Source organism: Capricornis sumatraensis, chromosome 13, assembly GCF_032405125.1.
Source record: "Capricornis sumatraensis isolate serow.1 chromosome 13, serow.2, whole genome shotgun sequence".
Taxonomy (NCBI): domain Eukaryota; kingdom Metazoa; phylum Chordata; class Mammalia; order Artiodactyla; family Bovidae; genus Capricornis; species Capricornis sumatraensis.
The window spans coordinates 63,440,506-63,687,328 of NC_091081.1; the positions used below are offsets into that span (position 1 = coordinate 63,440,506).

At 41.6% G+C, this 246,823-nt stretch overlaps 3 protein-coding genes across 4 annotated transcripts; all 3 read left to right on the forward strand.

Moving 5' to 3' along the window:
- Positions 1-9,346: 9,346 nt before the first annotated feature.
- Positions 9,347-179,088, forward strand: ARFGEF3 (ARFGEF family member 3). The gene is made up of 34 exons (XM_068985407.1): positions 9,347-9,431; positions 16,265-16,316; positions 54,664-54,745; positions 58,759-58,890; positions 79,869-79,937; positions 94,190-94,312; positions 97,545-97,587; positions 99,886-99,964; positions 107,437-107,541; positions 108,428-108,761; positions 116,313-116,425; positions 117,183-118,093; positions 127,948-128,114; positions 129,343-129,508; positions 132,775-132,882; positions 133,226-133,441; positions 133,602-133,712; positions 135,412-135,562; positions 137,560-137,877; positions 139,882-140,015; positions 142,604-142,749; positions 144,199-144,378; positions 148,320-148,464; positions 150,067-150,189; positions 156,432-156,535; positions 158,219-158,363; positions 161,202-161,330; positions 163,307-163,483; positions 165,011-165,125; positions 166,009-166,111; positions 166,286-166,417; positions 168,697-168,818; positions 175,791-177,009; positions 178,897-179,088. The coding sequence occupies exons 1-34, from the start codon at positions 9,347-9,349 to the stop codon at positions 179,086-179,088; spliced, it is 6,531 nt and encodes a 2,176-aa protein (XP_068841508.1).
- A 38,583-nt stretch (positions 179,089-217,671) lies between these two features.
- Positions 217,672-221,228, forward strand: SMIM28 (small integral membrane protein 28). Its single transcript, XM_068984960.1, has 2 exons — positions 217,672-217,782; positions 220,842-221,228. The coding sequence occupies exons 1-2, from the start codon at positions 217,672-217,674 to the stop codon at positions 221,226-221,228; spliced, it is 498 nt and encodes a 165-aa protein (XP_068841061.1).
- A 14,360-nt stretch (positions 221,229-235,588) lies between these two features.
- Positions 235,589-241,988, forward strand: HEBP2 (heme binding protein 2). 2 transcript variants are annotated; one of them, XM_068985359.1, is made up of 4 exons: positions 235,589-235,730; positions 236,293-236,428; positions 237,154-237,334; positions 241,474-241,988. In XM_068985359.1, exons 1-4 carry the CDS (start codon positions 235,629-235,631, stop codon positions 241,670-241,672), a joined length of 618 nt encoding a protein of 205 aa, XP_068841460.1. In that variant the 5' UTR covers positions 235,589-235,628; the 3' UTR covers positions 241,673-241,988. The 2 variants fall into 2 exon arrangements, with proteins under 2 accessions (XP_068841460.1, XP_068841461.1); XM_068985360.1 differs by having other exon boundaries at positions 237,154-237,216; positions 241,474-241,654.
- The last annotated feature ends 4,835 nt before the right edge of the window (positions 241,989-246,823 follow it).

A 246,823-nucleotide genomic window follows, 5' to 3' on the forward strand; every position in this document is an offset into this window, starting at 1 on the left:
GTTGGCAGGCCCTTTAACTGTGTATGCTTTTTGACTCAGCACTTCCACATTTCAGATTTTACTTTAGGAAAGTATGTGGGGAAGTAGGGAGGTAATGTAATAACTAAGTGTTCATTGAAGTCTTCTTTATAATAGTAAAAACTGGAACCAACAATATAGATGGGTCATACAACAGAAATAATAAAAGTAAAAGTGAAGTTGCTCAGTCGTGTCCCACCCTTTCCAACCCCATGGAATTTTCCAGGCAAGAATACTGGAGTGGGTTGCCATTTCCGTCTCCAGCATCTTCCCAACCCAGGGATCAAACCTGGGTCTCCCGCATTGCGGGCAGATGCTTTACCATCTGAGCCACCAAATGATGAGCGGTCATTAAAAAAGGAAGACGTGTCTGTGACAAAACATTGAGTAAAAGAAACAGAATGTTTAAGAACATGCATAATGTTACCTCATTTGTATAAAACTACATCAATATTTGGAATTCCCAGGTGGCTCAATGGTAAAGAATCTGCCTGCCAACTCAGAAGACGCAGGTTCAATCCCTGAGTTGGGACGATCCCCTGGAGGAGGGCATGGCAACCCACTCCAGTATTCTTGCCTGGAGAATCCCATGGACAGAGGAACCTGGCAGGCTACAGTCATAAGGTCCCAAAGAGTTAGACACAACTGAAGTGACTTATAACACGTGCACACACATCAATATTTGCACCTACATATACACATCTAAGGAGAAGGCAAGGGCACCCCACTCCAGTACTCTTGCCTAGAAAATCCCATGGGCAGAGGAGCCTGGTAGGCTGCAGTCCATGGGGTCACTAAGAGTCGGACACGACTGAGCAACTTCACTTTCACTTTTCACTTTCATGCATTGGAGAAGGAAATGGCAACCCCACTCCAGTGTTCTTGCCTGGAGAATCCCAGGGACGGGGGAGCCTGGTGGGCTGCTGTCTGTGGGGTCACACAACGACTGAAGAGACTTAGCTGTACACATCTAAACACACAGATTTATCACAACTATGAAAAGAATGTTCATTAAAATTTTATTAATGAGCTGGTATTGCAATCATGAAATTAAAAGACGCTACTCCTTGGAAGAAAAGTTATGACCAACCTAGATAGCATATTCAAAAGCAGAGACATTACTTTGCTGACTAAGTTCCGTCTAGTCAAGCCTATGGTTTTTCCTGTGGTCATGTATGGATGTGATAGTTGGACTGTGAAGAAGGCTGAGTGCCGAAGAACTGATGCTTTTGAACTGTGGTGTTGGAGAAGACTCTGAGAGTCCCTTGGACTGCAAGGAGATCCAACCAGTCCATTCTGAAGGAGATCAACCCTGGGATTTCTTTGGAAGGAATGATGCTAAAGCCAAAACTCCAGTCCTTTGGCCACCTCACGCGAAGAGTTGACTCATTGGAAAAGACTCTGATACTGGGAGGGACTGGGGGCAGGAGGAGAAGGGGATGACAGAGGATGAGATGGCTGGATGGCATCACTGACTCAATGGATGTGAGTCTGAGTGAACTCCAGGAGTTGGTGATGAACAGGGAGGCCTGGCGTGCTGTGATTCATGGGGTCACAAAGAGTCGGACACGACTGAGTGAATGAACTGAACTGAACTGATCAAGCTTTGGGGGCTTATTTACTTTATTGTTTATAATGTTATGTGTAATTTTGCACTCTCAGTCACTCAGTTGTGTCCAGCTCTTTGCGACCCCATGGGCTATAGACTGCCAGGGTCCCCCTCCATGGAATTTTTCAGGCGAGAGTATTAGAATGGGTTGCCATTTCCTCCTCCAAAGGATCTTCCCAACCCAGGAATTGAACCTGCATATCCTGCATTAGCAGGCAGATTCTTTATCACAGTGCCACCTGGGAAGCCCTCTACTCATTAGTGGATTGTGAAATCAATTACAGTTTCATCAGATTATATTCTTTTCAGAAATGAAGTAATGTGTAAACTTCAATATCAGAATGCCATGTGTACATATATTTTAAGTGTTGTTGTCCACATTGCAGCAAATACTGAGCTGAGTGACAGCTGGTACAGGAGATGTAATGACTATATGTGCTGGCTGGGAGCCAACTGGCCATTCACTGTTCTGTTCATTGGTATCTGGTTTGATTTTCTGGATTTGACCATAATTGTATCTGGAAGTCAATGTTTTTTAGTTTAATGTGTGTCAGTGGAACTTCTAGTTACAGTTGATCATGAAGTGAAGTTTAGAAGAATTTATCCGCTATTGGTCAGGACAATGAGACATTCCATCAAGTTTAGGTTATGTGTTTTTTGAATTAGGTGTAATTGTTAGGCATTTTTTGGCTTTGCAATAACTATACATTTTAATCAAATTTGTATATGTATGTGTGTGCTTAGTGATATCTGACTCTGAACCCAAGGACTGTAGCCCATCAGGCTCCTCTATGCATGGAATTTTCTAGGCAAGAATACTAGAGTGGGTTGCCATTTCCTTCTCCACAAATTCGTATAAATTATCTTCAAATAGTTTTTTATTAGAAGAAATGAGAACAACAATGTAAAAAGCACAGAAGCATGTTCTGACTGAACTGCCAGATCTAGCCCTATAAATAGTGACAACATTGGGAAAAATATTTCTTTTAATCAATAAATTTTAAAATTTGAGCTAGTCTAAAAAAACTCAAGCCTTTTTAATAAAGATTAAGTATAGTTTGTCAAATACTCAAAACCATTAAAAATTTATTATTTGCAATATTTTTGCAAATGAAAGCTAAAAATTGTACACACACACAAACTTATAAATATAAACTTGTTTGTAAGATCCTCAAATATTTTCAAAGCAAGAATAAAAGACATAAACTTACCAGCTCTAGTTCAGGTCAGTTAATGAAAAATGTTAGTATCATATTTAGTTACATATGTGTGGCAAGAGAGAAAATTACTCACGAAGTTTCTGAAAAATCTATTCCTGGCATAAATAGGTTATGCCTTTCTGGAGAAATGGATAAATAATTTATAATGTATTTATTTATAAAGCAGCATAGTATATAGCCTTTAAAAATAATGTGAAGAAAAAAAAGAATAATTCAGGAGAGGAATATTGAATGACATGAAAAGTAGTTTCTACTCTATAGAAATAGAAGGTTGTAAAAGGCTATGTACCTCTTTGCAATAAATGAGCCCAGCTGTATTACTTAAATATTTAATATAGATGCATGTATAAGTGTTAGTGTTAGTTGCTCAGTCATGCCCGACTCTTTGCAACCCCATGGACTGCAGCCCACCAGGCTTCTCTGTCCATGAGATTTTCCAGGCAAGGATACTGGAGTAGATTGCCATTTCCTTCTCAAGGGGATCTTCCCAACCCAGAGATCGAATCCGGGTTTCCTGCACTGCAGGCAGATTCTTTACCAACTGAGCTACAAGGGAAGACCATAGATGCATGTATAAGTTTTAAAATACAAACATACATATATAAATGGAAAATAAACATAAACTAGAATAGAATAGAATTAGAATACAATTCTATTAGAATAGAAGAGGTGGGCTGCTGTCCTTGGGGTCACAAAGAGTTGGACACGACTCCTAGAACTACAAGTGTTTTTAAGAGAATGTGTTATCACAGAGAGGTATATTTTTAATTTCTCAGCTGATTTATCAAGAATCTATTCTACTTTTATGTTCTATTCTATTCTAATTCTATTTAATCTATTCTACTTTTATTTCATTTTCTCAGCACTTAAATAATTTGTAATCATAAAAATAAAAATGTTCAAGGAAAAAATAAACTCACCTATAACTCCATCAGAGATAAACACTGTTAATAGTTTATGTTTATTTTTCATTTATATATGTATGTATGTATTTTAAAACTTATACATGCATCAAATATTTAAATAATACAACCGGGCTCACTTAGTGCAAAGAAGTAAATAGCATTTTACAACCTTCCATTTCTATACAGTAAAAACTGCTTTTCAAGTCATTCAATATTCCTCTCCTGAATTATCCTTTTTTTTCCTTCCATATTATTCTTAGAGGCTATATACTTTTTGCTGCTTTATGAATGTATACATCATAAATTATTTATCCATTTCTCTGCTGTTTAGATAGTTTTCAGTTTTTAAAAGTAACTGAATGATACACTAAAATCCTTTAAAACAAACAAACAAACAAAAAACCTTTATTCACTTCCATAATCACTTGCTTAGGATGAATTCCTAAAAGTGGGATTTCTGGGCTGGAGCCATATCTCTACTATATCCAGAACCCCTCCAGGACTGGGTACCCCTCCACCAGCACCCATAACACAAGAGGACCTAATTGGCCAGCTCCTTACTAACACTAGGCAATCGTATGTAAAATCTCTCAGCTAATTTTATTAAAACAAAAATTACCTTTTATTTAAAAGTTGGTGCTTGCTTGAATTGTAAGTCATTTGTATTTATTCCTCTGTGAACTGACTTCATATTATCACCTATTGTTTTAAAGTGTGCATCTGTTTTTTTTTTAATACTTTGTAAAAGTTTTTATTATTGTTGTATCGTGTCTGACTCTTTTGCAACTCCATGGATTGTAGCCTGCCAGGTTCCTCTGTCCGTGGGATTTCCCAGGCAAGAACACTAGAGTGGGTTGCCATTTCCTTTTGCAGGGGATTTTCCCCACCCAGGCATTGAACCCACATCTCAAGTGTCTCCTGCATTGGCAGGCAGATTCTTTACCATTGAGGTCACCTGGGAAGCCCCAAAAGCTTTTATACAAAGGTATTTTAAAATCATTTTATCTCTGAAATATTATTTTCCTAGAGTATAATTGAGTTTGTTTTTAATTATAAAAATAATGAATAATCTTTAAAAAAGTAAAAAACTTAACCACATAAAATTAAAAGATGTTACTCTCTCTCCTCTTCAGTCTGCTCCTCAGAGTGTCATTTGCTTTTTATCCTTTGTGTGGAACTTTTAACATAAAGCTTCTACATATTGAAATAGTCAAGTCTGTTTGCCTTTCCCTTTTGCCAGTTTCTTCCTTAGCTGCTCTATTAAAAATAATTTGAATGCATTAAGATAAGTATATTCACTTACATTTTCTTCTAAACCTTTTACGGATCAGTTCTTAAATTTAACTCCTTAACACATTTGTAATCTACTTTTCTGTATGGTATAAAGCTGTGATGTATGCACATATGTCTGTGTATAGTATAGATATACTATTTCCAAATGGTTAAAAATGTAGTCTTACATAATTATACTGACTACAATGCTTTTTAATTTTTTCTTAGCACTGGAAACCTTTCTTCAAATGATGGCATTATGAGGTGTGTGGATGAGTGGAGGGTCCCTAGGGGTCTAGGACTTTACAAGTTTTGCCTCCTCACTACCAAATGGACTTAAGGAGCAGTCTGAACACCTCCCTCCCATCTGTTGGACACCCTCCCACGACACTCCCTTTCCTCACTGCCCTCCTGAACGACAGGTTTCTAACTACTCCTTTTCAGTCTCCTCTGTGGGCACCTGCTCCTCTGTCCATCATCTGAGGGTAAGAGGCCCCCCAGCTTCCTTCTGGCATTGTGCTCTTTCCATTTTATCTACTCCCTCCCAGTAACCTTTGTCAAGTCCTGCTGCTGCTGCTAAGTCGCTTCAGTCGTGTCCAACTCTGTGCAACCCCATAGACGGCAGTCCACCAGGCTCCCCCGTCCCTGGGATTCTCCAGGCAAGAACACTGGAGTGGGTTGCCACTTCCTTCTCCAATGCATGAAAGTGAAAAGTGAAAGTGAAGTCGCTCAGTCGGGTCCAACTCTAGGCATCAGCAATTAGCTCTACTTAGTGGCTTCAAATCCTCCTTTCTATCACAGAGTCCTATCCTTAGTTCCTACCCATAAATAAAACACCCTATGAGTGAATGAAAGTCACTCAGTCATGTCTGACTCATTGTGATTCCATGGACCATACAGTCCATGGAATTCTCCAGGCTAGAATACTGGAGTGGGTAGACTTTCCCTTCTCCAGGGGAACTTCCCAACCCAGGGATGGAACCCAGGTCTCCTGCATTGCAGGTGGATACTTTTCTCAGCTGAGACACAAATCCAGTTCAGTTCAGTCGCTCAATCGTGTCCAACTCTTTGCGACCCCATGAATTGCAGCACACCAGGCCTCCCTGTTCATCACCAACTCCTGGAGTTCACTCAGACTCATGTCCATTGAGTCGGTGATGCCATCCAGCCATCTCATCCTCTGTCATCCCCTTTTCCTCCTGCCCCCAATCCCTCCCAGCATCAGGGTCTTTTCCAACGAGTCAACTCTTCGCATGAGGTGGCCAAAGTACCGAAGTTTCAGCTTTAGCATCATTCCTTCCAAAGAAATCCCAGGGCTGATCTCCTTCAGAATGGACTGGTTGGATCTCCTTGCAGTCCAAGGGACTCTCAAGAGTATTCTCCAACACCACGGTTCAAAAGCATCAATTCTTTGGCACTCAGCTTTCTTCACAGTCCGACTCTCACATCCATACCAAGGGAACATTTCATGCAAAGATGGGCTCGATAAAGGACAGAAATGGTATGGACCTAACAGAAGCAAAAGCTATTAAGAAGAGGTGGCAACAATACACAGAAGAACTGTACAAAAAAGATAATCATGATGATTTGATCACTCATCTAGAGCCAGACATCCTGGAATGCATAGTCAAGTGGGCCTTAGAAAGCATCACTATGAACAAAGCTAGTGGAGGTGATGGAATTCCAGTTGAGCTATTTCAAACCCTGAAAGATGACGCTGTGAAAGTGCTGCACTCAATATGCCAGCAAATTTGGAAAACTCAGCCATGGCCACAGGACTGGAAAAGGTCAGTTTTCATTCCAATCCCCAAGAAAGGCAATGCCAAAGAATGCTCAAACTACCGCACAATCGCACTCATCTCACATGCTAGTAAAGTAATGCTCAAAATTCTCCAAGCCAGGCTTCAGCAATATGTGAACCATGAATTTCCAGATGTTCAAGTTGGTTTTCTAAAAGGCAGAGGAACCAGAGATCAAATTGCCAACATCCACTGGATCATCAAAAAGTCAAGAGAGTTCCAGAAAAACATCTATTTCTGCTTTATTGACTATGCCAAAGCCTTTGATTGTGTGGATCACAATAAACTGTGGAAAATTCTGAAAGAGATGGGAATACCAGACCACCTGACCTGCCTCTTGAGAAACCTATATGCAGGTCAGGAGGTAACAGTTAGAACTGGACATGGAACAACAGATTGGTTCCAAATAGGAAAAGGAGTACGTCAAGGCTGTATACTGTCACCCTGCTTATTTAACTTATATGCAGAGTACATCATGAGAAACGCTGGGCTGGAAGAAGCACAAGCTGGCATCAAGATTGCCGGGAGAAATATCAATAACCTCAGATATGCAGATGACACCAACCTTATGGCAGAAAGTGAAGAGGAACTAAAGAGCTTCTTGATGAAACTGAAAGAGGAGAGTGAAAAAGTTGGCTTAAAGCTCAACATTCAGAAAACGAAGATCATGGCATCTGGCCCCATCACTTCATGGGGAATAGATGGGGAAACAGTGGAAACAGCGTCAGACTTTATCTTTTTGGGCTCCAAAATCACTGCAGATGGTGATTGCAGCCATGAAATTAGAAGACGCTTACTCCTTGGAAGGAAAGTTATGACCAACCTAGATAGCATATTGAAAAGCAGAGACATTACTTTGCCAACAAAGGTCTGTCTAGTCAAGGCTATTGTTTTTCCAGTGGTCATGTATGGATGTAAGACACAAGGGAGGCCCCAAACACCCTATAGATATCCTAATTGCCATTTCAAACTGAACTTGTTCATAACTGAACTCATATACTCCCTGGATTCCAAACCCTTCTGTTCCTTTCTTCTTTAACTCACAAGACAGGACCATTACCCTCCCATTTTCCCAAATAATAAACCTCGAAGTCATCCCATGTATTACCATGCCAATCAGTCAGTAAATCCTACTGCTTCAGTTCAAAGATCTCTCGCTATATCTTCCTCTATCCCTTTCCACCTGCCCTTGGCTTCATTTATTTGTAGATCACTGAGGAATCTTCTGACTCTTTTCTAGCTGCCAGTCTCAGTTCAGTTCAGTTTAGTTGCTCAGTCATGTCCGACTCTCTGCGGTCGGCTCCTCTGCAATTTCACTTTCTCAGTACCACTACAGCTAAATTTCTAAAGAAAAACAAAAGCGCCCAGAATCCTTTCTGAGTTCCCAATCACAGCTTTCACAAGGGGGTGGGGGGAGAGACTCCAAATAAGACTCCTGCTTTCCCCTCCCCTTTTCCTCCAACATCCCTCCTAGGGCCTCCATCAGTGAAGGACTTGAAGTGACTGAAGCACTCTCCTAAGATCTGAGACTCTGCCTCAGGCTGCCTTCCCCCATCCGGCCACCCTTGTCCGCTCCCTAGTCCTGCCTGAAGCTTCTTCATCGCCAAAGCTTTCTCCGTGCACCCTCTCCCAACCCCACACCTAAGTTGGATAGCTCTCTGCTGCGTGGTCCCCTGTGCATCGCCACCCCACCCCCTTTTTTTTTTCTTTTTCCTTCAGAGGATAACAACTCAGGTCAATAGAGGATTGGAAAGGGAAGGAGGAGAAAAATTTTTAAAGGGTTTTGGATTCGAGAGTCCAAATTTTGTTGATTTGGGAAGTACCTTAACCTCTCTGGGCCTGATTTCCTCTTGTATAACGGGTGTATAACGGGGATATTAATCCTACCATGACCCACACACGCACACGTGAGATGATGTGGAGTACATGGTTGGGCAGAATCAGTCTGTTCACAGGTAGCGCCAGAGCCTGGCACCGAGGGCGACCTAGAACTAACGAGCCTGGACCGCGGGATGCCGCGGGCGGCGCAACACCACCAGGCGCCGGAGGTGGGGGGGCTCCTCTAGCCGAAGCCGAGCAGCCCCAACCCCGCCCGCCCGGGATGGAGGGGGAGGCGGGGGCAACGACGAGGCTCCTCCCCGCCCGCTGCCCGCCGCCACCAGACGCTCCCTCGGGCCGAGCCCGGCCAACGCCCGGCCGGCGAGCCAGCCCAGGACATCCGTCACCAGCGCTCCGCGAGCCTCTGTGCCCCGGGGGCCGCCCCGGGTCTCGGCCTCCGCTCCCCGGCGCGCCGTCTCCATCGCGGCGCGCGGGGCGCACCTGACCCTGCGGGCGGGGCTCCGGGCCTGACGCGGCGGCGGCATGGAGCGGGCGTGATTCATCAGCCGCCGCGCCGGGCCGGAGCGGGGCGAGCGCAGCGGCCGCCCAGGCGCCCAGGGCCGGGCTGCGGTGGCGGCGGCGTCACCGCCGGGCGTCGCGCGCGCTCCCCTAGCTGTCGGCTGCTGGCCCGCGGCAGAGGTCAAGATGGAAGAGATCCTAAGGAAGCTGCAGAAGGAGGCGTCCGGGAGCAAGTACAAAGCCATCAAAGAGAGCTGCACCTGGGCCCTGGGTAAGCGCGCCGAGCGGGGCGCCGGGCACCTGCCGGCGGGTCCTGTTCGCCGCCGCCGGAGGGCCGCGCCGGGGAGGGCTGTGATGGCCCCTCTGCGGGGTGCTGGCAGGGGGCTTTCGCTGAGCAGCTGTGACAGATGCTTTTTCGCGCGATTGCGAGAGTTGCCTCGGCGAATTGATGGGTGATGTGCGAATTTGGATTCGGGCGTGTACATCCATCCGCCTACCTTCTGGTCTCTTGATCTTCTCCCAAACCTTAATGGGGAACCACCGAGCTCCCCTCTTGGCGGCTCCTTTCTTCACGTTCCCTGCACAGCGGACGACGGTCACCCATCTCTGAGTTCGGATCACAAGCCGGTGGGAAAACACCGGCCTGATTCCAAAGCGCCTGTGGGCTAGAGGGAAGTTGAACCGTCAACCGCGGTCTCAAGTACCTTGGCGAGTGTAACCAGGAAGGAACAGCTTATTTGCTTTTTCCTGATAGAGGCCAGCTTGTTAAGTATTAGCTTTCGTGGTTATTGTAAATGGAAAATAACATACAGGTGGGGTGGCGTTACCTCTGCAATTCCATTGTTGTCTGCCCTTCAGACAGATTTGATTTTAGATTTGTGAACTCTGCAAGCACTGAAATAAGTTCCAGGTAGCAAATTTGTGTTTATTGTCAGACTTGGATTGTAGAACTCAACCTCGGAGAAAACGCAAGACATTCAATTAGGCAAGAATGTAGGCCATCAAAATTGTCTGGATGGAAATTCAGGGGGGTCAGGAGTGTACTTGGGGGTAATAGTGATGCTTGAGGAGGGAGGAAAGGAAGGGCCAAGAAGAAACCAGGGCAGCTCTGTGGGCCCCTGGCCTTCCCCAAGCCTGGATATGATTCCTCAGTTGCCACCCAGTCAAAACAGAAAATTGAATACCTTTCTCTCCCAACCAAAAAGCCATCAGTGTTTGTCGTGACACTGCTGTGGTACAGCCTGGGAAGGGCCGTTAGCAGGTTTTCTACTAAATGGAGAATTCTGTTGGTGTTCTACGCATCTTGGTTAGTATTTAGAAGATCTGAATTCACATATGTTTGAGTGTGTGCGCACAGACCATCACTTTTTTTTTTTTTTAACCTCTGTCATCACAAAATTTTCTAGAATGTTGTCTAGTAAGTTTATCTTGTAGGCAAAATCAGAACTTGACCATTTGTTTACTGTTAGAAGGGGGAAAAAAATGGACCAGATACACAAGTGAGCAGCAAGGCTCTTAAAGCCACAGTACTGTTTTTGCATTGCCATTGTCATTCAGTTGAGTGATGGGGTAGATTCTCAAAGGCTTCAAATGAAAGGTCACAGATGTTCGGGTAACATAATCTAGCAGGTCCTGACTGCACTCTAGACAGGCTCTTACGTGTACTTGTTATTATTTTGCTGTAAGTTAAGCAGATTTAGATAGCATGGGGGAGGAGAGGAATCTAGCATTTCTAATGTTTGAATTTTGATACTCTACATCTTGTTAAGTTAAAGTGCAATGTTACCTAGTTTAGGTCCTTGAAGAAAAAGCCCGGAGCTGAGGCAGCTAGATAATGTGAGCAGAGCCTGGAGTTCAGCCTGATGGGAAGAGTAAATGGGATTCTTTTCCCAGGGGCCGTTCTCAGCAAGAGATGGGAGTGCATGAAACAGTTAAATAACAGTGGTGCGGAGCATTCATTGTGCAGGTTGGAAGGAGTAAACCAGGAAGACAGATCAAAGAAGAGGGAGTGAATGTGTGGTCAGGGGTCGGGGGTGGGGGTACTGGTATGAGTTGGTGGGCTTTTGAAGTCAATTGGACTTAAAGAATGGGTAAGCTGTGGGTTTCTGCTTTTCTTTGCTTGTGTAGCAAAGATTTATTAAGACCTCCTCTGTACTGAGCGGTGGGGGGAGAAAAATGAATAAAATGCTTCCTCCCTGTAATTAGCTTGTTAGGAGGGTATGTTGGAGGGAGAATGCTGCAGAAACAAAGACATGAAGGTATGGCTTCCTGTTCTCTTTCCCACTCCAGTCCATTTTCCACTGTTCCAGCTTTTTATTTTTTTGCTATAAAATGCTTTTCACTCCTCAATCCCCATACTGTTATTTTAGAGTAAAGTGTGAATTCCTTAGAATGCTCTTTGGAATATAGCCCCAGCCTTCTTTCCTGGCGCCCTCACAGCAGGGGTTCATCGGTCCCCATTAAACCATATACTCTCTTGTACATGCTGTGAGCTGCATTTTCCTCGGCCTGGGCTCATGCTAGTGCTTCAGCCAAGGCTTACCTTTCCAGACTCCCAAGCCTCAGCTCACATACAAAGGCTCCCCTGAGCTCTGCAAGCGAATCGGTTGCTCCTCTGGGCTCTTCGCTGTGCCCTCAGGATCCTCTTAGAGCGCCTGCTTTTGGGGATTATAGTTGGTTATGCCACAGCTACTCTTTTAGGGGCAGGATGATTGAGAAATATTTTGGATTCAGGAGAGAAAAAGAAAAAATTCAAGCATACTTAAAGCAAAATAGAATGTTTCAGTCTATGAACTAAACAGCCCTTGGAAGGCTATCTGTGGGTTGAGTTTGGTTCAGGAATTAGATACTGTTACAGAGATCTTACTCTGCTCTTTTGGGATGACAAACACACTCAACATGAGTCTCCAAAGCTTTGAGTTCATCAGTCAGCACACTTAGACCATCTCAGGAAAGAGGGTTCATCCCCCACTTAGACCATCATGGGAAAAGGGGGTCTTTTCCGTACTTAGAGTATCTCAAGAGAAAGTAGCCATCTTACACTTCGGCCGTTATAAGCGAGAGGGATCACCATGACATTTAGACCACCCCAGGAGAGAGTCATTCTTATGAAAGCTACCATGGGAGAGAGGGGTCATCTTCACGCTTCATCCATATCACGAGAAAGAGCTCATCTCTCACTTGGACTATTATAGGAGAAAGACATTTAGATCATAACAGGGGAGGAGGAGTCCTCTCCCACTAAAACTCTCATAGGAGAGAGAGAGTGCGCATCTCCACATTTAGGCCATTACAGGAGAACAGGGTCACTTCCCACTTGGCCAATCATGGCATCATCCTAAGGGAGTGGAGCTCTTGCAGTCTCTCCTGCCCAGTCCTTGGTGTTGATGAGTTGAGTGTGTATGCCTGAACCAGTCCTCTAGCTAAGGAATGAAACAGGCTAGCTGTCTACAAGGCCCACTGAAATCCCAGAGTCAGCCAAAGATGGCTTCCTCAAAACAAAATTAGGGTTTGCAACTTAAGAGGCAGGTGAGTGGATGGTGGTCAGCCAAAGCAACACACATCCACAGGGTAGACAAGAGCTTCCTTAGCATAGGGACTGTCACTTAGGCTTGTTTGTGGCTTCTGCGCCTACAATATAAGAGATACATGTTCAATACATAAATAAACCAACATGTTAATGACTTATTTGGGTTTTAAGTGACATTAATCTGTTTTTTCTAGTTACAAAAGTTATATATGCTCATTTTAGAATATTGAAAAATAGTCAAACACTATAAAGAAAATAATCTCATCACCCATAGAAAACTCTAATCATATTTTGGAATATTTCCCTTCTGCAAAGGGTTTTTACCACATATTGTGGATTGTTATTTTTTATTTTAACTTCAGCAGTTTCTGAAAATTGATTTTCTTAATGGCTGCATAATAACTGGCAAGGAATATGTATGTATTTTTTCTCTATTTTGAGCTATCTAGTTTATATACTTTTCTTGTCAGTGAGGAAGTGGTCTGACTAAAGAATGAAAAAAGAAAAAGGGACTGGGCCACTGTGTGGAGGGCCTGAGAGAAGATTCTCCTTCAAGGACTGGCAGTCCTGGAGGTGTGGGAGCTGGAAATGGCCAGGATGGAATAGAAGGGCAGATTGTTAGAACTGGATCATGCGTCTTTTAGAAACTTTGAGTGTTTTGCATACACCAGGGGCTCCTGTTGAATTGATTTAGAAAATGGAGACGAGAAAGAAAATCAGAAGTTGGAACAGCAAGTTAGGGAAGAAGGCTGGTCTGTGTAACCTCATCCTTTGGTCTTTCCACTCACTCTTCCTTACAGCCTCAGTGTGTGCTACCTTCACAGCCAAACTGCTTCAAAAGGGGATGTAGTGCTCGTGTCCATGTCCTCCCTTCCTGCTCACTCTTCAGCTCACTCCAGTCTTTCTCCTCTGTCCTTCCACCTATTGAAGAATAAGGTACTCAGACCTCAGAGAGTAGCAGACCGCTCTCACATCCCTCTTTTAGGTCCTCTTGGCCACTCTGGGCATCGACTTGACTTTGGCCTCGTGCCCACACCCTGCCGGTTTTGAGCCTGCCTCTTGAGTTTTTCTGTCTCCTTTGCAGTTTCAGCTCCCATAGTGGGTGTGTGCTTAGTCGTGTCCAACTCTTTGTGACCCCATGGAGGGTAGCCTGCCAGGCTCCTCTATCCGTGGAACTCCTCAGGCAAGAAGACTGGAGTGGGTTGCCATTTCCTTCTCCAGAGGATCTTCCCAACCCAGGGACTGAACCCACTTCTCCTGTGGCTTCTGCATTGGCAGGCAGATTCTTTATCACTGAACCACCATCATTTCCTCCCCAGCCTAAAAGTGTGTGTTTCACCAGAATTGGCCATGAACCCTCTTCTCTGACTCCCAGCCCACCTGGAGTTGAACACTTTCAGAGCCGCAACTTCAGTTCGGTTTCTGAGAATGCGATACCCACGTTTAGATCCCTGGGCTTCCCCTTCCTCTGACACCAGCCCACTTCTTCCTCCAATGCAACTTCCTACCCACTTCTCTTCTGGAATGGGGAGGGCTCATTATGGCTGCTCTGTGACTTTCTCTTTGCCCTTTCCTCTCACTCTTTGTTAGCACTTGCAGGGTTGGGCACTGTTGCACAGCTTGAGTTAAATATAAACTCCCCTGTCTGATGAGGAAAACTATAGTGGTTTGGTTGTTCGCTGTAAGACCCTCTTCCTGGGAAGCAGCATCAAGTTATCCTGGATATTGGCCGTGCCCACCTGCCTGGCCTGTGAGCTGCTCCCTGTACCTGCATCTCAGGGTTTTGTTTTATGATCCTGTCTCATCTCAAGAACTGACCTCAGTCCTTCTACTTCCTCCCTTGCCTTGTGGCCCCTGCACCACTGACTCGTCCAACCATCATTCTGTTTTGCTCTCTTGCTCAAACCTGCTGCTGTGCCCCATGGACCACAGCAGTCCCAGATCCTATCATCATGGTTTCTATTCTTACTCTGGAGTTGCAGGGATACATTTGGTGCCCACTGTTCCCTCTGATCTCTTAGCCATGTGGCAAGAGACGTTTCTCCTTCCCCAGTAAAAGTAATTTAGACTGACAGGGCTTGTTGACTCTAAAACAGTGAAGAGAGGAGGCAAGAGTTTAAACAGAAAAAGTGGAGACAAGTTGGAGCGTGTGATGTTGTGATTTATGATAAGAAATATATATTTGGTCTTGGTCCCTGTTTCTGGCTCAGGGCTTCTAAAATCCTTGGCATTTCCCAAAAGGAAGAGAGCTAAAAATGTCATTCTTTATGTTAGTGAAGTAATTTTGGACCACATCTAAGGATGGGGGCTGGTTGCCAAAACCATCCTCTCCAGTCCCACTCCCCCTGACCTCCACGGAGAGGAGAGGAGCTGAAGATCAAACATCAGTGGCTGATCAGTTGTACCTGTGTAATGAAGCCTCCATAACACCTAAAGGGATGGAGTTTGGAGAGCTTCCTGGTTGACACCCAGAAAGCATGGAATCTCTCTGCCCTTTCCCCATACCTTGCCATGTGTATCTCTTCCACTGGGCTTTTGCTGGATTATATCCTTCTGTAACATACCAGTAATCTAGTAAGTAAAAGTTCCTGTGAGTTCTGTGAGTCATTCTAGCAAGTTAATTAAACCCAAGGAGGGGGTTTTTGGAAACTTTAATTTATAGCCAGTCGGTCAGAAGCACAGGTGACAACCAGGACTTGAGATTGGCATCTGAAGGTGGGGAGGTGGCAGGGGGAGTGGGTGTTACAGGCTTGCAGGACTGAGCCCAGGCTGTGGGGTCTTGCGTTCTTTCCAGGTAGATAGTGTCAGAGTTAAGTTAAATTGTATGACACTCAGCTGGTGTCAGAGAATTGCTTGTTGAGGGAACCATCTCCCCTACCACCCCCCAATCTCACAAATACACATTGGAATTGGGTGCAGGATTGTTAAATCTATTGAAATAGAACAGTTTTTATTTTGAAAGAGAATAGTGAATGTTTCATTATCACTATAATTGGAGGCTTCAAGAGTGTGAATATCCATAGTAATAGTAAAGTGTTGAGCATCCAGGTGAGGTTAATGAGATTTGGGTGTGAGCCTTCCAATCAGATTTCTTCAATACTGTGTGATTTTTGAAAAGTTTCACCTGCTGTGTCATAAATGTGAGACGAGGTGTTACATAAAGTGCTTTGTGAACATGAAAGTCTCTCAAGTATAAGTTATTATTTAAAGGTATTAAAACAGTATTTTCAAGGAAATAGCTCTCCTTTCTCTATTGTTATTGAAAGAATATAGCATTTTTAGTCAGTTGTAAATAGATTACATTGGCATTCTGTTTCAGGTTAGGAATTGGTTCTGTCTCTAAGGGAAATGTGTCCTAATTTTTAAGCTCTGAGAGGAAGTCTTTTGAGCTAGAAAAGGCAAAGGATTTTTAAGTGTGGAGATTTGCGTGCAGATAGTTGAGAATTGACGAATTTATAATTATGGGAATTTCCGGCGGGAGGGGTTGGGGAAGAAACTAACAGTGAGATTTATGTACAGTTTACATTCCTAGTCCTCACATATTTATTTTTAACTTTGTAATTTTCCTTTTGCAGAAACCCTTGATGGTGTGGATACCATTGTCAAGATCCCTCCACACTTGCTGAGGTAAGGAGACTGGTGTTGTAGAATATAGTAGAAGTAAAAATGGCCCACCATGTTTTCTTGAAGACCCCAGATAACCTCTTTGGCTTATAGCATTTTAGTTGCTGACTGTTGACCTTTCTGCATCTGTGAACTGGGGTGTTTCATGATTGTCTTAGTGTCAGTGAAATCTGTATTCCAAAGGAACCAGCTGTGGGAGTCTTGGATGAAAGGATGAAATTGGTCAAGGAGAGAAATGACCAAAACCTAAGTGAGACTGTGGATGTGGAGACTGTGGATTAGTCTCCTGCCATGAGTTAGGAAATGGCGCCCACTGTGGGCTTCTCCAGTGGCTCAGCTGGTAAAGAATCCACCTGCCTTATAGGAGGCCTGGGTTTGATCCCTGGGTTGGGAAGATCCACTGGAGAAGGGAACGGCTACTAACTCCAGGATTCTGGCCTGGAGAATTTTGTGGACTGTATAGTCCATGGGGTCACAAAGAATCAGACACAATGGAGTGACTTTCACTTTGGGGGGAAGCAGTCCTGCACTGCATGGGGTGGATTTAAAGCTCTCACTGGCCCCTTGGGTGGACATCATCTCACAAACTCTGTGGCCACCTGCAGCAGCCCTGAGACAGTGAATCTATTTCTCCAGTACCTCAACTCTCCCCACTCCCCCTACCGCCATCACTGTGAGAGAAATACATGCCTTTTGTGGAAATTTGGAAAGAGCATACGAAAGTTGCCCATAATTACACCAACCTAGAATAACCACTGAAAACAATTTTAACAGATTCTCTTAACAGACTTTCCCCCAACACACATATATATTTTTACAAATTAATATGAGGCTGTATTTACAGGTTTGTTTCCTGCTTGGTTTTTTTGGTCGGCACTATAGAAGAACATTTTCTAATGCCAATATCTGTTCTTCAAATATTGCATATTCTTTTATTATATGGCTGTTGCAACATAAATTATTTAGTAATTTTCTTATTAAACATTTGGATTGTTTCTAGATTTTTCTTTGCAATTATTAAAAACTAAGTTTTTTTAGTATACTTTCTGTATTGTCAGGACACTTATGATTTATTACATATTTTCTCTCTTTTCAAGTAGATTGAAAAAAGAATTATGCTTCTATTTAGAAAATGTATTACTTCTACTGTAGTGCCTGCTACAGGCTGATACATTCGTGTGTTAGTCAATTCATGTATAAGGGAATTCATGCGTTGATCAAACCAAGTGTACTTTTTTTCTAAACAGATAGAATGTCTGGCACCAACATTCTTACCCAGAGGAGGGGTATTCCAGCTGGGGTATGCATGCGCACAAAGGAATGTAAAAAATCTCCAGGAGATAGAAAGGCATAGATGGTTGAAGGGAGATGATTTCCTGGTTCCCAGTTTCTATAGTTAACCTGTCTTAAACTTATTTGCTTCAGAATTGATTTTGCTGTGTCTCTTTTGCCATTTCACCTCTTACAGTCACCCTTCTCCCTCTTGACAAAGCACAGCAGAGCTGTCTCCCACCCTATCCTGACTCTGACCCTTGTGTGTTGTCCTGGGATGCAAAACCCTCTTCCCACCTACAGAGAACTATGAAAACATTAATGTCTGTGTTGGTAAAGGGGATGAATATAAAGACCAAGGCACACATCTTTTTGCAGGTTAGTTTTCATTTCTTGGCTTTCAGTGAAATTAGAAGAGGACCTAATCTCATTATAACAAAGAAAAAAGATTTCTTTGATGATGAATCTCCTTCACTCCTTTTTTACTTATATAAGCAAGGTTTCTTAGTGCTTGCATCTTTAAAAGTGGGAAAAAAGGTATGGAATTTATATTATTATTATAATAATTCAGTTTCATCATATAACAGTAGAGAGTGTTTATTGATCAGTATATGAACTAGTTGAGAAGAAAGAGACAAATCCTGTACATTTCTTTAGAGATACATTTCCAATAAATTTTTAACTTCCATGTTAACTATATTAACATTCTTATCAGTAATTATTAATGTGGTTTGGATCAGTTGTGTGCATTAGTAATGATAGCTCAAAGAAGAAAATGGAACACTTTTAAGCCTTACAGCCAGAGGAATTTTTTAAGAATCACTTTATATACATTTTTGTTGCAGGGAAATATAATAGGAAAATTCACAAAATCAAGTGTTAAACATATTAGATTGAGAGATAATTTTGTGTGGGGAGTAAAATGGAAATACAAGTTCAAGGAGATAACAGTGCAGCCTTTTTGCAAAGAGGAGTTTGTTCATGTATTTTTTGATGGGTGAAGATTTGCAAATTGGTGTGGTATTTGGATTTTATTGGATACCTTTAAGTGAGTGATATGTTTTAATTAAAATTGTACTAATTCCAATATGCCAGAATTACAGCCTTTGCAATGAATTAAAATGATGGTTGAGAAATTTAAATGTCAACTTAAAATGTGTGAAAAATAGTATTTAAAATTTGCAAAAATGTTTGATGACACTGCTGTAAAGGTTGTTGAAGCTACAGTGCAACTTTCTATGGTTGTGGATCTGTGATAAAAGGTTTGCCTTGGGTGTTAGAAGGAAGAAAGTGACAATGATACCAGAAGAGGCTCCTGGTACAGTGGGCATCAAAAGACTACTGGCATTTTCTACCTCTTGGTGGGTGTGGAACCAAACGAGCTGGAGAAAATACATTATTAATGGGCTGTGTTTGGTCCCCTGCTTAGCCACTGAGTATTACACTTGTCTGTGATATTGAGCCCAGGGCCAGCTGGCCATCTTGTACGACCACAGGTTGTTGCTCAGTTGCGAAGTCATTTCTGACTTTGCAACCCCATGGATGGCAGCACACCAGGCTTCCCTGTCCTTCACTATCGCCCAGGCTTTGCTCAGATTCATATCCATTGAGTCGGTGATGCCATCCAACCATCTCATCTTCTGCCATCCCCTTCTCCTCCTGCCCTCAATCTTTCCCAGCATCAGGGTCTTTTCCAGTGAGTCGTGTCTTCCATCAAGTAGCCAAAGTATTGGAGCTTCAGTTTCAGCGTCAGTCCTTCCAATGAATATTCAGGATTGACTTCCAAAAAGAAAAAAAAAAAAATCATCAACAGGCATATCCACAACTGAGTGTTGTTTCCAGCTTTGGCCCAGCTTCTTTATTCTTTCTGGAACTGTTTCTCCACTGTTCCCAAGTAGCATATTGAACACTTACTGACCTGGGGGACTTATCCTCCAATGTTATATTTTTTGCCTTTTCATACTGTTCGTGGGGTTCTCAAAGCAAGAATACTGGAGTGGTTAGCCATTCACTTCTCCAGTGGACCATGTTTTGTCAGAACCCTCCACTGTGACCTGCCTGCCTTGTGTGGCCCTGCACAGCATGACTTATAACTTTACAAGGTTGTGACCCATATAATCATTTTGGTTAGCTTTCTGTGATTGTTCTTTTCTTTCTGGAGTCTGTGGGATTGTAGTTCATGCTTCTTCTGTCTGCCCTCTGATGAGTGAGGATACGACCATAAGAGGCAGTCACAAAATTGATGGGAAGGATGCCAGATGAGGAACCACAGATGAATACATATATATGTGTGTGTGTGTTTACCTGTCTTCACCAATATTAGAATATAACTCAGACTGTTTGTCTGAATGATAAGAGAGCTGTTGATATCATCCTGTATACAGAGGAATGTGTGTTTTTGCATTCCAGATGTGCAGCAAAGTCAAGCATCCTTGTACAGAGAACTGAGCTGTATGAATGAGACACAGTGGATGTAAGCGTTACTCTCCGAGGTTTTATATTCTCCAAGAGGAGACTGAAAACAAATGTAGCTGGGGAGAAAACACTTATGAGGCAGCAAGTATAAATTGACTATGGAATTTTATGCCTATCAGAAGGTTTCAGTTTGACTATGACTTGCAATAGTTGGGAGCCTTTCAAAGCCTGTTTTAGCCTATGTGAATAAGCCATAATCAAACAAAAATGAGCTATTGAATTAAAGAATCTGCTTGACTATTTGATATCAGGGAAACAAACACCATAATGGACTTTCCCCCTCTATGGTAAATCAGTTTTCCTTTAATCCTTTGATTCTTCTTCCAGGCATTTTTAAACCCACAGTGCGCTTACTCTGTCCAGTACTGTGTTTAACTTGTTTGAGCACAATAAACTAAAAAAATTTTTATAATTTAGGTGCTGTAATTGTCTGCTTATAAGCAAGAATTTGGATGTTATTTTTCTTCAGTTTTACTTCTATTTTAATGATTTTTTTCTTCAGTTATATTTAGTATATGAGAAAGAAACCAGATTCATACTCTATTTCTTGGCATTCTTCTGATTTTGTATTCAGATTCAGTTTCCATTTCTGTTATAAAATCACCTAGAAATGATTCTTTGCAAAAATGTCTCATTGTTTCAGGTTTTGAAGCGAGCCATCAGGACCAAATTAAATATCAAATGCTTTTGCCGTGCTGTTTTTCTTATTTTTCCTTTTGCCATTGACTGTCTTTCAAGTTAAACATGTTAGCATTCTGGTAGATAATTACTAATACTGTTCTGTACATTAGTAATGGTAGTTCAAACCAGAAGAAAATTGATGCCTTGAAAGAACTAAGGTTGTATTATCTTAAAAAAAATTTTTTTTTCTCTTACCGTTGATTGCTCTGAGGACTTCTTGTGCAAATGGAAGTCCACAAGTCACGTGAATGATTTTAGTGACTCTGGTGACTGGATTTGGTCATGCCCAGGGCACTGTATAGGAGAAACCTATGAAAAAAGGTTTTAGATGGAATGGAGTGGTCAGAAGCATTGCTTATTTCTGCCCCAGGCTTGTTCACTGAACAAATGCCCAGTCTTATTGTTGATACAGTGAGCAGCCTTAGCAACCAGGGTGGGGAATCCCGTAGAGTACTCAGTGAGGTTCAGTGTCAGGGATGGGGGAAGGGCCAGGGAATTCGCCCTGTAGAGTATTTCCTGAATTTGTCAGTAGACAGTCACGTGAACATCTTTCCGCCTTCCTACCCATAGTCTTGCTTTTTGATCTTGGGGGTGAGATTTAAGCATCCTTATCTTCCTCCTTGAGGAGCCTGAACCCTCACTCCTTTTTAAGATTTTTTTTTTGGCTGCCCATGTTTTTTGTTGTGGCTTGAGGTTGAATAGTTGTGGTGAGTGGGCTGTAGAGAAAGTGGGCTCAGTAGTCATGTGTGGGCTTAGTTGCCCAACCAGGGGTTCAACCCACATCCCCTGCATTGGAAATTGGATTCTTAACCACCATCAAGTCCCTCTTTTCTCTCTGCTTAAACTCAGGTCTTACATGTCTTTGCAGGGTTGAATAAAACCTGTGAATCAGTGGGCAATGGTGGTGTGCCCATGCTCAAGGAAGAGGCCTTCCTCAGACTGGGGTTATCTTTTCCTCGGCCTTGTTTGCCTGGCAAAAGGCAGCTTAGGATGTTCCCTCCAAGCTGACAGACTTGATAAAATATCTCTGCCCAAGTCAAGTTATATCCAACAGTTACTGACTCCATCATTGTTAGCTGCTGGTTTTTCAGCCAAGTAAGAAATGAGACTTGGAAGCTACTGATCAAGAACTATTGATAGTTAACAATATTAAATGTTTTCTCTTTCCTTTTTTCTACTTTCTCTCACCCTACACCTCTTGCTTTTCCCACCATGGTTTAGGAATCAAGTAATGTAACCAAAGTAACCTGATCAGTTATGGAACTTTCAGGGCTGCTCTGGGTTTTGTTATGAATATTCAGGGCTGGCGTCTGTGTTTTGTGAGGCTATCACCAGCCACCTGGAGGGGTCACAACTTCTGTAATGTTTAACTTGTTGCAAGGTGATACATTGGTCTTTCCCTTTCATGCCTACTGTCTTTGTAATGGCTTGGTTACGATGATACCTAGATCTGTCTGATGTTTTTCTCTCTGAAATATTGAAGAACTTATATTTTTTCTAACCCTATGTGTTAAAAGGAAAAGGGCTTATGTCATTTCTGTGGACCATTCAGTACCCTTGTTATTTGCAGTCACTGGCTCTTCTGTATCCTTCTTGACCTGCTGGCAAGTTCCTGAGGAACGTCCCTCCCTTTCCAATGGACTCCTGTAGTGTCCTTCTGCTTCTGAGTGCTGACTGGAAATGCTCAGTCCCTCTGCTGGCATCTGACCATCAGAGAAACAAGCTCCTCCATGACCAAGACCATGTTTAGTAAGAACCCTAAACATGGTCTTAGTCATGCACACATGCAAGAGGGTATAAAACTAGAGTTTTACTGAGGGCATTTCCCAGTCTCTGCCCCTCCTCCTCTGGGAGTTATCTCCTACACTGAAATAGAGCATACTTGCTACGAGTCCTCTTCCTTTTGCATGCCAGGACCAAGAGAGCAGGTCTCGAGGTCTGTGGTCAGCAATCCAATGCTCCCCTTTATATGGGACACTGAAACACGAGGGACATGTTTTCTGAGCTGCTTTTCTCATCAAAATTGTTCACTGTGTGTCTTATGCGGTATTCCTCACTTCCTCTTACTACTTATCCTTGAAGACTGACCTATGGTTAGTGAAAGTGATCCTTCTTTCCTTTGCACCTTCACTGTTTCTGTCATGAATTTGTCATGGCGTTTATCAGTCAGGCTGGTAATTGTTTAGGGGATCTGTTTGAGACCCTTTTTTCAAGGAGTTCATATACATAAATTTTCATCTTTTTACCTCCTAGTTCAGTGCCCTCTGAATGTTCAGAGGATGAAAATGCCTCTCTAGACCCTGCATTGTGCATCTCAGTGAATCTGTCCTCATCACCTAGGTTCTTGGAAAACATAGCATTTGGAAGAATCTGTGTCGTAGTATTTGGAAGAATCTGTACTTTAGCAGTAGAATATCAAATATCTCATTGACTAAAAGGATGGGTCCGAAAGAGTTGACCAGAAATCCAACACCCTATCCGTTGACCTCAGCTAGTATAGTCTTAAACCCCTTACTCTCTTCTCAATCAAAGCCCTGGCTAGTCTAATGTCTTGTTTGATTGAGATTGAGAGTTTGTGGTAGTTATTAATATCATGACCTGATTAATGGTCTGAATATACAAGGGGTTCAGCTCTCATTAGGTTCCCATGAAGAGTCCTTGGCCCACCTGGATGAGGCGCTCTGCCTGCCCTACAACCGCCCCCAGTGTGAAATTGACTTGGAGTCAAATTTCTGTTCTAAAGAAATAAAGAGTCTCCACCTCCATCCCTCTCCAGTCCAGGATTTCCCCTTTCTTTGAGCCCAAGTAACTTACGACAGGACTGGTCCAGATGAGATAAAACCATCAAGGGAATCCTCGTGCAATCTCATTCAAAGGCAGCCATTGGCAGCAAACCTCCTATTGGCATTTCTCAGTGCCTTTGGGGGACAATCCCAGACATCACTGCGCCCATGACCCAGCTGCCATTTTGCTTACCTTCTCCATGATTCTTCAGAGCCAACCTCAGCCTAATTGCTTTTCTCCTGCCAGTTGCAGTTCCCAGAAAGAATATTTAACAGTCCTACTTCCCATTTGTCCTATATGTGTCCCCCACTCCCTCCCATCCCCACCCTGGCTAAGCCTCTGCCCAGCCCTGTAGAGCAGTGGCCCCCAGCCTTTTCGCCACCACGGGCCAGTTTCATGAAAGACATTTTTTCCATGGATGGGGGAGGGGGGATGGTTTCAGGATGATTCAAGTGCATTACATTTATTGTGCACTTTATTCTGTTATTATTGCATCAGCTGTACCTCGAATCATCAGGCATTAGATCCCAGAGGTTGGGGGCCCCTGCTCTAGAGACTTCATTTTGCCTACCTGGTCCAGACACTTCTTTCAGCGCACATGCTGACAGGTTCCTCCTTGTTTTGATTTAGGGACCTACTGATTTTTCATGGAGGGTGGGAACATGCTCATTAGCATTCATGTTTGGAAAGAACCATCTGTAATAGCTTCCTATTGTTTGTAAGGGTTTAATTGTTTTTCTCTTGCTTTTATCTATTTTAGGGCTTTAGTTCTGTGCTTTGAACCCAGCAGCAACTTCTACAGGTTGTGCAAGTTTTTTGTTTATTTTTTAATTGAAGAAATAAGTGTCTCCATATCAACTGGGAAGGACTGTGTGTGATTTCAAATGGATCAGTGGGTTTTGGCAGGCAGTTTCAATCTCATCAGTGTTGTTTCTGCCTTTTTGAGGACATGGGGAAGTGTTGGGCTCCCCTTGCTACCTCCCACTGTCAAGAGGCAGAATCAGAGGCTGCCAGTGTAGGATTTCCAGGTCCTGTCTTCAGCTCGTGCTAACTGAACGGAGGACCTTAGCTTAAATGCAGGACAGGTGCTTCTGATGAGGCCTCTGCGTTAGTCCAGGTAAATTGCAAGTATCTGTGCTTCTTCCGGATTTGAACTCATCTTGAGGTCTTCTCTTGGTGATTTCTGGTTTTCCTCCATTCTGTGGCTGACTTCTCTTTGCAGAGGCACACACGTTAAGTTTTGATTCCTAATCTTTTGCTGGTTCGGCACCAGAGAAAAAAAGAATAGGATGCTTAAGATACTTTAGTTAGTCTAAGCATTTTCAGTCTTAGCGAAGTCTTTATCCCTCCCAGTCATGAAAGGAAATATGGAGGGAGCCATCAATCTTGCCTTGGGTCAGTGGGAATCATTTAAGTGAAAAAGGACTTGCCATGGAGTCGACCTGAACTGTTCCAGCTCCCTGGGATCCAGCTTCCTCTAAACAGGTGAGCAGAATGACATTTCTGGCCACAAAAACCAGTTGGCAGGAAAAAGTGGCATGTGTAATAGCTAATAAGTAGCCTGTAAGTCAGTGCTTGTGAGTGGTGGGGTTGCTGAAATCCATATTAGAAATCAAGGTGCCCCAAAGATCTAGTCTTTTTTTTTTCTCCTTTTATTCCTTTTCCCTATTGCTATGGAAACAAAGAGTATTCCCATCATCTTTTAGCATAGTATAAATGACAACACTATTCCTAACTTACAGGCACCTCCTTCTGTGTATATGCCAGCCTATAAAGCCAATTCTAACGATTTTCATGTTCTAACCTCTTTGATAAGGAAGACCTACAATTGACTTTCAATTACAAAGCTTCTTCTTGTTAACAGCCCTGGACCTCAAAGCACTTTAAATGATGTGGTCAGTTAGAGAAGTGCATAACCTACCCAAGCTGGGATGGTAGGGGTTGTTGGGCTTGAGTGATATTTTGAGATGTGAGCAAAACCAGCCATGGCCACTCATCCTTCCATTATAACAGGTGGTTGATGCCTTTATTTTATGGCACTTGGCTCTAAAGGGAAGTGTTAGAAGGAAACATAAAAAACATGTTAACAGTCCAACCGTAAATTTTCTTTCTTCAGTTGAATGAAGGTAGGATTTTTGCTGTATGGGTGGTTCTGTGCTTGCTTTTTGTAATTGTGTCTTACAGGCAATTTAGGTCCAAATTTCCTGCTTTAACTTCAGAGTATGCCTTTGAGAAATTGTTTGTATTGATGAGTTAAAAAAACAGATTCTGAGAGATTTGTAGGGACTGGAGCTTGTTGATTCAGTGACTTAAATGACTCGGCGAGGTGTTTGTATCTCTCACTCTCCAAAACCTTTCTCCTGGCAGTGGTGCAAAGACTAGAATCCTGTTTAGTTTCTTTGGATATCTTTATTAAATATTTCCTATTTGTATTGTAGTGCCTATTTATGTGTAGTTGGACTTAACTCAGTAGGGTTATGTGATTACACAGTGCCCTGATGTATGTTTTTCCAGTCTAATAAATTTCACACAGGAGATCTCCTATTACCGGTTTTATAATTCACTACTCTGTTAATATGATGCCTCTTGGCATGCTTAATTGCTTGTGATTCACACTTTCACACCTAAATTTGGGATGCTAGAACCTACGTTGACATTTTTCAACCTTTATTATGTGCCAAGGACTCTTAGGTATTAAGCATGCTGGTCTCCATCCTGCCCTTTCCCTTGTGAGACAGGGGAAGTCCTGAGACTTGGAAAGAGTCCTTGAACCAGGCTGGGGCAGGGTCAGAGTTGTTAGAGTCAAAGTGCACATTCTTAACACATTACAGAGTATTACCTCTCCCATTATGGACAACACAGAAGTTGACATTTTCTGCTTTGTGATTGATGTGAAATGCTGAGATATATAAAACTAAATTTCATGCCATAAGTTATTTGATGAAGCACCATGATTGAAAAGTACTCTTGGAGAATGGGCTATAGTTAGCTACTGCTCATCCCATGAATGGGACTTCCCAGGTGGTGCTAGTGGTAAAGAACCTGCCTGTCAATGCAGGAGACAGGAGAGAAGTGGGTTCGATCCCTGGGTCGGGACAGTCCCGTGGAGGCAGGCATGGCAATCCACTTCAGTATTCCTGCCTGGAGAATCCCGTGGACAGAGGAGCCTGGTGGGCTACAGTCCTTGGGGGTCACAAAGAGTAGGACACACCTGAAGCATGCACACACATCCATGAATACGACTTACTTAATGTTGGAATATCAGTGAGGCCACTTTGTATTGGAAACAATTTTAAGTGCAATTTCCAAGGAGCTGGAGCTGTTAAAGAGGGAGTATCTTGTATGGAGACTGAGGGGTGAGCCATAAATTATTAGAGCTTTTGAGATAAATGTGTAGATGTGACTTTGCCAGGAAATGATCAAAATTGACTTTTCCTCTCTGTAAGGCAAAAAGAGAGTTAAGATGAAAGAGACACTAGTCTGGGATTGATGTGAATACCCACTGGGAAGCCTGGGTAATTATGTGATTAGAAAATGAACCCTCGTGTTTCCAAGTTCTGGCTCACGTGACAGAGGGAAGAGCCTAGCAACTCAGATGCTTTCTTCAGGGATGGCTAAGATGAGCAAGGGTTTCTCTGGTGGCTCAGCAGTTAAGAATCCACCTTTCAATGCAGGAGATGAGGGTTCAGTCCCTGGGTTGGGAAGATCCCCTGGAGGAGGGCATGGCATCCCACTCCAGTGTTCTTGCCTGGAGAATCCCATAGACAGAGGAGACTGATGGGCTACAGTTTATAGGGTCACAGAGATTCAGACATGACTGAAGCAACTTAGCACGTGCACACAAGCTGAGCAAGCCTGCAGAATTGCCAAGGGAAGGCTTATGGTAGGGCTCATTGTATGGCCTAAACTAAAGGAATATTTCTAGAACAGGTTGCATTCAGAGTGGCTCTAAATACAGGCTCATTTTTAAGTTAATGATATCCAGAGAACTATTGCATTTCAAAGATTTTTAAAATTCTGCCCATTGCTTCCTTTGCTTTGTAAGCCCCATTTTCTTTTTCTGTATTTACCAGCTGGGAGGAAAGTCCTTCGAAAACAAAAGGGGTTTTGTGTGCTCATTTCAGAAAGGTTGATAGAGAAGCTGAGAGACTGGGCCCAAGGGTCATGGGGGAGCAGGCAGAGGGAGGGGCCTGAGCACAGAGACCGCCCAAGTTGGGCCGTGGAGGGCAGCTGACCCTACTGGACTTTCACTCCATCTCGTCTCTTGAAATAAAGCTGGATGTGGACGATAAGGCCAGTAACATGACATTTGCTTAAAAGGAGGAGGAGAGCATTCATGTGTTTCAGAGGTAGTAAAAATACAGCTATAATTAAAGTCAATAGGATATTTGATTAAGAAAGAAAGCGATTGTTAGTTTAAGGTGTGTGTGCTGGAGCTGTCAGTACAATGGACACATTTATAAATATTTGTTCCTGCTGATTGCCTTGCATCTCCGGGTCTTGAATGTCCACATCTCTATTGGCGGCACCAGGAACTCTGATTGGTAGTAGGAAGAGAGTTCAAGGGAGGTCTTGGCTCTGGGGAGGAAGCTGTGGGTTAGGGGGGATGGGTACCCTGGGTTTGGAGCCAGGGCCAAGCAAGCAACATTCTATGCGCTGGGAACACAGTGGGAAACAAAACAGAAACTCTCCTGTTAGAGCCCACCGCTTGCCGAAGGGGAAGGAAGCATCATGATACCTTAGGTCCTGGTTCTCCCATGTAGGACCTCTGGGCCCCTGAGCTAGTCATTGTGCCTGTCCGCTTGTGTGAATGGAGGAGGACTTGGAAGGATGGGCACTGACGAAAGCGGGTGTCTCTGTTTCCCTCCCTGTGATGGTGGACTGAGCTGTAGATACAGAGGAGAGCGATCTGGAGAAACCCTATCACAGGCCACAGGTGCGGACTGGGTTTCCCCAGCAAGAGCTCAGCGTGCCTGCCTCCCGCCCTCCCAGGGAAAAGCCTCTGTTGCACCTCCTCCATCTTTCATATCTCCTCAGCATCCTAGCAGGAGAGCAGCTGCGCCTATGGGGCTTGTCTCAGGACCCTCTGTGTCACTCTCACACACACACATATATTATATATGTATCAACTTTACTGAGATAAAATGTGTGAATTTAAGGTCTGCAATGTGACGATTTAACCACATATTGTGAAATGATTACCACGATAAGGTTAGTTAACGTATTCACCAGCTCACATCGTTTGTGTGTGCGTGGTGAGAACTCTCCTAGCAATTTTCAGATATATAATACATTATTATTAAGCAGAGTCACCATTTTGTACATTAGATGACCAGAGCTTATTCATCTTCTAACTGGAATTTTGTACCCTTTGACCTCTTTCACCCATCCCCACACCCCATGTCTGTGGTAACCACCACCCACCACTTTGTTTCTATGTGTTCAGTTGTTTTACGTTCCATACATAAGTAAGATCATGCATCTTTTCCTGACTTCTTTCACTTAGGATACTGTCCTCAAGGCTCATTCATACTGTTGTAAATGGCAGGATTTCCTTTTATTTTGTAGCTGACTAATTTTTCATTGTGTTTGTATATGTAAATCACTGTGATATTGTGATTTATAGAATATATATATACACACACACATAGCTGGCCCTTGAACAACACAAGTTTGAACTGTGAGGCTCCTCTATTTTTTAAAGATTTATTTATTTTTGGATGCACTGGGTCTTCATTGCTGCGCATGGGCTTTCTCTAGTTGCAGCAATCAGGGGCTCCTCTTTGTTCTGTTGCGGAGACTTCTCATTGTGGTGGCCTCTTGTAGCGGAGCACAGGCTCAAGGTGTGCTGGCTCAGTAATTGTGCATGGACTTGGTTGCTTCTCAGCGTGTGGGATCTTCCCGGACCAGGGATAGGATTCTTGTCCCCTGCATTGGCAGGCAGACTCTTAACCACTAGACCACCGGGGAAGCTCTGAGGCTCCTCTTATACACAGACTTGTTTCACTTCATGCACGCTATAGTAGCACGTGAGGCTGGTTAAATCCACGGATACAGAACCAAGACTGCAGAAACCGCCTGTAAAGTTATACTTGGATTTTCTGCTGTACAGGTGGTTGCCATCCCTAACCCCTGAAGTGTTCAAGGGCCAATGATATTTGGTCTTTATCCCATTCTGACACCAGAACGCCTAAAACTCTTGGAATTTCATGACAAAAGCCATACAGGTGATTTTGTTCTGTTAATGAGGTTAATGAGTGCCTTTTGGAAAGCACTTTAGGGAGGGCTGGGTGCCCGTGTGTGTTGGAGGACTCAGCCCCCACTTCCAACCTCTGTGGAGGGGAGAGAGGTTGGAGATTCCATTCAGTAGCCTAGGACCAGTGATTTAATCACTCATGCCTGCATCAGGAAGCTTCCAGAATTCAGAGAGCCTCCTCATGGAGGTTTTGCAGAGAACAGAGCACGTTGGAGAGAGCAGGGAAGCTCCTTCCCACACACCTTGCCCTCTGCGTCTCCTCCATCTGGCTGTTCCTGACTTATCTGCTTATATAATAAACTGGTAATCTAATGAGTAAGATGTTTCTCTGAGTTCTCAGCGTTGCCCTAGCAAATTAATCCAACCTAAAGAGGGTGTGCTTAGAATTGTGCCAGGTCCAATAGAGGCACAAGTGACAACCTAGACTGGTGATTGGCATCTGAAGCTGGTGTAGAGGAGTCAGTCTTGCGGGGCTTGACTGTGGAATTTGATGCTGTCTCTGGGTAGACAGTGTTTGGAGTTGAACTGCAGGACACCTCACTGATGTCAGAGAGTTGCTCGGTGCTGGTGGGGACTCTCCCATAGGAATTGGGTGCAGAGCCCCGCTAATCACATTTTCTTTATTCTGCTGAAAACTCTGCCTCTGTGCACCGATGCTGAGTCAAATCTGGGAGACAGAGTTTGGGGTGAAGTGTTGATAGAGAAGAATAGTTTTATGGCTTTGCCAGGCAAAGGGAGAGACAATGGGCTCGTGCCCCTCAAAAACTGTACATCCCAACCTGGGAGGATTTGGTGAGGAGCTGTATAGCGATGGTTTGAGGGTGGGGTTGCTGCTAATGCCAGTGTATCTGCAAGGTCTGCACTCCTTTAATCAGGACTCAAATGGTCTCCTCCTAAGCAGCTTCTCTGGTTCCTCTGATCTGGCCTTTGGTGGTCTCTCAGTAAGCTTCTCTGGTTCCTTTACACTGGCTTCAGGTGGTCTTCTCTGGCAAGAACGCTACCCCCTTTCATTTGTTGACTCTTTGTTCTGTGGAGAGCGCAAACACAGTGTTAGCTGTATCCCTTGAGGGGAACCAGGACCCTGGCCCAAGGCTGCGTTATTGTATCTTGACTATAGCTCCCCTGTCTCTGCCTTCCTTCCCTTCCCAGATTAGCAACTGTTTGAGTCTGCCCTTTGGAACTCCTGGAAGGTGGCAGAGGTTGGAGTCTGTTCCCTACAAACAAGAAATGAGGGACAGGGAGGCGTCCGTGCTTAGGAGCCCCACAGGGTCCTGCTTGGTTTCAGTTGGTTCGTTACTTCAATGCAGCAGTTCTCAGACATTTTGGTCTCAAGACCTTTGACACTTTTAAAAACTGAGGATCCCAGAGAACTTAAGATCTTTTGGATTGTATTTACCACATTAAATGTGAAGTGTTAGTTACTCAGTCATGTATTTACCATACTAGGCATTAAAATATAAATTTTAAAATATTTAATTCATTAAAAATAAGCCCATTGCATGTCCCCTGTAAAGACTTTTTTTTCCCTTAATGAAAAGTAGTTGTTTAGTCGCTAAATCATGTCCGACACTTTTGTGACCCCATGGACTGTAGCCCACCAGTTTCCTTTGTTCATGGGATTTTCCAGGCAAGAATGCTGGAGTGGGTTGCCATTTCCTACTCCGGAGCATCTTCCCAACCCAGGTATCCAACCCGAGTCCTGTGTCTCCTGCATTTACCCCTGAGCCACCAGGGAAGGCCTTCATGAAAAATAACTGCTTTCAAAACAAATGTAGGAAAGCTTTGCATTTTTGGCCGACTCTTTACTGTCTGGTTTAATAGAAAACAGCTGGATTCTCAGCTCTGCTTCTCCATTCAATCTGTTACAGTCTGTTGCTTTGGTTGAAGTAGATAAAGCAAATCCAGCCTATACAGATAAGTGGTTTAAAACAGGGGAATTTTAATCACTTTTTTGAATAATTGTGCGTTATTCTTTTTTGATAAACTCTGCTCTATACTCCTAAGAGATTGAGAGTGAAAGTTTTGACCTTATGGACCTTTGACAAGGTCTCAGGAGTCTAGGCTATATTTTGAGAACCATTTCTCCGCACGTCAGAAGCCAGAATCTTAAATCATTGATTCTGTGGAATCAACCAATTCTTCCTCTTTTCTGAGAACAGGAGTTGCCCTCAACCCTGCCTTCTCAGGGCCTTGTCTTGGCCCGCAAAGCTTTAGGCCTGCGCAGCAACATGCAGCTAAGCTTTGGCGGGAGGTGGCTGTTTGTTCTTCTGCTTCACAGGCCTGTGAAATTGTGACTGGGAATTTTTAGAACCACTCAGTTCAGTTCAGTTGCTCAGTCATGTCTGACTCTTTGCGATCCCATGAATTGCAGCACGCCAGGCCTCCCTGTCCATCACCATCTCCCAGAGTTCACTGAAACTCACATCCATCGAGTCGGTGGTACCATCCAGCCATCTCATCCTCTGTTGTCCCCTTTTCCTCCTGCCCTCAATCCCTCCCAGCATCAGAGTCTTTTCCAATGAGTCAACTCTTTGCATGAGGTGGCCAAAGTACTGGAGTTTCAGCTTTAGCATCATTCCTTCCAAAGAACACCCAGGGCTGATCTCCTTTATAATGGACTGGTTGGATCTCCTTGCAGTCCAAGGGACTCTCAAGAGTCTTCTCCAACACCACAATTCAAAAGCATCAATTCTTCGGCTCTCAGCTTTCTTCACAGTCCAACTCTCACATCCATACATGACCACTGCAAAAACAATAGCCTTGACTAAATGGACCTTTGTTGGCAAAGTAATGTCTCTGCTTTTGAATATGCTATCTAGGTTGGTCATAACTTCTCTTCCAAGGAGCAAGTATCTTTTAATTTCATGGCTGCAGTCACCATCTGCAGTGATTTTGGAGCCCAAAAAGATAAAGTCTGACACTATTTCCACTGTTTCCCCATCTATTCCCCATGAAGTGATGGGGCCAGATGCCATGATCTTCGTTTTCTGAATGCTGAGCTTTAAGCCAACTTTTTCACTCTCCTCTTTCACTTTCATCAAGAGGCTTTTTAGTTCCTCTTCACTTTCTGCCATAAGGGTGATGTCATCTGCATATCTGAGGTTCTTGATATTTCTCCCAGCAATCTTGATTCCAGCTTGTGCTTCTTCCAGCCCAGCATTTCTCATGATGTACTCTGAATATAAGTTAAATAAGCAGGATGACGATATACAGCCTTGGCGTACTCCTTTTCCTATTTGAAACCAGTCTGTTGTTCCATGTCCAGTTCTAACTGTTGCTTCCTGACCTGCATACAGGTTTCTCAAGAGGCAGGTCAGGTGGTCTGGTATTCCGATCTCCTGAAGAATTTTCCACAGTTTATTGTGATCCACCCAATCAAAGGCTTGGCATAGTCAATAAAGCAGAAATAGATGTTTTTTGGAACTCTCTTGCTTTTTCCACGATCCAGCAGATGTTGGCAATTTGATCTCTGGTTCCTCTGCCTTTTCAAAAACCAGCTTGAACATCTGGAATTTCATGGTTCATGTATTGCTGAAGCCTGGCTTGGAGAATTTTGAGCATTACTTTACTAGCATGTGAGATGAGTACAATTGTGCAGTAGTTTGAGCATTCTTTGGTATTGCCTTTCTTTGGGACTGGAATGAAAACTGACCTTTTCCAGTCCTGTGGCCGCTGCTGAGTTTTCCAAATTTGCTGGCATATTGAGTGTAGCACTTTCACAGCATCATCTTCCAGGATTTGAAATAGCTCAACTGGAATTCCATCACCTCCACTAGTTTTGTTCATAGTGATGCTTTCTAAGGCCCATTTGACTTCACATTCCACTAGCCATGGAAATTGCCCCATCATAATCCTGTGAACAGTGTCCTCCTTACTGGCATCTTCTAAAGTTTCCATAAGGTATCAAATAAGACAGTATTTTGCAGAATGGACAACAAATCATGAGTGAACCTTCCCTTTGATAAAATAGGCTGACGGTGTTTTGGTAGCATGATTGAGGGTTGTTTTATTTCCGGTGCTAAGTTTCAAAGTGTGATTGTTAGATTGGAGAACAAAGCTCTGGGAACAAAGAAGCAGATAAGAAGTAAGTGTTAAGTAAGTGTTATTTCCAATTTCTAAGAATACAAAGAGGCCTAATTGATCTATGGGAATTATAAACAAAGCCTGAATTGGCAAGATCTGGAAAATTTCACTGTGGCCCTTACAAATATTCTTTAAAAGAAATTCTGGCATTTGGAATAGGGAACCAGAGCTATTATTTTTCTGTGGAACAGGAATCTTTGTTTGCCTAATCATCCCCTACCCCCAACAGGTCTGATTGGGTATCAGGAACTGGCGTTTTTAACTTTTTTAAGAAAGCTTTCTTTCTGGCTGTGCTGGGTCTTCGTTTCTGTGCTTGGGCTTTCTCTCGTTGCGGGGAGCCAGGGCTACTCTTTCCTTATGGTGCTCGGGCTTCTCATTGCCAGGCTTCTCTAGGCAAGCGGGCTCAGTGGTTTTGGTGCACAGGGTCAGCCACCTCACTGCTTGTGGGATCTTCCAGACCAGGGATTGAACCCGTGTCCCCTGCATCGGGAGGCGGACTCTCATCCACTGTGTTGTGCTGTGCTGTGCTCAGTCACTTCTGTCGTATCTGACTCTTTGAGATGCATGGACTGTAGCCCTCCAGGCTCCTCTGTCCATGGAATTGTCCAGGCAAGAATACAGGAGTGGGTTGCCATGCCCTCCTCCAAGGAATCTTCCCCACTCAAGGATGGAACCCGTGTCTCCTGCATTGCAGGCAAATTCTTTACCACTGAAACACTGAGGAAGTCCCCTCATCCACTATACCACCAGAGAAATCCCAGGAACTTGCCCTTATCATCAAGAGCAGATTGATAATAAGTAGCCCCAAGCCCTGTGCTTCAGAGGAGGCTGTCCCCTTGCAGCCTGGACCAGCTTCTCTGGCTATGGGCCCTGTACCCCATGTATCCAAATGGAGTATGAGAGACGCTCTCTCAGTCCTGTGAAGGTTGAAGGTGTCTTCCTCTGAAACTTGTCACATTTGTGTGTTGCTTGTAGCAACGACAGCTGCTTTGCCTCTACGAGGGGAGCCAGCCAGGGGATAAGGCTGACACATCGAGGGTGGATTAGCAGGAAGATGGAAAGAACCTGGGTTCGTGGTTGTGCCATAAGAGCGTGGACTTACCTCATCCTGGAGCCAGCCTGCCTCCTTGTTTAAGCCTCTTAGGGAAGTTGGAGCTCCTGTCACTTGCACCTGAAAGCACCCTCCCCAGTATACTCTCCTAGAGGAATGCCCCTGACCCTTAGGGACCCGAGGGTAGGAGGATTGCCCAGCGAACACGGCAGTCGTTAACGAACCTGAAGATCTATTAGTGGGATCTTTTCCCTCTTTTCTGGCTGTCGTTTGGCCATTTTGTTGTCCTTTTTATTTCTTCTGCAGGTCAAGTTGAAATCTAAATTGAGTGTTTGGTAACTGGTGGAATAGGAGAGCTGAAACAACTGTGGCATTTAAAGATGTGGGCGCTGGGAGATGGGGCCAAGCTTCTCTGCTACAGTGTGGGTACACAGGTAGATATCATAGCCTTGTCCCACCAGCAGAAATAACTGATTTACTGGTGTGTTCCACAAGCTAGGCCCTAAGTGCCATTGTCTTTATACTCAGGGGCCCTGGTATATGTATAATGTGCCTGTCCCCACAATACTGAAGGCTACCAATTTTGGAGCCTTAATCTATGCTGAGAATTGTACTAGGGATGTTATGCATTGTCTTTATTAAATTTTATAATATAAGTTCTAATATAACCTATATTTTAATGATAAAGCAGATTGGAGTGATAAAAATCATTTACTTGAAGTTACATAGCTAATATGGGCTTCCCCAGTGGCTCAGTTGGTAGAGAACATACCTGCAATGCAGGAGACCTGGGTTTGATCCCTGGGTTGGGAAGATCCCCTGGGGAAGGGAATGGCAACCCGCTTCAGTATTCTTCCCTGGAGAATCCCATGGACAGAGGAACCTGATGGGCTACAGTCCATGGGGTCACAAAGAGTTGGATACAACTGTGCAACTTTCACACACACATAGCTAATATACAGTAGTGGTTCAAATACAGATCTGACTTGAAAATTGTTCTTATACTAGTTAAGTATATTCTATGTCTTTGCATATTTGCCGAATACCTGTCATTTAGATGTGTTAGGACAGGAATGAATGCCCCTATCTATTCCTTCATTTCCCCTTTCACCTTTGGTCAATGTGTCGAGGCAGAGGCATGTATGAGATTACTTAAATATTGGCTGTTCTCTAGGAATAAGTTTTATCAGAGTGTATGGGTTATAAATGCATTCAGTGGTAAATAACAGAAAACCTAACAGTGATTTAAATGAAATAGGGCTTATTTTCCTTTTATAATACCCAGTCTGGAGGTAGGCCTTTGGCACTGGTATATCCAGGATTCTGTTAGCCTTTCATTATAAGTTGGCTCTTCGCACTACAAAAAGGCTGTTGCAGTTCCAGTCATCACATGTTCATTGAAAACAGAAGGCAAAAAGACTGAAAGCAGAAGGGCAATGCCAGCTAAACAGGTCTAGTCCTTTATATCAGGAAAGGAAAAGGTTTTTCAGAGCCACAGGAGAAGCTGAAAAAGTAGGAAACAGGATTCTTGGGAAAGGCTTAGACTAATCTTAATCTACCATTTGGGGCTGATCACACTATCAGCCATTATCAGGGGTAGAATCGATGCTTTTGAACTGTGTTGGAGAAGACTCTTGAGAGTCCTGTGGACTACATGGAAATCAAACCAGTCAATCCTAAAGAAAATCAGTCCTGAGTATTCATTGGAAGGACTGATGCTGAAGCTGAAGCTCCAATACTTTGGCCACCTGATGCGAAGAACTGACTGATTGGAAAAGACCCTGATGCTGGGAAAGATTGAAGGCCGGAGGAGAAGGGGACGACAGAGGATGAGATGATTGGATCATATCACCAACTCGATGGACATGAGTTTGAGCAAGCTCTGGGAGTTGATGACGGACAGGGAAGCCTGACATACTGCAGTCCATGGGATTGCACAGAGTCGGACACAACTGAGTGATTGAACTGTCTGACACTATCAGCCGAAACAAAGTTGGACTCTAGTTACTAAGGAAAAGGCTGCTAACACTGCTAAACCACACATTTCAAAGTAGAGGCTGTTAGAATTTGAAGAGGTGATAGAGATATCCCTATCGTGTAGATAAAACAGTTGAGACTTAAAAGGAACACAGGTGCCTGAGACAGGACTAAAGAAGTTTTCTTCAAGTGTACTGCTCTTAACACTATGCCTCCCTGATACTTCTGTAAAGTGTTTGATTTAAAACCCTTTCAGGGACTTCCCTGGTGGTCCAGTGGTTAGGACTCTGTGCTTGTTTCCACTGCAGGGGGCACAGGTTTAAACCCTGGTCGGGGAATTAAGATCCCTCATGGTGCAGGGAGGCTGGGGCAAAGAAAAGCCTTTTCATATCTCCTCCTCAGTTCATCTGTCTCATCAAGAAGGCTGGGAAGGGCAGAACCTCCCTGGTGTCTTGGGAGTAGAAGCGATGTTCCCCAGAGAGCTCAGCAACATGGTCAGGATTATACCTTGTTTGTTGGCCAAAATGAAATCCTAAACCTCCAGGTTGCACCAGAATTCTTTTACCAGACTCCACCATCTCCCACAGTTCTGTGATCTCCCCTATGGCCTTCCCTCTTCCACCAGAGCAAGGGGGCTCTCTGCCCAGAATCCTGAACTTTCAGCTGGGCAGATCTGGCTCCCTGGACACTCCAACAAGAGATGGTTCTGGGGATGACAGAGTGGAGCTCAGCCTACATAGGGACATTCAGTCCTTCTTTGTCTCCAGGGAGAGAGAACAGCTACCCACTGTGAGTGTGGCAGTGAGTAAGGGCCCATAAACTTGAGCCTGAAAATTTATTTCCTGAGTTGACTTGACCCTGTCTTTCAGCACCAGGGTTGCTGGTCATTTTGATCCTGTTCAGCATGTTCCTGCCTCCTCAGGCAGGGACTGAGAGTGCCATGATGTTTTCCAGTACGCTGGGAAAAACACCATGATGTGGACAGTAGGCCAAAGTCACCTTTTAATAACAGGGCATCTTGTACAGCCGGCAGAGTGTTTATGTGGTCGAGTCAGTTACTCTCAGTTTTCTGAGTGGGGTTCCTTTCGTTACCTTGGAAAAGGAGAGATTCTTTTCTTTGGCTAGAAGAGTCTATAGAGTGTGATTTTATGGGTAAAAATAGTAATTATTGCAGAATCGTAATTACAGTATTTAAAATATGTGAATACTTGATAAATTCATTGACAAATTTCCTTTTCTACTGTGTGAACATCTTTATCAGCCTTGAGGACCTCAGCTTGTCTTCAAGCTGGTTTTGTGGCATGAGTATTTTTGCAAACTCACTAAGTCTGTAGTTGAATTTAGGGCATTTACAGCCAAGCCTGTTGGGAATGGCTGTGTTGCGTTTGTTCTTTGTGACCTTTGTTAGATATGCCTGCCAAGAATAATAACACCCGGAAAACTTGTGTTAACGCCCATGAGAAGGATCTGAACAGCCCTCTTGGTTCTCTGCAGTCCCATCTCTAGGCCCAGGACTGGGGTTGTTGTCAGGCAGCCCTTACTGACTTGGTTTACTATCTTTTGGTTCTTAAAATACTATGAAGACAGTCTGCTACTGTTCTTCCCTTCAGTGTGTAAACAAATACTGGGCATTTCTTTTTCTTCCAGTGTATGTTGCATTTAGGAAGGTCATGCAGTTACAGAAAAGATTTGATATTACTTTGAGTAGAATAAAGCAGCCCGTGGCTGATGTATATACAGCTGCCTACAGGGTAATCATAATTAAGGCAGTTTTGAAACAGGCTGAAAGGTAACTTTCCAAAGTTTGAAAACCGAAACTTTCAAATTGGCACTGTAATGCCCATCATAAGCCCAGCCTTTAAAAATAAATTTAATCGCGAGGCACAATCTGGTCTTCGCATCAGGTGGGGCAGATTAATGTAGGTCTTATTCAGCCGACTGTACAGGCTTGGAAAGGGGAAGGATAGAGTGCATAATGTGTTTAAAGCAGGCAGCTAGTAAGGAACCAAACTAACCTTTTTGGCTTTCACCCAAGAGCTATTTTTAGAAAGTGCTTGCAGTGCAGAGTCTATTGGGATATTCAGTCTTCAAAATACCACAAATATATTACTGCTGGAAGAAGTTGCTGTTTATGGGAAAATAAAATTTAACATCACTGTTCTGACTGAATTGTTTAAAGGGAGTTATCCCTGTACGTGGATAGCTGAAAGTGACTTTCAATGCCTTTGGAGAAATCTGCAGAGTTTTTAACAGGGCACAGAGACTGTAAGGTCAAACTATAAAAAGATGTCACTTCCCTCTCAGCTTTGTTGTGGTGTAATTGACAAGTAAGATTGTGTATATTTAAGGTGTATTGATTTGATATATGTATACATTGTGAAATGATCACCATCATCAAGTTAATTAACACATCTAGCACCTCACATTGTGTGTGTGTGTGTGGTGAGAATTACTCTTGAAAATAAGATCTTCTTTCTAAGCAAAATTCACATATACAGATTTCAGGTTCACAGTACAGTATTACTGATCGTAGTCACCAAGCTGTCCACTGCTCCCCAGAACTAATCCATCTCATAATTGAAAGTTTGTACTCTTTAACCAACATTTCCTTATTTCCCTACTCTCCAGCCTCTGGCAACTACCTTTTTAACTCTCTCTTTAAGTTTGACTTTTTAAAATTACACACATAAGTGAGGTAATGCAGTATTTATCCTTTCACCTTTGGCTTATTTCATTTAGCACAATGTTCTGTAGGTTCGTCCATGTTGTGCCAAATGGCAGGATTTCTTCCTTTTTACAGCTGAATAATATTTCATCGTGTGGTTCTATCTGTAGGTAGCTAGATATCACCTTTTTTTAATCTGTTCATTTGTTGATGAATAGTTAGGTTGTTTCCATAACTTTGTTATTGTGAGTAATGCAGCAGTGCATATGGGAATGTGGATATTTCTTTTAGATACTGATTTCATTTAGATACTGATTTCATTTGAATATGTACCCAGACATAGAATTTCTGGGCCATATGGTAATTCTATATTTAGTTTTTTGAGGAAACTCCCTACTGTTTTCCATCATGGACACACCAATTATTTATTACCACCAACAGTGCAGAGGGTTCCCTTTTCTCCACATCCTTGCCAAAACTCTTCTCTGTTCAGAACAAACAATTCTTAATTGTACTTGTCCTGAGAGAAGTGGTTTTTATTGCCCTGGCTTTCATGTGCCAGGTTGTTTTAGGGGAGAATACAAGAAAGCTAGGTGATTAATATTTTTCATTACTTTGGCTAATTTCCAGGGATGTCTGTGTTTGTTTCCATGTTGTAGATGCCTTTCCCTTGTTAGTCCCTGTTCCTTAATGATGGAGAAGCAATGTGTTGCTATGGAAGGAGTGTAGGTTTTTGTGTCGTGTAATCCTTACATTTGAGTCTGGACTCATTCATTTACCAGCTCTGTTCATGGATACTTTGACTCTGGGAGCCTCCAAGTCTTGAACTACAAAATGGACTTGATAATGTCCATTGTCCTATTTCTCATGAGGGTGAAACAAGGTAACATAATGAGAAAGTTCTAGTTCACAGCCTCTTCCAATGGAAGAGCATCTCTGGGCTCATCACTTCTCTTCCACACCTTCTTCTCTACAGCAGTGAACAAAGTGTTCTAGCTTTTTCCTAAGTTTTAACAGTAGAGTTAAGCTTCTAACAGCACCTAATACTTTATAATAGTTACGTGACATGGGACAGTTTACTTCCTATCTCTGAGCCTGTTAGCTCATTGATAATATGGAAATAATGATCTATCACAGTACTTACACATTCAGTTGTAAGTACTGAATTAAATGAGATCATGCATATATGCCAAGTCTTAATACCTGGCACAGAGTGGACACTCGGTGGCTGGTGGATATCAGTATAGGATGGGCATTTCTTGAAGGACAGTCTTCTTCCTGTCACCATCTTGACTTTGATGGCTTCCTTTGACTTTCTCTTTGCTAGCATCATTTTTTTCTCTCCACAAACTGACTGGAAGGATTTTTCTAAGCTCTGTCCTTCTGTTTTACATCTTTAACTTTTCCTTGGACGTTTCACCCATTTCCAAGGTTTCAACCATTTTTAGATGGCTAATGTCTAAATTTTTCCTGAGCTCCAGACGAGTACATCCAGTTTTCTATGTGTTAGTACCTGGATGCACAAAGGAATCTTGAACTCAGAACATATATACAAAACTGTAGTTATTATCCTTCCCACTTCCTTCCTCAAAGCCATTCTTCTAGTAGGTCCTCTCAACTCTACTCCCCTGCCACCTCTAAGCTCTGTTTCCTCTGTCCGTTTTTGAACACAGGCCGAACTGCATTGTGTTTTCAGCTCTAGGGCCACAGTAGAGTATAATTCCTTCTCCCAGGCCTTCCTGCTGCCAGTAAATAATGACAACAAAACTATGATGACAGTAATAAAAATACCATGACAACAAGACAGTAATAAAAGCACCATGACAACAACCATTTGTTGAGTGTACAGCAGGCTAGGCAGTATCATACCACCCTAAGCCCTGGGTGAGGTGGGACCCTGCTCTGAGCTCATGTTTTAGAGGCCCTGTTCTCTTCCTCCTCAGGGCTAAGGGAGCATTCCCATCCAGAGCCCACCCTGCAACCTCAGCTCATGCTCTTGGTACTTGAGACTTCAGAGTCCCCTACTTAGATTATGCTGAGCTTCCTTCCAAAAACGGCATGTGGGCCCTTTCGCCAGCTCTGTCTTTGGCAAGGCACCCACAAGAATGTGCATCTCTGGGCTTGAGACCTGGCCACAGGGCAGCTGTTTGTGTGGTTTGTGGTCTGAGATTTGTCTGCAGCCTGGGATGTCCATACCTGTGCCCATGAGACCTCTCCTGGGGCAGGACAGAGCCAGGGGTAGAACAGAAGGGGCTTGGACCAGGGCCTTGAAAAGTGCTGAGAAGGTTAGGCTGGCCCTGGGCAATCAGGAATATTTCTGATGTATTAATAGCTTCTTCTCTAATCATCATAATTTTCAATGTACATTATATTACTTCTGTATTTCTAGATGAATAAAATGAAAACTGAAGAGGTTAAATACTTAGTGTTAGTGCACAGGTTGTAGTTAACAGAGCCTGAATCTTACCCAGATTAGTTTGCCTCCAAAATTCTTATTCTATGATATTTGTATGTTTTACCCATTTTCTACATTATAGCCAGTTCCATTTGTATGGAAAATGTCTAATGTCACATTATTCCCTTGATTAAAAATCTTTTATTAGCTCTCATTTTCAGTTGGCCAAGACCAGTCTCTCTGGTGTTACATGCAAGATCCTTTAAAACCTGGCTCAAATCTACTTTGTCAAACTTTCTCACCAGTCTTCCCGCCATGACTCCTTGGGTCATGATTGTACTTGGGCTGTTCCATAAATCCACTCTGCCTTTGTACTCACAATCTCAGCTGGGTACTCCTTTTCCTCACTCGACTGACCAAGTCTCATACTGTACCCTCCATTTCAGGACCAGGTGAGTACCACCTTGTCCATGAAGACACTTGAATTTTTCTAGGTAGGATCTCTCCTGCCCTATTGTACTTCTATAATTGTGTATACCTTAACACAAGTGCATGTTGCCTTGTTCCTGTGTTAGCTCTCAGAGTTCTTGGTTCAGTGAGAGTTCCAAGAGTTCCTTGGTAGGAACTCTCATTCGTCATTACATGCCTAACACTTCATACAGAACCTGGATGCCTATAGGCGACATAAAGATTAAGATCTTTTTGTTACTAAAAATCTTACTTCTCAAAAATTATTAGCCAGTGATGAATACACGTTTTAGTTCTGTCAGTTGTGTTGATTTGCTGATAGACTGCCTTTACAGGCATTTTGATGTCAAAACTGGAAATTTCCATCTCACAGAAAAATGTAACTTTACATTTAATCCCACCATTTTGCTGTCACGACATTTACATGTTGAGAGGTTATTATAATAAATGTATAATGTATTATTTGTGAGCTTTAATAGGCTAGTAAGTTCTGAATAGAATCTAGAGAGATCACAGCTCTGTCTCAAAGCAATTAGTTTTGTTGTTTAAGTTACCTTTTAAAAAATATATGTTTCAGAATGATGTTTATACCACAAACTTACTGTTTTTCAAGAGGTAATTACACATTTGCATAAATTATCAGCTCATAATGATGATATGGTATATACTGTCTAGCTCATTTTCTCTTCTTCCCTAAGATTTGAGTATTCAGGTTAGAAATCTTGCTTGTTATGGTGACTTCTCCCTACTTACCCCTCCATGACGGAGATTCTGGGCAGAGTCTTGCCTCTGGATTGCCTGTCGGAGCATTTTCGTCTTGAAAAAAGTGTGGTATTTAACAAAATATATGTGGTTCCATGTAACAGGGCAGTGCAGAGCAATTCCCCCAGGGTATGTTTCATTCTGTTAGCATATTTACACTTGATTATAAGCTTGATTATAAGAAAACATGCCATAGAAAGAAGCAAGATTAATTTAGGCAGAATGAATTTAGATACATGTGACTACAGTAACTATACTTTAGAGTCATAAGCAAGCCTATTTTCAGTCCAAAAGATTTGGGGGGAAAGAAGGAATTCAGTAAGTGTTTGAAAGATGCTAAGGTCTTTGGGGAAAGGGAAACTATTCTGGGAATATTGTCTGCTTTTGATAAGGTGGGAAGAGTGGTGACGTAATAGAAGAGATGAAGTTAGCCCAGAGGAAGGTCAGGAAGGATTAGATTGAAGCTGTTTCTGGAAGCATGGCCTTCCAGGATTCTAGGCCAAAGCTTTGAAGAGAAGGGAGTGGGCGTTTATGCACAGGTAGGAGAGGGCTAGCTTCACTTCCTCTCTATTTCTAAAGGTAGTCTATTTTATTATTAAAAGATTTTTAAATGTTGAAACATACAAATAATAAAGCCAAAACCATCCGTGTTCCCAAAAGACAGAGGCAAATTCTAGAGGAGTTTTGAGCAATTTCTTTCCAGCCTCTCTCCTCCACTCACTTGTATGTGTATATGCTTTAATTCAAGTGTAGGACCATGGTATGATATATTTGCTCCATTGCATTCTCATTTTAACTTCTTTGACATTTTCAAAGCATTTTCGTGTGTTAATAAAAACTTTTCAAAATATTTTAAGTTATTCCATTTCAGAGATATGCTAGAATTTATTTAGGCTTATTTACTTTATAAATAAAACTACAGATAAATCTTTGTACCTGAGATTTTGCTAGATCTCTGATTTCTTTACAAAAGGTTAATAGAAAAAGAAAATCCTAGATCAAAGCATGCTAATATTTTTTAATGTGTTTTTTTAATTGGAGTTTAATTGCTTTAATAGTATTAAATACTATAGTATTAAATACTAAACTACAAATAGTTTAATAGTATTAGTTTCTGCTGTACAACAAGGTGAATGAGCCATAGGTATACATATCTCTCCCCTCTCGAGCCTCCCTGCCATCACCCCCTTATCCTAGCTCTAGAGGTCATCACAGAGCTCTGAGCTGAGCTCCCTGCGCCATTCAGCAGCTTCCCATTAGCTATCTATTTTACACGTGGTTGGAGAAGGAAATGGCAACCCACTCCAGTATTCTTGCCTGGAGAATTCCATGGACAGAGGAGCCTGGCAGGCTGCAGTCCATGGGATCGCAAAGAGTTGAACACAACTGAGCGATTTTCACTCACTTCACTTACACATGGTAGTGTATATATGTCAATGCTCCTGTCTCAATTCGTCCCACCCTCTCATTCCCCCAAAGCATTCTAGTATTTTTAAGTTCTTGAGATACTTTTACAGATTGTTTTAGATGTCAGAATTAAGGAGTAAAATCTTTCCATGGTGCCACAGACAGTGATTCCACTGAGAAGTGTATTGATGGAGGTGAGGAAGGATTTATAAGTGGAGAGATGTAAAATTTCACGTGTGAATGATCGATGTGGGAGAGAATGTGAGGAAGTCTAAGGATGGATTGACCATGGACAGAAGGAAGGGAGTTTCCTTATGAAGGGTGCTTCACAGTCTTGCCGTGTGTGAAATGCACAAGGTTTGAGAGTTAAATGGTAACCATTCACCTCACATGCTGCCACAGAGCTTGAGTTCAGGGGTCCGTTGCTGCTGTAGTCCTCGTTCAAGAGTGAGAGTTCCTCTCTCCCCTCCACCTCCCTCATCAGTAAATGTCGATAGTGTTTATTTCCCGTCATTGGGTTGAGTGGCTCAAATGAGATTGCGTGCCTAAGCCCTTAGCCTGGTGTGTGGCACAATTTTGACATCCACTGCCACCCTCCCTTATATTAGTTAGGAATCCTATAGTTGAAAGTGACAGAATGTGAAATTCAAAGAAAAAAAAAGCCAGTATGCTATGTCCAGCACAAAGTTTTGTATCCAATAGAATGGGAATACCACTTGATTTTTTTTTTTTTTTTTTACTGGGTGAATGAGTAAACAAATAAATGGGAAATGCCTAAGAAGTGTTAACAATAAGTCCATTTAAAGATTGGTTGAGCTTATAAAGATAAACAAGTCCAGTTAAAAAACAAAGACCAAATCAAGTGGCATTCCCGTTCCACTGGGTACAAGACTTTGTGCTGAACATAGCATGCACTTCAGTGTTTCTCCTCCTGATTACACAGAACTTGTATCTTTTGGTAGAAGTAGTAGTATTGATAATCCTAGATTGCAGGTGAAAATAGCTAGCCACATTTAATTTTTTTCAAAAATAAATAAGCTATGGGAATATAATGTACAGCATGGTGACTATAACAATACTGTATAATGTATTTGAACGTTACTATGAGACTAGAGCTTCAAGGAAGGAAAAATTTTAACTATGTGAGGTGATTCTTGTTAACTAAACTTATTGTGGTAGTTATTTTATAACACATACATGTATCAAATCATTTTGTTGCAGGCATTAAACTGACACAGTGTTATATATAACATGTCTTTAAGTAATATGGAATTATTTTTCACAATGAAAAATTTACATCTTCTTGACCTATTGTGTTTTATATTTTTTTAATATTGCAAGAATATTAGATGGAAACTTTAAAATGAAAAAAGTAAACCCATTTCCCTATCACAATAGTATTACAAAATGTTTTTGTCTTTATGTTGCTTTCTGTTCCTTTACAGCTTATTTTTAAAATTAGACATATTAAATAGCAAGGATAAAAATCTAGATGGTATTTAAAACTTTTCAGGTGATTGATAACCTACTTTACCACCTGCGGTTGTCCTCTCATTACAAAAGCAAACCTGTTAGCATAGTGATGCCCACCAGGTGAATGGAGGTTTGCTTCAGTAGCAAGAACAGTAGGTGTAATTGCTAAAAAGAACATTTGGGCTTTAGATATAAGTGCCAGGAAGGAAATGAGTTCTGTATTTAATATCTTCTCTGTGTATGTACAAGTTCACTCACCTTTTTGAGCTGAACAGGAGAAGGAAATACTGTGATGTCCATTTGTGTGAGGAGCTTAGTGACTTTGTGGGCTTTGTAAATATGTTCTTCAGATTTATTGATGACTGTTCTGACTAGTGTGAGGTAACACGTCATTGTAGTTTTGATTTGAATTTCTCCAATAGTTATTGATGTTGAGTATCTTTTCATGTGCCTCTTAACCATCTGTATGTCTTCTTTAGAGAAATGTCTATTTAGGTCTTCCATCCAATTTTTGATTGGATTGTTTTTTTTAATGTTGAGCTGCATGAGACTATTTGTATATTTTGGAGATTAAGCCCCTGTCAGCTGCTGCTTTTGCAAATATTTTCTCCAGTTCTGAGAGTTGTCTTTTCATTTTGTTTATGATTTCCTTTGCTGTGCAAAAGCTTTTAAGTAAGGGTAGAGTGAGCTGGGGGCTTCCCTGGAGGCTCAGATGATACAGAATCTGCCTGCATTGCAGTAGGCCGGGGTTTGATCCCAGGGTTGGGAAGATCCCCTGGAGGAGGGCATGGCAACCCGCTGTAGTATTCATGTCTGGAGAATTTTATGGACAGAGGAGCCTGGTGGGCTACAGTCTGTGGGCCACACAGAGTCAGACACGACTGACACTGCTAAGCAGCAGCAGGATGAACTGGGAGATTGGGACTGACATATACACACTACTGTGTATAGAGCGGATAAATAATGAGAACCTATTGCATAGCGCGGGGAACGCTATGCTCTGAAGCGACCTAAAAGGGAAGGAAATCCAAAAAAGGGGGATATGTATATGCATATATCTGATTCACTTTGCTGTACAGCAGAAATAACACAACATTGTAAAGCAACTATACTTCAATAAAATTTTAAAAAATATTTTCTTCAGATTATATCCATCTAGAGTTATTAAAATTAATACAAATATAAAATATTAATACAAAGAAAATGAAAACTCCTCCATGCCACTGTCTGGACATACCCATCATCAGCATTCAGTCCAGCTCTTTCTTAGGTAGCACCCTAATTGATTTTCAGAGCTGTGTCTCTCTGGATTGTTTGGATTTTGTAATATACATGTAAGCCGTTTATAATGAAATATAAAAAAGGTATATTTTGGGAGAAAGTAGGAGCACAGCTGTGGGCTTCCCGGGTGGCACAGTGGTAAAGAATCTGCCTGCCAGTGCAGGAGACACCACGAGACAGGGGTTCGATACCTGGATGGGGAAGATCCCCTGGAGGAGAGAATGGCAACCCACTCCAGCATCCATGCCTGGAAAACTCTGTGGACGCAGGAGCCTGGTGGGCTACAGTCCACAGGGTCACGAAGAGTCAGAGACGAATGAGCAACTGAGCACAGCAGACGTGAACATAACTGTGTGATTTAGGATGTTCTAAAAAGTTGTATTGGAATATAGTTGGTTTACAATGTTGTGTTAGTTTCAAGTGAACAGCAGAATGATTCAGGTATACATCTATATATTGTTTTTCAGATGCTTTTCCCTTATAGATTATTACAAGATAGTATAGTTCCCTGTGCTATCCGATAGAACCTTGTTGATTATTTAAGATTTTTTTTAACAATGTATCATGTAAAATTATGCACATTCAACCCTTCCCAATTTACAGAAAATAGCAGTTACATATGTTCTACTTAATAATTGCAATAGGCTTGCCAAGGCATCTCAGAATCCTGCAGAAGTGGGATTTTATGTTGTTCACGGTTGTGTCCCTCAGACCTAGAACAGTTCCTGAAGGAGGAATCTAATCTTTGTTGTTCAGTATAGAGGTTACTGATGAAGATAATTTCATTAAACTAGGAGTGAAAATAGAAATAAAAGAGAATCAATTTAACTGCACTGCAGAAAAAAAAATCAAGGAACCAGTTCAGTTCCAATTGGCTCCATGAATTGGCTCTGGCAAAAGCTTAGTCAATGAAAATTCATCAATGTTGATGCAAACTGTTGAAAGCATCAGTATTCATAAACACAAATAATAACATCTCAAATGTCACAACAGGGGGCTGAAAACCTTCTGTACTCAAACTAGGAAAAGTGATGGCTGTCATTGAACCCAGCAGCTAGATCCCAAACCGAATGTATCCCATTCATCCAAAGTGTGTATACCTTTTCATAACTGCATTCCAGCCATCAAATGTGACTCATTGTTCCATGAACAACCTGCACAGTAAGATAATTTATTTATTCAATGCCCATCCCATTCTGGTGGGCACCTGGATTGTTCTTTGTAGAGTAGTGTGGCATCCACCTCAGGCGATGGGGAGTTGTCTGCTGGCAGAGAACAGGGGTTTTGAAGACAGATAGTCTAAATTTAAATCACAGCTCTAATAAGTCAGACAGAGAAGAAGAAATAGCATATGACATCCCTTATATGTGGAATCTAATAAGGAAGGATTCAAATGAACTTATAAAACAGACTCAGGCTTAGAAAACAAACTTATGGTTGCTGGTGAGAAGGGATGAGAGGAAGGGATGAGGAGTTGGGGAGTTGGATGGACTTGTACACTCTGTTGTATTTAAAATGGATAACCAAAAAGAAGCTACTGTGTAGCACAGGGAATTATGTTCAATGTTATGTGGCAGCCTGGATAGGAGGGGAGTTTGGGGGAGAATGGATACATGTGTATGTGCAGCTGAGTCCTTTGGCTGTTCACCTGAAACTACCACAACACTCTTAATTAGTTATACCCTGATACAAAATAAAAAGTTGAAGATGACACCTGTTTAAAAAATATTTAAATCTTACAGCCCTGTCATTTACAAACATGTGACCTTGGATAGGTAATCCAACCTTAGTTTGTTTTGTTAACAATTAAATCTCTTCATAACAAGATAGTAAGTATGATGATATGAACAGGTACTTGGGACTTTACAGGTCACTGATGTTCCATCAGAGCTGTGGTTATATGTGAAGGAATCCAGACAGTTATTCAATAAATGGCTTTGATCATAGAATCCTAGAATTATAGAGCCTCAGCAGACCTCAGAAATCTAAGGTATCTTTTTGCTCCATCCCAGGTAGTGCATCAAAAAAAGAGTCAGCCTAAAATTCGCAAATGTACTTGGTAATACAGGAAGCTCATTTTTGTGTTCATATTAAAAGGTAATATTTGATAAATCTAACTTCCCCCATTCACCTATTTGAATTTCCCTTTGTCCATAGTTCTCTTGGCCCAATAAAGCTGGTCTGTGAACTGTGAAAACACAGTTAAAGAAATAGGCTTAGTTTCCTTGCCATGACCAGACACTGTCACGGGATGATGTCTTCCTTGTGCGTGTGCAGAGCTGCTAATTCTTCTTTAAGAAATAATGACATGCCAGGGCATGAAACCTGGGGCCTCCGTCTTTATTCAGTTAGGCAAGCATGAGCTTGCACGTGCCCACGCATAATGAATAATCACTTCATGTAACTGAATGTTGGTTTTGGTGTGCCTGTTCCCCAATGAGGCAGCATCTAGAAGGATCAAAAGGCGATTTATTCCAAAACAGTCTGTGCAAAGGGGTCCGAGTGTGTGCCACGTTGCATCTTCATTATACATTTCATCCTGAGACTCAGTTAACAAGCCTGTTATTTTTTTTCATTAAAATCGCTTAAAAAAATTAAGGCAGAAGGATTTTTATACCAGAGGGCAAGCCGTGTAATCAGCTGGGCCCCACATGTGTTCGTTTCCTGTTATAGTCCTGATCTGAGGCTCATGATACTAATCTAGGGGATTGCTGGGGCTGAGAGGCCATGAATCCTGAGAAGATTTGTCAACCCCCTCAGCACACACCCACCCACACCCCCCACACCCCCCCCCCCCCCATATCCCTCTCGCTCACTCTCTCACTTCAGGGCTCAGTGTAACATTACTTCAAAGCTTTTCGTCCTACTGGGACTGAGCCCAGCCAGGGAACCCGGCCTCTTCTCTGACACACAGAAGTTTCTGCCTTGTTGGGCAGGTCCTTTCTCCTAAAAGCAGAAACTCTTAACTTGGGATCGATGTGGAGTTAGAGTCTGGGGGGACCTATGTATGTGCTCAGTCACTTCAGTCATGTCCGACTCTTTGTGACCCTATGTATGGACTGTAGCCCACCAGGATCCTCTGTCCGTGGCATTCCCTGGGCAAGAATACTAGAGTGGGTTGCCGTGTCCTCTTCCAGGGGATCTTCCCAACCAGGGATCTAACTCTTATCTCCTGCATTGCAGGTGGATTCTCTACCACTGAGCCACCAGGAAAGCCCAGGGGAAGGGGGAGAACTATAAATCCCTGAAATGATTCGTATACTTATCTAGGAAGAGGATCTTTTTGTGTTCATGATTGAGAAAAGATTAAGAAACGGAACTATTCTAGCTTTGCTTTCATCTTTTGACACCAAAGGGTGTTGGAAGAAACTTGATCTTGGGAGTGAGATGGATTTCTGTTCGGATTGTTTCCAGTAGATTTTAGCTGTGTAACCTTGGGCAGGCTATCAAATCTCTCTGAAACTCTATTTTCTCAAATATAAAACAAGGGTAAGAATGCCCATTTTAAGGTTGAAGTGACTGGTAGATTTAATAGCAAAACAATAAGTAATTTTTATTCTTTTCCCTTCTATGCATAAAATGAAAGAAAGTATCTGTTCTATCTTGTTCCTTGTTGGATCTTCTCATGACAGTGCCTTGCACATAGCAGACTCTCAAGTGTTGGTTGGATGGATAACTGGATGGATGGAGTGCCTTGGTTTGGTACCCGGATGAATTCACTCTGTTTGCTTCCTAAAAGCACTGATTTTCTAAGAGAAATCTTGGTGCTAGAATTGGCCTTGCTTAGACCCCTCCAAGACCCATGCTCCATGTCCTATGCAAAAATCTTTCTGGATACTACAACAAGATTGGATCTTGTTATCCTGTGCTTTAAATCATGGTCTCTGCTGGGCCTTTGTCTATATCAGGGCTGGGCAAACTAGCCAGCAGACCAGATCTGGCCTGTTGCCTGTTTTTGAAATGTAGCCATGCTCATTTATCAACATGTTTAGGACAGGTTTGGGCTATAGCAGAGTTGAGTACTGAGCACAGAGATCATATGGGCTTCGATGCTTGATGTAATTTTTATCAGCCTCTTTTTCCATAAAAAGTTCTCCAACCCTTGATAGACATTTTCTGTACTGCAGGATTGGTCTTAAGATACTTCTTCTGTGGACTGTGAAGCTAAGATTTAATAGTTAAGTGTCTTGACTAAGATTGCACAACTTTAGAATTGTTAAGGTTTCAGTCCAGATCTGTGTGATTCCACAGCCCATAGTTTTTCCACTAAATGATGATACCTTGCAATAAGACCAAATCCTAGCTGAACCAGTTACATCTTCCAGTTCTTCCTGGTGACCATGACTGGCGTGGGGAGCAGTTCAGTGGTGTTCCCTGGAATCGGTGGGACCTGGTAGTGCTGGCATTTATCAGTAGTCTAGTTCCAATCTGAGTACCAATGGGTGTGAGTTTAGAAGTAGGTAAGGGAGGGTGATGAGGATTTCAAGGACTAATACTGGCAGTGGCAGAGCAGTATAGGCATGCTGCAGTTTATCTGCAAACATAATACTACTCCCCAGAGCTCAGGGGTTTCAGCATTCTAGGACGATCCTTGTTCCTGCTGAATGTGGCATCCACTCTTGTTTGATGCCTTGGTGAGCAATATGTAATATTTGTGCATTTCCAGCACACAGTCACTCAACAGAGACTGTCCCTGCTCTAGGCTATGAGACTATAGGAGTTTTGGACCTCCTTGTCTGCCCACAGCTTCCATGCCCTCATTGGCAGATCTGACTGCAAAAATTTGAGATGAAGTTCTTTCACAGTCAATTAATCCTGGTGGAAATTTGATTGTTTCAAGGATTTACAGATGAACTTCTATAGTTCTTCTGTTAGTACTCAATCAGCCCATTATTAGGGGCTTCCCAGGTAGCACAGTGGTGAAGAATTTGCCTGCCAGTGCAGGAAACACAACAGACATGGGTTCAATCCCTGCAGCGTGAAGATCCCCTGCAGTAGGAAATGGCAACCCTCTCCAGTATTCTTGCCTGGAAAATTCCACGGACAGAGAAGCCTGGGATGGTACAACGCATGGGGTTGCAAAGAGTCGGACATGATTGAGCACAAGCGCAACAAGCCCCTTATTACTGATTCTCACTTGACTTTCACACTTCCAGTTAATTTTTCCAAGCTTAGAAACTGGTTATGATTAAACAACAGAAATAAAATTGGGAAAATTAGCTATTCCTGCTTTCGCTTGACTGCATAGCAATGCTTGCCTTATAACCGAGACAAGCTGAAGATCATGATAATAGCGAGAAAATTATAGCCACCCGACTGGAAGTGACACTGTTGGGTAGTGACACTGTTGGGTAATCAACTGCTAAGTTGCTTCAGTCGTGTCCAGCCCTGTGCGACCCCATAGACAGCAGCCCACCAGGCTCCCCCATCCCTGGGATTCTCCAGGCAAGAACACTGGAGTGGGTTGCCATTTCCTTCTCCAATGCATGAAAATGAAGAGTGAAAGTGAAGTTGCTCAGTCGTGTCCGACTCTCAGCGACCCCATGGACTGCGGCCTACCAGGCTCCTGCATCCATACGATGTTCCAGGCAAGAGTACTGGAGTGGGGTGCCATTGCCTTCTCCGGTTGGGTAATCAAAGGTTGTACTAATGAAAAATGGTTATACTGTGAAACAATTGTCATATGAAAAGGGGTACTGTAACTTTGGGTTAGTAAGGGGACAGTGAGAAGGATCAGGAAGGCAAAATGTTCTTTCTGAGTCTGCTTTTGTTCTTTGTGGCTGGCATTAGGGGAAGTGTCTGAGTCTGTCTCCATCTGTCATGGAGCTGCTGATGGAGGATTCCATGAAAAAACTGCAGGGTGGACAGGAAGGAATCGGAGCTATAATTAACGTTCTGTTTCATTGTGTTCTATATCAGTGACGCTTTTTCCCCTAAAGACGAAACCGTGTAATCTTACCCTGTGGCTTTCACAGTCTCTAAAGTCAATGAGTCTTTCAGTTTATGCTGAAAATATAAAAGAGATAAAATGAGGCTGCTCTGACTTAAGTGAGGGTGGAGGAGCCTGGTAAAATTAAGTAACATTTCATTTGTTGTGCCAGTGTAACTCTGTGGGGAAATAATGGGTTGATTAAAATTCTTGGTCTGTTGTTTAATTATTTAGAGTGAATGCTTCTTACAGAAAAATACGTTTCTCTTTGTAGTCCTCTTGCTTTATTCCTGATATATTTTAGTGCCCAGTTATTTTCTTATTAAGCTTCAAAATACGCCAGTAGCTCTCAAGCTTTTTTTGTTTTTGTCTTTCACTTGAGGTCAGGTACTTCTCATGGGTCCAAGCTGTTGGTGGTTTGATTGTATTTCTGCCTTGGAAACACGTTTACTAAGCCCCATCACAAAATTTAGGTCACCCTCATGGAGACTAAAGAGCTCATTCAAACATTGTAGGTGGAGCTTCCCTAATGGCTCAGTGGTAAAGAATGCACCTGCCCATGCAGATGTGGGTTTGATCCTCGGTCCAGGAGGATCCCACATGCCGTGGGGCAACAAAGCCTGTGCTCCGCAATTGGTGAGCCATGCTCTAGAGCCTGGGAGCTGCAACTACGGAGCCCACGTGCCGCAACTACCGAAGCCCACTCACCCAGTGCCTATTGTTTGCAACAGGAGAAGCCACAGCGATGAGAAGCTTGCACACCACGACTAGAGAGCAGCCTCCACTTGCTTCAACAAGAGAAAAGCCTGTGCGGCAATGAAGAGCCAGCACAGACAAAAATAAATACGTAAAATTTTTTAAGTTACAGCTGATTAAGAAACACTTTGAACTGGGGAGAAATTGACAAGTGTATCAGATTTCAATTTATATCAATGAGGCAGAGTAGTCCAGGTGATGATGCCCTCCTCACTTGCTAGGTGGGGGAGAGGCCTGAGCAAAGGCATTGAAACCTATATAAACAGTGCTTTCTAGGGTTGCACACCCTAGGTGTATGGAATACAGTTAATTATATTACTTTGGGAAACAGCAAGGCATGTTCATGGACTGGTAAGGGACTTACCATGTGATGACTAGTTCACCGAAATGATTGTTTGAGAGTCCTTGTGTGTGTTTTCTCTAGAGCTATCTCAAGAAGGCGAGCTGCTGGTACTCTATGATTTCTGCACAGCATTTTTGCTGTTTTTTTCTTTTTTTTCACTCCAGGTGCAGTTTCATTACTGGTCATAGTTCAGTGTATGTGTGTGGTGGCATTTGAGGGTGGGTGTATGTACCCATCCGTTGGCTGCCAGCCTTGCTGAGCTCACATATGGTCCTTATTTATGTGTTGCCAGGGAGAAATGCCTGCTGCCCCTCCAGTTGGCTTTGGAATCCAAGAATGTGAAGCTGGCTCAACATGCCTTGGCAGGGATACAGGTACAGTATACAATACATCTTGTTCTTACCCCAACAGGATGAGAGAAATTGACAGACCACCTTGGCACTGAAAGAGCAAATAGTTACCATTCTAAATTATAGCTGTTTAAAGACCCCAGCAGAAATTGATTGAACTGTGTAATAACCAGAGAGGATAATGATTCTCTTTTCTAGACCAGCATTTCTCTGTGCACAGTGTTATCTTGCTGAGCATATATGGTCAGACACTGACTCTTGGAGACTCCAATATTTTTTATGACAGCTAACTTTTAGGAGAGTAAGGGACTCCAAGAGAGACACCTCAAGTTCTATACCAGCTCAGATCTTACATGCATCCAACATCTGTGGTTCTGTGTCATGAGCAATGATGGTAAGCCAGAATGATTTTGGTTTGTTTTCTAGTCTATAGTTAAGTTGGTGAATGTTTTGTTTCCAGAATGAGATTGGGAAGAAAAAGGAAATTTGGTCTAATCAGAAAAGTCAAATTGCACAAACACACTTCCTTCTCTGAGCGTTTGTTCCATTCTGTTTTGCACCATATGTAGTGAGTCTAATTCCAAAGGTGCAGAGTTGTTGGCTATATAAATACATTGACTTTTTAAAAAGGATTTTTGAAATTGCAATAAATTGCTTTATATGTTGTGTTAGTTTCTGCATACAATAAAGTAAATCAGTCATATGTATACATATATCCCCTCCCTCTTGGACCACTCTCCACCCCAACCCCTCATTCCATGGCCCTCTGGGTCATCACAGAGCACTGAGCTGAGCTTCCTGTGCTTCATAGCAGCTTTCCACTAGCTATTTTACACATGGATAAAGATGTGGTAAACACACACAATAGAATATTATTCAGCTACTAAAAGGAACAAAATGGGGTCATTCATAGAGATGTGGATGAACCTAGAGTCTGTCATACAGAGTGAAGTCAGTCGGAAAGAGAAAAGCAAACATCATATATCAGTGCATATATGTAGAATCTAGAAAAATGGTACAGATAAACACTGACTTCTTAAGTGGTTTGGTGGCTGAGTGACAAGCGCTGTGGAGTTCAAGCCTGCAGGGGATTCTTCCAGCATGGCCATGGATTGATAGCATTGTTGGGTGTCTTTTCACATTACTGTTTCATAGATTGCTCTTTAAGTTTAGAGAGGTCTCTAATACCTTTTCAGTGTCAGTAAGTAAGAAAGAGTAAGAAAATTATGACTGTTTTCCCCTTAGCAGATCAGAATTAGAGAATGTATATTTCAATATGCATTGACATTAGCAATTTTTAAACATTAAAAAGGTTAAACAGTTATTAAAAACTCTGCTTTTCTCCAAAGTAACTGTAAAAAGGAATAGAAGTTTGTTTCAACCTGCCACTTATGTTCTCTTTTCTCTAGTATTACAGGGATTTTCCATTTAGTGTTGTTTTTTGGGTTTTTTTTAACCCTCAAACTCTGTAAGTTACAATCTCGTGTTTTCATGGGAACTTCACTGACATGGGGGGCTGGGCATCTTCTTCTCAGCATCCCTTGTAACCTCCCATTCATATCTGACTCTTTACCACTCCATGGACCATACAGTCTATTGAATTCTCCAGGCCAGAATACTGGAGTGGGTAGCCTTTCCCTTCTCCAGGGGATCTTTCCAACCCAGGGATCGAACCCAGGTCTCCCGCATTGCAGGCAGATTTTTTTACCAGCTGAGCCACAAGGGAAGCCCAAGAATACTGGAGTGGGTACCCTATCCCTTCTCCAGTGGATCTTTCCAACCCAGGAATCGAACTGGGATCTCCTGAATTGCAGGCAGATTTTTTACCAACTGAACTATCAGGGAAGCCCCTCCCCCATTAACTTTTAAGGCACTTTTTTTTTTTAGAGTTTTTTAGTCTGTATTACTTTAAGTAAAAACAGGGGTTTGTATGTGAACTAACTCTGGGCTGCCCTGCATAGTCAAAAATTTCTTTTGAGTGGACACTTCAGAGATATTGTGGGATCAGTCCCCAATCAGTGTAATAAAGCAGATATTACAATAGAGTGAGCCACATGGATTTTACATTTTCCCAGGGCATATAAAAGTTATGTTTATACCATGCTGTAGACTCTGAAGTGTGCAATAGCATTATGTCTAAAAAAAATGTACATACCTTAACTAAAAACTACTTTCTTGATAAAATGCTAACATCATCTGAGCCTTCAGCCAGCTATCGTAGTAACATCAAAGGGCACTGATTGCAGATCATTATAACAAATAGAGTAAAAATAAAAAAGTTTTCAAATATTGCAAGAATTATCAAAATGTGACACAGAGACACTATGTGAATAAATACTATTGGAAAAATGGTGCCAGTAGACTTAACTGACACACAGTTGCCACAACCTTTCAGTTTATAAAGAAACATGATACTTGTGAAGGGCAGTAAAGCTAAGTGACATAAAATGATGTACAGCTGTATAGATGAATTCAGGGAGTCCTAAGAAGAAGGTTTGAAATACATGTTTTCTGGATCTGCAGTGACATTCAGCTAAAAGAGGGAGTCGTTACCCTGGATGAATCAGAATTCCAAAAATTCTTCATGGTTGCAACCCCATGCTGCGTCGGACAAGGACAGATTTAATAGGGATAAATATAAAATCCGTCCTACTCTGGGGTCTCAAAGATCAATTGCCTCAGGACAGATTGGGGAAGAACAGCTTAATTGTAGCCCTTGAGAATGAGGTTTCTGCGTGAGTCAGCATAAAATGTGCTGTGACTTACAACTAAGCTAATTTGATCTGAGAGTGTGATTAAACTTCTGTATTACTGCTTTTTGGTTTTATTTTAAGCAGTAAACACACTTAATTGTCTCACACAACTAGAATTCTAGAGGTAAACAATTCCAGGTTGAAATAGGACGGCAATGGCCACCAAAGACTACATTTCTTTCACTCTTGCCATCTTTTTATTGTTATTATTTTTAAAAGACTATTTTAGAGCAGTGTTAGACTGACAGTAAAATTGAAAGGAGGGTGCAGAGATTTCCCACATACTCCCTCCCCCTACACATGCGTAGCCTCACCCATCATCACTCCCGGAACGATACTTTTTATAGAAAAAAACCCAAAGATGAGGCTACATTGACACGTCCTAATCACCCAGAGTCCATATGTTCACCTTAGCATGCACCTTTGGGTGCTCCTGCTCATTGCTGTCAGACCACCCTTGAAGTGTTATATTCACTGGAGGCCAGTTGAGGAGGAAAGTGTCTATGAAACTTATGTTATGTGGAGAACGTTTGATGACACCCAAGGAGGTTTAGTGTGGAAAAGAAGAGATTTAGGTGGAGTTCATCACTGATCAGGTATTCTAGAAACGTAATCTGTGTGGCTCCAGGTATAACTAGGGTGTACAAGTTGTAGGCAAGGAGGGTTTGGTTCAATTCATAAAGAATTTTATGAAAAATGAGTTGTTTTCAAGTAGAGGAGAGCTGTCCTGTGAGATGTAATGCCTTCTGGGAAACCTCATGAAAATGACTGTCTTCTTGTTTAGGTTTTTGTGGGATTGATTTTCTGATGAAAATATATTAAGATTTGTAGATTCATGAATAATTCCTAGGTAAATGATAGCTCACATTAGGAAGTACAAATATGAACAATCAAGCTGTGTATAAACCTCCTTCCCTGTGACAAAGCTTCATTCAGAAAGGGCGTGTGCGAATGTGCCTGTCGTGAGGAGCTGGATTCCCCTTGGCACATTCATCCTCCATCCTCACCCACCAAACGACTTATTTGGCCACCACATTAGAATTTCACTTCATAAAATTTACGGTAAATTATCTAATAGCAGGAAAAACCCTTTGCCAAAAACCATTTACCAAAGGCATGATGCATTTTTCTTTTTAATGGCACAGAGCGGAAACTCCTTCCTAATGGCCTCCAGCTACATGCTTCCTGAGTAAGAAACATTATCTGTAGTACATACTAGGCTATAGCAGAATAAGACAGCAGGGGAAAGCCTGTCTGTGATCACTGTCTTGTGCCTCTTTGCAGAAGCTCCTGGCAGAAGAGAGGTTTGTATCCATGGAAACGGACTCTGATGAGAAGCAGCTGCTCAATCAGATCCTGAATGCTGTGAAAGTGACGCCTTCCCTCCACGAGGACCTGCAGGTGGAAGTGATGAAGGTGGGTTTGACGCACTCCCAGTTTGCGTCACTGTGATGAAAACAAATTGCTGACCCTCATTGTTACCTTAAAGATGCCTCTATGTGGTGGTCATTTGGACTATATGATTATTATCCTTGCTTGCGGTCCCCAGAATAACCTTGATTGTTGAACAGAAATGACAACTAAGTAAAAAAGGTTTACTTGGTTTACAGATTTCAATAAATCTGTAAGATTTTTGGCCTGAGCCTACGTATCAAATGTTGTTAAATATATTTATGCCCTTTTGAGAGAATGTATAGGAAATAGATTTATGACCTTTTGAGAAAATGTACAGGAGTAGTTCCAGCTTGGGGTAGACCTGATCATTCTGGGCATTCTGCCTGCCTGTATATGTTAAAACAAAGCAAAGACCTAATGACGTATATTAATGCTCTGTAGAATAGTCAATTTAAGGAAAGGATGATCATCCTTTGAAGCCATATCAGAATCATATCTTTATTTCCGTCCTCACATTCTGTGAACCTTATCTCCCTCACTCTAATTACCATCTCCCTTTGGGCGGTGGCATCTCTCTCTTCCCTTTTCCCTTTTTCCCCTCCTTTGAGAGCCACCATAATTGGGAGCCTCTTATACAGACTCAGAGGCGTGTTGGATCCCGTAAGTGAACAGTGAGTTGGGCAGAAAAGGATGGAAATCTCTAGCCTAGAATAACACCTTGGTCAGAGTAGCACAGCTAGAACCCACGAGCTGGACACAACATCTGTCCATTTCTTCCCTAGAGGAGTATGTACAGAGAAACGTGTAAGCATAGTTGGTGTCATATAATGGTTGCTTTCTTCCTAGAAATGCAATGGTGGATTTTTGTCTTTGATAAGAGATATCAGTCTTTTACCTCTCAGTTTCTCCCTTGAGAAAGATCAGCTTCAATCATGGCATTGTCTTAATGTCCTGGGTCTCACCTTAGCCCTATTGGTGGGTAATTTAGTATAGTGATTCAGACTTTGAACCCAGCCTGTCTGGATTTGAATACTTAATTTCTAGTTGGACTTCCTTGAACAGATTCCTGAACCACTCTGTGCTTTGGTCTCCTCATCCGGAGAATGGGGGAAATAGTTCAATTCAGTCGTTCAGTCGTGTCCGACTCTGCGACCCCAAGGACTGCAGCACGTCAGGCTTCCCTGTCCATCACCAACTCCTGGAGCTTGCTCACACTCATGTCCATCGAGTCGGTGATGCCCTCTAACCATCTCATCCTCTGTCATCTCCTTCTCCTCCTGCCTTCAGTTTTTCTCAGCATCAGGGTCTTTTCCAATCAGTGAGTTCTTCACATCACATGGCCAAAGTTTTGGAGTTTAAGCTTCAGCATCAGTCCTTCCAATGAATGTTCAGGAATGATTTCCTTGAGGATGGACTGGTTGTATATCCTTGCAGTCCAAGGGACTATCAAGAGTCTTCTCCAATACTACAGTTCAGAAGCATCAATTCTTTGGCACTGAGCTTTCTTTATAGTCCAGTTCTTACATCCATACCTGGCTACTGGAAAAACCATAGCTTTGACTAGACAGACCTTTGTCGGCAAAGTAATGTCTCTGCTTTTTAACATGCTGTCTAACTTGGTCATAGCTTTTCTTCTAAAGAACAAGCGTCTTTTAATTTCATGGCTGCAGTCACCATCTGCAGTGATTTTGGAGCCCAAGAAAATAAAGTATCTCTCTGTTTCCATTGTTTCCCCATCTATTTTCCATGAAGTGATGGGACTGGATGCCATGATCTTCATTTTTTGAATGTTGAGTTTTAAGCCAACTTTGTCAGTCTCCTCTTTCACTTTCATCAAGAGGCTCTTTAGTTCCTCTTCACTTTCTTCCATAAGGGTGGTGTCATCTCTGTATCTGAGGTTATTGATATTTCACCCAGCAATCTTGATTCCAGCTTGTGCTTCATCCAACCCAAAATAAGCAGGGTGGATATATACAGCCTTGATATACTCCTTTCCCAATTTGGAACCAGTCTGTTTTTCCATGTCCGGTTCTAACCATTGCTTCTTCACCTGCATACAGATTTCTCAGGAGGCAGGTTAGGTGGTCAGGTATTCCCATCTGTTTAAAAATTTTCCACAGTTTGTTGTGATCCACATAGTCAAAGGCTTTGGCGTAATCAATAAAGCAGAAATAGATGTTTTTATGGAACCCTCTTGCTTTTTGATGGTCCAGTGAATGTTGGCAATTTAATCTCTGGTTCCTCTGCCTTTTCTAAAGCCAGCTTGAACATCTGGAAGTTCATGGTTCACATACTGTTCAAGCATGGCTTGGAGAATTTTGAGCATTACTTTGCTAGCATGTGAGATGAGTGTAATTGTGTAGTACTTGGAACATTCTTTAGCATTGCCCTTCTTTGGGATTGGAATGAAAACTGACCTTTTCCAGTCCTGTGGTCACTGCTGAGTTTTCCAAGTTTGCTGGCATATTGAGTGCAGCTCTTTCACGGCATGATCTTTTAGGATTTGAAATAGCTCAGCTGGAATTCCATCACCTCCACCTCCACAGCATCTTCATCGGGGGGAAATAGTAGTCCCTACCTAATAGGAGCGTTGTGAGGACTAAGTAAGTGATAGCTGTAAGGAATTTGGCACAGTATCTGGCCCAAAGCAAGTTCTTTAGAAGGGCTATTTGTTACTTCTTCTATTCCTATTACTTCTGCCACAACTAACTACTGCTGCTGAGTCATCATCTCAGTGGGTGGGTCTAGGAATATTCTTATGCTCAGTAAACAATGAGAATGTCTGAGCTACCTAATCTTTAAGATCTCATTGTCTTTAACTCTCTCTAATTCTGGAATGTGTGGTTTTGCCTTATCCTTTGACACATGTTGGGCTGCTGTGCCTTCCTAGGAATCCAAGAGTAACCATCTCTAGATTTGTTTGACTTCTCTGCTACCTCTGTGCAACCACTGAGAGAAGCAAGGTCAGCCAGCCATGTCCGTCACTTTTACAACTTTCAAGTTGTCTGTTTATCCTTCTTCCACTAAAAGATCTCCAAATACTGAAGGTTGAGCATTGATGTCACGCTAAGACACACCTCACAGATTTCATATTATTCTGAAAACTTTCCCAGGAGTATAGCTTTTCATGGAATATAGGAATTTGCATTAAAAATTAAAATGTGAAAGTACCTATTCTTCTAGGAACTGTGGAGGAGCAGGATGTTTAATGGTTATGTCAACAGAAACACCTGTTTTGAAAACATACTTGCTTTCTAATTCCAGCCCAGTGGTACCTTCTGCCAGCCTTGCTGAAGACAGGAGTTGACACATGTTAGCTCTGCTGGAAACCCTGGAAAGCCAGTCTTTATGGACTTTCTAATGACATCATACTAGACAGTGGTACTTGTAGTTAATGTCTAGAAATAGATCAGACATTGTCAGAAAAGAGGAAAACAATCATCTGGGTTGCGATTCTTCACAATTAGGTTTCCGAAACTTTTGAAAAGAAGAGCGCCTTTGGTACATGCTTTTGTTTTTAGAAACTTTGTGAAATTTGCTCAGTTGTGTTCAACTCTTTGCGACCCCATGGACTGCAGCCTGCCAGGCTCCTCTGTTCATAGAATTCTCCAGGCCAGAATACTGGAGTAGTTAGCCATTGCTTTTTTCAGGGGATCTTCCCAACCCAGGAATTGAACTCCGGATTTCCACATTGCAGGTGGATTCTTTACCAGCTGAGCCCCCAGAGAAGCCCCAAAATACTGGAGTGGGTAGCCTATCCCTTCTTCAGGGGATCTTCCTGACCCAGGGATTGAACTGGTGTCCCCTACATTGCAGTTGGATTCTTTACCAGCTGAGCTAATGTCTTAAAAACTTAAACATTAGAATTGGGAAAAATATATCAAGCTAGTTTTTTAGCATCAAATGAAACTTTGGAGAAGGTGGTCTCACTTTGAGAGCCCACAGGTGAGGGTTCCATGATCATTTCTGATTTCTGAGATTTAAATTACTTATTTGGGTATAAAGACATATACAAATGATAGCATTTGGGGCTTAGAAATAAGTTTTATACCCTCTCTCCATGCATGAGGAATTTCTGTACCAACTTCAGTCATCCTTAGATGTGAGCACCCTTCTGTCTTGTAATTCCGTAATACTTGTCATGACCAAAGTAAAAACTTTAACACAAGGACTTGTTTTGCTAATATCATTACCACATGAAAATGCTTTTACCACCTTTTGTCCCCAAAGTAGAGACAGAGAGAAATAGAGAGAAATATGAATTGGATGAGTCCTCAGAGGGAATGACTGAATTCCATTTCATATGGAGGATATATTAACTTATTCTTGGTGTTTCTGCATAACTCATCCTGACAGTCAATGATCTAAACTAGATATTTCTTATAAAAATTGTCTAGTCATATTATAGAAATACATTTTAGGAAATCTTTTAAAATGTGATATGGTAGACCTTTACAAATAATGGTCTGAGTATGCTATTCAGGACAGGTAAAGCCACACCATGCAGTTTTTATTTCTTTCCAAACATGGCACAGTACATTTTTATGACAAGTCATAAGTCCTGTTTTTCAGGAAACTGTATCATACATTTTACTCACATATTGCGATCTGCTAGTGTTTATAAACATAAGAATTTGAATCATGTCACATTCTTAGAAGTGTGCAGCAACTGTATTAAATTCCTGGGGAGAAAATAATATGGTTCCCTCCTTTAGAAACTTCCCTGAGATAAAACAGGAAGCAGCTAATAATGAAACCCAAGATTATGATGGTAATGTTCTCATTTAGAAAGAAGGCTCTAGACTTTCAGTTGGAGGGTTTAGAAATATCAATGATGCTTGCTTCTGACAAATTTAATAGGGATGACATTAGATCACTTTGTCTAGGAACTGTTCTGTTGAATACATGGTTATACTATCTAACAGAAGGGGGAGAAAAGACAACTTTTATTTATTGAAATGGCCGTGGAATCCAAATAAAAATTTTATCACTGAGCACATAGAGTGTCAGACCTGCAGATAATCAGGAAGAGGGTTTCTCTGAAGATGCATTACCTTTGAAAAGGATTAGTAGATGGCAGGGAGCCAGTTAACATTTAGGTTTAATACTTGTTTGCTTTGGTAACATTTTTCCTGTGGTGTGTGCCAGTTCCATAAATGCCATGCAGACTTCATAGGAGCCAGGTACAAAACTAATGACTTCTCTGACTAGAGCAATTAGGACTCCCCCCCCCCAACTTTCTGATGGATAATCATTAGTGAGGTTATTAACTGCACAGCTGGCTGAGTCTTCAGTGACTGGAGGAACTGTGGCTGGCCTTCTGTGTCTCTCCGCGTGTTAGAGATGCGAGCTGCCTATGTGGGGAGGGCAAGCCGGCTGTGTCAGTAAGAAAGGATGTGATGCTGGATACTGAGCAAGCATTGGATGAACGTTCTGTCATTAGATGTCTTCTCTGCGTCTTTAGATAATATAATTGAGTATTGCTGAACTGCTTTACATTTTCAAAGGAGAAATGACAGGGGCCAGTTTCTTAACATTTATTATGCATTAGACACTCTGATGAATACATTCACACTAGTATCGCACAGCTAGTGAAATGGCAGGAACGATATTCAAATTGTAATTCAGCCTGGGGCCAAACATGAGCTCTTGAACAGTGGGTTACCTTGTCTTCTGAGTTCATCCTGAAAGACAGGTGATTCCCAGTACTGTTCCCATTTTATAGATGATTGAACAGAAAAGGTAAATTACAGGCTAATAAGGGGCAAAGCTCAGAGTGGCTCAAAGTCCTGTGTTTTCTGTATCCTTCCATGACCATGTACTCCCTCACTAGTTTTGTGAGTTAGATTCAAATACAAAGGAAGAATCAAAGTCTCTTTCCCATCAAATTAGCTTATGACTCATTATGTGCGGTCATAGAGTTGGGGGAATGGAGAGAGAGTATCATTTACCATTGAGGTGTTATATTTTATAAGAAAATCCGACCAGACCTCTACAGAAAATGTAAAGATGAGAGACTTGTGGAGGAGGCCCTCACTTTCTGTAGGGCTAGTGGACACGCTTCAGGATTTCCGTTTAGAACTCTGGTCTTACTGGGTACCACCATGGCAGTCGGCACCTTGGTTTTAGAGTAAGAAAGAGGCCAAATGGAAGGACCATTTCTAAATCTCCTCTCAATAATATTTTAATAGCAGAGTCTTATATTTGGGCTGTTTACCCAAATGGTTAGTTTTGATAGCCCTGATTCTGGGCATTTGGTCTTCTAGAGTGCTTTAAGGAAGGAATGATCATTAGTAAAGTTTGAGAGTGAAATGGTTGAATTGTCCTGACTTCTCATAAGCGAGGAGAAATCCCTTCTTAATCTAAAATTAACAAGACACTTTAGAAGATCTGCATCAGTCTCTAGGATGAATAAAAAAAATCCAGTGTTTGGTATGTTTAAAATGTACGGTTATTGGAGATTAGCTATAGACTCACATAGTATTTCTGCACTTAACGCAAGAAAGTGTTTAAAACATGTGATTCTGTGAACTAAATGCTCTCAAGTAGCCTTCTCTCTTCCTGCTGCTAAAATCAAACGTTGATACTCTTTTGCCTTTGTGCATGTTTACAGAAAACTCTTGTTTTCCTCCCATGTTTCTTTACCCTTTGGCATGACTGCATTAAACAAGCAATAAAAATACGTGAAAAAGTCAGAAGCAAATGTTGACAATCTGTGTGATGTGATTTTCCATTAAATACTTTATGCATTATTTGTTTAGATGAAGATATTTTCACTCTATCTATGAATTTCTTTTTTTTTTTTTAAAGCAGGAACCACCGTTCTCTTTTTTTTCTAAAGCAAGTACCATGCCCTTTCAATTTGAGAGCAGTTCTGCTAAGTATTTATAAAGTTTTCCCTGTGATTTTTGTTAAGGCAGGTATAAATGCAGAGACTTGCAGTATTTACTGTGGATATTCAAGAATAGACAGTGGGGACCTCAGCCACTATTTTCAGCCATTTTTTCCGCAGATATTTGATTGCCTCCTGTCAGGCACTTGGCTTCCCTGATAGCTCAGTTGGTAAAGAATCCGCCTGCTATGCAGGAGACCCTGGTTGCTTCCTGGGTCAGGAAGATCCCCTGGAGAAGGGATAGGCTACCCACTCCAGTATTTTGGGGCCTCCCTTGTGACTCAGCTGGTAAAGAATCTACCTGCAATGTGGGAGACCTGAGTTCAATCCCTGGGTTGGGAAGATCACCTGGAGAAGGGAACTGCTACCCACTCCAGTATTCTGGCCTGGAGAATTCCTTGGACTGTATGGTCCATGGGGTGACAAAGAGTCGGACACGACTGAGCGACTTTCACTTTCACTGTCAAGTGTTTGCCAGGCATGGAAGATCCCACGGTAAAGAAACAAAAAAAGAATCTTTGTGTGAATGCTAGTGATAGAGATAGAAACCAAAGAAATAGATAAATACACATAAATTGTGATAAATGTAAGGAAAGACAAATTTAGAAAAGTGTACTTATCGTAAGGCATGCTGGAATGCAAGTGAAGAGGACAGAGAAGGTGATCATTAAGAAATGACATTTAAGGGACTTCCCTGGCAGTCCACTGGCTAAGAATCTGCCTGGCAATTCAGGGGATGCAGATTCGATCCCTTGTCAGAGAACTTCAGATTCTACATGCCTTGGAGCATCTAAGCTCTGGAAGCAAAAGATGACGCAGTGAAGATCTCACATGCCACAGCTAAGACCTGACGCAACCAAATAAGTAAATACTTTTTTTTTTCTTAATCACATTTAACACAAGTAAGATCTAAAGCATAAGATCAGGCAGGTGAGAAGGATAGGGTTGGAAAAAGGGAAGGAAGAGAGGAAGACTGTATTTGCTAGGATTCATTTCAGCTGAACCAAGGCAGGGATTTATTTTTCTTTGCATTAGCTTAGGTCAGTATTGGCTGAACCCCATTATCAGAGATTCCTGTATCTTGGATTATGTTTCTCCAGCCTGTGGTCCACAAAGGCTCCCGGTTTCCGGCCAGAATGTCCATACTCCAGACAGCTGGCAGGAGGAAGGTGATGCAGGTTGCTTCTGCTTCTGTCCCATTGGCCAGGATTTGGTCATATGGCAGCAGTTGTAAGAAGCCTGGAAAGTGTAGTCTTTATTTTGGGCAGCCATGTGCCCAGAATGCTATTCTTGAAAAACATGGGGATAGTGTTGAGAGAGAACTGGCAGTCGGCCACCATCACTTATCACGTGAGACTCATAGTCTGGCTTCTCTCCCCCAGTTAGAAGCAGCTGGTGCATCCTCCCGTCCACCACCTCCTGCTTTCTTCATCACACTTTCCTCAGAGGGAGGGGGTGATGATGCATTCAGAGAGGTGTGAGGTTAGCTAAGGCTGAGGACTACCTGTCGTGGCATATTCAGGGAAACTGTTGTAATTTCTCCAACTAGTCAGTCCTAAACTCTTGACTCAGGCATAGTGGAAACTTTCACTAGTTAGTAAGTGAAAACTAATTACATACTGTTAGTGTTGTTTTTATCACTTTGGTGCCTAACAGAGCATCTGGCACACAGCTGACTAATTGCTTGCTAATTTAGTTATTGACTAATGGAGAGAGGGAAACACATGTGGTAGTTTTCAGTGGCCCACCGGGATAAATGACAAACAAAAGAAGCTAAAGCTGTGATTATGAATAATAATCTGAGTTCAAAGATAAGAAAGATCAACATGGATTCACACTTTAGAATCAAACTTTTCTTGTGGCTCCGCTGGTAAAGATTGCACCTGCAGTGTGGGAGACCTGGGTTCGATCCCTGGGTTGGGAAGATCCCCTGGAGAAGGGAAAGGCTACCCACTCCAGTATTCTGGCCTGAAGAATTCCATGGACTGTATAGTCCATGGAGTCGCAAAGAGTCAGACACGACTGAGCGACTTTCACTTTCAACCTCATACATCATCAGATCCTTCTTTTTATAGGTAAATTGAAGCTGTAGTATTCAGTTACTTGTCTGGGCTTAAGCAGTTGTTGGTAGCAGGATTGTTTTTTCAACCATTTGTGTTTTTCTGGAAAGGCTTTTTAACAAGGCTGGGGAGTTGATCTGGCTTTTGGATGTCTAGTTTTGAATAGGTGGAGAAGACAACTTTGCAACCTTGTGTTTAACTGCAAGGCCAGTGTGAGTAACATGACTTCTGAAAAAGAGTGAAATATAATGAGATTAGAAATATCTTATTAGAGTAGATAGGAATTCATTGAGGCATCTGTAAGTGGCCAAGTGGATCTGAGAGAGTGACAGAATGGCTTGGTGTAACTGTCCTATGACACAATCACTGGAAGCTATTTTTTTAAACTTCTTGTTACCCTTTTTCAAAATACCTGGTAGCAGAATGGTAAGAGCATATCTTCTTGAGCTTGAATGCCTGGTGACCTTGGGCAAGTAATTTATCTGTGCCTCTATTTTCTTATCTATAAAATGCACATAAAGCAATGTATTGAATATGATGATGATGTTATAGTGAGTCTTAAATGAGTTATTATAAAAGAAGTTCCTGGAACACCCAGTGTATGGCATAGGGTCAGTATTAGCTTTCATTGTTGTTACAGTTACTGGAAAAGAATATATGTAGCATGATAAGATGAACACCTCTGAACTCACTCCAATTCTGAACCAGAACTTTAGAAATAGCATTGCTTTATACATTTATTCTTATCTCTTTTCTTCCTCTTAGCCCCCTCCTATATAGTGTGTAATAATTTTCTTCTATAGTAAAGGAAAAGAAAAGAATAAAGGAAAGAAGCCATATATATTTTTGATTCTTAAAAGAGGACTTCATTATATTTACTACTGTTTAACTGGAACTTCTTGCTTAAAATAATTTTGTAAATTACTATACATCAGTTATCTACCTAGATATATTTAGGGTCCTAACCAGTAACCCTGACCTCACAGTCTACAGAAAACACCCCACCATTTATCTGTGCCAATGAGTTCTTGCTTTGTGCCACCAGGCAGAGTTCATATGCTTGTTTCATCTTAGTAGGCAGAGTTCATGTGATTTGGATATTCTAGAAGAATTTTATAAATTATTAAACTTTTAACATATAGAGAATCAAGTTGTCTTTAGCCCTTTATAAACTCTGTCTCAGGGCTTCATTGGTTTTGTCTGTAAGCCTTGAGTATAAAATTATCAAAAGCCTCATATGTATATGGGCAGACAATCTGAGATGAGGCACCCTTTCTGCAGAGACTCTTAGAGGAAAAGAGAAAAGGAGGTTTAAATGTGTTATCTGAAACACACTCATGAAATTCACTTCTTAAAAGTCTAGCTTTGGAATTAGGCCAAAATGAATTTGTTACAGTTAAACTAGAAAAAATAGTTCATTGGATTTTTAAATTTATTTCACTGTGAATATATTTTCATTACCAACAGTATATAAAACCTTATAGAACTGAAAGCAAAACCAAGACAAGGATTTATAAATCTGATAGAAGAAAGATAAAGATGTACACAGTTGACATAATTCAAGATAGTTGTGTGTGTTAACATGGGCTTCCCTTTTGGCTCAGACAGTAAAGAATCTGCCCACAGTGTGGGAGACCCAGGTTTGATCCCTGAGTCGGGAAGAGCCCCTAGAGTAGGAAATGGCAACCCACTCCAGTATTCTTGCCTGGAGAATTCCATATGTGTATTATAGCAGAAGAAGAGTTCAATGGGAAAATTCAGAATGAGAACCCATATTCAGCTGAACAGATCAGCATTTCAAGGAAGGGATACTATTTGATTTGGACTTTGAAAGGTGCTTGGAGTTCCTATCAGTTATATTGCGAGAGTAGGCATTTTTGAAAAGAAAAGTCTTGGAGATGGAAAAACACAGGGTGGAAACTGGGATTAGTGAGGAATGAGTGGTGGATGAGTTTGAAAAGGAGGTTGAAGCAGATTCTAGAAGGCCTGGTTAGAGTAAGCAGCTGGTAGTCCACAGAGATTGGAGAGTATTCAGAGTAAGCAGGAGATTGACATGTTCAGAGGTGTTAGATATTGAAAGTGGGGGCAAGGGGAAGGGGTTTTGCAGGATGCTCAGAGAATAGGCAGAGCCAAGTCAGAGGTGCTAGTGAGGTGGTACAGTTACCTAATGACTATCAGTAGTGTAGCTGGTGAGTTGGTGAAAAGGGGAGAATCCAAGATGATTAAAAGACTAGGAGCCTGAGTTTCTGGCTGAATGATAGGTTTTAAGGAGCTAACTTAGGAAGGAGATGGTGAGTTCATATTGTCAGATATCAAAGAATTGTAATATTTTAAAAGAATAAATACAAGGAGTTTCACTTTACAGGCTTTCCAAAATAGAAAACATTCAGTGTAGATCTCATCACTGTGACTGACTTTTTGTATATTCACTTCTAATCATATCTATTTGTATGTTTACAGTTATATTCATTGTGTATGTAGGATTTTATTTCTTGCTTTTCACTTTAGATTATAAGCATTTCCCACATGGCTATATTTATCCCCTCACAGATAATTTTAATGGTTGCATAATTAAGAATTTCAGAGCAGGAAGAAGTGTTAGCTATTTACCATATTAGAGGCTTAGTGTGCTTGATGTGATTTTTGTGAAACTGCATATATTCATTGCTGATGTTTACAAGCTGAAGTTAAGGTTTGAAACTTGGGAGAAATCTTGGCTCTAAAAATATATTTGTGAGACTTCTGTTGTTCAGTTGCTAAGTCGTGTCTGACTCTTTGCAACCCAGGGCACTTCAGGCTTCCCTGTCCTTAACTATCTCCCAGAGTTTGCTCATATTCATGTCCTTTGAGTCAGTGATACTGTCTACCTATCTCATCCTCTGCTGCCCTCTACTTCTTTTGTCTTCAATCTTTCCCAGCCTCAGGGTCTTTTCCAATGAGTCAGCTCTTCGCATCAGATGGCCAAAGTATTGAAGATTCAGCAGCAGTCCTTCCAGTGAATATTCAGGGTTGATTTCCTTTAGGATTGACTGCTTTGATCTCTCCTTGCTGACCAAAGGACTCTCAAGACTCTTCTCCAGCAACACAGTTTGAAAGCATCAGTTCTTTCGTGCTCAGCTTTCTTTATGGTCCAACTCTCACATCCATACATGACTATTGGAAAAACCATAACTTTGACTCGATGGACCTTTGGCATCAAAGTGATGTCTCTGCTTTTTAATACACTCTCTAGGTTTGTCATAGCTTTCCTTCCAAGAAGCAAGCTAAGAGTTATGTGTTTGCCAAGGAAGAGAGTTTAGAACAGAAGATAAGAATAAGAATGGTTTGATTATTTGTTCAAGCAAATTAGCTAAGTTCATCATAATTTAATATTTACATGTGGATATCACTGGTATAGTATGTTCTAGAAAGAGGTGCAAAGGGCCCATCTGATGTATATAATGAATATTAAACTTGTGGCAACAAATAAAGACCAAAAAGAACCCAAGACTGATCATAAACCAATTAGTAGTTTGCAGTGTTTTCCAAACTGGGAAGTCATGAGCTCTAGAAAAATCCGTTGACTAAAGAAAGACAAAAACTCTCAGAATAGCTATTTGCCAGAATTGGGATAAATTGAGCCAGAAAGTGATTGACCAAAATGTTCATTCAGAATTTTCCATAAGATGGTGCAGAAAAACCCAAATGAACTTTTTTGGCCAACCCAAAAAATCAATTTAAGTTGTAAGTGGTAGAATTTCCACACACTAAAATAATTTGATTCATTGTCTTTGGATCAAAATAAAGATTGGGGTTGCTATGCACCTAAAACACTGTGTAAGTCAACTACACTTAAATTAAAAATATATCTATATATAGATATATAGATAAAACCTTTAGAAAAGTGAGAAAAAAAAAAGATTGGGGTTGTGACTCAACTCTTCCATTGTTCTCTTCAATCCAGGATCTCTGAAGCCCAGTGAAGGCTTAGTGGCTCACCCTAGGTCCTCTCTGAAAGTTCTGCATTCTAGATCTGAGGCTTTTGGAGCAGAGTGATGTAGAAATTCTCAGTTGTATCCACAAGGCATGGGTATCAGTGACCTAAGAGTGGTTCCTAACAGGGGAGCGTTTTGTCTCCTAGGGAATGTTTGACCATGTCTGGAGACATTTTTGGTTGTCACAATTAGGGAAGAGAGAGTCACTGCCATCTAGAGAGTGGGGGCCAGTGATGCTGCTAAACAGCCACCAATACACAGGACAGTCCCAAAATGTCAATAGTGCTGAGGTTGAGCAAATTTGATCAAGATAAGAAAAAAAATGCGTGTCTTTGACATCCACATTTTAAATTTAGATGATAAGATGTCCTCTAAAATTCTCTGTTGACTGTTGTGGCACCTGACCCCGTGCTCTCTAAAGACGTGTATTCTGCATTCTGCTGTCTGCAGAAGACTGAGCCTGCTGTGTTGTTTGTACTTGGACTGTAAGGGAAAAAAATGTGTTTCTATTCACGTCTGGGGTACACTTCCAGCAGTTCATACTCATCAGGCTACATTCCCAGGAGGTGGACAAGCCCTACACCCAAGAGACAATCGTTTGATGTCAGTTTTCTGTCCTTATCACTGAATTTTCCACCTTTGTTTTTGCTGAATTTGACAGAGGAGAAAAAAGAACTGGGCTGTTTCTCAAGAAAAGGAATTATGCAAATATGTTTAAGTGTATGAATTTTTAAGCCAATATACATGAGAGTCCAGAAGGCAATGTACATTAAGTAACACAGCTAAATTTTCAGCCAGAACCAGAGCTGGGGTTTGAAATGTGCCTGGCATCAAGGGTTTCCAGAGTTCTCTCCAAGCAAGGGAAGGATAAGGCCTCTGTGGGCTGGACTCAAATTCTGAGTTACTTTTTTGAGCTACAGTAGGTTACTTGGTTTGACTTATAAATAACATCTGATATTTGGAAAAGTGAAACTACCACCACCTCAAAGTATATATGTATAAATTAAGTACTTTATGTATATTTAATGGCTTGAGAAAGAGGGAAAGAAGGTTCCTTGTTCATTCAGCATGCCTCCCTGTTCCAGCTGTGCCTTAGTAGGTTGACTCTCCCAAATAAACTCACTTCTTGATGGTCTCCTTGTCTTCCTCCCTGTGTTTTTCATTCCTTAATTATATGCGTTGTTGTTCAGTTGCTAAGTCATGTCCGATTCTTGGCAACCTCATGGACTGCAGGATGGCCAGGGTTCCCTGTCCTTTACTATCTCCTGGAGTTTGCTCAAATTCATGTCCATTGAGTCAATGATGCTATCCAACCAACCATCTCATCCTCTGTTGCTTTCTTCTCCTCTCGCCCTCAATCTTTCCCAGCAATCAGAGTCCTTTGTAATGAGTCAGCTCTTCACATCAGGTAGCCAAAGTACTGGAGCTTCAGCATCAGTCTTTCCAATGAATATTCAGGACTGATTTCCTTTAGGATTGATTGGTTGGATTTCCTTGCTGTCCAAGGGGCTCTCAAGAGTCTTCTCCAGCACAACAGTTCAAAAGCGTCAGTTCTTCAGTGCTCAGCCTTCTTTATGGTCCAGCTCTCACAATCATACATGACTACTGGAAAAACTATAGCTTTGACTATTCTGACCTCAGCAAAGTGATGTCTCTGCTTTTTAATACATTGTCTAGATTTGTCATAGCTTTTCTTCCAAGGAGCAAGTGTCTTTTAATTTCATGGTTGCAGTCACTGTCAGCAGTGATTTTGGAGCCCAAGAAAATAAAATCTGCCACTATTTCCATTTGCTTCCCATCTGTTTGCCATGAAGTGATGGGACTGGAGGCCATGATCTTAGTTTTTGAGTGTTGAGTTTTAAGCCAGCTTTTTCACTATCCTCTTTCTTCTTCATCAAGAGGCTCTTTAGTTTCTCTTCGCTTTCTGCCATAAGGGTGTACCTTCTGCATATCTGAGGTTGTTGATTACAACATATTAAACTTAGAGTTCTGTTAAGGATGAGTATAGCATTACAAATGTACTATATTGTTAGACCCTGATAACACTCTTCACAATACAGTGTATTTTCTCAGTCATAACAACTCCTCACAATTTATTGTAATCCCTTATTTTGTTACTGTCTTCAAAACCCAATGTTAGCTTTATGGAGCTCAGGGATCATCAAGACATCTTTTTAAAATTTCCTCCTGTGCACCCAATACCTAATACTGTATCTGACCATTAATGCATCACACCTCAGTGAGTATTTATGTAATAAAAGAATGGCAGCCCAAGTAATGCAGCCCAAGGTAGAGGTGAAGTGGCATGCAGTTGCTATCCAGTAACTTTAAGAATCATTTCTTTACTCCTGCGTCCCCTGGAAATGGTCCTGTAGAGGACTTATATACAACTTTAACAGAAGTGAGCTCTTGGACCCAGAAATGGTACATGTTACCAGTTACTGTGTTGAATGCAAAAAAAAAAAAAAAAAAAAATTTCTCAGAGCAGGGAGTGACAGATGTTCTATAAGTCTCATCAGAGATGCCCTTTAGTTTGTAGAGGTGATTTTCTCCCTGCCCTGCCTGAAGGTCCTGCCAAATAGCTGGACATCCTGAATGGGGGCTTCCTAAATTCTCGTTGCTCTAACCAGATCATCTGAAACTCTAGTATCATTACCTATGTGGTTGCACAAGCTGTCACAGTCACACCACCTGGATTTTGCCAGTCATACCACCTGGATCTGACGTTTGGATTCTCAGAACAATTTCCTTTTGCGCTGCCAAGCTGTCTTATCACACTCTCAACACATTTTACAGTAATGTGTACGCATTTGCAAGTCCCACTGAAATTCTGTGAGGTTGATTACTCCTGTGGACAATGCACAGGAGGGATTGAGCTTAGACTGGAACTCGCCACACCTCCCAGAGCCCTACATGGTGCTGTAAACATGGTGGGCATCAGAAAGTTAGACCTCACTACTAAGGAGCTTGTATTAGTCGGAGATGCCGAGGGCATGCAGATTTTAAGTGGTGTATCCAAACTTCTCCAGATCTACCCATTCTGGGATGACCACATCTGTAATGTTTTATGTGATGGATTTTTGAACAAGGTTTATCTTCTCTAAAGCATGTTACTTTATTGGTATCTAATATAAAGCTTTATGAAATATAGGGGAATACGAGAGATTTCAACCAGATTGACTAGAATTAGAAGAGAATCAGTGGGCAGAACAGTGATTGGATGGCACCCAGATTTCATGTATGAGTGACCATTGCTTTCTATTTGCGAATTCCCTGCATTCCTTCAACAAATGCACTCCAGTTAATTCATTGCCATTGGAATGACTAGGATCTGTCTTTAATTCATCTACGTCATATTGTCTGCTTTATCACCCTGATTTCCAGTTTCCCTCAGTACATCTAGTTTTAGTTGTGATTTGTTGCCCTGACCAGCCCTAAAATAATATGTGCAAAACACTTAAAAGGGGCATTTAAGTTGATGTGTAATAAGGTTCCTGCTATCCTTTTTAGCATCATCTCCAGCCTCTGCCTTCACACCTCATTCCTTTATTCTCACCATTTCCTTTGCTTGGTACATCTGTCCCTCCCTTTTTTCTCCTGCATCAGTGCTTTGCTCACATTATCTCATCTGTGATTCTGTTCTCCAAAACTGATATGTCTTGTAACCTTCAAAACTATTATATGCCTCATGGTTGCAGTAGCACTTACTAAGTCAGCCATGAAGGATAGTTGTACAAGCATTCATTTGCCCAGTAGGTTGTGAGGTTTTTTTTATGGTAGAAATGGTGTTTGCTTTGTATTTGTGACCCCACAGCAATTAGAACCTTGGCGAATATTCCTTGAATTGATTTGGGACCTGAAAGAGAAAACACTAAGGAGAGAGAAAGTGGAGCTGGATTAGATGATGAGGGCTTTGGACCATAGGAATGGGGGCAGTGATATATAATAGGAAAGATTTATGATTTTGAATGTGGATAATCTAATTTTTTTTCACTTAAAATGTATGTAATTTACATTGAAATGGCTGCCATGAGTTCCATCAAATGAAGACTTGTTTATTAATCTCTATGAGAAAACATCCTGGAGATACATATATTGAATGTACTCTTTTTTTTAAAAAAAGTCATTTAACTAATTTTTCCTCTAAATATCCTTAGGAGGTAGGATGGGAATTTTAAAGATAAAGAGCTAGAGGACGTAGGCAAAGTCGCAGCAATTGAATATTAAATTACATGCCACAATCATGTTACTAAAACACTTATGTTTTGACCCTGACCTCACAGCCCCTGCTCTGTCATGATCACAATCACAAGGCAGTATGAGCCTGATGGGAGAACTTTAATCTTGATGATTAGGTGCCCTTGGGAGGGAATTAATCCAGGGTTTTCCTGATCAGAGGCGCATACCTGTGATCTTGTACTTGTCATCATTATCAATCCACTTCTCTCTCTGTTCCTCATGTGGCTACATCTCCAGATTCTTATCACTCGTGCCCAGGGCTTGCAATAAATCAGCTTCTCATTCTCCTTTCCAGTCTCGTCTTTTTTCTCCAGGGTTTGTTTCTATGCACGTTTTTATTTGAAGAATTGTTTCTTGTACATAGTAGCCATTCAGTTATTGTTTTTTAATTATTGGGATTTTCATTACCCTCTGTAAGGATCTTTCCCTTTTTGTGGAAGGTTTCCCCCGCCTGCTTTCTGCATCCTCTTGGCTTCTTTATGGAGGCAGTACCAGCAAGCTCGATTGCAAGACACCGCCTATCACTCAAGTTCCTGCTGTTCGTGATAATGTAGTCAATATGCTTTAATGACCCTGTGAGGAATGTATTTTTAACGGAACTGCCCTCAATATTTAGGTGCTCCTGTTTGCCTTGAGGCCAACGTGCTCAGAATATGAATCTAAGCTACTTACCCTTTCATTATGCAATGGAAGGCAGACAGTTTAAATTAATTTGCTGTTGCCCTAAATTTCCTACACCCGGTCTGTGTTTGAATCCAGTGAATTAGTGCTTGCAGGCATTGGGTTTCTCCACGGATCATTTTCAACAAGTCACTTCTGTCTGCTGCGCCATCCTTGCTAGACACTGGAGCTCTTTACGTCTCTTGTCTTTATATGTCACGGGGGGCCAGGGGCACCATCAGCCCTGGAGTTAAAACCTCCTCTGCTTCCAGCAAAGCAGGCTGCCTGAGCTTAAGGAGCCAGCTTCATTAATGTGCTTCGCTTTCATCATTTTTCTTGTTTTTAGTTTTTGCATAGAATTCAGTGAGTCTTTGGTTTTTAGTGGCCAGACATTAGGTGTGAAGAGCCTTTTTCCAAAGATCTTTTGAACAGGATCAGCCTTGGCTGGGTGCAGAGGTCCTCAGCTTCCTTCAGACTGTTGCAAAGAGCCTCCCTCTACACTTGCTGGCTTCCCTGTAGTAGAGAGAGTCCAGTCTCCTTGTTCACCTGCTAAGCTTGATTAGCAAATAGGCCAACTCAGTGAACTTCTTGAAGATCTTACCATAGACTCTGCTCCCACTTCCTCCAGCCACTGTTGTAAAAAGCAGCGCCTGCTCACAGAAAACTGGGTTGATTTTTGAAAACTTCTTTCCAGATCTACCCTTGTGCACCTTGTCTGAATGCACAGAACAATGGAAGGCAGGAAGTTGATTGTTGGTCCTATAAATAATATTATTTTTTGTTTCTTAATTAATTTTTTTATTGGAGTATAGTGATTTACAGTGTTGTTAATGTCTGTTGTACAGCGCAGCAAGTCAGTTACACATTCATATCTACTATTTTTTAGATTCTGTTCCCATATAAGTCATTACAGAATATTGAATAGAGTTCCTGTGCTATTCGGTTGGTCCTTATTAATTATCTATTCTGTATATATGTGTATATGTCAGTCCCAGTCTCCCAATAGATCCCTTCCCCGTCTCTCCCCTCAGTAACCACAAGTTTATTTTCAACATCTGTGACTCAGCTTCTGTTTTGTAAATAGATTCATTTGTACCATTTCTTTAGATGCTACATATAAGTGATATCATATAATTTTATTTTTCTCTGACTCACTTCACTCAATATGATGGGCTGTAGGTCCTTCCATGTTGCAAATGTCATTATTTCATTCTTTTTATGTCTAGGTAATATTCCATTGTAAATAGTTAAAAAGCCAAGAGCCCAGATGGGCCAATTTACCTCTCCAGACCACCACTTTCACCAGGCACTCTCTCATACCCCCTACTTACCCGCCATGAAACATGGCATAGAAAAAAGAAATATCTCAAGAAAGAGAAGCCATTCATGGCAATAAGAAATCATAGTAAGAAAGCCTCATATGAGAAAGCCTTGAGGACCTTTCAGATGCCCAGTGGATGTTATAGTCTGATGGAAAGATTATAACCAGTAATTTATGAAACTGGTGCTTGTTCTGAAGCAGGTGAAACAAGAAGCTGTGCGAGAGGCCATTTCAGAGTGTCTGTTCAGGGAGGGCCACATGCCTGAGGGGGTGACATTTGAGCTGAGACTGCAAAGAAGCCAACAGATGACCCATGTGAGGAACAAGCATGGGAAGAATGGAGGACAGGAGGGTGTCAGGCAGAGGTACCATCAAGTACAGAGCCACTAGAAGACATGGCCTGTCCCCAGGCCAAATTAGGACCTGGTGGCATTGGCGTCCTCAGCTTTCATCCCTTCTTGCATGCCAGACCCTGACCCCATCATCACACAAAAGAAAGCCATTTCCCATGAGGCCATGGGGTAGTATTTCCCACAATGCCTCTTTCTCAGCCAGCGTGGCTTTCAGATGCTTTTTATCTGGAGTTGACTCTTGGCTATCAGGTGCCCTAAGGAGCAAAAGATGGAGGAGCAGACCCACAGTGAAGTTACCTAACCTTGTGACTAAAATTGGCAAGAATTCCCTTTTTCCTTCTTTAATTATATACCTATTTGCTTTCTCTGAAGGTGTGACTGTTCCTAGGGCCAGCCTGGCTAGTAACTAAGAGGTTCTTTGTTCCATGGGACAGTTTGCTTTTTGATGTGCTGACGAGCAGTATGTCCTGATTTAGGCAAATATGCCAGGCTTTGTTGCTCTTTCATGAGTTAGGGAGAACCAGATGAGAAACGTCCTCTGAGGCTGCCACTGATGAACGGAGCTGCAGACCAGACATGGCTGTAGGGTTTGGGGATAGAGGAGCAGACACCAGCAATTTCTCGTCTGAGACCACCAGCAAGATAATGTGCACCATCAGAAGCCAAATGGACAGGGGAGAGGCTAGCCTCTTATCTAAAATTAGCAGCAATTCTTAAAATGCCCTGAGCTTCTATTGATCTATTCCCTAATAGCTCTACAAGTAGAAAGTGGGATTTTTAATAGCCCTTAAAGATCTTGTAAATGTCATCAACTCATTGTCTATGTAACTTGGAGAATAGGGGGAACTTGGGACTAATAAATAAGCCCCGGGCAGTGTTCTGAGGGAAGTAAAGGAAGAAAGAAGAAAGTGCCTATAAAAGACTGTCTAATCCCATGTGGATCTGAGAAGTGACAGGAACAGAAAAATATAGTGATACTTGAGTCTAGAAAGATATAGAGACAGTATTACATAGTCGGCAGGGCATAGGGTCAGATTACTTGGGTTCAGATTGAGCTCTGTAGCTGGTACCTCTGTGACTTTGGGCTTATTTAATGGTTTTGAGCTTCAGTTTCCTTACTGGTAAAATGAGGCCAGTAGTAATGACACTAAAAAATCAATTTAGGTAATTCATGTTCAGGACCTAGCACTGAGCCTGATTTTCTTTATTACTAGACAGACCTCCTGGAGTTGTTGAGGAAAGCCATCTCTGGCCAGTCTTAGAATGGTTCTTTCCTTGGGGAGAAGTTTTCAGCCTTTACTTTATTAGTCTCTATTTTATTGGGCAATGTGTGACCACTAATTAGAGAGCAGTGAGTGGAATAGAAACAAACATGAAATAAAGCAAAGAGCAAAAAAGTCATAAAACAAGACTGCATAAGTGGCATGCGAAATGGAAATTTATTTCTAGAATTCTAACCCCTTATCTTTTTCTTCCTTCCCTACTTCGTGGCTGTTAAAGGTTTTACTCTGCATAACCTACACTCCAACCTTTGACCTGAATGGGAGTGCAGTGCTGAAGATCGCAGAGGTAAGTACTCGCTCCCCTCGACCCTCAAGCGTTGCTTGTTTGTGCTGTCTGCTCACAGCTGCTTTACCCCCACCTGGGAAAAATGCCGGGGTGGAGCTGAGCTGCAGCAGTGGGGTGAGCCCTTCTCTGATCATTACTGTGGGGAATTTTCACTAAGGAGTTGATCTGTGGGAAGCAGGCTCTGTGGGCCACTCTGTCAGTGCTCTGCATGCTCTGGTTTGCTTGACCTGAGGCTTTAACCATGGAAATAACAGTACTGGTTCTCCTGGCACTGCTATACCTACGTATTACACTCACTATTTTTCCTAAGATTAATTGAAGAGGATTTGATCTTTTAAAAAAATAGGTTTTAAAAAACCAAGTATGAGATTTAGGGACGATGTTTATTGATTCAGTTGCATCCCTGTCTCCTAAACTCTGATGAACGCATTTTATAACAATCGTTGGAAAACCTTCTCTTTTCCATCTGTATTGCAGCCTAGAGTAATGTGTACCTTCAGCACTCCCAAGAGTATGTCCAACAGAAAGCTTGGCTTCCTGAATGTCTGGCGTATGACTTTGGCTTTTGGACACGGCATCATTCCAAAGCCATACTTTAATATACTTAAAATAAATTTCCTTCCACCTCTTGGAAAGGATATCTTCAGGATTTGTGTGTTCTGACAAGAGTACACATGCAGACCTCAATGAGCCAATGATATTCTGAACTCTGAAATTATGCAAAAAAGAAAACCTAGCTGTCAGCAGTCATGGTATTTTTTTAAACAGTAATGATTACCATTTACTGAGTATTCCAGGTAGATGCTTAGCACTTTGTACATGTTTTCTCTTTTTCCTCTTTTTCTCATCATTGAGGTATAATCTGCAAAATGTTCAATGTTTCGATATGCATATACATTGTGAAATAATTGCCACAGTCAAGCTAATTAATATATTCCTCCTCATACACAGTGAAATCATGAGTAGGATTTATGACTGATGCCTGATCTTTTGTGGTATTGTGTGGCATTGACTGAAAATTGAGAAAATTATTTTTGAGCAGGTAGGTCATTTTATATGTCAGTCAAAAGAAAAATAGACAGCTGACCCCTCACTACAATATGAATCAGTTCTCAAATGTGTATTTAGGTAGGTAGAAAGAATATTTTTCATTACCATATTTGTATGTTTCACTCTATATAACTAAATAAATAGAATAGCTGTCAGTATTTTTAGTTGAATTTTAAGAGATACCAGTGAGTGATCTTATCATTTGTAGGTTTGGGTTTTTTAAAAAAAAACTAGCTGTGATAAGAACCTTTAACATGAGATCTTAACACACTTTGAAGTGTACAACTCAGGAACATTGACCATAGTGCAGTGTTGTATAGCAGAACTCTAGAACGTGCTCATCTTGCATAACTGAAACTTTATACACGTTGAACAGTAACTCTCCATCTCCCTTTCCCCTTGGCCCCCCAGCAGTCACCATTCTATTCTCTGTTTCTAGGGGTGTAACTATTTTAGATACCCCACACTGGTTTGCTTTTAAAATGACAAATGTAGTGTTTGATCAGAGCAAGAAACAGAATTGGCATGTAGGATGCTTGTTGGTTCTTTGCTGTATGAAGGACAAGACAGGAGATGCAGCATATCACTCACTGCCCAGCCCATCACCTGCCGAGGAGGGAGGTAGGGAAGAAAGACAGGCTGTTGTAGGACCCTCAGGACTGCGCAGGCCACCAGGGGTTCCCAAGCTCCCTTTGAGAGGGCGGGTGCCTTTATCATACTCACAGGGTTTTTGAATGAGAATCTGAAAAGATGTGTTATGTATCTAGTCGTGGTCAAAAAGTTCATTGGGGTTTATGTAAAAATAAAGGACACAGTTTTCATTTGCAGCAAGAACTTTATTAAACAACAGATTCACTGACCAAATTAATGTTTTGGCCAGCCCAACAATTCCTGAACAGCAGACTCACACTGCTATGGGCCACCCAAGTCAAGGGTGTTCTCAGTGGGGATCTGGAAGCCAAAGTAGAGACTCAGCAGGCCTTTCTAGATAGAATGACACATCAAAACACAGTGGTCTCTCTCACACACACACACACACACTGGTCTCTATAAGAACCTGTAAAGAAAAAATAATTTAAAAAAAAATCTCAACCCAAGAGCAATATACAAATAAAGGCATTGAGCGTGGTGGTGAGAGCGTGGGCTCCGGAGACTCACTATGTTTGGATATAAATCCTGGCTCTCCTACCTCCCAGCAGGGTTGCCTTGGATACCTCCCTGGGTTTGTGTTTGTTCTGTGTGTAAAAGCAATGCTAACAGCACCTGTCTCGCTATCTCACATTGTGTGGTTGTGCCAGTTAGACAAGAAAAATAGAACCCATGTAAAAAGCTTTCAGTGCAGGCGGCCATGTAGTAAATGCCAGGTCAAGGTTAGCTCCTGCTTTTCTGGAACAGCAAATTGACGACATCCAGGCTTCCGCTAAATAATGGTGATCAGGCCAGGACCCTAAAGGGATGGGTTATCGATGGGGCTAGCTTCCTGAGACCACAGTAGCAAGCTGACTTCCCCCACCTTCTTGTCCTACCTGCAGCCCACTGAGATCCCCCAGTTTGAAGAGTTCCCAGCAGAACATCAGCTTGATGGTCCCAAAGCAGGGGTCAGACCTTTGCAGAAAAATGCCTCACTTCCAGTGCTAGCTCTGACTTCTAGTTCAGGATGGGGGCTTGGGACTGTATTCCTCTGAAGGAAGGACTTGGTAAGGATCATAAAAGGAAACTTTTCATCCAGTATTTGATAGTGGGGGTCCTCCCTTGACAGTGTGCAGGGTTCCAGAGGATGTTTTTAGGCTGTGCCTCTCGTACAGACCCACCAGAAGGTCCTACCACCTCCCTGCCTATGCTGGACCTTAACAGCCGAGACTGCAGGTTCCCCCAAGCCTAACTTCGATGCTCAACTCCTCTCTGGTGACTGGACACAGGGGCAGATTGTCCAGCATCAGCAGGGGGATGGAGACTGCTTTGTAAGGACCATAATCATCACCACTTCAAAGTGCTTTTGATAAATGGCAGTGTGCGGAATAGCTCCTCTGTGCTAGCCTGGACCTGGCATGGACACCAAGTTCAGGGGAGTAAGAATCCAGCTCTTGCAGCTGGCCAGTCCCTGGGGGAGGATGTCTACACGCCAGTCTGCCAAGAGAGGCAGTCATCCAGGAGCACCACGAGCAGGCAGGTGCCAGTGCTGGGGCCTCACTTAATCCAGGAGCCCCGATCAAAAGCCAGTAATGGAAACACCCTGGAAACTTCTCCTGCTGAGAACAGTGGATCTTTTATCCACCAGGCTTGTACACTGCAACTCAGTGTACTTCCATCAGGTATTAGCTGAGAGTTCCGGGTTCACTGCTTGCTGTGTCCATTCCCTCTCAGAACTGATCATTCTGAGGAGGCTTGAAAGCATAACATCACTTGTAGTGACAAGAGATAACTACAGGGGGCTTCCCTGGTGGCTCAGTGATAAAGAATCCACCTGCTAACGCAGGAGACATGGGTTCGATCCCAGGTCCAGGAAGATCTCATGTGCTACAGAGCAGTTAAGCCCACAACTATCGAGCCTCTGCTCTAGAGCCTGGGAGCTGCAACTACTGAGCCCACATGCCACAACTACTGAACCTGAATGTCCTAGCGCCCATGCTCTGCAACAAGAGAAGAAGCCACTGCAACGAGAAATGCCATGCACTGCCACTGTGGAGTAAGCCCCGCTTGTCATAGCTAGAGAAAGCCCGCACAGCAGTGAAGACCCAGCACAGCCAAAAATAAATAAATAATATAAAAAAGAGACAAGTGCCTATACTCAAAGTGTTACATGGCTGCTTTTAATACGTATTTAGTGCTCACTCTCAGGGAAGGCGATGGCACCCCACTCCAGTACTTTCGCCTGGAAAATCCCATGGACGGAGGAGCCTGGTAGGCTGCAGCCCATGGGGTCGCTAGGAGTCGGACACGACTGAGCAACTTCACTTTCACTTTTCACTTTCATGCATTGGAGAAGGAAATGGCAACCCACTCCAGTATTCTTGCCTGGAGAATCCCAGGGACGGGGGAGCCTGGTGGGCTGCCATCTGTGGGGTCGCACAGAGTCGGACACGACTGAAGCGACTCAGCAGCAGCAGTGCTTACTCTCTGCGAGGCACCATTCTAAGAATTTTCCCTGTATTAAATCATATAAACTGTACAACAGTACTGTGAAGCAGGAGCTATTGATTATCCATGTTTTACGGATAAGGCAGCTGGTACAGAGAGAGATCCACTAACTTTCCAAGCCACACACCTAGGAAGTGAAAGAACCGGGAAGCAAGACTGGTTGGCGTGCCTGAGCTTTCAGTCTCTACATCCTATAGAACGTGTTTCATAGTCTGGTCATGGAAGAGCTACTTACAGGGACCCTTAACATTTACCTCATGGAAGTTGGTGGTAATCCTCCCAGGGGCTGCCCCTCCCTTCATCCAGACCACTCCCTGGGTGAGCACTCTGCAGACACAGCATTGATCTTGCCTTTTATCTTTAAAATAGATCTTTTTATGAAGGGAATACTGTGCCTCAGTTCACTACAAACAACGACTGAAGATCAGAACAAAAGACAGGCTTCCACAAGGTTGCATAGGTTCCTAAACAAGGCTGGCTATTTTCAGTAGTTACTTGACTAAATTTTGACTTCTCTTTACCCTCCCAAAATGATTCTCTTATGTATGGGCTACTTACAGTTACATAACATTGAAGGCCCTACTTTTATGTTGGTGGTTTTTCTCAAAGCCTACATATTTGAATCACCTGGGAAGTATTAGTGAAAACAAGATGCCTAGGGTCATCTTAGGAATTCTGAGTGTTTTGATCTTGAAGGGACCTGGGTGTACAAATTTTGTGAATCCCCTGGTTGATCCCTGGGAAGGAAATGGCAACCCACTCCACTGTTCTTGCATGGAGAATCCCATGGACAGAGGAGCCTGGCAGGCTACAGTCCATGGGGTTGCAAAGAGTGGGAAACGACTGAGTGACTAACACCTGCACTTTTTTCCCTTTTACTGGCTGATTTTACTGTAAAAGTCAAGTTGAGAATCATTGCTCTGATAGTTACTGTTCTCTCCAACAAGCTGTGGTGTAAAACCATATTGAAAGGAGTTGTGAGGCTCTACAACCTCAAGTGTGATCCACTTGGCAGATGCCTGGGAGCTTATTAGAAATGCAGATCCTTGAACCCCAACCCAGACCTCTGAATAAGAATCTGCCTTGTAATAAGATATCCCATGTGATTCATAAGGGTATTAAACTTTGAGAAGCATTGCCATAAGTGAATAATGGTATAATCTCATTAAAATGAGATCTAAAGATAGCGTTCTGCTGAGACTTTGGTGAGAGCTGTCATGCCTCTCTGCCATGGCGAATCGAGCCACCCCCACGAAGTAGGGACTGCCACCAGCTATAACATCCTCTTAATGGTGGCCACCTTGTAAGTGCAGGATTTTGATTCTTCTAATTTCCCTTGTCTTTCTTCATGTTCTGCTAAACCCTGCCCACATTTTCTCCTTCCCGTTTGTCATTGCTTGATCTATATCAACCATATTTGTTAAATGCTTTTAATGATTTAATCTGCCACTGTTCCTTCTGAGGGTATGTTTTTGCCAATAAGGCCCACTGTTAACTTGTAAAAATATGCCTCCTACCCCAATCCATATTTATATAATCTGGCATAAGACAAGTATGGAGTAGATCTATTTATATGAAAAGCCTAAGAACAACTTATAAATATAAGTTTGTTGAAAAAAATTGCACAATGTGAGAGTTGGGAGTTAAGTATTATTTGGGGCAAAATGAGGACTGTAGCCTGGGACACAGAGACTCAGATATCTCTGGGAAATTGTTCCGAGGAGGTGAGGGGAGGGGCTAAGATATATAGGAGTTTTGTAACAAAGGGCAGATAGTTGGGGACAGCAAAAGATTACTGTTAATTTAAAGAAACCAGATATGTCAAGTTAAGGAATTTAGCGCTTTTCTAGGTATGGGAAGATGCTAGAGTCTGGGCTCACTGAATTCATTCGATTGATAGGTGCCTCACCTATCTGGGGCCAGTATCCTGTGTTTCCACATCCTGAGTTTCTTTAGGGCTCACCATGAGGAGTGACTGCAGTTTGATGGCTGCTGAATGGCAGGTATTCAAGAGAATACCCCAGGGTTCACCAGGTCATCACCCGTGGTGGCTGCAGTTGCCAGTCACTGTGACATCCTTGGTTAGTGATATGGCAGGAAGTATTCCATTTCTCAAGTTTATGGATCAGTAGTTACAGAGAGTAGATTATTAAATGAATGATGCTTGTGTAATTTAAGGAAGGATAGTAGTAGAATTATTTGAAATCATTGTTTACTTCAGATACGCCTGATAGGAATAAGCATTTTTCTTAATTTGCCTTCATTGTATATTTCCTGAAATTGGCAAAATAGCTTACAGCCCTTTGGTTTTTCACCATGGAAATTGCTTAAGAAATAATTTTTCATCAACAAGAAGAATGAACTACAAAGGAGACTGCCACAAAAATAATGGTATTCTGTAGACATAGTGAGACCCAGTGATTTTGCAGATTCTCACATGCTTTCCCCCTGCTAATTTAGCCTTTGAAAAATCTGCAACTCTATTTTTAAAGCAGGACATTTCAACCTAAAACTACCACTTAGCTCTTGGAAGCTTTCTTGATTGTAGTTTAATTTCTCATAAAAAAAAAGTCTTTCACTTAAAAAATCTTTTCTCCTATTGTCACTTTAGATATAGCTAGGGAAACAATTTATAAAAACACCTTAAAATAAATCATTTAAATCACCTGTGGAAATGTTGGGGAAAGAATTCACACCTTCTTCTTTCTTACTCTGGTCTGCATTGACTATTTACTGAAGAACAGTGCTTACCCTGGAACCTGTTGATCAGGAAATGAAATGTGTACTTAAGTATGAAAAATGATGTTGTTTTCCTAAGGTACTGCTGAAACTATAAAAGGATCATTAAGCGCTGAAAATGTAAATAAGAAGGCAGCCTTCATTTGTGTGTCTAACTTTAACTTGCTTAATTAAATGGCAGTGATGACAGTTTTTCAGAATAGGGTCTTCTGTGATGCAGGAGAATAAGAAATATGAAATGAATTTAGAATCGGACAGCTATGAATCAGCCAACATGTTTTCTGTTTAATTTCATGAATGATCATTACTGAAACTCCATATGGATACAAAATTCTTTTATTGGTTGAAAGCGAGACCCTTAGTATTTCTCTTACTATTACGTTCAAGTTAGCAGACATGTTGAGTGTTCTGAGGGTCTGGTTCAGTTCAGTCGCTCAGTCGTGTCCGACTCTTTGCGACCCTATGAGTCGCAGCACGCCAGGCCTCCCTGTCTATCACCAACTCCCAGAGTTCACTCAAACTCACGTCCATCGAGTTGGTGATACCATCCAGCCATCTCATCCTCGGTCGTCCCCTTTTCCTCCTGCCCCCAACCCCTTCCAGCATCAGAGTCCTTTCCAGTGAGTCAACTCTTCACATGAGCTGGCCAAAGTACTGGAGTTTCAGCTTTAGCATCAGTCCTTCCAAAGAACACCCAAGACTGATCTCCTTTATAATGGACTGGTTGGATCTCCTTGCAGTCCAAGGGACTCTCAAGAGTCTTCTCTAACACCATGGTTCAAAAGCATCAATTCTTCAGCACTCAGCTTTCTTCACAGTCCAACTCTCACATCCATACGTGACCACTGGAAAAACCATAGCCTTGACTAGAGGGTAGTTACCTTAATATAGGAAAAACTGTCAGAGTAAAAATCACCAAGGCCTTAGGGTTAAAGGAAGAGGTGGTGCCATAGCCTGAAGCTCTGTGAAGCTGAATTGAAGATGGTTAATGATATTATTGTTTCATTGGTAAGATTTGGAGCATATTTTCATGCCTGGTAGAGGCAGCTCTGTGGGATTTTTCTACATGAGAAAGCCTCATTTGTAAATATTTATTTGCTGGTTTGATCTTAGTCATGGAAAACTTCTAGTTTTCGATCCTATAGCATGTTATCAAGCTCAAGCAGAGTCTTTCTCAAAGACTTCTTTTTTTCTCTTTAAGATTTTACTTTCAGGAATTTCCTGTTTTCATTCCATCCAACCTCCATCCCTTAGTTCCAAAACAGTGGTTAATAATGGTAACTACTGATGGTTGCGTTCCTAGGGCATGTCAATAAGTAGTATTTCCCACACATCCATCCTCTTTTGATCTTTACCATAACCCAACTATATAAAGAATCCCAAAGAAAGGGAAGTTAATTTGCTTGCCCAGTAACTTTAGGTCAGAAAGACCCTAAGGTGGATGAAAGGAAGGGATCTCCAGGCTGAAGTCTGATTGCACCCATTTCACTGTCCACATGCTTCCTTTGTAAGCAGGTCAGCAGCACAGCTCCTCCCACTGCCATCTGGACTTATTTTATGTTGATTTGTTCATAAATAAAAACCAATGTTGAAAAAATTTTAGATATTCAAATCCAGGCTTTGAATATGTGCCATTAATCACTATGCTATATTGCCTCCTAGATACCCTCAGTCTTAGAAAATGTTAGTGAAATATTGCCATATTAATGTAGCAACCAACTGAAATTCTTGGGATTCTTATCCACTTTAGCCATTTAGAGAATGGCTGTATGGTGGTTTTACATGTGAAGCAGAAGTACTGATGCATTTTACTTTTTTTGTGATGGTAGATTAAAATGATCATTAGGCACATGCCACTTGTTTGGGTATCTTTACACATTAATACTCAGTTTATCTTTTCTGAACATTTGATTACCATCAGAGGATAGAAGCTTAACACAGTTCCACTTGTTACCCCCAGGGAACTTTAAAAATACAGAAAATCAAGACCTGCTGCCACAGCTTCTGATGTAATGGTTCTAGGTATCACTAAAGAATTGTTTTAACTGGGCTGACTTCTCATTAAATATTCCATGATTCTAGTGATTCTTTTTTTTTTTTTAACTCTACACAGTGATAGCATTATTTCTGAGCCATACCTCAAATAAGATATTTTACAGTGAAGGAGCTGAAGGTCTCCAGATACAATCTAGGAAAATGGACCAGGTCATCTGTGTACTTTTTATCTTGCTGCTGCTGCTGCTGCTAAGTCGCTTCAGTCATGTCCAACTCTGTGCGACCCCATAGACGGCAGCCCACCAGGCTCCCCTGTCCCTGGGATTCTCCACAGCATCTTATTTGTCATGTTCCCTTTAGGACTGGGAGGGGTAGCCCCACCTCCTGGCAAAAAAAATCAGCCAAGGGAGCTGGCCCATTGCTTTAAACCAGCTGAGGCTACTGGAGTGAGGATACCCCATTCTAAGGAGCTTCTCCACTTTTCCTTCCAGAAACTCCTTGCTTCCTCACGGGCCAGTCTCTTTGCTGACTCTGGTTTAACTCCTGTGGGGTGTCTATTCTTTGGTTACTTCCTGCCAGAGATGGGCTTTGAGCAAACTAGTCCTTTGCAAGAAATTCAGCACTTTCCTTTAACCTCTGACTTGCGTGGCTCTTGAACACCTTATCTGGAGTTGGAAGACGCATGGAGCAATGCAGGGGTCCCCTCTGCTTCATTTTGGGTTGGTTCATTGGACAGAGGCTAGAGCTTAGTAGACCTTCTGTAGATGAAGCAGAAGGCTCTGCGTGAAAAGGTACAGGAATTGATGGGTTAAGGTGTCCTAAGCTATTTTAATATGCCAGCTGAAGCCAAGAAGAACGTGAAGGAGGAAGAACAAAGTCATAGTCAGGTTTTTGTATATCCCTGGGCACTTTAAGAATTTCCTTGTAAGTTGAGATCCGAAAGGAAAACCAGCAAATTTCCCTACCCAAGCATGAGACTAGATTCACTTACATAGCTATTTCTTAATAATAATAATAAAGCAACTTCAGTTTGCTCTGTCTGTGTGTATGTACGTGTGTATGCCTGTGTGTTTGCATTTGATGAGGTGCCTCCTGTCACATACCCACCTGTTGCTGCTGTTTACCTGGAAACAGCAGAGCTACTGAGCTGTTACCATGATGCAATGTAGAGTTTAGACTTATAGTAATAATCAAAATTTCTATTGATCCTGCTGTGATCAACAAACATTCACATTAAGAGACACTGTGCTTTTTTGTAGCTTACTTAATCTCTGATCCTATTTCTTAATTACCATAAACTGTCATCTCCATAAGAATTTTCCAATCAGAAACATACTAGCCTGCTCTTGACTAACAGTCAGTACCATGCACTATTTTAACAAAGCTGTGCCGCTAACCCCATTCAGATAGGAAAGAGAAGGTAAAAGCACAATAAAGTGAAGGTCATATGCACTTTGTAAAGCTAAGCAAACCTCCTGTGGCAGCTTCTTTAACATGTATTATCCCTTTGCTTAATGTGTATTGACTATCTGCTACATTCCACTATGCTGCTTCATATTTAATAATAGTGATTCCACCGTGGTTGTAACAGTACTGTTATTTATCAGTCTACTGACTTGATAATCTAAAATTTGCATTGCTTATGTATGGCTTGCAGACTTGTGTTTTCTTGTTCTTTTTCCTTCTGCTTTGGGGTCTGTTTTGCATCATTAATGATGTATGTTTTTGCCCTTAGTTGTGTTTCACATGCCATAAAGCTGGATGTCCACAAATGCATGAAATGATCAAAATGTCCCTTACGACACTCCTCACTGCCCTGTGTCTTTGTGCCTTCCCTGGCGATCCAGGGCCTGTGGCTTTTCACAAGGTATTTGACTTGCCCTTTGAGCCTCTGGTCAAGGTGCAGAACTGAGGCTTCTGAAGTGTCAGTTCTGCACCACAAAAGCAAAGGGCATGGGGAAATAAAACTGATATTGGAGATACGAAAAGAAATTGATGAGTTTCTTCCCAGAAACTCGGCCTGATTTTGGACATGGTATTCTCTGAGCTTCTCTGATTCAGTGTTCTCATCTTAGCACTGTCCTAAGGTAGAGGAAGAAAGACATTCACAAAGTGAAAAATCACTCGCCTTGAATTACAATGGTCAGGTTTATTATGGAAACCCTAGTTCTGCAGACCTTACTGATTTACCAATGTATTATTAATACAACAAGTTTAAGAAACTTCTTTGGAGGATGTCAGGATAGCTGATAAAGCATCTCTTTCTGAGTACCTGAAGAAAGTGATATTATCAGTTACACGATCATTTTTATGTTTAAAAGGACACCCTTTGTCATAGACAGTATTTATATTCACAGCTTTAGTAGAATGAGCTCCTTAGATTAATCTTTTTTCAAAGCAAACTAAACATGCCTACCTTTCCCTTTATAAAATGCCTCTTGCAATAAGTCATGTCCCATTTTGTATGTGTAATAATAACAGCTAAGCATTAAAAATGATGGTAACATTAAAAACTCTTAGAAATATATTGATTATTTATGAAGTTCAGCTGTTGACAGCACTGTTTGTATTTCTTCAGATCCAATTCTTCATGCATGCGTTCTTTCTTGGGTCTAAAGGGACTGACTGATAGAGTTTTTTAAAGAAGGCTATAAATGGCTTTCCATATTCAGGAAAATCATGTTTATATTAAGTGTGTAGTTCAGCTCTCCAGATAGTTAATCTCATCTTTAATGCTTCTAAGCTTAAAATTCCCCCTGAAATTTATAATGTCAGAGTTTAGAGAGCTTAAAGATCAACAGTTGATTTCTTGGGAGAGTATAAGATTTAAGAAAACTGTTAGATCTTAAGGTATAAATAATATGAGTGTGCCTAATTACACTGTGGAGAATTTGGTTTCATCATAGTGAAATAGCACACTCAGATGTATTTTCACAATTTTTAAACTATTTCATCACATGCAAAAGTAAAAGTCTTTCAAGATTAAAACACTTTTTTTCTAAGTACGTATAAATTTTACTTTCAGGTATATTATAATCCACGATTGTTTGAGAAAATGAGTTTAAAACTGATATACCCTAAAATGGTAATTTGACAAATATATTTTGGAATTTGCTCTTATTTTTTAACTTACATTAATCTAAGCCAACTTCCAAAATCATTTTTGAGTTTTCATGGCTCATTTGGAATATTAAGCATTCAATAGGAGGTAAATTAAACTGCTAGGAAATACTTACTTTTACCTAGTTAATTTAACAAAAAGATTTTTAATAATGAGGCCTAACAGAAAGGTCTAGCTTAGGCAATAGGAGCAGCAAAGGTTCGCATTGAGTTTCTCTCCCATCTCAGTTATCAGTCATCAAATTAAACTTGCCATCCCTGGAGAAGGAAATGGCAACCCACTCCAGTATTCTTGCCTGGAGAATCCCATGGACAGAGGAGCCTGGTAGGCTACAGTCCATGGGGTTGCCAAGAGTCGGACACAACCGAGCAACTTCAGTCTGAGTTTGGGTGAGAACCCTATTATTTTCATTGTAGTCTTGAAGTTACTCCTAGAAAAATAATCAAGGTATATTAAATCCTCCCCTTTTTTTTTCCTTTTTTAACTTGGTTTTTGGCTGTGCTGGGTCTTTGTTGCTGCTCAGGCTTTTCTCTAGTTGTGGTGCACAGGCTTCTCATTGCAGTGGTTTCTCTTGTTGTGGAGCCTGGGCTCTCGGGTGCTCCAGCTTCGCTAGTTGCAGTTCCCAGGCTCTAGAGCACAGGCTTAATAGTTTGGGTGTTCAGGCTTAGCTGCTCTGCAGCATGTGGGATCTTCTCAGATCAGGAATTAAACCCGTGTCTCCTGCATTGCCAGGCAGATTCTTTAGCACTGAGCTACCAGGGAAGTCCCCCTATTTTCCTTTTTGTGGGACTAAATATGCTTGGGAAATGAAAGGGATGACATACGTTATGGAGAGGAAAAAGTGGGAAAAATTTTAAAGCATGCATTTATTGTCCATTCCTATAGCTTCTAAAAGAATTAGAGCCAATAAAATCTGAAAAGCCATGCCATTTAACATTGTTACCATCAAATGAGGAATTTTTCCCCCTCAAATTGGGACTTCTGCATGCTGCAGCCTTCAGGGAGTTGTCTAATGTTCAACTAGACATTCAGACTTGCAAGACCCTAGTAGATCACACGGAGAAGGCAATGGCACCCCACTCCAGTACTCTTGCCTGGAAAATCCCATGGACGGAGGAGCCTGGTAGGCTGCAGTCCATGAGGTCGCTAGGAGTCGGACACGACTGAGCAACTTCACTTTCACTTTTCACTTTCATGCATTGGAGAAGGAAATGGCAACCCACTCCAGTGTTCTTGCCTGGAGAATCCCAGGGACGGGGGAGCCTGTTGGGCTGCCGTCTATGGGGTCACACAGAGTCAGACACGACTGAAGCGACTTAGCAGCAGCAGCAGTAGATCACAACCGGCAGAATCTAGGACAGGGAATAGAAACAGGGCACCGCAGGCCTTTATCTGTCACGGGAGTCCTTGCTGCAATCCAGAGGCCAGTCTCTGGCTCTCAAATGTCAGCTCAGGAGCAAAAAGATAAGAGCCATCTCTGTGGGTGCAGAGTCACCTTGGGGTTTGGAGCCCCAGGTTTCAACTGTGTAGGAACCAATATTCTGTAGCAACTCCAAGAGTTGAGCTGGCAGAGTTCCCTCAGTGGGTATACATAATCAGTGACAAGAGCTACCCAAGGAAACTTCTCACCAGGTTTTTATAGTTTGTTCACAGTTTTCTAAATTCAGATGCAGCTTAGTAATCGGGGGGGGACATTTTTACCCTAAGTCATACTGCCTAGTGACACAGCTGACGTGTCCCACCTTTATCAGGTTTCCAAAAGAACACAGAGAGTTAATCCAAGGTCAAACTTGTTTATAGAGGAGAAAGGGATTCATTAACCCTTTTCCCCAACTCAGGAGTTAATAAATTCTGTTCCTATTTTGCCATGGAGAGAACTTTTCCTGATTAATTTCCAGCCACCTGAGTTTGTTTCGGATAGAACTGTTTTTTTAATCTAAAAATCACTCGTTTGCATTCTTCTGTGATGCTCAGAATAGTAAGCTTCGAAGAGTGATTGTCTTTAGGGAAAGATTACTTTTCCTCTATGATTAAAAACAAATTCCCAGGGACTTAAAATATTTAATAGTACTCATTGATAACTAGTCCTAAATCAGGCTGACTTTCTATTTAAGAGGGATTTAACATCTCCTCCAATTACTTCCAAAGCATGTTGGTAATGAACTGATATCTACAGAGTGTGTATGTTGCTGTCTTATTTCTTTACCAGGTGTGCATTGAAACATACATATGTAGCTGTCACCAGCGTAGTATAAACACTGCTGTGCGGGCAACTCTCAGTCAAATGCTGAGTGACTTGACTTTACAGTTACGACAAAGGCAGGAGAACACGGTGAGCCTCTCGGTACCCACACGTTCATCCCGGTCTTGCCAGTGACTCTGTGTAATCGCATGATGAGTGTCCCACATCTTCTGTGCTTTTCCCTCCCCCGCCAGGGCTGCTTCCTACTGAAACATTAGGAAGGGCTGGCTTGGTTCACTGGAACTTTTATTTATATAAATTAAACTCTTTAAATATGTTTTTGCCTGTTTCCCTCCAAAGTTTAAAGAGAGATTTTTTCCTTGTGGTTTCGGTCTTTGTTTTAGTCATTATTTTAAAACTCACTTTTCTTTTAAAATCGTGTTCTAAACATCGCAGGTTGAACAATTTTATATAAAAATATTGTGATGTATTAACAAACACTGAAGTAAATTCAAAATTAAGAAAAACTACTGGCAGTTAATTACGTACCTAGAGACTTGGGGTATGTGTTTCTCTTTGTGAAATAAAAGACTGTGGCAGTGAAGAAGCTGAATTTATCTTCTCTCTGTCATCAGAGCCCACTTGAGCTTTTTGCTCTTAACTTGAGCAGATTGTTTAAAATGAGCATTCCTGGGAAAAAATGTAAATGTAATCAGCTTCTTGTATATATTATCTTCTGGGAATGTTAATGAGGAGTTGATTCCTCTTCAAAACTGGTGTTTTTTTTTTTAAGTCTGTCTCTAATAATTGAGATTAAAATTTTTTAAAATCTGCCAAAAGTATTCTGAATGAACACTTGTTATTATTTTAGAATAGGATATCTCCAGCGGCAATCCAGAATATCTCAGAAATTAATTTTATAGAAATGAAGAGTTCATGTGTAACTTTATTTCTGATTTTTAACTTCAATTTTTTTCTAATCTTTAGAAAATTATGGAGTTGAGTGAACATTACAGATTATCTGGTCAAATTCTTTTATTCCTTAGAAAAACAAGTGGGGAAGATGAAGCCAGAGAGGTGAAATTGAAATCTAAAGTTAATGACCTTATCGATGAAAGAGCCAGAACAAATGCCCTGGTCCTCCTTACTGAGTCCAGTCCAAATTATTAACATGTGATCTGGCAGCCAGTGTTTAAAAAAATAAAGCACTAATCTGGGGGAAAAAAACTGATTTTTTTGTTTGCTCTATCTAAAGCCTAAAGTTTCTATTAAAAAATTGTTTAAACTTGAGATAATTTTATTACATTAGCTTTCTCTTTGTTAAAAACTATTTTGTTTATACTAGGGTTTTGAATATGATGCTGTAGAAATATTAGTTTAAAAGAAATTCAAGTCTGTAAGTAGAAAGCATTAAGAGAAACAAGTATTTTTAATGGAAACAAACCTAAAATGTTGAGAGTCCTTATATTAGTACACAGTCACGTTCCATCCTTGCTAGGTGGCAATGTGATGGGAAATACTATAACAGTAATGTTTTAAGATGAAGCATTAAAAATGAAACTTTGTATTCTCAAAGTGATTTCAATTCTATTAGTTTATTTAACTACACTTTGAAATTTTTAAGTAGGAGAATTTTAGGTTTTAAGTAAAAAGACTCATCTTGCTCTCCTGTTAGAGCGACAGGTAAGGTGACAGGTATAGTTGCAGAGGTCTGGATAAAACTGGAAGGTTTGTGCCTGTATCCTGCGTATGATGTGGTTAATCAGCCTTCTGGTCCTGCTTGTCACTGACCATCTGGACTCACCCCATCCGGGGGCAAGATCCCAAATTAGATAGAAAATTAGTGTTTCCTGTTAATTTCCTTTCTATTACTCAGTAGGTCCCTGGAGATGTTCTTGTGCCCCAGAAAAACATGATTCTCAGGATGCTAATATTTGAAGTATGTTTGAAGTCTAGTAGAGGGAAACATAAGTTTTACTACGTAAGAATGGTTAATTTAAAAAAGCTATTACAGGGGAGTGGTCCCTAGGAATGGTGAGTCTGCATGTCCTCCCAGGGGACACTAGCATTACTTGGAGAAGATGTGTATAGTGCTTAGCATGACCCATCACTGGAAACACATCACAGGCCATCTCAGAATTAGAAAGACTTAAAGACAGTGGAAAGAAAATAAATTTAGAATGCCAAAAGCTTAGCATGAAATGTATCATCAACTTAATGTCTAGCCCCTCCCCATCCCTATGCCCAGGGCAGATTACTCAGTTTGATTTTGTTTTGTATCCTCAGAAACCCTGAGTTTACTATCAAGCATTATTATTGAATCATTTCATTGACAAAAGCCATTGTTAAATTATTGTTAAGCATTTTAAAAAGAGAAATGCCATATGTAAATATCTGGGGGGTAGGAGATAGTAGTTCTCCCCTCCATAAAAATGATTCAGATTGATTTCTTCCAAAAACTGTTGTTCTGACCTTAATATTTACCCATGTGCTGAGCTGTCGGCATTAACATCGCACTTCCCCAAAATTCTGTGGAAGCTGCTGAGCTTGCAAATTTATGAACAGAGAATAGTAGAACTATGTGCCTGTAACAAGCTTTAAAAAGATCAGCGCTGTGGCAGTAATTTATATCTGGTAGTTAATTGGCATGAAAATGCCTTCTTATTATCTCCCAAGTGCTAAGAGGTAGGGACACTGAAGGGCTGCCTTGCTGCTCTCAACGCAGTAGTCACTGAATTATCCCTACAATGGGAAGTAAGTCTTACTACTAGTAAATATCTCTTCCTTCCTCTTCTCCCTTCCCTCAAGGTTCTGCCTCTACCCTGATAGTCCCAGATCTACCTAGTGATGACCTGGAGTGGTCTGTCTGGTCAGACAATTGAAAGTTAACACCCTCCCCACTCAAATAGGAACCTGGTGTGTCTGACCAGCAGCTATCATGGACCTGTATGTCAAAGTCCAGGAAACTGATCCTGCTTATGACTAAGAATCTCTATTCATTAGGTGCCACTCAGAGTGCTATTTGTGACTTTGGGACAAATTGTTCTTTGTGCAAAGAGAACTCACATGTTTAGGCAGGTATTCCCCCCAGTCATAGCTCTGCAACACCCTAGAACACCATAGGGTTTAAACTTCCAGGGAGTTGTGGACTCGGCTGAGTTATTTTTGAAACTGATAATAACTCAGTTCCAGACATAATAGCCTTTTCATAAGTGCCATGAGTAGTGAAATGCTATCAAGAGCTGGAAGGTGCACCTAGGTAAGTTAGCAGAGCCCAGAACACTCAGATGACATTTTGTTTCCTAGACCTTTCCGTTGTTGAACAGTCAGGGTTTTTCTTGCCTGAATCTCCTAACTGTCCTGTGTGTGTCTCCCTTACTAGATAATTGAAAACCCGGATGTCCCCCAGGAATTCAGGAGTCAAGGTATTGGATTTGATTTTTGCATATTCAGTTGAAAAAGTGGGTATAAGAACACCTACTGTGTGCTCAGTATGCAGATATAACGCTGAGTAAAAGCTCTTAGGTTAGCTTCCCATTCTCCTGGGCTCTGCTTATAGCCTTAATCAGCCATTGTTTCCTTCTGTTCCTACATCCTCTGCCAGCCATACCTGTTCCTGCTCCAACTGTGCCAGGGAAATTAACTCTTCACACACCTTCCTGTTGGAGGCTGGTTTTTGCAGTTACTTTACTCTTCATGAAGTCAGGTTCATTAACTGTTAAAATGAGAACTGGAATACAAAATGGTAGAAACCTGACTGGCACCAAATGCTATTACACCTGGAGGATGTTTATGAAGTTTTGTTATGAAAAATAAGTCATCTCACAGGGAAGGACAGCCAGCCAGGTTTAAGTAGCAAATGAAATCAAGGTAAGGAACTTTCATTCTGACTCATAGGAAAGGAAAAAATATACTCTATAATAGACAAGCACTTTGCTTTCTGAAAAATGTTTGATGGTATTGTTTTCTGTAAAAGAGATGAAAAAATCAGATCATCTGATTGAAAAACTAAAGCATCAGTTTTATCTAGGGTTTTATTCAGTAATTTTTAATGTTGAGGGTACTTCCATAGTGGTCCAGTGGCTAAGACCCTACACTCCCAATACAGGGGGCCTGGGTTCAATCCCTGACTGAAGATCCCAAGGGCCACATCTAAGACCTGGTGCAGTCAAAAATATTTTTTAAGTGTTAAAAAAAACACATTTTACTTTGATATTTTTGTCAGTTAATGGAAGAAAGAGGTGGGGTAGAGGGGAAAAGAAAAAGAGAGGGAATGTAAGGAAGAGAAAGAAGTAGCTAAACAGCCACAATTAGGAGAAAAAGAATAAATGAAAGAAAATTACTGCTTTAAATCATTTTCTAAAGCATTGCTTGAGTGTGTTTTTGTCACATTTCCCTGTATTCTTGGGCTACAGGTACTGCAGCGTCTTTTCGCCTTTTGAAGCTCTTAGTGGTATGAGCTAAGATTTTTCATCTCTTTTGATTATTGCAGTTCCCACAATGTTTTCACTTTAATATCGGATGATTTTATAAACTAAAAAAGAGATCCAAGTTCTCTTGGTTAAGGATGCATATTTATATATTGTATCAGTAAAAACTTAATGGACTCATTTGAAATTTACCTAAAATTAAATTTCAGGATTCCTTATGGGTTTCATTTATTTTAAACTGTGTTTTATCATGGCACTTTATCATTTCTCAATTTTTTTTTTTTGCATTTAAGATCTTAAATTCTGAGGATCAGCCGTTTCTCATTTCCCTGCCATCTTTCAATTTTATTTTTATTTTCCTCTTATACTCCTGGCATCTTTTTTTCTCCCTCTTCTTTGACCTCATGGTCATTCATTCATGCATTTATACATTCCTCAAATACTTGGCCACATTTGTATAGATCTCTACAGATTTTTATTTTTAAAAGGCAGATGCTTCCACTTGTTACTTTCCTTGGTCTAGCAGTTCTGAGACTGTTATTATTTAACCCCACTTGCCAAAGGCAAAATAAGCTTAACTGAAGCAAGCTTACCCAAGCTCATGCGGTCAACAAGCTGTGGACCTGTACTTGAACAGATTCTGAATTTCAGTCTTCCTCCAGTACAATTCTGTGGGAGCTTTGTTGCTAGATTCTGGACATGAACGTGTTTGGAGGGAAAATTATTTTTTCTGACATTGACTGTTGCTCCTTTAACAACAAAGGCCGTGTACCCTGAGGATGCTGGGACAAATAGCTGGAATAGGTGGAGATGGTGACTAGCTTATTTTGCCCCTTTCCCTAGCTTCTTAGTTTGAAAAGCCCATCTTTCTATCTTGCCACCGTAGTTTATCTCTCTGGGATACAACTCAAGTCTGCTCAGAAGACCCAGAAATTCAAGATATCAGAATAAGGGATACATGTAGTCTGCTGGCCTAAATATTGAGAAAATTGTTATCAATTGTGTTGTTTCTTAAATTAACCAAATCTTTTTTCGTTAAGTGTGAATGAACTCTACATATAATTAATAGTTTCAGATTTCCTTCCTGGATTATCTTTTGAGTGTCTTACCTTGGAAAGGAATGATGATATTTCATTCTCTCTGATGCTTTTGGTGGCCTGAGAAAGGCTCAGCATCTGAAAATCATCTTTTCAGCCTTGAAAGTATCTAAAGCAGAGGAGGGGAAGGAGTGTTGAGGAAGCCTGTCGTGCTCCGCTGCTGATGTCTAATGCCTGTCGCCTCCTCTGTTTGAAGGGTCAACAGTAGAGTCCCTCTGTGATGACCTTGTCTCCGTGCTCACTGTTCTGTGTGAGAAGCTCCAAGCCGCCATCAAGTAAGTGCCCTCAACACAAGTAAGTGCTCTGGTCTGCTCAGGGCATATTTCTGAACGAACTTTTGCCCACAGCATCACTTAGAGTTGCGGAGTATAGGGACAGTGGTTCCCCTCCCCCGCCCCCCGCCATTGGTAAATTCACTGTCATTCCTGAGAAGTGTATTCAGTGATCTTGGGCATGCCCACCTGGTCAAACATGATTACTGAAGGATGCAATTTTCTAATGGAGGTTAGTGGAAAGAATGTTGGCTAAGAGCTAGTTGATGTGAGGGCTAGTCCCAACCTGGCTCATCTCAGGTGTTATGACTCTAAATGAGCCTTTTTATCAAACTATTGGACCTTTCTCCTCTGCTAAATGGCAGGATTGGCCTGGGTGGTCATTTTTTATTTTTTTCTGACATCTCCTGAGCCTGTGAGCTCACGCACTTATCTTCTAAAAGACTGTGTTATTCTGACTTTTATATACTTGTCATTTATCTGCATGACAGTTTAATCGGTGGTATTAGGTTATCTGTGATGTTCATTGCCCCAGCTCTCCAGGCAGTAAGTTGATAACTTATGCATTTGTTGTGGCTCAGCTGGTAAAGAATCCGCCTGCAATGTCGGAGACCTGGGTTCGATCCCTGGGTTGGGAAGATCCCCTGGAGAAGGGAAAGGCTATCCACTCCAGTATTTTGGCCTGGAGAACTCCATGGACTATATAGTCCAGGGGGTCGCAAAGAGTCAGACATGACTGAGTGACTTTCATCATTTCAAGTCATTAAAAAGGCCAGATTTGCCAAGGTGAGATGAAAACCTCTACCAGATACACATATAATTAACTGCAACACAGTAGGATTCTGAAGTGCCCTTTGAAATAGATAAGACACATTATTGTTTAATGAAAACTAGACATTGGATAATTCAGAAGGTTTTGCTGTAGAATTTTATGTATTGTCATGAGCTGGGAGAAACAGTCCCATTATAGAGACTCTTGAGAGTCCCCTGGACTACAAGGAGATCCAACCAGTCAGTTCTAAAGGAAATCAACCCGAATATTCATTGGAAGGACTGATGCTAAAGCTGAAGCTCCAACACTTTGGCCACCTGTTGTGAGGAACTGACTCATTGGAAAAGACCCTGATGCTGGGAAAGATTGAAGGCAGGAGAAGAGGGTAACAGAGGATGAGATGGTTGGATAGCATCACCTACTCAATGAACAGAAGTTTGAGCAAACTCCAGGAGATAGTGAAGGACAGGGAAATCAGTGATGCTGCAGTCCATGGGGTTGCAAAGAGTCTGACACAACTGAGTCACTAATGCTATGATAAATCACAGTTTATTTACTATTGGTTCAACTGCATTATTTTTGTTGGATTATGTGTTAGTCGCTCAGTCGTGTCCGACTCTCTGTGACCCCATGGACTGCAGCCTGCCAGGCTCCTCTGTCCATGGAATTTTCCAGGCAATAATACTGGAGTGGGTTGCCATTTCCTTCTCCAGTTTTGTTGGATTACTGGAGTTAAAAACCCGTGTTTTGCCCCTCACTAGCTCTTGACTTTGATCAAAGATCTCAACCACCCTAATTTATATATCCTATAATTAGTTGTTATTATCATGTTATTTTTATTAATAATATGCCTAATAATAATATTGAAGTATACCATAATATTGTAATATTATATTAGTAATATTTTAACATTAACATACTTAATGATTATAACACAGTTCAATATATTATTAATTTGCATTATAATCATAATAGTAATATGTAATGTTAGTAATATAAAATATTCTAGGGCTTTTGTATGAATCAAGCTAGAAAATTAACCTAAAAGATTGTCAGTGCCCACCAAGATCAGAATAAACCGAATTAGGTTTATTAACTTACTATAGCAAGGGAAACTTTACAGTATGAGGAATGATGGGGCATCTAGTAAAAGGGGGGGTGTTAGGAATTGTTATAGGATTTGTACCTGAGTTGGGTAATATCAGGTGGATTAAAGGACTTGGACGTTCTATTCAAAAATTGGGTACTGTTGGAAAGAGAGGGGCAATTCTAGCATTGAACATGCTATTGAGTTGTCTAAAAAGCTCCCTTGGGTTTTTCCATAAAATCTTGCAGGAAAACCCATATGAACTTCTTGGTCAACCCAGCTGTCGTCATCTAGACAAGAGGGCTAGATGAGAGCCAGAGCTGTCACTGGAGAATCAGCAAGGTCACTTACAGGGGAGGGTGATATTTGGTCATTTTTGTAATTATACAGATTTTTTTAAAATTTCTGTTCAGATGTGATTATAGATTGCTTTCATCTTGCTTTCATCTTGTTCCATCACCGTCTTAAAGAGTCCTCATCTGATATTAACATTCTGTGTAACTGTTGATGTTTCCCAGGGGAACACACAGCTGGCTATTGGCAGCTGTCAAGGATTCTTCTTCTCAGGCCCCCACCCCCCCACCCCCAGGTCTTAGCACTGTCAGAAAATAAACCAAAGACCTCCAAAACTTTGAAAATATAAAAGCTATGTTCATTACTGAGCTGCCAAGGGAAAACAAAGAAGTTAAGCTTCTTTTCTTGAGTAGTTTGCCAAGGGAAAAATCTAAGAATTTTAAGTGCTACAAAAGTGCTAGTAATAGCTCAAGGTAATTATACCATTAATAAATTTAAAAATAGTCATCAAGATAAGTGAGAATGAATCTATGGGTCTATAAATGATACCATTGTTTGTTGGTCCAGAATGAGCTTTTAGCAAAGTCCAGTAAGGACCTGCCTGGTATCTGGGGTTCAGTTCATGTTCTTTAAAACCTGAGTGGCTCTAATGTCCCCTACAGGGACCCCTACCTGTGGGGCAACCATATGACCTAGTTTACCTTAAACAGTCCTAAGTAATGCTTATTGTGTAGTTATTATTAAAGACATTCAGATCGATATCTTCTAGGAAGTACTAGTATAAGTAGAATCTTTTTTGCTGCACAGTACATAATAAATATTTGATAAATATTAGCTCTAAAAAGTTTGTTTGCTTTCAGAATTATCAGTGCTAATGCTAGTTTACAATGGATTTAGGAATTTCTTACATTAGAAATTTGGACTGTAGATTGTTAGAAAAATACATTGCACAAACATCACAAATGTTCATATATGTGTATTAGCAACTAAAGGTCATACATTTCTATCAGTCACTGAAAAATGGAAACATGTCTGAATGATGTAAGTAAATGATAGGCTTTGAATGGAAAAAAATAACTCATGTGACACGCATGTATTTTCTAGGATTTCTCATTGAATATTGAATCAAAGGTGGCTTTAGGCATATTGTTATAGAGCTTACTGATTTTTTTTTATAGGATTCTCATAGTCTTGCTTCATTTTTCAAAGCAATTTCCTTGTCATAATTCTGGCTCTAGAGACTCATTTGGTTGTGGTCTTCCCCATCGTGATTGCAGTGCTCTACGACGGGGGTTCTGGTGCTATAGAAGCTGAGCTGTAGCAGGTTTAGTGCAGCTTCACTGGGAGACGTTTGGACCACCTGCTCAGATGATACCATGCCCTTGGCTGCCCTGACTCTGGTGGTTCTATTAATTTTCTTTGTTAGGTTTTCATATCTGTATAGTTTCTTCTGATTTTATTGCTTTAAGTCCTTTTATTTTCTATTGGCTAATCTTGACACCTCTTCTAACTTCTAAACAGGTTCTTTGTCTGAAATCATGCTATGGTCATTCAGTTCAGTTCAGTCACTCAGTTGTGTCCGACTCTTTGTGACCCCATGGACTGCAGGCTTCCGTCCATCACCAACTCCAAAGTATTGGAATTTCAGCTTCACCTTCTACGGTCATTCAGTTCAGTTGCTCAGTCGTGTCTGACTCTTTGCGACCCCATGAACCACAGCAACCAGGCCTCCCTGTCCATCACCAACTGCCAGAGTCTACTCAGACTCATGTCCATCGAGTCAGTGATGCCATCCAACCAACTCATCTTCTGTCGTCCCCTTCTCCTCCTGCCTTCAGTCCTCCCCAGGATCAGGGTCTTTTCCAACGAGTCAGTTCTTCACATCGGGGGCCAAAGTATTCGAGTTTCAGCTTCAACATCAGTCCTTCCAGTGAACACCCAGGACTGATCTTCTTTAGGATGGACTGGTTGGATCTCCTTGCAGTCCAAGGGACTCTCAAGAGTCTTCTCCAACACCACAGTTCAAAAGCATCAATTCTTCAGCGCTCAGCCTTCTTTATAGTCCAACTCTCACATCCATACATGACTACTGGAAAAACCATAGCCTTGACTAGATGGACCTTTGTTGACAAAGTAATGTCTCTGCTTTTTAATATGCTGTCTAGCTTGGTCATAACTTTCCTTCCAAGGAGTAAGCATCTTTTAATTTCATGGCTGCAGTCACCATCTGCAGTGATTCTGGAGCCCAGAAAAATAGTCAGCTACTGTTTCCACTGTTTTCCCATCTATTTGCCATGAAGTGATGGGACCAGATGCCATGATTTTTGTTTTCTGAATGTTGAGCTTTAAGCCAACTTTTTCACTCTCTTCTTTCACTTTCATCAAGAGGCTCCTTAGTCTTTCATCATTTTCTGCCATAAGGGTGGTGTCATCTGCATATCTGAGGTTATTGATATTTCTCCCGGAAATCTTGATTCCAGCTTGTGCTTCCTCCAGCCCAGCATTTCTCATGATGTACTCTGCATATAAGTTAAATAAGCAGGGTGACAATATACAGCCTTGACGTACTCCTTTTCCTATTTGGAACCAGTCTGTTGTTCTATGTCCAGGTCTATCTGTTGCTTCCTGACCTGCATACAGGTTTCTCAAGAGGCAGGTCATTACTTGCTCTCTCAATATCCATTTCCAAAATCAGTGCTTGTATACTTCCTGGGGCTTTAGCTTTATAGGGGTGTATGCTCATGATATGTTCGGTCTCCTGGGAGTATTCAGAAAATGCTTTCAGGCACACAGGTTAACTCACATGCCTTGAAGATGTGGTATTAATAGAGCACGGTAATAGGCAGGTTGAGTTAGACAGTTCTGTTTGAATCCAAGAACTTGGGGGAGAATCATTGGGCTTAGAAATATATTTCTTCATTCTCTGCTTGTTGGTCTCCCACACCCTCTCCCACTTCCCTCTCTTCCCAGAAGAGAATGTCAGAGAGGAATCAGTGAGGCAAGGGTGACCTTCATATTGCACATTCTAATTCCATTCCACTCCTGTGCAATTAACTCTCTCTCCTTTTTCTAACTAAACTTGAATGTGTTTCTAAGGGAGGTAAAGTCAAAACAGCTCAAAACACAACCAATTTTAAGAACTCCAGAGACTGAGGGTGTGGTGCCAGGCCTGCCCTGCTTCTTCTTCACAGACCCCTGTCACCTACAAGAGCTGTTCTCCGTGCATCTTGAGCCTGGAGGAAACCCAGAGAGGAGCAAAGAGTGAGACCAATAGACACTCAACCTGCTCCGACAAAAGGCCAGGCAGAGTGACTCACAGACCTCCTAAGTGGGCACATATTCCCTAGTGTGTGTTGAAAGTCTTGGCTGGTTTCTAGGCTCCTTTCTGCCCTGTGCATTCCACAGATTCACCTATTGTCAGACAAATATGAGATGTACACCCTGTGCACGCACATCTGTATATCTAGTGAAGGGCCTGCGTGGAAGCTGTGCCTCTAATGACGTGACTCGTGCCAGGCCACGAGTACTTATTTTGCCAGACTGCAGCAGCCCACAGAAAAGCAGCCGCATTGAGTCTCCAAGGAGATTCTGGGCCAGTTTCCTTGGCAATGAGCTCTCTCTGTCGTTGAGTCCGATGCCTTGGGGTTACTGTATTGCTGCAGCACGCTTTGCTGATAGGTACTCATGGGAAACTTGACAGTGGATTAGGCAGAAAATTTAGTTCAGGTATAAAAGTGTGCATCTCATAAAGTTATATGCTTTTAAAAAATATCTGGTTCTATTGAAGAACTGTATAGTAATAACCATGAGAAAAATAATTTGTCCATTGAAAAATATTGGTGCTTTAAAAAAAAAAAAGCCAAATGTAAGTTAGTAAAGTATTAACCATCTAAAAGATATCATGGTACATAGTGTCTTGGAAAATTTAGACAATTAAACATATTAAAATTTAGTATTTCTGGAGTAAACTGTAGACTTAAATCAATGTATCAATATTTGTTCCTTAATGGTAACTATTAATTTGTTCTTTAATGGTAAGATGTTGCTAATAGGATAAACCACATACAGGGGTGGGTAAAATATGGTCACATTCTGTACCATGCTACATTTTTCTATAAATCAAAACTTCTAAAAAATCAAGTTTATTACAGAAAAATCATCCTAATTGGTTTGCTGGGGCTGCCAAAACAAAGTATCATGAACGGTGTATCACAAAAAAGTGGCTTTAATAACAGAAATGCATTGTCTCATGGTTCTGGAGGCTGGAGATCAAAATGTCAGTGAGGTTGGTTTCTTCTCAGCTCTGGAAGGCTTCACTCCTTGCCTGCTCCCCTTGTCTCTTCACCTTGTCTTCCCTCCATATGTATTTCTGTGTCCAGATTTCCCCATTTTGTGAAGATGATTGTTTAGTTCCTCAGTCATGTCCAACTCTTCAGGACCCCATGAACTGCAGCACGCCAGGCTTCCCTGTCCCTCACCATCTCCCACGGTTTGTTCAAACTTGTTTCCATTGAGTAAGTGACGCCATCCAACCATCTCATTCCCTGTCATCCCCTTCTCCTCCTGCCTTCAATCTTTCCCAGCATCAGGGTCTTTTCCAATGAATTGGCTCTTTGCATCAGGCGGCCAAGGAATTAGAGCTTCAGCATCAGTCCTTCCAATGAATATCCAGGATTGATTTCCTTCAGGATTGACCAGTCTGATCTTGCTGTCCAAGGGATTCTGAAGAGTCTTCTCGAGCACCACAGATTGAAAGCATCAGTTCTTTGGCACTCAGCCTTCTTTGCACTTCCCTGGTGGCTCAGTTGGTAAAGAGTCTGCCTGCAATGAAGGATTCCCAGGTTCGGTACCTGGATGGGGAGGATCCCCTGGAGAAGGAAGTGGCCACCCACTCCAATATTCCTGCCTGGAGAATTCCATGGACAGAAGAACCTGGTGGGTTTCAGAGAGTCAAACATGACTGAGTGACTAACACTTTCAGCCTTCTTTATGGTCCAACTCGCACATCCATACATGACTACTGGAAAAACCATAGGATACCAATCCTGCTGAATTACGATCTACCCTAATGGCTTTGCTTTAACTTGGTTGCCTGTGTAAAGACCCCACCTCCAAATAAGGCCATGTTTGAGGTACCAGGGATTAGGCACTCAAAGTGTGAAATGGAGGTGGGGGGAGCAGAAGGCAACCCATGACATTACCAACCTCCCCCTAAATTAACACTGTGATGCCTAATATTTTCTCAAGTGTTTCCCACACACCACCTCTTTAATCTTCCCTTTACTTTGGATGTGTTTGTGTGTTGGTTCTGCTCCACCGCAGTGACAGCCAGCAGCTGCAGCTCCTGTACCTGGAGTGCATCCTGTCCATGCTCAGCAGCTCCTCCTCCTCCATGCAGCTGCACCGAGGCTTCACAGACCTCATCTGGTGAGTACTCGTCCTGATGCCCACCCTGGCTCTGCGCTAGGCCCAGGAGCTCGCTCTTCCAGCTGGGTCTGTGGGTCCCTTCTCATGGTATCTGTGCCTCTCTTGTTGTTCCATTTCTGTGTAAATGTATTGGAGGAAAAGTATGGAAGCTGCTTTGCTTATATGCACCAGACCAAGCTACGGAGAGTAAAGGACAATTATTTTAACCAACTATGGCTCCCAAGGCCCACCTGCATTTTATTTACATCATAGGATCATGAAAGCCTATGTTCTAAATCATATGAAGTCACCAGTGAATTGCACAGGGGAGATAGTTCGCCTTCACCATAACTGAACCTTCTTCTCAACCTCACCCTGGTACTCTCTCCATCTCAACTTGCAAACTAGTCTCTCAATCACAGTCAGAGATTCACACAAATGACAGGGCCCTCAGGCAGCCCGCAAGTTACTCTGGGTTCCTGGGCTAATCTGACAGGGAGAAAGTCGAGTGCTGTGTATCAGTGTGACATGTGTCCGAATTTTAAATTAACTTCTCAAATGAGAAATGTAAGTAATTTCATTATTTATAATAAAATGAAACTTTATCACTAAGCCATTTAGCACTTTGAGTCCATTTGCTTCATAGAAGATGCTTTCTGATACTTCTCTTGATAATTTATATAGTTAACCCCAGCTTGAATTATGAAGAAAAGAATTCTGTTGCTATCCCCAGGAGTGATGGAGAGACAGGACACGCTGGACCAGGAGGTAGCCAGAAAAGGGGACAGTAAAGAGCCCAGCTCTTACATGTCATTTTTGGGGCACCTGGTATTTACCCTCAGGATAGTATTCATGTTTCATCATCTGGCTTGAAGGGAAACTGATCTTTCCTCTCGTCCCCTCTTAGGAAAAACCTTTGCCCCGCTCTCATCGTGATCCTGGGGAATCCGATCCATGATAAAACCATCACCTCTGCACACAGCAGCAGCACGAGCACCAGCATCGAGTCAGACTCTGCATCTCCTGGGGTTTCCGACCACGGCCGGGGTTCGGGCTGCTCCTCCACGGCGCCAGCCCTGAGCGGGCCGGTGGCCCGGACCATCTACTACATCGCAGCTGAGCTGGTGCGGCTGGTGGGGTCGGTGGACTCCATGAAGCCCGTGTTGCAGTCCCTCTACCACCGTGTGCTGCTCTACCCCCCACCCCAGCACCGTGTGGAAGCCATCAAGATCATGAAAGAGGTAGGGAGGCCGTGAAGGATGCCCCCAGCTTTGTTGTGGGGGCTGAGCACCTTGTCTTGTGCACAGGAAGTACTTAGAAAGCGTTTGCCAGTCATCTGCTGGAGCTTAATTACTTCTATGCAGTATCCAATAATAGTATCTTTAGCACTGGGGGCTGTGTGGGCATGTGTTGGGAGTTGGGCTAAGGGGGCGTTGATAAATGCTCACTGCAGCAGAGCCATTTGAAAATTTGAGCCACATGCATCTGACTGGAACCCAGGCTGAACTTTCAGTTTGCTCCCTAAGGTACTGTCTGCAGATGTGTGTGTTTATTCACTTTTGCCAAAATTGGATTTCAAAATGATTTTATACTCAGGTTGTACATTATCCAAAAATGAGCTTTACTGATCTCTGATTTCTAAAAGGGACCCTGTTCTCCACTCCTTCTTATGCCCTATTTCTCCCACATGTCACGAGACAAAGGATGTCCAGCTTAGGATATATGTCCCAGTGAGCCACTTCATGATTTTGAGGAGGAATTGGAGCTATTTTGAGGATACTTCAAGAATTCCTTTGCTTCTCAACTGAAAAGAAAAGTGATCAGCTTTTTTGTACCTGTAAACTTGTCCATGAAGGTTTAATCACACTGGGTTTTGGTACCTGACACCGGAAAAATCAGTGTAACAAAATTACCTTGAGCAGTATTGGCTACTCACCAGTTTTTAAAAAGCTTAATTTGAACAGCTTGCTGATGTTGTTTTCATGAGATCTGACTGTAATTAAAAGTGGAAATTCTGACCCAGTGTTTCCAGAAATGAAGGAACAATCCAAGTTTAATTGCTGATTAAGAAAATTTATGGACCCACAGTAGTAATGACCATTTTTTCTTTATGCCAGTATTTAACATATATTATCTTTAATATTCATAATAACTTTGTGAGGTTATATACCAGTGAAGAATGTTTTCCCTAACAGAGCTTCAGGCAAGGGAGATCAAAGGGTCAGCTTTGATATCTGATCACCACTCGGTTGATGAACACAATACAGCTTTGGAGGCCAGTGAGCCCAGAAGTATTTGGTGGTTTAGTCACTAAGACGTGTCCAACTCTTGTGACCCCTTGAGCTGTAGCTGTCCATGGCAGGAATACTGGAGTGGGTAGCCATTTCCTTCTCCAAGGGATCTTCCCAACCCAGGGACTGAACCCAGGTCTCCTGCATTTACGGACTGAGCTACCAGGGGCCACCACCCAAACGACCATCCCCTAGGAACCTGCCCCGCCCCTGTGAAGCTTGTTGTCTGGAGGAACAGGGCGGACTTTCTTTGAATTAGCCAATCTCTAGGAAGAGGAAAGTGGAAGGGGCCACCATGCATGCTCATGTCTTTCTCCTGAATTCACCAGTCAGACCAGCCACACCCCTCCACTGGGAAGAAGTGAGAAAAGGAGAAGGACCCAGAATGTTATTGCACTGGGTGTTTCTGCCCATAGAAACATGAAGCCAGGAAAAAGGAATTTTCCCTCCCACAAAGAAACTACTTCAAGGAGTCAAATGACTTGTCCAGGGTCATAAGAAAGAGAAAAGGTGGACACTTCCCTGGTGGTCCAGTGGTTAAGACTCTGCCTTCCAATAAGGGGATGTGGGTTCCATCCCTGGTTGGAGAACTAAGATCCCAAGGGGCAATGATGAGCCCACATGCTGCAACTAAGACCCTGTGCAACCAAATAAATAAATAAAAATAAAATTAACTTTCTTAAAAAAGAGAAAGGATACAAATCTCCATCTGAACCCACGCCCCTGGTCTTTCCCTACACACACTTATCATTGGACTGGACTTTCATATTACAATGTGGATGATTCCAGCAGCTCTTTTCCTGGCGCTGGTTCAGCTACCCTTTCCATGAACTTGGGTCTGAGTCAAGGTTTGAATCCCCTCTCTGCCACTCATCAGCTAGATACCAGAGCTAAATCATTTAACTCTGAACCTAGCAGTTTAATATCTCTACATAGTGACCGTATGCCAAAGGTTGCCGGTTCAAAATGCCATAAAGTTTGTATAAGTACTATGTGAGTATGTAAAGTGATAAATATGTGGTACATTTATGAGCTTCCCTCGTGGCTCAGATGGTAAGGAACCCACTGGCACTGCAGGAGACCCGGGTTCAATCCCTAGGTCAGGAAGATCCCCTGGAGAAGGGAATGACTATCCGTTCCAGTATTCTTGCCTAGAGAATTCCATGGACAAAGGAGCCAGGCAGACTACTGTCCGTGGGGTCGCAAAGAGTTAGACATGACTGAGCAACTAGCACTTTTCACTATATGGCCACTGTTAATTTTTCCACTCTCCAGTGGTGCATGTTGCCTCTCCCGTCAAGTCTAAAATACTCTGCCCAGTTTCTAGACCCTTCCATCATCATTCTCATTTCCCATCATTTCCCAGGATGCACCCTCATTCTATCCTGCTTTGTTCAGTTTCTGCTTTCCTGCTTCTATTCCAGCTTCCCCTGACCTGTGCCCATTGGCCACTTCCACCTAACCTAGTAAAACGGTGGATCACAATAAGCTAGACAGACACTGCTGGCACTTCACATTAGCTTATTTACAGACTTCTATAGGGAGATAATATTGCTCCCATTTTCCAGATTGGGATACTGAGGCTTCGTGAAGAGAGGTTTACTCACCCAAAGTGCTTGTGAGGAATATGACTAAAATATAAACCCAGATGTTCTAATTACAACTGCCTTTCTGTCAAAATCCTTCTCTTTTATGACTCTGCTTCCTCAGACCAGTGATTTCGCTCTTCTCTAAATCCTGTTCCACCGTTTAGCAATTGATCATGATGCCTCATCACTCTGACTGCTCCACAATACCATGTGGAACAAGCCTCTTGTCTCCCTAAACATGGTTGTGTGTACATTGTTTTTCTGTATTTCCTTTGGTATCTAACACTACAGTCCTTGAATAAGTGTTCAATACATTTTGATATTCAAGTGCTCAATATTCTGACCTGAAGACAGAATTTCTGCAGAGGGTGTTTGGAAGCAGCAGCATCCTTTCTTCCCCCCCTCAGAACTTCCCAGGTGATGTGAGCAGTAAGCAACCTGCCTGCCCATGCAGGAGATGCAAGAGACCAGGGTTAGATCCCTTGGGTTGGGAAGAGCCCCTGGAGAAGAAAACGGCAACCCACACCAGTATTCTCGCCTATAAAATCCCATGGACAGAGGAGCCTGGTGGGCTACAGTCCATGGGGTGGCAAAGAGGCAGACATGACTAAGAGACTGAGCATACAGAAAGCAAGTATACAGAGATGACAGGCACTGGAGTTATTGTTGCCCACGGCAGAGCCACTCGACAGCTGAATTCTAAGTAAATACTTTGCCTACGAGGTGTATAGGTCTCAATGCACTTTCTGTAATAGCTTCCTTAGTACTGCAAAGGAAATTAGTCCTGTGTTCCCTTCTTCATGAATTTGCTAGCTCCCCACGGTCAATTTGCTAAGCGAAGCTGTAATTGACACCAGGGCAGTGTGTCTAGGCCGTGCTGCCCTGCAGATCACGACATACTCACGTGGGCCAGGTTGTTCTCACGAGCATCGCCTCCACTTACTGTGGCAACACCAGTAATTTGGGAAGGCTGGTAACCTAGATACCAAGATGTGCAGGGCTCACGCATACAAAGGAAACCCCTGGGCACCCAGGATGTTTGCTTGCTCTTTTGGAGTTTGAACGCCTGGTATGTTATTTGCCGTTCTCTCTCTAATTTGTCTCTCTGCCATGTGTGCTGTGTGCTTATTAATCAAAGGCATATAGGACATTTTGTTTTTCAAAACGTATTTTCTTTTTTTGCTTCTACTCCCCCCACCCAAAACATTTTATAACCAAAAAGAACACCTTGCTTCCTTCTCTCTCCCACGTTTCGGCTTTAGAAGGAGGCCCTAGTCTTTATCAGACCTGTGACACCCTAGCCACTGACACCAATTCCTCATTCCCACCAGAAGAAGCTGAAATGAAACAAGTCTTGCTTTTCTTTAAGTACTTGTTCAGAGTTCTCCAAAACTCTATTTCCTTTCCCTCCAGACTCTGAAGCACCTGAGAAATAAACACAAGATTAATATGAGAATTCAAATATGTCATCTGATTTATTCTTGATAAAGTTGGATTAGGGAATGTAATGGGATCCCAAAAGAGAGTCAGATTGCCCACTCTTGTGCCCCTGAAAGGCACTTATCCTTCTAACAAGAGATGGGACAGCTAGAGGCTCAGAGGCATAGCCACTTTACTTGGCTGCAGGTCTGGCAGGCAGACAGATGGAGAGAGAGAAAGAGAAACTGCCTTGATCTCTGGTAATATTGCTCCTTTCTTGATGACAAAAAATAAAGTGGAAGCTTCATGTTTGTGCCTCCAAGAGAGATGTTCCCAATTTCTGGCAGAAGAAAGGAATTTCGAAGAAGAAAAACATGTAACTTTTTCTACTTAATATACTTTACCTTGCAAATATAAGTCATTTTGAATATAATGTACTGATTTAGGATGTCTGCTTCAATGTACTTGATTAATAAATCTTTCTTTAACTTAGCCTCAGATTGAAATTTTCTGCACAGATGTCTACCATATAGAAACAAAAATTAGTTTGAACCAAAAAATTATGAAAATCCTATATGAGAACTTGTAAGATATAGCCAAAACAGTGTGTGAAAGGATATTTGTGGTTTCAATGACTTACCTCAAAAAATAGAAAGTCTAAAATTAATGTTCTAATTCTCCAACTTAGGTAGTTTGGAAAAGAAGAGCTTAAATTTTTTAAAAAGTCAAAAGGAAGACAAGGATTGTTGTTCAGTTGCTAAGTCCTGTTCAACTCTGCCACCCCAAGAACTGCAATACATACATCCTTCACTATCTTACAGAGTTTGCTCAAACCCATGTCCATTGAGTTGATGATCCCATCCAATCATCTCACCTTTCTGTTGTCCCCTTCTCTTGCCCTAAATCTTTCCCAGCATCAGAGTCTTTTCCAATGAGTTGGCTCTTTGCATCAGGTGGACAGAGTATTGGAGCTTCAGCATCAGTCCTTCCAATGAATATTCAGGACTGATTTCCTTTAGGATTGACTAGTTTGACCTCCTTGCTGTCCACAGGACTCCCAAGAGTCTTCTCCAGCACCACAGTTCAAAAGCATCAATTCTTCAGCACTCAGCCTTCTTTATGGTTCAATTCTCACATCCGTATATGACCACTGGGAGAACTATAGCTTTGACTATATGGACCTTTGCCAGCAAAGTGATGTCTCTTCTTTTTAATATGCTGTCTAGGTTTGACATGGCTTTTCTTCCAAGGAGCAAATATTCTTTAATTTCATAGCTACAGTCACCATCCGCAGTGATTTTGGAGCCCAAGAAAATAAAATCTGTCACTGTTTCCACTTTTTCCCTATTTGCCATGAAGTGATGGGACTAGATGCCATGATCTTAGTTTTTAGAGTGTTGAGTTTTAAGCCAGGTTTTTCAGTCTCTTTCACCTTGATCAAGAGGTTCTTTAATTCCTCTTCACTTTCTGCCATTAGAGTGGTTTTATCTGCATATCTGAGGTTGTTGATACTTCTCCTGGCAGTCTTGATTCTAGCTTGTGATTCATCCAGCCCAGCATTTTGCATTATGTACTCTGCATATAAATTAAATAAGCAGGATGATAATATACAGTGTTGACATATTCCTTTCCCAATTTTGAACCAGTCTGTTGTTCCATGTCTGGTTCTAACTATTGCTTCTTGACCTGCATACAGGTTTCTCAGGAGACAGGTAAGCTGGTTTGTTATTCCCATCTCTTTAAGAATTTTCCACCGTTTGTTGTGATCCACACAGTCAAAGGCTTTAGCATAGTCAATGAAACAAAAGTAGATGTTTTTCTGGAATTCCCTTGTTTTTTCTGTGATCCAACAGATGTTGGCTATTTGATCTCTGGTTCCTCTGCCTTTTTAAAATCCAGCTTGTACATCTGGAATTTCTCAATTCACATACTGTTAAAGCCTAGCTTGAAGGATTTTGAGCATAACATTGCAAGCATGTGAAATGAGCGCAGTTGTGTGGTAGTTTGAACATTCTTTCACATTGCCTTTCTTTGGGATTTTAATGAAAACTGACCTTTTCCAGTCCTGTGGCCGCTGCTGAGTTTTCCAAATTTTGGCATATTAAGTGCAGCACTTTCATAGCATTATCTTTTAGGATTTAAAATAGCTCAGATGGAATTCCATCACCTCCACTAGCTTTGTTCATAGTAATGCTTCCTAAGGCCCACTTGACTTCACATTCCAGGATGTCTGGCTCTAGGTGAGTGACCACACCATTGTGGTTATTCAGGTCATTAAGATATTTTTGTATAGTTCTTCTCTGTATTCTTGCCACCTCTTCCTAAGCTTTTCTGCTTCTGTTAGGTCTTTGCCATTTCTGTCCTTTATTGTGCCCATCTTGCATGAAATGTTCCCTTGGTATCTCCAGTTTTCTTGAAGAGATCGCTAGTCTTCCTCATTCTATTGTTTTCCTCTATTTCTTTGCATTGTTCACTTAAGAAACCTTTCTTGTATCTTCTTGCTATTCTCTGGAATTCTGCATTCGGTTGGGTATATCTTTCCCTTTCTCCTTTACTTTTCACTTTTCTTCTTTTCTCAGCTATTTACTTTTCTTCTTTTCTCAGCTAATGCCTCCTCAGATAGCCACTTTGCCCTTTTGCATTAAGTAATGTGATTAAAAGCAAACACAATATAGTGAATCAATAAAGTAAAACATGCCAGGATTCTGAAAAGACTAACAAAATCAAATAACTTGCAAAAAGAATTCAAAATTCTAAAATAGGTAAAAATAGAAATAAAAATTTTTTAAAAGGGCATATGACCATAGATGTTACAAATGTTAAAGAAACTAACAAAGGTATTACAGCAAATTTAGGCCATTAAATTTGAAAACTTAGATAAAATAGATAAGTCCCTAGGAAATAATACAACTTAAAAAAAATTGACTCAAAGAGAAATTGAGGACCTAAGTAGTGTTATCATCTTCAAAAAAATTGAGTCAGTAGTTAAAATCTTTCCATTCAGAAGAAATTAGTGGCCCCATACAGCTTGAGAAACAAGTTATACCAACATTCAAAGAACAGGTAGTTCTAATAATACATGAACTTCCCCAGGTAATAGAAAGGCATATTTCTTAATTCAGTTTTTGAAGCTAGTCAGTTTCATAGCAAAATAAGGCAGGGAGAGGATAGAAAAGTTAAATTACAGGCCATTCTTACTAAAGAACATAGGCATAGGTGCTTTCTAGTTCTGTGATATAAAAAACTTTTAAGCACTCCCTCAAGGGATATTCTTTGTCTAAACTGGTCCCAAACTAGGGAGCTGGGGACCCAATGGGTATTCCAAGTCAAGGAGAACACTAAAGTCAGATTTATTAAGATTTGAATTCCAAATTGTGTTTTCTCCTTAGACCGTATCACTCAAGAGAGAATGTATATGTTTATTTGATCTCACAGTTCTTGTGCTTTTTATGATATTCACTTTTCTGTTATTTTTTTCCCCTTGTGCTTAAAGCTACTCGGGAGCCCAAAGCGTCTCTGTGATTTGGCAGGACCCAGCTCCACTGAACCCGAATTGAGAAAAAGATCAATTTCAAAAAGAAAGTCTCATCTGGATCTTCTCAAACTGTATGATACTTCTCCTTTTGGATCTTTATTGCTTGGTGAAGACTGTTTCTCTGAATATTCTTAATGTTGTTTCTAAGTTCCTGGAATTATATGAATCGATTATATGAGATATGACTATGTAGTAATGTACCTGCAAGCCAGAGGAGAAGTCTTATCTCAGTTTATTGTAATCATATAACTTTCCATATTTTCATATTGACTTAGAGAAAAGCCAGTGTACAAATTGTACAGAAATTCTTCATTGGGCTTATTTTGGGGAAAACCTTTTTGACTTAATATGTTCCATCTATATGATTCCTTTCCATAGAGTCCCTCTCGGAAATGGAATATTATCTGATTTGTAATAGTTGTAGTCACATGCATCTCTTCAGAAATACATTTCTTGAATAAAGAAAGGTCCATACTATCCTAAGGGCATTATAAATGTTTCCTGTTTGGAAAACTGAACATGTTACAAAAGTGAAATTATTCTATGCCTGTCCTTGTGAAGATTATAAATTTGCATCAAAAACTTTATTTGTACCTAAATAAACCAGGCAACCTAAAGACTGTGAATCAAAGTGGCCACTTTCCAGCCTGAGTACATTTGTTTCCTTTATTGTTCATTTTATTCTTTTTGCCCAGATCATTTGATTTCATGTGAATCAAGAGTATCTCTTTTGAATACCTATCTGTTCACCAGTCTAATTCTTGTTCATTTGGTAACATTTTCCATGTTTCCAGTACTGATGCCTTCTGCTCCTTTGAACACTTTCAGCATCATGGACGGCATGACCGAGGCGTGCATCAAGGGCGGCATCGAGGCCTGCTACGCCGCCGTGTCCTGCGTCTGCACCTTGCTGGGGGCCTTGGAAGAGCTCAGCCAGGGCAGGGGCTTGAGCGAAAGTCAGGTCCAGCTGCTGCTGCTGCGCCTGGAGGAGCTGAAGGACGGGGCCGAGTCCAGCCGCGACTCCATGGAGATCAATGAGGCCGACTTCCGCTGGCAGCGGCGAGTCCTGTCCTCGGAACACACACCCTGGGAGTTGGGGAATGAGCGGAGCCCTGACATCAGCATCAGCGTTACCACGGACACGGGCCAGACCACCTTGGAGGGAGAGTTGGGTCAGACCACACCCGAGGACCACTCGGAAAACCCCAAGAATGGCCTCAAGTCGCCAGCCGTCCAGGAGGGCAAGGAGACTCTGAGTAAAGTGTCAGAACCGGAAGCCGTGGACCAGCCAGACGTGGTTCAAAGGAGCCACACAGTTGCCTACCCCGATATAACCAACTTCCTGTCCGTCGACTGCAGGATGAGGTCCTACGGATCCAGATACAGTGAGAGCAACTTCAGCGTGGACGACCAAGACCTCTCTCGGACAGAATTCGACTCCTGTGACCAGTACTCCATGGCAGCTGAAAAGGACTCCGGAAGATCGGACGTGTCGGACATTGGGTCCGACAACTGTTCTCTAGCTGATGAGGAGCAGACCCCCCGGGACTGCCTGGGCCACAGGTCCCTGCGGACCGCAGCTCTGTCTCTCAAGCTGCTGAAGAACCAGGAGGCTGACCAGCACAGCGCCCGGCTGTTCGTGCAGTCGCTGGAGGGTCTCCTGCCACGCCTCCTGGCCCTGCCCAGTGTGGAAGAGGTGGACTCAGCCCTCCAGAACTTTGTCTCTACCTTCTGCTCAGGTTTGTAATTCATTCTTTGCTACGCAGTCCACTAGAATATTCAGAGCATTTTGTTCAACGGGCAGTTACCAGCGTGCATGGAGTTTGAAGTGCTCAGAGCATCCTGATGAATCTTTGGGTTTCTTAAAGAGAGCCAAGGACTGTAACTGACTGGTGGTGGTTTGTTCAAATTGTGCAGCAGTCGATGGCTGGAATACACCAAGAGGTGCATAAATGTGTATCTATAAAGGGTAAGAGGTAGGTGCCTTCTAGAAAGCTGATGTTGGCTGAAACAAAAGGGCTATCTGTGATTCTCAGAACACTGAATTCGTCCTATGCTTCTACACTTTGCTATCTTAAAATCAGTGTGTTGCACTTCTGGTTTGTTGACATGTAAGTTATTTCAAATGAGGTCTTGAGCAGATGCAGGCTGTCCCACCACTATATTCTGAATTCCCCTGAACGTCCCACAGTGTGCGATGCTCCAGTGTGCTGTATCAGCATCACATTCTCCAATCTCAGACCCTTCTGTCTGCCGAATGTCAACATTGTGACCCAAACGGCATTTAAACAGGTGTGCTATGGGCTGTCTTGGCCAGGGTATACCAGATAGTTATGCTAGTTTTGCTGAAGGGCTGAAAATGATCCCCCAGGATTTTGGTGAAGAAAGGAGGTAAAGAAAATAGGGAAGCAGCATTTAACACAGGAAATAATGAATTTATTAATAGTGAATTTAGATCATTTTCTTGTAAGGTATTTCTAGAGGGAGCATGCAGCTTTTTCCTTCCTATGTAGAGAAAAACCCAGTTCTTCCTTACGGTGCCTCTTCCTTCTTTTATGAGTCACACAGAGCACTGTACTTCTGACACTTGGTCACCAAATGTGTGAAAGTTTTCCCCTCAAACAACAAGCAAACCTCAGACAGCAGCTGACTGTCTTACAGTGTAACTCAGTTCTGAATCTACCTACCCCCCACTACAGATGCCAGCTGCAAGCCCAGGCTGTCACCTGTGCTAACCGACTGGCTGTAAATCAGAGCTTCTCATGACCACCTCCTTGCCACTGCTGCTGCTGCTGCTAAGTCGCTTCAGTCATGTCCGACTCTGTGCGACGCCATAGACGGCAGCCCATCAGACTCCACCATCCCTGGGATTCTCCAGGCAAGAACACTGGAGTGGGTTGCCATTTCCTTCTCCAGTGCATGAAAGTGAAAAGTGAAAGTGAAGTTGCTCAGTCGTGTCCGACTCTTAGTGACCCCACGGACTGCAGCCTACCAGGCTCCTCCATCCATGGGATTTTCCAGGCAAGAGTACTGGAGTGAGGTGCCATTGCCTTCTCCGGACCACCTCCTTAGGTTCACTTAATTTGTTAGAATAGCTCACAGAACTCAGGGAAACACTCACTTTTGCTTACCAATTTACTAAAGGATCTGATAAAGGATATAGATGAATGGCCAGATGAAGAGATACACAGAGTGAGGTCTGGGAGGTCCTGAGTACAGGAGCTTCTGTCCCCAAGGAGCTGGAGTGGGTCACCCTCCTGCTGTGGATGTGTCCGCCAACCTGAAATCTCCCCAAACCCCTACTGCTGGGATTTATGGAGGCTTCCTCATGTAGCTGTGATCAGTTATTAACTCCATTTCCAGCTCCTCTCCTCTCTCTTGAGGATGGCATGGTGGGGGTGGAGCCAAAAATTCTTTGCTCCTGTCGTGGAGTTATCCAGGAGCCCACCCAGAGTCACCTCTTTAGAAAAAGATATCCTCTTAGTGTTCTTATTACTTGGGAATTTATGAGAGTTTTAGGAGCCCTGGGTCATGGATGAGATCAAAGACACATGTTAGAATAAGAGGTACTCCTAGTGTTTTTTTTCTTTTTTTTTTTTTTAGTATTTTACTTTACAATACTGTATTGGTTTTGCCATACATCATCATGAATCTACCACGGGTGTACGTGAGTTCCCAATCCTGAACCCCCCTCCCACCTCCCTCCCCATACCATCTCTCTGGGTCATCCCAGTGCACCAGCCCCAAGCATCCTATATCCTGCATCGAACCTAGACTGGCGATTCATTTCTTACATGATAGTATACATGTTTCAATGCCATTCTCCCAAATCATCTCACCCTCTCCCTCCCCCACAGAGTCCAAAAGTCTATTCTATACATCTGTGTCTCTTTTGCTGTCTTGCATACAGGGTTATTGTTACCATCTTTCTAAATTCCATATATATGTGTTAGTATACCATATTGGTGTTTTTCTTTCTGGCTTACTTCACTCTGTATAATTGGCTCCAGTTTCATCCACCTCATTAGAACTGATTCAAATGTATTATTTTTAATGGCTGAGTAATACTCCATTGTGTATATGTACCACAGCTTTCTTATCCATTCATCTGCTGATGGACATCTAGGTTGCTTCCATGTCCTGGCTATTATAAACAGTGCTGCAATGAACATTGGGGGTACATGTGTCTCTTTCAATTCTGGTTTCCTCAGTGTGTATGCCCAGCAGTGGGATTGCTGGGTCATAAGTCTATTTCCAGTTTTTTAAGGAATCTCCACACTGTTCTCCATAGTGGCTGTACTAGTTTGCATTCTCACCAACAGTGTAAGAGGGTTCCCTTTTCTCCACACCCTCTCCAGCATTTATTGCTTATAGACTTTTGGATTGCAGCCATTCTGACTGATGTGAAATGGTACCTCATTGTGGTTTTGATTTGCATTTCTCTGATAATGAGTGATGTTGAGCATCTTTTCATGTGTTTGTTAGCCATCTGTATGTCTTCTTTGGAGAAATGTCTATTTAGTTCTTTGGCCCAGTTTTTGACTGGGTCATTTATTTTTCTGGAATTAGGCTGCATGAGTTGCTTGTATCACTTAGGAAGTCATTAGGGTTGTAGGAGCTCTGTGCCAGGAACTGGGAGCAGAGACCAATATATATATTTTCTATTCTCTCATAGTGCTACAGAAAGAAAGCAATTAATGAGTACAAAAAAAATTATAGCAGGAATAAATGATTGCCTGACCTCAGGGTGCTCAACTGTGCCTTCCCCTAAAATTCAAGGGTCTCTTGACCACACAGAACTGTCAGAAGCCAAGACCATCGCTTGCTCTTCCACCACTGAGCCTTGAACATGTGTCTGTCACGACACTTCCTCTATTTGTCATAGTTATATGAGTTCATGCATCCACCTTTCCCTTTCTAGACTTTCAGCTCCTTGGAAGCTACAACCCCGTCTACCCCTTCTTTGGTCTTCTAACAAATAACACATCACACACAAATATAAAAAAAATTGTAGCCCAGTTCTTGGAACTTGGTAGAAGTGACTGCTGTATTGTTAAGAAGGAGCTTAAGTATCTTAAGAAGCTGATCAGATTGCCCTTTGTCAAATCGATCCAGGTATATTTAAGGAAGAACATTTTTTAATATGAGAGTGATCCAAAGTTATAGCATAAAGCATCAGCAGAGATGCAGCACTTCTAATCCTGGACCACTCAGTAACTCTAATGTACCTAGTGATTAGAAAGAGATGCATATAATTGCTCAACTTTCCTAACTGCATTGCCATTCTTGTTAAGGCAGTAAAATATCAATTTCTAAGACTGCCCAACATTTTTCTCAATATTTTTAAGAATTAGATATAAAAATAGTTGGGATATTTAATTTGTGTGAAGGAACACACACACACACACACACAAAATCATGTTTCATTTCATTTCAAAAATTATGTTTCATTTCTACTCATTGAAATACAAGAGAAATGTATAAACACGGTTCTTAAAAATTGTATATCTCCCTAGTACCTTATGTGCACCATCATTAAATTTTACATTCTTTAATTGAATATTCCTAGTGTATGTGTGTTGTGTGTGTGTGTCTCTCTTCTCTTTATCTCTGTTTCTCTCACACACACACATGTGCACCCACACACACAAATGCTTCTTCAGTCAACATTTATAGAGAAACTTCACTGTGCTATGTCCGAAGGGTGCAAGATATGTGTGATTTATCCTCAACAAATATTTATTGACTGTAAATTGATGAACTTGCTCTTTGATCCCTAAAGATGTGAATAGTTATGTGCTGAAGGAGTACAGCCTGAGTTGGAAGGGGTTTGGTAGGGTCTCTGAACCAGTGCATCTTCCCAACTGGAAGCATTCTTGAGAAGAGGAGCTTGGCAACTTCTCCAACCAGCTTGGTATCCCTAGTGACAAGGCAGAGTCTGGCACCCATCAGTGATCCCCCAAAACAGCTGTGTATCAGATCACAGCACTGCCCCTTGTTGCAGTGATGATGGCCTTGAGTGATCAAGAAATGGTAAAAATTATGTTTAGGCCCTTCTATGTAAAATTAAAATTATCCATACAAAATAACAGCTGCAGAAGTTTCAGCATTAAAGAATGTAAGATTTAGGTCTCAGATAAATTCATGTTTACAAACAACATCCTTTAGTAATTAAAAGACGCTTGCTCCTTAGAAGAAAATCTATGATAAACCTAGACAGCATAATAAAAAGCAGAGACTTACTTTGCCAACAAAGGTCTATACAGTCAAAGCTGCAGTTTTTCCAGTAGTCTTGTACCATTGCAAGAGTTGGGCCATAAAGAAGGCTGAGCACCGAAGAATTGATGCTTTCGAACTGTGGTGCTGGAGAAGACTCTGGAGAGCCCCTTGGAGAGCAGGGAGATCAAACCAGTCAATTCTAAAGGAAATCAACCCTGAATATTCATTGGAAGGACTGATGCTGAAGCTCCAATATTTTGTCTACCTAATGCAAAGAGCTGACTCATTGAAAAAGACCCTGATGCTGGGAAAGATTGAGGACAGGAAGAGAAGGAGATGACAAAGGATAAGATAGTTGGATGGCATCACCAATTCATGGACATGAGTTTGAGCAAACTCTGGGAGATGGTGAAGCACAGGGAAGCCTTGTGTGCTATAGTCCATGGGGTCGCAAAGAGTTGGACACAACTGAGCAACTGAAAAACAACAACAAAGTAATTCCTGATTAAATAAGTTGTCACAGTGGTAAAGAATGACTTCCAAAGGCCCTACCTCCTTTCCTAGGAGAATTGGGAAATATAGTCCTAGCAAAGTCTTACAAAATTTGAAGTAAACCTTCACATTTGTGTTTTTGTGTTTTTCAAATAAATACTTATTTGTAGCATGTGCAGAACAGCACTTGCATGAATTTTATTTGACCAGAATGCAGCTCCATGAACGTGGCAAACTGCTCAGCTTTTAGGTCTATAAAATGTCCCATCAGATCCAATATGTTGTGACATTAATTTTTACATGTAGAAATCAGTACATTGAAATCAGACTTCAAAATCTTTTGGTTGTTTCTAAATGTAGCGGGTTTTTTAAATTTATTTTTAATTGGAGGATAATTGCTTTATAATCTTATGTTGGCTTCTGCCATACAACCAACGTGAAACTGCCCTAAGTATACACATGTCCCCTCCCTCTGGAGCCTCCCCCTCGCCACCCATCCTATCCCTCTGGGTTATCACAGGGTACTGTGCAAGCTCCCTGTGTTATACAGCAACTTCCCACTGGATATCTATTTTACATAAGGTAATATATATGCTTCAGTGCTACTCTCTCAGTTCGTCCCATCTTCTTTCCCCACTGTGTCTAAAGTCTTTTCCGATGGATGAACCTAGGGCCTGTTATACAGAGTGAGGTAAGTCAGAAAGAGAAAAACAAATATTGTATATTAAGGCATATATATGAAATCTAGAAAAATGGCAGTGATGAAGCAAATGTAGTTTGTAGTGACTGTCTATAACCAAGTTGTTGGTTTGTTTTTTTTTTTTTAATTCTGGTGACCTCCATAGCACTTTTACCAATTAAGAATTGGTCTCTATACCTGATTTACAGACTCGTCACTCTGTGGTCCTGCTGCCAGTAAGCTGGTTCTCTTCAGTTACTGCGTTTAGTGCTTCGGTGGACCCCACTGAGCGTTGCTGTGGGTCAGCTGAAGCTACTGGGTACTCGGCTGGGTCCACGTCTGGCCTGAGGCAGAGCTCTCCCTCCAAGATAAAAGACGATTGAAAGAGAAACATCTGTACCTGTGAGACACAGGAATGGCAGATTTCCTTTGTTCACTGAAAGAAAGTTAGGAAAGCAAAAAGAGGAGAAGGGGAGAAGGAGTCTCCTGAAGTCATAACCCAGATATTTTACTCATTATTTCCTTCCATGTCAAAACTTATTTTCCCCAAAACTCCCATCAAACATTTGTCCCTGACTGGTTATCAGGGTCCACCCTCCTGGCTGAGGTCAGCCTCACTTGGCATTTCTCAGGGGCCCCTGTTCTCTAATACTTAAACATACAATTGAAATGTCTCCTTAATTCCACATAATTCAAGAGGATTTTTCTTTGAAAGAAAGTTTTTTCAGGTAGGCTGCGGGGTAGTTTGCAAACATCCAGACAAACCTGGGTTTCACTGAGATATTAATATCTTTAATAGACTACTGGAGTGGGTAGCCTATCCCTTCTTCATTGGGTCTTCCCAACCCAGGAATCGAACTGGGGTCTCGTGCATTGCAAGTGGATTCTTTACCAGCTGAGCCACCAGGGAAGCCCATCGTTAATAGAAAGCTGGTATTGAATGTGAGCCGTGACAGCTGCCAAAATGCCTCCCATCCTCCATAGAAGAAAATGGCGTCTGTATACGGCCTCCTCGGGGGTGAAAAAGCAACAGCCGGCCTCCCACAGCCACTGACAGAGGGGCATGCTCAGAGGCTCTGGGATTGCTGTTCCTCAGAGCAGTAGTGTTTGGTTGGAATCTGGAAGCTCACTATGACCAAGTGTGAGCTTACTGCAAGCAACCTAATATCTATCAAGTGCCAAACTTCAGAAAAGGTAATAAAGATAATGAAAGTAAAAGTGTTAGTCACTCAGTCATATCCAGCTCTTTGTGACACCATGGACTGTACAGCCCACCAGGCCGCTCTGTCCACGGAATTCTCCAGGCAAGAATTCCTGGTAGCCATCCCTTTCTTCAGGGGATCTTCCTGACCCAGGAATCAAACGCAAGTCTCCTGCATTGCAGGCAGATTTTTTAGTGTCTGAGCCACCAGGGAAGCCCAATATAACTAGTATGAATTTCAACTGTGCAAGAAACATGTATGTCTTTAAATTAAAACAAATATGACTCCTGACCCACAACCTGCCTAGCTGGCTAGACATTTGATCTCTGCTAGCCTTCAGGGTTGGAGAAGGCAATGGCAACCCACTCCAGTACTCTTGCCTGGGAAGTCCCATGGATGGAGGAGCTTGATGGGCTGCAGTCTATGGGGTCGCAGAGTTGGACACAACTGAGCAACTTCACTTTCACTTTTCATTTTCATGCATTAGAGAAGGAAATGGCAACCCACTCCAGTGTTCTTGCCTGGAGAATCCCAGGGACAGGGGAGCCTCATGGGCTGCCGTCTATGGGGTCACAGAGTCGAACACTTAAGTCGAAGTGACTTAGCAGCAGCAGCAGCCCTCAGGGTCCCATGCCATGGTAAGTCTAGAAGCAGGAGCTTTTGTGGGGTCTGGAGAGGGAGGCCCCTCACCTCTCATGTCACCAGTAAACCCTCATTGTACACTTCACAGGCTTTCTGGGGGGCCCTGTGATTTTGCGACCTCCCTGCCAGGGTGGGGCCTGGAATGCTCAGGCAAGGCCAGGAGGCCCTGTGCATATCCTTTGTCCCCCTCCAGGGTCCTGCCAACCTCCAGATGCTGCCGGGCAGCAAGAAGCCCCAGACCTCCAACCCCTGCCCAGCCAGGGAGTGGCCCTTCTCTTCCCTGCTGCTTTCTCTTTTCATCACCTCTGGGTGCATGTCATTTGCACGCACATATTTAGGATGGGCTGTTTCAACCTACAGCCCTAAATCCGTCCTCAGGGTGTTTACAGGAGCAAATGTAGCATTGGGGCGAACACAGTTATCAGATGAAGAGAAGTGGACTTGGGTAAATTTTGTCACCCCAAGCTCTCTGTGACACCAGCTTTCTCTGGCTGAATGAGACCATCTTTAGAGCATGAGGTTTCATTGGTTTTTGTTTTTCCAGTTAATTTGAAAAAATATATATATATATAGGCACCTTTCAAAATGAAAAGCATACTATGAAATGTAAAAGAATGTTTTGAAAAAATAGTTGGAGGAAACCAATACCTATTTCTTTATACATATATTTGAAAATGTTTCCTCGTTTGTTAATACCTTTTATATTTTAATTACTTTATTTTAATTGGAGGATAATTACTTTACAATATTGTTATGGTTTTTGCCATACATCAACTCAGGCATAGGCTCACACGTGCCCTCCCATCTCAACCCCCCCTCCCACAACCCTCCCCACCCCATCCCTCTAAGTTGTCCCAGAGCACCGGCCTTGGGTGCCCTCCTTCATGCATCAAACTTGCACTGGTTATCTATTTTACATATGGTGATGTATGTTTCAATGCTATTCTCTCAAATCATCCCACTCTCTCTACCCACTGAGTCCAGAAGCCTGTTCTTTACGTCTTTACGTCTCCCTTGTGTTAACAGCTCTTATCGAGATATAATTCACATACTATGCAATGCACCCTTTTCAAGTCCCTAATTCAAAGGGGTTTTTCTAATATATTACATTATTATTTGTGTTAGTTGCTGCAGTGAATATTGACATACAGGTATGTGTTCAAATTCCTGTTTTCAGTTCTCCTGGTAAATTCCTACTAGTACTGAATTGCTGGGTCATATGGTAATTCTGTGTTTAGCTTTTGAGGAACATTATTACCTTTAGAAAGAAGTGAAGTGAAAGTCGCTCAGTCATGTCTGACTCTTTGAGACCCACGGACTGTAGCCTGCCAGACTCTCCTGTCCATGGAATTCTCCAGGCAAGAATACTGGAGGGGGTAGCCATTCTCTTCTCCAGGGGATCTTTCCAACCCAGGGATTGAATCCAAGTCTCCCACACTGCAGGCGGATTTTTTACCATCTGAGCCACCAGGGAAGCCCACTTTTAGAAAAGTTTGTGCTTATGAGTTACTGCACTAAGCATCATAAATGTTTTGCATCTAGTTGTCATAGTGAACTTGTTTGCTCATTTTCATTCATTCAGCAAATAATTTTAAAGAATCTCCTATGTATTAGACTCTGTTCTAGGCACTGGTGTTACCTAGTGAAAAGAACTGACAAAATCCCTCCCTCTCATAGGTCTTATGTAATAGTAGTAATGGCAGTCAGTAAGCAAAACTCTATTAATAAATGCCATTAAGACAGTGAATAAAAATGCCTGGTGAGGAGGAATATTGCAGAGGATGAGGGTAGTGGGCCAGAAGCTATTTTAGATTGAATTAAAGGGGAATGTCTGTGACAAGCTAGCACTTGAGCAGAGCCCTGAAACAATCTAGGAGGCAGCAAGTCATGCAGAGATCTTGGGAGACCTCTGTGGGGTAGGTGTGGAGGGGACAGAAACGTGAATGCCCTGAGGCGTGTCCAGGCTTGGTGAGGTCAAGAGACAGCAGACAGTTTGGGATGACTGAGGGAAGTAAGAGGAAGCAGGGGGGAGTGTCGGGGTTTTTTTATATTGTGATTTGGAGAGTTTGAGCAGTAGATAGAGGTAATCAGTTGTTTTGCCTATCTCTAGGTAAAGAAGGATTTAAGTGACTTTGCCAAATCTCCTGGAGAGTAACCAACAAGGTTTTCCCAAGTAGGTTCACTCTAGAGTGCTTGCTCTTTCCCACCAGGCTAGGGCGCACACCTGCCGTGACACTGTTCCTTGCTGGCTGTTGTTCTACGAGATGTCTCTGTCCCTGGGACTGGTTGGAGGCTCCACTAAGTGGTCAGCAGTGTCTGTCCAGCGTGCTGTTTGAGGTCTCTGGGTTTTCTCCCGTAGGTATGATGCACTCACCAGGATTTGACGGGAACAGCAGCCTGGGCCTGCAGATGCTGATGAATGCAGACAGCCTGTACTCGGCGGCGCACTGCGCGCTGCTGCTCAACCTGAAGCTCTCCCACGGTGACTACTACCGCAAGCGGCCCACCCTGGCACCCAGCACCATGGTGAGTGTGCGTCTTCCCCGACCATGCCTGCCGAGGACCAATGGTGACCTCTGGGCTGGCACCCGAGCATTGTTGGCCAGAGAGGGATGACTTGGCCGTGCCCACAGGGCTGTGGAGAGTGGGCACTCACCATCCACAGGAACCTTTGAGCAGGTTGCACAGAGTGGTGAACCACAGAGCTACCCACTTGGTTCCAGGAGCAAAGAACACCAATGTACCCGCATTGGCTGCCTGCCAGTGGCCCAGTAACTCCATTGGGTGGCATTAAACACACGTGTATAAGACCCATTCAAAAATGTGATCAGCTTATTAAGTAAGTGCAGGTGATGTGCAGAGAATGGTCCCCTTTGCAGAAAATGAAGGTGTGCTGTTTACAAAAACCCTTCATTGGACTCTGAAATGTCCCGAGACGTACTCATACCCAGAACCAGGCTGGCTAACGCTGATAACAAAGCCCCTCTGTAAGGCGATGAGAGTGATGGGAGGGCCTCTTTCATGGTTGGCTCCCTGGCATGAGCGGGCCCCCTCCATAGTGGACCCTAGCATCAGTTCAGGAGCCTATGGCCTTGAAGCTGCCTGAAGGGATCATTTGTCTGATAAACGATTAACAGATTGTACACTTCTGAGGCCATATGAGTGTCAATCAGGTATCTCTGGAGATACATATGTCCTTCAGGGAGCACAGGCCACCTCTGGTGCTGACGGGGCGGTGAGAAGGAGGTGCTCTGAAACGTTTCTAATCCTCCCACACGTCAGAGAGTAAAAATATCAAGAGCGGTATCTCTACTGCTTCTATTGTTGTTTAGTCGGTCAGCAGTGTCCTACTCTTTGCAATCCCATGGACTGTAGCCCCCCAGGCTCCTCTGTCCATGGGATCTCCCCAGGCAAGAATACTGGAAGCAGGTTGCCATTTCCTTCTCCAGGGGATCTTCCCCACTCAGAGATCAAACCCACCTCTCCTGCGTTGGCAGGAGGATTCTTCACCACTGAGCCACCAGGGAATACCACTCCTTCTGTAGGTTTCTTAAAAGGATCACACAAGTGAAAGGACCTTCATGAAGTCTGTGACCTTTCCACCGCAGTTTCCCCTTCCCTCGCCACCTCCTGAGCCCAATGAGCAGAGTCGTGTTTTTCCTGGAAGCAGTGACTCAGTGACTCCAGGGACGTGGGAGCCTGTTGTTTGCAGGGGGTTGTATCTGGTTGTTTTCTCCCGTGATCTTCTCTGCAGAAAGAGTTCATGAAGCAGGTCCAGACCAGCGGGGTGCTGATGGTCTTCTCCCAGGCCTGGATTGAGGAACTCTACCACCAGGTTCTTGACAGAAACATGCTCGGAGAAGCCGGCTACTGGGGCAGCCCCGAGGACAACAGCCTCCCCCTCATCACCATGCTGACGGGTCAGTGGCTCCTTGCAGAGCTCCGTGGCACTCAGGGATGGGAGGGCTCGGGCTTTGAAACAGCACCCACAAAGCCTCCCTGGCCGTTGGTGACAGTTCCCGGGAAATGTCATGAATTCACCTCAAAACAGCTTTCTGTCCTTCTTCCATGTGGGACTCGGAAGGCTCACTGTGCCCCATTAGATTAGAAATTAAAAGTGAAAGTCCCTTCAGTTGTGTCCAACTCTTTGCGACCCCATGGTCTGTAGCCCGCCGGACTTCTCTGTCCCTGGAATTCTCCAGGCCAGAATACTGAAGTGGATCACCATTCCCTTCTCTAGGGGATCTTCCCAACCCAGGGATCAAACCCAGGTCTCCCGCATTGCAGGCGGATCCTTTACTATCTGATCCACCAGGAAAGCCTAGATGATGAATTACTTAGCATCCATGTCCATTGGGATAAAACCGTAGACTTTTTCTGGAGATATGAAGTACTGTCTGGGCGCAAAGCCCAGAGTTATTCCTAGAATGTCTCACAATAGATACCCTGTATCATTCAGTGCTCCTGGGAGTTTGCTAGCAATGTAAAATGATTGATTTTAAACTTGGCTCCATCCTCATTTCTTGTCCATATCAGAGGTCCTCCCTTACCTTCCCAGCTGTACCAGAGCTTAAAATAATGCAGGAAGAGATAAATTGGAAGGTTGGATTGATGTGTACACACTACTATATATAAAATAGGTAACTAATAAGGACCTGTGTCTAGCACAGGGAGCTCTACTCAGTTCTCTGTAATGGCCTATATGGGAAATGCATCTAAGAAAGAGTGGCTCTGTGTATAACTGATTGACTTTGCTGTACAGCGGAAACTAACACCGCATTATGAATCATCTATACTCCAATACATTTTTCTTAAAAACCATGAAGGGGCAGTTGACTAAAGTTGAATATGGATTTGAACTACATAATAAAATTTTATTAGTGTTAGTTTTTCTTAACTTAAATGATACTGTATTTACGGGTAAAAGGACTGGATGTTTCCACTTATTCTAAATTGGTTAAGAAGCAATACAGATACATACCCAGAGAATTGTAGAATAAATGGGACAAGGTGAATGTAACTGGTGGATCTGTGAAATGTATGTGTGTGTGACGTCACATCAGTAATACACACATATATCAGTAATGTGTCTCATACTTAATACATACACTCAAGGAGAGTTCCTTGTACTATTCTTGTAACTTCTGAAATTTGAAATTAAAAGTTATAAAATATTATATAAAAAAAGAATGCAAGATAGTTGCCCAGAATCTGTCTTTAGCATCCAGTTTTCATTTCTATTAGAAATTTTTGGAAGCACTGTGGGATGTGGTCATAAGGTAATATTTTGGCAAAAGCAGCCATTCATGGCTTTACGTGGTATAACCACAATGTCAGGTCAAGATCAGGGGCTGCTCAAAAGTTTGGACTGGTTATCAGGAACCTTAATAAATTAGATCTCCAGGCTCGTCCTATATTTGATCTGAGTGATCGCCTCATGGCTTCCGCTAAGTAGAGCATGGCCCTACACAGACACCATTTATTTTATTAGTTATAATATTTACCTCAATTTGAAAAATAGGAATTCATATTTATGAAGACATTTATGAGACATTTAGTCAGTCTGCCTGTAAGGAATGCTTGTTTTCCATCAGACTGCACAAACTACCTTCAGCCTGAGATTACAGTCCTGCCCAGAGCTTCTAAGTGCCTTGGAATTTAGATGAGGATCCTAAACCTGCCAGTCTTAATTTTCAAATACCATCCTTTCTGCCAAAATTAATCTCTGCATTTCTTCCCTGAACCTTAGTACAAGGAGTCATTTAGTAGATGTAAAAACGAACAAATACCAGGCTGTTCACGGGAGCCATTTTCACTGGTCATCACTGTTAATCAGCTGTCTCTTTTATAATGGAACAATAAGTTCAATTGCTTCATCCATAGAAAAGTTATCGAGCTTTAGATTAGTGATAGAAAATCAGAAGCTTTTCATAAGAATTCTACAGATTTAGGTTCTCTGATTCTTTGTAACAAATTTCAAGTATGAAGTGACAAGTGAATTTGAGCAGCAATTAACCTAGAGCTTAGGAACGTCCTTCTGGTCTTTTCATTCTGTGCAAGGAAAAGCAATAGCAGCAGTCTGGTGATCAACACTGTACTACCTGTGGCCATCCCTTATGTCATGTCATGTCAGAGTGTTCTGTACAACTGAGGATTTTAGCACTTGGATAAGCTTTGTGTTACCTGAATTCATCAGTTCATTACCTAGCACGTAGGAAACAAAACTGTGTTACATGGCAGTTTCTAGGATGTCATTTGACCATCAGTCAAATTAATTCAGTGAAACTAGTCTGTTCCTACTGTAGTGGTCAGATATTTCTCACTGCCTTCCCCTGACCCAGTTTTACTGAGATATAACTGACTCATAACACTGTATGAAGACTATGAATACTAAGTCCGATTTCTTCCTTTGCCAGCCTCATGACCTTGGGCAATTTTCTTATTTTGAAAACTTATTTCCTCCTTTGTGAGATATCAATAGGAAAAATAATACCTACCCTGCCTGCCTACTCGGAGTTGTTGGGAAGGTCTAATTAAAAAATGTTAAGTGAAAACACTTTGAAAATGATACAGTGTTACTAGTAAGGTACTGTGCTGTCCAAGGGCTTCCCTAATAGCTCAGTTGGTAAAGAATCCACCTGCAATGCAGGAGGCCCCGGTTCGATTCCTGGATTGGGAAGATCCTCTGGAGAAGGGATAGGCTATCCCCTCCAGTATTCTTGGGCTTCCCTTGTGGTGGCTGCTTTCCAATCAGGTTATATGATAATCTTACCAAAAAGACTTACCCTCCTCTTAATTCTTATGAGGAAGTACTGAAAGATCCATGTTGGAGTAACCTGGTACGTATAAAGTGTGGGAATAATGCCTTGGTTTGGAATAAAAGGGAGTATTCAAACGTCAAAATATTCTAAATCAATAGATTTTCTAATAACAGAATTTATCTTTATTTTTTCTAAGAAAAAATATGCATCAGTCTAACAGAAGAAAGCTCTAGCAATGAAAGAAAACTGTACTGAATGGATAAAACAAAAATTTTTAACATTCTGATAACAGGTTGTTATATACTTGGTACATAATGGATCCCATGGCTATTCATTGGGGGGGAAAATGAATACTATGGTAGCTGTTTCTGACTAGAGTGTTCTTTAAAAATGGGGGGAAACACCTTGCCCTTTTTCCTTAACAGATATCGATGGCTTAGAGAGCAGTGCAATTGGAGGGCAGTTGATGGCCTCAGCTTCAATGGAGTCTCCTTTCACCCAGGGCAGGAGAATTGATGACTCCACAGTGGCAGGTAGTGACTTGGGTCTTGGGTTTATGAATGTGCATCCATCGTGTGTGTTATCATCTATTAAGTTATTATGCGGCAGCTTTTTGTGCTGACATAAATGAATTAAGATTTTTGTCTTGGCAGGAAAATACCTGATAGAAGTTACTGGCATCACCCATCTGCTGATGCCACATTCATTATTTATAAGCATAAACTGAAACACAGTCTGATATCCATTCCATTGTATTTCCTGTAGTAAAATTGCATATATCTCAGTAATTTAACAGGATGGCCAGAGAACCCCATGCCATTCATCACCAGGTCATTTTTGTCTCTGGAAGGTAACCCACGCCCCTTCACATTCTAGGTGTGGCGTTTGCTCGCTATATTCTGATTGGCTGCTGGAAGAATTTGATCGACACTTTATCAACCCCCCTGACGGGCCGAATGGCCGGCAGCTCCAAAGGGCTGGCCTTCATTTTAGGAGCTGAAGGCATCAAAGAACAGAACCAAAAAGAACGCGATGCTATCTGCATGAGCCTCGATGGGCTGCGGAAAGCCGCGCGTCTGAGCTGCGCTCTAGGTACGGCAGGTGGAGTATTCCTGACCCGTGGTCCAAGGGGTGTCCCTGAGGAATGCGTTATGAGTGGCCCTGGTGGACAAGTCTTTTAGAAGTAGTTTTGCCAGATGAACGGCTAGAGAATAAACTCAGTTAAATGGTGATGTGTTTGTTTTCTCTAAAGGAGTTGCAGCCAACTGTGCTTCAGCCCTCGCCCAGATGGCAGCTGCCTCCTGTGTCCAGGAGGAGAAAGAGGAAAAGGAAACCCAGGAACCCAGTGATGCCATAGCACAAGGTAGTGACAGAAGGGCCAGAATCTACCTGGAACCTCATGTGAGGTCTGCACACACAAGCAGACACATTCCTCCCTGTTGCATGTGTGATACATGGCACACTGTATACACCACTGATGATGAGACCCTGCCCGACCACAGACTTAAGTCTGTTTTATGGGCTGATCCTCCAGACACTCAGTAGATCCCTGTGAAGATAAGAGATATACTGGCCCCTGGTGACTAAGAAAGTGCATGTGGCTGCTAGCCAGAGGCCCCCCGACTCAGCTCTTCACACCTCTGGTGTTCTCTGACCACTGGCTTTGGAACTTCCTCGGGTGCACATTTGAGGACCCCTCAGGCTACAGGGGGAGGGCAGAAGAGCCTGTGTTCTGAAGTGGGGATCACACTGATGGAGGAATCCTGAGAGGAGGCTCAGGAAGACTTTTCTCTTGGAGAAAACCCGAGCTTTGTGAACTCAGGATAGAGTTGATTTTTAACGTGATAAAATCAGTTCATCAATGAGGCAGATGGTTATCTAGATAAGAGAAGAGCCTTTCCCATAGCAATGGAAGATGAATGGTAGGCAGCAAACAAGGGAAAATTGGGAGCTTGGTCCAACCTGTGCTAACAGTATATCAGGTACAGAAAATAAGTAGTCACAGAAAGAGTTGGCATCTTTTTAGCTGAGAAAATACAGGTTAGGCTGGTGTTCCTTGAACTTGAGTAAGTGAGTTCCTCACTGGAGATCCATGTGAAAGCGGATCAACTCTCACACATCTCCACTGTTAACAGCAAAAGGGTATCACACTGGCACTTAAAATGTACAACTATAAGTTACATAAAAGCACTTAAAGATCTCCGAAAACTATTAAACCAGAGCTAATATTTGAATTATAGACAAAAAATTAAATCAGTATCACATCCAGGAGACAAATGATGCTTTACTAAAAATCAGTTTGCCCCTTACAGTAGGAGCATGGTTTGGCTTCCTCTGAAGTGACCGTGCTATGTTTCTGGGTTCTGGACTCGATTATCCCACTAGACCCATCTTCCAATGACTGGACACCCTGGTTCATGGAGGATGCTCTCATTTGTCCCTGTCTTGGCATTTTGCATAACTGACATTTTCGGTCACCTTCTACATCCTTTCTCACGCATTATCTACACTTTTTAAAGTATTATTTGAAGATCACAAGTATAAATGTAAGCTCTGGGAGTAAAATATGGGCATTTTCAGTTATAAAGCAGTCACCATGGTACTCAGAGTGTACAAGCATGTTGTTTTAGATGATCATCATTGTGAACACCTAACAGTAAATAAACCTCAGAGAGGACTTGCTGACTGCCAGGAATTCTTTCTTATTTTCAGTATGAGTACACAGGAGCAGAGGATGGTTCTGGGCACAGAGAGCTTTAGCTGGGATTGGCACTCAAAGCCCATCCTCACTGCTGTGACTGACCCAGATCCCAGCTTGAATCCATCCACTTCTGAAACTGCAGAGCTGGTGTCACCAGTGTCTGTGGGCCTGTGGGCTGGGTAGTTTGCATGATGAGCCTCAGGGACGTGTCATTGAAGATTTCACTGCCAGTGACCTCTAGTGACATCTCCGTTTCCTGTTGCCCTTGCACAAGCACGCGTTCTCTCCTTTCCCTCCAGTCTCACTCCCCTTCTGTCTCCCTTGCTTGGGCTGTACTATAATGAATGTCTTTCTGGTGCAGTGAAACTAAAAGTGGAGCAGAAACTGGAGCAGATTGGGAAGCTGCAGGGGGTGTGGCTGCACACAGCCCACGTCCTGTGCATGGACGCCATCCTCAGTGTCGGCCTGGAGATGGGCAGCCACAACCCCGACTGCTGGCCACATGTGTTCAGGTGCGCAATGGGATCCCCGCCCTGCAGGCCTGGCACCTGCCTGCCGTGAGGGTGGGGAGGGGGTGCTGCATGGAAGAAGTAGACTCCCATGCCTGCCAGCACTTCAGGGGTGCTTAGTCACTAAGTCATGTTCGACTCTTGGCAACCCCATGGACTGTAGCCCACCAGGCTACTCTGTCCATGGGATTTCCCAGGCAAGAGTACTGGAGTGGTTGCCATGCCTTCTCCAGGGGATCTTCCTGACCCAAGGATCAAACCCATGTCTCATGCATTGGCAGGCGGACTCTTTACCACTGAGCCACCAGGGAAGGCCCTGTAGATTACAGTAAGTCACAGAGTTTGGATAAACGCTAAGTGAGAGATTAAAAAGAGAAGAGGGAATAAGGGCTTAACTGAATATATGTGTTGAGGAACACAGTGACAGAACTGAATTTAGAAAACAGTGAATTATCACTTGACATTGTCTGAGAGGCAGATATGTTATCCCAGGGAAGAAAAACTGATTCTTAAACAGAGTCTGGTAAAAGACCACATAAGTCAGGTGAATAAGGCATATCTAAAAGCTGGTCATGTATCAGTAACATAACATTCCTGTATGTTTAGTAATGTCTTTATTGAAAGGACTTTTGATAAATTACATGGGTGCATAATAAATACAACTTTTGATTTATCTAGACAAAGAAAAAAATGGAATAGCCTCTTGTGCCAAAATTGGCCAAAAATTTGACTCTTAGCTTTGTAGTATCAACATAAAAGAACCTCCCACAACACCTGTAAAAAACAAAGGAAGAGCTCTATAGTCCTCCCACGACCAAGAAGAAAATCCTTCCTCCCCCAGCACTGGCCATCAGCCAGACCTGAGACAAAGGAAGGACCACCGTCCCCCAGCAGCAGGCACAGGGCGACTGCCCGCCTTCTTCCCCTTCTCCTCGGCATATACCCGCCGTCTCCAGGCTCAGTTCTGGCCGAGCAGAGGAGGGGCGCTCGGTAGCAGGATGACAGCCCCATGGCCGGGCTCAGGCGTCCTGATCTTGCCTAGGGCAGTGGCCTAACCTAGGTTCTGTTTATTGTCCTCAAAGAAAATCCAGCCTTGAGTGAGTTCGGTTGACTTTCAAAGATCCTTCTAGGGTTGAAAAGCCCACGAGAGGCTTTTGTGGAGAGGAGCATGTGAAAGGGCCAGGATGAATTGGTGTGGAGCACAGTGGGTTCTACTGTGGGGGCTGGTGACCAGATGTTCTCCATTGCTCTCACAGGCAAACAGGAAAAAGATTTAAATTGTACCCAAGTGATTTATTTGGATCAAAAAACTGGCCCGATTATGGAACATCAGAGTAGATTATCCAAAGTAGTCTTTCCTAGTAGGTGGACTTATCCTGGGATGAGGGGTCTCCAGTCCCAGGTCCTGTCGGGGAACAGTTTGTTTGGAAGCTGAAGATTGTACTATGTTGTGTCTTTTCTCTGAGTTGACTGTGATCAGGTGACTACTCCGCCCCAGTGGGGGTTATGTGGAGCTGTCAGGATTCAGTGGGACAAAGCTGGGCAGAATCCCTGAAATGAGGGCCCACTGTGGCCAGAGAGCCAGTTCACCATATGCATATTCATTCTGGGATCTCAGAGAAAGGAGATGTTTCCCAAATCCTGACTAGACCACAAGACAGAGAGGGATGAGGACCCTTTGGGAAAATGCATTCAAATAGCCAAAGTCCTGATAAGCCAGTATCTGGACAGGACAGACTGAGATGAACAGAGTTTTGTTCCCATACTTTCCCAGATGAATCCCTTGCACTCCCACCTCCACCTCCAGGCTGTGTGGTCCAACTCAAAATAAATGTATATAGTGAGGAGAGAGGGAGTGGGGAGCAGGGAGGGAGACGGCCTTCGCTGCGATTCAGGAGGGCCATGAGGCTGGCCCAGCTCCTCGGTATCTCCTTGTGGGGTTGACCGTGCTGGGCTGGCTGGCTGCAACTCAGCAGCTGCTTATGTGTGACTCTCTGCAGGGTGTGCGAATACGTGGGCACCTTGGAACACACCCACTTCAGCGATGGCACCTCTCAGCCCCCACTGACCATCAGCCAGCCCCAGAAGGCCCCCAGAGGCGGACTCCTTGGGGACCCGGAGAGTGAGGGCTCGCCCCAGGAGCAGAGCCTGGAGCAGGAGAGCTCCCTGAACGCGGCCCCCGTCATCCAGCCGCTCTCCATCCAGGAGCTTGTCCGAGAAGGCAGCCGAGGCCGGGCCTCCGACTTTCGTGGGGGCAGCCTCATGACGGGCAGCAGTGCTGCCAAGGTGGTGCTCACGCTCTCCACGCAGGCTGACAGGTGCGTGCCATTCCCAACACACCTGGGGCGGTGCGGGGAATGGAAGGCCCCTCCGCTCCCCCTTCCCTGCTCCATTCCCCCTCCACCGCTTTCCCTTCTCTCCCCACTGCCCCCCAGAGCACCCTTCCCCTGCTGACCGCACTGCATCCTTCTCTTCTGCTTGCAAAATCATTCCCAGGACAACTTGATTTGTTAGCTGGTCATGAAAGCCTCTTGTAACTTTTTTCAAGCCCACCTCTGTCTCCCATACCACACACTCAGTATGAACTCTTGTCTATTGACTCTTGTCTATTGGCTGGAGGCTTTTGAGTGGAGAGCGGGCTACCCAGGGCAAAGGTTCTGCACTTACTCTGTGTCCACAGGCAGCTTCCTCTCCCTGGGCCCATTTCTCATAGCAAAATATAGTCATAAAGTAACATAGGGTAACCATAACATTAAATTAATAAGTTTGAAGCAGTTAGAGCTTGGCAAATAGTAAATGTTCACTATTTTTGATGGTAATATTTTAAAATCCTATACCCAAGAGTATGATCTATTCTAAATTGATGCCCAGCAACCCCGTTAAGGTGAAGAGGGAGAAACCAACAGTCATTCCAGCTGTTTAGTGGCCCTTCTTGATGTGGAGACTGCTTTGGTCACCTTCACCTGGAGACCATCCCACTGCACTCCCCATAATTGGTGGTTGTGCCCCAGACCACCCAGTACAGGTGCAGTGAGGTTCACACAGGAGTACAGAGAGACGTAGGAAGAGCATTGCTGGCTGGGCTCAGAAACCTGAATTCGTTCCTGGCTTTGATATCATCCCAACTGGAAAGTCATGTCTGTGTAAATAGTTGCACTGAGACTCAGTTTCTTCATCCACTAACTCAGGTCAATAATCCCTTTTTCCTGTTTAACCATTAAGGTGGCTTTGAACGTGTTTTGAAATCTGGAAAGTGGTACACAGGTGTCAGGTGGGATGTCATATTCTCCCCACTAGGAAAGAAGAAAAAGAAATGACTAATGAGATCTAGAAACCAAATGGTATTGAAATTGCAGACCACAAGAAAGATGTATTTGTTTCAATAATTTATAAATGATTAATCCACCGATTCCTATCTTAAAACCGTGTGCCTTGTTATTCAACTTCTGCTGGAGACACTCTCCCTTTCACAGCACGTGGCACCCCACAGGGCTACTTGCCCATCTGGTGTCATCATGGATTTGGAGGTCGGGCATCAGCTTGACCCCAGAGCAGAGGGAGGCTGACTCGCCTCATTCCTCAAGTGCCAAATAAACCGGTGTTTGGTCCATCATTCCGAGGTCCAGTGAGCCTCTGGATCCTCCTGTGAGCCTTGCTACCTGCATTCCCTTCCTTCTCCCTAACTCCTTCTAGAAATGTCTGTGCCCAGCGGAGTGGAAAACAAACTGCAAGGTCCATCATGTTAGGGAATATTCATTATTGCAGTAGATGCTTGAGCATTACCATGTCCAAGGCTCTGGGTATATGAGTCAGAGGAGTAAGAAGGTCATTTCCTGCCCCAGGGGGCATACAGATCAAGTTGACCCTGCTCCCGAATCCTCCTCTGGGCCAAGTCCAACATTATACTCATCAGTTGAAGCCCAACAAAAGCCTTGATTAATTTACTGGGATTTTCTTTACTATAGTTTATGAAATCGAAGTTAATTGTGAGGATTCCATTCCCAGTTGTTCAGCCTCTGTGAGTGATGCTTTGCCATCTTTCAACTTCTTGCCAAACATTTAATGAGTGCTCATCTCAGCTGAGTTATGCCATGGGGCTACAAAGATTTTTTATTTTTAGTATGGTCTATGCCCCTCAGATTAAAATCTTGTAATTAGAGCAGACTTGTACTCAGCAATAATAGATAAAACAATACCGTACATTTCTTTATAGCATTTACACAACATTTTCATTAATCACATTTAAGAAAATTACCATAATCATTCTGCATAAAGACTTTGCTGAATTGTTTCTAAGTAACAAGTCTTTTTCTTTCATCCAGGCTCTTCGAAGATGCTACAGATAAACTGAACCTCATGGCTCTGGGAGGTTTTCTTTACCAGCTGAAGAAAGCATCGCAGTCCCAGCTTTTCCATTCTGTTACGGAAACAGTTGATTACTCGCTGGCGATGCCAGGTAATTCTTGCCCTGCAGAATGTGCCATGAAGCTAGCAGCAAGCAACCCAGATCTCTGATGCCAGCAGCCTGCCTGAAGACTTGAGCCCCCTTTCCTCTCATACACGGCCACCCTGGCCAAGTTCAAGTGCAGATTTGTCACGTAGAGTTGAGACATGATCGGTGTGGGTGGTGCTGGCTGGGGGTTGGTTATTATCCTTTGTGAATGGAAATGCTGCCGCCGCCACAGTTGCACTGGTTGTCACTGGTTGTTCTGCTAAGTTTTGCTTGTGATGTAGAAATGGTGTGGTAACTCGGTGCAGATAGCTTCACACGCAGGTAGGAACTTTTCTCCATATCACAAAGCACACACCTGCCTTAGTCCAGCCAACTTGCAGGAGCAACTTCTAATTTCAGAAAGGCCTGGGAGAGAAAAATGGAACACGCGACAGAAGCCTGAGGCCGCTCTTAGAAAAACTGCCCCAGGGGCATGTCCCTTTAATGGTGGGTCAGAATCACTGGGCTTCCCAGGTGGCTCAGTGGTAAAGACTCCACGTACCAAGCAGGAGATGCAGTTTCGATCTCTGAGTCGGGAAGATCCCTTGGAGTAGGAAATAGCAACCCACCCCAGTATTCTTGTCTGGGAAATCCCATGGACAGAGGAACCTGGCGGGCTACAGTCCATTGGGTCACAGAGAGTCAGGACACGACTTAGTGACTAAATAACCACAGAATCACAGTCTTCATGGATGTTACCAGGTGAACACTCTCTTGAAGGCCAACATGTGGGAGAGTGGGTAGAGGTGTATTGAATCGCCCGTGAGTGGGTCCCACGTGAGTGGCGGGTTTTGCTCACAAATGCACCTGTCCATTGACAGCTAGGTTGTGCTGTTAACAGTGAGTACCTTGTTCCCAGAAATTCAGGCAGAGGCACAGAGCCGTGTGCCAGGATCACACTGTGGTGGCAGGTTGAATGGCACAGCCTCTGAGGTCCTTTCCACCATTAGGAATTTTGACTCTTACTGCAGATTCTAATTTGAGAACCACAGTGCTTTCCTGTGAGTTTTTAATAGACTTTAAAACCTTAGCTATATAAAGCCAACTTTCCAGACCCAGCCAACTGCCAGAGAATCTCTGTGCCCAGGGGCAACCTTCAAAATATTTTGCATGGAGAAATCAGCAGACTCTGAGCATACAAAAAAAAAAAAAAAAAAGCTGTGAGGGGCAAGAAGCAGCAGCAGACCTGGGAGGAGGAAGCGTTGACTTTCAAATCAATCAGATCTAAGTTAAAATGCTGCCTTCACCCCTCACCAGCTGTCAATTTAGGCAAGTCAGCTCACCTTTCTGATCCTGTTTTCTAATCTCTACATAGCAGTAGTTGCATTTACTTCTTAAGGTTTGCTTTTAAAATTAAAGTGATCACAGACAGAGAACAGACTTGTGATTGCCAAGGGGGAAGAGAGGTGCAGGAGAGATGGACGGGGAGTTTGGGGTTAGCAGATGGAAACTATTATATATAAGATAAGCAACAAAATCCTATTGTATAGCATAGGGAACTATATTCAATATCTTGTGATAAACAGTATTGGAAAATAATATTTTAAAAGTATACAATGTATATATATGTATACCCGAATTACCTTGCTGTACAGTAGAAATTAACACATGGTAAATTAACTATACTTTAATAAAATAAAAGTGATTAAAGACACAAAGAACCAACACAATGTTTCATGCAGGGTAAACATTCAGTAAATGTCAGTGATTTTTGTTACTGTCATTTTGAAGTTTGTTTGATATGGCCAGGCTCATTAGAAAGGCACATTCTGGTTGGTAGAGGCTGATTGTGATCAGCATTTTGTGGGCATTGTGGGAGGAGCAGGAGGACATGAGCAAGAAGAGTGAAGAAGACTAAGGTGGCAAAGAAGTTTCAAGAAATCACAGCAAGCAAGGATTGTACGGAAGCAAGACAAAGCAGGTTAGATCGTATGTTACTGGGTATCAAAGGGGCCTGACCTGCTTGGCAGGGGCTTCAGAGGTGCTGTTAAGGACCGACAAAGTGGACAGCGGCTGTGAACAATGGGACAATAACTGCAGCCACTGTTGCTAAGAGTGGAGGGCAGGTAGTCTGTGCCAGGCCTGTGCTGAGTACTTTTGAATATTAGTCATATTTCATCCTTGAAGTAATTTTAAGAAGAAGGCACTGTTATCCCACTTTTACAATAAGAAACTGTAAATTAGGTAAACTTCTGGCCTATGGTAACCCAACTGTTAAATGATGGAGCCAGGATTTGGGCCTGGGCAGCCGATGCCGTAACCTTTCTATTGATACTTAACCACATCATTCTTCCTTATCACAAGCATTGTTCACACTTGTCACAGCAGGCACTAGGGACGCTGTCGTGAACAGATGGGTGGCCTCTGACCTTGTCGACCGAACTCCTGTTCATTCTTGAATCCGGGCTCCTTTCCTATCTTGGCAAATTCGCACCAAATAATCCTACTTATCAAGTATGACTCTTTGATTTTCATCCTCTAGCCATGCTTAGACAGGTCAAACTATTTCTGAGTTTGGGATTGATGGCTTTTATGGTCTTGCCTTCTTGTAGGAGAGGTGAAGTCCACCCAAGACCGCAAAAGTGCCCTCCACCTGTTCCGCCTCGGGGACGCCATGCTAAGGATCGTGCGGAGCAAATCGAGGCCCCTGCTCCACGTGATGCGCTGCTGGAGCCTCGTGGCCCCACACCTGGTGGAGGTAAGCGCCCTGAAAGTGGGGAGGCCCGGGGACTCCAGGCACGGTGGGGACAAAGGCACTGTGGCCACACTGCCTGGTCACAAGCATCATCCTTCTCTGATTACACCTTATGGCTCCTATCAGCCCAACGGTGGCACTGCCCTGGTCTCACTCTGACCCTTCTTTATACTTAAGTGACTTAGCTGGGCACCTCATACAGCCAGTTTCTTATTCTTCATGGTCTGCTACCAGCCTGAGTCTGGCACTTCTTTTTTGTACGCAAACATAACAATGTCTTTTGTTCCTGCCAGGCTCCCTTTTCTAATTGCTAAATATATTCCCTCTACACAGGGGAACCATACATCCTGGTTTTCTCAACTGAATTAACACTCCTAGGACCTCTTTGACTTTCCAAAGGGAAGCAGTTTGTTTGATAAACTATATGGTAATCTAAATATCCATCTAATTATCTCAATACATGATGACTGGCTACTTCTAAGTTGATGGGGAAATCGTTGCCCTGTTTGACAGTGGTAACTAGTCTGCATAGCCCTTTAGCACTTAATCTGGTAGAGCTCTGCCATAGCTCATCTGGTCTCTCCTCTAGCCAGCTAGCCCTGGCTTGTTCTTGTGGAATTCTTAGGATTCCAAAGGAAAGCAAGAGGGCAAATCCCAAATCAGAATTATTTTCTCAGTCTTTTACGTATATAATGCTTGCTATTATATAATATCAAATATTATGTAAACAAAGCAAGTCACACATCCAAGCCCAGGGTCAGTATGGGAGAGGACTTCTAAAGGACACAGATACAATGATGTGAGGCAAGTAATTCATCATTGGTGCAGTCGCCCCACATCCCCGAGGGACAAATGACTCATCTGATCTTCATATGTTTGAAGCACAGCTAGCAAGGATACCACGGACAGTTTCCAGACAAGGTTCCAGTGTATTTAGTCAGCGTGTTCTATACTACCCCCCAAAAAATGTCACATTACTGGGAAAAAGAAGAAGAAATTATTCTACCGCGTGTGTGTTAGTCGCTCGGTCATGCCTCTTTGCAACCCTATGGACTGTAGCCTGCCACACTCCTCTCTCCATGGAATTCTCCAGGCAAGAATACTGGAGTGGGTTGCCATGTTCTCCTCCAGGGGATCTTCCCAGGTACTGAACCCTGGTCTCCTGCATTGCAGGCAGACTCTTTATGGTCTGAGCCACCAGGGAAGCCTGGTTATTAGAAAATCTTATTTTTCTAGAAACTTCAAAGTGAAACTGAAGATGTGTGTGATCAGTTGGTTAAATTCTTTAAAATGCAGTTTAGTGTGCTGTTTGCTGATACTTATCCTTGAACTCTTTAGCAGAGTTGCTGCTTCCACCTCCCTCCAGGAAGGTGGGTTAGGAAAACCTTCAGGAACCAGGTTCTTAGTTGCCTGAAGTCCTGAGGGTGTTGGACTCTCTTGTGAATTTTTCAGGCTGCCTGCCACAAGGAAAGACATGTGTCTCAGAAGGCAGTTTCCTTCATCCATGACATACTGACGGAGGTTCTCACGGACTGGAATGAGCCACCTCATTTTCACTTTAACGAAGCTCTCTTCCGACCATTCGAGCGTATCATGCAGCTGGAGTTGTGTGATGAGGACGTCCAAGACCAGGTCAGTGTGTCACCGTCGCGGCGCTGCCATCTTTGCCATAGCCTGCCAGCCCTCACTGAGTGCACCGGCAGGACTGTTGTGTGAGCGCTGCAGATTTAATCTTTCCAGCACTGTAACCCTATGTGAAATCAGGGACCAGAAGAGGGTAAGCAGTTTAGCTAAGGATCTATGACCAGTGATTGGTGGAGCTTGGCTTTGAACGACGCACCCTGGCTATACTAGTCTGTGCCCTCATACCCACACTGTACTCTTAACCACTGTCCTGCCCGCTATGGAAAGACAAATGGTAAAGAAACTAGAGACTTCGTATCTATCTTATGATGACGATCTAAGAATACAGATCCTCTGTCTCTGAAATCTACTAAAAATGTTAAATAAGGGCTAAGCTTTTTAATTACACTGACACACAGGCAAGAAAGTAAGGAATATTAAGATGCCCAAAGCTAAGGAACAGTGGGAAGCCAGAGAAGCAGAGCTGTGAGACTGGATTGGCCATGAGCAGACTGACCATCAGGTGAAGCTAAATGCCTGCCTTCGGTCAAAAATAATTGACTCATTAGGAAGTAACATGTCATGAATACAGAAAGAAAAGCAAACAAGAGAAATAGACTCATACAGCCTCCCCAGCTCCTCACCAGGGATCCAGGTATTGTTATCAGAGACTGACTTTAAAATAACTGTGTGTATTAAAATTCTAAACAGTCATCTAGAACAGGAGAGATTTTGGCTATGGTGGCATAAAGAAGTTAGCAAATCCTCTCCATAAAAATTTAGTCTACAAAAAGAAAAAAACTGTCAAAAGCATCCATTGCAGGGCTCTTGAAATTGACCACAGGCAGATGACAAATTGAGTAGCGTTTATGCTGAAAAATAGTTCTTGTCAGAACTTTGGTTAAGGACAGTGGGAGCCTGTGACCTTCTTAGTGAAGGTGGAAGTCATCACTTACAAGCTATTGATAAGAATAGTAATTTGACCAGTGTAGGCTGACTGGGAAAATCAGCCTTTCTGCTTAAGAGACAGACTTGGTTTGAAGAAGACTACTGGTTTGTCCACTAGAAAATATAGATTTGGTGGGAAATGAGCAATAGAATACTACAGTGTTGCTGGCCTAAGGTTGCAATGGTGAACCAGTAACAAATACAACATGAGATTCCGGAAACCAGAGATTTCATAGAAGGACAAGGTAAATTCCTTATGCATCTCTAGCTGACTGAAATATGGACATATATAGGATAGACTGTCTAAATCCCATCAGGAAGCAAAACACCAGAGAGAGTTGTGAACTGGCTGAACTTTGAATATTCTCCCCAGCTGGTTGGCAGAGGGCAGTCTCCTTAAAGGCTCAAAGTATAAGTCTGAGCAATTTAGTATAAAAAAAAAAAACTCAAGAATAAATCAGAATCCAGCATTGCTATATTATCTAAAATGCCCAATGTTGAGCAAAAAAAAGTATGAGATATTCAAAGAAATAAGAAACAATGATGTATACTCGGGGTGGGGGGGATGGGCAAACAACAGAAACTGCCTTAGAGTGAGACCAGATGTTGTATTAAGCTAAAACCAGGATTATTTAGATCCAAAATTCTGATTTGGAGGTGGGAAGAAAAACAGACACAGGATCTAGAAGAGGTGGTGACCCTTATCAGTGATACCTTCATGGTAGAAATTATAGAATATTTAGCCAAAGAAGTTCAGCACATGTGATGGGAAGAGGGCTCTGTTCACTGTGCCCTGGCTGTGGCTTGGGATGTTGAATTAGGGGACAGAGACTTTGAAGCAGCTACTATAAGTATGTTCAAAGCATTATGTTCAAAGATGACAATGTCTGAAAAATAGAGAATCTACATAGAGAAATGGAAACAGAAAGAATACAAATTCTAGAGTTGACAACAACAAATGAAAAATCCACTAAATAGGCTTACCAGCAAGATTTGAGATTGTAGAAGAAAGAATCAGTGCAAGATTGGTTTAACAGCTCAAAAATCAGTGTATCTTTTTAGTAGAATAAAGGATTAAAACCGTATGGTCATCTTAATAGACACAGAGAAAACATTTTACAAAATCCATCACTCATTTTAAATGAAAAACTTTCAAGAAATGAGGACTAGAAAGGAGTTCACTAATTGGATGAAAGGAGTATTTGAGAATCGAACATCAAACTTCACACAATGGTCGACTGAATGCTTTTTCCCAATAACTGGGAACAAAGCAAAGATTTCCACCTTTACCAATTCTGTTCAACATTATAAATTTTACTCACTGTACTGAAAAATTAATGCCATCCAGTTTTTGAAAAGCAAAATTGTCTTAGTTCATAGACAACATAGTCTTACATATAGAAAATCCTAAGGAATTTATTTTTTAAGTTACTAGAATTAATAGTGAGTTTAGCTAGGTTACTGGATAGAAAAACAACACATTAAAGTCACTTGCATTCCCGTATCCAAGATGTAAGTTATCAAAAATTGAAATTGAGAACAATTCCCTTTACAAGAGCATCAAAAAAATATTTAGGAATTTAGCAAAAGATGTTAAATACCTGTATGCTGAAAGCTACAAAATATTGCTGAGGAAAAAAAAAAAAATTCAAACAAATTATGTGAGATGCTACATTCATGGATTGAAAGTCACTATTTTTAAATGGCAGATTTCCCCAAGTTGATAAATAGATTCAGTACAATTCCTATCAAAATTTCAGCAGACTTTTTTGAAGAAATTGGGAAGATGATTTTCAAGTTTATATGCAAGTTCAAAGGATCTAGAATAGAGAAAACACATTTGAAAAAGAACAGTGAATTTGGAGAATTTACACTACCCAGTTTCAAAACTTAAGGAATCTACATTGTGGAATATTGGTGTAAGGATAGACCTATTGATCGGGGAACTGAATAGAAAGTATAGAAATAAATTCTCACATTTATGGTAGATTTTTAACAAAGATGTCATTGCAATTCAATAGAGGGACAGGATATTCCTTTAGCAAGTGGTGCTTGAACGTATGAAGTAAAAATGAATTTACACCCTTTCATTTACCATACAGAAAAAATAACTCAAAATGGGTCATAGGCTTAAATAAAGTACAAAGCCTATAAAAGCTTCCACAGAAAGCATAGGAGACCACCTTGGGTTAGGCAGAGATTTCTTAGAAATGACACCAACAAGATCTGTAAAAAGAAAAATTGATGATTTGGACTTCATCAAAATGTAAAACTTTTGTTCTTCAAAAGACACCATTTAGGGGCTTCCCTGGTAGCTAAGTGGTGAGGAGTCTGTATGCCAATTTGGGGGACATGGGTTCAATCTCTGGCCCTGGAGGATCCCACATGCCACGTGAAATGGCAAGGGCCATATGCCGCAACTATTGAGCCTGTCCTCTAGAGCCCAAAAACCACAACTACTGAGGCCACATGCCACGCTACTGAAGCCCACGTTCTGCAGAGACGCCACTGCAATGAGAAGCTCACACACCACAACTAGCAAAAGTCCATCCATGCACGACAGTAAAGACCCGGCACAGCCAAGAAATAAATAATTTTTTTAAAAAAGAGAGAGAGACCATTTAAAAATAAAAAAACAAGCCCAAAGCCTTGAAAAAGAATTTGCAAACCATGTGTCTTAGAAAGGGCTTACATTTAGAATGCGTGAAGAACTCAATGATAAAAAGACAGTAATGAGAAGACAAAAACCTAACTTCAAAAACAGCAAAATATTTACAAACAGCATGTGAAAAGTTGCTTAGTGACACTTAATAAAATGCAAGTTAATGCAGTATGGTTGCTTATTTAGAAGACTTTCGAGTGAGTTTGTCTAGGTTTTGATTTTTCTCTTGCACTAAAATTAACCCAGAAATAGGGAGCCGGGAAGCACATCCATCTTCCCAGAAACTCGCCTGCTTCTTAGAAGGAAAAGGCACCAAGTGCCAACCCCTTTGCCTCTGCAGGTCGTCACGTCCATCGGGGAGCTGGTTGAAGTATGCTCCGCCCAGATCCAGTCAGGGTGGAGGCCCCTGTTCAGCGCCCTGGAAACGGTGCACAGCGGGAACAAGTCCGAGGTGAAGGAGTACCTGGTGGGCGACTATTCCATGGGTAAGGCTGTGTGTTGATTTTGCATCCTGAAACTTGTTTATTAGTTCTACATTCTAATGACTGTAGTTCTATTTTTTGGTGGAATCTTAAAGACTTTGTATATATAAGATCATATCATCATCAAAAAGAGGCCATGTTACTTTCCGATTTGGATGCATTCTATTTCCACTCTTGCTTGATTGCTCCAGCTAGGGCTTCCAGTTCTGTGTTGAATGGGAGTGCTGATTTTGGCTATGGGGCAATAGCTCTTTATGTCAAGCTTCATGCTATCGAAAGAAGTTGGAGAACAGGTAAGACTGGCATTCCGCTGTTTTATCAGCAGGAAATGGTGTAGCAGGAATACAAGCTCTGAGTTCTGCCAGCAGGTCAAGAACCTGGAGCGTTACCAGGCCCTGCTCTCAATGACAGAGGAGACAGAAGACTGAGGGACGTAGGTCATTTCACATATCTGTGTTGAGTTCATTCATAAAACCAAAAGGGAAAAATGTTATCCACTATCTAGGAAGAAGCAGAAAATATCCAAATAACAGGGAATTCGAATTAGGGAGATGGGATCTGGCTGGAAATAGATGGCAGCCATACAGCAGCCCCAGTAACCAGGGATGTTGGATCAGGGGCCTCCAAGACTAACCCTGCATTTAGAGATCCAGCAGAAAGACTCATGGGACTCAGCATGTAGTTATGCCAAGATTTATTACATAGCTCAGACTTATTAATGGCTCATGGCCAAGGTTTATTACAGTGATATGGTAAGGCCAAGCCAGATCCTAGGGGGAAATCACAGAATCCGTGTGCAGGCCTCCCTGAGCTCTCCCCCTCCCTTGAGGGTCCCACGGAGCACTTCACCTCCAGTGGGAAAACGCAGCAGTATATATAACCAGGGGCAGTGTGTGAGCCTTTCTACCCAGGGAAGCCCATTAGAGACCCAGCTAAGGGCTGGTCATTTAGGTACCCTCTGCCCAACACATTCCAAAATCCATACTTCCTGGGCGGGGGGGTGGGGGTTGGGGGGGGAGGGTGGGCGGCGGGAAAGGTGTTCAGATCAAACTGTGCTCTTTGCGCCAACCATCCAGGCACAATAAACCATCCAATTAATGGACTATTAGGTGAGCCAGGTTCCCAGACCAGCCAAGGGCCAACCCTTGAGGCAGGCATTTCTGAGGATAGCAGCCTCTGAGCCTTCTATGTTAGCTCTTTTTCAGCACAGATATGAGTAAGTTAGTATGTGCCATCGGGGGGTTATCTAAACCTTCCCATATCTATAATGATTGTGTGCAGGAGAATTCCAAAGGACCACATGTTTAATGGCCCTGTGTAGACCTACACATTGCTCAGCCCTGCATTCAGCCAGCTTTGCCCTCATCTGTCTGCTAAGCTCTCCTCATAGCCATCCTACAGCTCCCCCTGCAGGCAAACCTGAGAAGAACAACACGGGAGCCAAGCCAGTTATCCAGTCAAAAGACCTGGGCTTTGCTCCAATAGATTATATATATATATATATATATATATATATTTTAATGCTCTTTGGAAGGTGCTGGGAGTATGGGCAACTGAAAGGTAGACACCTAACTTTCTTAAAACTCTGTAACCTTCCTTCTTCAGGAAAAGGCCAGGCTCCAGTGTTTGATGTATTTGAAGCTTTTCTCAATACCGACAACATCCAGGTCTTTGCTAATGCAGCCACTAGTTACATCATGTGCCTTATGAAGTTTGTCAAAGGACTGGGTAAGTGGAGCCCCCCCCTTCCCGCCTCCTGACAGCTGGAGACCCTTATCCGTATGGCTCTGTGTGAGCTGGCTGCAGGTATCCTGGGATGGAAGCAGATGGTGCTATGCTGTGTGCTCAGGAGCATAGAGCATGAAGCTTACTGTAAATGCAGCTTGGATTCTGTCCAGGGTTGATATTTTTCACTGTGTTCACAGAATAATTTTATAATGAAGTGTGTCTTCATATATTATTTTACTCCAACTTCTTTTTGAATCTTAAAACATTCAATGTTATATTTAGTAATTGCTTTTATACAGGAAATTGCTATCCTCAGTGTCACATAATTAATGAGCCTAATTAGAGTTTGAGTTCCCAGCTCTTAAGCAAAAGTTAAGATGCCTTCCCCCAGACTCTATTGATTACAAAATGTAGTTTGAAAGTGTAGGAATCACCCTTCCTTGAGATTTCGTGTGTTCCAGGAAATACCTACCTGATTTTTAGGCTTAATTTAGAAATACTTTAACACAGTAGAGTGCTCATTGGAAAAGACTGCAATGCTGGAAAAGACTGAAGCCAGGAGAAGGGGATGACAGAGGTTGAGATGGTTGGATGGCATCACCGACTCCATGGACATGAGTTCAAGCAAGTTCCAGGAGTTGGTGATGGACAGGGAAACCTGGCGTGCTGCAGTCCATGGGGTCGCAAAGAGTCATATACCACGGAGTGACTGAACCGATATAGCATGACCTACTGTTGGTATGGCTCAGTTTTATCTGCGGTGAAAGTGAAAGGATGTGGCAGTTAGTTAAATGCAAAGTTTAGAAGAAACTTCAAGTTTTGAGACTTTCACCCTGGAGAGCTCTTAGATACGGGGCCTTGAGAACCTTTTAAATAAAGAAAATATAAGGTCAATTCTTATAAAAATATAAAGGATATCAACCCTGAATATTCATTGGAAGGACTAATGCTGAAGCTGAAGCTCCAGTACTTTGGCCACCTGATGCAAAGAACTGACTGAGAATGATTGAGTGGTATCACCAATTCAATGGACATGAGTTTGAGCAAGCTCAGGAGTTAGTGAAACGGAAGCCTGGTGTGCTACAGTCCATGGGGTTGCAAAGAGTTAGACATGACTTAATGACTGAACAACACCAAAAAAATTATTTTGTATTCTTGCAAAACTTCTTTGCAAAAGAAAATAAGACATGGAGAAGCCAGGTGATTTCATCCATGTTCCCCTTATTTTGGAGCAGGAATAAAATGCAAGTTTCAAGAAAGAGGCTGGAGGCCACAGGTCTGATCCATAGACCATCTTTGTTACATTATGTTCTTATATACACATTCTGTTTTTCTGTGTACTCCGGGAAATAGAAGGCTGAACTGAGGGAACATGAATGCCCCTCACTTATCCACTATACATGCTGGGCTTCAGAGGAAGATTTCTTTGAACAGAGTAAGATTTTACTCTTTTTAAACTCTTCCATTGTTATTCAGTCGCTCAGTCGTGTCCTACTCTTTGCAGCCCTGTGGACTGCAGCACGCCAGCCCTCCCTGGCCCTCACCATCTCCCAGAGTTTGCCCAAGTTCATGTCCGTTGAATTGGTAATGCCATCCAACCATCGCATCCTCCTTTCGAGCTCTGTCCTACATTAAATAGAAACCAAATAGTTTAGTATCTTAATCATAAGAACACTTTAAAGCATGAGGTGATCTCTCATTAGATAATAAGAAAAATCCAGTGCTTATTTAGAAAAAAATCACTTCCTCCTATGCTTCTCCTTTACTCTGCCAAGTACTATCTCACTAGAGTTCTGATACCAGATGTGCCTGGGGTTTGTTCCCACACCAAGCACTTCTCTGTGATACCAGCCGGGTGCCCTACTGGTCAATTCAACTCTGACACTAACCAGAGTTAGCACAGGTTAAGGGCGCAGTCCTATGTGACTGCCCCTCCATTTAACATGACAGTTGCAAGTAGTGGATCCCCAAGGTACTCACAACTCTGTCTAACTTGGCTACAAATCAGTAGTTCCCATGATTCCCCCACCCCCCTGGATTTGAGGATTTGTTAGAGCAGCTCACAGAAGAGAGGGAAATACATTCACCAGTTTATTAGATAACAATGCATATGGTAAATGATACAGATGAACAGTCAGGTGAAGAGATAATACAAGGTGAGGTCCAGAAGAGTCCCAAGCTCAGGAGCTTCTGCCCCATGGAGCTGGGGCACACCCTCCTCCCAGCATATAGACGTGTTGAGCAACGCAGAGGCTCTCTGAACCCCAAACTTTGGGGATTTTTTTATGGAGGCATCATCATGTGGGCATGATCAATCATTAACCCAATTTCCAACCCTTCTCTCACCCCCATGGTCTTTCTGATAACCAGCCACCATCCAGGAGCTCACCAAGCTCTGCCTCCCAAGAACAAAAATCCTGTCACCCAGGAAATTCCAAGGGGTTTGGGAGTTCATCATCAGGAAAGAAAGTGAAGTCACTCAGTTGTGTCCGACTCTTTGCGACCCCATGGATGGTAACCTATCAGGCTCCGCAGTCCATGGGATTTTCCAGGCAAGAATACTGGAGTGGGCTGTCATTTCCTTCTCCAGGGAATCTTCCCAACCCAGCGATCAAACCTGGGGTCTCCTGCATTGCAGACAGACGCTTTACCATCTGAGCTACCATTAACAGAAGCAATCAATAACTGGAGTCACATGAGAAGTTTCAAAGACTGATGGAGGTTTCTGTAAACCAAGGTCATCGGAAGTATTACACCTGCGGATAGCCCTCTCACATCCCTTAATGCAAGGAGTTAAAATTTCAAATACCATAGTATAGTGGTTAACAACCTATTCTATAATTTAAAATATTAATACCATTAATCCACCCTGAGAATGCAGAGGAAGTATTTAAAACAAGATATTCTGATATGGTTTCTTTCCTTTGTATTTGCTTTCTTCTGGTTTATGTTGGCCCTTCAAGGGTATGATATTTGAAGCTGGAGTCAAAGATCAAGCATCAGAACAAAAGATGCTCCTGGTATCCTTATCATTTGGGAAATTAGGTTTTCAGGAGCTCTGTGCCAGGAACTGGGGGCAGAGACTAAAATATTTTCTAGTGCTTCACAGTCTTACATTTCATTTAAGAATCATTATCAGTGGTAATGCAGGAGATGTGGGTTCCATCCCTGGTTCAGAAAGATCCCCTGGAGGAGGAAATGGCAACCCACTCCAGTATGCTTGCCTGGGAAATCCCATGAACAGAGGAGCCTGGCGGGCTGCAGTCCCTGGGGTTGCAAAGAGTCAGACATAACTGAGGACACACGTGCATGAACACACGCATGCGTGCAACACTACAAAACAGATTATTGGTATTCTGTTGTTCAGTGAACAATCAAGTGCCCGGTACATTGGCACAGTGAATAAAACATGCTTCCTGCCTATGAGAGGTTTGCTGCCTCTTCTGGGAAACAGACACATAAATCAGTAATCACAGTTTAGTAGTAAGAATACTTTCATAGATGCTAGTTTAAACAGTCATTTAAGCTGAGATGAGCAAGCTGCTGAGACAGGGTGCTGGGTAGTAGACCCCATGCAGGCTTCACAGGAGAAGTGACCTTTGAACTTGGTGGAGTGAGCTGTAGGTTTTCTGAAAGTTGGGTACCCACAGAGGAGGGGTCCTGGGCGATGAGTTGGAATGGGCCCTGCATGCCACATCAGGGGACTGAGAATGCACAGGGAAGTTTTCGAAACTAAACTCTGGCAGGCACGTGTTCCTGTGGGCAAGGATAAGAGGCTGCAGGCAGAGACCAGTGTGCAGTAGTTTGGGAGCGAGCAGAGTGCATGGAATTCAGGACATTGTAGAGGTGGGATCAATAGGGCTTGGACTGCTATGATGTGGGGCCTGAAAAGAGGAGGAACTGAGGCTGACTCCCCCCTCCTCAAATTCTCTGTCAGAGCTGATGTTATTCAGAATCAGTATATCCAAAAGGAGTGGAGGAGAGGGAAAAGTCATGAATACTGTCTTTGGACATTTCTACACATTGAGTATCTATGAAATATTCAAGCGGAGATGTCAGAATTTTGAGATCTTATCTTGAGGAGGGGGTTGGAGTCTGAAAATATAGCTGCAGAATTGTCAGTGTGCAGCTGAGGATATTTAAAACCAAAAGGTTCTAATTTTTCTGTGAATTATGAGGCAGAGTGATTTGTGTGTGGCTTAGGGTCAGTGGGACATCTGTTGTTCACTCACACAGTTGTGTCCGCCTCTTTGTGACCCCATGGAATGCAGCACTCCAGGCTTCCCTGTCATTCACCATCTCCTCAAATTCATATCCATTGAGTTGATGAAGCCATTCAGCCTTCTGAGACCCCAATATAGCCACACTGGCTGTGTCCTGCCCGTCTCCAGGGGGCACAGACTTTGATATGTAACACAGAAGCCTAGATAAAAACACTTTGGAACATTCGTTGTGGTTAACAAGATAGGAAATGGATTTATTTGTTTTGTGTTTTTTGAGGGGAGGGTTACTTTTTGTTTTACATTGGAGTATGCATGCTCAGTCGCTTCAGTCATGTCCAACTCTGTCCGTGGGATTCTCCAGGCAAGGATACTGGAGCAGGTTGCCATGCCCTCTTCCAGGGGACCTTCCTGACCCTGGGATCGAGCCTGTGTCTCCTGCACTGCAGGCAGATTCTTTACCCACTGAGCCACTTGGGAACCCTAGCCAATTAATAAACAACGTTCTGATAGTTTCAGGTAAACAGCAAAGGGACTCAGCCATATACATACATGTACCCATTCTCCCCCAAACTCCCCTCCCATCCAGGCTCCCACATAATGTTGAACAGAGTTCCATATGCTATACAGTAGGTCCTTGTTGGTTATCCATTCTAAGGGCAGCAGTGTGTACATGTCAAGAAATGAATTTATTTGTAATTCCCACTTGGTTATTTCAACATGAATTTGAACTTCTCTGTGTTTTTATACTGTAAGGTATGTTAATCTAACTTGGAGTTGGCAAACTATGGCCCACGGAGCAATCTCATCCACTCAGAGTTTTTATAAATAAAGTTTTATTGAAACACAGCCATGGTCATTTGTCTATGGCTGTTTTGTGCTACAGTGACAGAGCTGAGAAGTTGCAACAAAGACAGTGTGATCTGCAAACCCTAAAATATTTATATGTAAAAGAAGTTTGCCAGTCCCTGATCTAAAATGTAAGAAGTGGTTTTCTCTTGTTTTTTGAGAAACATGACTCTTTATCTTTAAACTTCAGCTAATGCCTAGTAATTATGTCTGTTTACCTGCAGGGAGGCTGCTAGTTACTACCACTGTAGATAATTAGAAATAGTTAGAGTACTGTGGAGTGATTTTATTAAAAAGTATAGGAATAGATTCATCATGCAAGAAGGAAAATGGTAATTCTGAATTACTTGTTTACTTAAAGACTATCTAGATGTCCTCTGCAGATCACATTTCTAGATATATACACAAAAAATAGATCATGTCAGTTCAGTTGTGTAGTCACCACCCCCAAACTGCAGATGTTTCGAATCCTCCCAGAATCTTCATTTATGATCACTGTTTAGTGCTGAGCACTGGCAACAAACAAGGTCCTTCTCTAAAGGGGGAGGGGCCTAGTGCTTTGTCCCAGCCCAGCACATGGCTGGTCTCCAAGATCATCCTCTATCATCAAAGCTTCACAACTCAGAGCATCAGCAGCAGGCCCAGGAAAGTGAATTACAGTTACAGTGTGCCCAGGTACAAAACACACACCCTCCAGCCACTGAAAGTACTGTGGCAGGATATGGAATCTGAAAAGACCCTGATGCTGGGAAAGATGGAAGGTGGGAGGAGAAGGGGCAACAGAGGATGAGATGGTTGGATGGCATCACCGACTCAATGGACATGAGTCTGAGTAAACTCTGGGAGTTGGTGATGGACAGGGAGGCCTGGGGTGCTGCAGTCCTTGGGGTCGCAAAGACTGGGCAACTGAACTGACTAGTGAAAAGAGGAATTACAGAAGAGAATAATTTCAACAAGGTATGATGTGTACTATATGACCCCCAACTGTATTTAACGTGTACACATGTAGGGGGAAATTTGACTGAAAGGGCTTTCTCAGGGTTATACAAGGTAGAGTACTTTTTCTTTTCTGTTTTAGTAGGCATTTGGTGAATGAATGCTGTGTGACTAGGCAGGTCTTCTGTTAGAATGGGATGAACAATATTTGTTTCTGTCTCGCCCTGCTGCCCCCAGGGGAAGTGGACTGTAAGGAGATTGGAGACTGTGTCCCAGGACCCGGAGCCGCGTCCCCAGACCTGTGCCTCCCGGCCCTGGACTACCTCCGGCGCTGTTCTCAGGTACCCAGACCCCCAAACCTGCCTCTGAAGATGCTCACAAAATAGGCACAGGTGTCTTTGTGAAGCCCAGGAACAATACTTTCTGCTGTCTCTGAGGAGAGTGGGGCGTAGATTTGGAGTATAAATTTTGGTCCCCACCCCTTCTACAAAGCAGAGAAAGTCATGAGAATATACTAGAATGCACAGCTGAGTTTTGAGGTCTCTGAAACTTCTCATTTATACCTGATGAAAGAACTACCATCATCTCTCTCTGTCAGGCTGAGGCCATAGGAAATCTTCCTGATGAGACCGAAGCCTGGACAGTAGGCTGCACACAGTGAAGAGAGACATAAAGAAAGTAAGAGAGGGGTATGCAGTCAAGATCTAGTGAAGAAACCCAGTGAAACATCACTCGCCAATGTGAGCAGTGACCTTCCTTGTGCCAAGCCCAGTTCTTATCTGTGTCACCGGCCAGGGGAACAATCTGATGCTCCTCCCCCAAAGCCCTTCCTCCTCAAGGCTTCGGTGACACCCTCTGGCCATAGCGCTTCTTCTGTCTTCTCAGGGGTGTCCCCTGGCCGCCTCCTGTCTGTCTGTAACCCCTCCCTTGGCGATGGGCTTGACAGCATTAAGCCCCAGTGCTTCAGAAAGGATGCGCCACCCTGACTTCCTCCTCCATATGCTTGCATAAGGCCCATGTGACCTGACCTCGCTCCCCTACCCCCTCAGCTCCTTCCTTCTCTCTGTGTACAGCCACGCTCCCTTTCTCACCCTCAGACATTCCTGACTTGTTAGTGCTCGGAGCCACTGCTGTTCCCTCTGCCTGGAATTTTCTCTCCTCGGATCTCTGTATGGACGATGCTCCTAATTGTTCAATCTCATCTGAGACATCACCTCCTCAGAGAGACCAGGGCTTAAGTATCTACCTACTTTCTGCCTACATCCCCCACCCATCTGGTCACCCTTTCTAGGAGCCCCCTGTCTAATTTTTCCTATAACCTTTCTGTCAGAAATATTATCTGTGAAAGGAGTATGTCTGTAAGACACACATGGCTAGATTTATATCTGTCTCGCTCACAGCTGTTTCCCTAATTTCTAAAATAGTACAGGCACAATTCTAATTTGTGAAGTACAGAGTTTCTTGCCCCAGTGACAGCCGGAGAGTCAGGATGATAGTGACAGGAATGCAGGGCCCAGGGCAGCCATTAGCTCTGCTTCTCATGCCTTCATCTTGCCCACCCTCTCCTCAGATTCCTCCATCCTCAGGTGCCCCGTATTTCCTTGATGTTGAGTCGGGGGAAGGGGGATAAGAGTCTGATAGCTTATTTGCCTACAGACTCTCTTCTCAATGCTCCCCATAGAACAACTCACCCACAGGCAAAAATTCTTAACATATTTCAGGGTTCCCTTCACAGGTTTATAGGAGTCTATAAAACTCCTATGCCATTGAGATACTGAAAAGGTATCCACAGAATCTTCTAGCTTTTTGTTACCATTGACTCTTATTTTATCTGCTTCACAGGATCAATGCCTCTTGTAAGCTGCCTTATGCTTTCCAACACGGCCAAGTTTAAAACTTTCCTAGACTGGGAACTTTTGTGGTTTTCTCTCCACCTTTTCTTACCTGTGTATAGTTTTGTTGTGATGTAATAGAGTGCAGCTTTTTCCAGTATATAATTGCAGTTTGGTATTTTTTTTATTTAGTTGTTGGCCAAAATCTACAAAATGCCCTTGAAGCCAATATTCCTTAGTGGGCGACTTGCTAGCTTGCCCCGAAGACTTCAGGAGCAGTCAGCGAGCAGTGAGGATGGAATTGAGTCAGTCTTGTCTGACTTTGATGATGACACTGGTAAGTTAATTGAGCTAAACTGGGTTTTTGCTATGTTGGTATTCCCAAAAGCTGAAGTCAAGAATTCAGTAGCTCATAGATCATAAATGACCATCCACTTACATTGTTATTATTTATAATTCTAACAGAACAAGCCTACCTAAAGTTTCCATGGACTCTTCAAAAACATTTTACAATCAAGGTCTCCAAACCCATCCTTTTTAGATGGATGTGTGTGTGTGTGTGTGTGTTAGTTGCTCAGTCATGTCTGACTCTTTGTGATCCCATAGACTACAGCCCACCAGGTTCCTCTGTCCGTGGGATTCTCCAGGAAAGAATACTGCAGTGGGATGCCATTCCCTTCTCCAGGGGATCTTCCTGAGCCAGGGATCGAACCCAGGTCTCCTTCTTTGCAGGCAGATTCTTTACTGTCTGAGCCATCACGGAAGCCCTCCTTTTAGATGGCTACCTCCATCTAAAACCAGTGTAGATTTGCAGACTCCACTGAATAAAATTTCTAACTCCAAATTCTCTTGAATTTAGCAAATTGGGTTGTGGTTGCATTTGGTGCATTGGTACTTAAAATGACTGGTAATTGTCTTTAATTCCTTCTAGGAAACAGTCATTATATAATTACTTCCTATAGGACTATTTGGTTAGAGACTGGGGAAATTAAGCCATTACAGAAGAGAGAATCAGTTTATGACTGGGTGAAGCTGGAAACTCATTAAAAGAATAAGTTTAAAGAATGTTTCAAATTAGTTCCTATGTAATTTCCTGTGAATTCCAGTTCAAACTAGTAACTGGATAATTTTCAGATTGGTTCACTTTTACTATCTTCTAATCCAGATTACTCTGTCCTGTTTCTATACCTAAAAATGGAAATGATATCCTTGTAGGGATCTAATATCTGGGCATAGGTGTTTCAAACCCTTGTAAAAGGACTTTTGGGGAAAGATTTTTTCAATTTACTTTCTGTTTTTAATTCTTCTGCTTTATTTTTCAGATACAAATTCATTTATGGGGATGTCTAGAAATTTTCCAGTTTTGCATAGGGATCATTAACAGCAAAACCTTACAATTTCAGACTAAGTTGTTAGGAAAATTATAGCAGCAAATAAATATCTAATGTAGAAAACAAGTAGATGTTGGAAAGTGGCTAGGTGTTGCCTGATAGAGGTTTCACTTAAATGATTAGGTAAGAATTTTTACTTAGCATCTTAAACCTCCAACCCAGAAAATTAAAAGCTTATGTTGCCTGTCTATAAAACAGTCTTTAAAACAGTTGTAAACCATTTGTACAAGTAACAGTGAGCATTCCCGTCCCATTTTTGCAAATTGCTAATCTTTTTTTATTCTAGGCCACCCACCCAAGAAAATAGATCAAGTTCAGCCAAGCACCAATCTAAGGTTTCCAACAGTATAAATTCATTAAGGGCTTTAAAGTTATATATGTAACATATCAGAGAAAAGAATAAAAGCTTTAAGTTTGTGTTAAAAATTACTCCTTATCATTGATATGTTTAGATATTTTTCCTGTTTCTGAAGGCAAATAACTGCTTTTCCATTTTCCTATGGAAATTTCAAACACATATAAAACTGGACAGGATGGTATAAGGAACCTTCAGATACCCATCACCCAACCAATTTGCCAGTTTTCTTAAATAAATCAGTTAATTTTCATAATTCACGTGAGCTCTACATTACATGCTTGTCTGCTCCATCTCTTAAATCCTTGTCAATCTATAGATCTTCCTCTTCAAATTTACTTGTTGAAGGAGTGAGGTTTTTGTCCTGTAGAGTTTTCCTCTTGGATTTTATTGGTTGCACCCCTCATAGTAATGTTTAACATGTTTTTCTGTCCTCTGTATAACCTATTAATTAGTTTGTCCACCCCGCTTATATTTTGAGGTTCATGAGAATTTTTTATCACCTAGTTTTTTATTGTCCATGACTTAGGTTTTGCCTCCTATTAACAGGGATATTCAAAATTAGGGAAGTAGTTTTTTTTAGTGGGAATATTTAAAAACTGCATCTTCTCATAGTTTTCTTTTGCTGAACAATTAGAAGTATTAAAACAAAATGTAGAATGAGCTGTTTTGTATATTCTACTCTAGACACTTTTGTACCTCGACAAACAAAATGTGGTATATACATACAATGGAATACAATTCATCCATTAAAAAGTAATGAGATTATACTGCATGCTACAACATGGGTGTACCTTGAATACATTATCCTAAGCGAAGTAAGCCAGACACAGGTTACCAGGGGCTGGAGTGAAAATGCAGAGTTATTGTTACCAGTTACTGAAGTAATGAAAAAAAGTTTTGGAAATTAATGGTAATGATGGTTGCAGTAATACCACTGAATTGCACATATTAAAATGGCAACTTTTTGTTTATATATCTATCTATAATAAATTTTTAAAGGATTAAGGTGATAGAATTAAAAGGATGCATCACTTGTATCATTCAGTTCAGTTCAGTCGCTCAGTCATGTCCAACTCTTTGCGACCCCATGAATCGCAGCACTCCAGGCCTCTCTGTCCATCACCAACTCCCAGCTCCCAACAAATATAATTATTTCATTTAGTAGAACTTACATACCACATCACCTTCTTCCTGAAGAGGAATAAGGAAGAAATGTGAACAGTATTTCTTTTCCTTTGACTTTGTCAGAATAGGAAATCAATTTGTCCATATTTATAGGCACTGAAGGCTGCCTTATGAGGTGACGGCTTACATCCCTATAGCTTGGCAGTTTACAGAAGCCTTTTACATATAGTGTTCACTGTGATCTTGTGATGATTATGCATTGCTCGACTGAATTTCACAGAGGTCTGCTCTTGTCTTCCAGGTCTGATAGAAGTCTGGATCATCCTCTTAGAGCAGCTCACAGCAGCTGTGTCCAACTGTCCACGTCAGCACCAACCCCCCACTTTGGATTTGCTCTTTGAGCTGTTGAGAGATGTTACCAAAACACCTGGTAAGTATTTCTATGTCTGTCTGTTCAGGGCATTTTTATACATATAGCTCTTTCCAGGAAGGTATTTCTGTGTCTATTTCACTGCTGTAACGCTAGACAGCATAACAGATGGCTCAATACATATATTTTTAATGGCTGTGACTCAGTGACTTTTAAGACGTGCCCTCGTACTGTTTATGGGCTTCCTACCAGGTCATTTATAAATAATGGGTGCTGGCCAGTTAATTGAATGTGTTAAACCCCACAATATTCAGGCCAAAGCTCTGGTATCGGTGTCCCCTTTAGCCAGCTGGCTTTCTCTGTTCCATGGTTCCAGCCTTCCTCTTTGCCTGGGTCACACATACTCTTAGTCCCAGGGCATCAGTAAGGCTCACCAGATCTACCATTGATGTGAGCCAGCCACTCAAATGTATATATAATATAGATGTAATATCTTAATTGTATAAGGGGAATTGATGATTAGATTTAGGGAAAGACATCTAGTGATTACCCTGATAGTACAGGGAGAAAGTGGCCCTTGGGAATTTATTTCTTGTAATGAGTTAGTTAGGGCTAGCATGCACATTGAATCAGCCAAATTTTCCCAAGATCAAAGAAATCTTTTATAGAAATTTTAGTTTTCACTATTAGAATTAGAACCACAAATGAAACTACCAGTTTAATTCCATAGTAATAAGAGGAGCTTTGTATTCAACATAAATTGATGATGACTTGATAATTGATACTATTTTAAGATCCATTAACAAAGTTTATATCAGAATTATTTCTGGGAAAAACATTATGACTACTCCTATGCATTAAAAAGTTAAAGATTTTCTATCTAGGAATAAGCAGATATTTTATAGAATGAATTATATGGCATTATTTGAAATCTATTTTATTGGCCACTACCATTTTCTTCTAAGTGTGGGTGAAGCAGCCTAATAATTCTACTTCTAGAAATCTATTAAGAGGAAATTAATAGTAATGAAGATAAAAATCTATATACATAATGAAAATTGCTGAAGCATCTTGAATACCAAAATAATTATGAACAACATAAATGGGTTAATTATGGTAAAAGCATGTAACATTCTATAAGCATTAAAATGAATATTTGTACATAGTATTTAATGACATGAATAATTACTTATAAGGCACTATGTTAAAATATATATATAGTGTGTAGCACAATCTCAACTTTATGAGAAGCATTTATAAATACAGATACCCAAACATAATACATTCAAAAAGTACTAGAAGGAAACACATCAAAATATTTTCCTCCTTTATATTCTCATGTTTTCTGTATTTATGATAAAAAGCATACCTTGCTTTTGTAATCAGAATTTTTAAAATCAACATTTTCACAAAGATTCTTACTATGGCATTGTTTGTAAAGCAAAATATAGAAACCTCTTAAATGTCCATTAGTAAGGGAATGGATAACTAAACTAATGCATATACAGGTTGAGTAATTTGCAACAGAATGTAGTCATAAAAATGAGGAATATCTAAATTTGCTGACAAAGAATGATCTCTAACACATACTGTTAAGGGCAAAATAATCATACAGACCACGGTTTACAATATCCCATTTATAAAAAGTAATAAAACTATATTCCTCTTTTCATATATATATATATGTACTTACAGTTTAAAGGGTACCAACCATATGCATGTGTATTGTATGTTTATGTCTGGGGACTAAGGAATTGATAAGTGATGCTTTAACTTCATCAGCATTATTTGAATTTGTAGTGAGTATATTTGTGTATTCCTTGTGTCATTAAAATCATGCAGAAACAAAAAAGAAAAATGTCACCGAAGACCCTATATTCCCCAGTCAGTGGTAAATTCCTTTTCCCTGATCCTTCTCAGACAATGGGGAGCTCCTTCAAAAGAGATAGGCAGGGCCATGAGATGGCAGAGAGTTTCCCTTTTATTGCAGGGGAGGTGCTAGGATCACAGTTCTGACACTGGCTTTTCTTTTTCAGGACCAGGGTTTGGCATCTATGCAGTTGTTCACCTTCTCCTTCCTGTGATGTCTCTTTGGCTTCGCCGTAGCCACAAAGACCATTCTTACTGGGACATTGCCTCGGCTAACTTCAAGCATGCCATTGGTCTGTCCTGTGAGCTGGTGGTGGAGCACATTCAGAGCTTTATCCACTCAGGTATCTGTGGTACCAGAGCAGCTCCTACTGAGTTGTCATTTAGTAGACAGCATTGTTGTCTAAAAGTGCCTAGTAAAGACCAGTGTGTGATTTTAGTCCTGGAAATTATTAAGATAGAATTACATGGTCATTGCCAGGCTTATGCAGGAGACATGAAACACAGGTTCGATCCCTGGATTGGGAAGATCCTCTGGAGGAAGGCATGGCGATCCACTCCAGTATTCTTACCTGTCCTCCTCGGTCAGAGGAGCTGAGCAGTCCATGGGGTCACAAAGAGTTGGACACAATTTAGCACACACGCAAAAGATAAAACACCTAACAAGGTCTAGGATATCTATGCATTAGGAGAGGGAAGGCTAGTTCAAGTATTGATATGTAAGAAATTGAAATATATTTATAGCCTGGGGGTAAGGGAAGGATATATTCCATTATCCTGTTGCATCTGGGGAGGGGTTTTAGGAAAGGCTCAAATTGTGGGCAGGAAGTTACTTAACAGATAAGGGGTGAAGAGAGAAGTCTTCATGTCTGTGGCACTTTGGAAAAGATTTGGAAGTGTAGGGTGGATAATATGCCGAAGTCAGCAGATGGAGAGGGAGCTAGAGGCAGGAAAAATCTGTCAGCTGTTGTACCGATGGAGTAATATTTGTGAAATATGGATTCTTGTTCATGATTCTTGCCTTGGAAAGATCTGGAAATGTGGGAACAGGAGAAATCTTGCTGCTCGCTCTAGAGGTTATAGGGGAAAGGTGTTGTATAGAATTGTATGAAGGAAGAGGTAAGGTTAGAGAAACTCATGAGGACCTGACCCCAAAGGAGGGTCAGAAAGCAAAGATAAGAAATGGGGTCTCTACTAAGCACAACACACACCGATTGAAAAAGAAGAGAAACACACGCAGCCACTAACCACATCCCTAGGGGTAGTGTTTCTGTCCAGGTCAGGGCTTTGCCCGGCTCAGGATCCTTGCAGATTCTCCCGAGAATTGGTTGTGTTGCATCGCAAAGACTTTGTGGAAAACAGAATGTGATTTTGGAAGGTCTTTTCTTTAGTCTGGGGACAGTCTGCAGACTGAAGCCAAACTGAAAAGGTTCAAGAAGTGGTAGTTAATACAAGATATTTTGTTTACTAAGAGCATTTAATTAAATATATTAATAAGTCAACTAGCAGCAGGAAGGAATGTTTATCTTTCCCTTTAAGAATTAACATATTTTACTAGTTAGTATTCAATCTATATAATAGTATATGTTCTATTCTGCTTAAGTAGATGAATTATATACTTTGAAAAGTCAGCCTCATGCGTTTCATCTTGATATATCCAGAAACAGATGGAACAAGCCAAGATTAGATAAAAATCCATGAAACTTTGTGTTGTAATGGGTGTTTTATTTTGGTTGTTATGGCCATTTTTCTCATTGTTCTATTTTCTTGATATTTCTGTATGTCTTTCACACTCAGCCTTCCCTCTTTCGCCATTCAGCCCATTCCTTTGCAGTACCATTGAATGCAGTCTCACTTTGATTTCCCTGTAGACATCAGGTATGAGAGCATGATCAACACCATGCTGAAGGACCTCTTCGAGCTACTGGTAGCATGTGTAGCCAAGCCCACGGAAACCATCTCCCGAGTAGGCTGCTCCTGTATTCGGTGAGAAGGTTTCCTAACTCTCCACAGTTTTTATTATGAAGTCCAGGGAAATTAAATTCTTTTGTGGTAGCAATCTACTTTTTATATATAAAAATGACTATGCTACTAATTTTTCATTTCATTCAATTGGCAAATATATATTGTGGAAGTCATTAAACAGGGTACTCTACTGCCCAGAAAGTGATGTGACCAAGGTACCTACCCTTAGGGAGCATATAACCTGTTCTAAAGGACAGAGCAGGCAGAGGCATGGGGAGAGTGATAACAGTGAGGGGGAACTGGAAAGGCAATGAAAGGACAAGAAGCCTGGGGAGCAGGGCGGTTGCCAGGAGCTTTCTGAGGTAATGATATGTGGTCAGCGCTCCCAAGGTGGGTAAGCTTCTGATAGGTGGTGACTTTGTAAGCAGAGGAATAGCATGAACAAATACATAGAGGTAAGAATTACAAGTGACAAGGGGGTTTTGTTTTGCTATGTGTAAAGGAGCAGTGGAAAACGGGCCTAGAATGGGGAAATTAGTATAGAATAAATATATATTTACAGTCTTACATGCGAACCTAAAGTTTAAACATTGGCCTGTTTGTAATGGGGGTCCATTTTTATATCCAGCATCTTGCCTGGAGAATCCCAGGGACGGCAGAGCCTCGGGTGCTGCTGTCTATGGGGTCACACAGAGCCGGACACAACTGAAGTGACTTAGCAGCAGCAGCAGGTTAGGAAATAGTGGGACAATGGCATACCAGATGGGCAGAGAGTCCAAAACACAAAGACAAAAAATCGCAAGCTTTATAGGGAAACTGTAGACTAAATCTAGGCGCTCGCTGGGAAGGACCTACCTTTTGTGACGTTAAAATGGCTGAATGCAAGAGTTGTTCCTCCCGGCAGGTACGTCCTCGTGACAGCGGGCCCCGTGTTCACGGAGGAGATGTGGAGGCTGGCCTGCTGTGCCCTGCAGGACGCCTTCTCGGCCACGCTCAAGCCGGTGAAGGTGAGCCACTCAGGAGAGAGCAGGGCGCCTGCCTCCTAGGAGGCGGTCTCACTGGGAGAGAACGAGGCAGGCAGGCATGGCAGTACTTTGTCCCAGACTCTGTGGCAGTATCAGATCTACGACAGGGCCTGGAGCCGTGCGCACCCAGCAAACGTCCACTGTGTTGCTCCCTAGGACCTGCTGGGCTGCTTCCACAGTGGCACCGAGAGCTTCAGCGGGGAGGGCTGCCAGGTAAGGGTGGCTGCCCCGTCCACCTCCCCAAGTGCCGAGGCCGAGTACTGGCGCATCCGAGCCATGGCTCAGCAGGTAAGGGCGGGGGCTTTTGATCTCAGGGGCTCAGGAAGCTTGAGATGCTGTTGGAGGTCCTTCTCAAAGGCTGTGCATCACCAAACTGCCTTTCTTTCCCTTGGGGACATAAACCTTCTGGCTCTGACCTCTGAGCGGTGCTGATCTTTACTAGAAACAACTTGAACCCAATCAACGCATTAAGGTCCTCTCACCATCTCTAGCTTGGGACATCCTCCAGCGTCCTGATCACATGGGGTCCTTTTCCACCTGGACACTGCACTCCATGTATAATTTGCTTGCCTTCCTTTTAAATATTTACTGCAATATTGTTGTTAATCCTCAACTATGAGTGCTTAAGTTAGGAGGGCAAACTTGTTTGTTTTTTCCTGTATCTCCCATAAGGAGCATAGAGCTTAACATTTACAAGTTGCTTAATAAATTTGAGTAGAATGTTAACAACCCAGTAAAATTAAAATGTACTTGTCCATGCAGGAATCACCATGTACAAGTGACTTTTTCTTCCTAACACATGGCAGAATTCATAAATATTGGTTGTAAGCCAAGCCAGGAGCAGAGAATATATTCTGTATATTTTTCTTGGCAGTCCTGGAGCAAGGCAGATAGAAGGCACTTAGTAAATGTTTGTTGGGTCAATGAATCACAGAAGGCCTTAGCTTTTTCATGGGCCACAGATACGTACTCAAAAACTTAAGTGACCTGTCAATCTGCCTCTAAGAAACCCTGCATGGGGCTTTCATCAGTAGTATACATTAATTCATGTATATTCGTAACAGTTCTATTCATAATAGAGAAGAACAAAAATGGACTAAATTCCAAACCACTGTTGATTGGCTAAATTCTATCATGAATTAGCAATAGACATATTTGAATTGTGTTTTCCTGTGCAGAAGATAATTTATATATACAAGTGTTTAAAAATGCATATGCACTAGGAAAATGAAGTGAGTTGGGGTTTATCTTCAAAAGTTCCCTTTCTCTACAAAATCTATTTAACTTCTTAAGAGAATCTCCCCTCAGCACACTGATAACCCAGGATGCCCTATCAATCAATGTAGAGAAGTCTCTTGTCAAATCTGTCTTCTCCTCAGCTCAGCTCAGCGCACGGGACAAAAACCTCCCACCTTCAGCTTTGCTTTCATCTGCTGAGCGCATTCCTCCCCTCAGCAATGAGTCTGACCAGGAACCATAAGGGAAGGCAAGAGGGTGGGCCTCCAGAGGGGTGGTTTCTCCAAGTAGGAAACCATCCCGGCTGGCTAGATGGGGAATTTTCCCATGTGACTCCAATGGTCTTTTCAACCACATCTTACCACATAGCAAGAAAATGGAATCCTATTCTGAAATAGATTACTAATGGAGAAGAGCAGCTAGTGAATCTTTCATTTCCTAATATTTCTTTCTTCTTCTGTCATAAACCTTCCTCCCATATTCACTCTTCAGGTAACCCCATATTCAATTATGATAATTTAACAAAATTTGGGGCTTCCCTCATAGCTCGGTAAAGAATCGGCCTGCAATGCAGGAGACCCGGTTTCAATTCCTGGGGCCAGAAGATCCCCTAGAGAAGGAAATGGCAACCCACTCTAGTATTCTTGCCTGGAAAATCCCACAGACAGAGGAGCCTGGTGGGCTACAGTCAATGGGGTCACAAGAGTTGGACATGACTTAGCGACTAAACCACCACCAACAAAATTTGGAAAGAGAAAGTTCTTTAAAAACACTCATCTTCAAAGGTAAGTCATGAAAGTGGATTAAATAACATCAAATGAAATCATTTAGATCAGAATCCAAGCAGTGGTTACTATTTTCTAAGTCACTTCTTCCAGTGTCTAATAGAGTAACATGGCCACATCACTGTCCTGAAAGGAGAGGTCCCAATTAATTTCCCATTCCTGCATAGGATAGATGTACCAAACAGACTTCTAAATCAGAGAAGATCTCTCACAAACATAGCCCCTTTTTATTTACTCTTAATATTAAATGTCAGTCCTTGCTGTTTGGAATGTAATGACTTGTTACATTGTAGAAGCAGTAGTGCCAGCAGCTAACATTTATTGAATATTTACTCTTCTAGTGCTCTGCATGTGTTAATACACATATTAATTCATTTAACTCAACAAATATACCAAGTAGAAAACCATCACTGACCTCATTTTAGAGGTGAGAAACTGAGTAGAAAGAGGACACCTCTAGCCGAGGGTCATCCATCCAGCTGATCCCTGGTAGAGGCAGGTCAAGGATGGTGGCACTCTGAACTGTATCTTTCTCTACCTGTGCAGGTATTTATGTTGGATACCCAGTGCTCACCAAAGACTCCAAACAACTTTGATCATGCTCAGTCCTGTCAGCTCATTATTGAACTGCCTCCTGATGAGAAGCCAAATGGACACACCAAGAAAAGGTAAGCAGCTTAAACTTCAACAGGGAGGGCACATACCAACAGGAAAGTTCATTTATCCCCAGCTATTGTTCACTGCAATTCAGTCTTCAGCCGAGAATGCTGAAAACAACTGTGGAATCACTTAGCAAAGGTTTTCATACAAAACTGTTAATTTCCTACATTTCACATGTCTTAGCTTGCTAGGACTGCCATAACAAAGTACTGGGTGGCTTAAACAATAGAAATTTAATTTCTCACAGTTCTGGTCTCTTTGGAGGCCTCCCTCCTTGACTTTGAGATGAATGTCTGCTCCCTGTGCCTTCCCATGGTCTCTCCTCTGTGTCTGTGTCCTGATTTCCTCCTCCTATAAGGACACCAGTCATTTGGATTAGGGTCCATACTAATGCCCTCAGTTTAACCTAATTGCTTCTTTAAATATCCTTTTTCCAAGTACATGTTCTGTGATGTTAGGTCTTCTATGAATTGGGGGAGGATACAACTCAGTTTAACTATAGCATCGTACATATTATAATCCGTTTTTTTTTAATAATCCTTTTTTAAAAAGTAATTTGAGGCCTGATCCATACTATTTCAGTGAGAAATATTTCTCATGAGCAGTACAGTTGTTAGGATAGAGAAAGATCTGTGTGTGCCACAAGAAACTCGCCTTTTTAAATACCGTCATCCTGCCTAAAAACCATTGTTCCTAGAGTTCAGGATGAAGCCAATGACTGAAATTTTCCATTTTTAAACTTCTGACACACTAATCCACCTGTGCATGAGGAAACATTCAGGGAGACTGCGGAGCAGGGGACCCAAAATCAAATCCAGGTCTGGCCAAGTGCAGTACATGTATCCTTTCCCATTTAAGGGAAAGAGTGTGATTTTTTTCAAAAGTTACAGCAGTTAATATAGCAGTTTGGTTAATATGCCTAATTTGGGTAAAATTTCTAGGTACTGGTTTTTTAGTCAAGCATGTATGGTACATACAAAAGACTGTGTGGAAGGTTCATAAGTTATAGACCAAGAATAAAGAGTGAGATAACTAATGAACCTGCCATTGAACTTCAGATGTAGAACTTTACCAATATCCCATGTGCTCCTCCCGACTCTGTGCCTGCTTCCCTCCACTGCAGGTCACTGTTCTACGTACCAATGGCTGTACACTCCTTTCCACATCTTTAGGCTTTGATCTACTTTTAAAATTTAGTTCTTTTTTAATATTTCTAGTCCCTTCAGTCAATTATTCCTGCTAAAATAATTTTTGAAGTAAAAGTAGAAGAAAAAGGAGAGAAAGGAATAAGCTGAATTCACATTATAAATAAAACAGAAAAAGGATCACCTAATATTGCTGTGTTATTGGTTTAAAGGCTTTAACAGGTTAAGATTTAATAGACAATTACCCCCTCAATGAAATTTCAGCAAAACAGGAAAAGTGTATTATATTCTTTAGTAGAGACCACTATGCCTAAAAACATTCTCTAAAATTCTTTGAATATTTTGCATTGTTGGACTGGACTCACTCACAGGGGCAATTCTTAGCATAGAAGGTAGTAAACACTGAGTTAGATGTAGGAAAAGTTTGTGTATCTGATGGTTAGGTGCCTCCTGAGAGGTCCACATCGAAATCATCCATGGGAGAAAAAAAAATAGACAAACTAAAGCCAGATTGTAACATTTAAGAGAAATTTGGGTTTCATTGTTAAGTCATTTTTGACATTGACAACCCCATGACATTTAAATAAGCCCCATAATCTTAGTTTGAGCTTTATGATGTACTTTTAACTGTGAATCTGTTTATCTCTGCTACTGACATTAGCATGTTTTAAGTCAGCCGCTTGTTAAGCAGTTCACTCCGAATTACCCTGTCTGGAGGCTTGCTTGCCTATACACCTTGCATCAGAAGCAGGAAGGGAAGGTGTAAGTTTCTCCACTTCAAGGTTCCCGTCATAAAGGGTGTGCTGGATAAAAGTTACCTGTTGATTTTTGTTTGCTCCAGATCTGTCTTGTCTCCTGTCAGCATAGGATGACATGATGATGATGAAGAGTTGCAGATCTATAGAGTTATTTCACTGTTTTTAATGCTTTTCTGAAAGTTTGATCTCTTCAGTATTACTGCTTCTTCCCCATTGCTTTCTTATTGCTGCATTATGTGGCTTAAACCTGATGGGGATTCTCTGTCCTTTTTAACATGTTCAGTTAGAAATTTATATCTTAAAGTATCAAAGGAAATACCTTGGTTGACAAGGCTTTGATCAACTCTCTCTTTAGGCATTTGCTGGTAAAAGGCTTTGCATTTCTCAGGTAATAGGCAATATTCTCCTGAGCTAGGCTGCTTATACCTTCAGAAGTCACACACACACACTCCCTGGGTATGCGTCTTACTTTAGGAGTCCAGGCTGCCAGTGGGAAGGGGCTGAAGTGTGGGAGCCATTGCTCCTGGAGACTCTTTCCTCCGGGCGCCTACACTCAGCACTAACCTGGTTTTTCTTATTTTGTTTGAGTGTTTCTCTCACCGTATACTTGCCCTGGAACAAGAGGATGAATAAGGCACTGCCTGGTCCCTTGAAGATTTATGGGGCAGTGGGGAGGCCAGATAAGTGACAGGATTTCCCTTCTTAGGGTCCTATAGTTGCAGACCTGAAGCACTAGACCAAACTGGTAGCCTTCACAGCTACTGCTTCAGAAGAGTACATATTCAGGTCACCTGATAACTTCCCAAAAGTTACTTCTGTGGCAGGGAAGTTGAGAGGGATTGGGGGATTATTTTTTAATGGGTTCAGAGTTTGTTTGGGATGATGAAAAATGATGTAGAAATAGATAGTGGTGATGATTACACAACATTGTGTGTGTACTTAATGCCCATGAATTCAACTTTTAAAAATAGTTAAAATAGTAAAAATAGTAACTTTAGGTTATATACATTTTACCACAAAAAAAGTTGCCTAAGTGATTTGTTAGAAGGGGTTGTGTGAGTTCTTTGAACTTATTTCATTTTTGCTGAAAGTACAATGTTGTCTCAGATACCACTATGCAAAGGGCAAAGTCAGCCTTTCAAAAATGTATGGGAGGGTTTTTTTCCTTCTTTGCTAGTTAAAATATTTTTCCTGATAGTTATAAAAATAATTTTTAAATTCATGCTCTAAAAAACAATGGCACAAATGAACTTATTTACAAAACAGAAAGAGTCACAGATGTAGAAAACAAACTTATGGTTACCGGGGGGAAGGTATAAATGGGGAGATTGGTATTAACATATATGCACTACTGTATAGCACAACTCTACTCGTAAATACTCTAATGACCTATGTGGAAAAAGAACACTTAAATCCACTCTTTTTTAGATATATATAACTGATGCACTTGGCTATACACCTGAAACCAACACAACATTTTAAATCAACTGTACTCCAGTAAAACTTTAAAAAGAATAAAGCAAAAAATATGAACAGATTTACAGTATGAATGAGTTATAATTTTGTCTTTATCCAGTTATGAGAATTAGTTTGCAACATGATCTAAGCTATTTTCATGAAATTCTAAGAGCAATGAAAAGAATGAGAAACCATAAACCCAAAGCCACATTGATCAATTAAAATATTTTCTTAGTACAGGAATCCAACCAAACAAAAGGGGCTGAATCACCACGTATTTGCGCATTCACTTGTAATGTCGCTTTATCAGGTCTTTGCCCTGATTAGGAAATTGTCATGACTGGTGAGTTGCATCTGCTTTTCAACCAGAAGATCTGGTCCGATATCTAGAGAGTATTCACTCTCTCCCACTTCCCCCAAGTGCACATCCAAGGCCCACAGAGTCCCACGTCATTGCTGACAGAAAAGGATCCCAGGAAGGAATTAGCCTGTTCTGAGCAAATGCTTTCTCTTATAGGTTTGCTTTAGAATGCTGCAAATTAAATTATCAATTTCTTTCTTTGAAAATGTTAGCCCTATAATACTTCTAAAGTTAAACCTTTTCAATGTTTGGATCTCTTCTGTCACACTGGAAGAAATAAAGCTTTTATATGTATGTATCTAAAGCATGAACATTTTTGGTCCTGGAAAACTGGTTTGGTACCTACAAACCAATAAGATTCTAAAACTTTGGGTTTGAAGATGGCAGAGCAGAAGGACGTGAGCTCACCTCTTCTTCCAGAAACCCAAATCACTTGCACTAACTGTGCACTAATTTGCACTAACCTCAAGCACTAACTGCTGAATAATCATGGACAAAAAAAAACAAAAACAAAAACAAACACAACCTGCCAAGAAAGATACCCTGTGTCCAAAGACAAATAAGCCACAAGAAGACAGTAGGAGGGACACAATCATGGTAAAATCAAATCCCATACACACCAGATGGGCGACCTACAAACTGGAATGGAAAACAGTTATACCACAGAAGTTCTCCCACAGGAGTAAAAGTTCTGAGCCCCAAATCAGGCTCCCCAGCTTGGGGGTCTGGCAACAGAAAGATGAGCTAGTGAGGCCCCAGAGAATGTGGCCTTGAAAACAAGTGGGATTGGTTGCAGGAATTCCACCAGACTCAGGAAAACAGAAACTCCACTCTCAGAGGGTACACACAGGGCCTCAAGTGCATAGCAACCAAGGAAAAAAGCAATGACCTCATAAGAGAGAGGGCCACACTTACCTATTGGAGCATCTCCTGTGAAGGCAGTCAAGGGGCAGGTGTGGCTCGACGTGAACACTTGTGGCAGTCATTCTGGGGGAGTACTCGTTGGTGTGAGCCCTCGAGGAAGACTCCAGCTTAGCAGCAAATGCTGAAGGAACTTCTGTAGGCAGAAAAGGCCACAGCTAGAAATAAGAAAATTACGAATGGAAAAGCTCACGGGTAAAGGCAAACATGCAATAAAGGTAGGAAATCATCCACACACAAATATGATATCGAAGTCAGCAGTCATGAGAACAGGAGAGCACAAATGCAGGATAACTGGAAATGCATTCAAAATTAAAACACCAGCAGGGACTTCCCTGATGAATCCGCCTGCCAGGGCAGGGGACACGGGTTCGATCCCTGGTGTGGGAAGATTCCACATGCCATGGAGATACTGGACCCATGTTCCACAGCTAAGCCTGCCCACCTAGATCCTGTACTCTGCAACGAGAGAAGCCCCCTCAGTGAGAAGCCCATGCACCGTGACTAGAGAGTAGCCATAGATCACTGAAAACTGGAGGAACCCTCCACAAAGCAAGAAAGACCCAGCACAGAAGTAAATAACATTAAAAAAAAAACACCAGCAATTTAAAACAATCCTATTTATGTATAGACTGTTACAGTATCAAAACCTCATGGTAACTGCAAACCAAAAATCTACAGTAGATTCACTCACAAAAAAGAAAAAGGGATCCAAACACAATACTAAATTAAATGATCAAATCACAAGAGGACAAAAGAGGAAAGGAAGAAAAAGGACCTACAAAAACAAATCCAAAACAATTAATGAAATGGCACTAAGAACATACACATGTGTGAGTACTAAGTCGCTTCAGTTGTGTCCAACTCTGCATGACCCGATGGACTGTAGCCTACCAGGCTCTTCTGTCTGTAGGATTCTCCAGGCAAGAATATTAGAATGGGTTGCCATGCCCTCCTCCAGAGGATCTCCCCAACCCAGGGATCAGACCCACATCTCCTGCATCACAGGAGGATTCTTTACCGCTGAGCCACTGGGAAGCCTCAGAACATACATATAATTACCTTAAATGTTCCAACCAAAAGACGTAGTCTAGTTGAATGGATACAAAAACAAGGCTTGTACACATGCTGTCTACAAGAGAGCCATTTCAGATCTAGGGACACATACAGACTGAAAGTGAGGGAATAGAATAAGGTATTCCACGCAGATGGAAGTCAAAAGAAAGCTGGAGTAGCAATATTCATATCAAACAAAATACTTTCAAATAAGGACTATTACAGGAGACAAATAAAGATACTACATAATGATCAGCAGATCGGTGAAGAAGATCTAACAATTGTAAATATATACTCACCCAACATAGGAGCTATACAACACACTATCACATCCTGACTTTGTACTTTCAGAGGCTATCCTTGAACAAAATAAAAGTATGCTTTTGGAGAAAAGAATACTGTGGAATCTTGCAATTAGCTATTTCTTGGAATTCCCTAGATAAGTAGCATAATAGAGGTTGTAAGCTCTTAACCCTATCTTAGTGAAATAAAGACTTCATTCATAGATAGGCAGGAAGAGTGAAACTGAGGAAAAAAAATGAACTCAAAGGTCCGAGCATAATGTTAATTATAATTTTTATATTAAAAATTCATCAGCCAATACTTTAAAAATAATAAAAGCCTTGGGTTTAAGGAAAAATGCCAAAGGGTAGGCTAAAGGCCAATTAAAATTAGTATGTGTGTGCACTTAGTTGCACAGTCATGTCCAACTCTTTGCGACCCTATGGACTGTAGCCCACCTGTCTATGGAATTCTCCAGTCAAGAATACTGGAGTGAGTTACCATTTTCTCCTTCAGGGCTTCTTCTGGACCCAGGGATCAAACCCACGTCTCTTGCATCTCCTGAATTGGCAGGCAGACTACCACTGGCGCCACCTGGGAAGCCTAAAATTAATATAACTCAACAGAAATTGTTGTTTTCTTGTTTTGTTTACTACTCATAACTACAAAAGAAAACAGGTTATATACTGTAATTGTGCCTATGTTAAAAAGTTTTTATAAAGTCACTCTGTTTCCCAAGGCTTGTTGACAATTGTTAACTCAGTATCATAACATTAATTCTACAGCTCCTAGAATTTTTTTGGTCAGGAATTCCATTACTTATGATTAAAGTTGTCACCCTGTAATGTTATCCAAAAAATTTGTGCTTTTTGAAGAAATACATTAAAATACAAGTAGTTTGTAATTTTGTCTAGTCATTCTGGTTTTGCTCTAAGGTAACTCGTATAAGGCAGCAGGCTGTTAACCAATACTTTTTTTTTTTTTTTCTTTCATTTGAAGTGTTTCTTTCAGGGAAATTGTGGTGAGTTTACTATCCCATCAAGTATTACTCCAGAACTTATATGATATCTTATTAGAAGAGTTTGTCAAAGGCCCCTCTCCTGGGGAGGAGAAGATCCAAGGGCCAGAAACCAAGCTGGCTGGCTTCCTCAGATACATCTCCATGCAGAACCTGGCCGTCATCTTTGACCTCCTGCTGGACTCCTACAGGACGGCCAGAGAGTTTGACACCAGCCCGGGGCTGAAGTGCCTGCTGAAGAAAGTGTCTGGCATAGGGGGCGCTGCCAACCTCTACCGCCAGTCCGCCATGAGCTTCAACATTTATTTCCACGCGCTGGTCTGTGCTGTTCTCAGCAACCAAGAAAGCATCACTGCTGAGCAAGTGAAGAAGGTCCTCTTTGAGGACGACGAGAGGAGCACAGATTCGTCCCAGCAGTGTTCATCAGAAGATGAAGACATTTTTGAGGAGACCGCCCAGGTGAGCCCCCCGAGAGGCAAAGAGAAGAGGCAGTGGAGGGCTCGGATGCCCTCGCTCAGCGTCCAGCCCGTCAGCAACGCGGACTGGGTGTGGCTGGTCAAGAGGCTTCACAAGCTGTGCATGGAGCTGTGTAACAACTACATCCAGATGCACCTGGACCTGGAAAACAGTATGGAGGAGGCCCCAGTTTTCAAGAGCGACCCTTTCTTCATCCTTCCCTCCTTCCAGTCGGAGTCCTCCACCCCGTCCACCGGGGGCTTCTCAGGGAAAGACACGCCTTCCGAGGATGACCGCAGTCAGACCCGGGATCACGCGGGCGAGCCTCTGAGCCTGAGGGGGACCAGCGGGGAGCTGCTGCTGCTGCCCCCGAGCCCCAAGGTGGAGAAGAAAGATCCCAGCCGCAAGAAGGAGTGGTGGGAGAACGCGGGCAACAAAATCTATACCATGGCAGCCGACAAGACCATCTCAAAGCTGATGACCGAGTACAAGAAGAGGAAACAGCAGCACAACCTGCCCGTCTTCCCCAAAGAGATCAAGGTGGAGAAGAAGGGAGAGGCGCTGGGCGCCAGGGGCCAAGGCTCCCCGCTGCTCCAGCGGCCCCAGCACCTGATGGACCAGGGGCAGATGCGGCACTCTTTCAGCGCCGGCCCTGAACTGCTGCGCCAGGAGAAGAGGCCCCGCTCCGGCTCCACCGGCAGCTCCCGGAGTGTCTCCGCGAGGGACGCAGAAGCCCAGATCCAGGTGTGTCCCCGCTCACCAAAGGATGCAAAGGGCTGTGCCAGGCTATGCAGGAGGGTGGCTAGGTACCAGGGATCCATCTGTCCCCGCTCCGGGAGTACTCAGACACGTCCCGAGCCTCCAAGATCCATCCGAATATCCTTGTGAAACTGAAATCTTACTTTCAGATAAATTTCAGAAATTCATTTTATGGGTTATAACAGATACTATCCAGAATTAGGACCCCTCCTCCCTACCCCACCCCCCCGGCCCCCTGCTGTGTAAGTAAGATGACTCCAAAGCTTAGAAAATGAATGGACTTAAACTGGCATCAAGTCCTGAGTTTCTCCTTTGAAGTTAGCACTGAAGCAGTTCTCTAGTTGGGAAAACTTATGTAAATGGAAAAGGCAAAGTGCACATTATGTGGTTATTCCAATGAATTCTTGTTCTAGCCCATTCTGAGTACAAAATTCTCATTCTTCAGAGTATTCCTATTCTTTTATAGATTTAATAATTGTAATTCTGTGGTACATCCCCAAAATGAGCTTGAGAAGTAAACAATAATGGCACCATTTTGTTCAATTTAAGAAAAGAGGGGATGGGAAAAGAGAAATAGAGGAATCTAGCCAGCAGCCCACTCCAGTGTTCTTGCCTGGAGAATCCCAGGGACGGTGGAGCCTGATGGGCTGCTGTCTATGGGGTCGCACAGAGTCAGACACGACAGAAGCGACTTAGCAGCAGCAGCAGCAGCAGCAGGCTCATCCAGGGCCCTTTAGAAATAATCTGGATGTTTATCTTAAATTGTAGATTTCTGTTGCAGGCACAATAAATTAGGAGCAATTGGGCAGGACTCTGTAAGCCTATACAGGAGTGTTTTCTTATAATGAACATAAATTTGAAATTATTATGTATCTTGCAAGCTACTTTTTTGCACTGATGTATCTTAGACATAGAACGTAAACTTCTTAATTCAGAATCCACAAAATTTATCTTGGACAAAGTTTGAGAAAGTATCCAGATTGAGATGTAAGGTTATTCTCTAACAGATGACCTTTTTGACAAACAAATGTTAGTTGCTTTTTCATGTCTTGGAGATTTGCTTATAATTTTAGATGCTATGCTATGCCTGTATGCTTAGTCATGTTTGACTCTTTGTGACCTTTTAGACTGTAGCCCGCCAGGATTCTCTGTCCATAGACAAGAATGCTAGAGCAGGGTGCCATCTCTTTTTCCAAGGGACCTTCCCGACCCAGGAATTGAACCTGCATCTCCTGTGTCTCCTGTATTGTAGGAGGATTCTTTATCTGCTGAGCCATTGGGGAAGCCCCATAATTTTAGAAGTTATCCTAAATTAAGGCAAAAAGTGAAAGTGTTAGTCACTTAGTCATGTCTGACTCTTTGCAACCCCGTGGACTGTAGCCCAACAGTCTCCTCTGTCCATGGAATTCTCCTGGCCAGAATACTGGAGTGGGTTGCCATTCCCTTCTCCAGGGAATCTTCCTGATGCTGGGGTCAAACCTGGGTCTCCTGCACTGCCATCTCCTCTTTACCATCTGAGCTACCAGGGAAGACCTCTTCCAAGTTTTCTAGGTGTTATAGAGACTATTGATTAAGTGTCTTATGGCCTATGAAACTCTCATGAGAAGGCAAGAAATTTTTCAAACATCTGAAGAATAAGAATTTTGTACTTTGTAAAAATTGAAAATAAGATATTCCTAATGTTAGAGGAGTCTCTGCTACCCTTTATATATATGAACTTAAGCTGACATTTTGTTATAAGCACATTAAAGTAAAGACTAATTTACTGAAGCTGGAAGCCTGAGAAAATTTCATTTGCAGATTAGCCACACTCAAGTGTACAAATGAAACCACTGGAGAAAACTGCTCATTCTCTTAATTCATTTCTCTTAGGCATGGACCAACATGGTGCTAACAGTCCTCAATCAGATTCAGATCCTCCCAGACCAGACCTTCACCGCCCTCCAGCCAGCAGTGTTCCCGTGTATCAGCCAGCTCACCTGTCACGTGACTGACATCAGAGTTCGCCAGGCTGTCAGAGAATGGCTCGGCAGAGTGGGCCGTGTCTATGACATCATTATGTAGAAGACCCACCTTCCAGGCCCAAGGAAAAATGCTAGGAGGGTTCAGAGTATGTCTGCCAATCCAACTGATAGCATTTTCCCCACCACTAGCCCCAGTGTCTCAGAGAACACCCAGTCCGTCCCTAACTAATCAGTACTGGGGCTATTCTGGATACTAAGGTTATACGTGGATGACACAAGTGATACTCTAATTTTGCAGAGCATTTCTGAAGAGTCTACACTCCTTGACTCATTTCTAAATCTTATTTCCCAATGCATTTGCCTGTACTGTTATCCCCAAATGGGTCACTTTTAAGGACCACTCCTGTGAAAACACTACATTGACCCACTGATTCATTATTTTTAAAAATGCAAATAGCTAAAGAAATATCTGGTGGTAAGTCAAGCTGATATACATGCAGACATCTCATATCAGAAGGATTAATTGGAGGAAGATATATATTATGATTATGAGTTCGGCAGGGAAAAAACAGTTAGAAAAATGTATTCTTGGGTGTCCTAATCAAGAAAGGGAAGATTCACTTCCTCTGTAAAATATTCCAGAATATTTCAAAATTGTTCCTAAGTTGTCAAGATTTTCTGGTTGGTATTCGCCAACTTCTACATGTAAGGTGCTGTTGTGCCTTCATGTCCCTGCTTCTAAAGGAAGAAAGTTCTTTCCTGGCAGGGTTTTAAGCCTGTGGCGTGGAAACCTTTGATGCACAGTACCCAGTGGTATTGGCTGATACAGTGCCAAATGTCTTGACTGGCCACCCTGACAGTCCCACTAGTCTTTGCTTTTGCTCCCAAGGCAAGAAATGAAAAGGGAAAGCAAAAATGGTGCCTTAGTTCCTTGTTGCACAGACATTTCTATGCTCCACAATAATCTGAATATAAGGTATAACGTTTGGTTTTTAAGAAAACAAAACAACTCATTTTATATCAACGTTTGGAAAAAAGGAACTCAAGAATTTGCCGTCCAGTGAGCTGACTTCTCAGGGAAGTGGGCAGGAAGTATAGGGGTAGGGAGACAGTTGGAAGGGGTGGGGAAAAAGATGATGAAACCATTTAAAATCTGAAAATATTAGACAACAATCATATGAAATTATAGTGTCATTCATATATGCTGTAGTCTCAAAATAACATAAAACTACAGGAGAAAAGGTCATAGAATGAAATTTAGGAGATAAAGTTTTTCGATTTAAAATATTGCTCCTCTCTGGCAAATAGATTGGCTGTCTGTTTGAAGCCTTTTTATTCAGGCCATTATTTTAAGCAGATATTTTTTTTTCCTAATTATCACTAAATAGTTTAGAATCTTTGTCTTATTATTTACAGTGTATTTAATATTAAATTATAAAAGTGATTGCAATTCCTCAATCAAGCCCACTCATACACATTCTGAATAGTTGCTAAGATATATGTCACAATTATCCCAGCTCCTAATAATTATTGAAAATTGAACATCGTATCCCTAAAGCATCAACTCTTCAGTGTGGAAGTAAGGATTTAAAACCGACAGCTTTTTTCAGTGTTAGTATTTTTAAATTTTGTCTTCCATGGGAATATATAACTCTATACAAGGTTAAGAGGAAGACAGGGCTCCCTGATTTATTTAGGCATTCTAAAGTAGAAAATCTTATCATTCACTATGCCATCTAGAGATCAGCACAGAATTCAGAAGACATGTTTCCAGTTCCACAAAACATTCCTCGCCTTCAGTTTTTGCTCATTAGACAATAATGAAGGTTTAGAGACAGATGAACAATTTGATCGTAACAGGCAATGAGTTGTTGGGATGGCAGTGAGTTGTTCGACTTTGTATATTTTTTAAGTGGAATTCAAAGTTGGGTACTTTTTGTTTTTTTTAATGAAAGCCATACACCATAGCTGTTTTCTTTTTGTAGCTTAGCTAAGGTTCATTTCCCGGTGAACCTGTGAGTATTCCACAAGCTATGGAAGGGAGAGAGGAGCTTCAGCAAAGCAGAGTATTAGCAAATTAACTACAAAACATTTATAACTAGCACTTTTTATAAAGTATAAAAGTTCTAAGGAAGCCAGTCTCAATTTATGAATGTCATGTTCTAGAAGTTATTAACTGCTTAGAAATCAGAATTTATTCTCTATCACGGGATCCATGGCGCAGTTATGAAAACAATTTCACCCCACACTGTATTCAAACTCTGCTCTAGTACCAACTAATTACAGGTCCCAAGAATAAAAGATGAGAGAATGTATATCTCTTCTCTACCTACAGTTTTGTCAGTGGGTTTCAGTCCCTTCACATCATCTTTTCTCTAGACCACTCCTAGGTCTACAGTGGTCTTCAGCCCATCTCCATTCCCAACATGCACTGTGCACCACATCCATGTCAGATTTCAGCTGGAAAGTCAGCTAAGCCACAGTAATACTTTTCAGAGGTATCGGCAGTTTTCAAAAAGGACATTGCTTGATGCAAATAATCTCCAAAGAATAGTACTTCAGGTCACGGTGAAGTCAGTCAAATCTTCACAGGGAAAAAAGAGATAATTAAAAACCCTTAGTTGAATGGTCTCTCCCCAGAGTGCCCCTTCAATCCATCACTCTTCCTGGTGTTTCTGCCTTTCCCCATCTCTTTCATCCCCTCCCATGGTCTCTGAAAGACCAAGGTCAAGGTCAAGACAAGCCTTTGTAGTTTCAACAGCTAGTACCATATATTTTCAGATCTAGGCAGAATAAGATTTTGCACCTTGCTTTTAATTGCCTGTATTTACTGCCAAAAGTGTGTTACCCCATGGTTGAGATTTATTCTTTTTCTAATATTTTCGTAAAGTGTTCATCTTTTGCAACTTGAAGCACTTGTAAAACTCAAGTGTGGAAGAATTCCTGACTGAACAGCCCAGCCAGTTACACCACACTCTACAACAGATTACTCCTTGCCGTGGGAGATTTGAGGGAGGGCCAATAAATTGCTCACAGCATCTCTCCTACTTTGTGCATCTCCTGATCAGATGCTTAGGCTGCCTCGTTACACCCTCTTGTCATCTCTCCCCTTATGATTATTTTTCTGCCTTCTCCATCAATACAAAACTAGGACACCTGTTTACCACTTTGAGGCTATTTGACTGACCAGCACAGATGCTTACATAAATCGGCTCAGACTAAATCCAACATGACAAAATGTTAACATAATTCCATAGTACCTTCAAATTGAAACTTCTTGGTACATGATCACTAGGCTTTGCTGTTGTTCTTATTGTTCTAAGGAGAGGGCTTATACAAAGTTAGCTGAGAAAGTCACATAGCCTTAACTATAAGAAGGTAATACAATTATGTTAATAGACACTTTTGACTTCTCCAAATACATCACAGTATTGCTCATGTAAGAAAGTTTTCTCAGAAAGAAAAATGCATTCATGTCATCAGTCCCATCAAGCTAAGCAAATGAAGACCTTTGTTCGGAGTTAATAGTAGCAAGAGGTTACAAACAGCAGGGGCTGGGGAGATATCACTGAGTGCTTCTGAGATTGTGGACCTTAACCTAGGTTACCATATTTAACTCCCACAAGAACACTGTGAAACAAGTATTGTAGTCCTTTTTTCAGATGAGGATGCAGACCCAGAGAGGTTCAGAAAACTTGCCCAAGAAAACTCATAAAGGGTAAAGTTGGTTGCAAAAGAGATGTTTCTGAATTCAAAGGCCAAGGCCTCTCTGCAACACCATGTCTAAGTGCACAAACACTTCAGTGTTTCAGGAAATTAAACAGTTAAAATAAGCTGAAGATTGTTCATTGATGTCCCTATCTCCAGTGTTATAGAGATTTTTCAAATAGAATTTAAAAAAGAATAAGATAGTGCTTAGGCATAGTAAGGTCATATATAATATAAAGAAACCAAATCTAAACTTTTAAAGCAGATCCTCAGTGGAAATTTTAAAAACTCAACCAAATTAGGTGGAAATGATGGAATAATATTGTCCATGGCCAGATGTTATACAGAAAAACATGACATTCTGTGTCTGGAGTGAAAGGATCTGTTGACCTTTTTCAATTACCATTTAACCACTCAGAATAAAGTGCCCTGTAGCCAACAGTGCCTCTCTACTTCCCTAGGAAGTATGTGGGACTAAATGGTAGGTCATCAGCAAACTTTGGGAATATGCACAAAAAATGACCATTTTTCAAAATGCACGTTCTCTGAAGAGGAAATAACTAGTCAGACAAGATAGATTCAGGTACTGTGGGCATCAGGTCACTATCCATAGTAACATATACTGTAACACTTAAAGAGTCTACTTGCTTTGTAGATAAGGAAACAGGCAAAAGGAGAATCCAATATATTGCATTAAGTGGATGATAGAATTTACATCTGCTTGGGTACCATTTAGGGAAATTTAGTATGGCCTTAAAAAGCAAATGACTATTTTTAATCACTTTTTAATTAGATATATGAGCTTATTATATGGTAAGATGTATGAAACTGGGTAAAGAACTCATTTATAATTATGCCTCATCCAAAAAAAAAAAAAATGTGTTCTCCTTGTTCACGAGTAGAGCAATCTAGAAAAGTTTGTCTGTCTTTCTGTGAGATCCCTTTCCTCTGGCTATATTGTAATATATGTGTTTGATGTGGAAGTAACTAATAACTTAATCAAGATTTTTGATTAAAACACCATTTAGATTTCCAAAATACAATGATTACTCCAGGGAAGATAGACCAAAAAAAAAAAAAAAATTCATCCCCTGGGATAATGTAAGAGAAACTTACTTGAGAACGATGCCTAATTTCCTTGTAAAGAGGGGCATTAATTAACTGAAGAAAAACACACCACTCGCACCATACAAAATCTTTCCCCTCTATCTTTGTATACTAATGCAAAGTGGGGGTTGGGTGGGGCCGGGGTCCAGAAAGGAGAGACTAGCTAGCCATCTTACTGATAAAACTGCAATCAGTTTCTGCTGAATTCCATCCAACTCTGGTCCTTCCAGCTGTTTTAACTACCAGGAGTTACTTGTACTGTTAATTCCTATCCTAAAGGTTCAAGCAGTGGTTGTCTAGTATCTTATGACTTTCCAACAGTAGTTGTCAAACTTTAGCACACGTCAGAATCACCTGGAGGGTTAAGACACAGATTCCTGGGCCCATGCCCAGAGTATCCAATTCAGTAGGCCTATGGATTTGCATTTTGCATTCATTTTCTGTTTCCAGTTGAGGCCAGTGCTGCTGATCTGAGGACCACACTTTGAGAACCAATGCCTGGAAAAAGTTTCTAACTACTCTCTTTAAGATCAGCCTAACTTATCAAGCACTAGAGAAAAACTGAACTTCCCCTTGGGCAGACAACTTGGATTCTCTACAGCATTCCTGTTTAATCTTCCCAGTTTCCAGGTTTATCATGCCAACAATTGATTTTTACAAGCTAGAAGACAATGAATGTATACGTTCTATGGAACAGTGAGATCAGTGTGAGTTTCTTGTCTTTGTATTTAGAAACATTAACTCTATGGACAACCTTTTGTATCATGTTGATTTTTTGACTTGTACTGAAGGTGATTTTAAAGTATGTAGTGTTTTCATTTCTTCTGTCCACACAGTTTTGATGAGATGTTTCCATGCTGATTCCATCGTAACCTTGGCTCCTGGCTCTAGAAATGTTTGAGTAGTTGCTCCCTTGCCAGTAGTTTTATAACCCTCATCAGTCACTAGAATATCCGCACATCAAGATGGTATCATACTACTTGATGTGCCTTCATCTTTCACTTAACTGTCTGGTGTAAATTAATATTTTAATTTCCTATGTATCTGTAAAGAGTCTACCAAATGGCTTCATGGGAATTTGCAAACTGAACCAACTCCCTTCTGAGCAGCGTTTATGTGCCTGTTTTAAGGACTTTACGGTAAATATGTTATGTTTGTGCACATATCTACCCAATCGAGACCATATCTATTATCTCATCTTCCAAATGATGAGAAAAATGTCAAAGTGCGTCAGTATGTTTTGGGAGTACAGTGAAATCTTAATCATGTTACATATAAATGGGGCCTTAGTTTATCTCCTAACTCCTTATTCACTTTGCAAATTTTTTCTATTAAAAAAAATGAGAAAAAAAATTAAGTACCTTAAAATAATCTCCCTTTTATAAACATATTAATTACACATAATTTTTATTGGTTCAGTAAGTTTCTTTAAAGAGTTCTCTTTAAGTATCCTGACATTATTTAAGCTGTTATATAAGTGGAAAATAAGGACTATATTTACTAGAATTAGATGAGAAAGCATATCAGTGTCAATGATGTCAAGGATTGGCGTTTTTGCCTCAGTAGATAGAAATAATTGAAGCTTTCCTATTGCAGTCGCATTTCCCATGATAATTTTTGGAAATTATGTGTGCATTTAGTTCTTTTAATAATAACTGATATTGAATTAAATTTTAAAAGTTAATCTCTAGAAATAATTTTTGTCTTACCAACTGGTGCCAAAATGGGGAGGGAGGAATCTAAAGGCCAGTCTTTTGAACTAACATGTGAAGGATATTTTCTCTTCACATCGGAAGTGCATGGCCCTGACCCCACCAGCTGCCAGTGGCCACCACGGCTGCCTCATGATTAAGTGCAGGCAACTCTGTCCCTCCCTCTGATGTCTTTCATCCGATTTTTGTTGGAAGTAGTTTGCTCTAATAAAAATTGGTTTCCCACAAAATAGGTAAAATTGGACAAAGGTTAATGCTTTTGGTATTTGGGGTTTCACTTCAATTGAAACCACGTGGTAGAATTCCCAGGTATGGCATGATCGGGGCAGGAGCAAGTGCCCAGAGGGAAAGGTTGGCTTTGTCTGGTTTTGTTTCTTGATTCGTTTTTAGTGGGAGGGGAGAGCCAACAATAAGTTTCTTGCCCTAATCGTGCTGAGAGATGATTTTCCTGCTGTTCTAAGAGGAATAGACTTAGATAAATTATGTTATAATCGGTTCCCCTACTACCATTTCCCACTCTTAAGTGTAAAGCCAATGGGTGGTAAGGGTCCTTTTATCCTTTCTTGTATTATGCCAAAGACTAGACTTGTTTTCTTTGAAAATTATAAATTACTGAAGCTTGGTATAGCCATAATGATTTGAGTCAGTATACCATTTTATCCATAGAATGCAAAACTCATCTTTGCAATCCCCTGCACCAGGAGCCTTGAAGCATTTTGTTTACCCCAAAGGACTTGTCAAGAAGTACAGCTTTTGTTTTGCCTTATTCAGTCAGTTGGTCACATTTATTTTTTAAAAAATGAAAAAACTACTGTCCTTTATATGTTGATATAACTATTTGATTTGATATAATCTGTCTGTTGTTTAACAGGTTCCTGTAAGCAAGCTTGCAAGTGTATTTTGTGTACATTTTATCTGAGGTGAAAATGAAAATTCTAAAGAGAAAATATTTTAAAAGATATTGTATTTATGTTGCTTGTGTTGTAGAATAAAGATTCAGATGCATTAAAAAATCTGGTATGTGAAACCATTTTTTTCACTGAATAAATATATCAAAATAATCTATGTAAATATCCTGTTTACAGAATTCTGCTAAATGAACTAGGTTCCTTTCTTTGGTGTTTCATTACTCTGAAGAAACTCTCCCCCCCAACTATAATTTGGAGATAGTCAATGTTGATAATTTGGCGAACACCTAGAAAATACATCTGAAGAAAAAATGTATATAACATAGTATTATATATTATATATAATACTATATTATATATAATAGAGTATGTAGCTATATTATATATAATGTTTTCTATGTAGCTATATATATAATACTGTCTATAATATATCTATATTATATATAATAATGTATATATTTACTTCATATACACCATTGGTTCCTTTTTAACAATGAGGGCTTACTTTGCAATGTTATTTTGATGCTTATTTTCCTGAGAATTGATATCAAATTCATGAGTAGATACTGATGTAGTTTATTTAAAAAAACTAAATGAATGTTACCTTGTTTGTTCATAAACAACCAAATCCCTAAATTAATAGGATATCGTTATTAAAATGTAATATTAAAAAGAAAAAGCCTTTTTTAACTTTTAATAGCCACTTTTAACTTCATTATCTTATTGGATTGCAGTTTTTAAAATGACTCTTTCAAAAGCCTATCGAGAGCGTAAGTCTAGGAATCATCATACCCAAATTGTGGAAAACAGCGATTTGGCCACTAGAGGGATCAAAGCCGTACAAAATGGATGGAATCTATGTGTATGCCCTTAAATCATGATTCTATCATTCTGTCACACACTCTGGTAAACTCACAGTTGTACTCAGTGCCTTCCATTGTATGAACAAAATAAAACCAAAATAGACAGTAACATACTTTATGTAAGGACAACACCAACAAGGGACCAGCCATGTTTATAGAGAGCTATAGCTGTGTAGAGAAGCTCTTGGGACTCAGCCAGAAAAGCTGAGGACACATGCTAAGCATTGCCCCTTCCTGGGAGTAGGAAGACCAGACCACACTTGTGTACAGAGCTCAAGGTTCCTACTCCATAAAAGGAATATAAATCTCAACAGGCTGTTTAAAGATAACTCCAGTGTTGCAGTGCTTTATAAATGTTAATGCCTAATAAATGCTAACTATTATGTGTTAGAGAATAACCCATTTTATAACTAGCCCCACTATTTTGCAAGATGATTTTATACTTGAGATCTAGTGTGTACATATTCTTGACATTCACATCCATGAGTGTACTACAACACAGAAAGCTTAACGTCTTGGGCCAGTCTTATGTGAAGTCAGAAGCTCATAAGCATATCCCTTTTAACCGAACATTTTAGAAATAAATTCGAGGTCAAAACCAATTTTTCCATTATTAATATCCAGCAATAAATACAATATGTACATAAATATGTATTTCTTTAAAGACTGGATATGCTTCAACTATGTGGCTTATGACCAAAACTTCTGTTATGATTTAACTTTGATAAATATTTCATTTCACCCATTAGAAAATTCACTTTTCCATCCAGCCTAAAGATAGATTCAGTACAGAAGTGAAAATGAAGTACAATGCAATATTGTGCCTTTTAAATATTGACCAACATTCCTATTATCTCAAGCCTTTGGAAGAGCACTCTAAGCATGCCTTTTATCTCTACTTTGTTTTTACCATATTTCAAGATTCCTAGTTACAACATCCAATCATTTGTGCCCTGAGTCTGCCCTGCTAACTTAATCTGGTTGCACAAAATGTTTGGTTGTCAGAGAAACAAACTATCCAATTTAATGATCTCATCCAAACTCAGAGATGGTACTGGCATAATTAAATTCCAGAGAAATTTATAGCATTTTCTAAATCATAAAAAAGTACTACTTCAACATGAAGGGATCAGATTTATAACAGTTTAGAGCAGAGAATTCAAATATTGAACTTTAATTGATTTTAATATGGTTTTATCAATATATTATTTGCTATATTGAGCTATTCTTGTAACTAGTGCAAATGATATAAAGAAGGAAAACAATATCCTTTTGCTGTTCTCTCCAGCAGAGAATAATCTTAAAGAAAATAAATATGTTAAATATTATAATACAGAAGCCTCCAGTATAACTCAACTTGAAAAAGTAGGTATTGAAGTTAATTTACCAATTATAAAGGAACAGATACTACTATTGGATATACTAGAGTTAACAGTTTAATAGTCTAAGGTTTGTTTTAATCAGCTCCTGGGATGGTTATCAAATCAGTAACTACTAATTAATTTTCTAATATAACAATGAATTCTAAAAATAGCATTCTTCTCAAACTCTACATAGGTTTATTTTTGAAGTAGAAGAAATATATCATTATCAACCTCTCATATCAAAATTATTTAGAAATAGATCTCTTGGAAAACTGAGCATAGCTGACATCTGTTCAATGTCTATTCAAGTAGATAGTTGGTTCAGGGGTCGCTGTTTCAGAGGAGGGCTAGGAACTGATGGGGTGGGATGGCCAAACTGCCTGAGAGATTCTCTAGCTCTTGTATCCCGATAGAGAGAGGGAGGGAGGGAGAGAGGAGGAGGAAGAGAGAGAGGATATTTCATTTGGGTTGTGAGGGAAGGGTGTCATGGAAAGGAAGAGGGTAGACAAATTCTCTAAGGGAAAAACATGAGGGAAAAGAATTCCTTCCTCTTCGACTACAGCTGAATTCCCTGGGCTGGAAGAAAGAGGAAGAAAGGCGTTTAATAGCAGAAAGGCTGCAGGTCAGGGAGGACCTCTGCATTGGCAAAGCTATAAGAAAAGGCAGTCCTGCATGGTATTCCTTGGCTGCAGTCAGGCCAGATCGCATGGAGAAAAAGTCCCAAACCTCATGTGTGGCCCAGAGCAGCAGAAAGATGGCACAGAAGTAGCAGAGTCATCAGCCATCCTGGCAGAATGAGGCTCAGTACACTTTTTTGAGTTCGAAGAAAAATAAAAAGAAAATAAAATTGAAATTTGATATATGAACTTCTGGACTGAGATTTACATCCGCTTTTGTAGTGAATTACCTAAAATCATGATCTGGTTGGGTTTACAAGGCAATTGGAATCAGCAGCAGAGACAGCCACTCCTACTAATGCAAATTTATTTCCAAGGAAATGCCCACAGAGTTGGTGCTTGAAAAGCTCTCCCAAGTCCAGTGTCATTAGCCCTTGGCAGCAACAGAAAGGTTGCTGCCCACTTAGGGAGCAAGGGCTGTCTCATCAGGTCCTCTTCCTCTAAGGTCCCAAATTATCTCCTCTGGGATGTACGAGCTGTTTGTGACAGAGCAGAGCTCAGTTCCTCCCGTCTGGGGGCCTCAGATGCTGCGTGTAAACCAAATGTGTCCTCCACCTGATTCCATAGCCTCCCTTCTACTTGCTTCTGGGTAAACTTGGGCATCTCACCTCCCTTCTGTCAGAGGCTGCTTTAGTCCCACTTTATATTTTAGCTAACCAGGAAGATATCCCCCATTTCATGTGAATTATAATTCATAGTTACTCAGTCGTGTCCAACTCTACAAAGTCCACTGGGTTCCTCTGTCCATGGAATTCTCGAAGCAAGAATACTGGAGTGAGTGGCCATTCCCTTCTCCAGGGCATCTTCCTGATACAGGGATCTAACCTGGCTTTCCTGCATTGCAGGCAGATTCTTAATCACTGAGCTGTCAGGGAAGCCCATGAGGACTATTAGGTCAGTTCAGTTGCTCAGTCCTGTCCAACTCTTTGCGACCCCATGGACTGCAGCATGCCAGGCTTCCTTGTCCTTCACCCAGAGCTTGCTCAGATTCATGTCCATCGAGTCAGTGATACCATCCAACCATCTCATCCTCTGTTGTCCCCTTCTCCTCCTGCCTTCAGTCTTTCCCAGCATCAGGGTCTTTTCCAATGAGTCAGTTCTTCGCATCAGGTGGCTAAAGGATTGGAGCTTCAGCTTCAGCATTAGTCCTTCCAATGAATGTTGAGGACTGATTTCCTTTAGAATGGACTGGTTGGATCTCCTAGCAGTCCAAGGGACTCTCAAGAGTCTTCTCTAACAACACAATTCAAAAGCATCAACTCTTTAGCCCTCAGCTTTCTTTATAGTCCAACTCTCACATCCATACATGACTACTGGAAAAACCATAGCTTTGACTAGACGGCCTTTGCTAGCAAAGTAATGTCTCTGCTTTTTAATATGCTGTCTAGGTTGGTCATAGCTTTTCTTCCAAGGAGCAAGTGTCTTTTAATTTCATGGCTACAGTCACCATCTGCAGTGATTTTGGAGCCCCAAAAAAACAAAGTCTCTCACTGTTCCCATTGTTTCCCCATCTATTTGCCATGAAGTGATGGGACTGGAGGCCATGATCTTAGTTTTCTGAACGTTGACTTTTAATCCAACTTTTTCACTCTCCTCTTTCACTTTCATCAAGAGGCTCTTTAGTTCTTCGCTTTCTGCCATAAGTGTGGTATCATCTGCATATCTGAGGTTATTGCTATTTCTCCCGGCAATCCTGATTCCCTCTTGTGCTTCATCCAGCCCAGTATTTTTCATGAGGTACTCTGCATGTAAGTTAAATAAACAAGGTGACAATATAGCCTTGATGTACTCTCTTCCTGATTTGGAACCAGTCTGTTCCATGTCCAGTTCTAACTGTTGCTTCTTGACCTGCATACAGATTTCTCAGGAGGCAGGTAAGGTTGTCTGATATTCCCATCTCTTTAAGAATTTTCCACAGTTTGTTGCAATCCACACAGTCAAAGGCTTTGGCGTAGTCAATAAAGCAGAAGTAGATGTTTTTCTAGAACTCTCTTGCTTTTTTGATGATCCAGCAGATCTTGGCAATTTAATCTCTGGTTCCTCTGCCTCTTCTAAATCCAGCTTGAACATCTGAAAGTACACAGTACATGTACTCTGGCTTGGAAAATTTTGAGCATTACTTTGCTAGTGTGTGTTTCCTCAAGATGGCAGAGTAGAAGGACATACACTCATCTTCTTGTATGTGAACTCCAAAATTACAACTCACTGCTGAACAACCATTGACAGGAGAATGTTGGATCCCACCAAAAAAAGATACCCCATGTCCAAAGGCAAAGGAGAAGCCCCATCAAGACGGTTCAGTTCAGTTCAGTCACTCAGTCATGTCCAACTCTTTGCGACACCATGAATGGCAGCATGCCAGGCCTCCCTGTCCATCACCAACTCCCGGAGTTCATTCAAACTCATATTCATCGAGTCGGTGATGCAATCCAGCCATCTCATCCTCAGTCGTCCCCTTCTCCTCCTGCCCTCAATCCCTCCCAGCATCAGAGCTTTTTCCCAATGAGTCAACTCTTCACATGAGGTGGCCAAAGTACTGGAGTTTCAGCTTTAGCATCAGTCCTTCCAATGAACACCCAGGACTGATCTCCTTTAGGATAGACTGATTGGATCTCCTTGCAGTCCAAGGGACTCTCAAGAGTCTTCTCCAACACCACAGTTCAAAAGCATCAATTCTTCAGTGCTCAGCTTTCTTCACAGTCCAGCTCTCTCATCCATACATGACCATTGGAAAAACCATAGCCTTGACTAGATGGACCTTTGTTGGCAAAGTAATGTCTCTGCTTTTGAATATGCTATCTAGGTTGCTCATAACTTTTCTTCCAAGGAGTAAGCGTCTTTTAATTTCATGGCTGCAATCACCATCTGCAGTGATTTTGGAGCCCAGAAAAATAAAGTCTGACACTGTTTCCACTGTTTCCCCATCTATTTGCCATGAAGTGATGGGACCAGATGCCATGATCTTCGTTTTCTGAATGTTAAGCTTTAAGCCAACTTTTTCACTCTCCTCTTTCACTTTCATCAAGAGGCTTTTTAGCTCCTCTTCACTTTCTGCCATAAGGGTGGTGTCATCTGCATATCTGAGGTTCTTGATATTTCTCCCGGCAATCTTGATTCCAGCCTGTGCTTCTTCCAGCCCAGTATCTCTCATAATGTATTCTGCATAGCAGTTTAATAAGCAGGGTGACAGTATACAGCCTTGATGTACTCCTTTTCCTATCTGGAACCAGTCTGTTGTTCCATGTCCAGTTCTAACTGTTGCTTCCTGACCTGCATATAGGTTTCTCAAGAGGCAGGTCAGGTGGTCTGGTATTCCCATCTCTCTGAGAATTTTCCACAGTTTATTGTGATCGACACAGTCAAAGGCTTTGGCGTTGTCAATAAAGCAAAAATAGATGTTTTTCTGGAACTCTCTTGCTTTTCCTATGATCCAGAGGATATTGGCAATTTGATCTCTGGTTCCTCTACCTTTTCTACAACCAGCTTGAACATCCTGAAGTTCACAGTTCATGTACTGCTGAAGCCTGGCTTGGAGAATTTTGAGCATTACTTTACTAGTGTGTGAGATGAGTGCAATTGTGTGGTAGTGTGAGCATTCTTTGGCATTGCCTTTCTTTGGGATTGGAATGAAAACTGACCTTTTCCAGTCCTGTGACCACTGCTGAGTTTTCCAAATTTGCTGGCATATTGAGTGCAGCATACTGAGTGCATTAAGAGCGTAGGAGGGGCAAAACCACATTTAGAATCAAACCGCATACCCACCAGAGATATTCGGAGGGCTCAAACAAAACCATGTAGGTTACAGACAAATTCAATTTTAGAACTGTAAATTATTCCTCTATATAATCTTCATAAAGAACATAACTGGACAAAAGCTCACTGAGTGGCTCAGTCTCCATCAAAAGCATGCCTCCCCTCACCTACAACCCCTCCTCCTTACACCCTGAACTAGCTCAGCTACCATGGCCAGTTTCCAATTGTAATGTAAATAAGAATCTTTTGATTGACTGTTGAACTCGCAGGTGTCCAGGTTTCCCTCAGAAATTCTCACAGTAAGAATGGCACTGGGCTCAGGGATCTGCATTTTGACAAGCTTTCAGAACGATTGATAGCCTATGAGATCACTCTTTAAAAAAAATTATTCTGTTTGATCTTATTCTAAGAATGTAGTTGTATATCTAGATTCTAAGAATCTAGTTGTTTATCTGATGTATAATGTCCTAAAATTAAAAGACTGTAAGCTTGGTCCCTCAAATAAATTGTGTAGATAGAGGCTCAGAAATGGGTTGCAGTTGTTCAAGAATTTAAGCCCCCAGGTGGCTCTACTTTAGAGCAGAGATCTGTAACTTTGGTATGCATATAATTAAGTGATTCACGAAAAAGAAAGAGAAAAATATAGCCTTATTTTTACTGACTTCTGAAATTTAACATGTCATTATTTTGAAATGTAGGCAGCAAACCTGTGATGATGGCAGGCCAAGCGACTTGTTACCCACAATATCACAGATCTTTTCCTATTGCAGATCCCTCAAAAATTTCATATTTGGGAAGCATTTGAGTTACTATCAGAACCACTGCTAAATCTTGTCATTTAATGTGTTAATGGCAAAGAATTCGTACACAGTACTGTTTCAAAAGTTGAGTATTTTGATAGCTACATTGGTTTCATTGGTAATAAAATATATTCTACTCTATGCATTTAAAGATGAAAACATTAAAAATTACTCTGCAAAGAGATTCACAGACCTTCTCAAACTGCAAAGGAATCTGTGGCACAGTAGTCAGTAAAAGAAATTCTGTTCTAGGATGATCATAAGGAAGGATGGCTATAAATCTCGGGTAAACTCATCAAGCTATGTTTCGGGCATGTGCATTTCCTCTCAGGACACCTTATATTCTCTTGTGATCACCAGGGAACCAGAAGTCCCAAATCCCAGTGCCAGACCAACACAGGGTGTTTGTAAGCAAATTACCTCAGAGTTTCATTCTCTCATCTCCATGTGACACAGCTCCTGAAGTGATTGCCAATATCCATTAAAATATGAACAACTCAGTTTCCTAACTGAAATTCTGATGGCAAGGCAGCTCCTGTAAAGTCTCACAAAGGCTCCTGCTTTGGATATATTCAAATGAGGAACAGTACACAGATTTTGTTCCTACTCCAAAGTGTCTCCCTTATCTCTAAAGTTTACTAAAATTATAATTCTGTACATAGCTATGAATGTCATACATTTTCTTAAAAATTTCATTTGGTCTGGGTTTTAAAGCACTGTAAGAAAAAAGAATTTAACAATAGAAAAATTCAAAGTTTTAATGTCAGGATTGACCCTTTAAACTAAAAAAATACTAGTCTGATGTATATTTTTAAAACTTCTTTGAATTAGGAATATTTCAAAAATAAAAATAGAGCTAACAATGTTTAAAGATGACACAGGTAAAGTGTTAATCAAAAGATTGAATTTTAAATTCTTATTCAGATTCAGCTCCCTATAAGTGAATATACCAAACATTACAAGTTTGGAAACAATTTGACCACTAATTACTAGGTTAATAGTCATTGTAAGATATTCAGTACCTAATTCTGGCAATAACTTTACTAGGAAAACCTGATAAATAAATGATCAAACTCATTTATCATCACAATCTCATGCTATTAGTCAATGGACTATGAAATAAATCTAGGAGAACTTTTACCTATGACATCAATACTGAGGCAACCAGTGTTGACTAATCATTTCTTCATTATATTTTTTCCTTATTTTCATTTAAAAGTGAATTTATACACCACTGAAGTAAGCTGCTTAAGGTGAGACTAAGAGGACAGAACTTTCCAGAGGAATGGGACCCAGCTATTCCATGTTTAAACTTCTGATAGAAAGAGTATTTCCTGCTTGAATGGAGCATGAGATGGTAGAGAATTTAATCAAGCTCCCAAAACCATATCCTCACTATCTGAATACTCAGACTGTACTAGACAATGTACTTGCAATATCTCCTCTTATTCTCACCAAAACACTGCAAGGTAAGTGTCTCAGATTACATTTTACAGGTGGAAAGTTAAGGTTCCAGAAAGCAGAAGGGAGCATAAGTTGCTGAAGGTCACATGACTAGCAATTGGCAGAGCCCAGAATCAAACCCAAATCAGTCTGAGCATAAAACCATGCTCTCTCCATCACAACATGATGCCCTAGGGTGAAAATGAAATTAACAACTTGGATAAAACCCTGTCCAGTGCAGCATCTCCAATCTCAATCAGTTGAAATCACCCACAAACTTAAATTTCAGACCTTTTTAAAAAAATCTGTATTCTCAAAATAATTGTGTTACAGTAGTCCTCAGGATGAGAGATAGCCTGGTGTCATGATCATGAAAAGTGAAAGTGTTAGTGGCTCCATCATGTCTGACCCTTTGTGACCCATAGACTGTAGCCCACCAGGCTCTTCTGTCCATGGAATTCTCTAGGTAAGAACACTGGAGTGGGTTGCCATTTCCTACTCCAGGGGCTCTTCCCCCAGGGATTGAACCTGAGTCTCTTGCACTACAGGCAGATTCTTTACCATCTGAACTACCAGGGAAGCCACTATGACCATGAAAAATACCAAATAAATCCATCTGCTATAAAAATAAGCAGCACAAAATTCAACTGATGGTTCAACCCAACAATCTAGCACTTGAAAAAGGATAACTTGAGAGAGGTAATATTCCAGACAAACATAAAGGTCATTTTAAATATCCACAACTTCTAGAATTTCTAATTTTATTTCTGCATTAGGCTATGCTGCTGAGAAGCAATGTATTTAGACCAAATTATCTCAGCTTCCTCTAGAAATGCCTTCACTGAATTAAGATTTAATGTTATACCCACAGCTTTTAAAGAGGGTCGATATGAGAAATCGCCAAACTTGTCTTTCATAAATCTATATTAACAGTAGGTGCCCATTACATTACTCATTTGTTTTCTTATATAAGGAACCACGAGGCCTGTTTTTCTAGAACTGAAAACCAGAAACTTTGATAATAATCATTTGATCTTATACTAACTATTGACTTTTCAAAAGTAGGGAATTGCTTGCTCTAGTTTTTACTTTAACTTTCAGGAAACTCAGAGCTAAATGCAGGCTTATACGGAGAACGGTGTTGAGGAGCAAAGGAATAACAACCCACTGGCCCCATGTTACTTACTGCATATCTTAGCTCAATTTATTTACTCTTTACAATAACTCAACAAAGTACTTTCAATTCATGTCATGTTATGGCAAGAAAAGTGTACTGAGGTAACTTTCCTAAGGCTGCCAAGCTAAGAAAATGGAGTCCAAGCCCAGGTCTGATTCAAAGTTCAACTCTTTCAGCCATGTGGAAAGAATTATTTCACTCTTATCCTCTGGTAGCTCTCATCACCCTGCCCTCTAGTTTTGTATTGTTATTATTTATGAGCAACCTTAAAGCCTTCTTGTAAACAAGTGATATATAAATCACATGCAAATAAAATATTGGGTTGGCCAAAAAGTTCGTTCAGGTTTTTCCATTACATCTTATGGAAAAACCCAAATAAACTTTTTGGCCAACCCAATATTTTCCCACGAAATATGTGATTTAGCTAACTCTATAATAACTGAAACCATGCCCCACAGGGCTAAAAAGCCCACCATGAAAGTGTGTTCCATACGCTTAACAGAAACCGGTGAGTAACTGAAATACTTGAGCTTGTCTCACAGAACAGTCAGTAATGGAGCAGTTTGTTAAAAAACCCTCCAACTGCAGGTCAGAAGGGAGTGGCATAATATATTTAAGGTGATTAAAGGGAAGAACTTACAACCAAAATTACTCTACCGAACAAGGCTCTCATTCAGATTCAGCAGAGATATCAACAGCTTTACAGACATGCAAAAGCTAAGAGAATTAAGCAGCATCAAACCAGCTTTACAACAAATGCTAAAGGAACTTCTCTAGGTGGAAAAGAAAAGGCCACAACTAGAAACAAGAAAATTACAAAATGGGAAAGCTCACCGGTAAAGGTAGACATACAGTAAAAGTTGGAAAGCATCCACATGCAAATCTGATATCTAAACGAGTAATCATGAGAGAAGGAGAGTACAAATGAAGGACATTTGAAATGCATTTAAAAACAAGAGATCAGCAACTTAAAATAATTGTGTATACATAGAGACTGCTATATCAAAACCACATAGTAACTGCAAACCAAAAATCTATAATAGAAAAAAAGAAAAAGGAATCCAGACACAACACTAAAAATAAGTCACCAAATGACAAGAGAACAAAAGACGAAAGGAAGATAAAAGATCTACAAAAAGAAATGTAAAACAATTAACAAAATGACAATAAGAACATACATATTATAATTACCTTAAGTGTAAACAAATGCTCCAACTAAAAGATAAACTGGCTGAATGGATACAAAAACAAAACCCATATCAATGCTGTCTACAAGAGACCCACTTCAAATCTAGAGACACATACAGACTGAAAGTGAAGGAATAGAAAAGATGTTCCATGCCGATGAAAATCAAAAGCTGCAGCAGCAATAAGACATATAAGACAAAATAGACTTTAAAATAAAGACTGTTACAAGAGACAAAGGACACTACATAATAATCAAAGGATCAATTCAATAAGAAGATATAACAATATAAAGGTAGACACCCAACATAGGAGCACCTCAAAATATAAGGCAAATACTAACAGCCATAAAAGGAGAAATCATCAGTAATGCAATATAGTGGGAGACTTTTAACACCCTACTTACATCAGTGGACAGATGATCCAGACAGAAAATCAGTAAGGAAACACAGGCCTTAAATGAAACATTGGACCAGAAAAACTAGATCATTCCATCCAAAAACAGCAGAATACATATTCTCAATATGGAACATTCTCTAGGATAGATCACATGCTGGAGCAAGCCTCAGTAAATTTCAGAAAATTGAAATTGCATCAAGCATTTTTTCTAGTCACAATGCTATAAGATTAGAAATCAACCACAAGGGAAAAACTGCAAAAAACACAAACACATGGAGGCTCAACAATATACTACTAAACAACCAATAGATCACTGAAGAAATCAAAGAGGAAGTCAAAATATTCCTAGAAACAAATGAAAACCAGAACACAGTGATCCAAAGCCTATGGGATACAGAAAACTGTTCTAAAAGGGAAGTTGATAGCAATACAACTTAACCTCAGCAAAGAAGAAAACTCTAAAATAATCTCACCTTATACCTAAAGTAACAAGAGAAAGAAGAAAAAACAAAACATAAAGTTAGTAGGAGGAAATAAACAATAAAAATTAGTAAAAGTAAGTGAAACAGAAACTTAAAAAGCAATAGAAAAGACTAATGACACTAAAAGCTGGTTCTTTGAAAAATAAAATAAAATTGATAAACCTTTAGCCAGAGTCATCAATTAAAAAAAAAAAGAGGGCCCAAATCAATAAAATTGGAAGTAAAAAAGTTACAACTGACACCACAGAAATACAAAGGACTATTATAGATTACTATGAGCAATTATATGCCAGTGAAATAGACAACCTAGAAGAAATGAACAAAACTTAGAAAGACACAATCTCCCAAAACTGAACCAGAAAGAAACAGAAAATATGAATAGACCAATCACAAGTACTGAAGTTGAAAATGTGATTTAAAAACTCCCAACAAACAAAGTCCAGAACCATGACTTCAGAGGCAAATTCTGTCAAACATTTAGAGAAGAGTTAACACCTATCCTTCTGAAACTGTTCCCAAAAATGCAGAGAGTGGAACACTCTCAAACTTATCCTAGGAGGCCACCATCACCCTGATACCATAAGCAAAGAGACCACAAAAAAGAAAAGCATGGCCCCCTATCACTGATGAATATAGACACAAAAATCCTCAACAAAATATTAGCAAACTAAATCCAACAATACGTTAAAAAGATCATACACCATGATCAAGTGGAATTTATTCCAGGGATCCAAAGATTTTTTCAGTATCCACAAATCAATCAATGTGATACATCACATCAGGCAATTGAATTGAATTCAATCATATTGAAAAGCCATATAATCATCTCAACAGATGCAGAAAAACTTTTGATAAAATTCAACATCTATTTATGATTTTAAAAAACTCTCTAGAAAATGGGTATAGAGCAGTGGTCCCCAACCTTTTTAGCACCAGGGACTCATTTTGTGGGAAACAATTTTTCCATGGACCAGAGAGGGAGGATGGTTTCAGGATGATTTAAGTGCATCACATTTATTGTGGACTTTATTTCTAATCTAATGCAGCCACTGATCTGACAGGAGGTACCAGTCTGTGGCCTGGAGGTTGGGGATTCTGGGCATAGAGGGAAGCTACCTCAACATAATAAAGGCCATAGCTAACATCATTCTCATCAGTGAAAAGCTAAAAGCATTACCTCTAAGATCAGGAATTAGACAAGGATGTCTATTCTCATCATTTTTATTCAATATAGTTTTGGAAGTCCTAGCCATAGCAATTAGAGAAGAAAAAGAAATAAAATGAATCCAAATTAGAATAGAAGTAAAAGTATCACTGTTTGCAGATGACATGATACTACACATATAAAATTTTAAAGACATTACTAACTCATCAAATGAATCAGATAAAGTTGCAGGAACAAATTAATATATTCCATGTATTAATCCATTGTTGCATTTCTATACACTAACAAAAGGTCAGAAAGAAAAAGAAACAAACCCATTTATCATTGCATTGAAAAGAATAAAATACCCAGGAATAAACCTACTTAAGGAGGCAAAAAGCCTGTACTCCTAAAACTATAAGATGCTGATGAAACAAATTGAAGATGATATAAACAAATGGAAACATATATTGTACTCTTGGATTGGAAGAATCAATAGTGTCAAAATGACTATGCTACCCAAGGCAATCTACAGATCCAATGCAATTTCTATCAAATTACCAAAGACATTTTTCACAGAACTAGAACAAAAACATTTAAAATTTGTATGGAAACACAAAAGATCCTGGTAGCCAAAGCAATCTTGAGAAAGAAAACTGGAGCTGAGGGAATCAGGCTCCCTGACTTCAGACTATACTACAAAGCTACAGTCACCAAAACATTTTGGTACTGGTACAAAAACAGATCAGTCGAAGAGGATAGAAAGCCCAGAAATAAACCCATACATCTGTGGTCAATCAGTCCACAAAAAAGATGGCAAGCAGAAAAAAGTCCCTTCAATAAGTGGTGCTGGGCAAACTGGACAACTACATATAAAAGAATAAAATTATAATATTTTCTAACACCATACACAAAAATAAACTCAAAATGGATCAAAAACCTAAATATAAGACTGCTTAGTCACTTCAATCATGTCCAACTCTGTGTGATCCTATGAACTGGAGCTACCAGGCTCCTCTGTCCATGGGATTTTTCAGGCAAGAATACTGGAGTGGGTTACCATTTCCTTCTCCAAAATATAAGACTGGATCCCGTAAACTAGAGGAAAACACAGGCAGAACACTCTCTGACATAAACTGCAGAAATATCTTTTTGGATCCATCTCCTAGAGTAATCAAAATAAAATATAAATTTTAAAATGGGGCTGAATTACACTTAAAAGCTTTTGCACAGCAAAGAAAACCTTAAACAAAATGAAAAGACAACCCACAGAATGGGAAAAAATGTTTGCAAACAATGCAACGAACATGGAACTAATCTTCTAAATATAAAAGCAACTCATATGGCTCAACTAAAAAGAAATTTAAAAATGGGAAGATCTAAAAAGACATTTCTCCAAAAAAGATATACAGATAGCCTAAAGGCCCACAAAAAGAGGTTTAACATTGCTAATTATTTGAGAAATGCAAATCAAAACTACAAGGTATCACCCCACAGTGGTCAGAATGACTAACATCAAGAAGTCTACAAATAAGTGCTGCAGAGGGTGTGGAGAAAAAGGAACCCTCCTACACTGTTGATTGGAATGTAAACTGGTACAGCCACTATGGAGAACAGTATGGAGTTTCCTTAAAAAACTAAAAATGCACTTACCATACAATCCTGCAGTCCCACTCATGGGCATATATCCAGAGAAAACTCTAATTTGAAATGATACATGCACCCCAGCATTTGTAGTGACACTATACACTACAAACAATATTTGAAAAAAACCTAAGTGTTCATTGACAGATGAATGGATAGAGAAGATGTGAAATGGAATATACAGTGGAATATTACTGAGCCATAGAAAAGAAATGCTGTTTGCAGCAACATGGATGGACCTAGAGATTATCACACTAAGTGAAGTAAATCAGATGAAGATAAATACCAAATGATATTGCTTATATTCAGAATCTTTAAAAAATGTTGAAAATGAACATGAACTTATTTACAAAATACAAACAGACTCATAGACTTTGAAAGCAACTTCTGATTACCAAAGTGGAAAGGTGGTGTGTGGGGGGCAGGGGAGGAGGTAGGGATGGTGGTGGTGGTGGTAAATTAAGAGTTTGGGATTAATATATACACACTACTATATATAAAATAGAAAATCAACATCAAACTATTGTAGAGCACAGGGAAATCTACTCAATATTCTGTAATAACCTATTTGGGAAAAGAATGTGAAAAAGAATAGGTATTATGTATAAGTGAATCATTTTGCTATACACCTGAAATAAACACAACATTGTAAATCAACCATATCCCAATATAAAATCAAAAATATTTTTAAAAGGACCTACTGTAAATAAATAAATTTTTATAACACACACACACACACAAGCAGAGATCTACAAGGGTCATTTACTATGGGCAGATCTCATCATGTACTGGCCCAAATTCCAGTGTAGGTTATCCTGGTCTTGTCTTTCAAATCTGTTATTTGGAGCTGTGAGCAATAAAAATATGGTATAATTTAGAGAAATTAATTGTTTGGTATTTACAATTGCAGAGAGAAACATTTTCCTTCCATATTAATTTCTATCCCAAAGATATAGCCCTCACTAGACATTTTTTATAGAAAAGTACGTTAAACTCCATGCCATAAAAAATTAGGGTTGGCCATCCAGCCTATGGTATTTTGTTACAGCTGCTTGAATGAATTAAGCCAGTTATCTTCTAGAGCTGTACTTATATTGCTTTGATCCAGTGATGGTACTGACCTATAATTGCTCTCTTATCAGTAAATTCCCTTTCTATGCCAGTTCTTTCCTAGACAAACTTCCATACAGTTTTTCTTTGATAATGCCATGTTTCTAAAAGTCAGGCTGGAAGAAGTTCAGGACAACTCTAGACTCCTTACCACCTGCTTCCTCACCACTGTTCTGCTTCTTCTCAATCCTGTCCTTTTAAATTGTTGATCCACTTGGTTTCACACATTATAGTCATCTTTCTCTTCTGTGTTTGTTCCATTTTCTATCCCAGCATTCAGATAAATGTCTTTTGTGAACATATGTTTTCATATCGCTTGGACAAATGCCTAGTTTTCGTGGCATTGCTGGCTCTTAGGGTATATGTAGGCTTTACTTTTTTAAAAACCTGTGAAGCTTTTTTTCCCCCAAAGTGGTGATACTATTCTGCATGCCTAGCAGCTAGTATGAGAGCTCTAGTTGCTCTGAGTGTGGGTCAACATTGTTAGGAAGATTAAAATCTTGTTAATCTTATCCATTCTAGGGAAATATGTAGTGACAGCTTATTGCAGTTTTAATTTGCATTTCCCTATTGACTATGATGTGGAAGATCTTTTCATGTGCCTATTTTCCACTTTTACCTCTATTTTGGTGAAGTCATATCTGTTTTACTCACTTAAAAATTATTTATCTTCTTACTGTAAGTGTTCTTTTATATTATGGATACAGTCCTTTATCAGACATAAGTTTCGTAAATCACTGTCTTGTCTTTTCACTTTCTTAACAGTTAATTTTGAAAACCAAAAGTTTTAATTTTGATAAAAGTTTTCATTTTAATTTTGGTAGGTCATGATTTTTATATCTCAAAGAAATCTTTGCCTAACTTAAGTCTATAAAGAAATTCGTCCAAGGGATGGCAGGTGGGAGAGAGGCTGAAGAGGGAGGGGATATATGTATGCTTATCATTGATTTCATGTTGCTGTATGGCAGAAACCAACACAACATTGTAAAGCAATTATCCTCCAATTAAAAACAAATTTAAAAATTTGTCCTGTGTTTTCATCTAGTAGGTTTTTCTGTTGTTGTCCCTCTTATTTAGTTTAAGTCAGTGATCCATTTTCAGTTACCAAGTTCTTCTTTATAGTATAAAGTAAGCATTGACTTTTATTTTATTGCATATGGCTATCAAAATATTCTAGCACTATTTGTTGAAAAGATTATCATTTTTCTATGAATTCATCTTGGCGCCATTTCAAAAAAAATCACTAAATTATATATTGTGGGCTGTTTCAAGTTTTTTTCAAGTGATCTATACACTTACACTGTACCCCATCAACACAGTTACTCTACTTTTAGAGTAAGTCTTAAAGAGACTATAGAGTAAGCAAGACTTGTGAGTAAATCATCCAAAATTTTTCCCTTCAAAATTGCTTTGGCTATTGGAAGACTTCAATTTCCATACAAATTTTAGAAAATCCTATCAATTTCCTCAAAAAATCTGCTGGAATATGAATTGAGATTACATTGAATTTGTAGATTAATTGGGTGATAAATGACATCTTATGAATACTTACTATTCTTTTACACAAATATAGCATCACTCTGAATTATCTTTACTTTTCCACAACATTTTGCAGTTTGTGTACAATTCTTGCACTAATTTTGATAAATGTATCCACAAGTATTTTATTTTTATGATATTATCTGTATTGTTTTTCCAATCTTCTACAGCTTTTGCTAGCAATACAACTGATTTTTTTACATTGACTTTATATTCTGTGACCTTGCTAAAGTCACTATTTCTACTAGTAAGAATAGTATCATATTCTGTGGACAATCTTGTCATCTGAGAATTAAAATAATTTCATTCCTCTCTGCCAGTCTACACAATTTTATTCCTTTACTGGCCTTACTGTACTGGATTTAGCTTCCAGTATCACTTCATGGGAAATAGATGGGGAAACAGTGGAAACAGTGTCAGACTTAATTTTGGGGGGCTCCAAAATCACTGCAGATGGTGATTGCAGCCATGAAATTAAAAGACACTTACTCCTTGGAAGAAAAGTTATGACCAACCTAGATAGCATATTCAAAAGCAGAGACATTACTTTGCCAACTAAGGTCCGTCTAGTCAAGGCTATGGTTTTTCCTGTGGTCATGTATGGATGTGAGAGTTGGACTGTGAAGAAGGCTGAGCGCCAAAGAATTGATGCTTTTGAACTGTGGTATTGGAGAAGACTCTTGAGAGTCCCTTGGACTGCAACGAGATCCAACCAGTCCATTCTGAAGGAGATCAGCCCTGGGATTTCTTTGGAAGGAATGATGCTGAAGCTGAAACTCCAGGACTTTGGCCAGCTCATGTGAAGAGTTGACTCATTGGAAAAGACCCTGATGCTGAGAGGGATTGGGGGCAGGAGAAGGGGACGACAGAGGATGAGATGGCTGGATGGCATCACGGACTCAATGGCTGTGAGTCTGAGTGAACTCCAGAAGTTGGTGATGGACAGGGAGGCCTGGCGTGCTGCGATTCATGGGGTCGCAAAGAGTCGGACACGACTGAGTGACTGAACTGAACTGAACGGAAGACATTAAACGGGAGTGATGAGAGTGAACATCTTTGCCTCATTTCTTTCCTTAATGGTAAAAGACTGACTACTTTCCTTCTATGTATAATGTTAATTGTTCTTTATCAGGTTGAGAAAGTTCTCTTCTACTTCCAATTTGCTGAAACTTTTTTCTCATGAGTTGTTTTTGAAGATTGTCAACTGGCTTTTCTGCATCTGTTGAGGTTATATGATTTTTCTTTAGTCAGTCTTCTAATGTTAATCCAACCTTACATTTCTGGGAGAAACTATTTGGTTATTGTATTAGTCTTCTAGGACCGCCATAACAGAATACCGCAAACCGGATGGTTGAACAACAGAATTTCATTTTCTCATATTTTGGAATCTATAATTCAAAATCAAGGTGGTGGGGGGCTTGGTTTCTGGTGAGGCATCTCTTCCTGGTTTGCAGACGGCCCTTCTTGCTGAGTCCTCACATGCTCTTTCCTCTGTGCATATGCAGAAATAGATCTCCGGTAATCTCTCCCTCCACTAACAGGATATCAGTCCTATAGGATTAGGGCCTCATCTTAATGACCTCATTTAACCTTAGTTATCTCTTTAAAAGCCTTATCTCCAACTTTAGTTACATTGGGGGGTTAGGGCTTCAACCTGTGAATTTGGGGTGGGGGAAAATTCAGTCCATGTAAGTCATAATGTCGGAGAAGGCAACGGCACCCCACTCCAGTCCTCTTGCCTGGAGAATCCCAGGGACAGGGGAGCCTGGTATGCTGCCGTCTATGGGGTCGCAGAGAGTCAGACACGACTGAAGCAACTTAGCAGCAGTAGCAAGTCATAATATATTATCACCACATCAGTTCAGTTCAGTTCACTCAATCATGTCCAATTCTTTGTGACCCCACGGACTGCAGCACGCCAGGCCTCCCTGTCCATCACCAAATCCCAGAGTTTACCCAAACTCATGTCCATTGAATCGGTGATGCCATCCAACCATCTCATCCTCCATCATATACCATTGTATAATTTGCTAATTTTTAAAGGATCATTACATCTATATTCATAAGCAACATTAGTATGCAGATTTTTTAATGCCTTTGATTTGGGTTACCAAAAAGAATGAATTATGAAGTGTTTCTTCCACTTCTATTTTCTGTAAAGGTTTTTGTAGATTTGGCATTGGTGTTTTGGTTTCCTTAGATGCTTAGTAGAATTCACTAATGAATACATCTGGAACTGGGGATTTCTTTTGGGTTAAGTTTTAAACTATGAATTTAGTTTAAGAGATATTGGTTATTCAGGTTATCTTTTTCTTCTTTTATATAATAGCTTTATTGACCTTCACATACCCTAACATTCACCGATCTAAGGTTACAATTCAATGGACTTTTTAGATTCAGAGAGTAGTATAACTATCACTACGGTAACTTTCAAAGCATTACATCACTTCAAAAAGACACTCTATAACCTTTAGCTGTCACTGCCCTCCACTTGCCCTAAGCAGTCTATTTTCTGTCTCTCTAGAATTGCCTGTTCTGAACATTTCAAATAATGGAATGCATGCTACATGTGATCTTTTATAACAGGTTTCTTTCATGTATCATTATGTTTTCAAGATTTATCTATATTACAGCATGTATCAGTACTTTTTTATAACTGAATAATGATACATTGTATGGTTATATCACATTTTGTTTATTGACTTATTGACCATAACATGGTCATATGTTCTATATATACCTAAAGAATGGAGCACAAGGTGGCTCAGAGGTTAAAGCATCTGCCTGGAATGCTGGAGACCCGGGTTTGATCCCTGGGTCGGGAAGATCCCCTGGAGAAGGATATGGCAACCCACTCCAGTACCCTTGCCTGGAGAATCCCATGGAGGGAGGAGCTTGGTAGGCTACAGTCCATGGGGTCGCAAGAGTCGGACATGACTGAGCAACTTCACTCACTTACTCATTCACCTAAAGAATGCATATTCTACTGTTGTTGGGTGATTGTTCTCTAAATATTAACTAAGTCAATTGTACTGAAAAGGAATGTCAAAATCTCCAACTATAATTGCCCATTTGTCTATTTCTTTTAATTTCTTCTGTTTTGCTTCATATAGCAAACCTCTGTTATTAGGTACATACATTTCAGATTGTTATATCATCTTAACAAATTGATTCCTGTTAATATTCTTTGTATTGATAATTTATCTGATCAATATATTGATATTAATCATTTGGTTAATGATAACATGATATATTCTTTTCTATTATTTTCCACCCAATCTACTTGGATCTTTATATTTAAAGTTTATTTTTTGGAGAAGGCTTACCATTGGGGTCAATCAATTGGGCAAAAACAAGCCTGTGGAAGAGTGGCTCACAGAGGAGACTGAACAATCAATTTAACTAGTGGAGAATAGACTGTTACAAAGTCGAGTAAGAGAGCACTTCAAGAACAGAGTTTTCAGCAAGAACATCCAGTGAGATGAAGGCTGGAAAGAGTCCATAGTTGATTTGAAGGTTGTGATAACTTTCATTAGACCAACCTCAGGGCAAAGGTGAGGGCAGAAGCCACACTGTAGAGAGAAGAGCATTTGGAGAAAGGAAGAGAGAACAATGACCATTTTAAATTGTGGTGATAATTTTGTTCTGTTTTGTTTTGTTTATTTCAAGATGGAAGATAATCTAATGCTCATGGACTGAGAGGAAACCATTTGAAAGGTTAGTCACTATGTGCTAGGGATGAGGGGTGGGGTGGATGTGGTATCCTGTGGTATGAGAGAAGGGGACAAGATAGACAGAGAGAGAGATGGAGAAAGAGAACAGGATCCCAGGAGGGAAGACGCTGGGTTGGCAAGAGATTAGAGGTGGACCTGGGCAGACAGAACCTGCTTTGGACAAAAAGAACAGCTCTTCCACAGCAAATCCCCACCACGATGGATGAGAAAAGAGGAGGAAAACTGACAGGAGTGAGATGGATAGAGTCTTGCTTAGCCGTTATTTCAGAGAGAAAAAATGAGCCCAGGAGAAAAGAGGAGGAATTGGCATAGGGTTTAAAGAGAGTAGCGAATGTTTAGAAGGAACAATGAAAGAGTTAATTGCATATATAATCCAGAAGACTGGTCCTCACATTTCCATTGGGTCTTGATGCCCTCTTCCAGGGTTCCAATCTGAATACAGAGATGCCCAAATGCTTCATAATGACCTCTAACTCATCATTTTCTTGTCTCACACACAGTCACAAGTTTCTTTGGACAGAGACTGTTTTATATGTACACATCATAAAGCCTAGAATTTAATTGGCAAATACCCAATAGAACTGCTTGCTCAATAAATGACAAAAAATATTGCCAAGTAGTAAAAGATCTATACCATGCGCTTGGTGGTTACTTCAGAATCTGACGCAGTGAACTAAGAACGCTTAAAACTCCAGTATCCTATAATTCAGTGAGTGAGGGAGAAAGAGCTTCAAATTTCAATTCAATCCTAACTGCTTATTATAAATGGTTTTAAAAAAATTACCTACATGCAGGAAGAACTACTAGCCGGGGTACTAAATATATGTGCAAAGTATAAGCAAAATATATAAAAGTAAGAAATAGAAATAGAAGATTCAGCAAACTTTTTAGTTACAATTGCTATTTTTAAGGCATGAGGCTTAAAATGAGAATACAGATTAAAGTTTGAATTTCAAATCTGATGTCCCCAAATTAAATTACCAGTATCCCAATTGTATATCAAAAAACAGCACTGTTAAATAATGCACATTTCAATTCAAAGGCTTTCATCTGGATAAATGGGTCATGAACTTACTTATTAATGCCTTGCCCCTCTGTATTTCAACAGCAATACCCTAGAGTATACAAATACCTTTCTAAATCACCTAGCCTAATTACTGGGAAACTACACAGCATATACTCCAATCAAGCACAATACCTATTATAACATCAACCCCCTCCAAAAAAAATTATCTCTCCAAAAAATACATATAAGTAAAATTTTAAATATTTTTTCATAAATATCTGCCCCAAGTCATTCTTAGAAATATGGCTAATGGTGAAACATGTCACGTACATTCTACTTATGGAACTTTCCAGGGTTAGAAACCACACTGGATTTATGCTGTGAAGGATTTTTCCTAGTTCTAATGCTAATTCTTTGTGCAATACTGGACAAGTCACATAGCTTCAGTCTCCTCACCTATAAAATGCAGTTGCTGAACAGCATTTCTCAAGGAATGTTCATTGGAAACCTAGATCTGAATAAGCCCTTCTACCCCTGATAAAAGCCCCATGATCAAATAAGATTAAGAAATGCTCTATCCTCAACAACAAAAAAACAAACCCAATCAAAAAATGGGTGAAGACCTAAAGAGATGTCTCTCCAAAGAAGATACACAGATGGCCAATAAGCACATGAAAAGCTGCTAAGCATCACTAATTATTATGGGCTTCCCTGACAGCTCAGTTGGTAAAGAATCCACCTGCAATGCAGGAAACTCTGGTTCGATTCCTGGGTCAGGAAGATCCGCTGGAGAAGTGATAGGCTACCCACTCCAGTATTCTTAGGCTTAAATACATCTCACTATTATTAGAGAAACACACTCAAACTACAGTGAAGTACCATCTCACACCAGTCAGAATGGCCATCATTTAATAAGTCTACAAATAGCAAATGCTGGAGAGGATGTGGAGAAAAGGGAAGCCTCTTACACTGTTGGTGAGAATATAAGTTGGTGCAGCTGCTATAAAAAACAGTATGGAGGTTCCTCAGAAAACTAAAATAGAATTACTGTAAAATAGAAATACTGTATTACTAAAGTAGAATTACTCCAGTAATTCCACACCTGTGCATATATCCAAAAAAAAACTATAATTCAAAAAGATGAATGCACCCCTATGTTCATAGCAGCACTGTTCACAATAGCTAAGACATGGAAACAAGCTAAGTGTCCATCGACAGATGAATGGATGAAGAAGATGTGGTACATATGTACAATGAGCTACTACTCAACTATAAAAAATCAAAATAATGCCATCTGTAGCAACATGAATGCATCTGGAGCGTACCATACTAAGTGAAGTAAGTCCAGAAAAATAAACAGAAATACCATATCATTTACACATGGAATCTAAAATATGGCACAAATGAGCCTATCTATCAAACAAAAACAGACTCACAGGTATGGAGAACAGACTTGTGGTTGCTAAGGGGGTGTGGGGGGGAAGAGGGATGAACTGGGAGCGTGGGGTTAGCAGATACCAACTAGTACATATAAAGTGGATAAACAACAGGTCCTACTGTAGAGCACAGGGAACTACATTCAATATCCTGTGACAAACCATACCGGAAAAATATTTTAGTAAGAATGCATATATGTGTAAAATGAGTTACTTTGTTGTACAGCAGAAATTAACACATTGTAAATCAACTATACTTCAATTTAAAAGTTTAGAAAGGAATTTTAAAAAAAGAAATGCTCTATCCTGTAGCAATATGCAACAGGATACTCAAGAATCTGGCAGGCAGGGTAACGTGAAAATAAAACTAAAGAAAAGAACAGCAAGGTAGACTTGCCTCTATCACTACGGAATTAAGAGAGTGAGGTGGGTGGGTGGGTGGGTGGGTGGGTGTGTGTGTATACACGTGCATGCACACCTAACCCTAACCCTCTTTGTGACCTATGGACTGTAGCCCACCAGGCTCCTCCGTCCATGGGGTTCTCCAGGCAAGAATATTGGAGTGGGTTGCCATGCTCTCCTCCAGGGGATCTTACCTACCCAGGGATTGGAGCCACATCTCCCTCCTTGGCAGGCAGATTCTTTACCACTGAGCCACCTGGGAAGTCCCATAAGATGAAAAAACAGCACCTTATTTTACCCAAAGCATTCAAGTGCCTATAAGATGTCAGTACTCGACTGAATGTTAGGAGAATGTAACTTAAAAGATAATTCTTTGTCTTCCATTAGTGAAGTAAAGAAAGACCTTCAAACAGTTTCAACACAAAATATAGCATATGAGCTAACAAAACCATATATTGGGTTAGTCAAAATGTTCTTTTGGATTTTTCCAAAAAACGTTACAGGAAAACCCAAACAAAAAGTTGTGGCCAACCCAACACGTGGTACAGCAGCAGTTTAGAGGAGGTGGTGGTTGACTGTGTCCAGCAATGGAGGCAAATCAAGGGAGGTGTCAAAAAAGAAGTGATGCTAAAAAAAGAATACGAGTTCTAGTTTTTCCTATGAGGCTTTGTATTTATGGTCATAACACATCTGCCATCTCTAGGACTGTGCACCAAATATAAGACTGCTACATCTGTTAAAAGAGGAATGGTCTTCTGTCATTTAAACTTCCTTTGCTTCACAAAAAGTGAGGCATTTCGGACATTCAGACCTGGCTCCTGGAACTGTATCCTCTTGGAAAACCTTGGACAAACTTTCCCCAAGATTTTTTAATTCAAGCCTTAACTTCCTAATCTACAGAATTAGTAACAATTCTTATAAGAGTTACCATAAGAAAAATAGATGATAATTATGTCAGAGGGTAAAGCATCTGCCTACAATGTGGGAGACCTGGGTTCAATCCCTGGGTTGGGAAGATCTCCTAAAGAAGGAAATGACAACCCACTCCAGTATTCTTGCCTGGAAAATCCCATAGACAGAGGCGTCAGAAAGAGTCAGACATGACCGAGCGACTTCACTTTCACTTTCAAGTATAGAATAAGTCATGAGGTTCTTCCATCCCATCTAACCCACTCTCCCTGTCATATATATGAACAAAGAGCTATGCATAAGCAACATGGATGGAGCTAGATATTGTCACAGGAGAAGGCAATGGCAACCCACTCCAGCACTCTTGCCTGGAAAATCCCATGGGAGGAGCCTGGTAGGCTGCAGTCCATGGGGTTGCTAAGAGACTGATACAACTGAGCGACTTCACTTTCACTTTTCACTTTCATGCATTGGAGAAGGAAATGGCAACCCACTCCAGTGTTCTTGCCTGGAGAATCCCAGGGACAGGGGAGCCTGGCAGGAGGCCATCTATGGGGTCGCACAGAATTGGACATGACTGAAGCGACTTAGCAGCAGCAGAGATTGTCACATTGAGTAAAGTAAGTTGGACAAAGGAGGAGAAATATGACATACTTTATGCGTGGGATTGAAAAAGAAATGATACAAATGAACTTATTCACAAAACAGAAACAGACTCACAGACTTGGAGAATGAATTTACAGATACAGGGTGAAGGGTGGGGGAAGGGATAGTTAAGGAGTTTGGGATCAGCATGCATACGCTGCTATAATTAAAATGGATAACCAACAAGGACCTACTGTATAGCACATGGAATTCTGTTCAATGTTATGTGACAGCCTGGATGGGAGGCGGTTTGGGGGAGAATGGATACATGTACATGTGTGGCTGAATCCCACTGCTGTTCACCTGAAACTATTATGAGCAGGTGAAATGCCAGGCTGGATTAAGCACAAGCTTGAATCAAAATTGCTGGGAGAAATACCAATCACCTCAGATATGCAGATGACACCACCCTTACAGCAGAACATGAAAAGAAACTAAAGAGCCTTTTGATGAAAGTGAAACAGGAGAGTGAAAAAGTTGGCTTAAAACTCAACATGCAGAAAACTAAGATCATGGCATCTGGTCCCATCACTTCAGGACAAATAGATGGGGAAACAGTGGAAACAATGACAGCCTTTATTTTCCTGGGCTCCAAAATCACTGCAGATAGTAACTGCAGCCATGAAATTAAAAGACATTTGCTCCTTAGAAGAAAAGCTATGACCAACCTAGACAGCATATTAAAAAGCAGAGACATTACTTTGCCACCAAAAGTCCATCTAGTCAAAACTATGGTTTTTTCAATAGTCATGTATGGATGTGAGGGTTGCACTATAAAGAAAGCTGAGCGCAGAATAACGGATGCTTTTGAACTGTGGTGTTGGAGAAGACTCTTGGACTCAGTCCATCTTAAAGGAAATCAGTCCTGAATGTTCATTGGAAAGACTGATGCTGAGGCTCCAATACTTTGGCCACCTGATGTGAAGAACTGACTCATTTGAAAAGACCCTGATGCTGGGAAAGATTGAGGGCAGGAGGAGAAGCGGACAACAGAGGATGAGATGGTTGGATGGCATCACCAACTCGATGGATATGAATTTGAGCAAGCTCCAGGAGTTGGTGATGGACAGGGAGTCCTGACATGCTACATGGGGTCACAAAGAGTCAGACATGACTGAGCGACTGAACTGAACCTATCATAAACATTGTTCATTAGCTATATTCCAATAAAACGTTTTTTAAAAATAAACCATGCATAGACAAATTACATGAGAAATTTTAATCTAAAATCTACCCACTAGTTCCTGTTTTAAATTCATCAATTTGATTTCTACACATTTGTGATCATTATTCTATTTTAAATATGCTAAGGTTTTCCTTGATTCCTGGTTCAGAAAACCAAAGGCCAAATGATTCAAAATACTCAAATTCATAGCCAGAGAACACAGTAAGCTTATAAATTTCGTATATCCTGCTCCCTGATTTTTCTGGAGAATTGAAATGTTAAAAAAATACTTTGTAGATAGAAAACTTTAAATAATTGACAGAAGGAGGGAAATTTCTAGGATGATGGAAATGTTTTATATCTTGTTTCACGTGGTGATTATAGGAGTGAATAAAACTGTCAAAATTCAAACTGAACACACAAGATCTTTGTTCTGTTTGATATTATTCCCCCATAAAGTTTTTTTAAAACCTTTTGCTCAAACCTCCCTTTCCATAAGTGTTCATATTCTTCCAAAGTAAATTTGTATCAATAATTTCTTTTTTATTGTCATACCTGGTTGGTTTTAAAACATCATTCTCAGGTAGTTTTTTTTTTTTTTCAATCCATATTGCTCAGGACTTAATCAAACTGTTTATGTCTTTCCTTCCAGATTATCAGGCCCAAAGCTAAACAGAAACCAAGGCCAAATCTGCTGACCCTTAGCTGAACCCCTGGGCCTCCATGGACTCTGATGCAGGCAGCGATTTGTCACAGTGCTGCCTGTCATCTGCTGATTAGTTTTTCCGTCATCCTAATCATATATAAGTTTATTTAATTCCTATAATTATATCTTGAGAAAGTGCACTGACAAGTTTACTAAAATTCAAATGTATTTACTAGCTTAGAAATTAAATGTAAAAAAAAAAATCCTACCATTTTACAGGCATATCTCATTTATTTCAATCTTCCCTCACCTTGAGTTTTCAAGGGCTTTTTGTCTATCACTGGCCCAGAAGATGAAATGTGTAACACAAAGTCAAACTCCCATAAGTTCCGCAAACCAGAAGGAAACCAAAAAATCTTGGTAGTTGTTAAAAATAAAAATAGGAAATTGACAATGCTGAGTTTAAGGAAATTAAGAAAAAACAGATCAAATGAAATGGGTGAAAACAAGGCAATGTTAAAAAAGAGGAGAAAAGGAAAAGAATTAAGTACAACATGGAAAAACTCTTCTCTCCTCAGTTCCAAAATACTTAAGTTTCAGAGGTAGCTAATCAAACTCTCAGAATTATTATAGTCAGTGTTTATAATTAACATCAAGCTATCCAAGTCCTAAGCAGAAAAGTCTTGGTGAAAAGCTAACTGAAATAGGAAGTGTCCTGTCTTTTAGTGTAGAGAAAATGAAAAAGATCATGTACTCTGGAGGCCTAAAAAATAAAAAAGACTTTAATTGCTAAAATCCACACAGGTATAACTTTCTAGAGTTAAACCCTACAGCATTTCTGTAAGCAGTTACAGCAAATTCAGGCTATTGGCCCTGTCGGCTAAGCATATATTAATAAATTGGAGGTCACACCAGAGACAACAATATTTCATTAGAAGCTTCAAACCTCATTCAAATTTTTTAAAATCACTAAGATAATAAATTTTCTAGACTTTTAGCAGTAATATTAAACTTCTAATCCAATTCTGGGAATATAAAGAAATATGATGGTATAAAAAACACCAGAAATTACATGTGATATACTATTATTAATAAAGTCCAGATTTTATTCAAATCTCACAAAATTTTATGCTAGACCCTGATGCTGGGAAAGATTGAAGGCAAAAGGAGAAGGGGGACGGCAGAAGAGGAGGTGGTTAGATAGCCTCACCAACTCGATGGACATGAGTTCGAGCAAACTCCAGGAGATAGTGGAGGACAGGGATGCAACCCATGGGACTGCAAAGAGTCGGACATGACTTAGCAACTGAGTAACAACCACCCTGACAATGGGTTCTATTATCTGTGGTCCAGTTCTCACTCCTAAACTCCAAATACTCAAACTCACATATATTGCAAACTTACCATGTCCAAAACTCAACTCCTGATCTTTACCTGTCTTGCTTAAAAGACAAAACAAACTGCCCTATCCAGTCTTTCCCCTCCAATGGTCATCCTTCCTATCACTCAAGTCTAAACCAGAATTCTTCTTGATCATTTTTCAATCTTCTACCACCTTTAGCGGTAGAACAATCAAATCTTGTTGACTCTAAAATATATCTAGAATCTCACCACTTTCACTTCTAAATACTAATCTGGTCTGCTATTTCTCAAGAGTCCCTGCTTTTGCCCCTAATTGTTATATCAATTTCCCACACAGAGGCCTGAGTGATTCTTTTAAAATGGAAGTCAGATCTTGTCACGCCTCTGCTCAAAACCGCATGGCTTCTCCATCTTACTCAGAATAAAAGCTGAAATTCCTAAAATGATCTATAAACCCTGCACTCTGTGCTGTACCTTGCACGTATCCTCCCACCCTTGTATTCTACCTTCTACTTTCTTCCTGGCCCACTGCTCCAGCCACTCTGACCTACCAGCCATTCTGAGAACTCAGCATGCATGTGACTGTCTCAGGGACTTTGCATGGCTATTCCCTTCGTCTGCAATGCTCGTCCTTCTGAAATCTTCATGACTCAGTCCCTTGAGCCCTTCAGCTTTTTATACAAATATCACTTATGCTGTGAGATCCTAATTGCCTTCCTACTTTAAAAATGCCTCCCCGATTTCAGCATTTACTCTGCTCCTTCTGCTTTTTCTTCATAGAATTTATCACCTTTTGATGTTGTACATGTTATTTATGTAATTATATTTGTTTCTCTTGGTCCCCCCAAAATGTACTCATAAAAGCAGGAAGTTTTGTCTGGTTCATTCAACGCTGGAGGAGGGTCAACATTACAGATTTACATTTAATGCATTTGGTCCAGATTTCCAATCTGCTTCTCAAGAAAGGAAGGTATTTAAATAAGTAGATAAGATGGAGAAGAGGTCAAGAGCACAGTGTTGGCAAAGCCATTGACATGCAGAAAAGTAAAATAGTGCAGTGGTCCCTAGATGCTCCTCGGTGCTCATGTTTCAATGTGGGGATACAGGACTGACTTAAAACAGGAACACATTCATGGAACAAGGTAACGTGTCAACTGAAAGCACAAAATCAACTAATTCCACAGTAAGAAAGGAAAGCATGAAATGACAAAGGTGTTCCACAGTAGGATACTGACTGACATACTGGGATCTTAGTGAAAACCCTTCTCACAAGTTTGACAAAGTGCCAAAGTGAACTGGGGAGGACAGCTATCATTGCAAATGTAATGAAAACTATGGATCTTTCCACAAAAATTAAATGTATCTAAAAGTTCAGAAAGTTCACCACCCTCCCCCAAACCTATCCATAGATCAATCACCATGGGCCAAATGTTAAGAATCTTAATTAAGAAAAAAAAATCCCATTAAAAATATGACTTCAGCATCATAACAATCACTTGAATGATGCCTGGATAGGCATATTGGCAGTTGCAATATTGAGTTGTAACATTTTGAGTAAATATTTGAAGTTCAAGTTTACTAAAAGGAAGAATCCAACAGCCATGTCTTAAATGTTAAGTTCTTAATATGTATGTAGAATTAAACATCCCCAAGTTACCCCAGTGAATATGTAAACTGAAAGTTTCTTACTGCTTGATATAATTTTATAAAGTTAATAAGGAAGACTATGTAGGTACTGGTAATTTGACTTTTTTAAAAAAACTGAAAACAGCAAACATTCCATCCAAACAATCTGAGCTATTGTCTTTCTGGCTTCTGTACAATTTTATCATTTAGGATCTTTCATCTAAATAATTCACCAAAATGTAATTAATGAGTCTTGCTTCTCTACCAAATACCCACTTCCCTCTGTACCACAGAATCCAGAAATAATTAAAGGAAATTCAGGTTGGGTAGTTTTTCTTGCTCAGCTATATCTCTGGAGAGGGGTGTGGTAAGGGAAGGAAGAGGGTCTTATTTACATCAAATATAAATAGCTCTTTACTCACTGAGACCATTTGCGGCACTGTAATAACATGAATGCAAAGAATATCTGTCTGAAATCTATTCCGTGTCTGGTATCTGATGCCATGCTTATATGATGAAGGCCACAGAAGCAAACCCAGAGGCACGGAATTTAAATGTAGTCCTCAGAGGTCTCTCTGGTTGGTTTCTTTTCCCTTGTTGATCCTCATCAGAGAACAAATTTACCAAGAGCCATCAGCTGGACACACCCAAGCTGGATGTGGGCCAAGAAGCAGCAGCATTTTTGAGATCTGGGCAGCGAGGTGGAAGGGTGACCAGAGCACCAGTCGAGTGAAAGCATGCGGGCACTGCTGGGCAGCAGCTGGGCGAAGTTTGGCCACGCCGGCCGGGGAACGTACGAGTGGTTAACCAGCGAACCTAGCCTCCCTCTTCTGGAAACTCAGCTGCAGGTCTGTACCTACAACTTATGCCTTTTCTTCCCCCAAAATATCCTTGTTAGCTTTAAAACCAACATTGCCTATACTGTTAGGAAAACTTAGTGGCAACGTTTTGCATTACAGGTGTGAGAAAAATACGAATTCGCTGACTTGACCTGGTGTAAGGAGGTAACTTGAAAGCTGGATTCTTTTGACAATGATAAATTCAAGTAAAACTTGTCACAGAATATTCTAAGAACACCTGAGATAACAAATACATAAAAGAACACCTGAAGGCAGAAGTCAGGAAATTCTTGTCTGGGTATGACAAGGTTGCATTTTGGCTCAGTAAGCAATGTCTACATTTTAAAAAAACAACAAAAAAAGAAAGATTCCCGTTGGCCCTCCAGCTGTTTCTAAGAAGCCAAGGATCTTACTTCAGTAGGGGCAGCAAAGAGTTAAAGAGGTTTTGCCTCCAAGAAATGCAGCAGCTGCTTTGCTTTATCTGGGAAATCCCCAAAGGAGCCCCAATCTGAGGGTTCATTAAGGGAAAATAGTTATAGAAACCTAAAAACTCAGAATTAATTTTATGGTCAACGGGAAAAGTTAGTGATACCACTGTCCCACAAGAAAGAGGGGAAGAAACCTATTGTTTGCTAGAAAGTGGAGGGTTGAGATTGGTATTTAAGTTCTCTAAAATCAATTTTTACAGAAATAAATTATACACATATATGATATATCCTTCAGCAGTTATACTTTCTATTGCCTTTTTCTTTAAAGTAATCCCTGTACTGCAAAGTCCTTGAGAAATATTAAAAAGCCACTTTGAGGGGAATGAACTGTTTAGAATATTTGACTAAAGACATTCTTTCTGCATTAAAAACAAAAAAATCCAAAACAATTTGAACCAATATACTATGAATCATTTAATAAACAAAGATACCATCATAAATTTGTTCTATATCTCCACGGTCTCTTAATTAGGGGAAAAAAAGTTCCTTATCTCAAGAAATTGTCCTAATCTGCTGTATAAGTATCGACATCTGAACAAGATAACTCACCCAATGGAGGTACTGATTACAGAAGGGGACAGTAGCATCTTTCTCAAGTTTTTGCAACTAATACTGTTAGTGGTATAAAGTAAGAGGATTACATCAAAACTTTTAAATAGAATGTTAAGTATCTTCATAGTCAATGCATATGGAACTTAGAGGGTATAACAGTATTTAAAATTTGATGCCCACAACGGTTTAGAAACTATTATTACCCACATTTATTGAAGGAGAAAGAAGAAAAATCAATTATACAAAATGGCCCGTGGTTATCAAGGTTGAAGAGTGATTAAGTATTAAGAGATAATAGCTTTAACATTTTAAATCATTTATCTAGTGGGAAAAAATAAACATAGTTTAAATTGCTTTTTGACTCCAACTTGATTTTTTTCATAATTGTAGTAAATTTATTTTTGAGTTCATCTATTCTTAAAGCTTATATAATCAAAGTCCTTGTTTTATCATAACAGATTTTAAGAGTTCTGATAAACTAGATTATGTGTGAGAAAACAAAACAAATTCATAGTTCGCTGATGCATTATATTCTCAAGCCAACCTTCAAAAAAAGATGATTTTACTGTCGTTTCATGCTGAAGAAAAAACTAGAATCAGAGGGGTAAGTGAATATCCCATGGTCACACATATATCAGAAGGTCATATCGGAATTCAAGACCACAGCTGTCAAAGCCCAAAGACGATGCTCTGCTGCTCAAGAAAACCTTAAAAAATTGCAAGGATTTTAAGCTAAAATATTATAATTCATATCTTACCAAAACAAAATATCTAACAGTGTAAATATTAAATAGACCATCTAATTTCAAATCAAAATAGCATACACAGTTGTAAATTCTTTAGGAATTAAAGATAACAACAAAAAAAAAACTCTAGATAAATCAGTCTCTTAAAACGTCAAGACCAGCAAAACATTTGTTCTTTTCACCAAAACCAAGGCAAAAAACCCAGCTCTAGTAATTTTACTAGTGTAAGTTTTATTTTAAATCAGTAAATCTTAGTATGTTGTTTTTTAAAAACATAATTATAAGGTTTTACACTGTTTTCTTTGCCTCTGTAGTAGTAGATACTAACATTCACATGCATTGTGAATGGAGAAGCATTTTAATACTTATTTCTTAGCAGCTTTATTAAAGAGATGTCTACAAAATTTGGAACAGGACCTCTTTTTTCATACCTTGCTATTGGAGTATCATTCTGTGCCTATTATATTATTTACTCCATCAAGAATCATTATTCTTATAAGCTGATACTATCAAATCAATACCTTTTAGGTTACTCAAAAATTTACCTGCAATTCTTTTTCTTGAGTTCCAAATTTCTATATTTATCCTCCAAATATTGCAAAAACAAACTGAAGGAATTTCACAATCTCAATCATCATAAGCATTGGCTATCCAATCATATTTCAAATGTTATTTATATGTCATAGGAGCATGTAACAATGTCAGATTTTACTCCAGAGTCAAAGAAGTTCCAAATGACCCTTGTGCAGCATAAAACATTATTGGTCTAATTCTAAATAAAGTACATAAATAGTAAGAGTTCTCATTCAATGAATGTGTGATGGACCTATCAACTAAACCTTATTCTAATATTTTTACTTGAGTGGAAATATTGTAGGGTATCCTCATGTACTTTTGACATTCTGAATTCATACTTTATAAGTACAATTTAATTCACTGGCATGAATGAATGATTAGAGTGATTTTTAGAGTGAGTAAATGATGGTGAAAGTGAAAGTCGCTCAGTTGTGTCCAACTCTTTGCAACCCCATGGACCATACAGTCCATGGAATTCTCCAGGCCAGAATACTGGAGTGGGCAACCTTTCCCTTCTCCAGGGGATCTTCCAGGCCCAGGAATCAAACTGGGGTCTCCTGCACTGCAGGCAAATTCTTTACCAGCAGAGCTATGAGGGAAGCCCAAATGATGGTAGAATAGGAAATGAAGACAGAGGCCAACCTTAGAACTCCAGGGGTCTTCTTTCCCCATCTTCTAACTATTCTATTCCGTCCCCCAACTCCAGGGCACCCAGAAGAGAAGTTCCACCCGGGAGGATGTGGAGCCCTTCCTGTTCATCTTTCTTCCAGCCACCGTCCTGCTCTTCCTGGCCTTTCTACTGCTCTTCCTGTATCGCCACTGTCAGACCCCTCGGCCCCAGGGCCAGGTTTCCGGCCTGGACTTCCCAGAGCACCCGCCTGCGGGGGAGGTGACCGACTTCCTGCCCGGCTTACCCTGGAGCAGCGAGCAGACCTCCCCTTACTCCCCACTGCCCCCGGAGGCTGCCCTTCTCTCCAAGGCGTGTTCACCGCCCTCCTATGAGGAGGCTACCAAGGATGCTCCTGGGGAACAGGCTCTGGATGCGGGCATTCAGTGTGGAGTGGGTTCACCTGGACTGGATAAGCAAATATAAACTAGTCCTGAAAACCATACAGAACATGGCCCTCCCCCCTTCAAATAGCCCACTTGGGCAGGGGGACAAGGGCCTCTGGACCTAAGAAGCTGTTTGTCACTGGTGGACACGGGGATGAATGGGTTGGGGGTGGGGTGGGGCTGGAGCTTGACAAATGTCAATCTTGTTAACTCATTTTCAAGTTCCTTAGGGGAAACTTTCTCCAGGTTGTTCTAACAATGACTGGGCTCTTCTATAACATATACCCCTGAGAAAAACAAAAAGTTCTAATATGAGTTGAGGGGAAAAAAGAATTACTAGGGAACATAAGAACTAACTCTATAGAGAAAGAAAACAGAAAAATGTTGATAAGCCAAAGATAACTACTTCGACCACCAAATAAAACTTTTCTTTCTACGCAAGTTGTCCAGGGCCTCATCGTCTCACTTCTGTGTGAAGAGGCTTGGAGAGTTCTAGAAGGAGAGAAAAAAACAGCTCTAGAGCTGCAGGGGTCAGTGGACCCAGTGTATTTTCAAGGCTGTTGTAAATAATGGTAAAGTATATTTCAATATTAATGAGGAAAGAACTGACGTTTGCAAGCATTTTAGCTAAAATAAAATAAATAAATTGCTACAAAATTCACTTGTGAGTAGCATAGCTCTTGTTTACCTTCTGACTTGCTTCCTAGATTGTAAGGATTTGGCTTGGTTATGTGGGAATGTCTCACACTAGAATATCATAGGCTGTCCAACTGTCCCGTGGCAGGACAAAAGATGGCTATTCCCACACATTTTCTTGAGGGGACCCGGTGACAACGTATGTTCATCAAGCAGTATTAACAGTAGAAATCAGTTTAACATTGGAAAGGAAAGATCAAATCTATTTTTTTCCCCTTATATAGGATTGAAGGATTGTTTTATTTTTTATTTCTGCTATACAGTAAGTCTTTGTTGGTTATCCATTTTAAACGTAGCAATGTGTACAAGGAAAGGTCAAAATCTTAAAGAGAAACACAGATAAGCTCTAATGGGGTCTTATAAATCACATTGTTCAAGCTCTTGCTTTGCAGATGTCAAAACTAGAGCTGAGACAAGTTAAATACTTCCTAAGAGGCAGAGCTAGGACCAGAAGCCTGGCCTCTCTGCCCTGGGTCAGAGCACCTTCCACAGTGCCAGCTGGTCTCCCAAGAAAACTGCAAATGTGGAATTTCAGTGCCTACTCCAGACTGGGGGTCAGGGCTCAAAATAAGATGGACATAGCTGAATTTGGAATGAATACAAATCTCCGTCTGATTTTCAAATGGGGAGGTAGAGGTGGGTCATTCACACTTGGGGGCTGTATCCGGATACCCATGGGGGTGGCAAGGTGGCACACAAGGTCCTTAAACTTGTGTTCAGTGCTGTAATTTCAGGGGTAAAACTTTTTGTTTCATAGTATAAACTAAACAACCTTCTGTTGGTTCAAAATGAACAAAAAATGATGACTCTTCAAAATTTTAACATGAACATTTTTATACTAGATACACAACATGGTAGAGTTGTAGAAAAATAACAAAGTACACTGCATTGCTTTTCAAATGTAATCTGATAGAAATACTAGCAATGTCTTTCAAGACTTAAGCAAAATACAATCTGAGTGAAAAATCAATAAAATTTATTTCAGGAAAATTGTACTGAATAATTCTCTAATGGTCTTAAAGGGAAGTAAATAAACAAATGGCAATGAGCAGCTCAGCAGACAGCATTCTTTTTTTAGTCCTAGGAATCTAGTTCTCTCTGAGACTCTTGATTTCCCAACTGCCATTTCTTCTTCTTCCTTTGCTAACAGAACCCTGATTTGGTTCTGAAATCCTGGGACCACCTGTGAGAGGCAGACAGACTTCCCTTTCCCCTGCCCACACCAGTGGATGCACAGTAAGAGTTAATCATGGTGATCTCAATTCTATTGCCAGGGACTGATTTGGTCTTTGGGGCTGATGGGGCAGATGTACACAGGAAGAGAGGCTTGCTCTAAAAAAGACTGCCTCAAATAAAATAAAATAAAATAAAAATAAAAATAAAAAAGACTGCCTCACATTAAAAATAGATGCATGGAAGGAAACACTCTTCCTCTCTGTTGGATGTTACATGTCTGTATGCGGTACCTAGGGCTGTTCCTTGCAACCAGGAGCAAGACATTGGCCAGGACTAGTATTGAGGATGGTAGAGTAGAAAGATGGACAATACCTGGATTGATGATTGTCATGCTGCCTAATAACCCTGCAAACGTCCATATTTTCATGAGAGAATACCTTTCCCACCACTAACCACTTAAGCCACACTTGGTATCTGTAGACAAAAGCATCCCAAATACCGCAATTTCAAAGGCCGATATGGAAATGCATTGTCATGTTTAAAAATATTCTGATAGGGTTTCCCTGGTGGCTCAGTGGTAAAGAATCAGCCTGCCAATGCAGGAGACATAGATTCAATCCCTGGTCTGGGAAGATCTCTCATGCTGCAGAACAACTGAGGCTGAGTGCCACAACTACTGAGCCCACGTGCTGCCACTACTGAAGCCCGAGTAACTCAGAGGCAGTGCCCCGCCACAGTGGGAATCCCACGTATCACAGCTGGAGAGCAGCCCCCGCTCGCCACCAAGTCGAGAAAAGCTGAGACCCAGCACAGCCCCAAATAAGCAAACAATAAATGTGTTTTGGTAGACTTACATAAAATGAGTAGTCACTGCTAGGACTCATTGAAGACTTTATCAGTGATGTAGTTAAGGAAACATTTTCTTTTGTGGAACCAAATCAAGCTGTAAGAAAATAAACTACAGCTCCCCAGGCCGAATTCCACTTGGAATCTGTTATGGTACATCCTGTAAGACAGACGGATTTTTACATTTTTCAATAGTTCAAAAAAAAAAGGATACTTCATGACACATGAAAGCTATATGAATTAGAATTTTAGTGGCTAGAAATAAAATTATTGGAACCCAGCCATTCCCACTTGCCTCAGGCTCTTCCTACATCAAGAGTCGAGTAGTTATAGTGGAGTCTATTTGATCTTCAAAGCCCCAAGTACTGCCCAGTTCTGTAAAGGTTTGCTGACACTTGCTACACATACCAGTGGACTTCAACCCTAGTGTATGGTAAAATTACTCGAGGAACTTTTAGAAATACTGATATCAGGACCCATATAGACCAATTAAACAGAAACAGAGCCAGAGATTCTAATACAAAGCCAAGTCATTTTCTAGGTAATGTGAGTGAGCTTCTACCCAGGTGTAAGGTATCCTGTTTAGAGAAAATAAGTCTGTAAATCTAGCTTTGAGCCATCGTCTATAACCCAACATTCTCTGTAAACACTTCCCTGAAGCCATCAGCGTAATGTACATCTGCTACCAATTCAACTCACAAAGCAGGATTTGCAAGCAGAATATTAGAAACCATCATGTAAATAGGGCATCCTTTTTTAAACGTTGACACAACTGGCATACATGCGAGCACTCCAAGCCAGATAAAAATTGATAAAAATCCAGGGATGAAAGAACTAGATTTTAACAGCTAAAAAGTATTTGGAGAAGCAATAACTGTAGCCAGAAAAGATTAAGAATGGGAGGGAGGCGACTTCCCTGGCAGCCCAGTGGTTAAGACTCCATACTTCCAATGCAGGGGGCCTGGGTTCTCTCCCTGGTCAGGGAACTAGATCCCACATACCACAACTAAAAACCCTCAAGGCCACACTAAGACCCTGCATGGCCAAATAACTTGTTGTTGTTGTTTTAAAGAGGTAGTATAATAGTAACAGTGACCAGAATGTAGACCTTTTCACTAAATTCTACACTGGATCAGAAAATATCACTAAGGCATCATTTTCTACAAAGGAAAAGGAGTCCAGTTTCTGGTCTGGCATGAAAGGAGCTTGAAAGTCATTTCTCCATCATAAAAATAACAAAAAGCCCAAGAAACTGAAAAATCAACAGCTCCCCTTAAATTCAGTGAACTGTGGTCACGGGCAAACCAATGGCCCCAAACTCAAGAGAGACAGATACAGAAAATCACAACTTACCTTGAGCAGAAACCTGCACATAGAAACCTCAGGAAACTGGGCCAGAGCTGGGGAAAACTGAACTGAAATTGAAGTAATGCCAGAGGCTCAGAGTAGGCAAATCTGAGAATTGAACACTCCGGAGGGGCCCACACTCTGTGAATGTTGCCTCTAGAAGTCCTACCAGATTCTCACAGTGGAGTTCTGAAAAAAAAAAAAGCTTATTGTGCTTCCAGCAGAAGGAGAAGAGGAACCATCCTGAAACCCGCCAGCACCTTCTGTTCTTTGTAACAAAGTCTGCCCTCAGAACTACTTCTCCAGGGCCTAACCTGCTCGGGTTTTATCAGAACCTAGCTCACCTGGGAGGGGGCGGGGAATTTGCAGTCCCAGCTGATTCTAGTCTTACACTGCAGAGTGGGTAAACACCCAACTAGCTTGTTCTAATAAAGGGGAGAAAAGAAAAAACAACAGAGAAGCGCTTTTGAAGTTCAGAGCCCAGTGGCACAGGCTCACTAAAAGACTGAGACCTAATCATAAAACTATAAAACATTTTCCCTTCCCCCACACCTAACCACTGACCACCACGTAATTAAAGGCCTATTTACTGCAGTTCTTTTTGCCTAGGACATCGAGTTTACCCTTCAAGAAAGAATCGTAAGGATACTAAAAGGCACAAAACACAATTTGAATTAACAGAGCAAGCATCAGAAAGAGATCCAGAGATGGCAGGAATGTTGTTGGAATTATCAGACCAGGAATGTAAAATAAATATGATTAATATGCAAAGAGCTCTGAAAACATAGACAACAAGAACAGAAGGGCAATGTCTGCAGAGAGACAGAAATTCTATGAAAGAACCAAAAAGAAATGCTAGAAACCAAAAACACTGTCATAGAAATGAAGAATGCTTTTGATGAGCTTATCAGTAGACTGGACACAGTTGAGGAAGGAATCTAAGTTTAAGGAAATGTTAATAGAAAATTTCAAAATGGAAAAGCAAGGAGAAACAAAAAACTGGAAAAAAAAAAAAAAAACCAATATACAAGAGTGTGCCTGCTCAGTCATGTCCGACTCTTTGCAACCCCATGGACTGTAGCCCGCCAGGCTCCTCTGTTCATGGGATTTTCCAGGCATGAATACTGGAGTGGGTTGCCATTTCTTACTCCATAAAAGACCCTGATGCTGGGAAAGATTGAAGGTGGGAGGAAAAGGGGACGACAGAGGATGAGACAGTTGGATGGCGTCACCGACTTGATGGACATGAGTTTGAGTAAGCTCCAGGAGTGGGTGATCGACAGGGAGGCCTGGTGTGCTGCATTTCATGGGGTCATAAAGAGTCGGACATGACTGAGTGACTGAACCGAACTGAAAAGGTGTTACATAGGTATAATGGGAATACCAGAAAGCGAAAAGAAATATTAGAAGCAACAATGACAACAAATTTCCTTAAATTAATGTCAAATGGGGTCGCTAAGAGTCAGACATGACTGAGTGACTTCACTTTCACTTTTCACTTTCCTGCATTGGAGAAGGAAATGGCAACCCACTCCAGTGTTCTTGCCTGGAAAATCCCAGGGATGGGGGAGCCTGGTGGGCTGCCATCTATGGGGTCACACAGAGTCGGACACGACTGAAGTGACTTAGCAGCAGCAGCAGCAGCAGCAGCAGCAATGTCAAATCACAGATCCAGGAAACTCAGAGAGCTTCAAACAGGAAAACAAACAAAAAATACCCCTACACCTGGGCATTTCAAATTCAAACCACAGAAAACCAAAAATAAAGGAAAAACCTTGAAAGAAGTCAGATGGGGTGAGAGGGAAAGTTTTACATATAGAAGAGGAAAGATGAGACCAACAACTTCATCTCAGAAACCATGTGATCCCAAAGACCAAATCAGTCCCTGGTGAAGGAATTGAGATCACTGTACTCCGATATTAGAAAAACGCATCATAAGTCCCACCATGTTCTCAGTGCAATGCAGGACTTTGCTATAGAGAGTTAAAATAAAGCTTCTCCTTCTCCAATTCCTCCCCCCATATTCAGACAATACACATAGTTGGATGTTTTGAAAGGCCAGCATTAGCATTCATCCTGTCTATCTGGATTCTGCAACAAGGCGAGGCAAAAGTTACAAATTCTCACTTTAAGCATTGAATCTTCTTGGTTCTAAATTATTCATTATTTACTCCTTTATCACACTAGTAAGCACTGCCTCAGAGGGTTGTTAATAAAAAGATCCAATGTTAAAACATACATCCACCATAAGGGCAGAGTAAGTATTAGTACCTTTCTATATTTATCTTCCCGTATATGACATCAGACATTCTCACTCTCTTGTAGGGAGACTAGGATATCAGAACCTACTCAGCCATCAGCCTTACCAGGCTAAATGCCCAGAGCTCACATCATTTTTAGGGGCCCATGAAAATATTTTAATTTCTTTAAAACCAGAATTTAAAAAGTTAATTGGGGGGGAGGGCATCAAAAATTATATTCATCTTTATAACAACAGAGACATAAAATACAAATGTTTGTATTTTTCTACAGAGGAAGGGACCCAACAAAGCAAAAGTGCTTTAGGCCCATCACAGTTAGAATGCAGCCCTGGGAGGAAGGCTGTCTCAGATCAAGGGAAGCCAACTTTAGGCAAGGAAACCAGAGAAATCTGAAATTTTTTCAGGGGAAATACCTGTGCTCTCTCTCTCTTCCCTACACACACCCAGTGGTTCTAGCCACACTTTCCCTCCCTCTCTCCTCCTCCTGTTCTGTTAGTCTCATCAAAGCGGTAAACGATCAAGAGATCTCAATAAGTCTTCTCCTCAGGCAGAATGTATAAGGACATGCGTGCTGAATGAGCAGAGGATCAGGCAAGTTCAAAGAACCGATTTCAGTTCTTAATGAACTGGTCCAGAGTTTTTATTCACAAAAGACTATACTAATAACTACTATTTATCAGGATATGACATGCAAAACACTGGGCCAAGACATGACCAGGCATTACTTCTTGGAATCCTCAATAGCATACGAGGTGAATCCCATCCATTTGTACAAATGAGGAAACAGATTCAAGAAGGCTGAATCATATGCCCAATATCACACAGCCAGAAAGTAGGAGAGTTGCGATGGAAAGCCAGTCTCTTAAACCTTGCAGCAGGCATCTTCTTCTGACCTGATGGAAGGTCGAAAGTGTCAGTCATTCAGTCGTGTCTGACTCTTTGCAATTCCATGGACTATAGCCCATCACACTCCTCTGTCCATAGAATTCTCCAGGCAAGAATACTGGAGTGGGTAGCCATTCCCTTTTCCAGACGATCTTCCCAACCCAGGGATCGAGCCTTGGTCTCCTGCACTGCAGGCAGATTCTTTACTATCTGAGCCACCAAGGTATAGAATTTGTGATAACGGCAGGCTTGAAACCACTGTAGCCCCAGAAACTGATGCCAAACTCCAGTTCACTGGTATTAAAAATATATTTCAAGTCTTACATTCTCACAAGTAGAATGAACCATGTACTGACCATATAGAGAGACTTTGCTTTGATTATCTTGTGCTTCAAGTGCAGGTCCAAAAGAATTCCAGCTGTGAAAGCAACATTAATGGGAGTCCAAGCTGTCGCTGCTGCTGCTGCTGCTGCTGCTCATGTCCGACTCTGTGCGACCCCATGGACAGCAGCCCAACAGACTCCCCCATCCCTGGGATTCTCCAGGCAAGAACACTGGAGTGGGTTGCCATTTCCTTCTCCAATGCAGGAAAATGAAAAGTGAAAGTGAAGTTGCTCAGTCATGCCTGACTCATAGCAACCCCATGGACCACAGCCCACCAGGCTCCCCCTCCATGGGATTTTCCAGGCAAGAGTACTGGAGTGGGGTGCCATTGCCTTCTTCATTGAGCTACCTAGTTGTGATATATTTGGTTTCCACTTTTACTTCACATCATGAACCTGCTAACATCAGTGTGGATATCCCTCTCTGTTTTTAAAAACACTCACTGCCGTCTCAGAAGTTATATCAGTCTCATATTGATTAGAATTGATATTTTAATTTTTAAAGACATTCCCAGCTTTAGACCTTAGCTTTCTTATCCTCAACCCCACATTCAATAAATGTCTCTTCATTTTCTGTGGTCCATGAGAAAGATGGTTCACAGGTGCTTCTAAAGACACTCAATCATGATCAGTGTCTGATAAATTCAGATTGGCATTCATTCAACATTTATCAAGCAATTATGTGTCAGGCACCAAGTGTAAATGGGGCTTCATGGGTTGCTTTGTGTCTAAATAATGGATGACTATTAAAATTCTTACCCAAACTAAAGGAGAAACCAAGCAAAAGAAAAGAGTACATTTTCCATTAGAATACCAAGTTGCTATCCATTTTATAGTTATATTTGAGATTGTAGTAACTGTAAAAAGACCAACTATTACATTGTGAGCACAAGAATGGCCTCCGAGTAAACAATGACTTGAATGTAAAATAAAAAAGGTTGAGCACCGAAGAACTGATGTTTTCGAATTGCGGTGCTGGGTGAGACTATTAAGAGTCACTTGGACAGCAAGGAGATCAAACCAGTCAGTCCTAAAGGAAATCAACCCTGAGTATTCATTGGAAGGACTGATGCTGAAGCTGAAGCTCCAATACTTTGGCTACCTGATGTGAAGAGCCTGCTCACCAGAAAAGACCTTGATGCTGGGAGAGATCGAGGGCAGGAGAAAAGGGCAACAGAAGATGATATGGTTGGACAGCATCACTGACTCAATGGACATGAATCTGAGCAAACTCCATAAGATAGTGAAAGACAGGGAAGCCTGGAGTGCTGCACCCCATGGGGTCGCAGATAGCTGGACTCCACTTAGTGATTGAACAACAGCAGCAACAAAGGACAACATTTTATACATTTCTAAACCCCACCAACACTTGCTGCTGCTGCTGCTAAGTCGCTTCAGTCATGTCCAACTCTGTGCAACCCCATAGACGGCAGCCCACCAGGCTCCCCGTCCCTGGGATTCTCCAGGCAAGAACTACAGCACTATTCATAGACGACATATATAATTACTCTTTTAGCTATTATTCCTGAAATAAACCACCTCAAACAGAATGGCATTTTTAAAAGTATCCTTTTTTTTTATGCTCACAGATTCTGTAGGTACTGCCTGTGTCTGCTCTGTGACTCTGGGGCCTCAGCATGGAAGCAGGGAGGCTGTGTGGAGGATAAGCAGCTGGCGCTGCCGGGACCCTTGGTCACTCACGTGTGGTGGTTGTTGCCAGCTGTCAGTCAGGGCCTCAGCTAGGAACCTACACAGAGCTTTCCATGGAACTGCCTGGGCTCCCCTTCAGCAGGGTTGTTGGATTTCTAAGAGCAGATAGCCCTAGAACTCAGTGGAAGTGTTTAACGACCAGGCCTCAGAAGTCACACAGTCTGCCCAGTTTCAAGGGAAAGGAGCAGAGGCCTCATTCTCTCATGGCAGGTGCAACAAAGTCACGTTATAGAAACAGCATGTTGGATGAGAGACAATGTGGCAACTGTCTCTGGGTAATAAAGTCTGCTTCAAGGATGGAATAATCGATGACCAAACGACATCAGCAATTGGCATTAGTACTTCTCTCATATATTTGAATTCTCCTCTGACGACATGGTGGGATTGCCCTTTCACACCCTCCCAAAGTCAGCTAAGGCCTGATGACGCGCTTTGGCCCATGAAATAAGGATGGAAGCGACATATATAACAGTGCAGGAAGCACTTACCGTCAATCCTCATGATTCCTACCTCATGATTCCTAGATTCCATACTTGCAAAGTCCCCTACTTGCTGATATATCTTTGCAACCCTCGCATCAATACATCACTTTCTGGCTCGTGGGTGGACGTGTATATGCGTAGAGTGGTGGAAAAACCAAGCCGCCAGAGACACATTCCCAGATAAAGTCGAACAAGGCTAAGCTCTGTTTTCTACTTACAGGTCTCAGACATTGTCCTTCTCACAGTTTATTTAGTGGCACATTTTCCACATTTTTGTGCTTTTTGCTGGTGATTTTGCTCTTTTAAATGCCCTCCCAGGCATACTGCTGAGGAGCTGTCTAGTGCTCCTAAGAGAAAAGAAGGATGCGATGTGCTTTTGGAGAAGATATATAAACTTCAAGAACGCATAAGTTACAGTGCTGTTTTTTGTGAGTTCAATGTTAATAAATTAACAGCATATATTAGGGACTTCCCTGGCAGTCCTGTGGTTAAGACTCCATACTCCCAATGCAGGGACACGGGTTCAAGGCCTGGTTGGGAAACTAAGACCCCACATGCTGCACAGTGTGGCAAAATAGATCATAAAAGCAGAGTTTGTCAGAATGGATTTTAAAAAGCATATACTAAATGAGTTATCTTTATACAATAACACACATAAAATAAGGCTACATATTGATGAAAATGCAACCAGAGGTTCACAGGAACCTAATCAGTATTTCCTCTAGTACCAATGGTTCAGTATTCACCAGCTCAATGTCCATGGTGACGTTATAGAACATACATAGCTGCCATGAATAATGAGAGATGGCTCAAATTCCTGCTGCAGGATTCTCCTGTGCTTGCTCCCCTGCTGGAATGAACTTGGAGACCCTGGTGATATAAAGGTGCCACAGTGCACCATCACAAGTGCCATGAATCTTAAATAAAACATCTTCACAATGTCATGTAAACACTGGTTAAACAGGAGCTAATAAAAAGAAAATTTTTCTTTAATTAATCAACACGAAAACTAGCTAGATAATTTGACATGTTAGTATAAAACTTGAGTCTTCTGAATTTCATTGTTCATTCTAACTGAAATTAGTTAAAATAAATCCCTTTCTTTCCTTCCTTCTGTTCTTTTACATGACTAATTATCAACTTGTAAATATAGATAATTCAACTTAGTCACCTGTTATCTTAATTAACTGTATATTTCATACCCTATAAAATGAATGCCTCCAAATGTAGCCTCAGTTTTTATACAAATAAAATACTCTTCCCCTCAAAAAGCATTGATAACTGTAAGGTATGCTGCAGGTGAAAAAGAACAACAAATTTCTTAAGCAACACTGTAAATTACTTTCTTTTCCTCTTAAAAAATATTTCTGTAAAGTAAAATTGTATTCTTAACTTTGCAAATTTACCTATGCAATGGATCACATCTGCTACATGAGTTAAAATAAACAGGCTATTTAAAAATAAGTCAAAATTCATTATTTAGCCTTCACTAAACAATTCAAACACATCTCAGCAATAATAATAGATTTGCTATAAACCCTAGAAAGTGTCATATATCCTCAGACCACTGCATACCAGTTTGAGCAGGAAAGGGGAAGGAAACAAAAATACATCAATTGCTTTAAAAGCACTAGGCCCACAGAACATGATATTATCCAGCAACAGAAAGGAATGGCGTACTGATAGACGCTACAACATGGGTGACTCTTGGCAGCATAACGCTAAGTGAAAGAAGCCAGTCACCAAAGATCGCATATTATATATAATTCCATTTATATGAAATGTCCAGAATTGGCAAATCCATACAGGCAGAAAGTAAAGAGTCAGACATGACGGAGTGACTAACAATGTGCTCTAGACACTATTGAGACAGAAAATAGATGACTGATTGCCAGGGACCGGGAGGCTGGGTGTGCTGCGTGCTCAGCTGCTTCAGTCACGTCCTACTCTTAGCAACCCCATGGACTGTAGCTCGCCAAGCTCCTCTGTCCATGGGATTCTCCAGGCAAAAATACTGGAGCGGGTTACCATGTCCTCCTCTAGGGGATCTTCCCAATTCAGGAATCAAACCCAAGTCTCTTATGTCTCCTGCGTTGACAGGTGGATTCTTTAACAGTCTGAGCCACCAGAGGAGATTAGGAGTAACTGCTAAATTGTATAATGCTTTTTTCTGGAGTGATGGAATGCTCTAGAATTAGTGCTGATGCTTGTATAATACAATGAATATACTGAAAAACAATGAACTGTATTTGTTAAAATGGTGACTTTTACACCCATGGCTGATTAATGTCAATGTATGGCAAAAACAACTACAATATTGTAAAGTAATTAGCCTCCAATTAAATAAATAAATTAAAAAGATAAATAAATAAAATGGTGACTTTTATGTTATGTGAACTATATATCAAAACAAAAAATTTTTAAGGCAGACCCGCTGCTGCTGCTGCTGCTAAGTCGCTTCAGTCGTGTCCAACTCTGTGCGACCCCATAGATGGCAGCCCACTAGGCTCCTCTGTCCCTGGGATTCTCCAGGCAAGAACACTGGAGTGGGTTGCCATTTCCTTCTCCAGTGCATGAAAGTGAAAAGTGAAAGTGGAGTCGCTCAGTCGTGCCCGACTCTTCGCAACTCCATGGACTGCAGCCTACCAGGCTCCTCCATCCATGGGATTTTCCAGGCAAGAGTACTAGAATGGCTATAATAAAGAAAGTCAGATAATAACAAATGTTGGGTAAGGATATGTAGAAACAGAAAGCTCATACCCCACACCAGTGTGGAAGTGTGGAGTTCTAACCAATGAACCGCCAGGGAATTCTGTGGTACAGTCACTTTAAAACACCATCTGCCAGTTTCTCAAAAAAGTAAATATAGAGTTACCATTTGACCCAGCAATTCCATTCCTAGCTTTTACCCAAGAGAAATGAAAGCATGCCCAACAGAAACATGTATACAAATGTGCACAACAGTATTACTACTCAAGCCAAAAGTTTGAAGCAATTCAAATGATCATCAACTGATGAATGAGTAAACAAAACGCTTATCGAACTGAATATTTTTCAGCCATTAAAAGGACTCAAGTACTGATACATGCTACAATGTGGATGAACCTTGAAACTATTTTGTTATGTGAAAGCAGCTAGTCAGAAAGGTCCACATTCTATATGCTATGTCTGTGTCCTCCTAAACATTTGTATGTTGAAACCCTGGTACCCAATATGATGGGTTAAGAGGTGGGGGCTTTGGGCTTTGAGGTCATGAAGAAAGACCCCCACATGAGTGGGATTAGATCCCTTATAAAAGAGACCAGAAAAAAATTCCTTCCACCATGTGAGGGTACAATAAGCAGTCTGCCACGAGGAAGAGAACTGTCATCTGACCTTGCTGGACTTGGACTCCGGCATCCAGAACTGTGAGAAACACATTTCTGCTGTTTAGAAGTTACCTAGCCTGTGATATTTTGTTATAGCAGCCAGATGTATTAAGACACTGTATGATCCCATTTATAGGAAAGGTCCAGAACAGAAACGAAGAGCAGATGAGTGGTTGCCTAGGACTGGGTGGTGGAGATTTAAGAATGATGACTAATGGGGTTTCAGTGGGGTTTCTTTTGGGGGTGGAAGATGAAGACAATGTTCTAAAATTCACTGTGGTGACGGTTGCACAACTGTGAATACACACTAAATACCATTCACTGTTATGTCTTAAGTGGGTGAATTATATGGTAAGTGAATTTTTTCTCAATAATTCTCTTAGGAAAAAAAAGACTAAATCTAACCAAAAACTTCTAAAATCACTAGGGCCTGGCCACTGCCCTCTCCTTCTGTTTCCCACCACACTTTCCCAGCCTGTTACGTCTGATGGGGTGACTTAAGGGTTTTGGGGGCCATTTGGTGGGCAGAGGATAAGAAACCAGGACAGTTCAAGATTTTCTCCGGGTGTGACTGTGGCCTCACCCACTTCCTGCCCCTGGGCCCCTGACTGCCGTTTGGACCCTAAGCTCCCGTCTAGGTGTGAGTGAGGCGGCCCGCTTTCCTCTGTCCCTCATTGGGCCCACAGGGGTGCGGACAGGGGCGGCCAAGGTCAGAGTCGGGAGGAGCATCGCCTCACCCAGCGCCCCCCCCCCCCCACCGCCGCCTTCCTCTGAGGCACAGACGACGGCGAGCCGTGCTCACGTCCCTCCGCAGGAGTAGACGCGTCAGCAGAACCTGCTCCCCGCGTGGGTGGGGCTGCGGGAGAGGTTCCCGGGCCGGTTACACCAGAAACCCCACGGGCCAGCTGCTCTGCCCTCCTCCGCCCCCGGCTCCCATGGTGGACGCCTCTGCGTGCCTGTTAACTAAGATACAAGGGCGAGGGCGGAGGAGACTCCCAAGGAAAGCCCGGCCCAGCCACCCTGCCATCCTGTCTCCCGGGGGACCCGCAGGAGAAGCGGCCGGCCGGAGCTGGCCCGGGTCGGGATCGGGGTCGCTGCGTCCCCTCCCGGTCGGGACCCCGCAGTGTTCCGCGGACTCGGGGCTCCCGCACTGCGCGGAGGTGACCAGGCGTCTGCGGGGCGGGGACTCGGGGACACGCAGGCGGGGCGGTCCCGAGCGGCCCGGGTGCGGCTCCCTTCTTGGCGCAGCTCGCCGGGCTCTTTCCCCCGGAGCATCGGCGCCGCCCATGGCCGAGGTGCTGGAGCCCGATCCCGGGGCAGCCGAGGGCTCGGAGGCCCCCGCGGTGGAGACGCCTGGCTGGGAGGTTCCGGAGGATGCTGGCCCCCAGGTAGGCGCCGCCCGCAGGCTGGGAGGGTGCGGGCCGTGGGTGTGGGGAGCGCGGGGGTGTCCCCGAGCTGATCTGCAATGAGGCCGGAGGGTCTCATAGTTAGTTAGTTCAGTCGCTCAGTCGTGTCTCATAGGTTTAACTAAAAAATACATTTTAAAAATTGGTCTGAGTCCTAACCCCATTCCTGCACAAATAGGGAAAGGGGATCGGGAGCCGTCGTTAGTCTAGATGCCACGTCTCAATTTTGTTTCTTTGCGGCTAAAAAAACAAATATTGATCATTTCCCCAAACTCTTGATGGGACCCTCCGGGCAAAGGGGCGGAACAGTTGCTTGCTTTTAACCTGAATTGAGAGGCCGCCAGCGTCTCTAATCTAAATATGGGAGCAGCGGGGGAGGGGCCCTGTCCGCGCTGAGAAGTCAGAACCTCGGGCCGGACCCAAGGGCAGCGCCGCTCCCCGGGACAGGCCGTCCCAGTGGACCGAAGATCAAGGTATCTGTACTGGTGCGTCTCACGTTCTGCCTTAGAATTGTCTCCTCCAAGTTTTCCCTGTTCCATCTTAGCCCGGAAGTTATGAGATCCGACACTACGGGCCTGCCAAGTGGGTCAGCACTGCGGTTGAGTCTATGGACTGGGATTCAGCCATGCAGACTGGCTTTACAAGGCTGAACAGCTACATTCAAGGCAAAAACGAGAAAGGTGAAGGAGGTTTACTTTTGATGACTGTATTGTGGTTGAGTGGCCTGGCTTATTAGGTTTTCACTTATTAAAGAAATATATTTTTAGAATAGCAACATAACCACATGATCAAAGACAGTGTCCGAACAGGAGGGAGGCCTATGCTCAGGATCCTTCCCGTCTTGAGGAGGGTACCCCTGGGGCCTCTGTTCTCCTTTCTGTGACTCTGCTGAATGAACTGGGCCTCTGTGTACCTAGCCTTAAGGCCTTTTCATGGCTAATGCTTTGAGATAATTTGGTGACTGGTAAAACAAGAGATTTTAGGAGGCAGGAAGGGTCCACAAACACAAGATCCAGAGTCTCAAGATCTGTCTTCTGGTTTGGCACCGATGCTGTTTAGATTTAGCAGGTCACTTAGCCACTGAGACCTGAATTGTATAAGTAAAGATTGAACTAGACCATGTGATTTCTAATTTTCCCTTCTATCCCTAAAACTATGGACTAATGAAAAATATTGATAGTACAAAAACAATTATAATGTTAATAGTACAGAACGTGTTTAATGTGCACAGTCGCTAATTGTAATTTTGCAGTTTTTTTTTTAAGATGAAAATTATCTTAAAGGTTAATATTTATGTCAAGAAACTCAGGTCAAAAAATAATTACATTTTAAAATGTAGTCATAAATGCACTACATCTGCTTTCATGGTCTCCTTTGCATCTAAATATATATTTTTGTGGCACAGAGATGAAAATAAAGATGACAGCTCCAGTGACGAGCTACGTGGAGCCCGGCTCAGGTCCTTTTAGCGAGTCTACCATTACCATTTCCCTGTATATCCCCTCTGAACAGCAGTCTGATCCGCCCAGGCCTGCAGAGTCCGATGTCTTCATTGAAGACAGAGCCGAGATGACGGTGTTTGTTCGGTAAGTGGTAGATATCATTCATAACACTGCTGGCTGCTGGTTTTACTTGTGGGCTCTCATAGTTTAGCGCCTGTGTAGTTTAGCTCCTGTGCTTTTCACCCTTCCATGAAAACAGGCCTAATGCATTTTGTGGTGTTTTTCTAGTGACTTGTTTCATATGTTACTAAGGGTCTGTGACATGAAAAGATGAATTCATTTGAAGAGACGTCTCATGCATCCCTCCCACATATAAGAAGCAACACAAATTACACTTCCACCCCACCCCTCAAATGCACTAGACTGCCTTTACCTGCCATCAAGTTAAATCTGGAGAAAAACGCTTTAAAACAGTGCACGGTAACCCTCCTCCAGCCTAAAGAATGGTAGCTGCTTCCTACATTACTGCCTCTATTGGTTTACCAGTTCCTTTTCAGTTTTTCAGACCTTCAATACCTTTCCACTCATTCCTTGTATTAAATTCTCTCTGTTGGTATTTTTAAAGAGCCCCACAAAGTTCATAATAGTCTTGTATTAGAGTCCCTATGTTATTCCTTTTCTCACCCTCTTATATCCCCTGGTGACTCAGACAGTGAAGAATCTGCCTGCAATTCAGGAGACCCGGGTTCCATCCCTGGGTTGGGAAGATCTCCTGGAGGAGGACATGGCTACCCACTCTAGTATTCTTGCCTGGAGAATTCCATGGACAGAGGAGCCTGTGGACTACCGTCCATGGGTCAAAAAATAGAAAGGACTGAGCGACTAACACTTTTACTTTTACCCTCCCTTGTTAAAAGACTGTCTCTCTGCCTCTGTTTCCTCAAGTCCCATGTACCCGTCGGCCCAGCACAGTCTGGTACAGCCTCACCTGCTCCTTGGGCTCCCGTCAGCCTCCGCAGCACACTTGAACTTGTCACTCGAGGGCAGTGCCTTCCCACGTGTCTCCTGCAGCATCCTTGTGCTGACCTGTCTGGCCCCATGATCCTTGTCCATCCTGTAACTCGGAATGCCACCCCCTTGTCTTTCCTCTCCTCCTGGTTCTCTCCCTCCGGCGGTACCTCATCCACTCCCCACCCAGGGGCCACTGTTGATGGTCCTTACTGACCCTCATGTCATAGTAGACGTGCTCTGGGCGGTCTGTTCACACTGCTTCATCTATCTGTGGCCCGTGACTCAAATTTAGTGTCTGCAGCCCTGATTTTCCTACTAGCTGGGCATCTCCGTGTCAGGGTGGAAGATCAAGCTCAACAGCTCTGAAACCCAGCTTTCCCCCAAGCCTTCTCTGACCTTCCAGTGCCTGTGTGAGTAAAGCATCTCACTGGTCTGACAGCCTCCCCAGCAAGGACCATTGTGGCCATCAGCATGCTCCACCCTGATAATCAGTCTCCAAATCCAGCCCATTTGCCAAAGAAACAGTCGTGATTCCATTCCCTTCACCCTCCTGTCACTCCCTCAGGCCCTCACCTCACAGGGGCCTCAGCTGAGTCCTCTGTGTTACCCTAGTGCTCGGCGCGTGCCTGACGCTCACCAGATACTCCGACGTTTTTCAATCTCAGGTTTCCTTTCAAGAGCCTCCCAACTATTCTCTGCCCACCAGTCTCCTCCTCTCTCCTGCCCTCCACTCTGGAACTCCGATCTTTCTTACAACAGCAACAAAACCCCAACCTGTTACAGCGTTTAAAAATCTGTTGGTTTCCTCTTGCTTCAGCGTGACATTCAGACAGTTCACATTGTACGCATCACCTTCATAATGTGGCCCAACCTGTCTCCCTGACATCTGTGTTCCTCTCTCCTCCTGCCCTTCACTGAGCTGGCCAAGTTCCTCCACATCTCTTTACCTTTGATTTTAGACAAGTTGCTGAGGTTTTCCTTGCCAAAATCTCCTCATCTATGAAACGTGTATAGTCAGAGTACCTACCTACCTCACAGAGTTGCCATGAAGATCCGATGAGTTAATTCACATAAAATACTCAGAACACAAGCAGGATCTTACTACCAACTCTAGCTCCCTCTCTCTTCTCTGCTTGGAGAGCCTGCTTTCATCCTTTAGGACCTAGATCAATGGCCAGCATGTCCATGAGGCCTTCCCCAGTGTCTGCAGTCAGCCAGCCACTCTGCCCTATGATTGTAAAATCTAATGATCTATTTATAGATTGTAACATCATCAAGAATACAGCAACATGTTTCTCTGCCCGAATCCGATCGCTCCTGGTGAGGCAGGTGTTTGGGGGAGGCTCAATATTTGTCTGTGTCCTGAATAAAGCCATGGATAGATCACTGTAGAACAACATGTATTCAGAGGACAAAAGATGATCTCTAAGTAGGAGGTTCAAGATTTGATTTCAAGAGAGAAGTGAGATCTGAAACAGATTGCCTTTAGGCAGAACATATTATACTAAGAGTTGACTATTCCTTAAGGAAATAAATAATAAATTCGGCAGTCAGAATGTTTCCTAACACAGGGTTCAGAATTATTATTATCAGTCAACATGATGAAGATTAAGGAGAGTTTTGTCAATTGTCTTCAACATTTTATTTTATATACATGTGCATAGATTGCTATACTTATTCAGTTAGGATTTAAAAGGTACTGCATGCCAGGAATGACTAGGTGCCTGGTAGACATTGTTGAATAAGACAGGCCTAGTTTGTATTCTTGAAACTTACATCTTATCTGAAGAATGGTAGGAATGCTTTTCCATTGGCATATTGATAATAAACTTTGTGCTAAAGAAGAATTCGAAATCCTATTAGAAATGTTTTTGTTTGTTTTCCTATTCTCAAACTTCAGATTCATCGTGTTTACATGTCAGCAACTCAGCTAAGTCAGTGTGCTGTCATGATTTAATCTCAGGGTGTTTTTGTTTGTATACTTTAAAATCTAAACTTAAACTTTTAATTTCCCACTTTTTATTAGAATCTTTTGACTGTCTTTTCGTCCCCATCCTCTTAGCAGTCTCCTCACTGGTCCCTTCTCTGCAATCTAGTTTCCATCTCTCGGCCTATATTCTTACCCAGATCTAATCAAGTTACTTTGCTGTTCAATATCCTTTGGAATAATCTAAAAAGGCTTTAGGATGATACCCAAAGTTCTTATTTCCATGTCTGACTCACCTTTCTGACTTCAATTTATGCCTATGAAAATGCTTTGTGTTTTTTGGACTTTTGTTCTCTTATCCTTCCCCTTTCTCTGCCCAGGAAAACCATCCTCCATTCTAGACCCAACTCAGAGATACACCTTTACCCTTGATCTGATCATATCCACAGTGTTCCCAAGCACTTTGATTCTGTCCCTGATAAAACTCTACTCAGACTGTATGGAGAGAGTCGCCAAAATGTCCATCTCTTCCATTAGACTGAAAGTTCATAGGATCAAAACTATATTATGTTCATCTGTCATACAGCACCTACCCTTTTCCAAGGACAAAAAGAGGTAGTGTTTGACAGAAAATAGAGAGAGAAGGCAGTGGCACCCCTTTCCAGTACTCTTGCCTGGAAAATCCCATGGATGGAGGAGCCTGGTGGGCTGCAGTCCATGGGGTTGCTAAGAGTCGGACACGACTGAGGGACTTCACTTTCACTTTTCACTTTCCTACATTGGAGAAGGAAATGGCAACCCACTCCAGGGTTCTTGCCTGGAGAATCCCAGGGACGGGGGAGCCTGGTGGGCTGCCGTCTATGGGGTCGCACAGAGTCGGACACAACTGAAGCGACTTAGCAGCAGCAGCAGAAAGTCTGAAAGGAAGCCTACTGAGGGGATTTCACTGTGGTCTGACCCGGAGCATCAGCATTATCAGGAGTTTATGAGAAATGCAGGCACTCAAGCCCCACCCCAGACACCCTGAACCAGCATTTTCCCAGCTGACTTCCATGCACATCCGAGTCTGAGAAGCACAGCATTAAAGCACAAGATAGTGAAAAGTCCAAATCTGCCCAACAGATGAGACCCTGTGCCTCCTCCTGGGTCCCCTCAGGGTGTGTGAGGTCACACTGAGCCTGGGAGCCAGAGAAAGGGAACAGGTCAGTTCAGGTGCCTAGAGGGAGGAACTCTGAAACTGCGCTTCATCCAGATTTCCTTGTATCAGCCTCTGCTTTTTTTTCCCTAAACTAACATTCACATCAGTATTAAAATCACTGATGGTTATTTACTTTCTCCCTTGTAGGTCTTTCGATGGATTCTCTAGTGGCCAAAAGAATCAAGAACAGCTCTTGACATTAGCAAGCATTTTGAGGGAAGAAGGAAAAGTTTTCGACGAAAAGGTTTACTACACCGCAGGCTACAATAGCCCTTTCAAATTGCTTGATAGAAATAATGAAGTATGGTTGATCCAGAAAAATGAACCCTCCAAAGAAAGGGAATGAGAAAAGGAGAGAAAGGTCTACTGTCTGGGGCAAAACTTTTGTTTAACAGGGAAGCCCTTGTTGAACATAGACCTCATCATTACCTACAAGCAAAATGTATCTAGTATCTCTACCTGAGAGTACTACTATGAACTGAGCTTATTTCCAGTGTGCCTTTTTAATGCTTGATGCCTTAGATACATAGATAATAGGGGACAGGATTCTATAAACATGTAAATCTGGCTTTATTTCTATGAGGCTCCAGGGAAATGGAATGTTCTCTCTTCATTGCTGTATCACAATCACGTTGCCTTATTTCTACTTGGATTTGCGTCATTACCCACTCCTGATATTATCAATAAAAATGGTAACATTTATCCTGTGTGGAACTACAAGGCTGTCAAGCCTGGAGAAGTGAAGTTCAGTTGGAAACAAAAATCAAATCATATTCTGCAGCTGCCACTGTTACTTTCTCTGTTGAGCCTGCTCTCCTATTTGCCCACTGCCCCCACCACACAAGAAAAACTCACAGTACTCAGAAGTCTTGCTAATATTTTGTGATAAAAATATATTTGTGAAGTTAGGGACTTCTGACTTAATTTTGATACTCAAGAAAGACATGCTTTTTCCAAACAAATGTATACAGACATAGAATTTTTAAATTCACTTGAGTTTTTAAAGTATTTTATGTGGTATTTCTGGAGGTCACATAAAAATGATTCAGTATTCAGAGTGGGTTGTTGAAAAATGAGGAAGTTTGAAAATTGGGCCTAATTGTATTGGAATGTGCTTGTTCTGGAGAAGGTGTCACATTCAAACACCTGGAAGCCTGTCATGGGAAGCTTTACTGTGGGCTCCTAGGGGATGATGGTTGTAGGTGTGATGGAGAAAACCAGGTTGGAGCTCAGTAACATCCACTGAATGACATTGCTTCCTGTTCCCATCTTTGTGTGTGTTCAAGCAGGGATCATGTGATCACTTGTATGGAAGATTTGGGTATCCAGTGGATGAAAGAATGGGGCTAGATGATGCTCAAGGTCCCTTCAGCCCCAACACTATACAGTACCTCTTAGAATTAACCTCCCTAACCTGGATACACTAGACCAACGTACCTACAGTGAATAGTTTCCATAGCTATTTACGGATCGCCTTCTAGGTATAGTCTTCTAAGCATTTCACTTGAATTCCCAGTCAACCCTCAGAACAACCCTGTGTGTCACCTTGTGTCATCTCCGTTTCACAGATGAGGACATAAAGGCATAGAGATGTTAGGTAACTTGCCCCGGACGGTGTCATAAGGGCAGAGGCCGATTCCAGCCCAGGCAATGGGACTCCTGGGTCCAGGCTGTTAACCACTGGGCCTACTGGCAGTCCATGTTTAAGAGTGCAGTTTTCTCAGGCCATCAGCAAGCTCAGACTGTGTGGACGGGTTCTTCCTGCATGTCAACATGATCATGACCTCAGAGAGGCCTTTTAGATTATAGTTTTTGATAGAAAATAAGCTAGGTTTCCAGTTTCAAAATTACTATATGGATATACTTTTTAAAATCTTAGGCAATTATTTTCCAAAGGTATTTTGTTGCATTAATTGGTTTTGATTCTTTGCATTTTTGTGTTTGCCGAGAAGAAGTTAAATTTCTTTCTTAGCTCATTTACCAAAACTAACTGTGGGTCTAACCCTTCTAGCCTTCTTACTGATGAAATGTCCACAGTACTTGCCTCTACTGGTATGAGGTAAATATTTACATATTTGCTGTATAACCCTATAAAAAATAGGCATCTCTTACGTAGTAAATTCCATTTTAGATGAGAAAAGCATATTTCCGATTGCCAAGATGTAGTTGTAATCTGAAACATGTCCCATAAAAAAGCAATTTTGTATTCTAAGTCCAAGGTATGCCATTTTCCCCTCCTCCTCTGTAAATCATAAATGAAAACATTTTTCAACCCTAGATTAATCCCGACCAGACAGGATTTCTCACAGCAGTGAATCAGTTATTTTAATTATGTGCCTGGCACTGACTACAAAATATCCCTCAGTATTTCAGCTGAGCTTTCTCTTCTCTTATGGATAGGAAATTTGTGTCTAGATTCCTTTCTGAGGCTAAACCTTCCCCTCTTCCTGTTGGTCTAATTCATGCTCCATCAATGAGACCTTCCTCCATCTTCAGGCTCTCCCTTTCCTCATGCTCCAAACACTCTGCCCACCAATAGGCTCTGATTCTGCCTGATCTTCCCCAGGCCCCCCAAAAAATAAAATCCTAGTTCCCCTAGACCCTTACTTGGGACAAAAATTTCCATCTCTCCCTTGCCTTGATTATCCAGTTTCTCTGGAAAGAGTTGTCCAGAGGTTTCCTCGGAGCTCTAGGTTGGGAGGACCTATTTCAGGAATCGTGACAGGGAATTAGGGTGCTAGTGTTAAAGAACCCGCCTGCCAATGCAGGAGAAGTAAGAAATGCAGGTTCAGTCCCTGGGTTGGGAAGATCCCCTGGAGAAGGAAATGACAACCCACTAGAGTATTCTTGCCTGGAAAATCCCATGGAAAGAGGAGGCTGGTGGGCCACAGTTCATGGAGTCACAAAGACTCAGACATGATTTATTGACCAAGCAGCAGCACGATAGGGAATTAAGATGGGCAACACTCCCCATCACTGTGTTTCCCACAGACCCATTCACATTTGTATGGCAATTTTTCATAAGATACACTCGAAGTCTGCAAATTCATTTAAACTGAGTTCATTCATTCATTCTTTTCTAGTCATCCCTCTAGAAATCTTTCTTTTCCTTCTAAATATTTCACAGAACTATCATTTCTTTCCATCTTTCAGTAAGTCATTATGGAGTCCCTCCTGTGTTGCAGGCTCTGCACACTGTCCAGGGGTTTGGCTATAGTGGCAGGCAGAAATGTGCCCCCATCAGTGGGGTGAACCCATCAAATTCAACCACGTGTTCCACTCTTCTACTCAGTCCAGCCTCCAGTTGAGAATACAACAGTGAGCAGGACAGGCAGGGCCCTGTCCTCATGGAATGGACGTTCTAGAGAGTGAGAGAGTGCAGATACCAGTGGCGCCGTGGGATAGAGTGTGGCTGGGCAGGGTGCAGTGGCCGTCATGTGGGAGGTCAGATCAGGCCTCCCCAAGGAAGAGACATATGAGACCTGAGTGGTGAGAAGGTGCCATTCAGATAGCCTGGGGGCAGGGAGAGCCTTTTGAGCAGAGGTGACACGTCAAAGGAAGAGGCCACCTTGGGTATCCAGAACAAAGCTGCACATACTGCTTGCTGAGCAGGGAGCACTGTGCTGGCAGGACACAGCCTCTCCAGACAAAGGGAACCGCTGACTTGTACAGGGTTTCCGTAAGCGCAGAGTTCTAGGATTAGCAGACTTGCAGAATCACTTAGGAACTGACTGAGCTTTAGTTGTGGAGGTGTGGTTACCAGAGTGAGGCCACTGCTGATGAGCATGTTTTAGGAGTCTGGTTCAGAGGCAAGATTACTGATGCAAAGTCGTCATCGATCACTTCTGGCACTTATTTGCAATTGTGGCCAAAGCACAGGCCTGTCTTTTCTGAGATTTGGAGTCCTGGCAGGCAAACACAGGGAGGTGGACCACTTGGATCTACCTTCCCAGAAGGACCGTTGCCCAACTATGAGGGGTGTGATTAGCTGATGTCACCAGCCATTACTTTCTTCAGGATCCACTGTAGATAAAGACACACTACTCCCAGGGAGGTATCTTCCCTACAAAGGAGCCAAGCAGTGAAAGCTGACAGCACACTTTTTCCTGGCATCTTTCAGCCAATGACTGAGCAAGGTTGTGGTGCAAAGACCTAGGCATTTCTGTCTGACTCAGGACCCTTTGTATAAAGGCTTTGCTCCGGAGTTCCCTAGGGGGCTGGTGAAAAGTGAAGTGAAACTGTTAGTGCTCAGTCGTGTCCAACTCCTTATGACCCCAAGGACTGTAGCCCACCAGGCTTCTCTGTCCATGGAATTCTCCAGGCAAGAATACTGAAGTGGTGGCAGTTCCCTTCTCCAGGGGATCCGGACCCAGGGATCAGAGCCTGTCAGATCTGTGCTGCAGTCTCCAGATCTCTTCTTCCCTTTCATTGGTATGACGTCACCATACATCTTTTGTATTCCCAACCCTGTCTCAGCATTGAACTGGCACAGCTGGTATCAGAGTGGTCCCAAGGTCATGGGCAGTAAGACAGCACTTTGGGGACTGGGTCACAAACTGCCTGTCTGGTCCCATCCCTGTGGACAGGCCATACATACACAGCTCCTGGCACAAGGCTGTCTAGTTATTAAGTTTAGATGGAATGGCATACTGGTGGGAAGGAATGCAGTGACTGGTGAATGATTCAGGTGTTTTAAAAACTGGGGTTGGGGTGGATAATGAGTGTAAGGGCAGTGAACTTGAATGGTCATGACTGAGTTGGATTGTTGTCCCACAATGATCCAATGTCCCAGGTGGGTCACAAAAGTTAATTAACCTTTAAAGCTATGCGTTAAGCGCCAGAACCTCTTTGGTAGCTTGTTAAACAGTCCTCATCTCATACTGAAGGCAAGTGCAGGATTGGATGGCAAAAGTAATAACTGCCAACAGATATTCACCCAAGCCTGATGTGCTGTATCAAGGTCAGAATCAAACCTGGAATGTGCACCTGGTGCATGCCGCCCACAGCTTTGACTCCCTAAAGTTTCTGAACATTCTGAGCCTGTAGAAGAGGCCCACCTTCCCTCCATTAAGAGCTAGAATTACCATCTCTCCCTCCTCTCACCCTAACACAAGGAAAGACAAGATACAGGTCTTCCTTACCCCTACCCTCACTCCCCCCACCCCCTCCCATAAGGCGGCAGGCAGCCCTAGGAGCTGTCCCTACCCATCTCCCAGCTATCAGGCATTTACCCAAGGTTAAGTCACAGCATAACCTGGCAGAAGCCAAGCTGGGCCTGATGAAGAGATGGACAATGTGCCAAGGTTGCCAGCATGCCCTGGAAAGGACCAGGAGAATACCCTTGGGACCAGGCTTCAGCGGTGCTTGGTCAAAGATGCCAGGACACAAGACCGAAAAAGGGAAAGTTTGACTTGGGAATATTGCTCAGAATACAGCATTGAAGGCCATGAATAAAACTCCAGGGGACAGAGCAAACTCACTGCTTTAGGGCTGTGCC

Excerpts from the sequence above, each read along its gene's own strand:
- SMIM28 (XM_068984960.1), top strand. The coding sequence starts at position 217,672 with ATGCGGGCACTGCTGGGCAGCAGCTGGGCGAAGTTTGGCCACGCCGGC. Across the intron at positions 217,783-220,841 it reads TTCTGGAAACTCAGCTGCAG|GGCACCCAGAAGAGAAGTTC; the intron begins GTCTGTACCTAC and ends CCCCAACTCCAG.
- ARFGEF3 (XM_068985407.1), top strand. The coding sequence starts at position 9,347 with ATGGAAGAGATCCTAAGGAAGCTGCAGAAGGAGGCGTCCGGGAGCAAG. Across the intron at positions 54,746-58,758 it reads ATGCCTTGGCAGGGATACAG|AAGCTCCTGGCAGAAGAGAG; the intron begins GTACAGTATACA and ends GCCTCTTTGCAG. Across the intron at positions 163,484-165,010 it reads TCAGAGCTTTATCCACTCAG|ACATCAGGTATGAGAGCATG; the intron begins GTATCTGTGGTA and ends ATTTCCCTGTAG.
- HEBP2 (XM_068985359.1), top strand. The coding sequence starts at position 235,629 with ATGGCCGAGGTGCTGGAGCCCGATCCCGGGGCAGCCGAGGGCTCGGAG. Across the intron at positions 235,731-236,292 it reads CGGAGGATGCTGGCCCCCAG|CCCGGAAGTTATGAGATCCG; the intron begins GTAGGCGCCGCC and ends GTTCCATCTTAG. Across the intron at positions 236,429-237,153 it reads TCAAGGCAAAAACGAGAAAG|AGATGAAAATAAAGATGACA; the intron begins GTGAAGGAGGTT and ends TTTGTGGCACAG.